At 47.1% G+C, this 245,036-nt stretch overlaps 24 protein-coding genes, 4 long non-coding RNA genes and 1 pseudogene across 50 annotated transcripts; 18 read left to right on the top strand and 11 right to left on the bottom strand.

Moving 5' to 3' along the window:
* The first annotated feature begins 10,483 nt into the window (after positions 1–10,483).
* On the top strand, positions 10,484–17,992 carry mrps9 (mitochondrial ribosomal protein S9). Its single transcript, XM_037476838.2, has 11 exons — positions 10,484–10,632; positions 10,970–11,152; positions 13,868–13,930; positions 14,096–14,126; positions 14,198–14,277; positions 15,461–15,546; positions 15,623–15,698; positions 15,777–15,945; positions 16,096–16,204; positions 16,851–17,020; positions 17,156–17,992. Exons 1-11 carry the CDS (start codon positions 10,534–10,536, stop codon positions 17,245–17,247), a joined length of 1,158 nt encoding a protein of 385 aa, XP_037332735.2. The 5' UTR covers positions 10,484–10,533; the 3' UTR covers positions 17,248–17,992.
* Positions 17,993–18,110: 118 nt separating this feature from the next.
* Positions 18,111–23,759, top strand: LOC119220200 (SLAIN motif-containing protein 1-like). The gene is made up of 9 exons (XM_037475994.2): positions 18,111–18,610; positions 19,491–19,627; positions 21,388–21,522; positions 21,636–21,749; positions 21,851–21,994; positions 22,243–22,632; positions 23,023–23,157; positions 23,248–23,557; positions 23,641–23,759. The coding sequence occupies exons 1-9, from the start codon at positions 18,243–18,245 to the stop codon at positions 23,714–23,716; spliced, it is 1,809 nt and encodes a 602-aa protein (XP_037331891.2). The 5' UTR covers positions 18,111–18,242; the 3' UTR covers positions 23,717–23,759.
* A 1,877-nt stretch (positions 23,760–25,636) lies between these two features.
* LOC119221268 (uncharacterized) lies at positions 25,637–28,372 on the top strand. The gene is made up of 4 exons (XR_005120675.2): positions 25,637–25,890; positions 26,506–26,577; positions 26,904–26,967; positions 28,221–28,372. It is a non-coding gene; the product is annotated as an uncharacterized LOC119221268 (long non-coding RNA).
* A 2,942-nt stretch (positions 28,373–31,314) lies between these two features.
* Positions 31,315–34,170, bottom strand: LOC119214115 (uncharacterized). The gene is made up of 4 exons (XR_005119945.2): positions 34,044–34,170; positions 33,355–33,426; positions 32,965–33,028; positions 31,315–31,711 (listed from the first exon to the last, which is right to left on the bottom strand). It is a non-coding gene; the product is annotated as an uncharacterized LOC119214115 (long non-coding RNA).
* Positions 34,171–35,551: 1,381 nt separating this feature from the next.
* LOC119218117 (alpha-tectorin-like) lies at positions 35,552–41,304 on the bottom strand. The gene is made up of 15 exons (XM_062560902.1): positions 41,230–41,304; positions 40,404–40,512; positions 40,126–40,258; positions 39,687–39,933; positions 39,164–39,308; positions 38,995–39,085; positions 38,823–38,885; positions 38,466–38,665; positions 37,928–38,059; positions 37,553–37,740; positions 37,310–37,464; positions 36,966–37,211; positions 36,727–36,889; positions 36,320–36,444; positions 35,552–36,061 (listed from the first exon to the last, which is right to left on the bottom strand). The coding sequence occupies exons 5-14, from the start codon at positions 39,201–39,203 to the stop codon at positions 36,349–36,351; spliced, it is 1,374 nt and encodes a 457-aa protein (XP_062416886.1). The 5' UTR covers positions 39,204–39,308; positions 39,687–39,933; positions 40,126–40,258; positions 40,404–40,512; positions 41,230–41,304; the 3' UTR covers positions 35,552–36,061; positions 36,320–36,348.
* Positions 41,305–42,392: 1,088 nt separating this feature from the next.
* LOC119218765 (uncharacterized) lies at positions 42,393–43,458 on the bottom strand. The gene is made up of 3 exons (XR_005120427.2): positions 43,139–43,458; positions 42,647–42,713; positions 42,393–42,496 (listed from the first exon to the last, which is right to left on the bottom strand). It is a non-coding gene; the product is annotated as an uncharacterized LOC119218765 (long non-coding RNA).
* A 3,871-nt stretch (positions 43,459–47,329) lies between these two features.
* LOC119221674 (insulin receptor substrate 1-like) lies at positions 47,330–52,231 on the bottom strand. Its single transcript, XM_037477695.2, has 6 exons — positions 51,465–52,231; positions 50,276–50,717; positions 49,855–50,077; positions 49,286–49,535; positions 48,584–49,202; positions 47,330–48,220 (listed from the first exon to the last, which is right to left on the bottom strand). Exons 2-6 carry the CDS (start codon positions 50,587–50,589, stop codon positions 47,899–47,901), a joined length of 1,728 nt encoding a protein of 575 aa, XP_037333592.2. The 5' UTR covers positions 50,590–50,717; positions 51,465–52,231; the 3' UTR covers positions 47,330–47,898.
* A 176-nt stretch (positions 52,232–52,407) lies between these two features.
* Positions 52,408–55,984, top strand: LOC119221752 (uncharacterized). Of its 3 annotated transcripts, none has more exons than XR_005120710.2 (11): positions 52,408–52,824; positions 53,269–53,415; positions 53,509–53,634; positions 53,732–53,886; positions 53,973–54,066; positions 54,152–54,256; positions 54,354–54,472; positions 54,565–54,585; positions 54,679–54,705; positions 54,791–54,841; positions 54,920–55,984. XR_005120710.2 is itself a non-coding variant. In XM_037477821.2 (11 exons), the coding sequence occupies exons 1-11, from the start codon at positions 52,749–52,751 to the stop codon at positions 54,937–54,939; spliced, it is 840 nt and encodes a 279-aa protein (XP_037333718.2). In that variant the 5' UTR covers positions 52,409–52,748; the 3' UTR covers positions 54,940–55,984. The 3 variants fall into 3 exon arrangements, 2 of the variants coding, with proteins under 2 accessions (XP_037333718.2, XP_037333711.2); XM_037477821.2 differs by having other exon boundaries at positions 52,409–52,824; positions 53,976–54,066; positions 54,354–54,374; XM_037477814.2 differs by having other exon boundaries at positions 52,413–52,824; positions 54,354–54,374.
* Positions 55,985–57,092: 1,108 nt separating this feature from the next.
* On the bottom strand, positions 57,093–61,785 carry slc19a1 (solute carrier family 19 member 1). Of its 5 annotated transcripts, none has more exons than XM_037477708.2 (7): positions 61,561–61,785; positions 60,681–60,760; positions 60,196–60,581; positions 58,863–59,640; positions 58,113–58,305; positions 57,875–58,016; positions 57,093–57,676 (listed from the first exon to the last, which is right to left on the bottom strand). In XM_037477708.2, the coding sequence occupies exons 2-7, from the start codon at positions 60,709–60,711 to the stop codon at positions 57,479–57,481; spliced, it is 1,728 nt and encodes a 575-aa protein (XP_037333605.2). In that variant the 5' UTR covers positions 60,712–60,760; positions 61,561–61,785; the 3' UTR covers positions 57,093–57,478. The 5 variants fall into 5 exon arrangements, with proteins under 5 accessions (XP_037333605.2, XP_037333627.2, XP_037333611.2 ...); XM_037477730.2 differs by having other exon boundaries at positions 60,701–60,760; XM_037477714.2 differs by lacking the exon at positions 61,561–61,785 and adding an exon at positions 60,980–61,553.
* Positions 61,786–62,261: 476 nt separating this feature from the next.
* Positions 62,262–66,011, bottom strand: LOC119218178 (C-X-C chemokine receptor type 2-like). The gene is made up of 2 exons (XM_062561463.1): positions 64,131–66,011; positions 62,262–63,724 (listed from the first exon to the last, which is right to left on the bottom strand). Exon 2 carries the CDS (start codon positions 63,720–63,722, stop codon positions 62,664–62,666), a length of 1,059 nt encoding a protein of 352 aa, XP_062417447.1. The 5' UTR covers positions 63,723–63,724; positions 64,131–66,011; the 3' UTR covers positions 62,262–62,663.
* Positions 66,012–66,808: 797 nt separating this feature from the next.
* Positions 66,809–71,635, top strand: arpc2 (actin related protein 2/3 complex, subunit 2). The gene is made up of 10 exons (XM_037477804.2): positions 66,809–67,057; positions 68,183–68,217; positions 68,363–68,475; positions 69,566–69,611; positions 69,870–70,056; positions 70,153–70,246; positions 70,382–70,508; positions 70,592–70,692; positions 70,827–70,927; positions 71,269–71,635. The coding sequence occupies exons 1-10, from the start codon at positions 66,984–66,986 to the stop codon at positions 71,288–71,290; spliced, it is 900 nt and encodes a 299-aa protein (XP_037333701.1). The 5' UTR covers positions 66,809–66,983; the 3' UTR covers positions 71,291–71,635.
* Positions 71,403–75,290, bottom strand: LOC119221701 (keratin, type I cytoskeletal 18-like). 2 transcript variants are annotated; one of them, XM_037477750.2, is made up of 8 exons: positions 74,460–75,290; positions 74,232–74,314; positions 73,932–74,088; positions 73,686–73,847; positions 73,483–73,608; positions 72,949–73,178; positions 72,687–72,721; positions 71,403–72,117 (listed from the first exon to the last, which is right to left on the bottom strand). In XM_037477750.2, exons 1-8 carry the CDS (start codon positions 74,835–74,837, stop codon positions 72,002–72,004), a joined length of 1,287 nt encoding a protein of 428 aa, XP_037333647.2. In that variant the 5' UTR covers positions 74,838–75,290; the 3' UTR covers positions 71,403–72,001. The 2 variants fall into 2 exon arrangements, with proteins under 2 accessions (XP_037333647.2, XP_037333655.2); XM_037477758.2 differs by lacking the exon at positions 72,687–72,721.
* LOC119221720 (intermediate filament protein ON3-like) lies at positions 75,175–78,966 on the top strand. 2 transcript variants are annotated; one of them, XM_037477776.2, is made up of 9 exons: positions 75,175–75,360; positions 76,626–76,834; positions 77,003–77,063; positions 77,201–77,296; positions 77,411–77,575; positions 77,662–77,787; positions 77,866–78,086; positions 78,172–78,197; positions 78,571–78,966. In XM_037477776.2, the coding sequence occupies exons 1-9, from the start codon at positions 75,211–75,213 to the stop codon at positions 78,717–78,719; spliced, it is 1,203 nt and encodes a 400-aa protein (XP_037333673.2). In that variant the 5' UTR covers positions 75,175–75,210; the 3' UTR covers positions 78,720–78,966. The 2 variants fall into 2 exon arrangements, with proteins under 2 accessions (XP_037333673.2, XP_037333678.2); XM_037477781.2 differs by having other exon boundaries at positions 78,525–78,657.
* A 230-nt stretch (positions 78,967–79,196) lies between these two features.
* Positions 79,197–81,685, bottom strand: LOC119221735 (G-protein coupled bile acid receptor 1). The gene is made up of 2 exons (XM_037477793.2): positions 81,581–81,685; positions 79,197–80,721 (listed from the first exon to the last, which is right to left on the bottom strand). The coding sequence occupies exon 2, from the start codon at positions 80,670–80,672 to the stop codon at positions 79,650–79,652; it is 1,023 nt and encodes a 340-aa protein (XP_037333690.2). The 5' UTR covers positions 80,673–80,721; positions 81,581–81,685; the 3' UTR covers positions 79,197–79,649.
* A 1,098-nt stretch (positions 81,686–82,783) lies between these two features.
* On the bottom strand, positions 82,784–87,601 carry aamp (angio-associated, migratory cell protein). Its single transcript, XM_037472556.2, has 11 exons — positions 87,264–87,601; positions 86,731–86,865; positions 86,526–86,645; positions 86,273–86,412; positions 85,913–86,057; positions 85,752–85,835; positions 85,292–85,407; positions 85,093–85,187; positions 84,894–84,984; positions 84,637–84,791; positions 82,784–84,523 (listed from the first exon to the last, which is right to left on the bottom strand). Exons 1-11 carry the CDS (start codon positions 87,352–87,354, stop codon positions 84,448–84,450), a joined length of 1,248 nt encoding a protein of 415 aa, XP_037328453.2. The 5' UTR covers positions 87,355–87,601; the 3' UTR covers positions 82,784–84,447.
* A 4,115-nt stretch (positions 87,602–91,716) lies between these two features.
* On the top strand, positions 91,717–123,797 carry LOC119198881 (histone deacetylase 4-like). Of its 3 annotated transcripts, XM_037456579.2 has the most exons (27): positions 91,717–91,933; positions 93,774–94,028; positions 102,094–102,162; positions 106,513–106,859; positions 108,960–109,110; positions 109,698–109,821; positions 110,876–110,994; positions 113,592–113,720; positions 113,817–113,926; positions 114,204–114,335; positions 114,435–114,627; positions 115,379–115,602; positions 117,024–117,236; positions 117,602–117,797; positions 118,304–118,437; positions 118,535–118,637; positions 118,709–118,755; positions 118,958–119,065; positions 119,291–119,346; positions 119,607–119,694; positions 119,792–119,911; positions 120,092–120,189; positions 120,453–120,571; positions 120,731–120,864; positions 120,961–121,045; positions 121,146–121,290; positions 121,401–123,797. In XM_037456579.2, exons 2-27 carry the CDS (start codon positions 94,007–94,009, stop codon positions 121,438–121,440), a joined length of 3,306 nt encoding a protein of 1,101 aa, XP_037312476.2. In that variant the 5' UTR covers positions 91,717–91,933; positions 93,774–94,006; the 3' UTR covers positions 121,441–123,797. The 3 variants fall into 3 exon arrangements, with proteins under 3 accessions (XP_037312476.2, XP_037312390.2, XP_062417445.1); XM_037456493.2 differs by lacking the exons at positions 91,717–91,933; positions 93,774–94,028 and having other exon boundaries at positions 102,014–102,162; XM_062561461.1 differs by lacking the exons at positions 91,717–91,933; positions 93,774–94,028; positions 102,094–102,162 and adding an exon at positions 104,887–105,246.
* A 1,427-nt stretch (positions 123,798–125,224) lies between these two features.
* On the top strand, positions 125,225–131,172 carry LOC119199002 (ribose-phosphate pyrophosphokinase 2). Its single transcript, XM_037456694.2, has 7 exons — positions 125,225–125,589; positions 127,807–127,990; positions 128,901–128,999; positions 129,149–129,273; positions 129,438–129,611; positions 129,699–129,858; positions 130,006–131,172. The coding sequence occupies exons 1-7, from the start codon at positions 125,231–125,233 to the stop codon at positions 130,096–130,098; spliced, it is 1,194 nt and encodes a 397-aa protein (XP_037312591.2). The 5' UTR covers positions 125,225–125,230; the 3' UTR covers positions 130,099–131,172.
* A 1,602-nt stretch (positions 131,173–132,774) lies between these two features.
* On the top strand, positions 132,775–133,879 carry LOC119218983 (thymosin beta-12-like). The gene is made up of 2 exons (XM_062561462.1): positions 132,775–132,876; positions 133,088–133,879. Exons 1-2 carry the CDS (start codon positions 132,788–132,790, stop codon positions 133,143–133,145), a joined length of 147 nt encoding a protein of 48 aa, XP_062417446.1. The 5' UTR covers positions 132,775–132,787; the 3' UTR covers positions 133,146–133,879.
* Positions 133,880–150,547: 16,668 nt separating this feature from the next.
* Positions 150,548–152,636, top strand: LOC134127004 (transcription elongation factor A N-terminal and central domain-containing protein). The gene is made up of 2 exons (XM_062561459.1): positions 150,548–150,633; positions 150,766–152,636. The coding sequence occupies exon 2, from the start codon at positions 150,771–150,773 to the stop codon at positions 151,512–151,514; it is 744 nt and encodes a 247-aa protein (XP_062417443.1). The 5' UTR covers positions 150,548–150,633; positions 150,766–150,770; the 3' UTR covers positions 151,515–152,636.
* Positions 152,637–152,752: 116 nt separating this feature from the next.
* Positions 152,753–155,829, top strand: LOC119211020 (ras-related protein Rab-9A-like). 2 transcript variants are annotated; one of them, XM_037461610.2, is made up of 3 exons: positions 152,753–153,165; positions 154,271–154,459; positions 154,631–155,829. In XM_037461610.2, the coding sequence occupies exon 3, from the start codon at positions 154,689–154,691 to the stop codon at positions 155,289–155,291; it is 603 nt and encodes a 200-aa protein (XP_037317507.2). In that variant the 5' UTR covers positions 152,753–153,165; positions 154,271–154,459; positions 154,631–154,688; the 3' UTR covers positions 155,292–155,829. The 2 variants fall into 2 exon arrangements, with proteins under 2 accessions (XP_037317507.2, XP_062417444.1); XM_062561460.1 differs by having other exon boundaries at positions 152,755–153,165; positions 154,595–155,829.
* Positions 155,830–157,782: 1,953 nt separating this feature from the next.
* Positions 157,783–170,993, bottom strand: LOC119211011 (neuronal membrane glycoprotein M6-b-like). Its single transcript, XM_037461588.2, has 7 exons — positions 170,513–170,993; positions 161,397–161,583; positions 160,950–161,109; positions 160,586–160,754; positions 159,301–159,374; positions 159,160–159,225; positions 157,783–158,560 (listed from the first exon to the last, which is right to left on the bottom strand). The coding sequence occupies exons 1-7, from the start codon at positions 170,580–170,582 to the stop codon at positions 158,408–158,410; spliced, it is 879 nt and encodes a 292-aa protein (XP_037317485.1). The 5' UTR covers positions 170,583–170,993; the 3' UTR covers positions 157,783–158,407.
* Positions 170,994–175,464: 4,471 nt separating this feature from the next.
* On the bottom strand, positions 175,465–177,371 carry gemin8 (gem (nuclear organelle) associated protein 8). 2 transcript variants are annotated; one of them, XM_037479199.2, is made up of 4 exons: positions 177,285–177,371; positions 176,967–177,039; positions 176,342–176,690; positions 175,465–176,257 (listed from the first exon to the last, which is right to left on the bottom strand). In XM_037479199.2, exons 2-4 carry the CDS (start codon positions 176,967–176,969, stop codon positions 175,998–176,000), a joined length of 612 nt encoding a protein of 203 aa, XP_037335096.2. In that variant the 5' UTR covers positions 176,970–177,039; positions 177,285–177,371; the 3' UTR covers positions 175,465–175,997. The 2 variants fall into 2 exon arrangements, with proteins under 2 accessions (XP_037335096.2, XP_037335105.2); XM_037479208.2 differs by having other exon boundaries at positions 176,967–177,036; positions 177,285–177,335.
* Positions 177,372–184,472: 7,101 nt separating this feature from the next.
* On the top strand, positions 184,473–198,989 carry LOC119210678 (OX-2 membrane glycoprotein-like). 3 transcript variants are annotated; one of them, XM_062561451.1, is made up of 10 exons: positions 184,473–184,859; positions 185,247–185,335; positions 185,598–185,687; positions 185,779–186,030; positions 197,313–197,651; positions 197,727–198,014; positions 198,095–198,133; positions 198,218–198,311; positions 198,449–198,493; positions 198,620–198,989. In XM_062561451.1, the coding sequence occupies exons 2-10, from the start codon at positions 185,296–185,298 to the stop codon at positions 198,783–198,785; spliced, it is 1,353 nt and encodes a 450-aa protein (XP_062417435.1). In that variant the 5' UTR covers positions 184,473–184,859; positions 185,247–185,295; the 3' UTR covers positions 198,786–198,989. The 3 variants fall into 3 exon arrangements, with proteins under 3 accessions (XP_062417435.1, XP_062417434.1, XP_037316831.2); XM_062561450.1 differs by lacking the exon at positions 184,473–184,859 and having other exon boundaries at positions 185,030–185,335; XM_037460934.2 differs by lacking the exons at positions 184,473–184,859; positions 197,313–197,651; positions 197,727–198,014; ... (2 more) ...; positions 198,449–198,493; positions 198,620–198,989 and adding exons at positions 186,132–186,458; positions 186,869–186,965; positions 187,057–187,460 and having other exon boundaries at positions 185,034–185,335.
* A 3,328-nt stretch (positions 198,990–202,317) lies between these two features.
* LOC134127003 (uncharacterized) lies at positions 202,318–217,486 on the top strand. 4 transcript variants are annotated; one of them, XR_009955948.1, is made up of 6 exons: positions 202,318–202,457; positions 202,532–202,580; positions 202,713–203,260; positions 216,793–216,928; positions 217,198–217,234; positions 217,334–217,486. XR_009955948.1 is itself a non-coding variant. In XM_062561458.1 (5 exons), exons 1-5 carry the CDS (start codon positions 216,237–216,239, stop codon positions 217,478–217,480), a joined length of 693 nt encoding a protein of 230 aa, XP_062417442.1. In that variant the 5' UTR covers positions 216,027–216,236; the 3' UTR covers positions 217,481–217,486. The 4 variants fall into 4 exon arrangements, 2 of the variants coding, with proteins under 2 accessions (XP_062417442.1, XP_062417441.1); XR_009955947.1 differs by having other exon boundaries at positions 202,338–202,580; XM_062561458.1 differs by lacking the exons at positions 202,318–202,457; positions 202,532–202,580; positions 202,713–203,260 and adding exons at positions 216,027–216,309; positions 216,396–216,704 and having other exon boundaries at positions 216,802–216,928.
* On the top strand, positions 206,222–212,049 carry LOC134126959 (OX-2 membrane glycoprotein-like). The gene is made up of 7 exons (XM_062560900.1): positions 206,222–206,293; positions 209,754–210,092; positions 210,168–210,455; positions 210,529–210,567; positions 210,652–210,745; positions 210,885–210,929; positions 211,088–212,049. Exons 1-7 carry the CDS (start codon positions 206,239–206,241, stop codon positions 211,173–211,175), a joined length of 948 nt encoding a protein of 315 aa, XP_062416884.1. The 5' UTR covers positions 206,222–206,238; the 3' UTR covers positions 211,176–212,049.
* A 3,058-nt stretch (positions 217,487–220,544) lies between the features above and the next one.
* On the top strand, positions 220,545–224,516 carry LOC119210717 (OX-2 membrane glycoprotein-like; annotated as a pseudogene).
* Positions 224,517–228,250: 3,734 nt separating this feature from the next.
* LOC119210699 (OX-2 membrane glycoprotein-like) lies at positions 228,251–240,315 on the top strand. Of its 5 annotated transcripts, none has more exons than XM_062561454.1 (7): positions 228,251–228,374; positions 229,184–229,522; positions 229,598–229,885; positions 229,966–230,004; positions 239,570–239,663; positions 239,801–239,845; positions 239,972–240,315. In XM_062561454.1, the coding sequence occupies exons 1-7, from the start codon at positions 228,320–228,322 to the stop codon at positions 240,084–240,086; spliced, it is 975 nt and encodes a 324-aa protein (XP_062417438.1). In that variant the 5' UTR covers positions 228,251–228,319; the 3' UTR covers positions 240,087–240,315. The 5 variants fall into 5 exon arrangements, with proteins under 5 accessions (XP_062417438.1, XP_062417436.1, XP_062417440.1 ...); XM_062561452.1 differs by lacking the exons at positions 239,570–239,663; positions 239,801–239,845; positions 239,972–240,315 and adding exons at positions 230,089–230,182; positions 230,322–230,366; positions 230,528–231,194 and having other exon boundaries at positions 228,252–228,374; XM_062561456.1 differs by lacking the exon at positions 239,972–240,315 and having other exon boundaries at positions 228,252–228,374; positions 239,801–239,872.
* On the top strand, positions 235,201–236,529 carry LOC119218225 (uncharacterized). 2 transcript variants are annotated; one of them, XM_062560899.1, is made up of 5 exons: positions 235,201–235,305; positions 235,388–235,696; positions 235,794–235,920; positions 236,154–236,190; positions 236,283–236,529. In XM_062560899.1, exons 1-5 carry the CDS (start codon positions 235,242–235,244, stop codon positions 236,427–236,429), a joined length of 684 nt encoding a protein of 227 aa, XP_062416883.1. In that variant the 5' UTR covers positions 235,201–235,241; the 3' UTR covers positions 236,430–236,529. The 2 variants fall into 2 exon arrangements, with proteins under 2 accessions (XP_062416883.1, XP_062416882.1); XM_062560898.1 differs by having other exon boundaries at positions 235,785–235,920.
* A 2,007-nt stretch (positions 240,316–242,322) lies between the features above and the next one.
* LOC119210747 (uncharacterized) lies at positions 242,323–243,960 on the top strand. Its single transcript, XR_009955949.1, has 4 exons — positions 242,323–242,607; positions 242,693–243,222; positions 243,510–243,558; positions 243,690–243,960. It is a non-coding gene; the product is annotated as an uncharacterized LOC119210747 (long non-coding RNA).
* The last annotated feature ends 1,076 nt before the right edge of the window (positions 243,961–245,036 follow it).

The following is a 245,036-nucleotide window of genomic DNA, read 5'->3' as shown; positions in this document are numbered from 1 at the left end:
ACATATTTGTGTATATATAACATGGCGTTTAATATTGGTGATTGTTATTATCATGCAGGTTAATTTATAAATAGAACACAGAATGAATTGAATGCATTTCACGGCACAAGTTTAAAAAAAAAAGGGTCAATCAACTCCAAACCAGGACAAAGAGTTATTATAGGCCAACATGGAAATGTGGCGTATCAAGTGGCTTCAGTGGCAGCAGATGAAGAAGAGGAGGAGGACGTGTTGGAAGATGACGTGACTCTCGGGGGTTTCCTCTGTGTAAATGTGAAGGTCATGGTTCTGTGAGCAGGATGGATGGATGCAGGTAGAGGGGGGGTTGGGGTGGGGAAGGGGAGGGGGGGGTGTGATGGAGTCTCTTCCTTAAGTCACAACGCGGGCTTAAACGCCCTCAATTCCACCACCCGGGTCATTTATTTCTTTTAAATGTAATGTACGCATTAATAAATATAAGTCTTTTATAAATATCGACCATTACCGAGATAATACACCTCGAAGCTGTATTTACATTTAAAGTGCACCCCACTCAAAAACTATGTCACATTTGTAATATTAATTAATAGTTTCTATTATGTTCTTCTTTTGATTAACCTGATTATTTTTAGTTTGTTAGTTTGTACCTTTTATAACCCCAATAAAATGATTAATAATCTTACAGCCTTATTTGTTTTGTTACATTATACAATAAGTGCATTTTAGTAAACTTTATATTACATAAACTACAGCACATTATTACTTACGAAATGTATGTAAATATCAATAAATACATGTATCAATATATCTTCATTCTTGGTTTTATATGATTTTATTTTACACCTCATTAGCACCTTTTGGAGGTTTTTTTTATTTTTATTTTTCCCACATTTAGTATCCTATAAATCCCGAGGAGCCCAGTTTCTGTGGCCTAACAAATAGTCCTCTGTGTCTCCTCCACGCAACTAACGCGATGTTAAATAAATCACGTGGAATTATTAGTCCGTGGGTGTTTTTGTCAGCAGCGTGTGATTTATCTCGGCCGGGTGGAAATTTCCTCTTATGAGGGGGGGGGGGGGGGGATCAGGAGGAAGAGCAGCGGCTCTGATTTATCGGACGCGCGCGTGTTAAAAGTGTGATCGACGTCCGCGTCATTCGCAACAACAACAAAAAAAAGGCAGGATTCCGTTCGGTTGTTTCCGTTTGTTTGAGCCCGCCACGGAGAATCAGGGCCGCTTCAGAACCAGTCGAACCTCCGAGAACAAACGCGTTCTAAAGCCGTTCATTACATCCAACCGGGAGGATTCAAACAACAATCCCTTCTCGATGTTCACGATTATTCCCACAGTGAAACGCTGCTTCCTGATGACGCGCGCAGCCCTCTCTTTCCCCCCCCCCTTCGGTCCTCTCCGGTTTGTCCGACCTTACAGCGCCCCCCAGCGGCCGCTCGAGCCGACCCGACAACTCGTGTAACCCTGGAACCGACTGCTTCCCATCCGCGTTCACGAGTGAAGGACGTCTCGGTGGAGTTTGGACCTCGGAGGTTCGGATGGTGTATTCCATATGTACTTTGTAGCCCCCGTGCATGCTTTTATACAGGCCTGCATGCAGAAATTCACCACATGTCTGTTTGCAAAATATTCTGTCCTGCATGAGGCGTCCTGCATGTCGGATCCCAATTGTATCCAGGGTCTGTCATTCAAAGTTTGATGTGTGCTGCCGTGTTTAACATCATAGACCCTTTACCAGTGTCCATGTACAAACATTGGGACCAATTCAGAAGGTCTTTTTAAATACCTTCTTTCTCTATAGAGCCAAATTATTCCCAAAAATTCCAATTCCATGGTTGTGTTGGACAGCAGTGATATGTGGCCATTCTCTATGCACATGCTGGTGTTGTCCTCTATTGGGCCTTGACGGACTTTTATGTTGTCCTAGTTCTTTTACATCACCTGTCCATTGGTCTCAGCAGGTAGGGGGACATGCGCTGTACTGCACGTTGACGTGTGTGTGTGTGTGTGTGTTTCAGATGTAAATTGTTTCTCTAATCGTGGTCATTTTGAGATGCTTTATGAGTTGAGGAGAGCTAGTTGACGTTTTAGAGTTCCATCGTGCACAGTGACATCATCGTGTAGAGTGACATCATCGTGTTCGGTGACATCATCGCACAGGGTCTACGTGATGTCGCGGGGGCTTCTTAATTGGTTTCCCGTCTTGTTTCAGCCGGGTGGAGCGCGTGCTCGACGCCCTGCTCTATCGGTTGCCGTGGAAACCCCGGGAAGCTAGTTAGTGATCTTTCACATCTTCTCCCGTTGTTTATTCGCGTGACACAAGGGTTTTTCAGTGGAGCTCATGTGTTTGGGAAGTGTTGAACAAAAGCTGGATTTTAGGATTACTGTGTGCAGAAGCTCTTTTTGTTTTTAGTAATGGTATCTGCAAGCACCCCCAAGAGGAGCATTTCTACCAGGCAGAATGTATTCATGTGATTAAGCAAATCATTTAGTTTGGTAAAGTCTGAATCTTAAGTTTCCTTTTCAGCTTTGAATCCTGAACACATGGAAATGTAGATGTCAGTTTGATGCAAAGTGTAACGTGTCCTTTAGGAGTGAAGTGAAAGAAATGCTCCCTTCGGTAACCTCGTGGTGTGTGAGTGTCCCCGAATTGTCTCCTGTTGGTCCCTACCCATAATCCCCTTCCCCTAAGGTTTGAACGCAGAGAGAGACTCACAAGGTGCATTATGGGCCGGATGCAGTCGAGACTATTCATGCCGTCCAGCATTAGTTGGATGACGAGTTTCTAAGGTGGCTCCTAATAAAGCAGCATTGTGAGCGTACGTTATGGTGTCCTCGCAGCGCCCTGCTGAGGGGATTTTGTCTCCTTGGGGTCTGTGTCCTTTTCTGTCCCGGCAGGCGCCCCGGGTGGCGACGGCTCGTAGCAGCAGACGGATATACGTCCGGGGACCGAGGGAGGGGTCGGTCGGTCGGCCCTCAGGGGTCCGCCGGTGACGTCTCCTGCTGCAGCCCACCGTCCCGGCCAGCAGCTCGGGTCAGCCATCCCAGCAGGTCGGTCGCTCCGGCAGCAGTTACCAAGGTGACAGCATGTCAGCACAGCCCCGCTGCGTCTCCGAGGGCGCGGGGGGCTGAGGGGGGGGGGGGAGGCAGGGGGCCGATGCATCACCAGCTCTGATGGGTTTGTCAATACTGCTTAAATCCAAGGAGAGCCGGGCCCGACGTGACACACACTGGGCCTTTCCAGAGAGCTAACACACACACACACAAGAGTACAAGACTTAAACATAAGAAATGTCACCTGAATTTGCAGGAATCACGAGGAGACGCATGCAGACACATGCACACACATGCACACACTTGCACACACACGCACAAACGGGTCTGTGTTGTTCAGGAGATTAAAACAAGTGCAAAGACCACATAAACTTTCACACTAACAGTGCTCGTGCAGCACATGTATTTTGGCTTAGCATGTCACAGCATGTAGTTGTGCATACATAGCTTTAGTGCAGGACACACAAACACACACAAATTGTGTTGTGGGCTCATGTGCACATCAACAGATTCATATTAAGAAAGAGAGACATGAAATGCAAATCCCATTCATGGGCAAACAGATACAAGCACATTGCATTCACTCACATATACTCCCTGGAGACTTTCCCCCACCCAACCCCATCCAACCCCACCCCACCCAACCCAACCCAACCCAACCCCATCCAACCCAACCCATCCAACCCAACCCCACCACTGAATTCACGCCAACTCTAAAACCCATCTCACCTCACCACAGACATCACCTAAAGCCAAAGATGTGTCTCAATTCCACAATACATTACCCGATCTCCCAAAAGATTATATCATTTATTAGGAAAAAGTTATATCTACTAGTTCAAACGAAGAGGATGAAGCCATCGCATCAGCTCCTGCTCAACATTTCAAGAATGTTCAGGTCTCTAAACTAACGGTAAGAAACCGAACGCTGTTGTGATAGCTGTGAGCTCGTGGAGAACAGGTCCTTTCTTCACCTTCACGTTCAATGGGTCCCGCTAATGTCAGGCATAAAGGCACACACACACACACACACACACACACAGGGGGACTGCGATATTTGAAAGAAAGGAAGTAACCACATTGTCTGGTTGACTTGTGTTCTACAGCATGCATGCGTGCATTAAGCAGAGAGAAACGTGTGCTGCTGGAGAGGAAGGAGAGGAAAGGGGGGGGGGGGGGGGCGAAGGGAGGGAAGGCACGCTCGGGCCGTCTCCTTCTGTACCTCATTAACCAAAAGCCGGCCGAGGATACGAGAAGCGGCACCGGCGAGCGCCTCGCCGTGTAACCATTTCCAGGCCGTGGGTTTAATAGATGACCAATGATCGGCCACGGGTACTTAGACCAGTTAGACATTAGACGGAATGAGATCATTCGCTAATCCGCACGTGTTCTTTAAATACAAACAACCTGGGAATGTTTATTGGCACGTATGGGGTGGGGGGGTGGGGGGGGTTTAGGGCTGATCCGGCCCTGCTATCTCGGCGCGGGGGCCGCGGGTGCAGCGTTCCTCGTACGGGCGCCGTACCCCAAACCCCCCCCGAACAATCCCCTCAGCGTGGGGCTGTGCCTCCCCGGAGCGCAGCGTTTGGCGCCGGATGCCAAAGGTACCGGTCGGGCCGGGCTTCGGGTCTGAGGCCCACGCCGCTCTGAGCGAACGGCGTCGGAGCGGCCGCTCGCTCTCTCCGACGCCGTTCCGAGGCTCCCGCTGCCGTTTAAGAGCTTTGCTCGCTGAAATAAAAGTAATTAATTGGTGTTATACACCAAGGACATAATTATCTTTTCCAGTAACTGGCACATATTTAATTACCAGTAATTGTTCCCCGAGCCTTGTTCAAAAGTGTTGCGCGCCAGACAGTTCTGATATATTACACACTAATCCCGCACTTGATACTCAGTCAATTAGGAAATGTGTGTCAAAGAGCAATCATGTAAACAGCATCGTGGAACACACACACACACACACACTGTGGAGTCCTTGTGAGACACGAGGCCTACGTGGGCCTTCGTCGGCGTCCACACACACACACACACACACACTGACTCTTCGTCCTCGGGGTAGGAACCAACCTTTCCCATCCTTCCCGAGGTGTTAATGCCTGCCAGATTGGAGGAATGTCATTTGAGATCATTTCGCAACAAAGGCCGCAGATACTGATTAACAGGGGGGGGGGCTACTTTCTAGCCAAGTGGCACGGCCCCATTTAAAAAAAGCGTTGGGAGCTAAATTTACTCCCATGGGCCTTGAGGGGGGGGGGCTTGAACATGAGAATGGGGTTTAATAAGTAAACATAGGAGGCAGAGAACAGTGGCCTGTTGGGGGCCTGTTTGCCCCCCCCCCCCGGTACGCGCTGCTAGCTGATTAGCCCCGCCGATTGTACCTTGTAATTGCGGTGCCTTGACCCCCTCCAGGCAAATATTAGATTTTAGCGGTTTAACCTTTCCAGTCGTCAGAGCGGGGTAAATTGCCGAACCAGATGTTAAGGAGCCCAGCGGTAGTCTGCAGCCCTTCAGATCAGCGAGGGAGGGGGGGGGGGGGGGGGGGACTTGCAGATTGAACCTTTTCTTTTCAATATTGTCTCAATTTCTTCCTGCCTTTCAAGGTGATTTCTCCCCCCCTTCGTCTGATGTCAGGGAACAAGCGAGACGTGTTTTTTAAATTCAGTCCAGTCTCAGTCATTAGACGGCTTAAGATGGTCAATGAGAAGACCAATCGTAGATCTTACCTTTTGCGTAGCTCGATCGTCCAAATGTTTGTGCAGAAATAGCCGAAAACCACAGCTGTCACTGTTGTTGTTTGGACTCATTTCCTCAGTTTGCAACAGACCGCCAAGGACTGCTGCGGCAACATTTTGAAAGCAACAACCGAGAGGGAACAACAAACTGCAGACAAAGCCATGAGTGTGAGAGGGAGGGGGGGGGGGGGGGTTGTATGTTGTCAAACTGCTTCACAAAACAGCAACTGGAGGAGATCAGCGTTAAACCTCCACATCCCTGCTTTAATTTCATAACCTGCTGTGTGGAATGACCTCAGAACGTGATGAGATGCGAGCAGGGAGAGCATCCACGCCGCTCAGCCAGTTACTGCGTGGTGCCGTCACACGCCTGCGCAGGCCCAGGGCATCATGGGAAACCCTTTTTCGGACAGAGCGGGATGGTGGAGGGGCGGCGGCGGCGGAAGTCTTTCTCGGGTCGTTCCCAGGCGTTTTCTAGAGATCTCGGGTTTCCTCCCTGTCCAGAGGCCGGATCCCGATCCTCTACCCCCCCCCCCCCCCCCCCCCCTCCAGCGCCCCGGCTCAACCCCGCGCGCGTAATAGGTTCCTTCCTCCCCGAGCCTCTCACCTGAGTCGGGCGGAAGGAGGGGAGGGAAATAGCCATCTTTTCATCCCAGAGATGGACTGAAGTGACCCTTCAGCCGGGGAGGAAACCCGAGACGGCCCCCAGCCCGCCGTCTGAGAGGGACGGAGCAGAGGGGGGGGGGGGGGGGGCAACCAAAGTGGTTCCATGTGAGAAAAGGAAAGGAAGTCTGGGAAAGACAGAGATCGACACCCTGAACATACCCACCCCCCACCTTCTTACCTTCTTCCCGACCTTCCAGAGTCGCCGTGGACTCTGAGGAGAGCCAATGGGCTCTCATGCATTCCGGGGGGGACCTTATACAATCAAATGCCAATCAGGAGGGCCGGACCTTGAGATGGTCTCCAAAGAGACCCAAACCGCACAGGAAGAAGAAGCTGCAGGTGACCACAAAGAGACCACACACCGCATCAGAGAGATGCTTTAATGGACACAAAGACAACACAAAAACAACCACAACAAAAAAGACGTGCGAGTCTTCTTTTGTGTCCTCATTCGAGTTTATTCCACTCTGCTGCTCTTCGTCGCTCCTCACACTCATTTTTTTTTTGTTGGTGCTTTTCCAGGACTGTGCACTTCCAACAGATTCAGTCACAGCTTCAAAATCAAACCCCAGCGGCCGCGGCCTGTTCAGGTGCCTCCCCCCCCCCCCCCCCCCCCCCCACCCTGTGGAGGCGCTCTGAGGAGGAGGCCTAATATCTGCAGACATCTATGGCCCGACGCCCAAGCTGTTGCTCGCTCCGTTCATTTCACGCACTGCCAGAAGTGCTTTGTAATTACCCTGATATTGATGAAGGCTGATTCCAGCAGGTAATCGCTGGCAGTTCAGCCGCTTTTACGCGTCTCAGCAGAATGTCTCTATCCATTACCGCTGGCAAATTCATTTCCACTCAATGGCCGCGCTTGTTGATAATCAATCAGCGGGAGTGTGCGCGTGAAACCCGGGGAGCGAGTAACCCGCCCACACCGGCCCCCGAACGTCACACACAAAGACACCTGTGCCAGGGGTTAGCCTGGTCCGTGGCAGCGCTTTAGCGTTATTGTACACCTATGCATCCGCGTGATCACGTGTAGCACTAAAAATGATATTATTATTAAAGGTGGCATTAGGAAGCAGCAATTTGCTAGCAAGAAAGCAACACGTACAAAAGGAAAAGGAAATTGCAAATGCATTTAGAGCTGTGAGATCGAATAGAAATACAGGAGCAATAATATAAATGACAAAGGAACTGCCATCAGAGTGAGAGTACAATGGGGAACGGGGCAAGGAATGGGAATAGGTGTAGAAATGGGAATGACAATTGTCATCGGAGGCACAAAGGAATGGGAACGAGAAAGGAAACGAGAAGAGGAGTGACAGAGAAAATAGGATTAGGGATGCGAACAGCAACGATGGGAACAATAATAACAACAGAAACAGTGAAACCGACATAAAACTGGAGAGAGTAATCATTTGAAAACAACACAAATGTTAGTTTGTGTTGTTTTCCTATTTTCTCTTCATATCACACGAACCTGAGAAATTAAAATCCTCTTTTAAGCGACATGTCGTCACGTTTATAATCACTTTTGTCCTTCTCACCAAAGGTGGCGCTCGAGGACGCTGCGTTTCACAGGACGCAGAGGGCAAGGGTCTCCCATTGATTCATTTAATTCAGCAAATCGATGCCTCAGTAATTTACATGTGTTGTTATCCGAGAGATCAGCGTCACAAAGATGCGACTGACCACTTCTATACTTAAAACACCGTGTCCACATCTGGCTGAGATGCGTTGCGCTGTATTGGAGATCCGTTCCAGCGCGGCTCCAAGGGTAAATAAATACGCCTCAAAGGAGTAAATGAGCTTGAGCAAAGTGGCCCTTTGAGTCCCCCCGTGTTTGCGGAGCAGCCATAATGCTTCCCTTTAGAGCCGTGAACGGTTTAAAAGGCGTGACAGCCGTGATTCGCCGCGATGGGCTTATCCCCCCGCGCGCGCGCGCGCGAGGCGCTAAGGATATTAGGGAATCAGCGTAGAGCAGCACGGAAAAGATGACTGGAGCAAAGCCTGAGCTCGACTGGTGTTATAAGCCCTCGGTTCTCCAGCACTCCATCCTTGGGAGGAAGGGGGGTGGAGGGGGGGGGGGGGGGGAGGAGCCGACTTGGCACGGCTCCACGGCGTGATATCCTCCTTTTATTTCCTGCTCCGTCTCCGCGTTATCCGCTCAATGAGAAGGATGCCGCTCAGTCTGGGGGGGTGGGGGCACCATTTGAGAGCAGGTCAACGCAGCGGGCAGCGCTGATGGCACTTGCCAGGCATGGGGGGGGAGGGGGGGGAGAAGGACGAATTCCCTTTTACTTTTGACGCCGTGGCGTGGAGCGGGACTCGTCACGCTCCACGCGCAACGTTCAGTATTCGGCTCTCGTTGACGGAGCCGAGGGCCGAAATGAATGCAGTCATCAGTGGAAGAAGTTTCAGGGTTCACCTCCGTCCGCAGTGAACATCTCCACCCAACCCTCCCACGGTGGCTGCCCTGTTAGAGACGGCCCCCGGCAGAAGGATGATTAATGTCCCGCCCCCCCCCCCCCCCCCACTGTAAATTAGAGAGCCCGGGTCGAAACTATTTTTCTTGGTGAGCAGCGCGCTTGTGGCTAAAAAAACGGGGCAAACACTGTTTATCATCCGCCTGACGACAGGCCTCCTCGGGGCAAATGAACCACGAGGCCGTATCGACTGGCACGGGCCGGGAGTCAGTGCCCCTTCACTTTGATTAATCTCCCCCTGTTCCTGCTCCAACTCTATCAAAGTAATCTAAGTGAAGACACACAGCATTGATCTGTAAACACAGAGCCCAAAACACACACACACACACACACACACACACACACTGAGAGAGGACGACGCAACAACAACTGGAGCTTCTCCTCAAGTTCACCAAAGGAAGGAGGAAATTCTATTGGAAATGATGATTTAAAATGACCAGAGTTAGAGATGTAGCGTCAGTTTGACTTCAGCTAACAGCCGGCAGTTTTGTCGGATATGACAGGAATTTGTTTTAATATAGAACAACAGACCAAAGGTCACATATGGGGGGCTTTGACAAGTCAAAGGGTCACGTAGATTCACACAACAACAACAACAAAAACACTACGGCACTTACCTGCTCTTCTCAATGACGTTTACATGGAATGTGAACAGATGGTGCTCACGTGTAGTTTTACACAGACGGGGCAGAGCCTTGTGTCTGTGGGGTCTGAGCGGTTTCAGATAGTTGTGCGTTGGCAGGACGTGCCACATCACTGCCACGTGACATGGTCATTTTGTGGTCAACATATTGTTTTTTGCTGCAACGTCACAAAAGATTCACAAAGACATTTCCCAGCTAATTTGTGATGGCAAAGAAGTGCCAGGGAAATTTAGTCTTTTTCACCAACATGCTAAAACACGTTTTAAGTTGTTTAAGATACACGCAAAAGCTGTCCTTAAAACAGCCCAAGAGGAATAGTGAGGCTGGATCACTGCACATCATGCTCTAGGCCGCACCATGTGGTCAGCTCGTTTTGGATGATCTTTCTGAAAAATGCAGTTTCTACGAGTTTGACCTTGTGATGTGGACTGAATGAAAAGACGTGTACATAAAATGTAATCTCAATTGTTTTAAAATGCATTTATCAGTTGTCATTTCATGCAGATTAATAGAACAGTGTGGTTTGGTTATCCAGTTCATTTTCCTCTTCAATTTTGGGCAGTTTCTGTTCATACATTTGCCTGAAAATGTCTGTCATCATTTTGATTTTCACTTTTGTATGGCGCTTTTTATTTTTGTATTTTTTAATTGTTTCAGTTGTTCAATTTGAATAATCAAGTGGTTGCGGATGTTGTTATAATGGCTAGGGGTTTTGGTATTGGTATTTCTGTGAATACACACATTGTTATTCTCAGCAGCCAAAGTTTGCCTTTGTTATAACATTTTTATTCCTGAGATAATTTGTTACAGTTTCAATAAAGCAAAGTGAAATAAGGAACCGACAGCGAGGTTTATATAAATGGTTTCTAGCTTTATTATTTGAATATTAGCTTTCTTTTTTTTACGATTAACGGCACATGTTTATGACGTCCATCAACTTCCGCCCACGACGTCATCACTATCAGACAACATGGCGGCGCCCCGTATGCGGACCGTGGGCTCTATTTTCGTAAAATGTGGGACTTGCAGCTCGGGTTTAAACAATGTGGCGTCGCTTTTAAGTCGACAGGTAAAGTGCGATTTTAACTTTGGTAAAGTGAGAAGTTATGTCAATTTAAAAAATCGGAACTCGTATTAGAGTGAAATGGACCCACACTGACGTCCTTGAGTTAGCATCCTCTGACATCCTTCTGAACGTGACTGCAGTTTGTCATCACAGTGACATCCAGCTGCGTGCTTAGTTTCATCATGGAGAGATTGACTTTGGGATGACTTCTTTTTTTAATCACCGAACCCTCAAAACCCGCAGTTCGGCTGGTTGTTGCTTCGGCTCGGTTAGCTTAGCTTAGCTTAGCTTAGATGGCGCTACATGTTGTCCTGACACCTGCCACCTCCGTCACACCCAGGTGCTGAGCCGGGGGATTCGCGTGGGCTCTGCCCTGCAGAGGAAGAACCTGGCGGCTGCGGGGCCGGAGAAGTTCACGGCGGAATTCATCCAGAAGCAGGTGGAGGAGTTTGACATCGGGAAACGCCACCTGGCTAACATGATGGGAGAAGATCCCGAGAGCTTCACCCAGGAGGACGTAGATGTAAGTGCACGCAAGCTCGTACTGTCCCCGTGAACGTCCTCCATGTACACACGTTGTCTTCAAATTACGAGAACCACGTCCACTAAGTCAACAGAAGGTCCGTTTCTGAGATTGTTGTGATTTTGCCAATGTTTCCTCAACGAAGGAGCCAACATGAGGCACATGCTTTTTTTTGGAATAGACTGATGTGGAGATGGTTTCTTACAGTTTATTTCAGCTGGTGTAAACGAGGAGAGGCCCGTAGGTGTTCACGTTCCCCTTTTTACCTGGTAAACGCATATCCTGCTCCGGCGCTCTTTGCACGAGTCGTTGGATGGAATGAGGAAAGAATATGAAGAATGTAACGTCTTGATCCAGATTGAAGCGGCACAGATTCAACTGACAGGAGAATGGACCAACTTTAACTTTAAGTAACTTTAAAATCAGTGTAAGGTATTGTAAATTATGGAGGGGCACCATTCTATATTCATTTTCCATTTTTCCCAAAGTGTGTTTCACACTGCTGGGCCAAAAAAGGCTAAAATATTGTCTTGCGTGCACGCAAAGGGAATAAGTATGTTCTGTTATATAAGAATGCAATTTATATATTGTTTTCAGTTATTTGCAGCTTCTCTTAATGTAATGTAATTGCATGTCAGGAAGTGGGAAAAATAAATGTGATGCATAACAGATATTTAACAGATGCGTGTTTACATGTTCTATTATTTGTGTCTTTTTCTGGCCGTGGAGTGACTGGAAAGAGCTGTTCATACCTGATGTTGCATCATAAATGTGCAGTGGCTGTGTAGAGGCAAGAGGTTCTTTTATCGATAAAATGGCTGGAAAATATGTGTACACCTCTCTTTGTGGATTTTCAAATTAAAAAGCCCAAAAGCCTTTGGCGACGTCGATGAAGCTGCTGGAACGTTGTGTTGTTAAAGCTCTGCTGTCTCTTCCCATCATCCTGCTCCTCGTCGGTGTTGCTCCACCTGCATCAGGGATGTTAGCAACGCCTTCACACACACACACACACGCTTATTCCAGATTTTTTGGCAACACGCAAGCACTCAGCGCTGCAGCCATTTAGCCTGATTTCCCACTTCCCCTCAGCCGGTCCCCGGTGCCCCTCACGCGTAATGAAGAGAGCTGTTGGCTTTGGGCCGTGAAAGCCGAAGCGACGGCTGGCAGCCTCAGCGGGCGCAGGGAGAGGGGGACATTGGGAGAGGGGGGGGGGGGGGGGGGGGGGTTACAGGCACTGGGCTGCTGATTCATGACGAGCCACAAAAATGCCACAAAAATGGCAAAAATATGAATTGCAACGGGACATTAAAATCTAAAAGTCTGCTTTCTCTTTATACTTATTTTCCCTTTTTGGATGACCGCCATATTGAGAATTCATTCAATATTCATGGCCTCTTTAAACATGAGAGGTTTTTGTTTGTTTAACGTCAACATTCTTGACGTTTTGTAACGTGAATGATTAATTAATGAACCTAGTCGACAGGGATTCTTTAGCTATTATCTCAAATTTGTCCGACTCAAAAGAGCAACGGATGAAAATAAGGATGCATTTAAAGGTTGACATCATCAATAGTCTTATTAATGAAATCGTTTTTTAATTTTTATTACCGTACGGATTTCCCAGAGCCCAATTGTTTCGGTCCAAAACCCCTAAAACAATTACAAGAAAATGTCAGTAATTCAAATAATTCAATCAAAAAACAGGATCTGGATCTGCAGCTTTGTTCGGTTTCTTAACTGATATTTAAAGTATTTGTTGCTCACTTTACTTCATCAGACGCGCTTTGATTTTGTCACCCGTCTTAAACAAACGACATGATTGAATTTACCGCGTCGCTCAAACTTGTAAAATCCGACTCCCTCCTGCGACGGGGTGCTCCTCGTTGCCGTGGTGACGGCCTGACTCTCGGGGGTCTTATTGTGCCGAGGCTCATGGGACGCTCAGGTGTGTCGTAATAATTTGCCCCTGCTCCTCTCTGCCCGTCGCTCCCTTTTTTTTTCTTCCTCTTTTTACCCTTTCATTTCTCTTGCTGTCTCTCACCCCCCCCCCCCCCCCGCACACACACACACACACACACACACCCCGAGCAGCCCCTTTCTTCCTGCTTTCCGTCGTTTTGACAACCTTAAAGGCAGCAACCTGTTCCCTCCGCGCAGCACCTGCTGCCTCACTAATTGAAACGACGGAGGGAGGAAGAGGAAGGAGGAAGGAAGGGGGGGGGGGGGGGGGGGGTGAACAGACTGTCTTGATGAGTGTGGATGGGCCGACACACTTTGTCTCCCCCTCTTTTCTCTCAAACACACACACACACACACACCTACAGGGCCATCTGTAGTCCTGCGAATAACACCGACACACCGACACACACACACACACACCGACACACACACACACACACAGGATGAACTTGGAGTGAACTGTTCGATGTCCAGTGTCCTCTGCTCACTGTCAACTAAGCCAGAAACTTGTGCCTTTTTCTGCTGGTTTTCTCCTCTGACTCCCCAGTCTGTCTCTCTCTCTCTCACACACACACACACACACACACCACGCTCGCCTTTTCTTGAACCCGCGAGCAGCTTGTGCCGCCTCTCGTCGCCCGTCGGTGTGACCTCCGTTGTTTCGGACACGTCGCAGAGATCTGTCACCTCTCCAACTGCCTTTTCTCTTCCTGCTGCTTATTCATGTTTTAACGACGTGGCTCCTCTCGCCCTCAGAGGAGCATCGCGTACCTCTTCCCCTCCGGCCTGTTTGAGAAGAGAGCCCGGCCCCTCATGAAGGTAGAGATTCACTTATGTTGTGTAAGGCTGACCGTTCTGACATTGCATCGCTTTGTTGCTGGCAGCTGAATTCATGTCTTAATTCTACAGATTTCTACAAACTTGCTAACAAAGGACGATCCAGACATTTAAAGACTCGTGTTTGTCTTCTGATTTTATTTCCAGCATCCAGAGGAGATATTTCCTCAGCAGAGAGGTATTTAACGTGCGCTTTATCGATGTGTCGGTGAGTGTCCTGCAATCTGATTGGCTGTCCCTTCCTTGAAGCCGTCCAATGGGGAGCAGACCGGCGGCCGTTCCACTTCCTGTTTTACACGGGCAAACAGTCGTACTTCTCGCTGATGCATGTGAGTACTAAAGCCTGACCAGCTGAGTCAAATGATTTAATAACAACAAACAAGATGTAATGCTTTAGTTTTAAAGGATGTAAACAATTTAAATGTTAAAAGTCAGAGAGATGTAATACAAATATCTATATATATCTATATAATAATACGATAAACGTGACCATGATGCTTCTGTTTGTATTTCTTGTTGATAGAATTAGGAGTTAGACATGTTTCAGAGGTCATTCTGCACGGTTGCACGTTTTCTTCTTGCACCTTTCCTCTTCTGGAGAGCATCAGCAGGGCCTCCAGGAGGGGGCGGTGCCGTGTAGCGGCCTGTTGTCAGGCTCACCCAGTGAGGCACATTAACCCCGCTCACTGCTCCACAGAGTCCTTTATTGCCCCCACTACCCCCCCCCCCCCACCCCCCCCCACCCCCTCAACCCTGTTCTCATCCAACCCCGCCCATAACAAAAGAGCTTCATGCTCTCACAGCCAAAGCTTCAAACCTGGAGGAGTATGACGACTCATTGAATGGAAAGGGACGCGCTCCACCTAAAATGTCTTGAGATACTCTTCGTCTTCTCTTTCATCCGGCCAATCAGAGAAGTTATTGCTGATCTCCCCCCCCCCCCCCCCCCCTTTCCGCCCCCCGCCCTGCTGCTCCAGTGCCCCTCTGTCGCTGGTCGGAGTGGCAGCGGATTAGACGCACTCTATCAAGAAGGAATTAAACAAACATCTGGTGAATAATTGACGGGGAAATTAGTTCTCACCCGGGCACTGGGGTTGGTTGGGGGGGGGGGGGGGGGGGGGGCTGCCTCAGGGACATGACCGGCACACCCGGCCCCTCCCTCCCTCCCTCCCTCCCTCCGTCTGTCTGTCTGTGCCACCATCGGCGTGACTCTCTGCCCGATGAGTGATCTAACGACGAGTTGGAAGTGAAACACTTTCTTTATTCTTCCTGCTTTGAGCCTGTATGAAAACACATTTCATACACACCACGTCCAGATCGTTCCATGTTTGTTTCAAATCCATAAAGATACTAGAGGACCGACGGTGTCCCTTAACTCTCTGCTCTACCGTAAATATCATTGAAATGTGTATTGACCCCAAGTTAACCTGATTGACCCCCATTACTTTTATTGAGCCGATTAGACATTGATTTCTTTGCATTTTAACTGAATCATAAGTGTCTCTTTTACAGGAACTCTACGGGAAGACCCAGAAGATCGAGAAGCACCAAGACCGCCTGAGAGCCAAGGGGCTCTTCTCCAAGGACACCAAGCCGATGTGAGCAGCACGGCACCACGCTGTCCTCAGCGCGTCTTGGGGCGTAGCTGAATGCTCTCCTTGTGTCTCCCATCAGCTCCCTGGGAACGAGCAGGTGGCTGTCGAAGGAGGAGCTGGAAGCGCTGCTGGTCGAGACCATCTCCACCCACGACGTAAGGGCTCCGCCTCCCCGCTCGGCTCCCGCTTTTTTTTGGTCTCCCCTTAAAACGCTCTGTGCGTCTTCTCTTCAGTACAATCGCTTCATCCAGCTGATGGAGCGCCTGCTGTCCATGCCCTACTGCGCCACGGAGGAGGACTTTGTCCAGCGTTACCGCCGGCAACTGGAGTCCCTCTCCAAGAGGCAGGCGGTGCCCACGGTGGAGCGAGACGAAAGGGGCGTGGCCTACAGCGCCGCAGACGGTAGATGCGCTCCGTCACCCGACGGTTAAGATGTCATGGCCATTATGTTCGATCCGTTTATTATGCAAGAAAAAAAGTTAATCGCTAATGTGAAAAACTAGACTCAGGCCTGCATTGAATAAGCCCCCCCGCTGCCCCCACTTTCCTCAGGTCGGAGGAAGACGTCTACCTCCTCCGTGGTCCTCAGAGACTGCGGCTCAGGACGCATCGCCGTCAACGGCAGCGACTACCTGCACTACTTTCCCGTGCTGCAAGATAGGTAGGACACCCCCCCCCCCCCGCCAAGCCGAAGAGGCGGGTTAGTTTCTCTGCCGCCTCATGCCTGGAAGCATCAAAAGACACGATGCGCCCCCCCCCCCCTCAGAAAAACATAAAAAAGCAGCTTTTTCATTCGTCACACCCTCACCTTTTTTTCCTTATCTCATTGGTAAGTTAATTACACAGTTGACTGAGAGTGTGTCTGTGTGTGTGTGCGTGTGTGTCTCTGTGTGTGTGTGTGTGTGTGTGTGTGTGTGTGTGTGTGTGTGTGTGTGTGTGTGTGTGTGACTGTGAGAATGTCCAGAGTGGGTGTTGTCACGCAGTGTGAGGACGAGCTGTAATTGGAGCAAAGAGGTGACAATTGACTTTGTCAGCAGCCATAAGGCTTTCAGCCCGCAACGCCATCCAGAACACACACACACACACACACACACACACACACACACCCTCCTGCTGAGTCAGAAGTTACACTGTAATATGTGAGATAGAAGATAGAAGAAAGCTTTCTCTCTGCTTGTTTAAAAAGTCATCCAACCAGACCTTGAATTAGCGAAGTCTGCGCTATCTGTTAAATAGCAAACACGCTTTTTTATCTCCCCCCCCCCCCCCCTCCCCTCCCCTCCCCCCGCCGCTTTTCCTCTTCCTAGAGAGCAGCTGATGTTCCCGCTGCAGTTCATGGGCGTGCTCGGGCGCTTCGATCTGGAGTGCACGGTGAGCGGCGGCGGGCGATCCAGCCAGGCGGGGGCGCTGCGGCTCGCCGTGTCCCGAGCGCTGCTCGGCTTCCTGCCCGAAGGGGAGGGGGAGGCCATGAGACAAGGTCCTTTCACATCACTCCATTTATTCCCCACAGCACAACATGCATGTTTCCTCCTCCCCCTTTGCCCATCGGGTGCCCTTCGTCGCATCGTTTCATCCCCTTTTTTCCCCCCCCCCTCTTAATTTGAACCTCCAGCTGGTCTGCTGACCCCTGACCCCAGAGTGAGGGAGAGGAAGAAGCCGGGGCAGGAGGGGGCACGGAGGAAATTCACCTGGAAGAAACGCTGAGGAGGAGAAACCACCTCCACTGGACTGTTCATACGATGCATACAGACTCTTGGTGTTAATGTTCCCTCAGCTAAAGCGCTCCGTTTCCCAGAAGCCCCGTCACCTCGGCTTATTTAAGCTCCTGGAAGAACAGAGCGCCTTTGATCAATCTGCAGCACTGACTGCGAGCTGCAGGGAGCCCTTCGGCCACCAGGTGGAAGTGTGTGTGTTTGTGTGTGTGTGTGTCAAGGAACAAGTTAAATATGTTCATCAAGATATTAAACAATCTTTTATGTGTATCTTTGTTATTTGTGTGCATTGTTCCTGTCATGGTTCTCTCTCATTTTGTTTGCTTGTGATTACTTCCATGTGTAATCATTTTATGTTTTATCGTCTTACACATATGGGAAAATGTTTTGGACTTGGTGATTTCGTTCAGTTATAGTTCAACACTTAAAACCATTAATTAGGAAACTCAATTGATTATCATTTTTCAGCGATAAAACTGTCCATGGCTGAAGATGTATAATATAAAAGTGTCATGAGTAGCTTCGTCCACAAGATGTCACCAAATACATGCGGCTTCTGCCTCTGACTTTATTGATCTACATGTTCCATAAGATCTGTTCAGAGCAATTAGGTAATTAATTGATCTGATAAATGCTTCGCAATGCTCAGTGCAGTACCTCTGCTACAGAATACAAACACGTCTCAAATAGGGTCGAACAATGTGTTTAATGGTGTCAAATTAAAACGAGAAAACGCCTCCGCGGGTCTCATTTTAGGTATCGAACACCGATTAATGTACTGGCAGGTGCGATGTTTACCTGTGGTGGGGGGCGGGGGCGGAGGATGGGCCGAGGGAGGGGGAGGGGGGTGGAGTCCAGACACGCGTCCGAGAATACAACCGGAATAGAAGTCAGTCTGCGGGGGATGATCTCCGCCGCCGCAGCAGCTCGACGCGCCGCTCCTCCGTGAGGACGCAGCGGCTTTTGTTACCGGTGTCCCGGTGCGCGATGGAGGCCGCGGTGCTGAACCGCGCCACGATGCCGGAGGCGGACCGCAACAGCAGCGCCGTGAACGCCGAGTTGGAGGTGAAGAAGCTGCAGCAGCTGGTCCGCAAGCTCGAGCTGCAGAACGCGCAGCTGAGGACCCGGTACCGCGACCCGGGCGGGTACCGTCTCCACAGCCCCCCGCCGTCCTCCGGGTCATTGTCGCCCCCGGAGGAGCCTTTAGACTATTTCCACCCGCACGCAGGCGGAGATGGAGCAGCTGAGGAGGAGGAGGAGGAGGACGGAGGGGCATCCGAACCGTCGGTTCTGGATGAGCTTGAACTTTTGGACTTCGATCTGCTGCGCTGCGCGGACGAGTCCGACGAAACATGGTGACTATTCAGATTTTTTCCCATGTGTTGCTTTACCTTTAAATCACGAGTCATTGTAATTACGCGTGATTGCCTCATTGTGTCTGGATACCCACGCGCACGCGCACGCACACGTACACGCAGTGGCTAAGAGCAGAGGCCACTTGTTATCGGTGCAGCAGCTAATATCAGAAACATCGGTGCCTTGCTCCACCTCGCTGCCGCACAGGGACTCGAACCCAAAGCGGTGCTTAAAGACCACCTTTTTAATGAGATTATCTTTCGATTTTCTAAATCCAATGACCTAAAATATTCTTCTTCCATTGAATTTAGGCCCCTTTTAGGTGGTTGCCAAGACATCACATCAGAACCAATAACTGAAGTTGTGTTGTCACGTGACTCCCCGTGTGCTTTAGGTCCCATTGATGGATTCTACATTTGTTTTTTTCGAACCCCTTTTTAAAGAGGCGTTGATTCGGGGTGATACACATCATGTACGTCCTGCCCGCCCCATTTGTATAAGTGAGGGTAAGGCTGCACACACAGGAGGTCAAAGCGGACTGCGGGGACAGATTCTTTTTGTTTGGAGGCTCCACGTTGGGTGTCTCCATGGGACACGTGGCCGAGGTGTGTCTCTGTGTGTCCCATCAGGTCTCCCCTAATGTCAGGGAAAGGTTGTGATCTATAATTCAGATCCCGCCATGTCGCCCCCAGAGCAAAAAGGGAACAGAGTTCAGGGCTGCAGGGGTATATGTCTGCTCCTCTTCCTCATGTCCATAAAATGCTGCTGTACTACATCATGCTTATTAGCTGAATGCTACGTTCAGGTGGGAAGCGTCAGAGACACCACCGGGCTGCCCGTGAATGGTTCGGTTCAGACAAATCTCGTGTCTCCCTCCAGGTTATACGTGTCATCAAAAGCCCGAGAGCCCAGGGACGGCTCCCTCACCCCCCTGCAGTGGTGCCGGCGGGGGCTCCGCTGCCCCGAGTCAGAGGTGGAGGCCGCCAGAAGATCACTGTCCCTCCGCCTGGAGCAAGGTAAGGGGGCCCCCGGGCTGCTTGTTCAGTGGAGGGACGGGGCCTGCCTCTGGGGACTGTGCTCGGTACCACGTGCACATTGACACCAGAGCTGGTCGCCTCTCTGGCGCTGATGTGACTCGCGCGTCGGTGCCAAATTCATAGGGCAGGAGGCCTCTTCCTTGGCCTCCCGAGTATAGCATTGGCCTCAATGGACCAGAATGCATTGCAGATGCGGGAGTTTCTCTGGCTCGTGACCTCTTTCAGTTCCACAGTCGTCTCCTCGAGTAAGAAGAGGTGGGTGTGTTTCCTCGTGATGTATTACTTCAGCTACCGGAGATGTCTTGTACTCAGACAGGGTGGACAGGATGTGATCAACTACAATGATGTTGAATTGTATTTTCGTTGTGCAAAGAGGAAATAAGGCGGCTTCTTAAACCTTTATCAGAAATGCATTGGGGTGAGTACAGATCTAAATGCAGCTCTCCTCCATCACCTCACTGCCACTAAAGCGCTCAGCGGGATCCTCCACCTTCCAGACAGCAATCGCTCCACTTCCAGCAGCGCTAAGCTGATCAGGCCCGGGGGTCACCTGACATGCGTGATTAGGGGTATTACCACAGAAGAAGAGGAATCCGCCAGCCACCACGGTTCAACCCGGCAACATCCCGGAAGGCCGGGCCTGTGAATCGGCATCGAGCGTTGTCGTGGTTACCGCATGCTCTGTCGATGGGCCTTGAATAAAAATAGATTTCATCTCTGGAGCTTATCGACGACTGACCCGGGTGTGTGTGTGTGTGTGTGTGTGTGTGTGGGTGGGTGGAGGCTCTACCCTGTAGGTGGATGCCTGTGGGTAATGTGTGAACAGATTCTGCAGCTCGCCCTGCTTCAGCTGAACATGTAGCCGCCCGAGGCTTAGGTGGAGGGGGTGGTGCTGGACCGCTCTCACAGAGATGGCCAAACTCTCCTTTCAGAAAATGTGTCCCGGTGGTTCAATAGATACTTCATCCGTAATAACGCCCCCCCCCTTCCCCACATGACTCTCCTCCGTCCTGCGAAGTAGCAGTTGTGCAGCCCCCGCATGCTAACGGCTACGTGCTATCGCTCTCCACAGTGAGCTAAGGAAGAGCTGTTGCCATAGAAACTGTGTAATGCCTCCCTCTTTTATTTGTGATGTAACGAGCGCTTTAATGAGAGCACTATGTCTTTGCATCTTTATTCCCTGAGACGTTCATATCACAGGGGCCTGGTGGGGGGGTGTTTGGGTGGGTGGTAACGAGCGGGTTCAGTACAGCTTTGTTCTTTTGTGCTGAGCTCTTGAATGGAGCAGTTGGTGACAGTCATGGGGCTGGTGAGGCGCCCGCCGCACGGTGCCGCCCCCTCCCAGAGAGGCGCTTTGCACCGGCCGTGTTTGGAGGTCATTCCATTTAACATGTGACCCTGTAAATGGTTTATCTGTGTACCTCGCCTCAGTTGTTTTGCTCCTTTTGAGGGGACGCAAGGTGGTGCCTGGGAAATGTAGTTCTTGTACTCGGGAGATGTTAAGGTCCAACAAAAGGGGAATGTCCCTTTTTTCGGGCGCTGTGAATGGAAAAAACGTATGACTTTTAGATTAACCTAAAGATTATTTTTCTTTTTTTTTCATATTCATTTCGATGCAGATGGAGAAAAGCGCTACTCTTTTGTCAAAAAGTGTGGGATGTGTTTTTGGGTAAACCAGATGTTTCTGACCCAGTGATTTTTGGTGTGAATATCCCCTCTCCTTGTTCCTCCTTCCTCAGTCTCCAGGTGGCGCAGCTCCCTGTCCAGCCCCTTCCCCACCTCCTCCCCTGTCCCTCCTCTGAGGCAAGTGGCCGGAGGGGCCCCCGTCAGTTCTCCCAGATCTTGCTCCACCCCGCAGTCGTCGGAGCGACACGGTAGCGCGCACGCCTGCTTTTTCGCTCCGGTGCTCGACTTCTAAAGCGGCTCTGACCGATATTCATGTGGTTGTTCTCCGGGTTTCTCCTTCTCCGCCCGCTCCCTTCTGTAGCTCCGCCCTTCTCCTCCCCGCTCCACCCGGGCCTCCATCGGGCGCTGAGTCCTGTAGGGAAGTACCTCCCCCCCGTATCCGAGAGGACCCCCGCGTTCGTCCCCGCCTACCGCAGTAAGCCTTCGTTTTCTTCTCGCTCTGCGCGCCAAACCGAGCAATGTCCGGACGAAGGTTAATTGCCGAGGCGTCAGAGGTTTCTCTCCTTGTTTTTACAGGTGTCCGGCGCTCCGCCCTCAGCGCCCAGGCCTCCGTGGACGGCGACCTCGGCGCTTCGGGGCTGGAGGAGGACTCCATCGCTCTGGGATACAAGCTGCAGGACCTCACCGACGTCCAGGTCATGGCCCGCCTGCAGGAGGAGAGTAAGCAGATGGTCTCTATATGAACAGATACCTGCTGAATCGATCATAGTCATGTGATGTGTCTCTGTGGGTACCAATCGTCTTCTTCTGTGCATCTCTCTCCTCCTCCCTCCTTTCTAATACTGTAACATATGGCAACAGATCTCAGAGCTCATCGCTACTTCAGCTTCATTAACCCCAAAAGGTGATGATTGTGTGTGTGTGTGTGTGTGTGTGTGCTCGCTGGTCCTTATGTCTCGCTCCCCCAGGTCTAAGGCAGGACTACGCCTGCACGTCGTCCCTGCTGGCCAACCGCCGCAGCCAGAGCTTCACCTTCCAGCTCAGCGCCGGCCGCGACCCGGACGACGAGGAGGAGGAGGAGGACGACGACGACGAAGATTACGGCCTCCTGCCGCCGCCGCAGCCGCGCCTCACCCGCCTGCCGCACTCCCGCACCTTCTCCAGCATCCGAGACTGGCGAAGAAGCACCGGCTCCCTGTCAACCCCGCCCTCCACCCCGGGCACGCCGCCGTGCCCTTCCATGGGGTTCGCCTTTCAACCTCAGCTGCAGCCACCGGGACCGGGACCAGGACCGGGACCGGGCCCAGGACTGTGCAGCCCATGCGCAGCCGAGCAGCATGGCTTCAGGCCGGGGTCAGGTGAGCAAAGATCAGTCTTGTACCCTGACGCCGCCTTTTAGCAGCGAGCTAAAAAAAGCGGCTGAATATTGTCACCCCCAAAACGCACATGTCTCTTTAACCTCAAACATTTATCACGTCTTTGTAACCATATAAATTCCCATTGAAGCTCCTTGTCATTTTTTTCATTTTACATCATTGCCCCCCCCCCCTCACCCCCCCGGACGTCCTTCCCTCTTAATAATAACTGTCTAAGCCTCTTGTGCAACTCTAAAGCCCTCTGACTGGCGTGTGTTTGAGAGTTTGATGGGATTAGGGTTAAGAGTGTACGTCTGCCTGACGGGGGGGGGGGGGGGGCGCGATCGTATGCGCTCCGCTCAGCTCTCTGATGGTTGTCTTTCTCGGGGCCAGCTAAGCTGCGGAGGAGCATGCCCAACCTCGTCCGAGCTCCCAGCATGCCTTGTGTGCCCAGTGCCTCCCCCTCTCTGCTTCGTAACAGCCAGAGCTTTGACTCGTGCGGCGCGCTGGCCCCCCTGCACTCCTCCGGTAAGACTCGGCTCCTTTTTTTTTTTTTTTTTCAATAACGACCAAAGCCACGCTTTGGCCGGAGGGGCTGAACCGCCATCTCTTTGTCAGTCCCCCCCCCAGGCCAGCTGCAGCACCGGGTCCACAGCGCGGGCCACCTCCCCTCGTTGCCGCGGCGGCCGGTGAAGGCCACCGCCTACGTCAGTCCCACCATCAAGGGCTCGGCCGCCACCTCGGCCCCCGACTGTTTCGGTCTGGGCGGCGCCAGCGGCATCCCGATGCTCAGTAAGACTCCAGGTGGGGCGGGGGCGCCGGCCTCCGCCCCGAACCACACGCCCCGCAGCGGCCTGCCCCGCCCCGCCTCCCTGTTTGGCCCCCAGAGCTCCGCCCCCAGGGGCAAGTTGGGCCAACCGCCACGGAGGTAGAGCTCCTTCGTTACTATTAATATTGTCAAATGGGGAAGTGTTGGCTGATTTTAGGTTTGATTTGATCCCTGCCCCTCAGCTTGCTGACCCCCCCGAAGAGCTTCTCCACCCTCAGTGCCCTTCGGGACAGCAGCTGGAGAGACGGGTGCTACTGATGAATGGCTGCCTGGTGCAGCGGCGAACCCCCCCCCCCCCCCCCCCCCCCCCGCTGGCAGGGGTGACCCGGATTTCCCCAAGAGGTACATGGGGGGGGGAAAAATACCTACAATGTGCATAGAACATTTTTATTATTCCATTAGATTCTATGCAGCGTTTCTTCGGGGGAAGGCGGGTCGTGATGATTGACAGCTCGTCCCTCTCAGACTGGCCCGTGCCGAGAGGGAGTCGTTCCCCGTTGCCCCGGTGCAATAAACCACTGGCTGTGGGGTGCTAGTCGTACTAAACTGCTCAAGACTGCTGCTGTGCTGTATATATTTATACATTTTAAATGACATTTTTTAACTTATCAGGTGTTTGTTTTGTTTCCCTGTGGCAACGATCGCCAGTGATGCTGCTAACGATGGAGTTTCCGGTTCATTTGGGCACATTTGGGGGTCCGTTTTACTAAACAATAAAGTACGTATTTGTGTACAAAGCTAAATATTCATTATATATATAATATATATATATAATTGAATTTTAAATGTGACCAAAAGTAAGATGTCTGACTGTTTACAAATTTGTGTTCCAATATTAACACTTTAAAATAGTAAAATGCCCTAAAAAGGATCCGTTCCTTTTGCACTTTGTATAAATCTGATATTTGTATGTTCTATTCACTAATGTTTCTTTCACATTTCTGGCTTATAGATTTAAAGAGATTTCACAGTTGTACACTGCATAATGTAGCACCGTTGTTTGTAATATTATTCTTAAATGGCACATTTCACCAAAACCCCGACACTTTTGTTACTGTGAGGGATTAATTGACTGAAACGTTTAATATAAAGGGAACGCTAAATAAAACATGACTTTCTCCATACTACTTTATCATGACCATATCCCTCCATTTATTCTGTATATTTAATGACGTAACCCTTTTTTGAATAAAAGCCATTCAACACTTTGATTCCTGACGCACATGAGTTGTTTGAAGCTGGATTTTGCTCATAGTTTTTTTTTTTTTTTTTGGTCCAATAAGCTCAATTTGTATTTGAAACCCGTTTTTTTGGATGTAAATCCTTCAGATTTGACGCTGCTTGACCCCTGCTGTTCATAAATACAACACTGATGTAAAATCACACTGAACTGAGCCAGAAGTCGCATAAACACACTGTTGTTGTTGTTTTGGTTTTTTTTACATCTGTGCTGTGAAAGTATTGTCATTAGGTTGTAGAGATGTAGGAGGTAGCGTTTTTTTGTGGTGGGAACAGAGAAAATAATGCCGCCTCATTGGCGTTGTCTTAATGCACTTTAATCAACAAATAATAAGTATGTATTTGTCCTCTTTTCTAGTAAATTTAAGACACAATGCCATCGTCAACCTGGGCATTTATGTTTCCTTGTTTGCTTTTCTGCATTAAAACCACACTGCAACATACATCTCAAGGTTTTCAGGCTTTATATTTGCAGTCACACATATATTTTTAGTTCTTTGTTATGTGACAATATTCTCAAGAGTTTTCAAATGATACTGCATTCATTTGATTTGTTAGTCGTGTATTGATTACATGCAGATGTTGATACAACTATTCCTCTATTTAATCACAATAAGTAGTCACATTGATCTTCCGGACCTTTGCTTCTAGAAATGTTCTCTATCTGGAGAAGCAACTTTTCCAGTTAGACATAAGTGTTGACAGTTTGAACCCTCCTTCCACCACACACTTACTCTAACTAAACGGTTTTGAGGCTTAGCAATCCCAAGGTCTAACCCTAAAAAACGGACATCAAGAAGCATGTTACTGAATAGTGGAATAGGGAACAACTGTAAGGTTGCAGGCTCCAACCAGCTGTCTGAGGTGGTGGGTTCAAGCCCCTTTATGCTGACGTGATTTGAAAGAGTTTTGAGGTTTGACCTGTAATCTCTTGGTCAAATACGAGAAAAGAAGGCTTTCATGGTGTTGGGTTTGATTTGTGGGCTTTGAAACAGTTTTGATATCGTTACATTACATTTGAAGGTATTTCCCCGATGGGGCCCCTGGTGCTGTAAATGACGTCACTATTTAGCTCAGGTTGACGAGCGGCCCTGATGACGCGTCCAAGATGGCCGACAGGCCCCTGAGCTGTAACTTCCGCTGCCCGACTGTTCGTGACGATGGAGACCCGATGGAAGAAAGGAGACTGACTGGTGAGTCATGATGTGGACTGAGGGCTGAAAAGCGAAAATACGACAAAACCACCTCAAACCAACACATAGAAACACTTGTCGCGGCGTCCATTGCTAAGTGGGCTAACATTAGCTCACGGCTAACTGGTGCTAACGTCTGTGCGCGCGGTTCTTTCGCTGATTTCTAGTGGTCAAATGAACCTGATTTATAGCGTCCTGTTTGGCTTCGGTTAATAATACCGATTGTAAACAATGAAACGTGACAATCAACAAAACGAAAAAGATGGTGGCCATGTGCTATTGTACTTTATATTTACATCTAGTGCTAATTTCCTGTTATATCATCAAATGATTAACTGATTGTTAATAATATCTTTCCATTTATTTACAATCAAACGGTTGGACCATTTGTTGTCTAGCTGCATGTTTGATTGTTTTACAACATCATGTTTATCTAGTTTGGAGTTGGCGTTTCTATCCATCCTTAAAGAGCTGCATTTCCTTATGATGAACACTAGGGGGCGCCCTCCATCTATCACATGGGATAGTGCTGCTGTCTCAGAAAAGATGGTGTTTTTGTATTTGAATGATTGTGTGACTTCCAAGTGTTGTTTTGCTTCTTTTTGAATCCTCCAGAAAATGTTGGAGGAGCAGCTGGAGAAGAACAAGGCTGAAGACAAGCAGAAGACAGAGGACGAAATGAACAGAGTAAGGAAACCTAAGTGATTGAAAAGTATTGATAATGATTGTTTCTGATTTGTATTTACAGTAGATGGGTCAGAGCTACAGTATCGGGACCTTATGAAAACGTGACGTAAATGTAGTTGAATGTGGTCACTTAACTCCATCATGTGTGTCACCAGACACATCGTAATAATATGATCAAATTGTAGGTGTAAGATCCGATATCCCTACCTGTGCTTTGGGTACAAGGTTTTGATCGGTGTTGTACTAAAGCTGATGTAAAATGTCTCTTTTGAAATAGGACGGAGCCTCTTGAAGCTTGTGTCTAAATGTCTGTGTTCTTTGTGCAGACTGCTGAATGAGCAGAGACACTTGAAGGTCTTGGAGAAGACGAGGAGGACGGAGGAACATTTGGTAAGTGTCAACTCAATTATTACTAGTAGCTGTTAAAGTGGTAGCAGGAACATTTTATTTATTGTGATAGTTTTTGATTACAAATTGAAATAGAAACAGTAATTTATATCATATTGCTACAATGATTATTAGTATTAATAAGAACTTTAAATTAAAATGTTTAATAAAAATCTTCAGTCATAGAATAGTATTTAATATTAAATCATGAAAATGTAGTTCAAAAGAATACTCAAATTATAGTATGCAACAAGGAAATACAAAATATAGTGTTATATAAAACCATGGTGTGGTATGCCGTTAAAATGTAATCAAAATCATTCATTATGCCGTAAAACGTGAAAAGATTACTCAGTATAATATGCTGTAAAACAAAATCATGGTCACAACAATATTAATAAAATTCATAGAATAGTGTGCCAACAACGTTATTGTATAGTGTGACAAGAGCCTTAAAATAAATGATGTAGTAAGCCAAAGAAATATCATATAATATATATATATATATCATGTATCAATATAACAAACATCATTAAAGATTGTATAGTATTTTGTAAAAAAGTTAAGTAAAAAATGTCATAAAGTAGTATATTAATTCATAACAATGTAGTATAGGATGTCATGAAAATGCTTTTTAAATTGTGATATTATTATGTGATGAAATTCAAAAATATTTTAGTATGTTATGTTGGAAAAAGTAGGAAATGCTACAGCTTAATGAATTCATAAAAAGTATTGTACAATATTTAATAATTGTTTTAAAATATTATAGTATTTCGTATAAATTAATTATATTAAAAAGTCTTATTAAACAAGTCATATTATAGTATGTCCTTAAGTATAACAAATATATTATAGTAAGCCATGAACAATTTTAGAAATGTCACAATATGGTATTTCATAAAAAATATATAAAATCATTGTAAGAGTAATAAGCATCAGAGATAATATAGCAATTTTGTAAAAATTATAAAAATGTACACAAATAGGTTTTTGAATACATCATGGAAAAATAATTTCCATTGTGTGCTAACTAAATTAATTGAATAGTATGTCTAAAGTAAAAAACCAAACAAATACAAGTATCTGAATTTGGTGTATTTGTTGTAGTATTCATTCCAGTGTGTGAATTTGATGTATTTGTTGTAGTATTCGTTCAAGTATCTGAATTTGATGTATTTGTTGTAGTATTCATTCCAGTGTGTGAATTTGATGCATTTTCTAATGTTGTGCTTCTCTTCTTTTCTCCACACGAGGGCGCAGTTTCCAGACCTGAGGACGGCAGGTTTCTTCTTCTGCTCTGCGGTTACTCTGAGAAGTAACTTTGACAGTTTGGGGGTGGTTCAACTTTTGTCAAATGTTTGCTGTGCAGCTGAATTTTAATAAAGAATAATTTGGTATAACCCCCTGCGTGTGTCTCATTGAAAGCCCGGGAGGAGACGGACGTCTCTACTCTACCGGGGCGATGCACACTGATGATCCCACAGCGGTGGGAATCGAACCCGGGTCTGACGCCACCCAAACCGGGGACAGCGCAACCACGCCACCATGTCATTCACCCTTAATCATGTTTGTTTGTTGCCTTTGACTTCTTCATGTGACTGAACAACCTCAAAAATCACCCACCTGCAAAAGGCTAGAACCCACGACCTCATGCTCACGGGGCAGTCGTCTTCACCTGGAGCTATTTGCTCAGACACATTTGTCTGCTTCATTAAATACTGGTCTTCTTCACTTTGGGTGTTGAATCTTAAAACAAACTGCAGCACACAAGAACCGAACCCACAACCTTTTGCTTACAAAGTGTTCTCTCATCCCAGTGAGCTAACTGATCTGATGTAACCACTGGCTTCATTGTACATTTGTCTCCTTTGTTTGGGCTCTTGGCTCTAAAACCTCTCCATAAGGGATCTCAACCCAAATCCTCTGGACTCCTTACTAGTCATTTGACACTCCACCTGCTTGTGCTTTACAAGATCCACTCAAATGGCTCAATTATTGAGAACGTTTCAAGATGTCACATTGGGAGATAGACCTTGACGGTCACCATGCCCCGGGATCGAACCCATGACCTCCAGCCTCTGGATGAGTCCTCTACCACGCTGAGCCATCACATCTGAGCCGCTGACATTTTGCAACGTCACAAATAGTTCTGCAAACACAAAATCAAACGGTTCATATTATGAATCATTAAGAGTTCTGGTGGAGTTGTAGCAGACCTTCCTGAGCCACATCTGGGAATCGATCCTTTCTCCTCAGGGTGCCGTGTGTCAGTTCTCGTCAGCTCCTCATCTGGGTGAGCTAATCCCTGAGGGGGAAACTCGCCCATTTCTTCTGGTATTTGTTCTCCACTCTGCTGAGGAGGAACCTCAGAGGATCCTCAGGATGGATCCTCTCACTTCTCTCAGGCATCAGCGCACAGACTGCGTTGAGATCATGTGCATGTGTGGGTTCTTTCCCCACACTATACTATGAATACAATTAAATAATGAATGAATGAATAAATAATGAATTAAAATGATTGAAGCATTGTCATAGTATAGATTGTTGGAAAAACGTATAGTTTGGTAGTCAACCAGTCAAAACAATAATAGTATGGTGGTGGGAAAATTCAACTACGGTTCAGAGTGAGTGAAGAGAAGGTCTCTGACCTCTCGAACTGGGACACGGTCTGCTGTGATAAACAGATTAGTTTTGATAACTCAATCAATTCAAGATGAGGACAGTGTCCCAGGAACTCATCTTGAGTATTTAGGAGTCAACATTTAGGAGAGCTGATCAAGTCAACAAGGGTTTCTCTTCATCTCCTTCAATCATGGATAACAATGCTCTCTGTCTCTCTGGGATGTGAAAGAGCGCAGTGGTGGCTCCTAAAACTAAATCATCCAAAGCCAAAGGAGGACTCCTTTCAGGAGACTTGATCCATCACTTGTGTTAACTCTGCTACATGCTTGCAAGCATTTAAAAAATGCTCTGTTCAATGATTTCACTTCAGTGTCGAGGAAAATTCTGCTAACATATGGAACGGCATAAAAAAACAGACTGCTGTCGCTAGGCAACTCCACAACGACAAAGTAGCCTCTCTGTCCTCTGTCCTCGTCCTTGTCCTCGTCCTTTGTCCTTCTGCATATCTCTGCAGGATCTGACACAGTGAACCACCAGATCCTTATTTCCACCTCTCAGGAACGCGTGTCTCAGGCTGTGAAACTGAAAACACACCTGCACCGACCACACCAGGACGAATCAGCACTTTATTAGCACTTCCTTACAAAGCACTGGTGTAGTTTGGCTTTTTGTTCTGGTTCTGTACCCTCGTTATTGAATGCACTTGTTGCTTTGATAAAAGCGTCAGCTAAATGATAAATATACTCGTAGTGTTTTTGTTTTTCTTTATCAGTTCTTTTGGAAGGTGATGTTCTCTAATATTAGTGTTTTAACAAAAAAATCTAGCAAAATCAGAATTTAGCAGGGCGGGGATAATAATTGTTTCAAATGTCTTGTCAAATTAAAAATTAAAACTTGATTAAAAAAATAGTCATAGTGCGTGAAAAACCCACACATGCACATGATCTCAACGCAGTCTGTGCGCTGATGCCTGAGAGAAGTGAGAGGATCCATCCTGAGGATCCTCTGAGGTTCCTCCTCAGCAGAGTGGAGAACAAATACCAGAAGAAATGGGCGAGTTTCCCCCTCAGGGATTAGCTCACCCAGATGAGGAGCTGACGAGAACTGACACACGGCACCCTGAGGAGAAAGGATCGATTCCCAGATGTGGCTCAGGAAGGTCTGCTACAACTCCACCAGAACTCTTAATGATTCATAATATGAACCGTTTGATTTTGTGTTTGCAGAACTATTTGTGACGTTGCAAAATGTCAGCGGCTCAGATGTGATGGCTCAGCGTGGTAGAGGACTCATCCAGAGGCTGGAGGTCATGGGTTCGATCCCGGGGCATGGTGACCGTCAAGGTCTATCTCCCAATGTGACATCTTGAAACGTTCTCAATAATTGAGCCATTTGAGTGGATCTTGTAAAGCACAAGCAGGTGGAGTGTCAAATGACTAGTAAGGAGTCCAGAGGATTTGGGTTGAGATCCCTTATGGAGAGGTTTTAGAGCCAAGAGCCCAAACAAAGGAGACAAATGTACAATGAAGCCAGTGGTTACATCAGATCAGTTAGCTCACTGGGATGAGAGAACACTTTGTAAGCAAAAGGTTGTGGGTTCGGTTCTTGTGTGCTGCAGTTTGTTTTAAGATTCAACACCCAAAGTGAAGAAGACCAGTATTTAATGAAGCAGACAAATGTGTCTGAGCAAATAGCTCCAGGTGAAGACGACTGCCCCGTGAGCATGAGGTCGTGGGTTCTAGCCTTTTGCAGGTGGGTGATTTTTGAGGTTGTTCAGTCACATGAAGAAGTCAAAGGCAACAAACAAACATGATTAAGGGTGAATGACATGGTGGCGTGGTTGCGCTGTCCCCGGTTTGGGTGGCGTCAGACCCGGGTTCGATTCCCACCGCTGTGGGATCATCAGTGTGCATCGCCCCGGTAGAGTAGAGACGTCCGTCTCCTCCCGGGCTTTCAATGAGACACACGCAGGGGGTTATACCAAATTATTCTTTATTAAAATTCAGCTGCACAGCAAACATTTGACAAAAGTTGAACCACCCCCAAACTGTCAAAGTTACTTCTCAGAGTAACCGCAGAGCAGAAGAAGAAACCTGCCGTCCTCAGGTCTGGAAACTGCGCCCTCGTGTGGAGAAAAGAAGAGAAGCACAACATTAGAAAATGCATCAAATTCACACACTGGAATGAATACTACAACAAATACATCAAATTCAGATACTTGAACGAATACTACAACAAATACATCAAATTCACACACTGGAATGAATACTACAACAAATACACCAAATTCAGATACTTGTATTTGTTTGGTTTTTTACTTTAGACATACTATTCAATTAATTTAGTTAGCACACAATGGAAATTATTTTTCCATGATGTATTCAAAAACCTATTTGTGTACATTTTTATAATTTTTACAAAATTGCTATATTATCTCTGATGCTTATTACTCTTACAATGATTTTATATATTTTTTATGAAATACCATATTGTGACATTTCTAAAATTGTTCATGGCTTACTATAATATATTTGTTATACTTAAGGACATACTATAATATGACTTGTTTAATAAGACTTTTTAATATAATTAATTTATACGAAATACTATAATATTTTAAAACAATTATTAAATATTGTACAATACTTTTTATGAATTCATTAAGCTGTAGCATTTCCTACTTTTTCCAACATAACATACTAAAATATTTTTGAATTTCATCACATAATAATATCACAATTTAAAAAGCATTTTCATGACATCCTATACTACATTGTTATGAATTAATATACTACTTTATGACATTTTTTACTTAACTTTTTTACAAAATACTATACAATCTTTAATGATGTTTGTTATATTGATACATGATATATATATATATATTATATGATATTTCTTTGGCTTACTACATCATTTATTTTAAGGCTCTTGTCACACTATACAATAACGTTGTTGGCACACTATTCTATGAATTTTATTAATATTGTTGTGACCATGATTTTGTTTTACAGCATATTATACTGAGTAATCTTTTCACGTTTTACGGCATAATGAATGATTTTGATTACATTTTAACGGCATACCACACCATGGTTTTATATAACACTATATTTTGTATTTCCTTGTTGCATACTATAATTTGAGTATTCTTTTGAACTACATTTTCATGATTTAATATTAAATACTATTCTATGACTGAAGATTTTTATTAAACATTTTAATTTAAAGTTCTTATTAATACTAATAATCATTGTAGCAATATGATATAAATTACTGTTTCTATTTCAATTTGTAATCAAAAACTATCACAATAAATAAAATGTTCCTGCTACCACTTTAACAGCTACTAGTAATAATTGAGTTGACACTTACCAAATGTTCCTCCGTCCTCCTCGTCTTCTCCAAGACCTTCAAGTGTCTCTGCTCATTCAGCAGTCTGCACAAAGAACACAGACATTTAGACACAAGCTTCAAGAGGCTCCGTCCTATTTCAAAAGAGACATTTTACATCAGCTTTAGTACAACACCGATCAAAACCTTGTACCCAAAGCACAGGTAGGGATATCGGATCTTACACCTACAATTTGATCATATTATTACGATGTGTCTGGTGACACACATGATGGAGTTAAGTGACCACATTCAACTACATTTACGTCACGTTTTCATAAGGTCCCGATACTGTAGCTCTGACCCATCTACTGTAAATACAAATCAGAAACAATCATTATCAATACTTTTCAATCACTTAGGTTTCCTTACTCTGTTCATTTCGTCCTCTGTCTTCTGCTTGTCTTCAGCCTTGTTCTTCTCCTGCTGCTCCTCCAACATTTTCTGGAGGATTCAAAAAGAAGCAAAACAACACTTGGAAGTCACACAATCATTCAAATACAAAAACACCATCTTTTCTCTGAGACAGCAGCACTATCCCATGTGATAGATGGAGGGCGCCCCCTAGTGTTCATCATAAGGAAATGCAGCTCTTTAAGGATGGATAGAAACGCCAACTCCAAACTAGATAAACATGATGTTGTAAAACAAGCAAACATGCGGCTAGACAACAAATGGTCCAACCGTTTGATTGTAAATAAATGGAACGATATTATTAACAATCAGTTAATCATTTGATGATATAACAGGAAATTAGCACTAGATGTAAATATAAAGTACAATAGCACATGGCCACCATCTTTTTCGTTTTGTTGATTGTCACGTTTCATTGTTTACAATCGGTATTATAAACCGAAGCCAAACAGGACGCTATAAATCAGGTTAATTTGACCACTAGAAATCAGCGAAAGAACCGCACGCACAGACGTTAGCACCAGTTAGCCGTGAGCTAATGTTAGCCCACTTAGCAATGGACGCCGCGACAAGTGTTTCTATTTGTTTGTTTGTGGTGGTTTTGTCGTATTGTCGCCCTTCAGCCCTCAGTCCACATCATGACTCACCAGTCAGTCTCCTTTCTTCCATCGGGTCTCCATCGTCACGAACAGTCGGGCAGCGGAAGTTACAGCTCAGGGGCCTGGCGGCCATCTTGGACGCGTCATCAGGGCCGCTCGTCAACCTGAGCTAAATAGTGACGTCATTACAGCACCGGGGGTCCTATCTGGGAAATACCTTTATGTATAATGTAACGATATCACTTCCATCTGGTCATTTGATTGATGGAAGATGTATTCTATCCCCCATCACATTACTAAACAGCAACCATTATACATGTCACATGATAGGATTGTATTGGGAATAATATACTGTGACTTGAATATCCATCCGCAATTTCTCTTTTTACATTTACTTTTTTCATCCATTTTAGCTGTTCAACCAACTCCTTCTACAGACTTAATGCGATCGGTTTCAAATTCAGTCAAGATGCTCTTAAGGAAGTTAAGAGGAGAACATTTAGGTGAACGGCCTCAATGTTGTTTTACTATCCAATCTGCCCCATATTTCCTGTGGAACATGCCGATTCAGGTCTGAGCACATTTCCATGTAAATATTTCACAAGTCATGATGCCACCTAATGGCAAAGATAAATGACACGTTTTATAGTTTAATGAACTTCTATCGAGTTAAACCGATTGACTTCAAATGTGGTCAGTATAGCCTTATGACATCAATGATGCTTCAGTATTCGTTTCACTCTGTTGCCGTGGCAACGCATTGTTCGTCATGATGGGTCTTACAATGATCAAAGACTCTGCTTATGTGTCGATAAATACTTCATATTGCTCCAAAGAGCAGCCCCAGCACTACATGTAACCTACATGTATGCCATTTATTAAGTATGTCTATCACATTAAGGCCTGTGCTCTAAGCAGCTACCAGCTCTATCAGAAGTTAGACATTTTGATTCCTGTGTGACTATTTATGCTATTTTTTCACTATCTCCTCCAGGGGACTTTTTCAGATCCACTTCACATTGGTCAGTACGATCCAGAGAGCATAGTGGTTTAAATCTATTAAAAGCTTTAAGTTTCATGAAATGGTGCAGCCGCCATTATTCAACATTCAGTCATTCAGCTCTTGTAACTTCACTGGACTCCATCTGCACCAAACTTTCCTGAGAATATCAGATTTATGGTCTCTACGATGTTTGACTAACCCAACAATGCCATCGATTGCATGTTGCAGAATACAGATATTCTAACCCAAATCCTTAAGTAGCAACACTTTTGTCATGGACCAGGTTTGCTGACTTTAATAAAAGTGAGTTTTGTCATAGTGAAAACTTTGATTAGGGAACATCAGTCCAAACTAAATTAATTTCCTACATTTAATAACTACATTTCCATAACTAAATGTTGTATATTGCACATTATGACTGACTATGGTTTCAGCTCCTTGGTTCTAACTATCTGGATCTTACCAATGCTTCAATTGAAATATTTACATTGACAACTTTGGATTTAGAGGCCACAAAGTTTAAGAATAAAGATCAAATAATCATTGACACATGTTGGTTTTCCCACTCCCTTTATTATATTTTTTGTGTTTTCTTTTGCTCTTAGTAATAACATAATAAACAACAGCATGCCCTTGTGTAATAACAGTCAGTTTGCACTGACAGTCTCATTATCTTCACATTCACAACAGTATTTTGCTTCCCTTTGTTCTGCAAAGCTTCTCATTTCATTAGAACACAGATTCTGTTGCTGCTTCCACCAGGTATCATTCAGGCTATGCAGGTTTAAAGAAGTAATTCAATATATATTTATAGTACCAGACCCTTAAATCCCTATTTGATTAGTTTTTCATTTCATCTTTTATTTCACTAGAGATTATGTTAAATTTCTAAATGGCGTAATCATTAGCAAGAATTGGATATATAAAGAATGAATAAATGCCATCATCCCAGGTGACCACATGAAGACCTGCCAGCATTGTTTCACAGCAGCAACATCTTCAACCATCTGTTGAAGAGCCGTGAGGTTAGAGGCTGGTTGTTGGAGCTTCTGTCAGGAATCAGCTGAGAAGACAAGCAGACATCACTGATGAGTCATGACTTCTACTTTGTCTCTGATGGAGGGCAAATTTGAAACATCTAAGAGTCACATGACATTTATTCTCCTGAGAGGATGAACCCTCTGACCTTCGCTTTGAAGCTTCCCTGAGTAACTTCCATTATTTATATACTGTATATTAATACTACTGTAGTTCTGATGCTCAGGCTCGAAGCATTCATGTAGTAATTCATTAATTCAATCCAAATGAACTTCATACATACCAGGTGAAAGGTCAGAAGGGGAGCGGCCTTTAATTACTCCAGGCCATAGTGATGAGGGCTGGGTTTCCCTCTGCAGTGTTGGACCTGGAGGACCTGCGCCTCCTTTTACCGCTTCCAGGGCAGGTCTGTAAGACAGGCAGCATGTTCATGGTTAGACTGCAGCCCGTGTGGGCTCCACGCAGGTCCACACCACAGAACCCCTTTGGCTGTTTATGTTGTTAAAGTAGACATTTGATCTGGAGGGAGAGACTTTGAGCAGTTTAAATTATAACGTGATAAAGAACTCAGCTCCAGTAACAAAGCTGCTGACATATTAATGCATGAGGGATGATGCTCCTTCACCAGGAGAGGAACCACACAGGATCATCACTGATGGGTAAAGCAGCCTCTTCTCTGCTCCTGCTTACCGGAGCACAGGTTGTTCCCTCTTTGGGGCACAGCTCCACTTTGCAGTGCAGGTAGATGGCAGATGTTTCTCCAGAGAACTGGAACACGTTGAAAGAGAAGACGTTGGAGGTTCCCAGTCCGTTTGCCTCCACCCTCACCGTCTGGTCGGCTTTGCTGGGGCATCTGCTCAGAAACAGGAAATCAGGTGAGTTCACCTGCTGCGGATCCTTGAAGCCGCAGACGAAGAGTTCTGTCTCACCCGGCGATGACGAGGTCGTATCGCGGGCTGCTGTCGGTGGACGGCTGGGTGGTGGCCCAGCAGGAGTCGGTCACTATGGCGACCGTGTCGCCGTCCAGCCCGTCCGTCCTCAGCTGCAGCCACACCTTCTGGTTCAGCTGGAGCTCGGTGCTCGACTCCACGAGGTTCTGGAGTCCACTGTCGGTGTAGGCGGCCATCGTCAGGGTGTAGTTCCAAGCTCCGGATACGACCTGCAGTACCACAGAGCTGCAGAGCGCACACACACACACACACACTTTAGCTTCCACAAACCACATCAGGCTGCAGGCTAACAAGCAGGTGGAGCTCAGCCGGCCTCTGCTTACCTGTCTTTAATCCTGAAGGACAGACTCTGGACCTCCGGCTTTGTGTAGAAGCAGGAGAAGTCGATCTGTACTTGGTCTTGGCGGGTGATGATGCCGTTCTGAGAGGCGTTCCTCGTCATGATGGTGTTCTTGTAGAGGATTTGGCTGTTGTTTACCTAGATTGAGATGGAAAGACACAGTCTGCCACACATTCATAGTAACAACACACTTTTTGAAGGCAACCAACTAGAGGAGGGCGCCCACCGAAATCTCGGCCCCACAGGTGTGGCCGCTGTCGAAGCTGAACTCCACCATGTGGGTTTGTGGGTCCAGGTGGCCTTTGCATTCGGGGTCAATGAGGTGGAGGACGGAGGAGTTGATGCGTCGGTCCTGCAGCAGACATTCAGCCAGAGTCAGAGTGGCAGAGTTCTGCGTGCAGACTGTCGGCTCGCCTGAAAGCCCAACAGCACAATCCTGTATCAAGTATCAGCATCTCACTGTGGAGGGGTTAGCATTGGAGGCATTGGACTATTAAGAGCTAGTTTCATCTATCACGGAGGCAAAGACACGTCCAGCTTTAGACTAGAAGAAGAAAAGAGAAACCCTGCACTTGCTGCAGTGTGTGAAGTCTGACTGTACCTAAAGCGTTGGTCGGGTTGAACTTGGAGGCAAACAAGGCCCGACAGAAGCAGCCGGCTTCACCGAGCCGATCTCCACAGAACTCGTGCTCACTGCAGTACTGGTCCAGACAGGAGACCCGAGGGACAGCAGCTACACAGACACATGGGCACAACAGGAAGTAAAATCCATGTGAGGATCCATTTTACGTTTAGTAAAAAGATGTATTAGACAACATCACCTGGTTATCGAGTCAGAAAAGGCTTGACATCACTAAAACAGAGCGTCAACACGAGGGAACAATACTACTGATGAAATAGATTTAAATGTAAATGTTTTAAATCAATATTGAAATTCTGCTTACATGTAATACATCAGTGATGATTATTTATTCTGCATAAAGAACACTGTATTATTTGTTCTTGAGGAACCTTTGAATACTCATCTACAGAAGTACAGTTTTATATCCTTCACTAAACTGAATAAGCCTGAAATGTGTAACTGAATGAGCTAAACCTCCTCCAAGCAGCAGGTAGCAGAAGGTGGACGAGCATCTTACGGCATTGGACCGTTGTCCTCCAGTCCCCCAGTGGGACGTCCTTCAGGCTGCAGGACTCGGCATAGGCCTCCAGAAACTGGCAGTGGAGACCGTCCACCGCCGGGTAGACGCACAAAGTGTTGTTGCAGGCGGCCACGTAGGCGTCCGTGTCGATGTGTTGGTGACAAGCATCGAAGGGGGGCTGATTCAGGAGCTCACAGCTGATCCAGCCATGCAGAGAGGAGGAACCAGAGAACAGCCTCGTGAAACCCTCCCTGGTCACATGACGAGGTGGTGGCACATAGAAAGGTACGACGCGGAGGACCTCATGCTGTTTAAAGGGGGGGGGGTCTACTGGTCAGAAGGGTCACTTCTTACCGGTCAGCTGAGCGGCTGCAGTTGATGGAACTGTCGATGGTGTCGGTGTGCAGAGTGTCGCAGCTAGAGGGGGGGGGGGGGGGGGGACAAGCAGCCCGTCACATGAGAACCAGACACCACATCAGCCAATAAGAAGCACCCATCAGTGCATCAAGTGAAGACCAAGCCGTACCCAGCCGATGGGATCCGATCAGCACTCAAGGTGGTGGTCCGGCTTTTATTAGTGGGGTTACCACACAAACCCTCCAAGGAAACATTTGGTCCTGTTTGATATTAGGAGACAATTAGAGACAAACCAATGACCTTTGACCCTAACAAGCGCAGCTTTTATTATTCAGTACCTGACACGTGTGCCGTGTTGCCATCAAACACGACCGTCATTTTGGAGTTGGGCAGTTTGGCGGTCACTCCAGTCTGGTCCTTGGAGAGCTCCACGCCGTAGAATCGCTGAGTCGTGGTGTTGAGATCCAGGATCTGGTCACCAACCTACATCCCAGCAGAGAGGAAGCATGAAGGAACCACCGGCTGAAAAGGTGCTATCATAAGTACTTACTTTGGATAAAGAAGACAATATCTGACCCCTGAAAGCTGTGATATCAAATGAAGGAACTTTATATGGTACATGTGATCATGTTACCATAAAAGTAACTAAGATCACAAATATATCCTGAGATAATACACTGATCACTCTGCTCCCTTTTTATTGGAGGAAAGGAACAACCACATGTATTACTTTATACTATCGCCCAATACGTATGAAGTCTTTGAACACATCACAAAGTACCTCCTGGCTCGTAATGACCTTCAGAGATGAATCAACCCCCCCATGAAGACACGGCGTTCAGATGGATCGTAGCAGCTCACCCGCACTCTTCCACCTTGTTCCAGTTGAATGTCTCCAGCTTTCTGACTTATTATCAAGTAGTCCAAGAAGGACACATCTGTACGGCGTCACTCACGGAACCCCCCGATGAGAACCACACCAAGTCCTCCTTCTGCAGGCGTCATCAGAGCGTATTCACAGCGATCCTCCACCGAGTGGACCTCACCGTGGAAATCGATGAGGGTGGAGCCAGTCACGGTGCACACTGAGGGGGGGGGGGGTTTACACCTGATGGAGATGCAGAGACACAAGTTGAGCCGTCTGTTCATTCCTCAAGGCAGAATACAAAGACACAGAGACATTTAACCAGGACGACTTCATCTCCTCCACAAAGTCTTCAGAGGCTTTCAGTCCACGTGGAGCACTTCATTTAAATCAGTTCATTCACACTTCATACAAATATGAAAAGAACATATTTACGTGTTGTTGCCGAGGCAAAGCTCGTCGGGTGTACATGAACTGACGTGACCAAAGACTGCAGACGTAGTGCAGACCACACTGGAACAGTTCTGTGGGAAGTCCAATAACGTCTCACCGTATAGTATAGGGACACCTGGGAGGGGACAGGTTGTACGAGAAGGAGTTTGATACGAGCTTTAAGAGAGAGAAATAACTGACATTTTAAGAGATCACATTGTAATCAGAGGAGCCCTGAAGAGTCCCCCTCCCTTTATGTGGAGACCACCTGATTGACTCACCTGAGTCTCTGCTGCAGGAACTCAAATCAGTGGCAGATGCGCTATTCAGTGTGCTGGCACTAACGGTCTTTGACTCCACCGTCCGGTTCCCGACCTTCACAGTCAGCAACTAGAACGACGTTGGACACACATCAAGGTTAAAGTGTGACTGAGGGACAAGAACATGAATCAACTTCCAGTTCAACTTTTAACTTCATTTCTGTCATAGGAATTGAATGTATTGTATATATTTTGCTTTGTTCATTCTGTACACACGACATCCATGTCAGTCTGTCCATCCCGGGAGAGGGATCCCTCCTCTGACCTCACCAAGGTTTCTTCCCTTTTTTCCCCATGAAAGGCTTTTCACTTTTTGGGGAGTTTTTCCTGTGCCGATGCGATGGTTTCGGTACAGAGGATGTTGCATGTGTACAGACTTCAAAGCCCTCTGAAGGCAAATTTGTAATTTGCAATTTTTGGCTATAGAAAATAAATATGTAATTTATGTCAGTGGTGACCTCAGCATCACATGACCAGAAGTCAACCGTTGACCCCCCCACTAAAATGACCAAAGAGCATTATTCTTATAAGCTGTGCTAATAATGACCCAGTTTGTTCCTCTAATGAATTACTAACAGATTCAAGAAGAGAGAAAATACTTTTTAACAATTCACAAGTAGCTAGAAGACGTTTCCGTGAATGTTTTAGTTCTTTACTTCAGTCAACGGAACTAAAACATGAAACAAACTGCTCCACTCTTCTGGCTGAAGGTCAGCTTTTAGGGCACATTTGACGTTTGAGGTCAGATGTTGCCGTGGCAACAAAGGTACAGCTTGTAGATACTTACAGAATCTGAGTTAACTCGATTAGCCTGAAGTACCAAAGCTGTTTGGGGTCCAAAGCTCAAGCAAAAAGCATTCATCTGAACAAAGAGGAGAAACAGAGAACTTAACTTTAATATCCAAGCACACTTCATCAAGCGATGTATGAAAAGGTTCAAGTTTTGAAAATACCATCAGAGTAAAAACATGGAACTGATGATGACTCACCACTGTGGTGGTATTCCTGTTGAATTCAAATAGCAGAGCACATTTGGATGATCTCTGTATGTTGGGCAGATCAAAAGCATTTGCTGGTATCTGAACTGCAATTTCCCTTACGAGAACTCCTTCTGATCCATTTGTTTGATTCAGCGTCACACAATCTTGAGGTGGATCGCCGGGGCCGTCCATGAAACAAAAAACCAAAGAATCCGTCAAATTCACCTGAAGAAACAGAGACAGGTTCATCTGTTAAAGACTTTGTCTGAAGGCATCATTTTCAGAAACAACCATTGGAAGAAGAAAAAGTGAAGTCCTCAGTGAACCCATTGGTCATCTGTAGGTTTCTGGGTGACACTTGTTGACACAAGCAATGAGAAATGTGAGGAGATCAGACCGGTAGATCAACGGTTAATACACTCTGGACATGAATGATGCTTATTATGTTTCATTATCTATGATCATTTCACACCAGACTTTTACTCTTCAGAGTCTCATGATAATACTTTGATAATGTTTAATAATCACTTCTTCATTTGATATTAATCACACAACTGTTTTATTACAAACAAAATTCACAATCATGACGCTCAAATGAGGCAAATGAATAAAAACAAGTGTGAAAATACGGAAAAGGGAAGCAATAAAACATCTGGATAGGATATTGTTACAGGAACAGCTGGATGAGGGAATGGGATGCTAGTGAGGTCCCGTTCTCACCTTTCAGCTCCTTGTACTTCAGAATAGTCAGATACTTTATAGTAGTACTCCACTACAGGCAAATGTGTTTCACTATTTCTGTTTCCTTGTTCAGACTCTGATTAATATGCAGAATGTAATGCCGAATAAATGAGATGTAATAGTTAAATGTTTTTTGGAAGAAAGGGAAAGTCAAATGTCTCGTTGGAATGTCTGTTAGATAACAGCAGTAAGAGGGTTTAGTTTTACTCACGGACACCCATGAGTATGTGCGTCCATAGAAGGTGATGGGACACGAGCTCAGTTCAAACTCTCCCCCAGAAATACCAAATGTCATTTGTTGAGACATGGAGACGTCCACCTGGCTGGCAGCAACTACAGCACGAATGTGAAGGAAAAGAACATCACAGGTGAATTAATACGCTTCTCTCCTCACTCACACTCCAGTCTGCAAAGATCAGTTTACTCTGAAATGGATCTCAAGTCTTTAAGAGGTTCTAAAGTCCACTTCCAATGGCTGCTCACCTGCCAGCAGGAGGAGCAGAACACCTGTCTTCATGGTGGAGAAGAGGCAGCAGCAGGTGGAGAGACTCTTCATATAGAGACAGGAGAAACACTCTTTAGTCCCTCCATGCACACAGTGTGAGGGACAGTGAGGATGAACCTGCACGCTGAGGACAATTATCAAAAAGGCTCCTTATTGTCTCTAAAACCACCACATGGTGGACTCCATGTGAGCTCTGTTAGATGAGGCCCAGGATGGGATGAATAGAGGTGATGAGGAAACAAGTCCTTGGAAGTAGTACTGGTACTGAAGCGTTCCATCTATTTGGAGAGGAACACTCAAAGCTTTTGGGATCACACTGACTGGAGTTTACTCCACACGGGTGGAGCTAGACAAAGAAACATTTGGTGCCGAATCAAGGAACTAAAAGATCCTAAATAATAACAATATATAAAAAATGAGCATTTAGGTATGAAGTTGGGCAGAGAGGGCGAGGGCTCAGCTGCTCTTACCTTGTGGAGGTCGGGTGGAGAAGAAGGGAGATGGAGCTCTGAGGATGGAGGTCTGTGATGTCTCTCAGGAAGATGTGCTTTCTGTGTCTCCGTCTCCGTCCTTTATACTGTTGCTTCTCTTCACGCGGGGTTATTGAGTTCAACCAGGATTCCATTGAACTGGTCCCTCTGCATTCTGTCCTGGGGGCAATGGACTTGAGAACTTGTTTGTGACAAAGAACCTGTCAGACACTCCCAAAACACTTAAATGAAAAGAGCAAGCAGTTATTTTAAAAGTGGAAATAATTGACATGAAAGGATGACTAAGTTGTGATCGGGGTGTGCTGGTGTGATTGATCTTCTTTTGGCATCATCAGTCTTGACACATCAAACAATCCTCCTCAACCAGATTCTTTCACACTGAGCTGCTTCTTCTCCAGAGTTCCTTTCAGGTGCTGTTAGACAATGTGGTTAAAAGATTAATTTCCTTCCTTGCTGATGTAACATTTCAACAACAAGTTCACCCAATAAACTCCTGCTCTCATACTGAGAAGTCTTCAATTATGTCAACATTTCATTCCAATGCAAAGAGTTGGACCAAAGGCTAAATCGAATGTGTCAGATGGTTCAAGAATAGATGTTCTCAGACTGTTAAAGAGGTTCTGCACTGTGCATGCTGTACCTCAACACACAGAGGCCCTCATGTACAAATTTACTTTTGAAAAGGTTAAGTTTAGATTATACAGTATATATATATATAGCAGAAGAAGCATTCATAAAGACCCCTTACGAAGCCTGGTCTGCTCCACCTCTAGTGACTCCGGGGCAAACCTTTTGGAGAACAGGATCCTCCCTCCTGTGCCGCTGTACCACCTTACCCAGATATATTTTTCATTTAGTTTCGCGGGCCGGGTCTCTAGCAGAAAAATCACTTCCATCTTTTACTTTCCTCCGCTCACATAGTGGAGACTTGTTCATTGAGTCCATTTAATAAGGCGCTCAAATCAGGAATCAGGAAACGTTTATTGCCATCATATGTCAGACATACATTGAATATGACTTGTCAGTTGATGCATGACAGCGGACAGTACAACAATGGGCAACAGACAACGTAGTGCAGAAATGAGATAAAAATATAATAAAATATATGCTATGAGTTAGTACGCTGAGGCTATGGGTGAGTAAGTTAAGAATTAAAGATACAATTTTAAATAAAAATAAAGAAAGTGCACCAGCTAAACAGAAAGTAACAAGTGAAAGAAACAGAGTGTATGTTCACGTAGGGAGTGAGAGTCAGTCAGGGGGGGCCCGGGCTCTGTTGATGAGCCCGACTGCCGACGGGAAGAAACTGTTAGTGTGGCGGGACGTCTTAGTCCTGATGGACCTCAGCCTCCTGGAAGATGCACAAACAGTTCTTGTCTGCGGTGAGAGGGGTCGGCTACAATCTTTCTGGGACTCATCCCCCCCAGAGATCAGTCCAATGAGGGCGGTGTCATCCGCAAACTTCAAATGTAATGAGTTCATGGTTTAATACATTAAAAAAGCAGACAGAACATTATCTCCAGCTTGAGAAAGGACTGTGAGACCTCATTGTTGTCCTCCCCATCATCATTGCTAAATCTTTTGAACCATTTCCTTCAGTCTGAAGCCTTCTCTGTCCTCACTGCTCTCGGGTGGCTCTGCAGTACAGGTGGAAGGAGCACAGGTACTTGAACCCAAAAGCACAACTCGGAAACGGAAAGTTCTTTACTCGTCTTCTGGCAAAACCTGCCTGACAAACCCAAAAAGGGTGCAGGTAAGACAGCCCAGGTGGAGAAGTCAGTCAAACGGGGTCAGAACAGGACACGTTGAGAGCTCGGCAGTAACACACAAGACAATGTGGCAGCGTGTGAGTGAAGGGGACCCTGAAGTGAGGGACTAATGAGGGAATGGGCTGCAGGTGAGACGGACCTGAGGGCCAGGTGAAGGGAATGAAAGATGATCTGGAATGACGAAAGAGTTAATTGAACAAATAAACCAGCAGGCAGAAGGAAAACTACGACGGTACTTTGTACTTTGAGCCTTTGTGTTCTTCGTTTGATAGAACATTTTGCTTCGCAGGATTTTGTCCAATCATTTAATTCCATACACCCATAAATTTTTTCTACTTGGCCCACCTACAAGAAAATCCTGTTCTAAGGTGCAAAATGTTCTTGTTGTTTCCTTCTCTTTGCATCGCTGGAATTCTGCTGCGAGCCTTGTGGCTAACGTTCACCGGGCTGCGTAGCGCTGACTCACGCTCAGCCGTGAACGATGGAGGACAGAAAAGGACAAGTATAAATAGAAGCATGAATAAAGACACAAGTAAAAATCAAACAGCAGTTGTTTAGCTCAACACAATGTGCAAACACAATATATAAATGAGTTCACTGCTTTTGAATTGTTTTGCAGCAATTCAGCTCAACGGCTGCATGTGGAAAGGGGGGGGGGTTGTTGTGCAAGACGACAAATATTTTTAACATTAAAAATGATTGTGAAAAGGTCTTTAGTGACGTTTTATATTCATAACAATAATTAATTTATTTCCTAGCGCGATTGGGCAGCAATCAGGGCAGCCAATAGCATCACAGGTTGTTGTTGTGGTCTGTGACGCAGACACGAAGGTTGTTGTTGAACGAAGCCTCACAAAGAGTGAAATCCCTCATGACATTGCTGTAAGTGCTTTGATTATGTTTATATCTCCATAATAATTGCTTATTGTAGTAAAAATATTTGGAGTTGGTGTTCCTATGTCAAAAGTTGCATTAACTAACTTAGATACCCAGTGTGACGTAATGATTAGAAGAGTTTCTTGCTGTTTGTGTATGGAGCCAAACAACCTGCCAGCCAACAGCAGCACATTCACAGACATATTGCTGAAAATCTACAAAACGCATCACAAATCCACTGCAGCGTTCACGATTGTATAAGTGAGCACTACATCACAACCACGTATGGAAACATGTATTCAAGAAAATATATTTTAAAAAAAGATCGGAAGGATCGGGATTCGAACCCCGTGGGTCAAAACATCCTAAAGCCAACGAGCCCACTGCTCCACGCAGTGAACAATGCATATTTACAGGTTCTCTTGGGCGGTACAGGTGTGTTAACGGCCGTTATCTACCGGACCGAATAGCAACTCTGATTTCGGTGTCTAATTTAGATGCCAGGAACAGTCTTTATAGACATCATTATTATTCAACCCAGCGGCTAGTTGTTTTACAAATTATACCATTAACATAAGGGATGAGAAACCTGTTTTCCACTTTGTCGTGTCAGGGATCATCAAGTCATTTCGAACCCTGTATTGGGGTGTATCACGAAATTTTTGGTGAAGTTTTGGTTATTTATTTTTGTCTATTTGGTAATATTGTGTTTTGGGGGAAAGGAATTATTGTATTTAAATAAACAAGGGTGTTACCCTATTTATTTGACTTCTGTTAAAATAACAACCATCTCTGGGTCTCATTATTTGTTAAATAGCTTCTTGTTAAAAGGTTTTACAATACATCGAACCCAAGCACCCCCCATTCTCACGTGAGTGACTCAGAACAGAACTCGTGCTCACTGCAGTACTGGTCCAGACAGGAGACCTGAGGGACAGCAGCTACACAGACACATGGGCACAACAGGAAGTAAAATCCTTCAAGTCAAAAAGTCCTGTCATGTAGTCTCCATAAATACTCCACTGGTCCTGGAACAGTTCAAGTTTTTATTGGAAGATTGGAAAGTCACTTCTTAGACAGAGGTGATACATGAACATGTGACGATCCATTCTACATTTAGTAAAAAGATGTATTAGACAACATCACCTGGTTATCGAGTCAGAAAAGGCTTCACATCACTAAAACAGAGCGTCAACACGAGGGAACAATACTACTGATGAAATAGATTTAAATGTAAATGTTTTAAATCAATATTGAACTTTAGACTGTTGCGGTTTACAGGGGTTTCTTTTGCAGGTCCACCTGTACTCACCTTGAAGTCCTCATCTCGTCTGCTGCTCCTCACCCAAAACCTTGTCTTTTTTCTCTGAGAACCAACAAAGGCGACCACACCACACCATCGTTCATCGGAGCTGTCAGGATCTGGTTTAACTTATGAATCCTCAACTCCTAAATTAAATTATTTATATACATATTACAAGTCAAGATACTTGTAAGACAAGGCTGACTTTTTCATCTCATTGAAGAAGGAATGTGACCCCGACAAAACTCTCCAGTATCTGCTCCCTTCATAATAAATGTAAATCCACCATCAAGAGAAAGTCCATGAGGTGGATAGTTAAAGTTAAAAGTGTTTGTAAAACACATGTAAAGAGAACTATTCCCAAAATGAACAACGTTTCAGTGTTGACTGAGTTGGTCCCGTTAGGACAGAATCACAAAGACGACACAAGACTCCACACAGCAAAGGAAAAGCAGTAAATTCTGCTTAAATTCTTTGTTTCTTATGTATGCTTTTATACTGATCAACGAAGGGCTTAAGAAACATTTGCTTTCACAGGACTTTATTCTTTTAATTATTTCATAACAGTGAAAGTGCTTCAACCACAATCCAAGGCCCAATGTAATCCACACTGAAAGAGGAAAGGCAAAGAAAATGTAGAAAAAGGGAAAACTGAAACAAAACATTCAGTGAATTTACAGACAATATATTCATTACATTCTGCATTTAATATAAATCCCGTAGATTGAAAATTTAAATCAATTATTCTTTCATACGTTGGTGTAACTATAACATCACCAGCAAAACGATCATCACAACGACTCAGTCTGCGTCCTCAGGCAGGACGGCAGACACAGAGACAGCCGCCATCTTCCACCTGATCGGTCTGAGGCCGCTCGGCTAGCCCGGCCCGGCCCGGCCTGGTCTGGTCCACTTTGGACGAAGGGAGTCGTCACGGCAGACGGCTCAGCACTCCTCACAGCTTCCTGTGGTTGGCTGGAGCAGCTGATGCTCCTCTCTGATTGGCCGGCTCCCGTCTCTGGCTGTTGGCCCGAGGTCAGAAGCCGGCGTGGAGGACTGGGCTCGTTGGTCCGACGATGCCACGCGTGCAGAGAGGAGCTGTCGAAGGTGAAGCTAAAAACAGATGAAGAGTAGGAAAAGGTGTGGCTGGAAATGGATTTAACAAAACCTCCAAGTTCATTGTGGATATTTAAAAGTAGAGTTTCCTGCATTTAGAATGACCACCAAACATTTCCTGTTGCAATGTTTCACAGCTGATCAGAGAGCTAAGAAGCAAGTAAAGTCAGTTTTATTTTTACAGCCCAAAATAACAGCTTTGTAAAACATTTATAATATTACAGAGGAGCAGAAAGGCCTTTGACACTAAATTCTAGAGGAAGTGTTTGGCTTGACATTATAAAGTCTTAAAGTCTGAGTATTGATGGAAACCGACATGATATCAATTATGAATAAAGTGTTGAGTTTGCATTGACTCACCTGTCGAATGACGTCTGGAGGGAAGACGAGGGGGAGGGAGGGCGAGGTTGTGCGTTGTGCTTTTGGGGGCTCGCCATCGTCACATAGTCATCCTGAGACAGCGCAGGTGAACCGTGGCCCCCTGGTGGTGACATCATCATGTAACCTAGACGCTGCACCTCGCCTGGCTCCCAGCTCCCACTGCGGCGGTCCCCCGTCGCCATGGCAGCTCCTTCGGGGTCGCCATCCCTCCCTTGGTCCACTGGGACGAGCTGGTCCGTCTCCATTTCCACGTAGCCTTCGGACTCAGACGTGGAGCTCCGAGGGGACCCGAGAGGGCCGAGGTGGGAGGCGGAGCTCCGAGGGGACCCAGGCTGCGTTTGGTGTGGTTTGTCGGGCTCGAGGTGACATTCGGGGCGACTCGTCTGGGTTCCAGGGTTCCTGAGGAGCGGACCAGCACCGGTCGGTCTCACCTTCGCCGCCTTGTCTCTGTATTTGGGTCGGCAGCGCTTGGAAGCCAGGAGGGCCTGAAGCTGACTGTGGGTGGAGGCTGGTGAGCGGCTGAAGTCGGGAAGAGCTCGCAGCGCCCTGACCGTCTCAATGACCACCTCGTGAATGTGATGGGCGAAGGCCGGGTTCCCTGTGCAGAGCAGACACAGAGGTCAGGCTCCTGTGGCGAGGCACGACTTAGTGATACGGGCACAACTTTGATTTCGTATTCACCTTGGTCTCTTGCCCCCATCCAGATTTCTCCGGGCCCATTTGGTGCCGACCTGCCGAGCTCCAAGTAGAAGGAGCCGTCCAAGTGACCAAAGCGCCTGACACTGAGCAGCGGGATTGTGAGCGACGGCAAGTCGCCGCACGCCGTCACTCGGACCAGGACGAGAGACGCGGCTGTGAGGCAGAGACGGCTCTCCCCGGCCAGAGACTTGGTACAGCCCAGACCTGTGGACCTCACTGTGACGGGCCACACCTGAGAACGGGGCAGAGGACAGGTATTTAGATCTGGTGAAGAGCTGGGAGCATCTCAAAGTAAGGAACTCTTGTTTGGTTTCGTTTGAGGGGCCCTTTAGAAAACCTCTCATTCACAAGCCGGCCTGGTTCTCCTCCTCCAGGGCCTCCCATATGTCCCCTAAAATGTATTTGGAGGCCATCAAAACTTTCGGTTCTCTAAATGTTAAAAGCTTTCTGGTGGATTTATTATCAGAATACATGAACCCTCTTTGGCTTAGTAGGAGTAACAGAGGTGACTGTAAGGGGGGGGAGACAAAACATTAAAAATCAACTCTGACCTCTCTGAAGGAAGCAGCGGAGGGCAGGGTGCAATACCCATCATCCTCTTCCACACGCTCTTCCTCCATCAGTTTCCTAATGGCCAGGTACCAGGCTTCTTGTTCCCACTGGTCCTCCGCCAGCAGCACCATGGTCTGATCCTTGGCATACAGCGCCACCGTGGAGCCTTTGCTGGAACTGCCACTCCGACTCACACCGAGACAGCACCTCAGGTACATCACCCTGCGGGGGGGGGGGGGGGGGGGGGGGACATCAGCCCCCACAGTGAATCAAACACAATCAAAAGGTCTGTTAACTTCTACGGCTTATTGCCTGCTCCAGAGTTTCTATAAACAATAACTTGTCTACATTTAGCTAATCGCACGAGTCTACATGAATCCCCTTGAAAACCTTGAACTGGTTCAAGTCGCCTGGACCTACCCCAGCTTGCTCGAGCCAAACAGCGCAGCTTTACCAGCAGACCTCTCCTGGTTCTTGTACCACTCGAGTCGGCCCGGCCCGGTGTGACTTCCTGCTCTCAGGACAAAATATCTTCTGTGGCTGCGGTCCAGCATGCCGAGGTAACCCCGTTTCACCACGTCGCTGTGTGGCCCGCGGGGGGTCACGAGGGGGCCGGTCAGAAGGCCCACAGCGAGGGAGGTGTTGCTGCTGCAGAAGAGTTCCTCGTAGGGACGAGATGGAGGACTCGACTGAAGCTCATCCTGGTGCTGCTGAGAATCCGGGTCCTGCTCCATCTGACGAGCCGTCACCCAGGGAGACCTCGGAGGGGATTCAGGTGGTGGCCATGTTTGGGTGGAGCTGCAGCAGGGAGATGACGGAGAAGAGCTGGGTGCAGGATGAGATCTCACTAGGTTGTGTCCTTCTGCAATTCATTCAAAGATGAACACGTGGAAAATGCACACAGGAATTAAAATAAGAGATTGGATCATTTATACCTTGCTTTAAAAAGATGAACCCCCAAAAATAAATATATAACAGCTGATTTTATCAGATGAACTTAATGTTTCTCCTTTGAAAACCAATATATTTGTTCATTTATTAAAACTGGTTATATTAGGAAAGTGTAAAATGAGCCCCGGCAGAGGGAGACAAACCATATTTACATGATTCAGATTGAATATTACCTTCACCTCATCCAACAATACCCACAAGTGTTAATACTTCAGGCCATGAATAATCCCCCCAAATATGTAATTATAAATAAATGAACGGCAGCCTGAAGACACCCCGGAATACATTTATAGTGCAACCACAGTGGTTTAGTTTAAATACTTTCTCGAGCACAATTGACCAACATTACACTATTTTTCATTCATTTCATAGATTTACAAAATGAGTTATTTTGGTGTCGATTTAAAAGGGTTAAAATGCTGTATTACGTAGTAAATATGTGATTAAAATAAGAATAAATCAATACTCATCAAATCGAAGTATATTTTTAGTTATTGTATTAACGGAACGAAGGGGAAACAATGGGCACACCGGAAACTACCAGCAGCGGATTATCATTAACATCAATAAACTAATTAACGCTAGCATTGTTAGCTCGTCAGCTAGCTGGGTCGCTTTTCCCACCACATTTAAGTCAAAACGTTTAATTAAAACTCACCGTAAACCGTCCGAAGTACAAACACGTGGACACACGCAGCGCGTCTCCGGTGTTGAATTCCAGGCTGTCGGTAAAAGTCCAACAACGACTCCTGAACTTATGTCCTGAGTTTAACGGGACTCGTTTGAGCCGTTCGCGCGCTCAGGTGTTACAGCCGTTCTGCGCGGTCGTGCGCGTACGCCGCGGGAGCGCGCACCGCGTGCAGCGCAAACCAGGCCTGACGACCCGTATTTAGTGTAGAACCGGTTCAACCTTCTCTGTGGAGTTCGTCCACAACGATCTGGACGTCTATGTGTTATTAGACTTCCTCGCGTTGCATTGAAACCATGTTTATGATGTTTAAGATTGATCTTCTCATGTTTATAACGATGAGGAACTATGTGTTGTTTTGGCCTTGGTTTTTAGCATTACAGACCTTATAACAAACTTAAATGATCAAATGCAAGCAAAGAAAAGTTGGAAAAAGAGCTACATTTTTTGGAAGGAAATTAAAAAATCTGTCGGTAACCAATAAAAGATGATAAATATTTAAACCATAACCGTAACCTGTGTTTTTTTTCAAAAAAGAATGCTTGTAACCAAACGACGTCAACATAAATGGAAAGAAAAATGAAGACGGTGGAAATAAAAAACAATAAAACAATAACATCGGAATAACAGCAGTGCCTTCACAGCAGTAAGCTCTCGCAGACATTTCAAATCCATTATAAAGACATGTTGTTGCATATCAAAGGCAATAATAAAAGAAATGATGCATTCTGCACTTATTGCAACCATGCCGTTCTTCAGATTACGCAATGGTGATGTAATTGGAGCATAAAATGGAGTCTCTTTGTTTTTATGTCAGTAAACGTTTTCTGACTGCAGTAACCACCTCTGGACGCTGGGAGGCGGAATAGTGCCGTTTTCTGTGCTTTATGTGTACGCATTTAATATTTGTGTCCAAAAGTTGTTCCAGAGTAGGCTTAACTAACTATGTCCGTGGTTAGGTTCGGGTCCGTTCTGCAGTGAGCATGGAGAGGTCCGGACGCGTGTGTCCACGGTGTCTTCGTGGACGTCCCGCTGGAGGCGGAGACACCGGGGACCTGCTCCAGTGGCTTCGCCTTCACTTTCGCTCCCAGCTCCCTCCGTCAGTTTCTACTTCACGCGAGCGAACCGCGCCTTAAACACCTACGGGTTTTTTTCTTGTTGTTTACCTTATTATTATTTTTAACTTTTAAATGGACGTCATGTCAACTCCCGGTCCAAACAGAAGCGGATAAAGCGACAGCTGAACCGAGGACGATGCGGCCGACTGAGACGCCCCCGGGAGCGGCCGGTTTCATGTGCGCTTTGCTGGCCGCGGTGTGCGCGGGCTCCGGTGAGCATGCACGTTTCACACGCTTCGAAGTGAGTTAGTGTCGCACTGCCGCGTGTTCCCGCTGACGTGTTCCACCCGGCGTGACCCGGCACGGCGCGGGGGCAGGTATTCGCAGCAGGGTTTTATTATGGCGAAGTACAAGGAAACACAGGACAACATATGCAGGGGCGTGGTAGTTGGGTTAGGGTTAGGGTACAATGGCATGTGTAGGGGGCCCACTGACATTGAGAGTATACAGGGCCGCTGAACATATGCATGTTTGAAGTAGCCTATAATAGAAAGTACAATACAATAGTTAGGAGTAAAATACAATGCAGTATAAATGTAACAATGAGGAGAGAGTTAGGAGTACAATATAAGAGAGTAGAAGTACGTAACATTTAGGAGTACAATTGAAAAGATGGGAGTACAATAGAGACGAGTAGCTTGTTTTTGCCCCTGCAGAGATCACAGTCTACAGGAAGCCGGGCGATGAAGTCGTTCTCAACCCGGGTGTCTTCTCCGTGCCCTCCAGCATCCAGTGGAAACGGGGTGACCACCTGGTCGCCCTGTGGGACGGAGAAGACACCGAAATTTTTCGTCAGTTCCGAGGTAGGCCGAGTCAGGTGTGAGCTTTTTGATGGGGGTTCTTGTCAGGTTCCCTTGGAGGCCCCTCTCCTGACCCTCTCCCGGGTCTGTTGGCAGCTCGCGGTAGCCTGAACACTTCGAGTGGAGAGATGACGATCACGGGACTGACTCGAAACGAAAGCGGCGTATACAAATCGGAAATAAGCGGGTTGATCGGTTCGACAATTCACCTCATCGTCATCCGTAAGCGACTGAATTCCATACGTAGTGACGTTAGACACCAGAGCACGTCGTACACACGCGCGCACACACACACACACACATGCGTTCTTGTATCCAGCCCCCGTCCCCAAGCCCACGGTCAGCCAACGGTGCGACAGCGAGAGGACCTCCTGCACGCTGCGCTGTGACGGAGACGCCGCGGACGCCGCACCCGTCAACTACACGTGGACTCCGGGGGACGCGGCTGCATCCAAGGAGCTACGCCTCACCAAGGTACCCCCCCCACCCCCCTCCCCGGCTTTTCTCACCGCCGAGCGTGCGTGGCGAGTGGTATTAAGTGCGCGCCGCTCTGCTTGAAGGAGGGCAGCTCGGGTGTGCGGGAGTTCCGCTGCGAGCTGCGGAACCCGGTGAGCCGGGAGAGCAGCGACCCCGCGCCCAACCCGTTCTCCACAGGTGGGTCACCGAGCACGCTGGAGACGTGCACACTTTTAACCCCCGCCCCGCCGCACCCCTAACGAGCCTGCCTGTCGTTGCTTAGCACCCGGAGGAGGAGGAGGACCGAACTTCTGGACGGGGGCCGTGGTGTTCGGCGTCCTGCTGGTCCCCGTGCTGCTGCTGCTCGCCGCTCACAGATGCGTGACGGGTGAGAGCGGCTTCTTTCGTTTCCCATTGTTTTCCGTCTTTGCACTTTATGTTTGTAACGACGAGAGCGTTAACCATTGTGTCGTCATTTCCTCTAGGAACGTGGTTCTTCCAAAAAAGTAAGGCATCGCTCAAAGCAAGAGATTGAGCCCAAATACCCCCCTTTTTCACAGAGTTTACAAACAAGGCATTGTGGGAAATGTAGGATGTTGGCGCAGTACGTACGGTCGAGGCGAGTCACATTTTACAGTGTGAAAGTTGTTCCTTGGTGACATAGTTCTAAGATCTACTGTAATCCTCTCCCTGCAGCATCCATGCCGTGGGAGCCAAGTTAGTACATTTCATTATTAACTTTTGTACCTTTGCTTCTTCTTCTTCTTGTGTTTTCTGTTAATATGACCTTCCTGTCTCCCTCCATCGCAGATTTCTGGAGGAAGCACGAGAGGCCGCGTGAGTTTCAGTCCGTTTTGATCTATTCTTGATTTCCCCGTTGACATCGTGATGAAAGAGTCTGTGTTCATACATGAAACAACAGCTGGGTCTGCATCCAACGGCACGGCTGTGCAAGAGAACGGGCACTCAGACGGTAAGGGAAACAACACATGCATATATATTTATCATACACAATTTCATCTCACCTATCATACACTTTCTCATGCGGCAGAGGAGACCCCGTTGTCATAGGCAACAGAGGGACGCCAGGTCACATGTGAGGCGGAAAGCACGACCACCTGCAGATAAATCCCTCCAAGAATGGAACCCTCGAGGAAAAATGAGCTGTCATCTGAAAGAAATAGAATTTGTGCTGCTTGCTTTTAAAAAAAACGAATATGTGGTTGATGCCGTTGCTATGTGCTGCCAGGAGGGGGGGCGGAGGGGGGGTGGGAGGCTACCTTATGTAAGAAGGGAAATTTTAAAGCAGAGTGCACTGTTGTGTTACCTGGTTTTAAATTCTAGACAATAGCATGAAGCTCTGGGAATTTGACCTGTTCCGACCCCCCCCCCCTCCCACCACACCCTCAAGCTCATTCAAATGGGGAGATGGGGGGGGGGGGGTCTACCTTATAGAAGAAGGGAAATATTAAAGCAAAGTGCACTGTTCTGTTACCTGGTTTTAAATTCTAGACAATAGCAGGAAGCCCTGGGAATTTGACCTGTCCCGACCCCCCCCCCCCCCCTCCCACCACACCCTCCCAGTACCTCCAGCTCAGGCGGAGGTCAGAAGAAGTCACTCGGCTGCTCTTCCTCTGCGATTCGCGTTTTGTCATCGCGTGTTTAATAACTTCCTGTTTTCCATTAACTGGTGATTTTGTGTTCTGAAGGACTGAGGTGTTTTTGCACTACAGGTGTCCTTAGTTTAGTTTGTTGATGTTGTTAAATACTTACCGTAGTACAACTTATCTGAAAGATTTTAAAGATGAAATCCACTGACATCTGTTTCATTGCATAAAAGGCGCCGTTATTCATTAGCTAGTATTGTGGCATCAAACATTTTGGGATTTTAAATGGTAACATTTGTTTTAACATGATGCTAAAAGAGAGATAATGGTCTGTACTGAAGTAACGTGTGAAAAGCAGAATGATTCAATGTTCTATTTGTAACCGTGTTTCCCCATCTTACCCTTGGTTCATTAATCAGCAGTTTTATCCCATGCTGTCACTAGAAATGACCTTCATGAATGACATGTTTTTTCATGGAAATACATTCAATAAAAGCACTGAATATTTACTTTTCTTCAGTCATTCTCCAGCAGCCAAATGAAGGAGTTTAACCACAGCGAGTGGCCTCACTTCCCCAAAGAGCTCATTAATTTGGAGGATGAGAAACAGTTTACGATCAAACTATTGGATGTCAGAATTTAGGTTTAAAAAGATTTCACATTTTCATTGCCATTGTAATATATACTGTAGAAATGGTTGCTTAATAGAAGGCCCTCAGACAGAGAAGGAGCTCCTCGTCTCAGTCACTGCTTTCCTTTCCTTCTCCTCTTAGAAAGGTTTCATCAGATCAACACCGAGCGTCTTAAAAAGCTTTCATCACGTCTCCGTTCGGCTGAATAAACACTCGACGAGCCGAGTGAGAAAAGCACATCAGAGGCCTCTTCGTGCGGAGTGCAGCTGATCAAACAGGTCACAGTTTAGACCCGGTTCTTGAGGAACCAGATGATTTACCAGATGTTTTAGAGTGTCAGAGAAAAGATTGCTGGTGTTGTTTGATCCAAACTATTTATTTGTGAATACAAAATAAACATGTAATTAACGTCAGTGTCTTTCTACAGCATTCAGACGGATTCACAGGTGCATCATGCAAGTATTAAGAAAATACCAAAATATGAATATAAAACCTCAAAACGTAGCCACTGTGGTGAAAGAATAACTACTAGTTTGTACCTTAGTTCCTGTTGCATCGGGTACCACTGCATTCCTATGTCGACTCGGTCAAAGAGGCCTATTAGAAGCACAAGGACGTGTCTCCAAGCTTCCTGGGGACTAACTGAAGTTACAGAGGACATAGAATTATGGGCAATTCTATTGACTGGTGCTTTGTAGTTAATCCTACTCGGCTGCATCTTCAGCCGCTTGATGATCAAGTTCAGTGATGTGCATTTGGACTCATTGCCAATTAGCAGTGTCTAAATCAATTGCACGTGATTCCTTCAAAGCAGCGCGATCGGCAGCTTGTTTCAATGGATCAAACAAGGAGAATTAAAAATACTACGATGCTGAAGCTTCTTCATTTCAGAGCATTCCAGCAGCAACAAAATCATTTCCTCTAAAATGCCGCGTAAAATCGGCAGTTTCCAGCTTCACATGAACTGAATAAAAAAAAAAATTCAATTCGATTATCGATACCGAAATGTCATACTCTGATTATGAAAATCATAACTGATTTATCGATACAGAAAGTAAACCGTGTACTGAACAACAGTCCTAGCCCTGTGAGGTCACAACAGGTGTGAAACACATCACAAATTAGTACGCTAAAGGAATACAAACAGGTGCTCTGCTCCGCCATTACACCCATGGTCACATCCGGATCCCACAGACTGACAGCCGTCTCTACGGGGGGGGGAGGGGCATAACCGGCGCAGTGCAGCAGAAGAGGCACTTCTATGGTTGTGGTTCTGTGGTTCAAGGCTGAGCAGCTGGTGTGTGTGTGTGTGTGTGTGTGTGTGTGTGTGTGTGTGTGTGTGTGGTCGGCGAGGAGCAGTTTATGGGCTCGTCACTGCGCTTTGGCCCCGCTGCCGTTGGAAAGGGGCTCGGCCTCGGCGGCAACGGGGCGGAGCTCGGTGGAGGCCACCGGCAGGTCGTCCCCGCCGCCTCCTCGCCGCTGGTTTCTATAGTGACGGACGATGACCACGGCAGCACAGACGAAGTAGACGACGGTGAGGATGGTGTAGTAGATGAAGTACACTAGGAACTGGAAGAAAGAAAGAAAAATAAATAACTGAAGCAGGAGAAATAAAATTGAAAATTCATATCGCTAAGCATTTGGCCTTTTAAGTCTCCTAAAATATTCGGTAACAATTCTATTTTCTAATGTCTCGCTTCTAAATGATCATTTTGAAATGATTAAGTGATCAGAACATCCCCCCGATGGGCACAGGCACAACCGCACCTGAGCGTGCACGTCCAAGCCCAGGCCCCTCCGGTCAGAGAAGATCAGGTTGATGATGCTCTTCAGGATGGTCCCCAGAAAAGTGTTGATTCCGAACACCAAGGCGCACAGCTCCTTGGTCAGCGACGAGGCGATCTGGAAACTACGGAGGGACGGCACGGTGACCACCACAGAGCAGAGGGACGAGGACACCGCTGTGTCCCTTTTCTACTGTAGATGTTTAAATCAAAAGACTCACGTGGCAATCGGCACCAGAAACTGGTAGAAGCCTCTGAAGAGCACGTAGGCCATGTAGCACACCCAGATGTTGTCCGTGGTGCCCATGAGCAGCAGCAGACCCGCCTGCAGCGCCGTGATGGCGGCGATGACCAGCTCGGACCACACGTCCCAGCGGATCTTCACGTAGCCGGCGGCGAAGGAAGTCAGCGCGCCTGTCGGAAGACGCACATCGATCAGAGCGCCGCTGCAGAAACTCTTGGTTTTGTTATTTTGATATCGTCCCTTTGTGGGAATAAACTATGAGTAAAGTTATGTAACCGCAGTCACGTGAAGGGAGTTTGCTTACGTTAGAACTTAGGTGTGACTGAAACAAACTGCCGCCTTTGGACTTTGATTAAAGGGCTGTGACGTAATAAAAAGTGGCGTGACAGAAAGGAAAAGGCCGTTCTCACTCTGCACAGTTTGCAATAATGATGCTTAATATTTGCACTTTGTCAAAAGGGTTCTTTCATTCAGTCACAGGAAGTTAGAACTAACTGGTATTTGGTCTCTTTCACCCAAAACAGTGTTTTATACCGAAGCAACCATTAAATGTGCTGATCGGTGTAATCCATGCTGTGGTTTTCCTAACACAACATGTCTGATCTTACTGATCCTAGATTAAGACGTATTTGGTCTTTCAGACAAACAGAGGAGTGTAATTTACGACACGATGACATCCTAAACACCATGAACACACTAAACTACTGTAGCTCCAGAAATGTCTCACTCAGCAGGGTAGAAGCTGCCTCCACTCCCCCGTTGTAAACGTTCTTGTTCTCAGTGGCCGGATAGACTTTGTTCCACAGGATGTGAACGTAGAACAGCACCAGGTAGTACCCGGTGGAGTTGAACACCCACCACAGGGACCAGAGCCTCAGGTTGGGCCTCCTCGCCACATTTCTCACCTCCAGCAGCATCTGCACAAAAACAGAGTCCCTCCAGCACGGGGAGGGGCCCGCCGCCGGGGACGCGGCGCCCTCCTTCGGGTTCATCCTGTCCAGCTCCGATCGGGCGGCCAGTGCGGCCGCCTCCTTCTGCTCCCGGAGCCGCGCCCGGTTGAAGAACAGCGAGCGCTTGGGCCAGGGCAGGCACGCGGAGAGCGTGAGCCCGAAGCTGACGAAGCCCAGCGACACGGCGCTGAGGGTGTAGAAGCTGACCTCCCCAAAGCTGATGAGAAGCTGGCCCAGCACCGAGCTGGTGAACACCCCCAGGAGGACGGCGGAGCGCGAGTACCCGGCCACGCGCTGGTACAGGGCCGGGCTGACCAGGGAGAAGATGTAGGAGGAGTAGGCCACGCGGCAGGCCATGGTGATGCCGTAGAAGAACTCCATGAACTGCATCTCCAGGAGGCCCGTGCACAGCAGCAGAATGAGCCAGATCACCACCTGGCTCACGCCCTGGATGACGAGGACCGGCTTGTAGCGCAGCAGGTCCGTCAGCAGGAAGGCCGGCACCAGCACCACCATGTAGGAGTAGGTCAGCACAGGCGTGATCTCGTTGGTCACCTGGGAAGCGACACGTCGGGTTCATTAGGAGTTTTATCGACTTATCATGACCCAAGCTCATGTTTTAATCATGAAATCAATATGAAGACAACATCTTTCATCGTACAACAGTTGTAGCGGAGAAGCAATGCAATATGATGCATCGTATGAAACAGTTATTGCAAAGTTAGTACAAACTATTCATTAAAGTTAAACTATCAACATTTCAACATTTTCTGCTCTCTGAAAGTCACCCTTGATCAAAATGATCAGTATAAGAGAAATGAACTCAATCTACAAAATCACTTTCTTAGGCTGGTTTGCCAGCTGTTCCTCACAAACCTTTTACACTGACCCACTTTGGAGGAATGTGAACTTTGACCACTGTAAGAGGGATCAGCAAACTCTCCCGGGGACATTCGTTCCACTGTGTTACGACTTCTTATAGGTTACCTTTTAGCCTGATGTGGGAGCTGGGGTACAACTCTGCAAACGTCTCTCTGTTTTTGGTCAATAATTGCATTTGTTGGACCCGGATGCCTGAACCAACAGCTGCAGCCTGATGACACCACTAACCTGTTCCCTGGTTAAGTTCTTCTCGGGGCTGAGTAGATAGGGTGTGATGAAGGGCTCACCGGGCTTTATCGACGCCATAAACCCGTAGAAACACAAGAAAATCACGGCCCCCTTCCACTTAGTGGGCTCCTCGGCCTCCCCCGAGGGACCGTCGGGGGGAGACGGACCCTGGGACGCGACCATCTCCACGTCTGCGTCGCCGTGTCCTCCGCCGTCCTCCTCCCGATCCGTCTCCTTCTCGCCCTCTGATCGCTCCCGGCTTCCCGCGGCGTCATCCGAGGTCATGGCCATGGTGCGAGCGGGGCCACTCTGTGAGGCGGAGGGAAACTTTTCCTGCACGGTCAAATCACCATGTGAGGATTTGTTTTTGTTTTTGTTTTCACTTCCTGCTCGAGACGAGAAAACAAAAACAAAAAAAACGATGCTTTCAATCCAACTCCGTCTCCACGTCAGAGAGCCCAGACGCGGGGGGGGGGGAAACTAACTTAATAGACGGGACGATGACCTTTGCTCCATTTTTCTGACAGCGTGCTATCCAGCAGCCGGGTCCAGGGTCATTGTTAACCTGAAAAGACAACAATGTTGGGAGTTAGACTAACACGGTGCAGTGTTCAGACAGCGGACCACAGAGAGAGTCTGGCTTGTTTTCTACTGTCGCAGATTAAATCACTGCTTCGAACTCAAGCTGGGCTTCAATTGTCAACAATTACAATACATCTCTGGCAGGTTTTTTGCGATATAGGTTTTCCTTTGAGACGAAAATATGAGAAATGGCAGAAAATACCTCTCACAAGTTTCATGACCCTAAACTAGAGTATTTGTATTGTTTGATCATACAATATTTTGAAGAAATCAAAGCAAATTTAAAATGAGAAATATTGCGCCTAGTTTGAAATAAGTGAAACCCGCCTGCGGATTGAATCACACGCCCCGAGTAAAGTCACGGGACATTTAGACTATTTTAATGTAAATAACAGACACAAGCCCCTCGTTGTGTTGCCGCTGTTGGCATACCAGAGACACAATGACTGCTTGGTTAGCTGCCAACGTCCTAAACCGGTCGGGTTGTTACGTCACAACGACCCGCACACGATCGCCACACAGCAGCGACGTTTGGACACGTGTGCGACGTGAGCCCGAGTTAGCTGAGCTAGCTTGCTAACGGTACGTGCGATTTAAAAGTAATACTAGAGATTAAGGCACTCGCGTCGGTTTTATTTGTCTGGAAATGACACTATTCAAAGAAAGCCGCTGACAGCACGAGTAACGCGCACGACACGCTGGCCTTCTGCTATGAAAGCACCGACTCATCATTTATCATTTTCGGGCACGAGAAACCGGGTTAACGGTGGATGCAGAACTCACCTCGTGAAAGTGATCACCAGCAGAGCTTCGCCCGCTCACTTCCCACATCGCTCCTCTCTCGTCGCGTTGCCTTCTGGGAAATGTAGTTCCGCCGCTTTGTCGGCGCTTGCAAAACAAACTGAACTGATTTAACAATAATTTCATGTTTGTATTTTATAAGGTAATTTAGTCATATACCGCACGCATAATGATGAGAAAAACAACATTAGTTTTTCATGTCATATCACATGCAGAACATATACGATTGCATACTTTCATAATGTCATCTATTATTTTTATTAGTTTAAAGAAGAAAGTTTCCGATATTGTTTTACCTGTTTCGGTCACAGATTTACAGTCCCATTACTATAAGAATTGGACCAGCAATATAAGACATTTTACTTCAAAGGAAATGTAAATTACAGTCATATTTGGCAACTATAATCAAGATGGCTTCATTAAGAGGCGTTAAATTATTATAAGCAAAACAGTCTGACCGTCTTCATTAGCATATACATTTTTGCCAGTTGTCATGAGTTTATTTTGATCTCATAAACCTCGTATACGGCTGTTTTCATGGTGCCTTGATTGGGAAAAGCCAGAGTGTGAAATTGATCCATTTTCAGCATTATATATTGAGGATAGTGTGTCACAATTCTTTGCCGTTGTCCAAAACTGAATTGGTTCGGATTGAAGTTGAAATCAGCCAATGCAGCAAAAACTTGAAATGTGTATAGCATTTGCACTTTAATTAAAAATAGTGAAAGTAGCAGTATTTACAGTGTATACAAACTTTGTAGCAGGTATAAATGAAGACAGAAATATATTTCACACTCAATAAATGCAGACCGAGATTCTTGGATTAAAGGCACTAAAAAGCACATCAAGAATAAAAATACTGTTAAATTCATCAGCAAAATGAACTGAGACTCCATCAAAGCAGAGAATGGAAATCCAAAGGGTTTCATAGTGGACGAAGACAACAGAACAGTCGAAAGAGGGCAGCAGTTCACCACAATTCAAAAGTACAGAATTAGAACCATGACAAGGATCTACTGACTTTGATTTAGTTTACCCAGCAAAAAGAGACGATGATTAAAAATACGTGAGGCGATATCTAAGTCTCAGAGGAGAGCTCCGTTGCCTTCTGAAGTCTGAGACGTCGACCTGCTGAACCGCGACCCCGAAGCTCTCTCCTGCCCGGCTCTCCTCCGAACAAGCCGCATCATTTTGCTCCTGAACTTCTCCCCCACGAACGCGTAGAGGACCGGGTTGATGCAGCTGTGGAACAGCGCCAGCCCGTGGGTTGCGGTCAAAGCCCCGCTCACGGATGTCCTCACGGAACAGTCGTGCTGGATCACGTCGGCCCTCAGGAGCGTGTCCACCATTATGGTTATGTGGTACGGCGTCCAGCACAGCAGAAACACCGTCACCACGGCGATGATCACCTTCATGGCCCGGTGCTTGCGGAAACCGCGGGTGCGCAGCAGCCTCGTGATGGTGACGCTGTAGCAGATTACCATGACGACCAACGGGAGGAAGAAGCCCAAAATGTGGCGGAACCCGCGAATAACAGTTCTCCAGGAGGTGGCGCTGCCGAGGTCGAAGATCTCGCCGCAAATGATCCTCTCCGCGGCCCTCGGCTCAGAGACGCCGTTGAAGAGCGCGGGCAGAGCGAGGGCCAAACCGAGGCCCCACACCGTCGCACACAGAAACCGGCTGCACATCCACTGGCGGCTCCGGTGACTCACGCTGGCGCGCACGATCATCAGGTAGCGGTCGACGCTGATGCAGGTGAGGAAGAGGATGCTGGTGTAGAAGTTCGCCTCGAAGACGAGGCTGAGGAACTTGCACAGGAAGTCTTCGAAGACCCATCCCTGTATCAGGTTTACAGCCGAGCATGGGATGGTTAAGGCCATCAGAAAGTCGGATATTGTCAGGTGAAACAAGTACACATCCGATGGGGTCAGGGCCTGTTTGCTGGTGCCGACCACCCACCCCACCAACAGGTTCCCTGGTATCGCCAGTAAAAAGATGATTATGAGGAGGACGCAAAGGATCTTAGCTGCAGCAGGCGGCATCCGTTGTAGATCACACGACAACGTCTTTGGATCCACAATGTAGGGCGTGAGATTATCGTAGCTGGTCAAGTTCAGATCCTCATAGTTAAAGATGTACGACATGACTGTGGGTGGGAAGTATATTGATACATTATACCAGATAATGCTGCACAAATACATTTAAAAATAAGATAATAAGGGAGCAGGCGGTGCCTTAATTTTCAAATTTGAGGCTGCTAAATTTGTGTTTTTGAAAAGCTTTGAAAAGTTTTCTTAGACATTTGGGCACAAGGGTAATTATTAAAACAGAGAAACAGTAGTACAAGTAGAGAATCGTACTTCATCCACGATGAGCCGTTGGTCATACCTAACCCCCGGGTGTGTCAATCTGAGCAAGGGCGTTTCTGTCATTCAATTTGACTGCTTTGCACCAAAAAGATTGGGTTATTCTGTTTTTCAAAAGTCACATAATCTCCTTTTAGTTTCTTTTTAGTTCCGGCCCTAAATGAATGTACTAGTTTATGCGCTCACCTTTTTCTTTTTGATGTGGCTTCCCCTCCAGATCACAACGACTCAACACCCAAAGTCATGTGCACATGAGCATCCCTCTAAATGTGCTACAATACATGTTTTTCATGGCAAGTTGACCCAATTTCCTGTGTCCTTCCCCAATATGTTGTTACACCGTTGCTACACCATTGCACAATGTTGGGTAAACAGGGGCGTTTGGTAAAGTGTTTTTAAAAAACAGCAGGTCAGGATGTCAGCTGTGAGACTTTCTGGAAATTACACATTTGTTCTCATTCTTGCTGTTCCAAGCATATCAGTGGCCAAAAGTAATAAGTTACCACTCATATACGGTTGTTGAGACCTCCGAGGATGCGGAGAAACCTGATTGCAAATGACTAATAACAGGGCACGAAAGCTAATAGGAATCCGTCCCTGTCACTCGTCCTCTGCCAAATGATAATGTACAGCCAAAGACGTGTCCTCTTCCTCCCCTTTGTCCCCGTCAATCAGCTGCGACACACTATAATCAACATGGACGTGCTCCACGGCTGTCATCCTTTCATTTGAGATGCGAAGGCGCCATGGCACCAAAGACCAGCATTGTTGATCAGTCTCGGTTAACGTGGAAGTCCCCCAACGAGATTGGCCTGTTCTTGGTTTCTGTATAATTTTAAAAAAAGATAAGGAGGAACTTGGCAAAGTTGTGACTGTTGTTTGAAAGCTGAGGTACTGTGCCAAGATGTGCGTGTCCTTCTTGTGTTGATCCAAGGGAAATATTGGTCGGCTCGTCGAGATGTGTGTTTGAAGCTTCTAAGTGAGCCCAAGGAACATGACAGTCCCCCAACGAGATAGGCCTGTTATTGGTTTCTGTGTAATTTAAAAAAATGTAAAGTGGTGCCAAGATGTGTGTGTCCTTCTTGTGTTGGTCTAAGGGAAGTATTGGTCGGCTCGTTGAGATGTTGGTCTCTGAATCAGTGTTGGGAGGGTCCCTGCAAAATATAAGGCTGTAATTCCTTTATTTAAAGGCTTTGGTTGGAATTTAGTTTAGAGTGTGATAACACAATAACACTTTTTATGAGTTTTCTCTTTGAATACAGGGTCGGCTTTGTGCCCTCACCCTGCTGTCGCCGCCATGATGTCGTCTCATCTGTTTGTTTCTCTATAATAGTTTGAACAATATTGAAATGCTCCACTAATAGTAAAACTTCTGCATTCAGAATCCTCCGCAGGTAAAAGTACAAAAAATGCCATCAGCTAAATTAAGTGAAATGACTCATTCAGCAGGTGTGACTTTTATAGTATCATTAATGTTGTTTTTAAATTGTTAATACTCATGCATGAACCACCAATACAAGTGTCCTTTTACTGTGGCAGCTGGTGCCGGGGACACACGTTTTAACTATACTTGACAGTTTCCTTATCGTAGGCTACAATATACCGTAAATCGAAGGTGCGGTGAGAAAATAATAAAGAATTGTTCTAGTACACAATTTTGTATTCATTGACATAGGGGGTCATTTTGCGCTGTTTACAGTCTAAATCAAACCACCTGAGGAGTTTGACTGGAGATTTCTACAATGGAACAAATAATGACAACCATCGGTGACTGAACTGCATTCCTACATTACAAGATAACTACGTGTTTGTTTATCTTTGCACGTTTACGACACAGCTGTTCTTTTATTACATTCTTTGAACTTCTTCTTTTTAAAATAAGGACTGTGTTTGTCCCGAAAGAATTTAACACACGTTTTTTTTGGAGAATTCTTGTAAATCTACTGAGGTATACATTTGCATTTTCCACACATCATAATTATCCTGTCAAAGAGAACATTCCGCCCACCATGAAATGTCTTTGTATGTCCAACGTACTTGGCAAGTAAATGTTCCTGGTTCTGATTTCGATTTGAACCGCATTGGATCAGTCAAATCAAAAGAACCAAATAACAAGTGGGGCTTGTTATAACAAGTGGGGCGTGTTATTTGGGGCTACTGGGCTCTCTGGGAATCTGGGTGACTGGGGCAGTGACTTTTTTGGATGGTAATTCAGACTTCATGGTTTTACCCTTGAAAGTATGAAATAACAGATATCTAAATGATGCCTAATGGATTGATTCTATGTTTATTTATGTGGGGTCCCATAAGAGTTGAGTGAATTGGTCAATTTAAAACCCATCGTACATATTCAAACACTCCAGAGACCTATGCTGCATAGTTACAGTGGGTCAAAGAACAGTAAAACATTAATTTCTATCTTGTTATTAGCCTTAAAATATTCATTAAAACAGAACACAATAAACCAAGCTACACGTAGAGGGGATTTTGTTAATACAAGCTTTTAGATAATAATAATAATATAGATAATTTATTTTTGTTTTGTCTGGCTGGATAGAGTGGATAGACCGTCTCTGCAAGGCATCTTCTGAATAGTTATGATTATGTATGCATATAGTTATGACATTTTTAGTCAATAATCTAGATACCTTTCATATTAAGAATATTTATTTGTTTTTAATTGGATCCTTTGTATGTTTGGACATTTGTTTAAGGCAAACCCGATCACAAGTAAACACGTTATTCTCCGTCGTCCTTTAAATCGGACACAGAGTCGTTTCTTTCCAATTAGTCTGCGGGAGGTCAACTACATCGTGGTCACGAGTTTTTTCTTTACAGGCAACATCGCGGGACCCCTCATCCTTTGGGGTCCTCAGTGTAAAATACGCGGAAGCGACGGGCGGAAGGAGCCTCGGCGGAAGCGGTCTGATCTGTCAAGGCAAGGGGGAAAAAAAAGAGCAGAATTTGACACAAAGAGGTTAATCCCACCAAAGAGCACCCAATTACCGCCCCTGTTGCTCGACACCGGCGTCCGCTGCCATGATCCTGTTAGAAATCAACAACCGCATCATAGAGGAGACGCTGTCGTTGAAGTTCGACGGCGCATCCAACGGGTGAGAAATCATTGTTACACCTGGCTAGCGGTGCTAACGGCAGCTAGCTTCCCCTTTAGCGGTTTGCCGAAGACGATGAAGCGGGGTGTTCGTCGAGGTTTTCGAGGCCGTTGATAGCCGCTCGGAGCTTTGTCCAAGTCGACGAGTTAGTCGCGTTTGCCGTTGAAATGGCCCCCAAAAATGAATAATGATCTAAATGGAGGATCCACCGCGAGCGGCTTTCCCTAAAACTGGGGTGTGTCTGCTCCGGCGGTGTTGTGCCACAATTCGTAAACCCAAATGGTTGTGTCACTCGTCGCAGTTATTTCCGAGTGAAGGTATCATATTATATATAGTATTTGGTATTTTTTTCTCCTGCTGATTACCACCCGCGTGTAAAATGCAACGTTTCGCGTTGCTGCATTTCAGTTAATGTGTTATTGGTTCTTCGTAAGGAACAAATCACACGCTGGGTATCTTGAAGGCCAAACTCAAGCATCCATTTTTGCATGGATTAAATCGGGATTTCACAGCAGGTGATGTTACATTTACGAAGGCGTGCAGTTGTTGAGACAGGAGAACTAAAAAAAAAAAAAAAATCACTTCCGGTGTCCTTACATTAGCTATTACGTCATGTTAATCACAGTGTAAGGACGGAGAGAAGGCGTCTGTGTTTCGAAGCCGTTGTTTCCACTCTGTAAAACCCAAACGTATAACGTATGCCCCCACGTCACCGCAGGACCCGCTAGCGAACGACCATCCTCCCTCTCTCCCCCCCCCCTCCTCAGCTTCCGCATTCTTGTAGTCAAGCTCAGTCAGGTCTGAGTAGCGTGCCGCTTGCATTCAATATTTTGCAGTGAGTAGTTAAAAAGTCCTGCAGAAACATTCCTATTTCTTTCGACGGAAAAGGCCTGAAATTAGTTTAAACAATTCTGAAAAAGTGACTCAGAATTACTCTCACTAATAATGGGTTGATTGGTTCACTAAGCATTACGTTTCATAAAATAGTGAAAGAATCGTACGACTTAAGCACAACGGAACATTACATTATGACATTAAACGCCAGCCGAGTCGTGTCATCTCAATTCTATGTGACTTGACAACATGTGGCTTCGCCCGTCTTTTAATTTAATTTTCTGCTTGCAGAACCAAACCAGAGGCCGTCGATGTGACTTTTGCAGGTGAGATTACGTAGCATGTTAGCTGGAGTTTCATTTTCAATCTTGTTCACTTTTTATATTTTATAATAAACCGGTTGCACAGGCTCAGCCAGTAATTGCTGCTAGATGGCACAAAGTGTCACTGCAATGGTCCTCTCTGCTGCAGATTTCGATGGCGTCCTGTACCACATCTCCAACCCCAATGGGGAGAAGACCAAAGTGATGGTCAGCATCTCCCTGAAGTTCTACAAGGAGCTGCAGGAGCATGGGGCTGACGAGGTAGCACACACAAACAAGACCTAAAAGATGTTCCTGTGAGCCTTCCTGCACAGAAACGGGGCCTCACAAACGCTCCGTTATGTGCGGTTTCAAATTCTAAAATCCATTTTCACCTCCGTCAGCACCAGTTTTCACACACTGTACGAACACAAGGAGCAGTGTCTGACATTATGCTGTTTTTAAAGTCCCAATCTTAGAAGTGCAAATGATTTTCTCACACTGAAAATAGATCAGTGACTTAGAGGTCAAAGGTTAATTATATAGTTATGCTTTTGACGGTTGTTTGAACACTGGTCACCGTAGCAACATGCGCTGCTGCAACCACCGCTCGTCACTGAGACGCTGGCATCTCAATCTAAATCTGATGAGATATTTTAAAAAAGCAGTATGGGGTATTGCTATGATTGCGCACACACACACACACACACACACACACACACACACACACACACACACACACACACACACACACACACACACACACACACACACCCTCCACCACAAGAGCTCTGTTGCCATGTAAGGAAGAAAGCAGCCGAGGCCTCTGGTAGAAACAGGAAGTGAGTTTGTGTGACGCACGGCAGGCGAGGAACCGCTGACTGCGAGCGTCCTGGCCGTCGTCCAGTAACTAACCCCATCGCTCCCTAAAACCTCGGGGTTAAGTGTCCCGTGATAAAAAGACATTTATAAAGCATGGGGGGGGGTGCGCGCAACTCCTTTTGGTTTCACAGTGAGGGATCTTTGGCCCCATCCCTTTGTCCCCATCATTATGCGTCCTCAAGTGTAGTCTGATTTGCATTTAACCTGCTCAGTCTTCCTCATTCCGAGCGGACAGGTGTTCATTATAGGGGAGGTTACCCTTCATGTTCCTTATACACACAATTTTTTCGCCCCTACCTTTTTATTCGTGTTGACATTTGTATCGAAAGAATTTGGAACTTCAAAGGGCCGCTGCATTTAACCGTCAAAGAGATTTGTCTCACTTGTCGTGTGAACTAAGATCTTGCTGTGGCTGTTTGTATTATTTATCTTTCTGTCTGTATTTTCTGAGAATTGAGGTGAAAATAATACGTCGTGTTTTTAATTACAGCTTCTCAAGAGGGTCTATGGGAATTTCCTGGTTTCGAACGAGGATGGTAAGCCCTCACAAAGTTACTGATTGCTTGAGATTTATAGGCAACTAACTCCTACGCAGCCACTTCTTTCCTCATTTATACACCTCCCCCCCCCCCCCCCCACCACCACCACCACCCCCTTCACTATTTGTAGTTTGGTTGTTCACGTCTTTTCTTGAATGTAACGATGTGAAGATGAAACGCGCCCGCCGACACGTCACTCGCCGTAGACCTCGTCTCATCCTCTTCTCGCCCCCTTTCTGGCGGCGCCCCTCCCAGGCTACAACGTGTCCCTCCTCTACGACCTGGACGCGCTGCCGGCCAACAAAGAGGAGGTCGTCCACCAGGCGGGCATGCTCAAGAGGAACTGCTTCGCCTCGGTGTTTGAGAAGTACTTCAAGTTCCAGGAGGAGGGCAAGGAGGGCGAGCAGAGGGCCGTGGTCCACTACCGAGACGACGAGTCCATGCAAGTGCCAATTCCGACATTTATTCAACTGCGAACGTGTGAAATGCCTCACAGGACGCCGCCTTTGAACCCCCTGACACGCGTTTTCACCTGCAGGTACCTGGAGGCCAAGAAGGACCGAGTGACTGTCGTGTTCAGCACAGTGTTCAAAGACGACGACGACGTCATCATCGGCAAGGTTTTCATGCAGGTGTGTGAGGCCACGTGTACGAAACGCAGCGAGATCATTGATTGGATACAAAAGACATCGCATCAATACGCTATTGGCACAAAGTCTGTACTGCGCCACGCGTGTGTTCTACCCCGGGGCCTGTTCCGTGTGTAGGAGTTCAAGGAGGGTCGGCGAGCGAGCCACACGGCCCCCCAGGTGCTGTTCAGCCACAGGGAGCCCCCGCTGGAGCTGAAGGACACGGACGCCGCCGTCGGGGACAACATCGGATACATCACCTTCGGTGGGTGCTTTGTCCGCTGCCCTCCCTCGTCGTTCCTCGCCTCCCGCCGCGATGCTCATGTGGGCTTTTTTTTTTTTTTCCAGTCCTGTTTCCACGTCACACCAATGCCAACGCCAGAGACAACACCATCAACCTCATCCACACCTTCAGGGACTACCTGCACTACCACATAAAGTGCTCCAAGGTCAGTTCAACCCAAGCTGGAGACCTGCTCCAGGAACTATTCAAATAGCTCCTTCGCGTTCCTTTTACAGAGGAGGGAGGTCTGCACGTGCAGCCCTTGGTTCTGGTGTTGACTATTTCCTCTTTCCTCCCAAGGCCTACATTCACACACGCATGAGGGCCAAGACGTCGGAGTTCCTCAAGGTGCTGAACCGCGCTCGGCCCGACGCCGAGAAGAAGGAGATGAAGACCATGTCGTACGTAGCCTGCTCTATTTTATTTTTGTGTCTTTATACAACTACTTTCTTGTTTGGGGTTAATTTAGCGGTGTAGCACGCCGTGTGTTTTTGTAGATGTGCGTGACTGTGCTCGCTGTGTTTTGAAGTGAGTCAGGGAGGAATTTTTTTAAACATCACCTTTGCTGATCACGTCGGCGAGTATTGCATTGTGTGTGTCTGATGATACAGAAAGATTTTATCATCTACGAATTACTTGGAACCGAAAGTGGATGTCGACCTCTACAACCGTTTCACTATCAAGTTTATCAAGAGACGAAATGTAATCGTGTTTTCAATCTGGCTCCGTTTTCTTTTTTCAGTGGAAAAACGTTCTCCCGCTGAGGCCAACAGCCCCCACCTGGTAGACACCCGCGCTACACTGAGACTCGACGCCCCCCCACCAGACAGGACTCCCCTCAATGCTCTCAACCAGCACCCAAATGCATGTCCAGTCTTTCCTTTTTATGTTTTTTTTTTTTTTTTGATTTTATGAATAACGTCGGCTCGAGATAAATGGAAACATGGGCATTCCCTGCTTTGCATAGTTAAAGAGAATTATTAGTCCTATATAAATATATATATGAATAAAAAATTGAAATTTTTGATACGATATCTTTTACTCCATTTGGTACTCTTGCTCGCCCCTCAACCATCACCATGTGATATCCATCTATTGGATGATTTCAACCCCCCCCTCCCCTGTGCTTTCATGTTGTCTGTCATTTGAAAGAATAAATCACTCTTAAAACATATAAAATGTCTCTTTATTGGCCTGTGAGAGGCATGTGGGAACTGAAAATGTGATGAACCTGTGTACTGTAAACAAAAATGAGTATGAAAAAACAAACTATTTGTGACTGCTTTCAGAATCTTTTATTTAATGCCCCCCCCCCCTCACAGTGAAAACGGGTTAGACAGCAGCAGGAGGGTAGCTTGCTGACATCAGGCTTCGGCCCTTACGGACACTTTCTTTTGCTTTTTATCTTCATCGTCCGAGGAGAAGGACGAAGAAGAGGAATTGATGTTGCATATTAAGCAATCGGTTATTCTGCATTAGGTGCTTTGGGGGGGGGCGGGGTTTTCAGAGGAAAAGCTTTCTTTCTTCATCAGAGCTTCTTCTTTCGCCTCTTCTTTCTGCTGGGGTGTCTTCTGATTAGGCATTTGGTGTTCTGGAATAAATAAGAATAAATGTGTTTAATTATATTTTACTAGAGTCTATTACTTTATAGAAAACACAGGACATCTTTTTTGTTATGATTGCTCATTACATTTATGATTCCAGGATCAAATGTTAAAACATGGTGTGTGTGTGAGATTGCATGCAGTTATAGGGGACAGTTAAGGGACACAAGAGACATGGTTTGATCCTTTATCAAACATGCTTATTTGCTCTGGCTCAGAACCAGATGTCAAGAGCAACACCTTGGCATCCTTTCTTCAGAACCAAATAAGCACGTTTCCCCCAAATTACATCTTCAAGAGATAATGAGAGATTTCAAGTTTAACTCTGTGTTCTGACGCGCTTTTACCAAGCTGGCTTTGGGGGTCAAATTCTGATCATTTAAATGCATTCTTCCTGTGTGAAATGAGCCAATTAGACAGTTTGTCATTCTGTAATTGAGCAGGAACGTTCTTGTAGATAGAGATAAACCTTTCCATCAGATCACATCACAAACACGTTGGAGTGTTTGGGATCAAATAGACTTTTTTTGATTGACGGGCTAAATCCTGAACTTACCGCTCTGCAGCGCTTCTTCTAAAGACAACTCCAAACTGTCGGGAAAAAGGAGGATGAGTATGCTAACGAGTGGCAAACAGGTACACCGTGCACCGTCCGTTCATGCTACTACTCTAAATCATGAAAAACAAGAAACGGGCCGGCTGCAGCTTCGATACGTCTGTACCCAACGACATAACTTAATCTGAGCCAATGGGCTGCATCTAAAGCTATGACATCATACAGTCCTTGCGTGGTGTCTCTGAGGCCCCGCTGTCCTCACCTCTCCGGTTCAGCAGTGGGGTCATGCATCAGCTCATGGTACTTTCTCATTTCCTCCTCTAGCTCCATCTTCACACACAGCAGGTTGTGGTTGCTTTTCATGTGGCGCTCCAACTGGGTCTTGGCATCCGTTAGCTCCGCCTCCAGGCGCCGTATTACCTTGTTGAGAGGCCCCAGGCGCTGATTGTACTCCCCTTTGACACTGTTCAGGGCCTCTTCCAGATTGTTGATCTGAAAAAAAAGAGACAGAGATGAGTTTTTTAAACCTTTTTGGGGGGATTCTGTGTCCAAAATCTAAACAAATATTTCACGGTGACCCTGCGCCTTTTAAAACGGTGTCAGTGACACGGTTTAAGAATTTGCCTGTCTTAAAGAACCAGGTTTACGGGGTAATGACAAGGCAGTCAGGGATGCTTTCAAGTTTTATCATTTTTACTCTGATTTTACTGCAGTTGACCATACGACAAACTTTCCTGAGTTTTGCAAAGGCTGTAAAGTAATTATTTAAGAACCAAAAAGGCCGCTGTGTGGTTACCTTGCTTTGGATACCCTGGATCTTAATTTCCACTGATCTTTTCTGTGAGAGCAGTTCCTTGAGCTCTGACTTTGCAGAATTCAACTCCTCATCGTTTTGGTCCACCACCACTTTGAGGTTTTTAAACTGGAGAGGGAAAAGAGAAGAATGGTGAGAAGAACCATGGGGATGGACTGAAGGGAATCTGTATTTAGGTAGCGTACCTTTCTTTGGTACCAATCATTGGTTTCCTTCATGTTCTTCTCGGACATCTTTTCGTACTTGATGCGAATCTTGTTAACAATCTCACTGAGGTCCATGCATGAAGACTCAATCTCCACCTTTACCTCGGAGAGCTTGATCTTCTCAAGCAGGTCCCCCACCTCCTACAAGAGCATCAAGTTTGCATGAGATTTCCCAAAATGCAATTTTGTGATACATTCTCAGAGTGCGTTTGTGTCAAGTCTCACGTCTTTGTGTTCATTCTCGAGACGAGCGAGCTCCTCCTTCAACAGATCGATCTCATTCTTTTTCTGCGTGTGGTCCAGCTTTGTGTCTTCAATGGCGTCCTTCAGGTCCGCCAACTCTTTTTCTAATTCTTTCTTTACCTTTATCTCATCGTCCAGCCTGCATACAGGGAGAGGAACCACAACAACAATGAGGCACACAAACAGCCGGAGAAAATAAATAAAGTTGACTGAACTACCTCTTTCACTTTTTAAAATGTTTTACAATTATTTTCCCAAAATGAAAATTTGCACTCGACTCACTTTTTCTTGAAGTCTGTGTTGGCCAGTTTGGTGTTTTCAATCTGAAGCAGAAGCTTGCCGTTGTCCTTGGTGATGTCTTTTATCTACAAATGCATTGTATTACCACTATTATTGTTAGTTGGAGACAATCATTTACATCTAAATACATAATGCATTTTGTCATACATTCTGACAAGATTCATGCATGCAAAAATGTAAAAAAAAACATTTGTAGTAGTGAGAACCAACCTGCTTCTTGAGATCATCCAGAGGTTTCTCAACCTCATCCCAGTCGCGTCCATTGGCTGCTTTCCTGTTGGCCAAAAGATCATCGATCTCTTTCGCCAGTTCTTCGTTGTCCTTCTCCAGCTGCCCCACCCGGTTCAGGTACTCCGACAGCCGTTCGTTCAGACCATGCATAGTACGCTTGTCGTCCGCGGGTTCCGCGGGGGCCGCGGGGGCGGGCGCGTGGTCGACCACGTCGCGGGCCGGTGGAGCGACGGGGCCGGCGTTTCTCCCCGGCTCGCTGCGCAGCGCGTTGCGCAGCCCCTCCAGGGTCGACACGGAGGCCCTGGAGCCCCTTCCCCCGGCTCCACCGAACATGCTGGCGGCGGTGTTTGAAGGCATGACAGCTGCTGCTGGATGAGAGGCGGCTGAACGACGGGACGGTGTTTTGTGACTGGAGAGTCGCGCAAGTGATGGAGACGGGCGGGCATTCTGCCTTTATACCTGGCGTTTACGCAAACTATCGGCCCCTCGTGACGGCACCGCTCGTGGACAAACTGGTTCGCACTCAAAATTCTAGTTTTTCATGTTATTGTTTTTCATTTGTTTCACTGTTACTCCTGCCCGTGTCACCTCTCGATTGGACGCACGGCACATTCTGGGGAGGGGATGGGTGGTCCCTGTCAACTTTAAAAGCAGGTGATCCGGAGAGCGGTGCCATTCTGCCCTCACCGGTTGAACCTACAGGTGCCATCCATCTGCTCCAAGCCGCACTATGTCCAACCCAAGAGATTACAGCAGCCAGTCCTACTCCCCCGGTAACAAGGCACCGGCCAAGAGCTCCCCGCCCGACATGTCGGACAAGTCCAAGGAGAAGGACGCCATGGTTGGACTCAACGACCAGTTCGTCAGGTTGATTAACAAGGTGTGTGAATTACATCTCCCTATTATTTGTTAGAACCCGTTCAATTAATTAAATGGTTTATTTTGCCCTTTATTTGCAGTTTTAAAAAATCCATAAAAAATAATTAAATGTAATGACGTTTATTATAACAATATATGAGCAGGGCATTAACTAAAATGTTTTTCAGTGGGCTATAAAATATATTTGATTTTATTTATTTGTTGTGTCAATTTGCCATTTCCTTCACTCATTTGAACCAACTGCAAATGTCACACTCAGTCCATACGAACAAAACGACATCAAAACACAAATGGACAAAAATGCATTGTTTAGTGTAATTTGTCAAAAACCCCGTTTCCAATCCGGGAACAAGACATCCGTAAACAAACATTGTAACCAGAGCCCATGAAAAGTGTCTCGTTGTGCCCGCTTCACCTCGTGCGTGCTAAGCATTGGAGGAGCATGTGGGGCGCCACCTTGTGGAGAATGTTGTGACTTTCATTCAGAGACCATCGCGTCAACGTAACCTGAAATACATCACTGCGAATGCGTTGTTGCTTTTGTTGAGGTACGTTGGGTGCGCGGGGGGCGGGTTTTACGTGGAAAACCCAGACGTGACACTATTTTACTACGTCACGTGTTAAGCTAACGTTCATTTAGTACACAGTTGAGCAGTTAACTTACCTTTTTCTCCTCAACTCGTTGGTATGCTGCTCTGTTGTTGACCGTCTCCTCCGGATGACACGAAAACACGTCATGTAGCCGACAAGCTAACGTTAGCAGGTTAGCCATTTTATCACTGACAAATTATTCCAGGTGTTATTTGTAACCAGCGGTTTTTGGCTTATAACACTATTCCATTGCCGGTGGGCAACGAGTTCTTTAGTATAAAGTTTTTCTCCGCCAAAACGAACTACTAAAAAGGTCCCATAGAAGAAAACCCACATTAATTCACGGTAACCGCTGTTGCAATCTTTAAACTAAACTAACGGCTGCCAATTGCGAGCAAATGACGACAGCGGCAAGCAGCCAATCAAATTGCAGCAGGGAAACTGAAACGTTGAGCTCGCGCACCAGTGACTTCGTGGGCAAGTGCAATTAAAACGTCACAATTAAATGAATATACCTTTGTGATATAATGACAACAAAACTTGGGTTACATATTTAGAAATGGCATTTTGTATTAACACCAAATAATCCTTATTACACATCATTATTGGCTTTTAATTCTTTTCATTTTCACCCACACACACACACACGTTTGTCATTGTCTGTCTCTGTCTCAGGTGAAACACCTGGAGGATGAGAAGAAAATCCTTGCCACTAAGCTGGACATCCTCAAGGACCAGGGCCACTATGAGGGAAAAGTTGACGACATCGTCAGGCAGGTGAAGAACGAGCTGAAGCAGCAGGTTGACGAATTGCGCCGCGACCAAGACAAACTGAAGGAGGAGCTGCTGCAGAACCAGGAGGAGGTGGACGACACCAAGATGAGGTCAGTACGTCACGGCCACGCTGTTTAGGGTTGCATCAACTTTCAATATGTCCTTATTTGGGTGCAAATGTGTTAATTGAACGGAATTTTCACTGTTTTCCACAGCCGCGAACAAAGTGTAACTCCCGTGAACTTGTTTTCAATTTTTATGCTTTCTATTGGTTTCAGGTTGGAGGAGGAGATAGCAAATAAAGCTGACCTGGAGAATGAGTTTGTCATCAACAAAAAGGTATTTTCATGCTGCATATTCATTCAACCTTTTACAAACAGTGTCATTTTAGAATTGCAGGCACTCGACACATTCATACAGTGAATACATAGTCTGCTTTGTGGAAATGATGTCTGCTCTGTATGCGTCACGTGCAGGTGGCTGATGATGGTCACTTGGAGTCAGTGGACCTGGCTCTGGAGCTGGAGGACCTGTTGGGGAAACTGGACTTCCTCAGGGTCGGCCACGATGAGGTAAATAAGTGGTTTGTTTGTTTTCTCTCTCTCGCTCTCACCATCGCTGTCAAGCGACAACCCGGTTGCCCCAAAGGAGACGTTTTGCAATTGAACTCTATGGTGCCACTGCAGGAACTCAAGGAGCTGGAGTCGCTCGTCCATAATGAGAAGGTGGTCCTCCCCGACGACAGAAACCGGGGTCTGGACATGGACGAGATCGTCGCCGGGTTCGAGGTTCAGTACGCCAACATGACCGCCCGCACCAGGGCCGAAGCCGAGAAGTGGAACCAGAATAAGGTGAGGAGAAGGGAGATTCTTTCTTGAAGTTACCAAGAGACAGAAGTTTCCTAGACATGGCGAAATGTGCCCGTCTCCCCCCTCAGATGGAGGCCCTGGTCTTAACGGCGGGACAGCGTGAGAAGGACTTGCGCGACTTGAAGAGGGAGATCTCGGACTTGGTCCGCATCATCCAGCGGCTCCACGGCGACGCCGAGGCCCTCCAGAGAAAGGTTGGGACCACACAGATGAACACACTGCCGGAGTTCATTTGTCCCCGGGCCGCTGATGTTCTCCGTGTCTTCTGGCAGGAACAGTCCCTGCGGAATGACGTCGTCGTCTTGAGGAATGAAGGGGACGAGAAGCTGGAGAGGGCTCGTGATGACATTGGCCAGCTGCAGGAGGCCCTGCGGCGGGCCAAGGAAGACCTGGGCTTACAGCTGCGCGAGCACCAGGAGCTGATGAACCTGAAGCTGGCCCTGGACATCGAGATCGCCACCTACCGCAAGCTGCTGGAGGGCGAGGAGGAGAGGTATGTGAGGTCACCTGGCTGTTTGTTTCCACCGCGACCGACATCCACGGGACTAATCCACCGTCTCTGCTTCCTCCCCCTGAAGAATGAACTACTTGATGCGCAACGCAGGTGAGAACCGTTTAGTTACTTCCTCCGGATTTGGGGACTTCAAATTACCACAAATTAATTTAATGTAATTGTCTTCTATTCTGCAAATTGATTTGTGACCCCCCTTTGGTCTTCTCATCCAATCTACTCGTGTGCTACTCGCCCGCCTTTGACTGTAAAATAAAATGGGTGAAAGTAGGAAAACTGTAACTGAGGAACAGAAAGACAAGAGTCCACATGGGATTTGATAAATGCAAAATCAAGCCTTCCATCTCGTAAATGCAGATCAACATTCTCATGACTAATTCCTCTAAAATCACGCTAAAATCAAACCTCTCTTCCGCTCAGATTTCTAAAAACAAACAAACCAATCCCAGTGCTTACTTGCATTCAGAAGTCCACCCGCCAGAGAAGAAACAAGCCCGAGACCCCCCCCCCGCTGTCCCGGCGGACCACTCCCTTTTCAAGAAATTGCTGCTGATCCGGGTGCAGGTGGAGAAAGGCCGAGTCGTGTCCGAAAGCTCCCACTACGCTGAAGATTGAGCGTCCGTGTCCATCGCCCCCCTCTGCCTGCAGCACCACAGCAGATCCGCAGAGAAATGTGAAAGAAAAAAATGCAGCAGACCTCCGTTGAGTCATCGTGAAAGTGGCTTTAAATGCAGTCATCATGACTCCATCCCTAAGGCTTGTTGGCAGGTGCGGCATTTTTCCTCGAATGAATGCTTTAAAAACTGGAGACGTTTGTTTGTGTCAAGCTGTGTTTTTAAAAATAAATCTTCTCGTATCTTTGTCTCATGTTCCCGGTGTGTGTTTGTTTCTTTCCGCTTTCTTGCGATTCTTCTCACGTTATCTTTATATCACTAAAGGTTTTCCAAGTGAGGCGAACAATGAAATGAGGAATGTGTGGCTCGGCTTTTCGGTTCTCGTGGAGATAACGTTCATGAGAATCCCAGGAGGCCGGAACCTGCGTGCTGGAGATCTCTTTTCCTTCACGTGCGAATGATCACAAGGAAACCGGAGTCAGCATCAGAGTTTACTGTCAAATACTTAGATTCAAGCACAGTTAATAAATAAAGCGTCACGAAGAACACGTCTGCCCTCTTATTCATTTACATAAACACACAGAGAGTCCAGACACTATGGGAAGTCCTCCAGTGATGTCAACCTTCTCCAGCGACACAGTGTCACCTGACCTGATGATATCTCATCCCTCCTCATTTAATTGGATCAAAGTCTCTTTTTCCACCCACGCACTGTACACTCACTCCTCCCGATTTGGGGAAACAAATTGCACAGCATGTTTTCCGTTATAGATCTTTCGACAAACCCCATCAAACGGTCACGCTGAGAAATTTATTCGATTATTTTTGTGGGCCATGATGAAAATGTAAAGGACCGTTTTATCACTTGTGCCGGTAAAACTTAAGAGAACTAAATTGTGAGGAAACATTGTTTCCTGCAGGTTCATCTTTGCTAAACATTCCCCACTGTTTCCTCCGACCGCCCCCCCCTCCCCCGCCCTTGACCCTTGCACCATCTGTCCCGGGCTCTGCGGAGGAGCGTGCAGGCGGGCTCCGTGTACTGCCTGTTGGCGAGGCCGAGCACCAGCGGCACCACCGCCACGCTGCCGACGCCGGCGCACGACAGCGCGATGTGCGTGGTGGAGCTCCACCTGGTGTCGCTGATCAAGAACGCGATGCACACGTGCATGTAGATGAGCTGCGGCACCCAGCACGCCAGGAAGGTCACCGACACGGCCGCCACGCAGCGCGCGTAGCGCAGGTTCAGCCTGTGCTCGCGGTCCGAGGCCCGGCGGCCCCGCTCCAGCGAGCGATGGAGGCGGCAGATGTCCCTCAGCTGGCCCCGGGTGATCCACAGGACGCGGCCGGTCATGCCGCCGATGGCCAGTATGGCGGGCAGGACCAGCCCGTACACCTCCAGGTAGATGAACGCGTTGGGGAACACCCGCCTGTACGAGCAGCACGCGGTTCGGTTCGGCGGGCAGCTCGAAGGGGCCGTCGCGTTTGGGCCGCTCGCCGTCCAGTTGTTCCAGCCGAAGGCCGGGAGGGAGGCGTACAGCAGCGGCGGCGCCCACACCGCGAGCAGCGCCAGCGGGAAGCTGCGGTGCATCCACAAGTTGCCGTAATGCAAGGGGTCGACGATGCAGATGTAGCGCTCATAGTGCACCATCACCAGGTTGAAAAGGAACGCCAGGAAGAGGAAGTTTGGGAAAAAGTGAGCCACCAGGCAGGAGCCCGAGCTCAACTCCCGGTTCAGGCCCATCAGGGGGATGAAAGGCAGCGCCACGCCGGTGCACAGGTCCGCCACCAGCAGGCTGAGGAAGAGGTAGTTGGGCGTGTTGTGGAGCCGGCGGTTCCAGGCTATGCCCAGGATGATGACCAGGTTGGCCAAGACGATGCAGGTCGACAGCGGCACGGTGATGGCGTAGATGAGCTGCTCCCTGGAGAGCAGAGGGCGGGAGTCGTTGCGGTCCATGGCGGGTCAAGGCACGGCTACCTTGCAGAGGGGGGGCGCGGGGGAGAAGCTGTAGGGAAGAGAAGAGGCGTGAAATGTCAACATCTGGAGAACCTTTCCCGAGGAAATGCCATTGAGGAGAGATGGAAAATGAGATTGGATCTCAGGAAAAGAATGCGGAAACCTCTTGAAGAGAGGTAAACATTTTAGTGGGGATCAAGCAAAGCGGCCTTTCAAACTCCAATCCTCCAAGAGAGAAGCCTTCTTTGTTGAATTAAAGATACTTATATTCCTTAAAATATCACATGCTGTCACCTCTTAAACAAATGTAACGTTTGTTAGCTGACAGCCAGGATTAGAGCATGCGTTTACGGGCCTGAGGACTCACTTACACTCAACCTGGCGTCTGTTTTACGTCCTGGAGGTCACTCGACATGCGTGACCTTCATGGTTGTTGGTTTCAGGTCATTGGATCATCTCACATTGTACAATAAACCATCATTTAACCCTAACCCTTTTATAAACAGACTCTAATGTGTCACGTTATTGTTTGCACTGCAGCTGCTCATGTGCATGACCGCCATCTTACAAATACTTTCGGCAAAATGTCCGCATTTTTAATGTCCACTAACATACAATTGGCTAAAAAGCTCAAAAAAGGGAATTTAAATGGTATTACGGTCCTGTGCAATAGATACAGCCCAAAAAGGCTCTGCAGAAGGTGAACAAATTGGGTTTACTTCCATTGCTGTTATTTCGATAAACCCCGCCCCTTTTTGGCAAAGATACTTATATAACAGAGCTTCTTAACATTAAAATGATTTAAACCAGTAGAAATGTTTCTATTTAAAGTTAATCTCCAGAATTATGTAAAAATACGTTACAAAGAACCACATACTTTTGAAGAATCAAACAAAAAAAACGTTCACCTCTTTCCTGGCGCAGTCCGGTCATGTATTCTTTGGCAAAGTGAAGACGTTTCCTATCCCTCTCCGGATGACCTCCACCCGGTTCCCTCGGCATCTCACACTGATCCCGCCTTCAACACCCCCCCCACACACACACACACACACGCACCAAAGCAGCTTCCCCTCCTTCTTTGTGTAAGAATCACCACACAGCAGCATCAGTGCAAACTGACCAGCAGCCATGCAGCCTCCTCTCTGTGTGCCTTTAAAGGGGAAGTGCACACTGCTGCGTGTGGTGGTCTCACCCCCCTCTCCCCCCCCCCGGGACTGCCGCTCCACGCCCACGGACCGGGAGGATGATGGAGAACGCCGAGGACGTTCCTGGGTAACATCAGCAGGCTTCCCGGGGGCCTCCCACGAGGGTCTGATGGTCGTGACCTTTGGGGAGTTTTTCCTGTGCCGATGTGAGTGTTTCGGGACAGAGGATGTTGCATGTGTACAGACTTGCGATTTTGGGCTATACAAAATAAAATGAATTGAATTGAGGGAGACCTCAGGTAGAGAAGCGAGGGAGCAACGACACAGCTGTTAGTGTCCTTCCCACTGATGCATATTTCCTCCGGCCTCCAAGAGGTTTACAATGTTTAAGCTGTCCCAGCGGGGTAATCATTTTGTTTATCGGCATATTTGGAAGCTGTACAAACATGGCTTTCTTTGAACTTGTGGAAAAAGGGCCCAAAGAAGGGAAATAACACACACACACACACACACGTAGAAAAGAATGATGAAACAAATGCATACAGAAACAACCATAAGCCATCAAAACTCAAACCTTTTGGCAAGATTTTAAAATAATACCCTTTTAATTCATCACATTTGTTTATTTATATTGGCTCTTGTTTAGCTGAGCTGAAGCCAGGCGTTTAAAGAGTTGAGCCCAAAGACTCTCTGGATACTCGAGTCACATTGAAACATTCGTCTCATTTTTTTTTTCTTTTCGAATTACAAACAGAAATCCGAAAGCAACCATTTGTGGATTTTGGAGTCGGCGCAACGAGCTCCGTGCTAATGTTGACTCTCTGGGCCACAAAGGGAATCGTTAATCACCTGCGTATTTGTTTGGTCGTAATTGAGTTTGCCTTCGCGTGTCCCTTCGCTGACCTGAACTTACACGCGCAAACAGTGCGCGGAATCCTCCACCGGGGGGGGGGGGGGGGGGGGTGGGGGGGGGGGTTGTTGGGGGGAGATGGACGAGCCTCCGATAAGGGCTTCAAACAAACACGTTCCAGAGTCTAGAAGACACTACGCAGGGAGGACGGGCTGGACACGAAGCCACAACATCACGCCGGAGCGGGACGGAGCGTCTCCGATCTAATCTGCGTGTTTCGTGGAAACTTCCAGCGCGCGACTTGAGTCATTGACGGCTGTCTCGGGGGCAGATGTGAGCCTCTAAATGAGCTGCTTGAATAAACCGAGGCCCGCGTTAACGCTGTTTGGAATAAGTCATCTAATATCCGGGTGTCTTTTTACTTCCCGAGTGAGCTTTTATAAAAGAGATTTCAATGGGTCCCCCCCCCCCCCCTCCTGCCCACGTGTTTGCCTTGGCACCGGCCTTTCCACGCGCGCATTGTTCGCCATCTGTTTATCCATTGAATAGCCAAGAAGAGGCGGTGATCCTGCTCGCCTTTGTCCTTCGGGGCTCTTGTGACGGACGAGGAAACCATCCGGCGGTCCCTGAACGCCACACGCACGCCAACAGGTGTTATTGCGCAGAAACGCGTGCATTTTGTGCCTCAAAGTGCATCTCACCGAGCATAACCAACACGATGAAAACAGGAAGTCACATGTGCCCTGAGCAGGAGTGATGGCTTTAGTATCCTGATAGTATTTGTGGCAGGCTGAATAAAGCTCTCCATTAAATGATTAGAATCTTAATGTGTTTTTAAAAGAGAGTGTTACGCGTCCAGGCCTCAATAAACCACGGTGCGTCACTATAAATGTGCGTCCGCTTTTTGAATATCCTGCAGCTGATTTACATCTTGTGGTTTTGGGGGAAAACTGCAGACCGACTCCCTACGCCTCCCTCTTCCCGTACCAGTTACAACTGAAGCAAACCACAGCCCCCTGACCCCCTGAATGTGCTCACGTCTAGGGTTCTTAAACTCCAGGAACATTCAAAGTTGGAAACTTTCCTCGGGAATATTCAGGAATTACTGGGAATAAACTGGAAGTTCGGGGGTAATTTCACTGTATTTGCCTTGTCATAAGCAGACATGCATGCAAACACTTTTAAAAGTCACATTTTGGACTTTTTTGTACTACTCACGTCGGATCAAACGGAGTCGTGTTTTTGTACTAAATAGCATCCGTAGGCGCAGACCCTGACCCCTGACCCCTTCGCAACCCTACTCTGTACGCGTCACGTCATCGAGGCCGACCCACACGAGATCATTCTCCCAGCAGGTGATTGATGAGCCATTAGCCGATGAGCTTTCACAGTCCCCCCCCTGATGAAAGTAGATGATTTATTGTGTTGTATTTACACTTGGCAAACTAATTTCAGAATGATGTGTCTGCGAAGTGACGCATATTTCCTGTTAGTGAGTAAACCAGGACGAGATACATCACGGAACGACATATAACCAGAACCAAAATGGATCCACTTCGCTGTCTGTGTTTTATCTGTAAGTAGAAACATTAGAAGAAGGTTCAGAGAAGCAGCTTCGGTTTCTTCAGTTGAGCATCAATTATCTGGAAAAAAAAAATATCTTTTGGATGCTACAATCCCACCAAAGCAGGGGAGCACACATTTTAAAATCCAGAGGAGAGTGTCAGAGGACTAAGAGTCTGACGTCATTAAAGTGTCCGCGACGTCTCCTCCGCTCCCTTTACCGATCGGGTCTTTGGAGGCAGAAGACCTTCGCCTGGTTGTCTCCGGACGCGGTGACGGCGAGGGACGCTTCCCTGAAGGAATAAACGAGTAAACATTAGCCATCGAAAAAAAAAACAGCAAAAAGACCGTCGCTGAAAAAACGACAAGAGACGGACGGAGAGGAAGTGTAGAAGTCCGTTCGTACCGGTTGACGGCGAAGTTGAGGATCTCGGCGGTGTGGCCGCTGTACTCGGACACTATGCCGCCGGACCGGGCGTCCCATAGGCGCAGCACTCCGTCTAAGCAGCACGTGGCCACCACAGAAGAAGACTCTTCCCACTGCAGGCTAACGATGCCGGCCTGGAGGGACGCAGTGAAGTAGAATCAGGGGTTAGGTGTCTTGCTCAGGGACGCTTCGACGTGGCACATGGAGCAGCTAAACAACACTCTACCGCGTGGTACCTCGTGGGCGCACGTGTTCCTCAGGACCTGGGTGGCGAGGTCGTATATGGCCAGAGTCCCGTCCAGGTACGCCACGGCAACGAGAGGCAGGCTGCAGAGGACGAGAGAGACGAAAACGTCAAATAAAACTGCAGCTCAGCTTCACAGGAAACCCATAGCAAATAGCTACGGGACCCGGGGGAGTAAAAGTTCTACTCACATGTTGCAGAATCCCACAGATTCGACAGAGTTGGATTCTTCCGGATCTTTGGAGCCTTTGGCTTTGCCTCCATCCACAGAGAACGCTCCGACCACCTTTGCACACAAACGCAGAGCTTAGAGGCTGATAGAGAACTCTCATGAAGCAGCAATACAACAATGTTCCTTTGTGGGCGCATGGACTCTTTTCGGACACCCACCTTGCCGGTGGCGGTGTTGATGAGTTTGGCCAAACCGTCCACTGAGCCCGTCAGCACCAGAGAGCCGTCCTTGTTACACGCCAGGCAGGTCAGCGCCCCCCGGTGTGCGTCCTGACCTGTCCAACGAGACAAAACCAAACATTTTCAGTAACAGTGATCAGAGTTTTCTGGGTGAAAATTGTTTTAGAAGCAGCTCAGAGTACAGTCTCTTCATTTGGGGTTAAGTGATGTTTACTATTCAGCATCTCTTGACCGCTTTCTCATCATCTAAACAAGGGCCTTCCCCATTGGGGTTGGAGCAGAAGAGTCACAAGTTCACCAGAGAATCACATCCTCCTCGTAAAATGCTTTTATGATGAAATAAAAAAAATGGTCTGATTGTATCTACAATGATTTAGGAATGCTGGTTCTCATCCACACAAAAAAAACCCATCAGGACCAAGCTACATTTTGAGCTCACCTTTAATGACGTGGGCGGCGTTTCCCTGCTTCAAATCCCAGATACGCACCGTTCCATCGTCATAACCCACCACAGCTCGTTTACCTGGGGAGACATTGTCACAACTCAGCATCTCTCACCAGGGCCTCTCCAGCTCATTTGGGTGAGTGAATGTCCCTCACCGTCGGGGAGCACCTTGCCGCTGGTGGCCTGAGAGGCCGAACACTGGAAGGTTTTGCAGTCTCCTGAGGGGATCTTCCACATCCACACGTTGCCGTCGTCCGTGCCCGCCAGCAGCACCGCGGCGCAGGGATGCCACTCCATCCACTGGGGAGGAAGGCAGGCAGAGAGCCTCTAAACAACAGCTACTTTACAGACAGACCATTTCCCACTACTGCCCACTGCAGTTTACTTCTGGTGGCCAAAGAGAAGATCGGTCTCATGTTGTGGGCAAGATTTGTGGAAAGATTTTTTTCCCCACGGTGGACGGACAGACACACGTTGCAGGAGCCTTTTTGTGGATTACACTCTTTTGCCGTTACCTCCAGATCCCCCACTTCGAAGGACCACATCTCCTCTTTGGTTTCTACTTTCCAGACCTTGATCAAGCCGCTCATGTCGCCGCAGGCCACCATGGAGGAGTCGTGGCTGAACACGGCGCACGTCACAGAGTCCTTGTGACCTGTGGAAAGAAAAAAGAAAACAATGGCTTCTGTCCATGCGCCTTGCAGCTGTTATGTGACTGCATGATGCAGGCGTAAAACACGCGGCCTTCGGTCTGCGTCCCACACTCACCGGTGCACTCCAACAGAACTTCTCCGTCGCTCAGCCTCCAAACGTAGGCCTTGTCGTCCTCCCCTCCGGTTACGACCATGCTGTTTGTCACGGGATCCAAACCCACGCAGAACACTGAGCCTGGCCAAAGAAAGGCAGTTTGAGGAGTTCAACCGACCGGGTCCGTCTGCTATCGCAGAGCGTGGAATCGAAGGCGAGGGGTTACCTGTGTGTTTGGAGAAGGTGAGCTCGCTGTCGTCTTGGTCCTCTTCCATCTCGTCCTCGGTTTCCCAGCCTTCGTCATCGTGTCCGTTTCCGGCGTCTTCAAAGTCAACATCCTCCAAGTCATCAGCCAAGTCGTCTTGGTGAGAAAGAAAGAAAATTGCCATTGAGAACAAGCTACGCCTTTTCGGTGGTTGCTGCAGTACAAGGACGTGCATCAATATAAAAACAGGGTGAATAAGAAAAGGTGCATCAACTAAAATAAAGAGTACATACAAAGCAAGAGCAATTAGAGATGATTAAGGAAAATTGAGTTGTGCAGATAGGATAACAGTAATGTGACAAATAACATTAAACACATTGTGATTATAAATGGGGGTCCTCGAATAAAAAAAACAACCCGCAAATCCTGAGCTATTTTTGGTTAAATTTTCCAGGTACCAAAACCAAAGAACCTATCACGACGCAAGTGTGGCCAAAGTAAAATATATTGCCAACAGTGACTCGCAGTAGCGTCTTAAACAGTTTTCAACCAACCGGGACCAGGTTCCATCTCGTTTAGGTCGATGACTTCAATAATTTCTTCATCTCCGTGGAGATCGATGGAATTCTGCTGCGTGTTGTCCATGCTGTTAGCGGGCTGGAAGCTAGCAAAACAAGCGAAAGGTAGTACAGCCACGCGAGTATAGCTAACGTTAGCTGAGCTAACTTTGACTTTTAGCTAACCACTCACAGCAGTTTACGCTGTCGCTAAAAGTCGTCGCAGTCAAGGTTGTGTGAATATAAACATTACAGTTGTTAAATGTCAATTTAACGCTCTCCCCATGTTATGCTCACACGCTGCGACCTGAGACACAAGACGCGTAATGATGACGTATGGACGTTGGCATGAGAACTTTAGTGACCACCAGAGGGCAGTGCAGTGCAAAATGATAATAGTGTTCAGAAAATACTGTTAACATACAGTATCAGAGGAGTTTTACAAAGATGTTTCGACTCCTTGTTGTGTAATTCAGCTTCATTCCCGTTATCATTATTACTAAACTAATGTTTATTTGCATGAAAACATGATATTACAAATCAACTGCTGCTAAACTTCTAAAGCTTCAAAAATGTACTATTTTAAATATATATTGACGTCGATATAACATCAATAATTGTGTTTATAATACTCACTCTTCTGATCAGTTTTCTATAGCGTCGTTGTTAATGCAAGAACCCTACTTCAAATCAGGCTTAGTTTTCTCGATGGGGAACCTTAGTTTGAAGAATGATGAATCAGCGCAATCGAAGCAGAGGTCCGACCTTTTAATTCTCTCGGGTTCCCGCCAGCTACAAACCTGACCTCTGACCTCCCTCAGCAAGGGGAACGGGTAGACAAACGCCTCTTTCTGAGCTGACGTTTGGAGGTCCGCGTGAGCCTGCAGGTAACCACAAGACTGACATTAGTGGCTCCAGTTAAAAAAAAAAAAAATTTTTTAAAAAGGAGCCGCGCTCCCTTCCTTAATCGGCTCCATCAAAAGTTCCCTTGCATGAGATATTTTATGAACACTTAACACAGTTTGTCTTACTAATGTTTTGGGGGTCTTATGTCTCCAGCTCCATGCTGCTGGCAGAGCCCGGCCTGCGGGGCCTAATAACTTTTACTGGCGGGCCGGGGGCCTCCTTTTTGAGCCGCCCCTGGAAAAATACAACCGCCTCAAGATGTGGAAACATCAGAGTGTACATTATTTAGAGTTAGTGAGAGATTTATAAGCTCCGGGGCAAGGTTACGGGCGAACGCTGGAAAGTTAGACGACATTATGTTCCAGGGCGCTTTATTTTGTCCTTTTTGACGTATTTTCATCTCAGTCGGCAGTTTGTCGCTTTAAGTCTTTCTGTTGAGCTGGTTGGACCTCAGAAAACATCTTTTCCTTCGTATCAGCATCTCTTGTGAGGTTTTGGTGAGCTGATTATGATTCCGCATTTGTTTTTGTTTTTTAAATACACCACAACAGCGGCAAATAAGCAAAGTGAATCCAACACCTCTGCTGGGTTCAAACATTCAAAAGGTGAGATAATCAATGTCCTCGTCGAAGGTTTGGCCTCGAATCGTCCCCGCGTGTCTTTTAGCGTGCGCGTTGGGTGGGCTCCGCTGTGCCGTCATCGGGACATCAGGGACCAGGAGGGACCCCGTCAGGAACACATTTCTGGCTTTATCACCCTGGCGAGCTGGTTTATGTCTGAAAAACAGGGCACTCTGTTACTTTATGGTTCACACACATGGAAACACACAGTCGGCCTGACCATGGAGGCGAATCCAGCTCCTTTGTGTGTGTGTGTGTTTGTGTTTTTTCGCACCTTTTACACACACACATGGAAGCACACACAAGCCGTGTCAGTAATAAGGCCCTGGAGCTGTAGCTGTGTGAGAGGTAATGACTCCATGCGGCTCAGCGAGCCTTTGATGGAAACTTTTTAGACCAACTGGCTCGACTCTGCTTGTGTTTTTTTTTTTTGTTGGGAACACAAGACCCGCACCCCCCCACCCCCCCCCCCCCCCCCCCGCCCTGTCGGAGGCCCTGCATGGTCCCGTAGCGCGCCTCCATCGGAGCTTTGCGACGCGGAGGTCCCGCAGCTCGTCTGCACCCTGCGACCGGCTCACGTGCCCCCCCACACACTCCCCCCTCCACAAACCACTAACAGCAGGCCGTGATGAGCGCTCCGCAGCCCGCGTGCGTGTGATGTGTCCGCTGCGGTGGCGGAGCTGCGGTCCGCGCGCACACACGCGCGCCCGCTTGTTGGCTTTCGAGCCAGATGTTGCCCCCCCCCCCCCCCTCTCCCTCCTGCTCCTCTAAAGTATTTTTGGAACATCCATCCCTCGGGATTAGTGTTTTTGGGGCTGTTGTTTTGTTTCTTTCTGCAGAGCCATGCACGGTTCTTTAGTGCAGGAGCTTTTGAAGCCATTAAACATAAGGAGGTGATGGGGAACCCCCCCCCCCCCCCTGCAATATAATTAAAGACACACTCTTTCAGAATATAATGATTGCGTAAATTATTTAACAGTTTGATAGTAATCATTGTTGACGAACATTGCCAAATCAATGGACATTTGAATGAGTTTTAGATTTTATTGGTGTGGTTTATTTTAGGCCTGCTAGCTCCGTCCACCACTTCACAAGCAGATTTAGCTTTCTTTCCCTATTTGGTTTAAAAGTGATGTCCAACATATGATCATTATAACGCTATCGATGTTATGTTTGTTATACAGATAGAGAGGGTCTGCTGACATTCAGGGTTTAGCCCTAAGCAGCTTACTCAAGCACAACATCAGAGATGCCTTCAAGACCAGCCGCCTTACGTAACCGATGCTCCGCATCTCATCCTCGCAACGATAAACCTCTGTTGCTATGGATACGGCTGTCCCAACCGGCCTCCCCTGTGCTCAAAACAGACAGGGGGGACTACACGCTGGGACAAGCTAATAATAATAAGCATTGTTGCAGGCATGTTTATTTGTTTTGCGTCTCTTGACGACAGGCGGTTTACATTGGGCAACAATAAAGGAAGCACAAGGCTTTAAAAATGATTAAACAGGAAGAGGAAACGCTCGACTGCCGTGTATGAATAGGTTGTTAAAAATGTAATGAGTATCCGATTAATGGGGAAAGGATACTAGACAAAACCCGAGCCAAATATTAACAGTTCATCTACATAATTGTAACAATTAATTTTTTTGTGATCCAGTTCAAATGAACACGATTGCCAAATGAAGGGTGTGACTGTGAGCTGCGCGTCAGACCAAAAAAGCTCAAGATCAAATATGCCAACAGATTGTAAACAGTGTACGAACATAAAACGAATATTCCAAGGATATTACAACTGCACTTGACCTTTGACCTCACGGGAGATGAAGGGTTTGAAGCATGATGTTAATTATTCACCTTTGCTCGACTCTCGGCACTGAGGCCGATTAAATGAAGTTCAGCCCTCTGGAGGGTCGGCTCTGTGCATTCAGGACCAGAATCGGATCCAAAATGTGTGAATTCATGCATGAGACGTACCAGCGAGAGATGTAACCTTTGCAGAAGCTGGTTGGCATATTACAATAATCAAGTCAGCCCAAGCAGGCGCTGGGGCCGCAGTAGTGCCTGTGGGTGGCTGCAGAGATGTATATTCAAAAATAAAGTAATGGAAATATAGGCCTATTGCATTAGGGAAAGCAGTGGCGAAGTCGTTTCATGTTGCAACAAGCCAGAATTTATTTATCTTGGCACAACCAGTGGAAATGTTGATTATGGTGCTTCACTTGCTAAAACTTTCCTTCAATATTGATTTTTGATGAATCCATAATCTGCAGTTTTTATTCACACCAAATGTTTTTATGCAGCTTAATAATGACACCATAGTATAAAAAAACGATTATTTATGGTTGGTTATGATATGGTTATTTACACAACTGTAAGTGCCACTATTTTTCTGATAAAGCACACTAATGCTCATGATGGTGTTATTAGATTGCTATATAGTAAACATATAACGTGTGCTATAATGTGTGTAATTGTATGATAGGGACGTTTTTTAATGGATAAAAAGACTCTATGTTGCTATCAAGTTATATTAAAGTCCCCCAAATACCAATATGAATATTATATGCATATTTATACTGTATTATATAGAAAAAAACACAAAAAAACATGAGGATCTATTTTATCTGGCGCATAAAGAAACTCTAACAACGTTGTGTATTCTCATGATACTCAATACATTTGCTTTGTTGTGGACCAAAGACAAGTCGCAAGCAGTTGCAGGCGATGAAACGCATCGTAAAGTTGATCAAAAACAAACAACGGCTGCGTCGCGCCGCCACGGGGACATTCGCCGTGACGGCGGGACACGCCCCGCCGCGACTCTCCTTTCCCCGAGTGGTAATGCCGCTGCTGTCCTCGCGCACAATCACACCGCTAGACGCAGGGGGCGCTCCACGTGACCCACAATCCAGTATGGCGGAATCTGTCAGGAGATGAATTTTCTTGTGCGTCCCCCCCCCTCCACCACCACCACCTCTCCCTAGCTCTCCCCCCACCCTGCGCCGAGAGAGAGAGAGAGAGAGAGAGAGAGAAAGCGAGGGAGCGAGAGAAACCCCAGAGAACAACATGGGAGAGGAATAAAATCCCCAAAGAAGAAGAGCCCTGCGGGACAGATGTCGCGGCGCCTTCCCTTCGTCGGTGAGTCCTCGCGCCGCTTTGATGCGTTTCGGGGATGCGACGCGCGGAAAACCCTTCATCACAACAATGTCCGGCTGAAGTTTCCTCTCTGCTCCTGCGGCGGCGGGCTAACCGGCCGGGAGAAGAGGAGGAGGAGGAGGAGGGAAGGGGGGGGGGTCTTATTATTATTTCTCCTCTTTCGTCTCGTTACTACTTTCTAGTTGGAACATTTTCACACCTTCCCTCTTTTTTTTTTTTTTTTTAGCGTTTCGCTGAGGAGTTGCAGTCGGTTTTATTGCGTCGTAGCGGGCGGGAAGTGTGAAAGTAAGGAAGGAGCGAGGGAACGAGGGAAGGGAGGGAGGGAGGGAGGGGGGGGGGGGGCAGGAGATGTTTATTATGCCGATTGTTGCTGAGCTATTTTTAGTGCACGGGCGAGCCCGCTTTAAACGCAACGTGCGGGGCGCTAACACGCTCCTGGTGCCGCGTGTTATTGGCGAGGAAAAAGTCGTAAAATCAAGGCCCGCGCGAGCGTGTGAACGGCTCGCGGTGGGCGGAGGTAATTCTCTGCATGCGTCAATCTTTCTTTTTTTTTTGTGAATGGGGGCGTACGGGTTGTTTGGAGCTGTTTAGAAAGCAACCATTTAAAGCAGCATATTGTATTATTTCGTTTAAATTGTCAGTAGAGTAAACGGCGTAGATGGTGATTTCTGTTTAGTGAGAGAGTTTCAGTTTAAAGTGCAGGATGACAAGCACATATAGCAGCTAGTCATTATGATAAAGTTATATGCATTTACTTTTTTTTTTTTAAAGCAAACTCCCACCACAACTGTGTGTTTGAACCCATTTTCCATGTCCGTTTATTATTATTATTATTTCTTCACTGTGGGCTCCAGGGCCCGTCTCCCCAGATCTGTCACCCTGCATCAAGTAAGGGACAATGGCACACATGAATGCCCCTCCCGGGCCAGACGAGATGCCCTCGGAGACCCCCCCCCCCCCCATCCCCCCCTGGTGTGTCAGCTACTCTCTGTGACACACACGTTCGACCCCACCCGGCCCTTCCCCGCCTCGCCTCTCCATCACAAAGAGCAAGTGTACTCGCACTGTGCAGTGACCGACTTTTTTTTTTGGGGGGGCACGACAATTTGTCCTGCGGCTGTCTGGACCTCTTGTCTTAAGACCCCACCCCCTTAAACGCTCCCTCCCCTCCCTCCCACATGCATGCATCTGTCCTGCTTTAGAGGACCTCTGAGACCTCCGCGGACGGACAAGGGCGTGAAGATGCACGCCGGCCCCCACCCACTTGGCCCCCCCGGGCCCCTATTACTTGTGACACTGCTGCTCCAGGCCTTCCAAAAAAAGAACAATGATTTATATCCAGGAACACCCAAAAGACCCAAATAGTTACTTACAAAAACAAAAGAGAAGATTTCCAGAACAAATACATGCATCCAAGGTTTCTGCTCTGTAAAGTGTTCCAGGCACCAACGCTGCGGTTCCACCCGTCTTCTGCCGTGAAAGTAATGCATCATACTTTTTCCATGTTTTTTCTTGACGTTGGAGCCAGAAAAGAAACCGTCCGGGACGAGCCATTTATCGCCCGATTGGTTTGCAGGTTTCTTGCAGTATAAGCTCGAGGTCGTATTGAGTTTTCGGCGCCGGTCTTGGATCTGCGCCGTGCCAAATTCCATAATTTGTTAGGTTAAAAAGGAAAAAAATAAATGCTGTGGACGTGTCGATAACAGCAAGTTGTGAGTTCAATTCATCGTTGGTGTTGCTGAAAGATCAATACTGTGCGTTATGTACAGAAACGCGCCACCACCTGTAAACGGCTCTTTATTCTTTTATTCTCTCCCGACAGGTTGCTAGACAACAAGCCGGCTCTTTGATTGGAGCCGAGTCAGAAGCCTCATGAGGGATTGGCTGCTGCCGCTGGACGTTTGCTTCCTTTTTCCGGCCTCGAAGGACTTTCGACGGACCGGAAACGGCGTCTGATCGACCCGATCTCACACACACACACATGTGGACGTCTGCAGCTTCCCGTTTGGCCTAAATCACGCCCGCTCCTGCAAACGCCCGGGCCACCGGTGAGCGATGACGTCACAGAGCCACCAAGGTAAGATCCGACTCGCTGCGTCGATCTTCTCGAGTCCCGGGCCTGTCCGCGCCAGTCCGTCTTTTTTTGTTTTGTTTCAAGGGGCGGGAATTAAAACGTTTGACTTCGCTTTTGTCGAGCCAGTGACACACAAAGTCACAAAACCAACAATCCAACTGAACGGCTTTTGTTTCGGGTGTTTTTTTTTTAAATCCAATGTGTTCACAAGAGGTTCCCCCGCCCACGTCACCGAAGATGCTCGGACTGTCTGGGACGCCTCCGCCTCGGTGAACTGACGTAAACGCGGGTCGCTTTTTTTACAACAGCGAATTCGTGTCAAAGCTCATTCAACCGTACAATTTAAAAACACACACACACACACGCGGACGAGTAGCAGAGGGTCGGACTGTCAACCCAGACGTGTTTCAGATTGTCAGGTTATGAGACTTGGATTATATTAGATGTGTTCATTCCTGTTCTGGGGAATTAATTCCTCATTTAAAAGCCCAGCGGGTTAAGGATCAGCTAATCATCCTTTTATTAAACCCCTCTTTACTTTCCACGACAGTTTCACGTCAGGGACACACACAGAAAGTGCACAAATACCAGATGCTGTTTTAAAATCTGCAAGATTACGCTGAAAATAAATCACGTTTAGCGCTTGATTTAAAAGTGGCAGAGAGGCAGGGACTTTGTAGACAGCTTTTTTTTTCTCCCCTTTTGCGCTTACTGCCGCGTGGGGAGTAATGAGACTTCAGCTCCTTGATTCGGGAAATCTCCCCGCTGCCACGTTGATATACGCCAACAATTAGATCTTGAGTGCAGACCGGCTCGCGGCTCGCTCCAAAAACGCAATAAAGCATTTTAATCTGCCTTCCCCCGGCCGTTGATTGGCTCGATTCAATATGAATGAGCTGCGGGGAGGGAGAGGACGGGTCCATAACGGAGCTCATCAAGAGAGTGTACTCCCTCCTCTTTGACACCCAATCAAAGCTGCGCCCAGGAGCTCGCCCTTTCAGCGCGCTGATGAATTATTCCGCGAGCAGATGGCAGACGCAAAGGGTTCAGCGCGGTCGCCGTGGCACCCGATAATGTCGCCCGTGTTTACTTTGTACACCTGGGAGTGTGTGCACTATAAATACCCCCGCCAGAGGTAACCTGCGGGAGCAGCGACCTCGTTCGTCTCCCCCCCCCCCCCCTCTCCGCTGGGACATCTGAGTGCAGGCGAGAGGACGTCCCGCACTTTGGTGTCCCTCGCTGACGCGCCCCCCCCCCCGTGGGGCCCCCATCTCATTACGCCCTTAAATCGGCCTGGGATTAGCGCGCGGCTCACCAGGTATCGCTGGACGACCCGCTGTGGGCCCCTTTGCACCTTCACTCGTCTCCTCCACCCACGGGCGTTGATCGGCAACATCAAGGATCAACGCACGTTCTTCGGGTTGATACACGCCATTCAGAAGATGGTCCTCGAGGCTTTAAACACCTGAGAATAAATGGCATTTAGCGTTTTGTTTTAAAGAATAGCCTAAATAGTAGTAGCAGCAGAGGAAAAGATATCCGGAATTTCTGTCCCTATCCCAAAACAATGGATCCTACATTTCCCACAATGCAACACGATGTTCACCTGCTCATACATTCTATCAATCAATAATGATTCTTATTTTCAAAAAGTGTCAAAACAGACACCTCCGTTGTTATTTCCTTATTTTCTTACCTCCCTCTGGTCTGGCTGATGGAGCAGATTAGCTCCTGTCAAAACATCACTAGATCGAGCCCCCCTCCCCCCCTCCCCCAGACCCACAACCCGCCTCTCACCACAGAACCAGAATAGCCGCCATGTTCTGCGAGTCCGGGGGAAAGGACTGGTACCAGCAGCTGCTGGACCGCCTCGGTCCTCGGGGCGCCGCCAAGTGGGGGCGTGGAATCGAGGTGTTGTTTCTCTTCCTTGAATGACAGCTTAGAGACACACTTGTTGGATGAAAAATGTGAAACGGAGAAAGAAAAAAAAGTGCAACACTGTGGCCTCTCTGCGCTTTTCTTGTGATATTTTCAGGAGTGCGAATGAGCAGTTTGTTCCACTTTCGTTGACTTCAGTTTGATTCATCTGCTATAAAAGGATGAAGATGGGAGGAAATTTGCCCCTCAGGGTTTTCCTGCTGATCACCTGTGGAATTGAGCTTTTTCTAACGAGTTCCATCAAACCATTTCACACCATTTGTGGTGTAAAGCTGCCAATTTGTCTTCGTCCTGAGGTTTCTGTGCACTTATTTTCAATGGTGTACTCGACCTCAAAGCATATTCCTCTGTGTGTGTGTGTGTGTGTGTCTATGTGTGTGTGTGCGTGTGTGTGTCTGTGTGTGTCTGTGTGTGCCCCGCTTGCTTCTGTGCTGTTTTTCCTAATCTGTAAATGAGCTTACCAGCACGCACGCTTTTGATCCAGGACTCATTTTCTCTATTACAGCGGCAGCAGGATTTTTAGATTAAACATTTACCACAATGCTCCGCCCAGCAAAGTGAAACGTAAAAAAAAAAAAAAAACCTTTGTTGTGTTTTTATGTCCCCGAACAAAAGGGGGTCACGACCCTGGCGCCGCGTCAGGCCGATAAGCGGAGCCGATACGGCACCAGCTCACACTGATAAAAAGGCAGAAACAGGACAATCAACTCGAAAAAGCCTCAGTCCCCCAAAAAAAAGCACACCTAAATCTTCGCACCTGTCGGTCCACGAGCCTCGGTATCGATATCGGGTATCGGGTGCCGCAGGGCGCCGCCGGCGGGTCACTGACTGATGCTGGCATTCAGAAGTGCACCGTCCAACCGAGGAGAGTCGTTTACCACCGGAGCGAGAACTGAGTCATGAGTCTTCCACACACACACACACACACACGCTGATACACACTGCATGCAGTTATTAATGAATGAGCGCGTTGAACTTTAAATTGTTCTATGCAAATGTGTCAAATCTGCCCGTTCCACCAACCACTTTCCAAAGCAGTCATGCAGCAGGTTTTGAACTCCACAGATCACATTTCTGTTGCTTTGTTGTGCAGCGCGTGGGCGGGAGAGGCCTTTTATGGCTTTTATGACACGTCACTCTGTTCCTCGAAGGCTCGGCGATTTCGAAAGTTGAAAGCAAGCTGCATGGTTTGATGCAGCCTTTAGATAGGACGCGAAACGTGAGGGAGAGATGAAGTAAACAGGAAGGAGTGAGGTTTAGGAGATAATGTCACAATGTGTTTTATTGTGAAGGGACATTGATCTGAAAACACTCCTGAAATAAGAAAAAAAAAGAGCTGTAGCTAGACAGTTTTATGTCATCCCCCACGTGACCTCAACATGCGCTCCTTTTTATTTAAAACATGTTTTCGGTCAGCGACCTCTCGGTGGCTTCGGCTCGTCGCTGTGAAACCGGAACCCGCCGCGCCGCCGCTGCTTTGGCGTCGGGAAGCACTCACGGGTTATTCCTTTTTAAGTGTTTCCGTGCTCGCAAAACCCACCTCTCAGCAATGGGGTGGTGGTGGTGGTGGTGGGGGGGGGGGGCATAGATGCTAAATGCTGTGAACAGACCAAAAGCTTCATTATTTTCGTAATCCGACTAACTCGGCCCCTTTGTTTGGTAAGCAGCGCAGCGCAGTGCGGACCTCCGGACGCCTATAAATCCATATTGTGGATTTCCTTCTTATTACACCTGCCGGGTTCCATTAACGGTGCGGCAGTGGCGCCCAGATGGGAGCAGACTGGCGAGCGGGGGCACCGCTGCCTGGTGGTAGCAAAGTGAATGAGACACACTTTCCCGTCCCCCAGGATGACAGAAGTGTCCTTGAGCAAGACGCAGGCCTCGCCGGTCCAGAAGTTAGGCGAGGGGGGAGGGGGGGCTTGACCTTCTCAAAAGAAGCGGTTGCCGTTAGAGACAAGAACACACAAGGCCACAGGGCACAATGGTCCGACCATTCATCCTCTTTCATCCTCTTACTCGAACGTTATGCTGCCTGAATCCCGGGGGGGAGGGGCTGGAAGGGGTTAAACGTTTTCACTTCAATAAAGAGGGCCCTATCCCTGCGTCTATTTTTAGAAACACACACACACACACACACACACACACACGCACGATGGAAGCGAGCGCGCACGACAGGCGAACAAACATGTCAGCCATGACATCCGGGCCCCCGCGTGGACGCTCCTCTTCACGACTGAGCGCTTTGTTTCCGAGCAGACGACGGGCTGATGCTCGGGCCTCGTCCGGGGGGGGGGAATCCCGGCCATATTGTCCCGTTTGCCTACCGTCGTCCACTCGTGTGTTTTTCCCCACACACACACACTTTTTTTGGGGTTCTCTCCTGGTGGCAGATTGCAAAGCGCCGCCGCCCGCTGCCAGCCAGACAGTTCGCCGGCCCTTCCATGTGCCACCAAGTTGGCTGAACATGACAAACCGTCCCAGAACAAACCCGCCGAGGGAGGAGGGCGGGGGGGGGGTGGCGGCTCTTCTTGTGCAACCAGCGACCCCCTACATGCACAAGCTCTGCTTTGTCCTTGTGCAAATAGAGCACAGCACTGATCCCGCCACACCCATCCCCCCCCTCCAAACAACAAGCGGCCAATCGCGGCCCGCAGCCATCGGCCTGGGCTCTATTTTTAATTGGTGTTGGGACAGAGGCAGCGGAGAGGGAACATGAGCTAATGAAAAGGACGGGACGCGTCTTTTGTCCCCTCGCCTTTTGTCTGGTGCCGGGCCGGGGAAACGGGATACACCGTGTTCTGCCAGCGAGCCGTCAGCGGCGATTAGGGTTTACACACGCCCCCCCCCCCCCCCCCCCCCCCCCCTCGCAGCACTCTGCCTGCCTTTTTGACGCGGCGCGCCACGCTGCTCAAGCGCCAAGGTCCCTCAAATGAAGAGGGCGCACCTGTTGAGTAGTAGCTGCGGAGCATCCTGCGGGTGCTGTTCTTTGTGAGGCATTAGGCCCGGGACGCCATCGAGAAGCGGCCCTCGTGCAAGTCATCAACTGAATCGATGAAGAGCATTCTGCGTATGTCAAAGGTGTTCCTTGCGGTCGATCCCAGAATGCACTGGGCCCAAACAGCTGGTTAGGGACAGAGATCCCTGCTTCCAACATGGCCGTCCTGGCTTCACTGAGGTTGAAGGTGAGCAAAGCAGAGCATCTGCTAATAAATAAATCAAACAAATCCTCATCCAGGGTCATATTAGATTCATGAATCTGAACTGCAGTCAATAGCTCTTTGTGATTCACTTCTAGCTCCAACAACTCTCCCCAATGGGTCACTGACCTCATGACTTTAATGTGTTCTGGACGTACCACATTCACCCCCCCCGCCCCCCCTCCTCTCCCTGTCTAATTACCAATTCCCAACTCATTTGTGATTTTATGTCACACAAAGCAGCACTGGCACTCCACGCCAAGTTGAATTACCCGAGTCTCCCGGCGTGACACGAGGGACACAAGCTTTTAGGCTCCATTGTCTCCCGAGTGTTTCGTGAGACGCAAACTGTTGGGGCCCCACACAGGGGTCACCCATACTCTTTCATCAGGGGCCGTGACGTCAGACGGTGCTTTGGAGGAGGAGGGGGGGGGGCTCTTCAAGGAGAGGCGCGTTTGATTAATCGTGTTGTCCCCGTCGCGTTCACCTTGCTCACTGGAGTCACCCTGGACGAAGCAGCCAGACACGGGGAGTGCCCTGAATGTAATGAGGCCGCGGCCTCCTGCCTCCCTTTTCTCCCCCTTTGTAAACAAACAAGACAACAACGCCACAGAGGCAGGACGGGACACACACCTCGCTCTCTCCCGCACGACAAAGGCCCCCCCCCCCCCCCCCCCCGTCCTCGGCGTGTCACAAAACGGCGTTCGTCAAGGCAGCAGACGGAGAGCGCCGCCATGTAGCGCGGCGCCGCTGCGTCCCGAGCGAAAAAAAACACGCTCTTTCCACGCGCGGCCGCTCGGGCCCGACCGACCGACTCCCCGCCCGAGGGGGGGGGGGGGGGGAGGCTATTTATAGCTCCCCGATGCTCGCCCAGCGGGACCGGAGATGAGAGGAGGATGGAGGGAGGGGAGAGGAGGGAGGACAGGAGGAGGAGGAGGAGGAGGAAGGGGGGGGGGCTGCTGGGTAACTAGGCTACATTTCAGATTGATGGAACCAGTTTCAAAGGTATAAGGAATTTTCCCCCGCGAATTTCCCTGAGTGTTTGCCATGCGCCTCGGCCCCCCCCCGGTTTGTGTGTGTGTGTGTGTGTGTGTTTGTAACACACCTGCGCTGCCTCTCCGTGCGCCTCTGGTTTCCGCCATGGGGCCCGGACTGTAACCCTATACGCTATTTATCCAACTAACCGCAGACAGAGACGCCCCCGCCCCCCCCAGTTCACCACAATCAAAGTCGAAGATGTAAAGCTTTTGGTTTCGTGCAAAACGCAGCGTAGAGTTACTCCCAAAAGCCACAGGTGTCCTCTCACATTTACATGGCGAGATCCGGCAGCGCGTGCTTCCCATTTGAATCGACTCGTCTCGAGGTGTCGGCTTGCATCGGCGTGTTGGTTTTGAGGGAGGCGGCGACGTTGCGGCGGCGTCACCAACCCGACTTTTTTTTTTTTTTTTTTTTCAACATTCGATTGGGAGACTCGCGTGTCGCCACGAGGCCCCACATGTGACCCGTCTGGCTTTAAGGCTGGTTGTTTGTTTTTCTCTGTTATCACACGTCAGCCGGTAAAAACCTGGCAGCTACCGACAGGGAGGATTGAGGGGAGTAAAAGTGCGTCCACACCCGGGTCCTCAAGAGGGGGGGGGGGGGGGGCGGCCGCAGCCATTCATGCAAGGTGGTGTGAGACCAACGCACGCACATAATGATAAACATAGAACGACGCATCCTACGGACCCCTGGCTAATTAATTGTGTTTGTGTGTGTGTGTGTGTGTGTGTGTGTCTGGTCCAGAGAGAATTCCAGAAATAGACGCTTGCCTGTTTTCCTCCGAAGGGATTTTACACCGGTTTTCATCTCCCATCCAAAGGAATAATTGCATGTTTGATGTCTTTCAGCCTCGTGCTCAGCATAATTATATATATATATTATCTGTATATATATATATATATATAGAAACATCTATATATCCACATGGATGAGGTGCTTATGATTTCTAAAAATACACACACACACACACACATGTAGAGAGTGCGTGTGTCAGTAGATCGGTGTGCAGACGAGATGCATGTTAATTACAACCCCACCGCCACCCCCCTCCTCCCCCTTTTGGCCCTTTTTGTTGTTTTTCCTCCGTCGCTTCATCCTCATCACCTCCCCTCTCCTCTCTCTCCCCCCTCCTTACCTCTCCTCCCCCTCTCCTCCTCCATCCAACACCCTTCTCTGTCGCTGCTTTTTATAGCCATGTCTTCCCAGGGCTCAGCAGCTACAAAAGCCTTTTCATGTTGCCACTATGATTACAGCCTACACACACACACACACACACACACACACACACATGCACAAAAACACCGGAGAGAGGCAACAGCAGTGTGTCTTTGTGTCTGCATGTGTGTGCGTTCTCCGCATGTGCCGTTATACACAAAAGGGTGAGCTATTTTTACCACGCTCTCCCCCCCCCCCCCTCCTACTCTCCACAGCCCTCCCCTCCGTCCCTCCCCTTCATCCCTCTCTGCTGACGCTGCCAGCCACATTTGCTATGCAGAGCACAGGCGGTGTCAGTCGAGCCGCGCCGTCCTTCCTCTCGCAGGCGAGCGCGCGGGGAGCCGATGCTCGCCCATCCCTCTGACTCCGGGCTTCTTTCACGCCGCCTCGCAGCTCGCTCCTCTATCCACCCCCCCCCCCACCACCCACACACACACACACACACACACTACCCCCCCTTTCCCGCTGGTCATGCACCGGGCAGCTGCTCGGGCGGCGGTAGCCGCGGCGCGGTACGTGCCGGCAGCGTTGCAGATGACCTGAAGCCCGCCTTTCCCGCCCCCCACCCCCCACCCCCCCCCCCCCGGACCGTCCGCATCCATCAGACGCGGCGGGTCGCTGGAAGCTCGTCTCAATGCTGCGGACCATATTTGAAGCGGAGTGTGCTCTCTCTCCCGCAGAGGGGATCCTGGGGAAGGAGCAGCCGCTGGAGGTTCTCAAGACGTCGGCGCTCAACCACATCCCAACAGGTTGGTCTGTGTGTGTGTGTGTGTGTGTGTGCGTGTGTGTGTAGCCCACGCTACGTGATTTCACTATTAACCACGTCCTGTGCAACTTTGCATGCATCCGCGCTGCTCCCGGAATCCCGATTTCCTTTCGCTCTCAGGTGTCTGAATGCCACCTGTGACATTGAGGGACGCGGGTCACCTGGCGGGCGGCTGGTTTGAATGAGTCCCGTACGCTCTGTTTATGCAGTGCCATTTTGTTGAATGGAAAGCGCCTGAATGGGAAAGTGTCTGTCGAACGCCTCAGGAGGACTGGCGGCCAAAAATATATATACGACAAAAACAAGTCAAGTGTGAAAATCCCGCCGTTTCCCCCCCCCCCCCCCCCCCCGAGGCAGGAGACGAGACAGTCCCAAAACAAATCACAGCGTCCTTTCATTTTTAGAGCATGTGGGCTAAATGGTATGTGAAAAGGAAAAATGGGTGAAAAGAGGCTTCTCTCTTGGAACCCCCCCCCCCCCCCCCCGTCAGCTGCAGGCGTCCTGTCTTCTTTGCGAGGACACAACGTCACAAAGGGTCCCTGTGTGTTCACCACAAGAGAAGATGAGTGCAAGGTGACATATGCATGATGTATTATCAGACTCTATGGCGAGGATGCTGCTTCGATCGGCCACCACAGAAATAATAATCGTCTCCCCTGCTTCTCCTCTCCCCCCCCCCCCCCCCTTCCCGCCCCATTCAAAAAAAACGTACAAGTGTGATTCATGATTTACTCCCCGTGCTGCGCTTTTTTTTGTTTGTTTGTTTGTTTGTTTGTTTGTGATGCCGTCGCAGTCAGCTTGCTTTGGAAGAACCACTAAATAACGACTTGTTCCTCGCAGTGACCCAGAAGCACCTCTCCCTCTCACCCCAACCCCCCCCCCCCCCCCCCCAGGAGCCTTGCACGCTCCCTCGTGTTGTTGGCGGGGGGGGGGGAGGTTTATGTTCCACGCGCCTGCAGCTCGGCTGATGAAATATTGAAATTCACTGAGTGACTTCATCAGATATTCTCAAAATCTGTTGTCTTGGATACAGAGCTGGGGGGACGGTTGGGGAGGGTGGTGGGGGGGGTGTGTAACTGGAGAAGTTTAAAAATAGAAACAGGCCCCATTTTAGCTGTTTCTGTTTCTGTGATAGCATTGACTATTAGTTTTTGAAGGGGTCGCCATCGCTCGTGCAAACGAAAGCATGTTCAGCGCAAACACTCACAGGCTCGGGCGTGTTCCCGCACGTCCACCCGCCTCCTCCTCCCCCCCCCAGGCCCCGCCCCCCCACCACGCTACGGCAACGCCGACCGCCCCGCCCCGGCCCCGACGTCACCGAGGCCCTGCGGGCGAGTCGCAGCTTGCCTCCTCGGCAGAAGGAGACTCGCCGCACCTCTGCGCGTCTCCCCCCCGCCCCCCCCCCCCCTCTCTGTCACACCCTCCGCCCTCCTCTCCCCAACCTGTCCAGCTCAAGAGCTCCGGCCTCCACAGCGGGATCGTCGTCTCCGAGAGTTTGCACGGAGCGGGAGGGTCGGCGGGAGAAAGTAGCGCAGTACCGGATCAGTGAGCCGTCCGCAGCTCTCCCCCCCCCCCCCCCCCCCATCAACAGATGGGCTACTTGTTGCGTCTCATCCGGGCCTGCTGCTAAATTCACTGTGAAACCCTGTGTGGCGCATGTGCTCTTTCATTGTCGTCTCTTTGGGAAAAAGGAAAAAAGAGGAGCTCCACAGCTCGCCTCAGTGTGACGCCCGGGCCTCTGCATTGTTTGGTAAAAATAGCCACCGGAGGACCATCCAGAAGGACCGTGATCTGCTGGGGGGGGACGAAGCCGCTGTGAGCGAGTTCAAGGGGTAAAGGTTCAGCCGAAGGAAGGGGGGGGGGGGAAAGAGAGAGCGGGACAGCAGAGACAGACGGAGACAAAGTTCCTCTCAAGCAGGTGTCGCTCCAGGTGAGCTCTGAGCTCGGCTGGTTGAGTGAACTTTGCTTTTCGTCCCTTGTTTTGTTTTTTTGACTCATTGACTCATTTCGGAATTATATTCTTGATTACTTTATCAATTGTTTGGTCAAGAGATAGTTGAAAAAATTAATTTATCTGTTATTCTCTCTTTAGTTTTCTTTTTTATATTTGCAGCTGCAAGTAAACATGAAGTTTGTCTTAGAAAGGTTGGTTTTTCATTTTATTTTTACGCATAAAATTAGATAACATAAATAAAACGTTAGAGGACAGAAAAGAAACTGATGAACATTAATCAGCTAAAACAATAAAAAAAGATATCAAGAATGCGAATGATTAAAAGCATTCAAACAATAATGAGACAGGACTGAAGCAGCAACATTAAAGTGTTAAAAAACAATAACAAACGATTAGCCAGCACTAATACCCTAATCTTTTTTTATGATCCTCCATCTTGTGGTTTTATTTGTTTGGGAAAATGATGGCAAACTGCAGGCCAGGAATTTGAGCACTGTGTATTAAAACCACATGGTTATTATTGGGGGGTTTGGAGAGGGGGGGGCAGGGCAAAGGATACGTGCAGCGTAACTGGATGCCTCCTAGGAGAAGGGCGCAGGAGATGTTTGATGCGCTTCAACCGGCGTGAAGGATTTTCCGTTCCCTTAGAAGCTGGGAAAGAGACAGTGCTGCCGTGTGTGTGGGTGTGGGTGTGTGTGCGTGCGTGTGTGTGTGTGTGCGTGTGTCTCTGCCTGTGTGTGTCTTTGAGACGTTGGTTCCTGGAAAAGCAGAGGGCTGCAGAATAAACAGGCTGCATGCCTCAGACTGCCCTGTGATGTCACCACTCGGCAAGCGAGAAACGGGAGGGTGCGGGGGGTAGGAGGAGGAGGAGGAGGAGGAGGCGGAAGAGGAAGAAGGGGAGAGAGAGAGAGAGAGAGAGACGCCCATCGGGTTTAACGGGAGAGCGGACGGACGAGGAGCAAATAGTGACGGAGGCGAAGAGCGAGAGGAGAAGTCAGATGAGCTGAAGGGAGAGCTGTCATTCGCTGCAACCCACTGAAGGAGGTGCAGCGATAAGGACGAGAGAGGAGGCTGCAGAGAGGAGGAGGAGGAGGAGGAGTGGAGCACTGATGGGTACGTGTTAACGGCCCGTTCCTTTCTGCAACTCCCTCTTTTTGTGTGGCGAGCAATTAAGCGGCGCCGCATGAGCAGCGTTTGTTCGAGGCTGTTTTTTTGTTGTGCCGTGGACCCGATGCCCGAAGAGGAACATTTTGTACGGGGACAGCGTGTATGAGTTATGGATGTGAATGAGCCAAGATTGGAAACCTCTGACAAGTGCAGCTTTCTGTCACCCCCCCTTCCTCCCTCCCTCTCTTTCCTTCTGTCGTTCCTTCCTTTCTCCTTCCACTCGGCCGTTAAACGTTGGGGCTTCCTCTTGTCCATCCGGCTGGTCCCGGTGCTCGTTCGCCTCAATGCGCAGCCCCCCCCCCCCCCACCCCCCTAGATTGACTCCTTGGCGGGCTTCTCTCGGGCTGCAGAGTGACTCAGGCACAAAAAAGGGGCGTTTTCTGTCATTTGGATCATCATTTCAGGTCCGACCGTCCGAACTACGTCATGGGATGAGGGGGCAATTCCCGGGCCGTGGGAGTCTGTCCTAATGAGCTGTGCTCTGAAGCATGGGAGGGGGAGGGGGGGGGGAGTGCAGGAAGGTATCTTATGAGGAGGGGGGGATGTCAAACCTCACATCCCGCGGGTTAAAACGGAGACTGCTGGCTCACATGTTGTTGTCATCCCCCACATGACCGCAGCGTGGGGGGGTGGGTGTGGGTTGGGGGGGTGCTGGAGTTTTACAGTTTCTCCGCAGCGAGCAGGTTCCGTCTCATGTAGGATGAGAACAGATGTCAATAAAAAGTCTACTTCGGTCCGCCTCGTCGCGATTGAGTTCAAGTGCGACTCGCTGCAAGTGTGTGTGTGTGTCCCTTCATGTGTGCTTTTTATAAGCCATTAAGTGCGTGTTTGCCTCTGTATTAGCACAAGATTCCAGGCAAGTATCTCTGGCTCTCGCCGCGCTCTCTGCAAACAGGTAAGTAAATAATCAGCCAATCGACTCCTATTTGTTCGTGGTTAGTTGCGAGGAAGCCGCGTGATTGGAGGGCTTCCTGTGCAGCGATTGGTGGGCGGCTGTCAATGGCCTCCTTGTCGGCCTGAGTCGAATCCGCGTGTTTTTCCCCTTTCGTTGCTACTGATGCTGTATTTACTCCCATAAGAAGATCATGTCGTCGTCTCTCTGGTCGGAGAGGTCAGAGGTCAGGGTGGGCTTTTAGAGAAAACACTGTGCCGTCACTCAAAAATAGGAGACGGTTCGATCACCCTCTGTCCGTCTCCCTCTCCCCTTCGCAGTGGACATCAACTCGGCGCTTCCCCTGCGTCTCCCTCCAGCCGCCATCCCCATGGACCTGCGTGTGGACCAGCACCATCAGCACCACCACCACCACCATCAGCACCACCAGCAGCAGCAGCAGCAGCAGCAGGTGTCCTCACCCTCCCCGACCGGTCAGCAGTCGCCGGGGCTGGTGGGGGGCGCGTGCCAGGCGGGCGGGGCCGTGCGCGAGCAGCAGCTGCAGCAGGAGCTGCTGACCCTGAAGCAGAAGCAGCAGATCCAGCGGCAGATCCTCATCGCCGAGTTCCAGCGGCAGCACGAGCAGCTGTCCCGGCAGCACGAGGTGCAGCTGCAAGAGCACATCAAGGTACCTCCTGCACGGGTCTTTCCTTTCTATCGCCGCACGCCTCCTCCGAGGCTCAGTGGTGACATCATTTGACCTTTTATTTCTAAGGAAAATGGCAGCATCCATCGCTGGCGCTGGAGACCAACAGCAGCCGACGACACGTGTGATTAAATTAGCACGAAGGAGCGAGTGGACCCATTTCAATCGTCACTAGACGAAGCCAGAGAGCGAGGAGGAGGAGGCGGCGTGTGAACGTGGTGCCGTGTGACACGTCTCTTTGAATGTACGCGGCCGGGGGGGGGGGAGCAGGCAGGGGGGGTGGCGGCAGTCGCTTTTCACGACAAGGTGGGACTTCCCGTCGGTGACCTGGAAATCCAGAGCGGATGTAGATCAGCACGCCCACGCGGCGACGCTCCGTCACAACGGGGCCATCGGGGGGGGGGGACCCCCGGGAACCCCCGAGAGGCTTTGACGCTGTGTAGAAATATGACACCGCAGGACGATTAGAATGCCGTGTGTTTTACTTCTTTTATTTCTTTTCTCGCTGTTTTCATTCTTTCTTCTTTTCCATCCGTACTGACTTGTTTCTTTGCTTCCTTCCTTTCCTTTCCTGTTCCTTTCAACTTTCTCCTACTTCCTTTCTTTCTCTACCTTCAATATTTTTTTTTCTTACTGCCCTACTTCCTGTCCTTCCTTTTCCATCCCCTCCCTTCTCTCTTCCTTACTGTTTTTCTGGATTCTTTCTTGTCTCTTTTCCTCTCTTCCTCTCCAATTGATTTACGTATTTTCCCTGTTTCCTTCCCTGCCTGCTCTTCCTCATGTCTCCATTTCCACTTCCCCTCTCTTCCTCGACCGTCCTTAATTTCACCCTCTCTACCTAATGACGAATCCCTCCGCGGATGCTTCAGGCACATTTATTGGCCTGCGGTATCCACAGCCTTTTGGCCACGCTGTCCGAAGGCCCTTCCCGCCCGCGGTGGGGCGGCGGGCCGCTGACGCACGCGGCCGCAGCACGGGGGCCCGGGCCTCAATCGGCCCCATTCACGGCCCCTGTGGACACACACGGGGGCATTAAAACATACACGTCCTCTCAAACGGCGCAGATACTCACACACACCCTCGCTAAAGTGTGTGCAAACACGCGCGTTTCTCGCGTGTCGACGACAGGGAAGCCTCATGAAGCGAGAGCTATCATGAAGCTCTTTGCAGTGTTAGTCATCCGTGTGTACTCCTCTGGTCTGCTGAGCCACAGGGGTTTTGTGTGTGTGTGCGTGTGGGCGGCGGAGGTTACTTTGAACGCCCCTCAATCCCCCAACGTCGATCGAAAAAGACAACAAAAACAAAACGGGGGGGGGGGGCTCCGCACTAGACGGCGATGTGCTTTTTCTCACTCGTCCCCTGCAGCCTCCGGTCTCTCTACATGTGACTCGGCCCGTCGACGTTAGCGCGTGCAGACAGATGCCCCTTTATTGTATATTGCAGAGGCATTACAGAATAATTGGGACTGTTGATTCAGCGCCTTGAGTCAAAGAAATGGATCGCGGCGGAGAAAGCAGCTTTGGTTTTGCATTAGCAGCATTTAATAGACGCACAATGGCTCATTCGAGGACACTCCAGGGACACAGAGACGGGCGTCTGAACACATTCAGGCTTTGATGCAGATTTGTATTGTGACCTTTTTTACGGGACGAATTCAGTCAGTTTAAAGGCCTGAGATTGATTAGCCGATGCTCTCCTCTGTTTCTGCTGGAGTGACGAGGAAGTGAGCAGATTGGATTTTGTGTCTGGTCCACAGTTAAATTGTTTTTGTTTATTTAAAGGCTCACGCTCGAGGCCCGAGGTTTTTATAGATTTGCAACAGATTTCATTTCATTGCCTCAAACAGCTGTCAGCCTTAATTATCTCAGATGGCAACTTATCGGGAGTGGAATTTGAATTGGCGTTTAAAGAGGAGAAAGTCATGAACGAACTACATTTAGATTAGAAAACCAGAAGTCATCTCCATGAAGGGATCGTATCTTGCGGCCGAAGTGTCTCCTGTTGTGCAGAGTTTGCGACAAAAAGTTTGAGCGCATCGCCGGAGGTTCGGAGACATTCATTCTCTGGTGTTTCTTCCCGCAGCAACAACAAGAGCTCCTGGCACTGAAGCACCAGCAGGAGCTGCTGGAGCACCAGAGGAAGATGGAGAACCACCGTCTGGAGCAGGAGCTGGAGAAACAGCAGAGGGAGCAGAAGCTGCTGCTGTTGAAGAACAAGGAGAGGGGCCAGGAGAGTAAGTAGCACACACGCCCGCCATTGCACAGCGATATGCTGACAATGAGGATGCTGCTGCAGACATCACTGGCAACAAGTTGCTCCCCCTTTTGTCCGAATCTTTGCACTAAAGTTACCCAGAAAACAGGCTCTGTTTGTGGCAGAAATGTATCCCACTCGACGGCTATGTATGAGGTCATTATGGGATGGGGCCGGGCTGACCTTCATCAGGTCATCCGCTGATTGGTGCGTTGTTAAAAGTTTTTTTTTTTTTTTTTTTTTCTGACCAGCATTTCAGAAAAATCCAGTTTTCTCACACTTGAGAAGCCAAACCCCGGAAGTTATTTGGGGTGTTTGACTGAATCATTAAGAAAAAAAAAAGGGTGTTCCTTTTGTCAGCTGACATTGTGCTCAGCATTCTTTAAGATTCTTCATACCTCTGTCACAATGCTCTCACTATTCACACCAAGTATGACGTGAATAAGCATGTCATGCATTCCAACGGCTTAGTATGCTGATTTAAGAATCCCTGGGTCTGAGACGTGAGCCTACTACTACTGACTGTCTTCTTCGCACACCGGCACCGACCCTTTTTTTCCCCCGCAGGCGCCGTGGCGAGCACCGAGGTGAAGATGCGGCTCCAGGAGTTTGTCCTGAACAAGAAGAAGGCCCTGGCCCAACGCAGCCTCAACCAGGGCGGCCTCCACAACGACGCCCCCTACTGGTACCGGTGAGGAACACATGGCACTTCGGGTGGTGTTTGTCTCTCTCACTGCGGCTGAATCATGCATCGGGTCGTGTCTCAATCTGTCAGCGAGCCTCTCCTCTTCCCGTCCCTGCCCCGACTGTACGAGTTATGAAACGGCGGCTCACACGCACGCACGCACGCACACACACACACACACACACACACACACACACAAGCAGGATATTGGAAGCTGTTGACAGGCGCTCGGCCTTGAGTGGTTATTGTGGCTTCTGTGGAGCCCTCTGCAGGTGCGTGGACTCGCTGTTTCCTCTTTTGTTTGCTCTGGGCGTCGCTCTCATGGTCTCAGTCACTTCGGGACATGGTTACGTAACCAATTCTATGTATGAACCGGAATTAGATATCACTTGTGTGTACTTCAATAAACTTGTAATACAAAAAAGGTTCTGAGTAACGAACGGCAAACGGCAGCAAACCAACGAGAGATCGGCGTAGTTGATTATGAAAGATACATTTTTTTCTTCACGTTCTTTCAAATCACTGTTTAATTTAAGTGTGGGCGATATAATGTGCTATTAATGTACTGTGTTACTTTCCAAGATCACCCGACACAACAATAGAATATTTTAACATCGTAATGGAGCACCAGACATGATTTTCTTAATAATTTTGTATTTTATTTGGCACAGTAAAATCACTAAAGCAAAAAATGCTAATACATGAGCAAACGAGGTTACGTAATCTGTGACCCGATGAAATGCCCACCAGCTGCGACTTTCAGCAGCTCAAATGATCCCAACTTTCTCTTTCTACATCCGCCTGTCTCTCCCCCCCCCCTCGTTGCACTCCTCGGCCCCCTCACTTATTTCGGTAGAGACGTCTGTGCAGTCGATAACGTGCACTCCGAGGTCCGAGGCCGACTCGGCTCTACTCGGCCTACAGCGCCACCTTATTCTGTAGGCAGCGAGCGGACAGATGGCGGTCTGATTGTTTCGCACGGTTCTGTGAACTCGGCGACACCTTTTTTTTTTATTAATGTTGTTTTTTTCTTCTGTTTTTTGTGTTTTTTGTTCTGTAGCAAAACCCAGCACAGCTCTCTGGACCAGAGCTCGCCACCGCAGACCGGCGTGTCCACCTACAACCACCCCGTGCTCGGTGTCTACAACCCCCGGGACGACTTCCCGCTGCGGAAGACCGGTACGTAGCATGCGCACACAAACGTGCACAAGCGCGCTCACACACTGCAGAGCCGTCTGCTTATCGCACACACACAGCGTCCAGTCGCTGCTGTGAAGACGAATTCAGATGGTATCAGAGCCCGCCGCCATTAATCACGTCCTCATTAGGCTGTCAGGGTCTCCCTTTGAGAGAGCTGAAGTGCAGGTGGTTCAGGTGAGAGTCTTGACTCTGATGATGGCAGAATAAACCTTATCTGTGTCTGACGAGGGCGGCGTCAGTTGAGGGCATCTCCTGTCAGCGTGCAGCTAATGCTTTTGGGGTACCCCAGGGCTCGAGTCTTGGCCCTTTATTGTTTTTAATTTGCATGCTTCTACTTTGGGTAACTGCATGCTGTTATGCTGATGGTGCACACACAGTAGCCACATCAGAGCTGTGTTCTGTTTACTCGTTGATGTCAAATCAGAGACGTCCAATAATTAAATGGTGATAGAACATTTTGGGGTAAAAATATAGTAAAAACTGAAAAGCTTCCATTGGGTTTATGCTAAAAAAAAGTTATTGTACTTGTGGATTTTAACACACAATCCTTTATTTATCCTTGTGTTCTGCATATAAATGGATTACGGCTACAACTGGAAATCCTTGAGCATTTTAGTGAAAGTTAAGGTCTGAGAATACATCTATTTCTTTACACCTATTCATATGCTTTTTAACTATTTGCTGTATTTTCCACATTCAGCAAAGATTTCACAGCAGCCTCTGCAGAGTGAAAGCAGCTGTTTGCGGTGTGTTTTTTATTTATTTTTGTCAGGTGTGTGTGTGTGTGTGGAGCACGGTCGGGGTGTGCGGTTGTGTAGCCGTGATGCGGCGGTCGTCTTACAGTGCAATTATTCACTTAGCGCGGTCCTGTTGACTGAGCCTTCGGGCTGCAGAAGCCACCCACAGTTGAGACATTCCACCCGAGGAAAGGGAGAGACGAAGGGGGGGAGAAGAGAGAACGGGGGAGTAAGTAAGGGCTTAAGAGGGGGAACCGGGATAATCAGAAAGATCGATTTGCTTCTTTTTACTCCCAAAGAACTCGCTTTATGTAGGGAAAGAGGAGGAGGAGGGGGAGGGGGGGGGGTGTTCGGAAAATGGCGAGGTCCCCAGAGTGCCAGCAGGTCCCCTGATTTCTATAAGGCCGAGGATTGTGTTCCGGGGGAGAGAACCTGTGCCACCCTGATATTTGCCCACAGCGATGACGTGCTTTGCGGCGTTTACTTATGGTAATGCCAGCTCCGGAGAGGTTAGAGGCCCTTTTATATCGCCGCCTGGCCACGAAGTAGAGCCCTGGCACTCAGGGGGGGGGGAGGCGGCAACAGCGCTCTTCTGTGCGCCCTCCTCTCTCTCGCTTTCGACCGCGCCACAATGAGAAATGCACGCTCTCAAACGTCGCCGCCCTGGTGGCCAAGTGGGATGGTATAAATGTGTTTATACCAAGCGCTGCTTGGGGGGAATGAACCGCTGTGAGCATCCCGGGGGTGAGAGGGCGTCAGGTTCTCACACACTCATGGGTGGGAAAGTTGGCGGCCCTCAAGCTGACTGCACCCTTTGATGGAAGCGGAGCAACGGGGGGGATCCTTGTCTTTTCACTGACGAGCAAACACAAGGTTTTGTTTTGCTGCCGATCTGGGGCAGCCAGTCCTTCACATGGACCAAATGGCACACAGGCGCTCTTCAGATGGCGGCGCGCAGCTCGCCCTGAGCCTTCGCCCAATGGCCTAGAGGCCCGTCAGCGGGAGGGTGACAATGGCCGGTCTATGCATTGAGATCATCAGCCATTGTATGTGCTCATGCTTCACTACGGCCTGTAACGCGGCCTTTTACGCTGCGTGACAGAAAAACAACAATACGGTCACGCTGAAGCTACGTGATAGTTATGATTTCCAATTAGAATGATTTAGTTAATTAACCCACCAAAATGGAAATAATTGAATGCATCTTGTAACCTCGATACACGATTTCATACTTTTCATTCTGCTGAAGAAGGAAGCAAAAAAGAAAATTACTCTTCACGGTGTCAAAAACTGACAAACCTAATTAGGACTAAAAAGGTAAGACACCCTGCTTCATATTTTGAATGGTTTGGACAATCTGAATGGCATCTTTCTTTCTTTTTTTGCCATTTACTTTTAATGACTGCTTCCCGAAAAGGACGTTTGCCGCAGGCGAAGAAGCCTTTTCTCACTACGTCATAATCACGGCTGGCACTTCACCGCTTTCGCGATAAAAAATTGGATAAGGGAGATTTTTCCGAGGCTGCTGATTGGGCGTCAGCCTGCGTGGCAGGAGCCGGGGTGACAAGCCGGTCCCTCCTCTGTGACAGCGTCCACAAAAGACCAAAAAGCCCTCAGGCAACCTGACACGGCTCCCAAATTGGAGCTAATTGCTTTTTAGCCGCTGAGCCGGTGGGGGGATGGATCAGAATTTGGCGTGTTCAGAAAGCATTTACAGGAGGCGCGCCGAGCTCTCCCACCCTTCTGATGGCGGCAGCAGAGGCGAATGAATGAATGAATGAATGTGTGGTTGTGTGTGTGTGAATGTGCGGCGCCTAACGTGCCGCTCTGGTCCCTCAGCCTCGGAGCCCAACCTGAAGCTGCGCTCCCGGCTCAAGCAGAAGGTGAGCGAGCGGAGGAGCAGTCCGCTGCTGCGGCGCCGGGACAGCCCCATCACCTCCGCCAAGAAGCGCTCGCTGGACATGGCGGGTGAGCGGCGCGCAGCGTTAGAAATAAAATAAATAAATAAAGATGTTTCAGGCGGCTTGTGACTGTATTTGACGCCTCTGCCTGTGTGCGTCTCAGACTCTGCGTGCAGCAGCGCCCCCGGCTCGGGCCCGAGTTCCCCGAATAACAGCTCCAACAACATCCCCAGTGAGAACGGCATCAGCGTGTCGGTGTCCAACAACACGGAGGTAACGCACGCACACACACACACACACACACACTACAGTCTAGTGCAGTCTAGGTTTCACCTTCATTCAAACCTTTAAATGTCACGGCTACAGGAGCATTTAACCCCAGCAGCCTGTGGCGTGCACGGAGGCTGTGAGCGAGGGATGCTCAGGCGATGGCGCTGCCCCCCCCGATGCTATTTGCGGCAGCCATTAAGGGCGCTCGGGCAGTGCTGCTCTTTCCCGTGCAGCGCCTCTCTCTTCCAGCACTGACGAGTCATTTGAACGTTCTTCCCAGGCGTCTCTGGCCCAGAGGCTGTGCGGCGGCGAGCGGGGCTCCGTGAACCAGCTGTCCCTCTACACGTCGCCGTCCTTACCCAACATCACCCTGGGGCTGCCCGCCACGGCCACGTCCACCGCCGCGTCAAACGTAAGGGACGGGGACCCCCCCCCCGCCGACTGTCTTCGTCCTGGGGGAACGCGCCGGCGCTCTCTGTGACCGCCTGTGCTCTCTCGCCCTCCTCCCCAGGTGACCTCGGCGCAGCAGGATGGAGGTCTGCAGCCGGCCCTCTCCCTCAGCCCTCCCTTCCTCTCCGGCGGCCACTTGACCCCGTACCTGGCCGAGTCCGGAGCGGGAACGGGCGGGCACGGCGCCCACAGTCCGCTGCTCCAGCACATGGTGCTCATGGAGCAGAGCCCGGCACAGAGCCCCCTGGTGACAGGTAGGAGGACAGGCGACCACTCACCAGCTCACACTAATGAGCTCCTTTCATTGTGTGCACGTACGCTATGAGAGTGTGACATGGGTTGCATCGTGATGACCTTTCCCATCAGCCCATTCATTGACAAACACTTTGCAGCTAGTTTCGGCGGGGGGGGGGTGCTGGCAGTGAATGGGCGATGACGCACACACAGACGCATCCGCGCTCACAAACGAAGGACGTGTGCACGCCCACACGGAGACGGAATGGTGCGTTAAAAAAAAAAAAAGAGAAGAGACGCACAAATGCAGCCGCGCTTTGTGTCGGCTTGTACTTCCCTTCTGACGCTCGGGGGAAGAAAGGCTTCAGAAGAGCCTCATTCAGAGACAATTTGAAAACACTCTGCGCGTTGAGTCACCTCCTCGGATATTCTTTCAGATCATTTCCCGGGCTCAACTCAGTGTTGTTTTTTATGACTTTCCTCCTCCGGATGATGCACTGTTAATTAAATAATCTGTTCCCTTTTCTGCTGTGATCCCCATAGAGGAAGTCATGGCTGCACAGATGGTGCTTTTTATTTATGCTGCACAAATACATCTGCTGATTACTCTCAGGTCCGACGCCAATAACAGCACAGTTAGAAACAGACACGGTTCTCTCCAAGAACCCAACAGTAAGCGATGCACAAACGGTCATTGTGTGTGTTCCTTTTTTCTTTGTGGTCCCCAGCTCGACCTCCCTGTAAAAAGTCTTCCTGTCTTCATGTCCCAAGGTGTGAGCGGCCTGTCCATGTCGCCGGCGGGGTCCATGGCCAAGCTGCAGCGGCAGCACCGGCCCCTGGGGCGGACCCAGTCGGCGCCGCTGCCCCAGGGGAGCGCCGCGCAGGCTCACGCCCAGGCCCTGGCCCTGCAGCAGCTGGTGGTGCAGCAGCAGCACCAGCAGTTCCTGGAGAAGCACAAGCAGCAGTTCCAGCAGCAGCAGCTCCACCTCAACAAGGTGCGGTTTCATTTGGGGGGGGCGCTTGCTTTTGCCTCCGTGGTGTCAGCGCTCGCCGGGCGGACGGGTTGGTTTGCATCCACGTTCTCGCGGTAGTAGCCGGCGTGCTGCCATGGCAACAGAGCGGAAGCCTTTGCCTTTAAGCGGCGGCACCTACTGCTGCAGAGCGCTCGCTGGGGGGGGAGAGGTGGGTGGATGAAACAAGGGATTTCCTCTCCTCCGCCTCCGCCTCCCCCGCTTTGCTCTCGCCCACTCCATATGCTCCGACGCTCTCCAGAGCAGCACAGCACAGAAAGACAGAAACGGCTCTGAAGCAGCCGGCGGGCACACCAACCCAGGGTTTGATTCTGTGACTTTTGTGAGTACAACAATGAAAATCTCCTCCTTTAAAGAGGGAATTATTGTGAGTAATCGGTGTACAACTGAGTCAGTGAGTGCAGGGAGATACAGTAAGTCATTGATGGGACTTCTGATCATTTATCAAGTTATTATGAGAATCATTCCATGGCCTCATATTTATTCTCATTCAACAATGTACAAAACATGAGTTTGATAAAGACTGAACACACACACAGACTAACAGGCAAAGTAACATATGTGGTTTCAGTCTCCACATATGTATGTAACATGTAACACGATGCGGTTCAGGTCAAAAAGGTCGTATCTGCTCCAGGGTTGTTAACAAACACAATCTGTAAGGCCTGATCTGACAGAGGGGGGGTTTCTGGGAAAATGGAGGAAGGGAGGAGGGGAAGATAATGCAAGAACAGTATCGGGGAGACTGGGGGGGGGGGGGCAAAGAATGCTTTGACGTCAGTGCTGCACCAGCTCTCTCCAGAGCGCGCACACACACACACACACACACACACGCAGACACACACACACACACACACACACACGCAGACACCTGTAGCTGGAGCGCACTCTTAAAAATACATGTCTTTCTTGCTGCACTCTGTATCCCTTCATAAACACGCACACACACACACACACACAGGATGTTCTTGAATGGCCCCTGTCAGAGAACTTGAATGAATAGGCGAGTGAATCGCTGCGCGGTTAACAGCAGGCCCCCGGAGCGAGTCGCTGAAAAGCCGCGCAGCAGGGAGCGAGGAATGTCTCTGCCGGGCCGAACACATTTTGCCCCCCAGCACGGACGGCGGGGAGGGGCCGCTCACATCCAATTAGAGCGGACGCGTTTGAAAAGAGCAAGCCGCCGATCTGAGTGAGTAGTCCGAATCGAGCCTGTTAAGCGGACAGTACTTCCGGACAAAGGGGTGATTTGCCAGGCCTCTGATTCAGAGGGGAGTGCGCCCGCTCCTCCGGACGCCGCCTCGCGCCTCCGAGAGGACATTTGTCACATCTCGCTGTTCCAATCACAGCTTCAGACTCTCCATTCTCTTCCTGCCTGTTGCCCGCAGATGATGACCAAGCCCGGCGAGTCGCCCGTGGGCCGCCAGCACCAGAGCCACCCGGAGGAGACGGAGGAGGAGCTGAGGGAGCACCAGGACGGAGGAGCTCTGCCGTCAGGGGTCACCATCAAGCAGGAGCCCCCCGACCCGCAGGAGCTGCAGGAGGAGGCGCTGCAGCAGCACAGGGAGAGGCAGGCGGAGCAGGAGCTGCTCTTCAGACAGGTAGAGGATGACGAGTTCAAAGTGAGACGTGAAAGCATCATGAGACTAATGAATTTGAAGGTCCAGGTAATAGATCCTGCTCAACGCTGATGTATTGTGGCTGTTGACGAGGAAAGTCCTTGAGACGTGAAACCCCCCCCCCCCCCCTTTGTCCTAAGACGTCTCTGTGATGAGAGGAAAAAAGAAAAAACAAAGCTGCAGCTTTCTGTTTTGGCGCCATCTTTTGGCCATAAGTTGCATTTGCACGGTGGAAAACATTGAAGCTCGCTACGAATGTAGAATTAACCTTCTTTGTTCATGTTCCCCCGTGTGTGTGTGTGTGTGTGTGTGTGTGTGTGTGTGTGTGTGTGTGTGTGTGTGAGCAGCAGGCGCTGTTGTTGGAGCAGCAGCGGATTCATCAGCTGAGGAACTATCAGGCCTCCATGGAGGCAGCCGGCCTGTCCCTCTCCTTCCCGGCACACCGACCCCTGTCCAGGGCCCAATCGTCTCCGGCCTCAGCCTCCTCCTTCCCCATCAGCGTCCCGACCCCCGATCCTTCCGCCAAACCCCGCTTCACCACAGGTTTGGCGTCACCTTTCTTTGAACTTTTTCTCCATCGAGCTTTCCTCCATCTGGTCACAGTGGAGGAGCCAAAACCAACAATCTCAAGGCTTTTTATTGCTCCCAGAACAAGTCTCGGTTGATGAATGAATCTTCTACCAGCAACGTCTGAGTGTGTCACTACATTTAGGATGAGTAGTACGACGTGTAGGAAAGCTTCATACACACTGAGAGAGACGGGAGGAGTCGTCCGCTGCGTTAAAATCTTATTAAAACAAATGGCTGTCTAACTTGAAGTGACCTCTGTATCTGGAATTATTGATGTTCAATTAACGTATCATATTATTATGATTCAAGCAAACCAGAAACACATAAGTGATACTCAGTGATAGTCACCGTTGAGAAGCTGAAATCAGGAAATGACAAATAATTGACTGCAATATGAAATTCTGTGCTTTTTTTTTACTAATGGATGAATAGTTTCACCGTCAACAAGTGTGTGTTTCCCTCTGTGTGCGCCTCCTCAGGCCTGGTGTACGACTCGCTCATGCAGAAGCACCAGTGCATGTGCGGGAACACCAACAGCCACCCGGAGCACGCGGGACGCATCCAGAGCATCTGGTCTCGGCTGCAGGAGACGGGACTCAGAGCGCAGTGTGAGGTACGTTACAAGAGAACAAGAGCAAACCTCACACAAGGAGCGGACTCCGTACCACAGTTGTTTCCCTCTGTGTGTGTGTGTGTGTGTGTGTGTGTAGTGTATCCGTGGGAGGAAGGCTTCTCTGGAGGAGCTGCAGACGGTTCACTCTGAAGCCCACGTCCTGCTGTACGGGACCAACCCTCTTCGACAGAAACTGGATTGTAAGGTCACACACACACACACACACACAAATGTTAATATCCAGTCACTTACTGTCGCGTGTGTTCCCCAGGTTCAGTCACCCCCATGTTCGTACGTCTACCATGTGGAGGGTTGGGGGTAAGTAACAAACTTACCTGTTAATAATTACAGTCACATCTTTGAAATGATTAAACAGCCTGCCAGTGACCATGTGGAGACATTTGAATTCCCTGTGAGAGCTTTAGGGAGGCCGCGTTTGGCTCCCCCGTGGTGTGTGTGTCTGTGTGTGTGTGTGTGTGTGTGCGTTCTTTTCGCTGAGGTGTGCCCGTGGTGTCCGCAGGTGGACAGCGACACCATCTGGAACGAGGTCCACTCCTCCAGCGCCGCTCGGCTCGCCGTCGGCTCGGTGGTGGAGCTGGTTTTCAAGGTGGCCACCGGAGAGCTGAAGGTAACCGCGATCGCATCCAACCACCGCTTACTGCAAAGTAGAAACCCGCTAATGCACGCAGTATTTGGGTGGATTGTTCCTTTAAAGACGCTTCGGTGCTCGGGGGAAAAGGCTTCGAGGCTTGTTGTCCTGAGGAGAATGATTCACATCACGGTGTTCCATGCTGATTGGTAAAGGGAACGTTGTGGCTCACGCACTCCTGTCCCTCCCTGTCTGTCTCCGCAGAACGGCTTCGCCGTGGTCCGCCCTCCGGGACACCACGCCGAGGAGAGCACCCCCATGTAAGGCCTCAGCCGTCACCACACTTAGATCCGCGCCGCTCGTCTGGAACACGCTCACTCGGGCCGCTGACTTAATTTAGAACACAAAGTACCGAACGCCTTCCGTCTCGCAGCTGTTTCCAGAACGCTTTGTTTGTTGTTGTTGTTGTTGTTCGTTTCCCTTCTCGGAAGGTGTTTAAATGGCTCAATTAAATACATGAAAATAAAGCAGCGACGTGCTTTGGCTCAGCTGATTTTCATCTCTCTGCTGCTGTTTTTAGGGGCTTCTGCTACTTCAACTCAGTCGCCATCGCGGCCAAGCTGCTGCAGCAGCGACTGAGCGTCAACAGGATCCTCATCGTGGACTGGGTCAGTCTCCCGGGGAGCCTCGCACATCTGCCATGTGACCTAGTTAGTCTGCGTAAACGCAGTTTGTGATCGAATCCCGTGTGCTGTCTGACCTCAGGACGTTCACCACGGCAACGGCACCCAGCAGGCCTTCTACGATGACCCCAATGTCCTTTACCTGTCCATCCATCGCTACGACGACGGCAACTTCTTCCCCGGGAGCGGAGCGCCTGACGAGGTAAGTGTGATAAGGTGTAAGACACGTAAGGATTTAATAGAAAAAGTAGTTAAATAAACACGGTATTCTCTGGGTTCCAAATAAAGTAAACTAAGAAAACAAGGCAAACGTAACAGGAAGTGCAGTTTTTTTTTTTATCGTGTGGATGTGAGTGACGCACGTGTGCTTCCCTCTCCGCAGGTGGGCAGCGGACCCGGAGTCGGCTTCAACGTCAACGTGGCCTTCACCGGAGGCCTCGATCCGCCCATGGGAGACGTGGAGTACCTGGCGGCTTTCAGGTACAAAACCAGACAACCACAGCGAGACCAGCGTGTGTGTGTGTGTGTGTGTGTGTGTGTGTGTGTGTGTGTGTGTGTGTGTGTGTGTGTGTGTGAGAATCAACTGCTTCGGAGATCACAAGACAAACCGAGGCTGCTGATGTGGGATAATCGATTAACAGACGACACAAAGGTTTAGAAGATGTGTTTGCAGATTCATTGTAAAATATTGTCTGTCATTCCCCCCACTACACACACACACACACACACACACGCTCTCTTAGGTCAGTGGTGATGCCCATAGCCAACGAGTTTGCCCCGGACATCGTGCTGGTCTCCTCCGGCTTCGACGCCGTGGAGGGACACCCTCCCCCGCTGGGCGGCTACACTTTGACGTCCAAATGTGAGTGCGAGATTATCTGAAGAACGCGTGTTATCTGGCGCTGCAGCAGTTGACCTCAGTTGAACACAAACTTGTGCACCGAGGGGAGGTGGAGAATTGAGTTTCTGGAGCCAGACTTGAAAGGGAATCTAATCTGCGACGCGTTCAACCCTTCCCCAGGTTTCGGCTATCTGACCAGGCAGCTGATGACCCTCGCCGGAGGCCGCGTGGTCCTGGCTCTGGAGGGGGGTCACGACCTCACCGCCATCTGCGACGCCTCGGAGGCCTGCGTGGCCGCCCTGCTGGGCCAGGAGGTAGCGCGCGGCACGCGGATCTTAATGAATGTCCCTTGCGCCGCGTCAACGACTCGACAAAAATGTGGAATGTTTGTGCTCTTTTTTTTCTTCCAGCTGGAGCCGCTGCCGAAGGCCGTCCTGGAGCAGAGGCCCAACCCCAACGCCGTCCGCTCTCTGGAGAAAGTCTTAGAGACTCACAGTGAGTTCCACACAGAGGATTCTGCCTCGTCGTTACACCCCGCACACACTTGTCTAACGCCGCACTTTGACTCCCCCCCCCCCCCCCCCCCCCCTGTCAGCTAAGTACTGGGGCTCGCTGCACCGCTGCTCCCCGCTGCTGGGACTCTCCCTGCTGGAGGCCAAGCGCGGCGACTCGGAGGAGGCGGAGGCCGTCAGCGCCATGGCCTCTCTGTCCGTGGCCAACAGCAGCGCCATGGATCAAAGGTGACCTCGCCGCGGACCCACGAGCGTCGGCCTCTCACATCGGCAAAAGGTCACCGTGCTGTGGCTAATCTGCGTGATGTGTAATCCATTTGTGCGTTTGTGTGCTCCAGGCCGGAGGAGGAACCCATGGAGGAGGAGGAACCGCTGTAACCGAGGGGGGAAACGCGAGGGTGTCACACCGCTACCATCGACCTCTCCGGAGACGGGTCTCGACTGATTCCCTTCATTTAGCCCCCCCCCCCCCCCGAAACCCCCAGTCACATTGATTGGCGGCCCCTCGGTCATAAAAAACACAACAAAACGAGGTGGAGAGAGGGGTTGTGGGACGTGGGGGGGGGGGGGGGATGGGCTCAGCCTTAAGAGTAGGGAGCCAATCAGGAGACAGAGGACTGAATTGGAAAATACACATTCAAACATAACCGTGCCGCCCGGCGGAGACGCTCGTTTTTTTTCTGCCGGCCTCCGCAGCCGCACGGCGAGCTCACGACGGCCAGACCAAGTGGCCCCAGGGAGAGGGGGGGGGAGGGGGGGGAGGCGAACTGCAGAAAACATCCGGCGCTTTACCCGACAACCACAGGAACGGCCGAGGGGGGGGGTCCTGTTGTCTTCTCGCTTTTCCTCGACTCATTTTTTCCCTCACGAGACGACATGTATTTCACAAGATGCGTTCACTGTGGACTTTAGGGGGGGGGCGGGGGGGGCATAAAGATCGTTTTTGCATTAAGATGCGACGCCTGGACCCCGCAGCGGCCTGTCGAGGGAGAGGAGTGCCTTGGTGGGGGTGCGCTGGATTTTGCCTTAAGTGAACGGATTTCTCTCGCCGAGGAAGCGAGGGGAGACGGACGGACGGACGGGGGGGGGGCATAAACAATCTTTCAGCATGTTTACTCGGAACGTGACGACGACACGGTTTATGTCGCTGACAGCCTCTCTCGAAAGAGTCACTTTACTTTTGGATGGATCTATTTTTCTGTAACAAAACAAACGAGGACAAAGGCTTTGTGGGAGGTAGCTGCCGCCTTGGGTAGGAAACGGAGCGAGCTCATTGGATCGGACGGTCTAGCCTTTGATGTAGCTTCCCTTTAACTGAAGCCGTGGCTGGTTCTCAAATGTTATCCAAAATGTAAAAGCCAAGCAAGAAAAGCCAAAGCATGAGTTTGCATTTACAGAAATACTTTCAGTCCACTTGTGGACATTTCTCCTGTTGGCCCTTTCGGGGGAAAGGCGCCCGGTACCCAGTTGGATGTTTACTGATTTGAAGCGTTTCCTCCCATGCGTTGCCGGTTTGGCAGCTACCTTGGTTGCTAGCGTGAGCTCAGCATTGGTCATGTATATTGAATTGAATATATATTTTGAGTATTGCCTGTTTGTATCCACATGTATGTTTTCCGCATCAAGCCGTCAATTTGCGCTTTTTTTGTTTTTTGTTGTATAGGATTATTTTTCTAGCTTTTTTCATTCATAGATTTTGTTCCCGTGTTTTTTATCCGTTTTCTGGATAGCTGTAGTGCCGCCATTGACAAACTTAGAACTATTGTCACTACAAAACTTTCTTTCTTTCTTGTATTTATCAAAATAAGGAGCAACTCTTTCTTTCTTTCTTTATTTCTACGGCTCTCTGAGCCTTTCCTTCATTTTCATCAACTGTGTATTTATAACATGTATTGTTTATAGAAGATTTGTATATGGAAAATTTATAAATGTACTCTTAACTAATGACAGCTACGATATTGTGAGCGAAAAAACAGTCCGGTGTCTGATGTTACTTCACGAGCTTTGACCAGTAAAAGCAGCGGCTGCTTCCAAGCGAAGCGGCGTCATTTAGCGCCACCGCAGTTGGCTTTTGAAAAAGTTGAAAAAAGGTTTGATCACGTCGTTGCCTAATCGATACATTTTCCTCCCGTGCGGCGGGTGACAGCGCACTCACCTTTCGACTGTGACGGCGCCCGGGGTCCCGCGTAGCTCGCCGAGGAAGAGGAGGGGACTCGGGTTTCCAGCGGTTTTTGGATGGAAAACATCAGCCGATAATTTGGGAATCTCTTTCCGAAGCATGTGTTGCACTATAATGATTGACTGTCCATAACGGGGAGGGGGGGGGGGGGGGGGGGGGGGGTCTCCTTCTTCTTCTGCTCGGATTCAACTGATCTGACATCAGTTCCATATCAAACTACATCAGTTGATTAAAGACAACTATCGTAGAGCATCGTTTTAGAAACGTGTCAGATTTGCGATTGAGTTGATCGTTTTATCACGTCTTAACGAAACATTCCACTTGTTACTCGTTCAATTTGGCTACTTTTTTTTCTTTTTTCACTCCCCACACATTTCATAATGATATTTTAACTTCCCCTTTTGTTTTTGTGCTGTCTGCTCGCGCCAACTTTAACTTTTTGCATGGTTTGTGAGTCAGCATGCCTACTTGTCTATGTAACAAAAATGTATTTGCACAACAGAAGAAAAACACTGGAGGAATTTTAGAAGACGAAAAAAAAAAAAAAAAAGAAGAAGCAACTTCCCAAGAGCAGCTTATTCTGTGCTCATCAGCTCTCTGCTGGTAAAACATTTGATGGTTGTTCTGGTTGAGTTTTCTTTCCAACGTGATTCAGCACTTCTAACAACGCAAAACGGACGGTGTCCTCTGCCGTAAACCAGGCTCCCAAAGAGCGCTCCTCTCTCAAAGGTGGTCCCGACAGGGCACCACCAGGGTGGAGAAATGGTTTGAGGGATGAAAAGGGCATCGCTGTTTGATTGTCACACCCGACGGCCAGTTTTGATAAATATATATACATACACATATGTATATATATATATATGTGTATGTATATAACCACCGTGGCTCAAGAGCAATTCTTGGTTTACATGTAAATGGAAAAAAGACATTATTTTTTGTTGTTTGTCTCTATTGATGAAAAATGTTGACTTTCTTTGGGACCTACGCTTTGGACATTTCATGTCTGACATCTTTAAAATATATTTCTGAAACATACAACAACCTGCAGTTGTGTTCTTTTTTCTGTGTTGACGTGAAAGCTTTCATGGGGGTTAAAACAAAAAATTGATTTGGGAACTTTTGATGTGTTTTTTTTAGATACGTTTTCACGTCAATAAGATCAGTTAAGCAGATACACTCACAAATGAAAGATTTTCTCATCAGCTCTTGGGACATGAGTGTGGGACACGATCAATAGCGCTGGTTGTAGTTGAATTCCTGAAGCTTATTTAGAAATCCAGCACAGCTGCCTCACTCTTATCTCATTTGAGAAATGCTCTTTTTTTTTTTTTTTCAAAGCATTGTCTCCAATTTGAAAGCCCTCTACTTTGTGACCTGAGCTGAATCTGGCGAGCTGCGAGCTGCCCGGCACATGACAGCAATGATGGTAGAAAGTCACCACCGAACCAGGCGTTGGGTCTCAGCTGACTCCTCGCTGAGTGGACGATCTAATTACAAGAGCCAACATCACAAGTGGGGGAAGCCGCAGCTATCAGGTGACCGACTGAAATACAGCAAAATGCCAAATCAAATTCCTACACACTATATACATATATATATAAATATATAGTCCTATCAAACATAGCCCGGAAAAAAGATATTACTTTATGATTACAAAAGAATAAGACGTTTCTACACATGTTATAACTAAAATGCAACTAGAATGAGACTAGAATGCAACAGTTTCTCTCCCATAAAAGTAGAAGAGGTAGAACATTTGTAGGATCACATATGAACAAAAGTAACAATAAAATGTTTTGATGATTGGATAAACGAAAAGATAAACCTTTTTAAGTCAAATGTATGCATCTAAAAAAAGTGGAACGTCACCCCACCCATTTGTGAGTAAACTTTTAAGAGGAGATTAAAAGGTTAAAAATAGGCCTTCACGTGCTCCGTGACGATAAACAAGCGGGCAGCGGGCGCGCGTGTCCGCGGCCTCAGCGGCCAATGAGCGGCGGCCGCTTCCGCGACTCAGGCGACTTCCTCCCGGCCCGCGGGCCCCACTCTGCTGCCCCACTGCGATGCCACGGCTGCACCAGTAGCTCGCCAACCTCCCCCCCTGTTTGCACGAACCCCTTCGGGTGGGCGAGCGGTCGTATTTCTTTACGCTCCTTTTTTTCTGTTTCTTTGGCAAACTGCAAGCGGGGCGGGAGGGGGGTAGTTTTTACTTCTTCTTCTGCGGACATGCCTAACATCGTGCTTTTTAGCGGGAGCTCCCACCACGACCTGTCCCAGAAAGTGGCCGATCGGCTGGGACTGGAGCTGGGGAAAGTGATCACCAAGAAATTCAGCAACCAGGAGACATGGCAAGTAGATCGTTATTATTGTTTAAATAGATCCTTGGACGCGAGAGCTCTGGCGCGCGCGTGGCGTGCAGGTTTTCGTTGCGGTGGCTGCTAGCTGCTCCAGCCTCGGTCCCACATGTGGGCAGGTTAGCTCGAGGCTAACAATAGTTTACTTTTCAGCGGGCTGAGCAGTAAAGGCTACACGTGACTAGCTAGCCGCATGTAAACACGCCGTGCTAGCAGGCACCAGCGCGTGCGTTACCGGACCGCTGTCTGTGCTCGGGCGTAAATAACCGCTAAATGCGCGACTGACTGTTTATATTCCGCCCCCCCCCCCGTTAAAGGGAACCAGAACCACGGAGCCGGAGTGAACGCGAAACGGTTCCGTGACGTTGTGTTTTGTGCGGGGCGGAGAATGCTAGCTAGGCTAACGGTGCGTGAAGTTTCGCGTGTGATGCGGGAACTAATGGAGGAGGCCAAACGTTAAACAACCCCGAACCCCGTTATCCGTCTCCACTGTGACGAATAACTTTTTTTAATACCATACAGGGGCTACGTTTGTTCGACTCGTTAACGACTCGTTAAAATGTTTACTTTAGGCTGGGAAAATGCTACCGTTAGTTGTGGAGTAGCAACAGATTGTCGCGAGTATACCAAATGTTGCGTTACACCTATCCTAGCTAGACGGATACTAGCTAGCTGCAACCCAGACTGCAGACCAACACATGTGGCACCCACCGGGGGCAAAGTAACGTCACGGAACTTCAACAGCGACGTATTATCAATGTTAAATATTGTCTCAAAAAGTAAGAGGACACGTTGCAGTCTAACTTCTAATGATAAATAAAAACCGTGTGTAGGTCGCTCTCATTACTGGCTGCATCGCTAGGGAAGTTAGCCCCAATCACATGCACTTCATTTGTGCTCCCTTCCTAAGCAGCGAGCAAGCATTGGCCTTGAAGCGTCTATTTAAGGTCGTGCAGCTTGTTTGACCCTTGTGCAGGAGGGACCCTCTGGCTGCATGCTGGCCTGTTTTCGCCCCCCCCCCCCCCCAAGTTGATATGAATTCAGACCCCAAAGGAAGCCACGCACTGCATTAGTGTTTTTATCCGGCTCAGTGGGTCTGCTTCAACGGTGTCAAGAGGTGTATTTAATTCCCTGTGAGGTCGCCCTCTGATGCACTCACTGCATTGTGATGCAGTGAGTGCATAAAAGCATCCCACTCCCCGCATGCTGTGCGTTGTTTTGTAATCTTCTTTGTGTTAAGCTAAACACTGCTTTTCCGGGCAATACTTTGCCTCGAGCCCTTTCCCCGAACTCTCTCTGCTGTTGATGTTTACACCCACAACTCTAATACCCAGGGCAAACTCTGATTAAGCGTACTGCTGATTCCTCTCTTGGGAACGCAGCTGTTTGGTCGACACGCAATGCAAAAACAAAGATTATTTTTCTCATTCTCACGGACCAACAAGGAGGTGAGAACGATACGTGGATAACGGCCCTCCTGTAGACTCGCAGAGGTCAGTGGCGAGGGATTGGATTCCTGGGATAAACTGGAGAAGCGTACAAATGTATCAAAATATGAGCCGTGACGCTTTCTTGATGCCGACCGAAGTTTGTGCGCGACGCACAGAGCAAACGAGCATGGATTGCACGATCAGATTAATAATCATGTCTGCTGATTCTTTTAATGTTTTTGGGACCAAAACTCAATAGCACAGTGTTTTAGGTTGGGCTGAAAAACTTAATAACCGGCTCAAATTTAATTGACAATTATGCTTTGTTAGTGTGTGCCAAATTCTTGTTGCCATGGACAACAGTTTTAAATCCATTAATAAATGATTGCATATTCTTTAGTTGCAGGCCTAATTGTGTTGGTGGGTAGCTTTGGTTGAAGCGTACCATAATGCGCGTTTAAGCAATGCAATGACTGACTCGCCCGTCCTGTTGACGCATGGACTGTCTGTTCTGTGATCACATGACCTGGTCATCCCCCCACAAAGGAATGTTCAACACACGCATGCTGCCTGCTTCAGCTTCAGGGGGCGTGTGTCTGGAAGTGCAGGTTTTTTTTTTTTTTGCCCCTGAAGGGTTTTTCCTTATGGGGGCGTGGCCTGCTGGGGTAACTTAATGCAATTTAATTAGAAAGTGTATGGACATTTTATTGCGTGACGTTAATGGTCCCGAGGAACCCCAGGCGTCGTATTAATGTGCCGCTTCCCTCTGTTGTTCCCACAGTGTGGAAATCGGGGAGAGCGTGCGCGGCGAGGACGTTTACATCGTGCAGAGCGGCTGTGGCGAAATCAACGACAACCTGATGGAGCTGCTCATCATGATCAACGCGTGTAAGATCGCCTCCTCGTCCCGCGTCACCGCCGTCATCCCCTGCTTCCCCTACGCCCGGCAGGACAAAAAGGACAAGGTAGGCTCACATCATCATCATCATCATCATCAGTGCATACCAATGTCTTGTGTACTCCTCTCCTCTACGATGCAGAAAGTCTTTCATTGGATCAGAAAATGATCCTTGCATCCATCCATGAACCCATTTTAAGCTCCCTGATATTTCACAAATGATTAACAATGTAATGTGTCAACAAGTGCAACTCCTCCCATAAGTAGAGGCTACTGTAAGAACACGTAAAGCCCAGTTATGATGTCTGGTAAAAAAAGCCCTGGACTTTGATGGACACTGGAAGGGAAAAAAATGAGTATTCAAAAAGCATTTTGTAGTTTGTGTAAACGCTAAATCGCATCGAGAACACGTGACTGTCGCCGCAGCTCAAACCCGATGAGGCGGTCGTCTTTCTGCTGCATACCTGCACACGGATGTATTAACACACGGCGGTGCACACGCTGTCGGCCCACCACACACCTCCCGGTAGCCCGAGACCCCTCTGCTTATCTTGTAAATCATTATCTTGTATTTGTGTAACCACAACAGCAAACCGGGTCCAAATGAAGCAACGGGAGAACTAATCTCAATTATTCCACACTTGAATGAATTGTATTCACATGAGGGCGCATCGTGCGAGGGTCACATGTCTTTTTCCTGTTAATGTGTGTTAGTGCGCTTTTAAATTAAAGCGTCTAGTCGACCTTGATCTCCAAACAAACAAGCTAAGCCGCCTTTCTCCAGGAGACTCGTGTTTTGTCGACACTCCCTGAAGCCCGCCGCGTACTCGCGTAGGTCTACTCCGCGATCGCCATGGCGACCGGTTGCAATGGTGAAGTCCTGGCGAAACGTCCCTCGGCGAAGACGCTCACAGCGGGGAGCTTCTCGTTTTCCTTCTTGCCCACTTACCCGACGGTGTCTTGGTGTTTCTCCCCAGAGCCGAGCGCCCATATCAGCCAAGCTGGTGGCCAACATGTTGTCCGTAGCCGGGGCCGACCACATCATCACCATGGATCTCCACGCCTCTCAGATCCAGGTCAGTGGCACACTGTGAGCCCATTTCTATGAAGCGCTACGGGGTCGCTAGGACCAGCACGTGGGGATGAGCGCACATCAGTACACAGCTGTCTGGGTAGAAAGACGTGCGCTGACTTTTAGTAACACTTGTGTGTGTCTCTCTCAAAGGGCTTTTTCGACATCGCCGTGGACAACCTGTACGCGGAGCCCGCCGTGCTTCAATGGATCCGGGAAAACATCCCCGAGTGGAAAAACGGCATCATCGTGTCCCCGGATGCCGGCGGGGCGAAACGGTAGGACATCCCGAGGCGGCTGCGCTTCGAGCTGCGGCTCATTGCCTCCGCCGCGGTCATCCGGAGAGTCAACACGCCGCCCGGGGGTTGCCGAGCAGGCCCACGCCGTCTCCGCCGCGGCCTAATGGGTCTCCCTCGCTTTCTCTCTCTCTCTCCCTGTGCAGCGTGACGTCCATCGCCGACCGCCTCAACGTGGACTTTGCCCTCATCCACAAGGAGAGGAAGAAGGCCAACGAGGTGGACCGCATGGTGCTGGTGGGCGACGTCAAGGACCGCGTGGCCATCCTGGTGGACGACATGGCCGACACCTGCGGCACCATCTGCCACGCCGCCGACAAGTCGGTGCCATTTGATTTGAGATTAAAATAAAATCCCCAATCTCCGTTTTCAAATGGACGGATTTAAAACCGTTTCCTTCCTTCCAGGCTGATTGACGCTGGCGCGGTGAAGGTCTACGCCATCCTCACGCACGGCATCTTCTCCGGCCCGGCCATCTCGCGCATCAACAGCGCCCCGTTCGAGGCCGTGGTGGTGACCAACACCATCCCGCAGGAGGAGAAGATGAAGGCGTGCCCGAAAATACAGGTACACACACACACATTCCTGCTTCATACGTGCAGTGTGTTGTGTTTCCAAGGTTGCCACGGCGCTCTTGTTGCGTGTCACAACACGGCCTCTCTCTCTCTCAGCATTGATTTTTCTGGTCGCTCATGTTGGTCTTGTTCCCTCCAGGTGATTGACATCTCCATGATCCTGGCGGAGGCCATCAGGAGAACCCACAACGGCGAGTCCGTGTCCTACCTCTTCAGCCATGTCCCCTTGTAGAGAAAGAGAGGAGCCCCCCCCCCGCCCCCCCATCGGGCCATGCGGCTGGCACTTTTTTACCACCTGTCCTCCAGATATGGCCTGATGTTTTTGGCCCACCCCACATGACTGTTTTAAGGTCACACCCTAGTTGTCTTTGGCCTTTTCACACAGGAGACAAAGCAAAATATAATTTCCTTTTTACCGAAGTTTCTATTTATGAGTATCTCTTTTTTAATTTTTTATTTTTTTTTTATGTTTTAGTTTCAGTCTTGCCAACCTTGGCTCAGCCGAGGCCTGGCCGTCTCTTAACCAAAGGCTCCACCATGTAAACATGTATTTGTACCTTGTATTGAACTGACGTGAAATGAAGCATTCTGGGATGTCATGTGATTCGAATATTTTGGCCTTTTTTTTTGCTTCGCAGAGTTTAAAAAAAAAAAGACCGCCCCTTTCCCTGCAGAGTGACGCTTTAACGGCTTCTAAAAAGTATTAAAACAATATAGCCTAACCCGTTACTAGCTATATATCGATTGTAATAGTTCACGCTTTCTCCAGGTAAGTGGGAGTGAAAAGAATGTTTTGTGGGCTGAATCTTACCTGTGCAGTCCGGCCGTCTCCCACGACGACCTGCTGTCCCCTGGTGGTGGCGGCGGCTCACCTGTGGGACAACAACCTTCTTGTATTGATTTGTGCTAGAGAACGAGACGGGTCATTTGATTCCAAGGAGGCAGGTTTTGCCGTTTGCCTCTCGGTGGATAAAGAAAAAGTTGGTGGAAAAAGCGTGATTTTTTTTTTTTTTTTTTTGTATTATTATATGTAATACTGCTGTTTCTTTGACAATAAAGCTTTGACAATGGCTTACAAATGCTAATCTTTGCTGTTCTTCAGAGACATTACATTTGTTATATATCTTATAAAAGTTGTGAGATGTTTAAAAATATGCTCTATACATCTAGCAGCCTTGCAAAATGCTGCATAACTTCCCATAATGCAACTGAATAACATCCCTCTCCGGGAGGTTTGATAAGATGGTGCAGTTGCACAAACGTGTGTGTGTCCCTTCCGCTTTGTATAATCCCATCATAATAAATTTAGTTTCAGCATAAAGTACATTAGAAAATATGTGGCTGCTTGCTGTGGAATATATTTGGTATAAAACTTTACATTCAGATGAATTTCTTTTCTGTAAATGCCTGAACTTCAGCCCAACAGTCTGTTATCTCGCTTCTTGTTAACTCAAAGGTTACTTTCTTGCTCACCTGGTTGCTTTTTGCTGGTCTCATTTAAATGATTCAACTGATTACTTCGCAAATGAACTGTCTCTTCACTCGATCAGGTGCTCGCTATTGATCGATGCCCGATGACTTCATCAACTTAAACAAAGGACCATAGAAACGCAGTGATGCGTCGACACGAGGGCGACGCTGCCGCCAGGGGGCGCTCCTCCTGCACCCATGTGCAGAAACAAAGTGCCGTTCACATCGATAAGGGACGTTTAGTCAGGGAATGCGCTCCGAATTGTAGCACGTTTTAAATCAAACATCTGCAGTGGTGGTAAACTAAAGTGTCACCGCCAAAACAATTCCATTTTCTTTCTTTTACGATACGAGGTTCCTCTGTTTCCAGTGACTGGGTTCAGCACGAGGATGGACATCTCGCGACAGCGCGGGGGGGGGGCAGGACACATTGGAGGATGCGAGCCGGTGATGTCAGACCGTCATTAGCATATTTCTGGCTATATCTCGTGCCTGCGCCAGCACGCGCCACTACTGCTGCGACGCACCCACCAAGACGCCATCCAGACACCCGCCGACGCTCCGGTAAGCCGCTTCTTCTCCTCCTCCCACGAGCCGCCCCGGAGTGGGCCGTGTGAGCCCGCAAGGTCCCGAACACCCGAACCAGGCGCGAGATACGACAGCGCTGCGTTTAACCGAAGTTTGTTTGTTTTTAAAATCTAATTGGCTAATTATGGAGCGCGAGGTGATGGTTAGTGGAGCGTGTGTCTGTGCGCGCGGCGTCTTTGTCTTTGTCGGACCGTTTCCTTTGTGTCCCGTTGGCGCTCAGGCTGCGTGGTTCCGTTATGTGAAACATTTTAACGATGCATATTCTTTTTTTGGGGGGGGGGGAGGGGGGGGTGTTATTTCCAATGAACGGAGTTGAACTTGGATTTTAAGCCTCACGCAAAGGTGCAAAAAAAAAAAAAAATTCGCACCTGGGCGGTGGTTTTCTTCGGGTTTCGGTCCGGAGGGGAAGACGCGCCTCGGCGGATGTTGCAAGGCTTCCTTGTGGACCCTAAATGTACCTCTGGATTACACCATTTTATTGTTTTTGTTTTTTTAACAAGTTATTTTAGAACATCTTTCACACGAACCGTGCAGATGCGCAAGGCGCGCGTGTCTGCTAACGGGACGCACGCTGGGTCGAACAAAAGCAGGCGGAGGCACATTTAAGAGGCGAGAAAGTAGTCCCCGGTTCGCGCATGGAGTTGAAGGGAACTAAAACGGGTTTCTCCTTTTTTTTTTTCTCGGCCACTGAGATTTGGGCGACGCCCTTGGACTGATAAGAAAAATAAAAGTCCGAGTGGGCCTCGTGCTCTGGTGGTTTTCACTTGTTTGACGCCATTGTTGTTGTAACTGCACAGACGGATGTTTACATCTTGTGTTAAACGCATATTGTGCTCCCCTGGTGTTTCAGACAACCTGCAAAGATGAGTGACGCCAAGCCCGACGTTTCAGAAGTGAGCAGCTTCGACAAGTCCAAGCTGAAGAAGACCGAGACCCAGGAGAAGAATCCCCTGCCTACACAAGATGGTAAGATCTATATTTCCTGTGTTTGTGGAGGGGCGGCGGAGGCGGCCGCGTTGCATCACATTCCTCTCAGCGTACGTACGTGTGTGTGTCACTTTTTGTCTCACACCTCCTTTCCTTCTCTTCCACAGTCATCGAACAGGAGAAGGCATCAGAGAAGTCGTGAAGCCCCTCCCTCCGGTCATGCACTGTACACCCCACCCCCCACCCTCCCCTCCTGCATTGCCTTGTTTTCAGCCACTTCTTCTAGATGTATAACTTTGTAACCGAAAGTATGACACGGCGACAATAACCACGCTGCACAGCCTGTGGCCGGGGGACGCGTTTCCCTTTTTTCTTTCTTCTTCTGGGCCCTCGTCTCCTTTAACAAATGCCACCATGACAGAGGGGGGGGGGGGTGTGGGTGGGGGGGTTGAGGCAGACGCATGTCGCTGGAGGTGTGCTCAAAAGGGGGGTGGGGTGCGGCACAGGAAGCTCATGAGCGTCCCCCCCCGCCCACCCACCACCTCCACCACCACCCAGCTTCCTGTGCGGCTGCTTTTTTGGCCCGAGTTGAGGCACCAGGCTTTTATTTTTATTTTTTTGGTTATCGTTTCTTCGTCTTTTTGGAAATGCACAACTTTGTTTGTCCGCTGGCCAAAATGTAAATGCCCCCAAACAATTAAGACCCTGTTTATTTGTTTATATATATATGTTCACAAGGATAAAAACCCAGACCTGGGAGCCGCGCAAATGGAACTCATCTACGGTTTAATGTCAACGTCCTTCTGTCGAAACGATTCATGGTGGCTCTTGTGTTGCAATCCGTCTCTGAATTGTCTCTGATGAGGAAACTCAAAAATATACCGGCAAGTGATTCCATTTGTGTGCTTTCGACGGTAGATCAGCGTCCTCAATCGTTCCAGCAGCCATGTTACCCTGCCACAAAACATCACTAGAAATGAAAAAAAAACGTGAAATGTTGTAATAAAAAAGAATTTGTTACTAAAGAATTGTGCTTCTTCTGGCGTCCTCACATTCTGATCCACAATCCCGGTGCTTTTTTTGGGCCGTATTAACATTTGCAAATGTCTAAACAGTCTGTCTGACCCACATTTCACCAACTTAACGCTGTTCAGATGAGAAACAATGCCTCAGCATTACTTAAGGGATGAGCCTTCACACTATTAAAAGGCTTAAAGGTCTCTGCAGGGATTTACCGGCACCGGACGTGCGTTTTGAAGAGCGGGAACTGACGCGTGAGCCTCAAAGGGTCCGCTGTCTGCACCAAGCTGCCCGCTTATTGCAGGAAAAAGTAGGAAGTAAACTTTCCTCCCAGGACCCTCTAAAAGCCGTGGTAGGAACACTGCTCACGCGTGTGAGGCAGTGGCTCGCGGGCCCGCGGGCCTTGACCCGGAGTCCGGCCTCGGCGGGAGATTTACGCCGCGCTTTGTCCTGAATTAGCCTCCGCCTGCAAGGCCTTAATGTCATTAGCATGCCATCGCTGATACTTTGTGCATTTATACGGCGCTTTCGTGCAGCTGGGCCTCGAGGAACGGACCCCGCCCCCTTTGTTTGTTCTGGAATTCCAGACCTGCCTTCTGCATGAATCGGCATTTCTGAGTACGTTGTAGGCGAGTTTCCTTCTCGTCTGCGAGGTTTCTCAGCCATCTTCCTGCCAGGCCGATGGCGGAATGATCTCTCTATGCCGGTATAAGTGGATTTGCGCTAAATCGGTTGCTCTTAATGCATTAATCTTCCCGTTTCTGGACCGGTGCGGGGGAGCCGAACCTTTGCAGGTCGTCGCCGCGCCCCCTTTGCCTGCTGGAGACACCGGGCACGAGGCGTTTGAGCCGCAGCGGCAGACTGGGTGGAGTCGCTATCCGCTGCCTGGTAACCCATGGCAACAGCTGCTGCTGCTGAGTCACTCGATGGAGTTGGAGCGGTCGGATGCTTTCTCCTTGCAAAGCGCTGGTCATTAAGCCGCTCCGGTTGTCGTGTGCCCAACAGGCGGCGGATAAAGTCACGTCTGTCTGCGCGGCCCGAGTAACCCGATTAGCCGCGGGATGCGTCCAGTGGACAAGCGCTATTGTTTAGGCTCAAATGGCAGGCTGTTGCAAACTATTTCAAATAAACTCCCCCCTCGTCTGTTCCGGAGGCCTCGGGCTCCCGCCTCGTGCGACACTGCAGTGGTTGACATTTCTATCTTTAATTAAATGTTGCATGATCAAACATTCACGAATCCCCCTCGGGGTTTAAATGTCTCCCAAGACTTCAAATGCCTGCGAAACGAATGCACCAATCAGACGAGGTGTACTTCTGTGTGTTCTGATGATTATCAAATCTTTGCAGCCCGACCCGATGGTGACGTCTGACACCCCAAAGCGAGTAAACAAAAAAATAAACCGCTCATTCCCCCGAGGCGTCCCTGCGATGGCCGTGCTATACGTCATCTGCAGGTTGTTTCCCCACACAGCCGATCACCTCTCCGTGCACTGGGTCTGCGATCCATTTCCATGGCAACCACCCGCCCGCCCGCCCAGGAGCTGCATTTGGCATTTGCTGGGGAGCAGGGATGTGCCGCACGTTACCACCCGACCATCAGCTTCAATGCGCTGAATAGCCCCGCGTCGTTGTTGTCTCAGCTGTCGGCCGAAACACACATCAAGTCACACGCGAGCCAGGCAAATGTGCAGCATTTGTCACCCCCCCCCCCCCCCCCCCGGGCCGCTGCTTCGTGTCGACACAGGGGAACGGCGAGCACGGGAGGCATGTGCGGGTGGAGGGCTGGGCGGATGAAACAGCTGTGAATCGGATGACGTATGAAGATGTAAGCAAGTTTCTGGGGAACCTGCATGATTTCGTCCTGGAATCTGATCTGGGGGGGGAGGGGTTTGGGGGGAGAAAAAAAATCTATAAGGAGCCAACTGCTAATGTTGGTCATAAAGAGCCGTCATTATTACATTAAGGTTCCTTTATTCTGGTTTAATGTGTTTTTTTTAAATGGATAAATACGTGTGAAGTGTGTTGATTCACTCAAACATGAGTAAGTCCATCACATTTTCGGACCCATGTCACCAAAGAGTGTTTCAGCAGCCATGTCCTCTTTGTTCAATGTGTTCACAGATAAGTGCTGCTCTGCATCCGCAGGATGCAGGAACTAACTTTTTTTTTTTATAGCGCTTTCATGAACAAAGACTCAAAGCGCACAGGCGAGCCTACCATTAGCTATAAAACAAAGAGCAGCCGTGCACTGCACAGAAACCGCCCCCCCCCCCCCCCCCCCCCATAATGTTGTGAGTGCCGGCTCGCTTGTTGCCTCAGCTTCTATTACACCAGATCCTGTGGATCGGAAAAAGTCAGTTAAACAGTTGAGTGGTGCAGCTAATTACGACATCAATGCGTGAGAGCACAGCTGGCTGGTTGAGCATCAGTGGCGCAGAGAGCGGGCGGGGTCCTGGATTACAGCAGCAACCCCCCCCCCACCCCACCCCACCCCACTCTCCTCTGGTATTTCTGCTGCAGACGCCTGGCACTTTTGGTTTGTCTCTCGGACGAAATGCGGAGTGGAGGATTTCCAGCCCATTTAAAATACATCTAGAAAAGATGAGTGTTAATTAGCGCGCAGCCCCAGGGGAGGGGGGAGGGGGGGGGGCGCTTAATTACGGGCCTCCTGCCAATGACGAGCTTAGCCGTGTCATGTCCTTGTTAGCGGTTTATTAATAATTAAGCTCAGGATACGCAGAGACGGCTCCTAAACACACTGAACTATGGTTATTGCGTTGTACCTTGTTTAATGAGTTCAACTGTTTAACAAAGGGGGGGGGGGGGGGTTGAAATGTAGTGTGAAGGTGCATTCAATGGAAAAAGAAGTAACTCATAATTGTACTCTGGCACGTCGTTGCACTTTAACCGAGCTGTGACCCAAAGCTGCCGCTTCGCTAATCAAACCAATGAATGGCGTCTCTCAGTGGGCTTTTTTTTTCTTCTTCTTTTTTCTTCTTCCTCTGTATCATCAGGGTGGAGTTGCTGCTGTATCAAGCATGAAGTATGGCGTGCCTTCCGCTATGTGTAGGAACATGAGACCGCCTCATCTCATCCCGCCCTCGGGGGGGGGGGGGGGGGTGCACCCACAGGCGTCAGAGTGCATCAGGATGACCCCACTGTGTAAGCTGTGATTAAACTTCAACAAAAAGCATCCCACACACCTGCGTTCACGCCCACGGACCCAAACACACACACACACACACACGCACCAATTTTCCCGTCGTTAGCGGAAACTTTTGCCCGCCCCCCCCCCGCGATTTATTGCAGCTTTTCCATCTGGACGCGTAGAGCTGAAACGACTCGCTCTCCCCGTGAAGCGAAGGCCTTCAGACAGAAAGCGCTGCGTTTTTCCTTTGGCCCCCGATGTGTTGAACAACGCAGAAGGTACGTTTTCTCTCAAAGGCATCCGAGGAATTCTGGGAACCTCGTGTTGTTTTGTCTGCAGGAAGTGACTCCTCTCAACAGGGAGAACGCGCACTTTGTCCAAAAACACGCGCGTCGTGGACGTTGGTCATGCCGGCCTTTTTGAGGCATCGGCAGGTTTCCGTGACAACGACAACAACAACAACAACAACGGTGTTTTTTTGCGAAGGCGCTGCTGTGTCTTTAAGTTTCAAGCCCCGTTCCCCCCCCCCCCCCCCCCCGAGAAGTGGTTTAAATCTCCGGTGGCACTGAGCCTTCCTGACCTTTGACCCTTCCCCCCAAGTGTATCCAATTTCCCGAGGGATGAACAGTATGAGAGGATGAGATTTGTTATAATCGCAGCAGCTGATTTGGAGATTCATGCTCTCGTTTCCCAGCAGCGCTTCGCATGTGGTCCTCGTCCAGCCGGGTGCAGCCCAAAAACTCGCAACCTTTCAAATGGATTCTTTCTTTTCTTGTCTTCGTCCTATTTTGGGAACCCCCCCCCCACCCCCCCCCTCCCCACCACGCGGAGGAATGAGCCCCCCGAGCTGCGCCAAAATCCGCTCTGCTTCCTCGGCCTTCCTTTCCAGCGCTGTTTTTGAATTATTTCTTATTTTGGATATTTTTTTTTTTTTTTTTTTCGTGCTCGCTGCGGCCCAAAAAGGGAAGACGGGCTGCACTTTACTTCCTCTCTCACTGTATCATTTACAGCGCTGCCTTTGCTTTTGGTAGCAACGTTTCAGAATGAGTTTGTGTGAGTTCCGCTTGCTTTTTAAATGTCACAGGATGTGTGTGTGTGTGTGTGTGTGTGTCTATGTGGGGGGGGAGGGCTATTTTTCAGAGCTGATAAGCTGGAGAGAGTTGCAACAACATCCGATGCTGTATTTAATCAACTCATTTGGTGTTGTCTAATGCGGCAATACATCAAATATATGTAAAATATACATATAGAAAATATAATATGATAATTTAATCAAAAGACCATTGGACCAACGTTCACAACCAGTTGATGCAGGCAGTGTCTGTCACGCGATCGGTCCATAAGCTGTCGCCACGGCAACAGACGTTTCACCAGCGATACGTTTGATAGTCGCCGCCGAATGTTTGCTGCAGCGGAATCGATCGTAGCCGCGTGTTTAGTCTTAAGAGAGCAGCTCCCAAGGCTTCATGCGGGTTCCGTCCCGCACAGCCCGACCCGCTGGGCCCCGGTCCTTCTGTTGCGGCTGCACGGGGAAGTGGAGGAGCTGATTGCTCTTCCTGTTTGTGGCGCGAGCCTTCGCTGCTTTTCGATTCTGTCTGATTGCCACAGGTCAAGGCGCGTTGTTCTGAGGGCGGGATTAATGAATCATGGTTTGTTTATCGCGGTTTGTAGTTTCCCATGAAAACAAGCCCAGGGGTCAAAAGGTGAAGAGGTCACACGCCACTGAGGGGGAAAGGGACCGGCGAGAGAGGAGCAGGCAAAATAAAGGCTTTAGACAGACGTGTGCCTACATCCCCCCATCCCCCCCCCACCCCGGCCTCCTTTACCTCCACCGTCCCAATCCCCAGTTCATCTGGACTCCAGCCCGGGTGAGCGCCGACTCAGCCGCTTTGTCTGCAGATCTGGCACGGGACGCGCTCTGGCAACGGGCGCTGTGGGCCGCGTTCCAAAACGCCACCCACGGCCCCATTGTTTCCCCCCCCCTCCCTTCTGGCCCCCTAAAAAACGGCCGGTTCTCCCCCCCCCCGCCGTAGGCACGCCGCCAAGATGGAGCACAACCACAACAATGTCATTAGGGCTCGGGCGCGGATGTGAGTGGTCACGCGGTGTCTTTGTCGGCCATTTTCTTACGCTAAGACAAGATGAATGTGCCGTATGTCATGAGAGCGAAGCTCCCCGGGCTCAGGAGCTCCGTCTTCTGACACGGCTCTCATGAGAATGTAGATGTTTAGATTGGCACGTGGGATTCATCCAGATTTCATCCCATCTGTTGCGCAACAGGTCAGCATTCCCATGTAGTTCGGATCACGTGGGCGGGGGGGAACGCGGCGGACAAGTTGAGCCAGAGCGATGATGGTGGTTGGACGATATTTCCCTGAATGGCTGCGTAAGGCAGACAGAAACTCCCCAGTTTTAACGACATTCTTAATAAACGACTAATATATCTGAGTCCCAATTTGAGTCCCACAGAAGCAGCTGAGTGTGAGCACGTGAAAAAAAATGAAACTCCTGCAGCCCAAATATTCGGCAGCGTGAGCCAACTGAGCGAATGAATCCCTCCTCGATCCGCCCCTTGTTTTCATTTGATTAAAAGGGAGCGTTTCTCCAGGTTCGGGCCCTTCGGCTGCAGCGAGAAACCCGAGACCAAACAGCAGAGGATTAAGCAGAGAGGCCGAGGAGTTTTTAGAGAAAGAATCCCCCTCCCATCCTTTCGCCCTCCCCTCCCCCCCCACCCAACTGAAGGTCAGAGTGGGGTGACTTCCCGGGAACAGGCCCACCCTCGATCTCTTTCTCTCCATAACACATCCAGCCGAAAAAACCACAAGGGCGGCTCGGGGCGGGGGGGGGGGGGGGGCGGCGGAGTCTCGTGCAGCCCCGGTGTTTTGGCGCTGCATTCGAGGAGTGAGATGTGTCGTCTAACGGCCCGCAGTGTTTTGCAGTCTGCGTGAGGTCTCCTCGTCCTTCAGTCGTCTCGAACAACATCGTGAGGGGGCGGGGGGGGGGGGGGGGGGGGGGCAGACACCCGACGGAAGCATCTGGTGCCGAAAAGCTTTGTGACGGATCGTCGCAGAGATAAAACACGTCGGGTCCCTTTCCCCCCACGTGAAGGCGCCGGTCTGATCTCACCTCGTGAAGCTCAGCTTAGCTTAGCTGCACTTTAGGACGTAGCGTTTAACGGCCGCCACTTAACGCCGCTTCAGGTCCGGGATCCAGAGTGTAAACACTGCCTTTGAGGCCATGTGCGTCTCGTAAAAGGAACAACGATAAACAGCACAAAGAGTGTGTTGACATTGTGGCGGTTAATGGAGACCGGGCCAGAGCAACTCAAAAGGCTCGGATAGTCGAGCATTTTAACAGATTTGCACTTCTTCTGCGTTCCACCCGGCTAGCCCAGGTTGGATAGCGGTCGGATGAAACCGGGAGTTTGCCCACGACATGCTAATGCTAGCGGCCTAAACCGAGGGGGCAGTCCGTTAGAGGCCGACCGATTCGCACACTGACGCGAGAGAAGCCGCAAGGCGGATTGTGTCTTTGGCACATCTGTGTCGGATCGCTGCCCGGCCAGCGGGGGCACGCGGGGTCGCCAGAGGGGTGAAACCAACAGGACCCCAGGCAGCCCGTGTCTGCATGTATGTTATTCTCAATAGAAAGGACATTTGTACGCTAAGCTTTGACGGCGGTGGGACTTGTTGGCACCACGCCGATCCACCAGGGACACGAGGCTGAGCAGATAGAGCCAGACACTTGGGACAGAAGTGCAGGTCCTCAGGCTGGGTCTTATGTAAGTCCAGACACACACACACATAGACAGGCAGGCAGGCAGACAGGCAGGCAGACAAACAGGCAGACAGACAGGCTGGGTGATGGGCAGGCTCAGAGATGGACGTTGAGGTACCTCGGGGCTGCACCAGGATGCTGATGTTGACATGGTCTGCCAACATTTTAAGCGTTTATGTGACATTGTCCCCCCCCCCCCCCTGCTGACATGGATGCTGAATTAGCAGCCCGTTTGGCAAGGACACATAAAATGTCCAACAGCAATTTTTACTGACGCACTAGTAACCAGAATTGTACCTTTCCCCCCCCCGAAGGTAACTGTGTAAAAGTGTATAATCAGGTCGAAAGAGACAATCACTGACTGCTGCCTTTATGCTACAGATATATGTTGCATTAGAATGTAACTAAGTTTAAATAAAGGAAATAAGTAAAATCACATGTTGTAGAATCCCTTAGAAACTAGTGTGCACAAACCTCTTATATATATATATATATTATATAACACTCTTATCTTCCAACTAAGTATGACACCATTTTGAACCCAGCCTTACTTTCCGTCTTAACACAAAGTATTTAATTCAGTACGAGGTGCATTGTGATGGATATCCAACACCTTATAAGTACCTTCACTGTTTCACTGCACCATTGAGTTTGGCTGTGAATAAAGCGGCTCTAAATGAGTGGGTGTGAGGAAGGGGAACTGAAAAACTGGTGAGAAATAAAAATGTCACAAGAAAGAGGATCCCCAAGCAGACAAAAGTCTGGCAGCTTCTTCTCGGGGGAAGAGGAGAAGCAGTTTTCTAAGAAAACCCCCTCTGAATAAGAAATGTTTCCCTGAGTATGTTGTTTTAGTTCAATTCTGAGTTGCATGTCCCCTTCATAGTTCATAGAAGAAGTTTATTCTTTAAACAATAATGATACTGCAAGGAGTTCCCTCCCATTATGAAAAGGTTTACAGCCTCCGGCCCCACAAAGGAGGCAGTGTGGAATTTACGTCAAAACACAAACAGATTGCAGACTTAAATAAAACTCTCCTCCATTTATCAACACTGCGTTGTCATGGAAACACACGCCCGGGGCCAAGAAGGGAGCAGATGGCTCGAGAAGTCAATGGCAGCGAATCAGGCTGATCCTCTGTTTGGTCTCCTCCCAGGGGGAGAGGGTTTGGACGGTCTTTTAGCCTGTGTCGTTGTCCGCCGTGTGTGTGACTGTGACTCTGCAGGTTGTGATGGGGGGGGGGGCAGCATGTGCAGACCTGCCCCTGTTTCTGAGATGCTTCAAGCTTCAATGTCATGGTGGAAAGGCAACTTGTGGGCAGGAAGCCACAACACAGAGCCTCTAACTTGTGGAGTCGTAACGTCAATCAAGACTTTAAATAATATTCCAGATCCTCAGAGAAGTTGATACCAATTTTCTTTTCTTGCCGCACAAATACAGTCACATATTTTCTCATTCTTTATTGTATTAATATCAAAAGTGCCGGCAGACAGATAAACAGACGGACGGACGGACAGGCAGTCTGCCCTTAATGCTACTTTCCAATATTACCCATAATCCCCCTGGATGCATCTGTGCAGAACCAATCCTAGTGTCATGCTTAGAAGCAGCCCATCTGACTCTGTTTATGTAACCCGGGCATCCATCTAGTGGATCACATCGAAGGCGGATATATTGTGGAGGAATGGTTTGCGGCGCGCACACACACACACACACACACACACACGCACACACACACACACGCACACGCACACGCACACACACACACACACACACACACACAGGGCACACAGGGCAGCCATAATTGCCAACATTCCTCCCTCTCCAGCCAACGTGTCCTGTTGTGCATTCCTCAGGCTTTTGGAGCGAGCCGCTGCAGCAGATGGAATCTACTGTAACCTACTTCTGTTCCTTTTATGTTGTTATATGAAGAGTGACGTCGAAATCTCTGGATGTTTGGGGTGCTGCGAGTGACGATTGAGTTTTGTAGAGCGTGTGAGGCAGGGGCCCCGAAATCTATAAATGTGTGGGAAGTGACACCTCTGTTCATTGTTCAGCTCTAAGTTCTCTCACAGATTCTTCTGCTCACAATCAATGTGAAGCTCTTTTTCCATTCCGTTAACATGCTCGTAGCGCAGAGGCTTATTATTTTAAAGATACATTTTTGTGCGTCCTCTTGGAAACCATCCTGCCAAAACTGCGGCAGGAAGCAGGCTGTGACGCTCCAACGTGCCACGCTGCGTCTTGAGATAGCAAGCCAACTGTCACGCCATTAAAAAAATGCTCCGCAGCAGTCTCTCTTCCTCACACTTTTCCCTATATTTTCGGAGAGGCTCCTCTGTGGCAGCTGAAGTGCCCCCCCCCCCCATCCCGACCCCCCATCCCCCCACCAAACCATCACCCGCTCTCCCCGCTGTTCTCTTTCCTCTCACTGTAGTACGGTGTGAACTGGGCCCGGGGCGGAGGGGAGCCAGGCCCGCCATTGTCTGAGTGCGGGGGGGGGGGGGGGGGGCGGCTTTGGCGGCGAACAACAGCCGCCCAATAACCGGGGACCCCCACCCCCCCCCCGCGGCGGCATCTGTCGCGCCGTTTCACTGATCTGTGGGCATTCCTGCTCGTTAGCGGCCTATGTTGTACTCGGCTGACATGGATCCACTGTGGCAGGTAAAGTGAGAGGGACAAACTGAATATGCATGAGACTTTGTGACTGAACTCCATGGCTTTTCGTGCACAGCAGGTGGAAAAAAACCACACACACACACACACAACCTCAGATCTGTTGTTCTTACCTACCATTTTTTGTCCCTTGCCATGTGCCAGCGTGCGACCATATTTGGACACGAGTTTCTGTGAGACAGGCATTTCACAATCTGGCCCCTTATCTCTGGTAATCGAAGCTGTGATAGCAGTAATTGCGTCTTTCAGGGGAAGAGAAAGAGGACGAAAGTAAGGAACCAACAGTTTATTTTCCACTTTGCCCCTGGAAACAAGAACAGTTTAAATATGTGTTTCCACAAAAGGAGGAACTGCTCGTGTGTTTCTCCCTTCGACGCTGAGCTGTTATTGTGAAAATGTGGGTGAGCAGGAAGAGAGAGAAACCCCGAGCGACACTGTGATCCATCCGAGTGTCAGCGGGCTTTTGGATTCACGTCCATTCTTTTAGCCCCTTTTTTTTTTTTTTTTTTTTCGTATGCTGGTTTCCAAGCGTGAGGTCAGCTCTGGAGAATGTGGTGCCGGCTCCTCCTCTGTCTCACTGAAACCGGCCCAGTGACCTTCCCCGTTGCACAGACGATACGATGCCCCCCCGTCGCGTGCTACTTCTTCCACTCCGGGCCACACGGCGCTGAGCTGGAGAGACCTCGGGACAGAGAGCAGCCATTGTTTCAGCGATGTGGGGGGAACGCTCTTCTCCGCCTCCATATTTGAATTGAACTCTATACCTTCCTCACATTAAGGCGGACACTTTAGCTTGTATAACTATTCTCTGCCGCTTCTCGGTGCTTCATGGGAGTCCCACGTGTGCTTTCGAAGGATTTACAACGTCTTTTACGTTGTAAAACGCTGATAACAGGGAGGTTCGGATGGAGAACCGAGAGCGACCTCCCTCCCGGACACCATCTCCACTTCTGCATTCGCTCCCGCCAAAGGAGGAAGTGGGAGCGCTGACTTCCTGTTGCCAGCAGAGGCGGGCGCAGAGGGTCGATGCCCCCCCCTCCCCCGTATCTTCAGCTTTTAATTCCCAGGATCCCTTGCGCGAATGCAGAAACACAGGAAGTTTGACCCAGGCTTGATAACAGCAGGGGCAACTATTTGTGCAAACAGGGGGGGGTGGGGGGGGGCTTGTAGCACACAAGGAGGTGTCTGTTCTGTTTCCTGTTGGTTGTTTTGTCAGATGTGAGCGGCTGAATGTGTCTTTATGTGTCGGAATGAAAAGCCCTGGCGGACAAAGGAGCCTCTAACACGAGCTCCGAGACGACCCTGGCCACGCGTTATTCCGGGTCGTCACGTGCATCGAACCCTCAGCGCTTCGGCAGCGCGTCTTTCGCGGAGACACCGGTCCACAAAACGTCTCGCCAGATATCGCCAAAGCGCTTCCGTGGCAGTGTAGCGACTGCTGACTCGGCACCAGTCTGGGTTTAATGAGAACATCACGTGGGATTTTTGGGCCCTTCACGCCTTCCTTCCATCGTTTTCGGAATCCGACAAAAAAAACGGAGAGAGAAAGAAAAGCTCTGACGGAGGCGTTTCTTCCCTGCTGACTCGACCCCCCTTGTTTTCACGGTGAAATGCATGACATCATCCATGTTGCTCCTCCCCTTCTTTCTCTCTCTCTCCCTTCTCCAGTGTTTTGCCTTATTTAGCCAGGGCGGGTTCGTGATCCACTGCACCGGCCTGAGATGAAACATTTACCCTCTTCCACTCCTTTTCCACAGCTGCAGCTGCAACATTTTCAAATCCCGACGTTCGCTGCTTTTGGAACGTTTACCAAGAACCCAAAAGGCCTAAAATAGTCATCCACTAATTCTTAACTGCTGATGTGACTGCTGGCAAGCGCAGTCTTTTTCTTTCGCTCCAACTGTTACAATCAAGCCGTAATTGACCCTCACGGAATTTATTTGGGGCTTAAATAGCTTATAAAAAAAAAGCTTACGAGATTCACCTGCTAAAATCACATCAGCGTGCACATTTGACGAAATGACATCACTTGTCGTTTAATGCCAATCCATTTTATTAGTTTTATTTCGGCAGAGGAAACCTCTGTTAGCAGGTTGCGCTGCTAACAGCTGTTTCCACTTGAGTCGAAGCAGAGCGAGCTACCGGCCTCTGGCCTAGACAACGCGACGGCTCACCTTCTTCCTGTCAAGGGTTACTTCCTCTCAGCTGTTTACCAGCACATTGTCTGCGTGTGTTCTTTCTGGTTAAGTTCCCCTTCTCGGGGCTGAGACGAGCGCCGCTGCGAGCGAAGGAAGTCAGACGCAGCGGCGGGGCTCCACCTCCGATCAACCGAGAGACAAAAGGACTGCAGCTCAAAAGCCACAGGAAATAAAAAGAGAGCGACCTGCGCCCCCCCCCCCCCCCCCCCCCCCCGAGTCCTCCGATGTCAAGCCAAACCGAAATGGCGAGAGCACTCACCCTCCCGCTTGAGTTCTATAGCTGCAGAGAAAAGGGAGGAAAATCGGTGGCGATCCAACTCAGTGAGCAGTTCAGAGGTCAACGATCTGCAGGACAGATAGAGGCTCATTGAATGTGTGTGATGTCCAGTGGAGTGAGAGGTTTGCTGGGCCTCTGCAGCCTTTTCTCCTCTATTTGAAAGGGAAGGTGCTTTTTTTTTTACGCTATATCATCGATACTCTGTGGTTGCATGGAGAGGAAATAAAGCCTTGTGGGCTGAAATTACAATGATGGGGAACAGAACCCATTCAAATCTTCCCTCAGATGCTCACATCAAAAAATGAAATGAAGACCAACATAGCGTCACTTTAAACACTTCTTTCCTGATATGTTGCCATTAAGACAATGACGCAATTGAACGCAGACTATTGGGTGTTTTTATTTAGCTCAGCCCCGAAAGAACGGTATGTGTGATCGCACCTTTTTTTGTTTTTTGACACCCAATCTGTTTGCTGCGTTCCCATCTCGCGGCTCAAACTAAACCGCGTGTGTTGGTGTGCAACGCGTTTCTCTCACTGATTACTTTACAGGACAAAGGAGAGAGAGAGAGAGAGAGAGAGAGAGGGAGAGGGAGAGGGAGAGAGGGAGAGAGAGGGAGGTGGTGGCTCCTGCTCTCACTTGGCTGCCAACGTCTTCGCCACATGACCCGGCAGGAATCTGCATCCAGTAACAAGGCGTGCGTGTGTGTGTGTGTGTGTGCATTTGTCTGTGAACACACTTCATCCCACCCGCTCCTGCTGTGGCGCCTCATCCTGCGTCCATCGGACAAACGGAGGATGTCGGGGGGGTGATGCATTGAGAGAGAGGAGAGAGAGGAGAGAGAGGAGAGAGGAAGGTAGGGAGCAGGAAATGAAGGAGGAGAAGGAAAGGCAGGACATCTGGAACTCACTCATCCACCCAACGGAAATGACCAGAGGGGGAAGGGGAGGGGGGGGGGGGGGTAGTGATGTGAAATTTCTGTTTTGGGAAAAAAAAAAGACCCATCATGGACGTGCAAGTTTGATCGTCGTAGTGTGCAGGGAGGCTTTTGGCCTTAATCCTCCCAAAACTCGTTGTAGTGTGCAGCAGCCACGGAGCCGCCTCGGAGAGTTGTGGAGCAGAGTTCGTCTCCGTATCGGAGAGAAAGTACGCTCACATCAGACAGAAGGCCTTCTGTTACGCTGCTGGTTCCCACACAAGGCGCCGCCCCGCGAGACAAAAGAATTCCCCGCTCTTATCTTCAAGGTACTGGAACTTTGCCGTTGAAGTCACAGCTTTTTCATGAAAGCGAGTCAACTTCCGATATGAATATCAAGCCTGAAAGGTCCGTAATGGGAATAACTGGTACGCTGGAACCGGTAATGTGATCCAAACCGAACGGCGGCCCCTCACACCTGTGCACAGCTGGCCCTCGGAGAGCCTCGCCCCCTCCCCCCGCCGCCACACTGTAAACGTCCGTCCAGAGGAGGCCGCACAACTGGTGGTTAGGACGCCGTTTATTTGGAACTCGGGGGCTGGTGGGATACCCCATAAGGCCGGCCATGTGTCTAGTGTGTGTGTGTGTGTGTGTGTGTGTGTGTGTGTGTCAGAGGCACAGATCACACTGCAAGAAAACAACAGAAGCGCTACGAACGTCTTGTGTGACTGTTGTTCACACTCACTTCCTTATTGTTACTGGTTTTTGACAAGTCTCACGCGAGAAAAAAGAAAGAAAAAAAAGGACAATATTACGATGAACCGAAATAGACATAACAGTCGCTGGTGTTGGTGGTTGCATGTTTTGGGGAGTCTCACTTCCTGCCGGAAGCGATGCGAGACTGTTGAGAGGCACCAGATAGAAGCGGTGACACTTTGTCTGGTCTGCAGAAACATTTCAGAGCAGTCGAGGCAAAGCAGAAACACAAAAGGTTCACTTCAGTCGTCTGTTGTTACCCTCAAGGTCGCGATGGGTGGTGTGTGTGTGGGATGGGTCATGGTTGCCCCCCCCCCCCCCCCCCTCCTCACAGACAACAAACTCTCGCTCACACACCACCCTGTCGAGACCGATTAGCTCAGATGCAGGATAGAAGGAGACTTTCCTCCTGCAGCGTGACTCTATAACATCTGCATAAATGTGTTGAACAGGAAGCACCAAGCTGCTTTAAACTCACTTCTTACCACGTTAAAAAGGGGTATCTTCACCCAGCATTTACAACGGAAAAGGGTCAAATGAAGATTCCGCGCAGTTCAAAGGCCTGAACTGAAGCAAACGGAACAAAGGGCAGTTTCAAGGTAACGTCTTTTTCTTTTTTTTTCGATGCCGAATTGAAAGAGGAAATGAAGACACAGCGTTCAGTGTGATGGGAAAGTTTTCTTCTCTTCCAAAAATACACAACCCTCCCCCTTCTCTAACCTCCCCTCCCCCGTGATAGTAGGTGTACATTCCTTCAATAACAATGTTAACTATCATTGACAATCAGACACAAAGAACCTGCACACGGGGGGGTCGGAAGGGGGGGGGGGGGGGTTCACAGCCGCTTGTGATTTCATCTTTGTGACCACCTTTCATTCATTTGCTATGGCAGCGTTGCAAACACACTCGTGCTGTACAATTGTGCGTGAAGGGGGGGGGGGGGGGGTCTCAGGTTGTGGGGGGGGGGGGGGGGGTTCTCTTGGGGAATTACCATGTTGTCACGAATGTCTGTCCATGAAGAAACTGATCACTTTAACAAGAGAGGCCACCCTCCTCCGCTGTGTTTCTCAAGGGCTGGTGTGTGTGCGCGTGTGTGTGTGTGTGTGTGTGTGTGCGTGTGTGTGTGTGTGTGCACTCATCCCTACATGCCATCGAGTGTGGCGTGGTCTGCACAAGAGGCGGAGACAACAAAAGCAGGATGTGATACAGCAGGACTCCACTTCTTCATGCACAGCTCCAGTGAACCCAGCACAGAGCAGAGAGCGCCACCCGTTGGCGAACGGACGCCACGGCTGCGGCCTGCCGGTAAAATTCCACTCCCACGGACCAGAGGGGAGTGTGCAGAGCGCACAACAGGCCGCGGTGAAAAGACCTGATAAGATCCAAGGAGCCTTGTGGGTCCCTTTGGGTGTTCCAGTCGTGTGCCGTTCATCACAAGACAGGGGGGGGAAGGCGGGAGGGGGGAGGGGGGGGGGGGGGTGTATGCAGAGGGTTCTGCTTTTGTCTCTTTGCTTCACTCCAGCTGGACCCCACCCATCTCAAAGCCCATAAAGACAAAAAGCCACAGAAACTACGGCAGAAAATGTGCAAAGTTTGAAAGTCACGTGTCGCGGGGAGAGAAACCCCATCACTGCTATTGTCCCTGCTGCATCAGTCCTAAGTGCAGATTTTAAATATTAGACTAAGAGGGGTGATGTCATATCCCAGGTTACATAATGCCCCCCCCCCCCCCCCCGCTGAGCTGTTTATATGTCAAGCAGCCATTTTAGTGTGAATAAAATGAGAGGTGTGAACTTTTGATTAATGGGGCTGCTTTTGTTAATGTTATAATTAATGTGCGATTCCCGTGGAGCGAGGCAGCCGACTTTTCATTCACAGTCAGCGGAGCCAAAGGACTCCATTAAAGATCCATTCGATACGCCTTGACAGATGTGAAGACAAACACCCTTCACAGACAAAATGGTGTTATTAAAGTGTCATTCAGGAATGAATACATGTGCAAATTAAAAAAAAAAAAACAGAGTTTCTATATTTATTTATATTAAAATGTGTGATTATATCAAACCGACTCTCAGGAGGTTTTAACAACTACTCAGTCTCTAAATCGTCTCTCCGATGGCGAGGTTTCAAAAGGCCCCGTAAACGCGTCTGAGCCTCACAACCGTGAATTATCCTGCAGACTCATTCATCTTCTTCCTCAGTAACGTATAATTGCACAACAGCTGAGGGGGCTTGCCTCATCTCGTCATGCCACGGCGTCCGCTCTTCCGAAGAATCATGGTCTGCAAAACGCAGAGGCGGTTGGCATGCGAGGACTGCTTGTTTCTGCACGCAGCGCGACGTGCAATTCAGCCCCCCCCCCCCCTGCAAATCCCCTCACAGCATCACAACCTTGCGGAGACACCAATGCTCAAAACCATGGAGATTAATAGGAAGACCTACCATTGCTTCCGCCTATGCTGACAATCCAGCTTTGTTGTTATGGTCAACATGTTGAAAAATGGGGTTGTGAAGATACACAGAAATCTAGATTGGTTTCTAAATATGCAACAACCTGCCAGAGCCAAAGGCACACAAGTAAATCCTCACACAAAGAGCTAATCCCACAGTGCATTCTACACAAACCACGGCCCGACCGCGAGGCCCTTTGTGACACAATCACAGATGCAGCACACCACAATGCACCACGGGGAGGATTACGGCAATCGGGATGACACTCCCCTCACAACTACGCTTCCTTTGGAAAATGATGCCGGATTACAGGAAACGAGAACGCAATCAAAACAGGTGTCATCAATGTTCAGCCTCCAGCCCGTTTGGTTTCTGCCTTGTAAGCGTATGTCACACGAGCCCAAAGCCCAAAGCCGGGGGATGGGATTCTGCGAGGCTACACCGCCACCTAGAGGGGAATTTAGGCCACTTCATGTTTCCCAGACGGATCCAAGATGGCTGCCCCCTCGCAGCGTCTTCTGGCTTCCTGTGTGTGCGAAGTGGCTGAGAACAACACGGGATTGCAGGTAAACAAACAAAAAGCAGTATTTCTTAGTGTTGACTGGTGCACAAACTGGGAATTATTTTGTACCGCGTTGCATTGATTTATTATTTAGGTCTCATTTCTCTGTTTAAGCATCCGCTCTCTCTCTTTGCAGCCGCCATGGACGCAGAGGACATAGTCGGCCGCGCTGTGCAGACAGAGAGCCCAGAGGGCCGCGGGGTGTCTCCCCCGGAGGAGGCCGAGGGCGGGGGAGCCTCCTGCGCTGACTCGGCACAGACGGGCCGCGGCCAAGTGAGGCGTGCACAACAAGAAGCCTCCCCCCCGGCGGCGGACGGTGTCTCTGCCCAGAGCCCATCCACGCCGTGTGGTTTGTCCCCCGTGAGATCCAAATGCGTCGAGCTCCTCCTCGCCGCCCTCCGCCACCAACTCCCCGACGGGGGCGAGGCCGCCGAGCTGGCCGGGGACATCGAGCGGCACATCCACGAGCTCCACAAACCCGCCAGGTACAAAGCATGCGTGAGGAGCAAGGTGGCCAACTTGAGGAACCCCAAAAACGGGCACCTGGGCCGGGGCCTCCTGAGCGGCTCCCTGTCGGCCGAGGCCTTCGCCCGGATGTCCGCGGGGGAGATGGCCAACGCGGAGCTGCGGCAGCTCAGGGAGGCGTACTCGTCCCGGGGGGTCAGCGAGAGGCAGCTCCCCCGGGGGGCAGAAGGCACGCCGACGCAGAAGATCCGCTGCAGAAGATGCGGGGCGTCGGACTGCCGCGTGACGCAGGTCTCCAGGGGGGCGCTCTTCCTGCCCGCGTGGGTGAGGCAGAGCGGCCCCGACGAGGACGCCGTGACCTTTGTGACCTGCGGCGCGTGCGGACAGCGGTGGTACCACAGCGGCTGGGTCTGCCTCTAGATGCCAGTGTCACCCCAAATAAATGTGTAAAGTTTCCTGTAGGGTTTGTTTGGTAACGTTTATTTGTAACAGCAAATACTCAAAAATATTTTTCTGCAGCCTCGTAAATGTGTCGAGTATTTTCTGCCACATTGAACCAGGAGGAATGTCTGAGGGATGCAGAGTGGAAACAAAAGACAGATCCTTCTCTCAGGATGGAGCACATATTTGGGGTTTCAACAAGACATGTTTTTAGGAGGCATCCTTTATGTTGAAATGTGCATTTACCACTTAAATGGAAAAAGAGAGGAGTCACTGTCTATTGCAGCTGCATTCTGAAACCACTTTTTAGAGAAGTAGCTCTCGACATCCTCTTCCCGCTGAATCATTTCCCGTCTCCTCCAGTGAATCTATCATTCATAACAGCTCAATACTTTTCCAGGGGCCTCCAACACTTTCTGACGTGAAGGTTTGCATTTATTGTGGCTCACGTTTACTCCGAAGGTTAAAACTCTTTTTTTTAAAAGGAGAAGAAGAAAACACGTGCCTCGCTTTCCTACAACATGCCATTCATGTGGAGAACATGTGACCTCGGTGGGCATGTGATGTGTCGGTAATCTGCCTCTTCCCGAGCAGCCTCTGGGGTGGATGTCCCATGGTGCTTCACTCAGTCGACGTGGCGCGGCGGCTGCTTTGCGCGTCGTCATGGCGTCGCATCCCTGGGGCCTTTAAGGCGCAGCCATGGATCTGTTTTAACAAGATCAGTTTTTTTAATGACGTTTTTTCATTTCTGAGCTGAAGTGAGACTTTAACTTGGCGTTTTGAAAGGATCACCTTTGCTGTGCTCGTCAGATACGGAGCTTGCGATATCTTATCAGTCTCCATTCAGTTACTCCCTATATTTCGAGCGTTTATATCTTCTTATATCCATTTATATCTTCTCTCCCTCGCACATACACAGATACAATCGAACAACGGTGCAACGTCAGAGGTTCCTCATTGAGAGGCTTGAACCCCGCTGATTAAAGGTTAAATGTATGCAGCAGGCTGTCAGCTGCTTTAAGTGCTGCACAAAATGTACCTCCTGCTTCTGACCATTAAAAACAAATGTGAAACAACTGAAGGACATCTGTTTGCATTCTCTGAAGTAGTGGAAGTTTAATAGAAGGGTTTGACAACAGAAGCCTGACAGAACAATCGTGCTCCGCACTCTTGACCCCTGAGGGGCTGGTTTGGGGGGGGTCCATGCGTGGAGGACCCGGATGTCTAATGACCGTCTGTGATTGGAACAGACCTCCAGCGGGGCGCATGACGGGGCGTGACGCCGCGCGGGTCATGTGAGCCTCATCAGCGGCTCCGGGCCGCCGTGTCAACCGGGCACCCGGGCGAGGGGGACGGATGTGGGGGGTTTAAACGCCGAGGCCGCGGCGTGAGCGACACACGGGGGATGTGCAGTAACCGAGGACGGGTGAAGACTTTAGTTCCGGTGTGTAAAATGGTCACTTTCTCTTGCTTTTAAGCGGTCGGTAAAGTCGCGGTTGGGCAACAGCTAACGACTCCCATTATCGGACAGCTAACCGACGACCCCGGTTTACGGCGGTGCTTTCATTATCGGACAAACCCTCTTTCTCTTCGCCATTCTCTCGAAATATCGACTACTGAACACAACTGTGTAAGTTTTTAATATTCAAACGTGGTTAATGAAAGTGTTCGCTAGTTTCAGACTCATAGCCGCCTCTTTTGCGGGACAGTTTATGCTAGCTAAAGAACTGAGTCGGTGGGGCGAATCTCCCGGTTCTGCACGGCGAACCATTTATTTTATTTTCTGTGATTTAGTGTCTTTTTGCTACGATGTCATCGATGTTCTTTAATGCATTCGAACATTTTGATAAAAGTAGTAATATACACCACGAAATATAAGGGTCGGATAAGGTTTGCTAAAAACCAAGATATGTGTTTAATTCAACGTAATTACGGAATAATTATTAAAAAAGCAAACATTTTAAGTTTCCTCTTCAGTTAAACTGTGGTCACGACACCAAGCTATACGTCTCTTAAATACGGTTCATTGATAGTAAATGTATCATTTATCTACGTTAAGTAAATACCGTCCTTATTATATATATATATATATATATATATATATATATATTAAATATATATTTGTAAATATAAAATATACAAATATATAAATATATATTTGGTCTTCTAGGTTTAAATTAAAGGGTGTGGTCGCATGTTTGGAGGAAATATTCCACCAAAGAGCAGCTTTTTATTTTATAGGAACATTCTGCCGAATGAAGCACGTGACTCGTGTGCGCGTGCGTCGCTTGGGAATGAACCGCTAATATTCTCCAGAACCAATGACCCAATGAGCAGCAGCGGAGCAGTCCGCGTGGTGTCAAAGGTCTCAGGACAGAGGCCTCATTCACACACAGTTTGGGTCCCTGGGCTGCGAGAGCCTCTTCGTCTGCTCCACCTGCTTCACGTCTGACACCCCCCCCCCACCCCCAGCAGTGGATGGACAGTAAAGCATAACTGACATCTTAAAAAGCTTCTCCACGCTCCCGTCAGCCCCCGCTGGGCTTTTCCCACGCTCGTCCGTGTGATTAGCAAATTAGCTTGAACTGGTGTGTTAAACATGCACACGCGGGGTGGCAGATTTAAACGTGTGCTTAAACCCCCCCCCCCCCACCCCCCCCTCTTTCTCGAGGGTGAGCTTATCTTCCTCGGTGATCCGTAAAGTTACACTTTCTCTCTCTCTCTCTCTCTTACAGATTGGTTACAAAATCTGTGACTCTTTGTGTTTGTGGAATCCCGTGACCGTGGAGGTGTGGATTAGCTTTAATCCTGCAACGAATCCGTTCTCCCTCCAGTCTGAATCCGAGGGAGTAAGAAGACAACTTCCAAAGCCCGTGTGATATTGGCTTATCGCAAGCTCAACTTGATCTGTGTGGCCAATAAAAGTGAGTCGAGCCGACGCGTTGAGCGCCATGCGGGGTCTGGGTGGCAGGTTTTCATTTTTCATCGGTTAAAAACTGCATGCATGTGAATTAGCAAGAAGTGCATTTATTAACCAATAATAAATCTGTTATTAACAGGACGGAAAATAGTGAAACTCCTCACAACGTCCTCAGGTGGAGCCACTTCCTGTGTCGTCTGCGCGCAGTCTGCTGCCGCCGAGGCGCCGCCACGATGTCAAAGTCGCCCCTCCTGAAGGTGATCCTGCTGGGTGACGGCGGCGTGGGCAAATCCTCCCTCATGAACCGCTACGTCACCAGCAAGTTCGACTCGCACCTCTTCCACACCATCGGCGTGGAGTTCCTCAACAAGGAGCTGGAGGTGGACGGCCGCCGCGTCACGCTGCAGATCTGGGACACGGCGGGCCAGGAGCGCTTCCGCAGCCTGCGCACGCCGTTCTACCGCGGCTCCGACTGCTGCCTGCTCACCTTCAGCCTGGACGACGGACAGAGCTTCAGCAACCTGTCCAACTGGAAGAAGGAGTTCGCCTACTACGCCGACGTGAAGGACCCCGACCGCTTCCCCTTCGTGGTGCTGGGCAACAAGCTGGACGTGCCGGAGCGCCAGGTGTCGGGGGAGGACGCTCGGCAGTGGTGCCGCGAGAACGGCGGGCTCCCCTACTTCGAGACCAGCGCCAAGGAGGCCACCAACGTGGTGTCGGCCTTCGAGGAGGCGGTGCGCCGCGTGCTGGCGGCGGACGACGGGGCCGATCGCCTCGTGCACGCCAACACGGTGGACCTGCAGAGGAAGAGCCGCCCCGACCCCGCCTGCTGCTGAGCCCGGCGCCGCGCGGGGGGGGGGGGAGGGGGCGAGCTCGCCGTGCGCTGCGGCGTTGGTGGAGAAAGAGGAACTGGTGACGGTGTTTAGTGGCGATATTCAGAATTTCCATCACACAAACTGTCCAGCCCTCTTTGCCTGACACGATGGTCCTATTATAGGAATGTTCATTTGGACCGAACAGTTTTTAAAGCTTTGCTTGGCGACAGTGAGCAACTCTGTTGTTGTCGTGACATCACTGGCCAAGCTGCGGTTGCCAGTTTTAGCCAAAAGGAGAAGTAATATTTAGATTTGGTACTTAAGTTATCTACGTGGAATCAGGTGCTGTTATGTTTTTATCTGCATCGTGGCATGTGGTTAATCAAATTACACATAAGAAAGTGGGATTGACTACTTTAGGCTTAGATTACTCACTCCCTATATCAAATATGATCAACTATTTAAAAACATATTTTTTCTGTTGTGATGATTTTTCTTCCATTTTAAGGCAAATGACACAATTTTCTAAAGATAAATAAAACAGCATCCAACAATGAAACTGGAGAAAATCAGTCTCTAGTGTTTAAACGCAGTTTCCTCTTTGCCCACAAGGCGGCGCCATCGAACCAGCAGTCTGTGGAATTCCGTGTCAGCTCTGATATTTCGTTTCCAACATGGGAGATGTCAATCAAATGCAGCCGGGTGGCTTCTGACTAATCAGCTGACACGAGTGGAATCAGCTGTGCGCGTCGCTCCATCGTCTCCAGCCAATTAAGTCAATCAGCTGTCACCTGACGACACGACACGCTGCTTGATTCCAACACGCAAACACATTGAAATGTTTGGATGTTTTATTTATTCATTTATTGGTGCCACGATTAATTTTCCAGCTGCTTCGTGTCGAAACAACACGCGTAGAATGAACAGGTCAAGTTTGAGGATTGATTTGTAGATCATGTGATCCTTGTATGTAAGGAATTTTTGTGTTTAGTTTTTTTGGACTGTTGAAAGGAATCTGGCACCTGAGGAAATTTTAGATGAATCTTTTTCATTACAATTGATGGCTAATTCAAGTAAATAATCAGTTCCAGCAGTAAAAAGAGGTAGAAATGAATTCCACTTCAGAGACCCAAACACAAGAAGGAGACAGGAGACAGCAGTGTCACGATAATAAAAAATATCGGTTTTACTAGAGAAGGTTACAAAAATCATCACTATATAGGAGTCAGAGAACTATTTCCAACTTAAAAAATCCAAACCATAATGAAACCACTACAGGGACTACGATGCCATCAAAGTACAATGGAGTTTTCTTTAGAAAAGGGCGGGTGGGGGTGAGGAGGGGAAACACCGCCTACCATGGTTGTCGGTACGATTGACTACACATCACCTGATAAACTGCAAAGACACAGCCATGTCTCCTTCATGCAAATAACGAGGAAACAACAACAGCCCGACACGCGTGGTCTCACAGGAAATTGAAGTTTGCCTTTACATCAACCTGGTGGCAAAGTACGAATATTTATCAAACATAACACACATGGCAATATAGTCCTTTTTTTTATAAAGAAATGACAGCTGCACACATGGACGATACGGACATGCTTCATCTCATCAGGTATCTGTCTTTTTTAAAGTTTCGTAAGGGTGAACTAACCAGTGATGATCAATAGAGAATATAGTCTGTGATTATTAAGCAAAATCCGATTATAAAACCAACGTATGAAAATTCCTGACTTTTATTTCCGAGTGTAAACATCCAAAAACAGCCTCCGTGGCTCATGAGACGTCAAAAGAACTCAAGGAAAAGAAAAGTTAATTATTTCTCTCAACTCAACACGTTGAAGCACAAAAGAAAGTTCCATGAAATCATAATTACTGAATCACAAGAAGAACTCGGCTGCCTAAAACTGAAAAAACATTGAAAATCCATATATTTTTTTTAATCACATTTTTTTTTTAAATTTGTGTACGTCACAAGCACCTGAAGCCACCGCGTCATCATAACTGCGCCGCATCCCTCTCACGACAAATCATTTATGGTGTCACACTACGAGTATTATATCAAATGCAGAACGAGTATCTCAGTGCTAAACACACACCTCAAAAAGGGAACATTTACACACATCTGTGGGAAAAGAATCGGAGGAGCGTGGCGTCTCCACCTTTCACAGGAGACCAGGTGGGACTCCTCGTCTTTTTTTGGGGGGGGGGGGGGGGCGGTTCACATATTTACAAGTGAAGAAAAAAAAAAAAGATCCCACCTTTTTTACTGTATAATTCCGGTAAGGGTCCGGGTTTGAATGGTCGAAGCTTTGGAAAAAGAACACGACTGGCTAAAGTCCGATTGGGTTTGGTACCTGAGGTGTGTGTGGAAAGACCCGGATGGATTCCTCTTTGATTTGTGCTGCCGCTGGTGAAGAGTTAAGGGCTCGTATCTCATGAGGATATCGTTCCTCTGTGTCTCAGCAGATGAATTAAACGCACAATACCCCGTGTTTTCTATGGGGGGGGGGGGGGGGGGGGGCTTTTCTGTTTTATTTATTTTGGATTGGTAACAGAATAGACCAATAAAAAGTCAAAAATGGAGAATAAGTTAAGGGAGGAGGGGGAGGGGGGGGGAAAGAAAGATCCCAACAAGCGCAAAAAAAGGTAAAGAAGGTCGTAATAGTACCTGTCATACTTTCCAGAGAGTATTAAAAACAACAACATTCGTACACATTCGCACAATATATTCATATTCATATATATATGCATATAAAACACCAAAAAAAATGGAGGAGGGGGGTCGCTGCCCGGCTTCGCCTGTGGCTGAAGCAGTGAAACAATGTTTTTTTTGTTGTCGTTGTTGTTGTTGTTGTTTTTTTGTGTAAGTGGTGCCGGATCAGGGCGCGAGGGGCCCATCACAGCTTCCCAAAACCCAAGGGAGGGGGCGAGCTCTCCCGCTCCCAAGGGAGGTGTATGGGGGGGGGTGCCGCGTCTCCGCTGCTCCGTGTCCCGTCGTCCCCCCCCCCACCGTCTGGTGGGAGCCTGCGGATCAGGAGGTGTCGGGGGAAAGGGGCGGGGTTTGTGTTGTTGCAAGGTGAGTGGGAGGTGGGAGTTTAGGGGGGGGGGGGGAGTCGTGGGAGACAATGTCCTTAGGAGTAGGAGGAGGAGTTCTGGCCCTCCTTGGAGCGCGCCTCGGCCTCCAGGTCCTGGTCGTCCTTGGTCTTGATGTCCTGGTACTCGTGCGTGGAGACGGCGCTCTTCAGGTAGGCCCAGTTGGCGCCCAGAATCATCAGGTAGTGGATCTGAAGAGAAACACGTATGTTTACAGACTGCTCACCCACAATGCAATGCGCACAAGAAGCGTAGAGCGGCTGAAAGTCACTTGAGGAGGCGTTGTTCGCCGTGCTTTTATTGTGTCGCAGCCGGGAGCTCCGCTTCCTCTGTGCAATGCATTGTGGGACAATCGTTTCATTACTATCCCTGATTTAGATTTTTGTCATTTTTACATGGGCGGACAGACTGAGACGACTAGAGCGCATGATGACCTCATCGCTCAAAGGGAAAAGTGCGTTGAAATGAACACTGCTACATAGTATTTACAATAGTAAATACTATTAAAACTCCCACAAGATATTTTAAATACCCATTTAATGGTTTTTTTTAAGGCTTTTCCGTATCTCCCCACATCGTCCAACGCATCATCTCCTCGGCGCTGCGTCTCCCGCTTCCCTCTGACACGGAAACAAAGCAGTCCGCCTCCACAGCGCAGTGCCGACCCCCCCTCCCCCCCCCATGCCGCTCACGCAGCAGTGCGCGCCGACAAGCCCCGTGAGAGGCGGGGTTGCCACGGCAACGCGCCTCTTCTCTTTCGCCGCATCGGGCCGTTCATCAGCAGGCTTACCAGTGCGATGACGGTGGCGCCGGCGCCGGCGAACGCGACGATGTAGAGGTGGTAGGACAGGTAGAACTGCGGACGCAAGGACACAGTCAGAGAGGGACGGGGAAGACGGGGACGGGGGGGGGAGAGGGTGAGGGCCCTCACCTCGCTGGTGTTGCAGATGTCTCCCAGAGTGGCTCCGCAGGCTTTTCCCGGAGTGGCGTTCCAGGGAATGATACCTGCAGGGTCAGAGGGACGGACAGTCAGAGGACGGGCGCGAGACAAAAAGGTTTTTTTTTTCTCCTGCCCCCCCCCCGAGACTGTGATTGAAAGCTTTATGAATCAGATTTGGATTAAAGATTAAAGGAAACAGGGCGGCTGAGCCTACAGGAGAAATATGGGTCGTTATTTGCGTTTTTCTTCCCCGCCGTCGGCTCATTACAATCCCCCCTTTTCGCCTTTTCTCCTTCGCATTGATATCATCACCGCAAATAAGTTCAAACTCGGGAAGCTGTCCAACCCTTTGGCCCCGATAAGGACCCGATGACATTTGCTGCAGCGCCGTGGCGCCCGGCTGCCAGTGAAGCATATGCCACCCATGTCCTACTTTGCAAAACGGGCCAGCTGTCCTTCAAATGTGGGTCACGTACTGCAGTCTGGGCCGTCGCACTGATACGCAATCACAGCACTGGGGGCGCTAACACCGCAGGAGGGTGGATCTCCATCAACCCCGCTCTCCTGCCATCCCTGTGTGTCTAGAAAATGACGTCTAAAGCCGAGCGGACCTGGAGGTGAGCGCGCGAGGTTCTCGCCGTGTGGAGGAGAGCAGAATCATCTTGGAGGAGGACTCTATGAACATTTTGGTCTCCACAAGTGAAACGATTTTGTTGCCGAGGCCGCCCAGCAATTTGCTTCTTATAATAAAGACCACATTTCCAATGAGCCGCGTGGAAGGCGTGGCGTCGTCTCCTAAATAAAAAAGTCAAAGACACGATTAAAAAATATCTTGTTTTCAATGTAAGCGTTTCTTTTTCTGCACACCTGATCCAATTCAGCTGCAAACGGTGTCGCCACTGATCAGGTCAGGTGTGCAGGAGCGCAGCCTGAGCAGCAGCATAAAGCTCGGCCGGGACTCAGTGCCTCGAGGATGAGCTGAGGAACGCAGCTGGGGGGTTTTTTGTGGCTACTTCGAATAAAGCAATAAAGATTTAACGGTACCGAAGGGAACAACGGGTTCACTTCCCCTCCTGGTTCATTGGACGGTGACAGCGGAAATCACTACGTGACCCGCATGAGGCGGGTTGAGTAAACGTGGTGTGGGGGGGGTGAAAAAAAGCTCATAACAAAACCATAAAAAGACACGGGCCAATAAGATCGCTCCTAGTGTGGAACAGTTCCCTTATACGCGTCACTTATGCCCCGCCCCCCCCACCCCCCCGTGCGAACTCACCGTACTGCCTGACGTCCACGCAGATGGAGTCGGGCGAGGTGATGTTGGCGCCGGGGGCCTTCATGGCGGCGCAGGTGGTCCACATGTTGAAGAAGAGGAAGACGGGGATCGCCGTGAAGCCGAAGATGGCGAGGAAGGCGAGGAAGAGGATGTAGGTCAGGAACATGAACTGAGGAGAGCGGGAAAGGGACAGATTTCGTGTTGGGCTCGACTTTTTTTTAAAACACGATTTCCAGCAAGGGCCTCATAAAATACACAGCGAAGTGACCCCCCCCCCCCTCCCATCGCATTCGGAGGGCTTTCATTGGGTGTATCTGGGTCAGTCGCCGTGGTGATCGGCGTGCGTGCGCGCGCGTCGACGTACGAAGGCCGTGATGCAGCGCCCGCAGACGGTGGTCTTGAAGTCGCTCTGCAGCTCCTTCTTGATGGCGCTGGTGGTGTAGAAGCCCTCCGCCAGCAGGAGGATGGCGTAGACGAAGAAGAAGGAGGCGACGCCGTAGATGATGTACTGAAAGATCTGGATCCTGGACACACCCACAATGTCAAGGATTTATTCCAAGTGACTTTTTTTCTTTAAATCCATGACAGACTTTGAGGTCAACATGCAATACTTTTTTTTTTTTGCTTCAAAGGCCCAAATAAAACAGTTTAAACATTGAAAAACAGCAATTACTTTTTACAAATCTTTGTTCAGAATGTTCACATCAGCTGGGAGACATTTACTGGTTTTACTGGGGCGTGAATCGGGGCGGTTCTCCTCGACGGATTTAATGACATTCACTGCGATCCTCAAACTCGCCGAAGGACTTACACCATGGCGAGGGCGGCGTGGTCCGCGGCGACGGTGGAGAAGTGGTTCTCCAGCATGGTCAGGGTGCCGCTCAGCGCCACGTGGCCGCAGCCGCAGAACAGGGCCACGCCCGAGAAGCAGAGGATGGTGGCCACCAGCGAGGCGTAGGGCACCCCGCCCAGACACCTGATGCAGCACTCGAAGCATCCTGCAGGGGGAGACAGGAGGAGGGGGGGGGTTCAGCTCTCAGATTTAGGTCAACTGCTGCTCCAGTGATGAAACAAACACACAATGACGTGCGACACGCTGACGTCCCACACTGCTCGAGAAAAAGGCCACGGGTCCATTTCTGTCTTTGCAGAAAACATTTCAAATGCACAAATAAGTCATGAGCTAATATTTCCTTTTCTATCTGTCTAAAAGCCTTCTTCAGGGGACATTTAAGAGGTTCTCTTTAAGAGTCTTGGCTCTAAAATACGAAAGATGTCTTAGATGCTTTTATTGCAGATGAAAGCGAGAAGAGGACAGGTGTATCATTTCACTTTGCGGTTACAAATAAAACGCAAAACCTCAAATACGCCGCGAGAAGCTCAACAGAGGCTCAAAATTGACCACTTCCTCTTTTCTCCCAACCTCCCAATGATTCACCCCGACGCGCTCGAGTCTACACAGTAATGTGACGAGTGACGATGATGAATTAGTAAATTTGTTTTCCATTAGCGGTGCTTGTGTCTCGGGATGCAGGATGGGGAGACGCGGCGCTTTGCGCTCCCAGGATGAAGGAAAGATCTTCCTCTTCATCAAGAGCGCATCTTATATAATACCCCGTTAAAAATAGCTTCTAAGAGAAAAGCAGGAAGTTACTCTGGGAAAAAAAAAGAGAAAAAGACAAAACGAACTGTCTTGTGTGTGTGTGTGTGCGCGCCACTTTGCTGTTTCCATGACAACCAGCTCCAATTGGCAACTCTGCAGCATCAATAAACCATGTTCAGAAATGTGAATATTTCTGCTCGTTAAGCCGCAGCGGTCCTTGTCAAACGGGCACCAAACCCACTGTGAGTGAAAGCTGGTGCATGGGTTCATGGGTTCATGGTTTCCAGGTGTTGAATCCTGCTGACTCTGGTGATATTTCCGTATAACCACTCAGCAGATTTCACGATCCGTTCGCCTCTCTGCGAGGTGTCTGACCCCAGAGGGAGGTCACGCGCCGCCACTTGTTGAGGACCCCTCCACTTCCCGTTTGAGTGAATGAAAAAAAAAAAACCCGCCACATAAATCTAAGATGCAGCCCCCCCTCCCCCTCCCCCCCCCCCCCCGCACCGCGTTGCGTAACGAAGCGGAGCCCCGTTGCATAATGGATCCAAATCCTATTAATGTTAATGAAGGAAGCGGCTGGCGGAGACGTGGAGCTGATGCGGCCGGATGGCTCGAAAAATCTGAGCCCAGGAAGCAGGCCAGGCCTGGAGAGGGTGGAGGGGGGGGCTTCAATGGACCCACTGGTCGATACCATGAGGACCGGCAGGGGGGCTGTTTAAAAGCTGCTGTGCGTTAAAAGGTCTCCCCCAGGTCAAGTAGGTGACGTAAATATGGATATTCGTGGTCTTTGTGTGATACTTAAAGCTGGATCAGGTCCCCGGCCCCCCGTGCGGCTTCGCGGATGAATTCACAGAGCGGGGGGCTGGGGGGTGGGGGCTACTCATCCGGTGCGCCCGTGGCTACGAAATGTCTGTCCGCCTGGGCTTCAGAGGCCACTAATGGGAGGCAGCCGGGCCGGGGTGGTCCTCTCCAGCCGGCCCTAATGGAAATCGATGGGCTATTGATTAGAGGGGAGTTAAGGCGACGCGGCGAGGCGAGGGACCGGAGCGATGGGCCGCCTCTCGCCGCCTCGGCCTCTCGCCTCGGCCTCTCGCCGCCTCGGCCTCTGGCCCCGCTTGTCTCCCGGGGGGCCTCTCTCCGTGAAAAATCGCCGCGTGGGACCACTGGGATCCGGGAGTTTACGTTCACTCGCCGGAAGCGCAAGTAATTTGACTGACGAGAGGTGGGATTTAGGATTAACGGCCCCCCCGCCTTGTTCACCCAGCCGCTGCAAAAGGAGAAAAATGAGGATTTAAATTTGTAGCTGAGAGGGACAGTTTGATGGATAGATGCGAAGGCAAAAGAAAGGGACGGGAGAAGCAACGATGGCGTAAGACGGAAGTACGTGAGAGAGCGGAGGTGAGGGGAGAGGGAGGCAAAAAGAGAGAAGGAGGCGAAGGAAGAAAAGAGAGAAGAACAGAGAGAGAGAGAGAAAGTGTAAGCGAAAAAAGCAGCTCGTGGCCCCGGGGCCGGCAAATAGCAGTTGCCATAGCAACGTGTTACCCACGACCCAGTTCGGCGGTAGCGTAGTACTTTCACAGCCGCTTCACACACGCACCAACGCACCGATAGAGTGATGTAACCTCAATTGGAAAAAAAAAAGAAGAAAAAAACCCCCCCTGATGTGTTGGTGCTAAGTGGTGATAATGGTGTGGAATTTAAACCAGAAATAACAAAAGCACCAAAAACAGAGCAACTGAGGTGATGACGAGACATACAGAAAGAGGGAGACTTCAAGTTACTTGTCAGACACATTTTATACTGTTTGAAATGAGGTTTAATTTGATCAGCTCTAAGCTTCAAAGACAAATATTACAATTCAGAATGATTGTGGCAAACCGCGGGCCTGCATACAGGAAGTGGATTCGGTCACCAGGAGCACTGGTTTGAGGTTCCCCATTTCAAAGCCTGCGCCATCCGGTTGCGCTGAGTGACTCACTGCAGATGTACAGTACGGCCTCTATTTCATCAACTGAAGACACATTGTGACGGAATTCACACGATGTCGTGTCAGAGACCTGTCAATCATCGCCGCACGCTTCAAGAGCAGCTTTTATCCGCCATCTTGAGATAATATCGCCGGAATTTATGTGCTGCAGCTCTCTGGAAAACATTGAGTCATCAGCGTTGATGAAGCTTTGTGAATATTTCAGCGGACGGTCTGGTCTCTGCCTGCGGCTCTGTTCCAATCTAGAAGTGCTGTATTCATTATGGGGCAATTTGCTCAGAGTGCATTATGGGTACTTTCCCACAAGAGCATAGTAGGACCTCGGAGAGAGAAAGAGAGCGCAGGGATGTGGAAGGCTGCGTCTCCTCTGGTTGAGATGAGAAAGAAGCCCCATCTGTCTGATGGCAGCAGACTTGAGGCACAACACACACACACACACACACACACACTCTTAGCTTACATGAAACACAAAAAACAACGAGAGGACATTGATATAATCAAACTTAACCAAAGGAGCAAAAAAAATAAAAATCCAAAACGCTCTTGTCTGGTTTCTCTTTCTCTTCTGGACGCTCCCGGAGGCCCGACCCCATCCGCTGAGTCGTGAGTTTCACTTTGCCTCGTTTGTGCTTTCGTCTTTGCTTTCAAAGGACGTTTTTTTATTCACACCTTTCCGTCGATTTGTTTCATTTGGAACTTTTGCAGCCTTTCTGGTCGACACCCACGCTATCACTTAGTTATCAGAGACACCAGAAGTTAGAGTAATAGTGAGCTGGACTGGATTGTTGGTCGTAATCCCTCATTGCACAAAGTTGTCGAGGCAACTAATGATCGAGGTGATTGGCTAATCTGACCTTTTGTTCCTCGCTCAGTTGTTTTGTCCATAGAAAATGTGAAAAAAAAGAAATCCCCTCACATTCATCAGATAACTGACCTGTCACGCTGATATGTCAGGTAAGAGGATGAAGCCAGCAGCCTCCATTGTTACTGTCGATACTAACTCAAACATGAGATAGTGACTTAATATAGATAATAAAAAAAAATAATTAAATGATCATAATTTATTTGCGAGAGCCAATCAGTGCTCAAGCCATTTCTATAGTTTAGGGCTCCGGATATGTCGATTTTATTATCCCACAATGTGAATAATAGAGCTGTTTTCTGTCCTATTTTGAAGAAGAAGAGGCCATTCAGCAGTGAACCACAACACGCCTCGGCGGTGTGTCTTCCTCTGGGGGGGGGGGGGGCAGGAGCCGGGTCACCTGTCCCGGGAAGCCGCAGTTTGAGTCTTGCTTCAGCGAAATGCAAAATGGCCCCTGTGGCCAGATGTGCCAGTGGACCGAATCGCTGAGCGGTTACGCAACCGACTTGGCAAAAGTCCCCCCCCCCCCGAGAGACGTCAAAGAAGTCGGTTTCCCTCCCCCTTCCTCCTCCCCCCCCTGATGTGATAATGGAGATACACTTTGCAGCAGCCTCGGGGACCACAGCCAAACACTGTGTGTGTGTGTGTGTGTGTGTGTGTGCCTCCTTCTCGCAGGGTCTTTGTTACACTCGTTGTGCATCAAAGGGAAACAGGAGACCACTTTGGCTGCTGAATGTGTTCCACTCGGCACATCGTCACTCGACCGGTGTCGCCCACGGCCAATCGGTGACGGGCCGCGCTATGGGCTGCTGATGAGAGGAGCAGGTCGGCGGGTGATGGAGGGGGTCCAGTGGGGGGGGGCTGGCATTGCTCAGGAACAAGGCGTGCAGCGCCAACCTGCCACTCGCTGCTATGCAAACACCCTCCCAAACAGACGCATTGTGTGCGGCGGCTTGGGCACGCGTCGGGGTTCCAGATTTTGTAATTGGATTCTTCACGGGGCTTCGCGGTTATTTCTGTATCAATTAGCCTTTTATCTACTAGCATTTAGTGTTCAAACATCATGTTATGGTAAATTAGAATGGATATAATTCCCTTAAGAGCTATGTGCCATCTTTAAGTGTCTTTTATTTCTCCGCACAAGAATATGCAGAATCAAAAGATATCAAAGAGAGAAGAGCAGCAAACTGAATCTCGTGAACATTGAGGCCTTTCCATTTGATTAGATGACCACATTCGTCCATAAGTCCATAACATTGTGCTTATGCTTTTTCATTCATTCACAAGGACTCTAATTAAACGATGCCTTACTAAAATCTTGGAGAATTAACCTCCGTGTTTCAGCTTGTTGTCGTGACTCGATACTTGATCGACAATAAATCAAACTGATATGAAACCAATAGCATCTTCTGCGCTGTGCGTAAGAGGAGTGGCAGCAAGACGCATCCACACTAAATACTGCAGGTCTTCCGAGCGCATGAGGCTGAGTTAAACATGGATGTGAGAGCTCAGAGAATACGAACGGCTCGCCCACACGTGTGCGCACTAAAATAGAGCCTTTCCTTCAGTGCAACGCAGACATTCCACTAAACCACTCCTGGTCACTGACACGAAAACAAATACGAGCACACACACACACACACACACACACACACACACACGCACACGCACATCCAGATGGAGGCTGACAGCTGGCTTTGGGCAAATAGCTTCAAATGAAGAACACATGAGCCTCTCCCCGTGTGACGGCTTTCACATGCTCCTGCATCCTCACACACCTCCAGGGCGAGAAGAGGGGAAGGGGCAAAGGGTGCGTGCGTGTGTGTGTGTGTGTGGGCGGGGAGGGGGGGAAGATGAGCTCGGGAATCAGGACAAGCGAGGGAGGAGAGGATGAGGAGAGATGAGAGGAAACAAAAAGCAGGATTGTGACGCGTTTATGTGCAACAAATACGTTTAAAAAATGGAGATGTGCACGCAGAAGCCGGCGGATTTGTCGGCGTTTCCGCGGCTCGCGATGTCAGAATCACGAGCGTAATCTTTGATCTGTAATCTCGAGAGAAGCCACGTTTTGGTGATGGTGGTGTGTCACGAGGGGAGAAGACGGATGCCAATAACGGCGAGTGGGTGTGTGTGTGGGAGAGAGAAGCAGCAGCAGCAGCACAGGGCTCGGTCTGTCCTCACATCAGCTGCTATTAGACATGTATTGGTGCTTGATTGGCATTCATATTGGCGGCCATAGTGGCCAGGTAAGCAACCTGACGTGTGATGCTTCGGGTCGGCTCTACGTCCAAGTCCCCCAACGAACGGCAAATCAAAAGCCTGGCGGTTTGAAGTTATCGACCATCTGTCCCTCCACGAGGAGCGCGGAGAAGAAGCAGTAAAGTGGACAACAGGTGCAGAGCAGAAGCCCCCATTGGCCTCATCATTAGGAGGGTACACCTGGTGAGAATATGACATGAATACCTGTAGGTCCTCGTGTCTGCACTCAAACCCACGCTGCTGTAAGTCCTGTACATAGTAAAGGGTTAGCTTAGCTTAGCTTAGCATGAAGACTGGAATCGGAGGGCAACAGCTAGCATGCCTCAGTACATTAACACTGTAAGTGTATTCGTATGAAAATCCTCAAAAGGACAATTGTTTTTTTTTCTTCTATGGATGGTTACCTAGCAACTGGTACCAACCCACATCTAATTCAGGGAAAACAATTCCTTCCAACGTCGCGTTTCCTGTGAATCCGCCTGAAGACACCTGGCGTTTCCAGAATCCCGAACCTGCTCCTCTGCTCAGGTCAAACATGACAGATCACACAGGTAAGAGAAGGCTGACTGACAGGAGGCGTCTTTGTGCTCCGGAGGCTGCAGCAAAGCTCGGCCCTTCCAGCGCAGGAAATTCAACAAAAACCTGCACCCCCTCCAGACGATGATGTAATCTCCTACGCTTCTGATCTGAACATCATGCGAGGCGGCGACGCGTTATGCAAGAGCCGGCACGCACACACACACACACACACATAGTACGGTGTGTGTGGACGGGCCTTTCATTTGCAAGTAAAAGGAAGGACGGCTGACAAGGAGGAACTTGTAATGCACGATGAATATACAAGAGATGTCACATGGGAGGCGCTTTCTCTAATCAAACTGTGGCATACTAATGAAATGGGATATAATCGTTCCTCAGTGAGCGTAGTTGACGCCTCGTTACCCGAGCACTGTGAGCACTGTGAGCCCTCACGGAGTTACAGATTAGAGATTATAGGACGCAATCGAGCAAAAAGATCAATCCATACTGACAGACCCAGCCGCGGATTATGAACCCCGCCGTTGTTCTGTGCTCCCTTTTCCAGTTTGTAATAACGTTCAGCTCCATTTCATGCAGAGACGCACAATGGTCAGATAAAATAAGTCTGATGAAATTGCACTTTCTTTTTACTATTCACAAGATTTTGCGAATAATTAAGGCTTGAAAAAGTCTTTATGCTAAGCTAAGATAGCTATTGGTTTTACATTCATGAAAACAAGAAAAGAGTCAAATTGTCCGTTTTGACAAAGCATAGATATTATATTACGATAAAAATAATAATTGGTGGTGAAATTGTTTAATGAAGACAGTGATTCTAAACACATTTAGGCCAATTCTCAACTGACATCTTTTATTTGCCCAGATGGGGCGATATTTTGTAGGAAGCTGATACATCTGTCTTGACTTATTTTATCATCTTTACATTTCCGAGCCAAGCACAAAGAGGATTTCAGGAAATCCCAGATGAGATCACTCCCCACAAAGCGTCTGTTAAAACGTGAGTGTTTTGTTCCAAAACTGCCGCCGTCCGAATCAGAAACGCGTTGAACCGAAGCGGATGATGACGATGACGATGATGACGACGATGAGCCGCTCACATCCGCTGAAGCTCCTTACACGACAACTCTCGCCTTCTTGCCCCCCCCCCCCACTGTAAGTCTTCAGCCTCTTACCGGATGCTATAAGCTCGTGGTCACTTTCCAGATGTCAAAGACACACACGAATGATTGCACGGACAAGCAGGCCGTTGCGCAACATCACACCTGGACCTGGACGTTATGTCACCGCTTTGACTTAAAACGGTGATTAAGGAATTCAAAGGGGTTAATTACTAAGTATAAACATGGCCGCCCTCCTGCTCGGCGAACCTCAGGGAGTTTCAACGGACCCGCCCACTCCGTCAATTAAAGCTGCATGATAAAAGCCCTCATTGGACACTGGCCTGTGTGTAGCGGAGAGGATGATGTAATGGCTTTTTAAAACATCCCATCTCTTCTGCACAGTGTACTCCTGTACTTCATAGAATGTGACCCAGCAGTAACACTAAATAAAAGATATCAAACCCAAACCATCACTTTTAACACCTCGCTTGAAAATGGAGAACATCTGCCGCACTAGAAGGGATAAAGCGGAGTAAACACTGGGTGTTGCTGTGAGGTGGGTGTGTTCAAAGCCCCCCCCCCCCCCCAGGCCCATGGGCTCCGAAGCCCTGTTCTTCACTGGCCTTCGAATGAAATTCTGTATTGTGCATCAGACAGAACGTTCATTCATATTTAATCCGTCAATGAAAAACAGTCTTGTGTGTGCTGAAGGCTGCGATTCTGTGCACAGAAACAGCAACAGTTTGGTTGGAAAATGGCTGTTCTTTGCTGTGCAATTTCCACAATCTACTTCTTTCAACATCTTCACCCCACAAAGACTCAACGTGGCCGTAAGGAGCCTGTTGCAAAACCCCACAGAGGCTCCATCAGCGTGCCCGAGCGGCGGGGTTGGAACTGACGGACGCATCCACCGGGTTCTGTTGCAGCCTCCTGCGCCGCAAAATCACCGCGCGCGCCCCCGACACACGGGTTTCATATGTTGCAGCACCGTGGACCAATCACCGCGGTCTGTCCGCACCTGACGATGAAAAAAATTTAAAAAATTTAAAAAAAAAAAACACGCAGCCGTGCACAGGAGCGCGCGCAACGCCTCCACCGCCGCTCATTAGGCCGAATTGTGCACACGGTGGTGCGGGAATGGAAGAGCAAATTGGCTTTAACGTATGCACCATAAAACAAGCGCGCATCAACCCACCCACCCGTGTTAATCCCCCCCCCCCCCCCCCCCCACGCATGCTTTCAGATCCCCTTTGTAGCCGACAAATAATATTGCGCTCGGGATTGTGGGAATAATCTCGGTCATCCGCCTCAGAGGGACCGTTTAATGCTCCCCAATTCGCCCTGGAATAGGTGAGAGGCCAGAGGGAGGGTAAGGGGGGGGGGGGGAGGAGGGAGCGAAGTAGGCTGGTGTGAGGGGGGGGGGCTGGTAGGGGGGATTGCTATTGTCTCGCTCGCGCACAAGCGAGAAGCCACTGCAAGTAGGTTAAACCGCTCAGACTGGCGCAGACGCAAATGTCTCCAGAAGAAAACACAGGAAAAAACGCGCAAATGTCAGCGGGAGGGTGGGGCGTACCTTTGCTCTCCTGTCCCTCGTCCTGAGTCTCCTCCGCGGTGGACTCCATGGCCGGCTTTGTCCCATCCATTATTCTAGAGGAATATAGTCTCCTTGTGGCACTTGCACTTCACAGTCTGTGGATGGTTGAGCTTACCCTGATGACTCGATCCTCTCTCCCTCTCTCTCTCTCGCTCGCTCTCTCGTACACACCCTCCCTCTCCCTCTCTCTCTCCCTCACTCTCTCCTCCTCCCCGTTACAGCTTAGCTCTCTCTCTCTCTATGGATATTAACAATCCAGTCTCATGATGCAAATGCCCTGTCAGATTGGATTTATTTGGCACACGCGGATTAGCGGCCCCAAACGATGCCAGATAACGCGTTTTGGGCCCCGAACACTCTCTTGACTGTGGAGAAAATAACGCTCATTCACATTATTCCCGTGGTCGTGTGTCATCAGTGGCTTCCTCTGTCCGCCGGGCTGCAGGTGAAGATGTCTGATGTCGTGTGGTGTTCTTTGCTTTGGTGAAGGGTTTGAGGAAAAAATGTACATGAGATGTAAATATGCAAACTGATGAGTAACCATGCATGCATAAATACACACACACACACACACACACACACACACACCGCCCCCTCTCCATCTGGTGAGTTGAGTGTAAGGGAGGGAAGATATAGGAGGCGATTATCTAGTGTGCTTTAAGAGAGTACAAGATAAAAGAGGACTCGCTGTGGTTTTTTGGTTTTCCGGCTCATGTTAAATCGGCCTGTGCAACACCCACCAACACACAGATATTATTCCCGTAAAACACACGCAATGTCTTACTCCAGCATTGTGAATTGTTTCTATTCGTTGCTATTCATCTCCCAGTGGGACTTTTCCTTGTTCCATTGAAGACAAAACAGCTTCGCCTTAATTGATTTGACTTTGGTTGGACGCCCTTTGACCAATCAGAGCGTCTCGCGGGCCGCGCGTCTGTCTTTATGCAACAGGGCGCCCTTTGTTTGCCCCGGGAGATGCTGATTGGCTGAGTGCAAGATGCCACGTGCCACATCCAATGAGGAGGAAAGCAAGGTGAGTCCCTGGTTGGTGTGGTTACATTGAGAGGAGAGGTGAATGGGGGGCGGGGGGGTTCCATCATCCACCCCATTTTCTTAAAATATCTGGAAATGATGGGACACCATCTGTCCTAAATCCTCCATCCTCCGTCCTCAAATAAGATTTTAAATCGGGCCCACGAGGCCCTGTTTGAGACCGAGCTCGGCCCACACAACCATCCAGAAACCTGCAGCCTCTCTCTTTTTTCATACCCCCCCCCCCAAAAAAAAACCCACAGAGAAAAAGCTTGGAGGACACAAATGACATTTATTGGATCCATTACCCTCCGAAGGGCTGAAATGAACACCCAGTCTGCACCAACGGCTCAAAGCCCAGTGACTTTTTGACATTTGAATGTCTCTCTGAGATGGAGCCACGAGGATCTCAGTCAGTCCCCAATGAAACTTACTGAGATGTAAGTGTGAACCCAAAATGAAATAATAAACTTACTTTTGCGGGAGGAATAAATCACACACGAACAAACTGTCGGCTTTAAGGGTTGGTTTCAAGTCCCATTTTTCTCCCAGAACCTCCCTAATCCTCTGCTGGGTCACACAGATTAAGAACTATTCCAGAAGATGAGATACAGTGCTCCTTGGCACTCTTCGCCATCACACACACACACACACACACACACATCGACAATATGCCAATGGAAAATACATGAGTGTTTTTGCAGCATTACCAAAGCTCAAAAATATTCACACAAATGAATACAAATATTTTGTCTCTTTCTCCTTTGAGAAAAACCTTGAACCGTCTACAACAAGCAGCTCACACACAAGTCCCAATGCTATAATCGTGTTTACCGTCTTAGTTTAGCTCCTTAGCATTTGATATATATTTAAATCCGTTGAATATGTTTGCCCTGTTTTGTAACCTCAAGTGTTGAGATTGTTTCTGCCTGGAAGCGACGGAGCCACATCGCACATTGTGTCATAGTCGACCCCCTTTAAGGTGTCGACCTTCGACAGGGTGTCTGTGCTCTGACTCTCTTCGAGTGGCTCCAGGAGGCGCTGCACGGATCTCCCGCTCGCCTCGTCACGGCGAGGAGAGAGGAGGAATAACGGGGGGAGCGAAGGAGCACAGAGCGTCTGCTAATTGCCTTCAAACTTCAGTTTCAAAGGAGAACTCCTCGTCGCCGCTTGATTCCTCCTTGAGGCAGGAGCATCAGAACGAGGCCTCCTGCGCCTGCAATAATGCAGCCGATGTGCTAAAGGCCTGCTGAACCAAAGCCTGCGCTTGGGAATCGCCTGGTGGACGCATACGATGGGGTGGGAATGCAAGTGACCCATCCAGCCCTTGTCTCCGTGGCAACGGTCAGCCTCACCGTCGTGGCGTGGCGTCGGCCTTTTTGAACTGCCTTCCCGCCGCGTCATGGCTCGGGCAAACGTAAACACACTCACACACACACGCACACACACACACACACGCATACTGGGACAGTGTCTCGGCGGCGGCTTTATCGGCCTCCCACTGTGGCGTTAGTCTGATCCTTGATATTTTAAAGGGCTTTAAAAGGGAAACCTTTTGGTGGGCGGCCAGGTGGGAGCACCTGCAGCGCCGCGTCGTCGCTCACCTGGAGACGCTCCTCTAGAGTCTGATTCTGTGTCTGCGTGTGCTCTGAGGGGAGCATGAGACCCGGGACCCCTTAATCTGCGGTGGTGATGATGACCCAGTTTTGCACCCGCCTCCTCGGCCCGCCCCGTCGCCAAGGAGACGCCTCCCTCTCATCCCGGATCCAAACCGTCCATGTTGGAACTATACAAAAGTTATGCCTCAAACAAACCATTTCTTCTCCCTTCTCTCCATCTCACCACGTCTTCCTCTCGTCAGCGAGCAGACACACGAGGAACTTAAATCCATGCACACGCCTCCCTCCATGCGTCCCCATCATCTGAGCTGCCTGAGACACGTGCACCTCTGTGTGTGTGTGTGTGTGGGGTTTGCGCGTGGTTTCAAAAGTTTTGCTTTTAGGTGAAACAAATATGTGCAAACACACACACACACACACACACACACACACACACACACACACACAACCTGGCCCCTCGTCCAGCAACTTATCCGACGAGCTGCTAATCCCGCTGCCCCAGATTTGGTCCACAGTCTGCTCCACATGATGTTGTGTTGTCATCGTCATCCCAACAACAGCCACCCTAAGGCCACACACACACACACACACACACACAAACCCCACCCACTCCACTCGGCTGCCTGCCTGCATCATGTTTGTAGAGTCATGTGACTCAGGAACTGTTGCAACTGTACTGAACAGCAGCGCATGACAGCCGTGATGTGGGTTAAGAGCAGATTCCTTTGACAATGTGCACCGTGAGTCACTCTGTGGAGGAAGAGCAAAGCGGGGGGGGGGTCATCTGTGTGTGTATTTATATGTGTGGGGTCGTGTGATAAGACGCATGACTGTTCCATCGGAGATGACGCCCCACCTCGGAGCTTTTTGCGTTGCCGTGACAACAGGTCCTCGCGATGACAACGGCCACTCTGACACTTCAGGACCCGGAAGACAAGCGGACCCAATTTGGAAGGCAACTGCTGGGGTGTGCGTGTGATTGGGGTGCATGTCGGGCCATGAAATCAATGGTAAATTAAATAAGATGAACACAACACAGCCAAGAAAAAATAACAAAATCATAGATTTTTTTTCAACATAAACCCCCCCAGAAAATGTCTGCTTTAGTCAAAAAAAAGAAGCCTTTCAGTAACTTGTAACCTCAATAAGATAAAACAACAAACACAATCGTTCTGCTTTGCGTTCAGTCGTCCCGAGACAGTTACCATGGCACCGCTGCTGCAGTCTAAGGGTCGGTTCACTGTTATTCTAATCAGGTCAGCGAATCGTTCCACTTTCTCCTCTCTGTTCCGCCTCAGTGATCAGTCATTCCTTCAGAATGGGACGACACTTGCAGCCTTTTGAAGTCGGCTTCGCTCAGCATCCATCCCGCCCAGCGACGCAGGAGGAGGCGAGACCAAACGCGTTTCCACGCTTCCACTGAGACCAAACTGCAGAGAGCACAAAGAGCGGATTCAGCAAGGAGGATGCGGGGAGGGGGGGTAGATATGCAGATGAAAGACAGGATGATGATGATGATGATGCTGACGATTATGGGACTTAAGTAGCTGTTTGGGGGGGGGGGATAACGAGCAAAAGTTTACAAAGGGCCTCCATCGCAATAAATCCTGTCACTTGACTACATCCTGCCTGTCCTCAACTTCTCATTGGCCCGAAGGCCCGTAAACAGCCCTGCTGCCTTCTGGGAAACAGATGTTGGGAGAGAGAGAGAAAGAAGTGAGAGTGCGATCGTCGGGTGTCACATGACATCCATCCGAACGCGGAACGTCCTCCTTCGTGCATGAACTGGGGTTTCCCATGTCGACATTTATTTCTTTTATATTACTATTTACGACACAAACATGTCAGAGTGGGACTTTTGGTATTTAGGTCTTCTGGTTTGATGGTAAAGTGGGAATCAGATCCACAACGTCCCAAAAGATAGTCCTCACGTGTCCTTATTTGTCCTCCAAGCTTGTTGAATAAAATTAGGTCAACTTGTCATGTTATTATTTCAATGTTCGTGGACCAGACTACAAGAAGATGCAGTGAATTCATTATTATTTACCTGTTTAAGTATTTCTTGCCATCTAACATATTTAACTTCTACTTCATTTTTGGCAACACGTTGACTGGACATTTTAACCTTTGACCTTTGTAACCGATGACTTTCACATTTCTCTCTCCACACACTTCTTTGATGAAATAATTCTTATATAAAAATACAACACTGGATGTAGAAATAATCATCATCATTAAAAAAATGGAGAGGTAAAAAAGAAATCCACACTGACAACGTCAAACAGTAAAGAATTTATTATGAACAGAATTTGCATTAAAATATACATCCTTCAGGCTAAAAGGGGACTGGGTGGTGGAGCACAAGATAAAAGAGAATAGTGAGAGTCCCTCCTGAGAAACCACACCAGCGGCTTTGAAGCCGACGGTTCAGAAGCAACAAAAACAACAAATCGTCTCTCCTCCTGTTGAAAAGCGGGATATCAGACGCGGGGATGAATGTGAACAGACAACATGTTTTTGGTGGTTAAACTAAGTCGACAGGCCGCAGCGGCGCGTAACGTCACCGAGCTGCAGGGAAAACTGCAACCAGCTGAGGAGGAACCGCACGCGATCGAGCATCAGCTGCAGGTACACCTCAACCTCAAGCGACAGGAACGTTTTTTTTCTTCGAAATCCGGAAGGACGGCCCGGTGTTCTGGGTGAACGTCGCCTCTGCATGCGTGATCCCGAGCAGAACCTCAGCTAATTAATGCAACGTTTTTTGGGAGATGGGCGAAGGGGGGTTTTCCTCCAAAGCGCAGCGTGTGCAGCCGTCACAGCTTCAGCGGGATCACGGGCCAGTACTTGGGCTGTTTGAGGTCGCAGTGTCGGTCGAAATTGAGCTGCATCGCTGCCTCCATGGCCAGGACCTTGGGCGCGTGCGGGCCGTACAGCTTCTGCATCTCGGCGCCGCGCCTCTCGCCGGGTCGGTCCGAGGGAGGCGCCGCGCTGCTCCGCGAGGAGGCGTCGCGGAGGTCCCGGTCGGCCGGCACGTAGCTCTCGTGCAGCTCGTCCTCGATCTGCTGCTGCTTCTCTGCGAGGACGAGCAAAGCGCTGATTCACAGACACAAAGCAAAGCAACCAGAGGCGGTGTGTCGCAAGTCACGGTTCGTCTTACTCAGCTCCTCTCTGTGTTTCTCCGTCTGGGCGAAGTACTGCCGAAGCTCGTCGCTGATCTCCATGTTGCTGGTGTCACACTCGATCTCGCTGTCCGAGCTGCTCTCGTCGCCGTCGTCATCATCCTCCTCCTCCTCCTCCTCGTCGCCTGCGTTCCAGTCCTCGTAGCGTTGCCGCAGGCCGCCGGCATCCTGCTCCTGGCTGTAAGTGTGGCCGTGGGCGGCGTCCAAGGCCTTCCGGTAGGCTCGCCTGTGTCTCTGTTGCCAGGCCATGGCCTGCTGGTAGTGCTGCCAGTAGCGGCTGTACACGGGGCTGGAGAACCAGGACATCAGGGCGCTGCTCATGCCCTCCTGCGGATGGGAGACAGAGCCGCAGCTTTAAGGTGTATTTTCATATTATCCAGTGATCCGTCAGTTGAATTTAAAAGTACAACTGCTTGCCACAACACATTTTTTTCCTTATTAACATAACAGGTGAATGTCCTTTGGGTAACAAGTCCCAAAAGGTTTTAGTAATTAATAATCTATTTTGGTGTCATTATGGTAAATAAATACTCAACCGGGGTCGAGAACACATTTAATTAAGCAGCGATGAAGGTTAAGATTGTACCTTCTCGGCTGCCTTACCATGATTTAAGATGCACGAAGTTGTGTTAATCTTCCCGTTAACTTTGCGAACGTTATTCCACCCTGAAACCTGCTAATATCGAAAGATAAAGAACGTTTATTAACAACAGATCACACATGAAGAAATAGTTACACAATAACTGCATCTGGTATTTTGATACAATAACAATACTAACGTTGGCTAATCGTTAAGCTAACTTTACTGTTCAGGAGAAAAGAGAGAAACATAAAATGGACACCAAAAACAAGATAAACCTACAGTTAGTAAACAAGATGTATGTGATATTTACACGGTAAACGCGTTTATTTAACATTTACCTGCTGGAAGGGGATTTGTTTAGCGGCTCGTGTTGCTTCCTGAAGAAGAATCTCCCAGCAGCCTTTGCGCCAGGAGGAAATAAAATCCAGAGTAACTGGCGCCACCCGGTGGACAGTTGGCGCACATGCACGTGAACCTAATGTAAAGGTAGAAAAGAAAAGTGACTTCTTCTGATACATAGAAGGGAAATATTACAAAAACAATGTCTCTGTAGATATATCAGAGTTGTAATCTCTAACAAAAGCTCTAAACGTTGAGTTGATCTTCTTATTTGATTTGTATTTTATTTTGAACCTTGCCTGAAATCCCTTGAGGCCAGGCATCTCAGTTCTGGAGCTAAAGATTTGCAAAACCACCAGATATGACTGGTTCTATCTTTTGAATGGAATACAATAGTATATGAGTAAGGAGGTTGTGGTGTTTGAGGAAGTGGGGGGGTTGAGTGCTGTGAGACATTTTTGACTATTTCTACAGGTCATGCTTCGTCTTGGGACTTCAGGGCTTTTAGAGGAAGTGCAAAAATTTTCCTCCTTTTGAGAGGATGAGTTCATTAGCATAACTATTTTTTCTTCTCCGAAACTTGGATTTTCTTGTGTTACTTCCTTGCACACTACCATATAATACTGTGTAAATATCAGGGTTTTGTGGTAACTGTGTGCTCACCACACATCACTTACTTTATTATCGCCCAGGTAAACTATGACCATATAAGGAAGACGGTTGTACTTTTATTTACAGCTAAACTAAAGACACACAAATAATTATGGCTCATGAGACGGAGCCTTTTCACCAAGCAATGTACTAGACAAATTACACATGTCACCCATCAAAACAAATGCAAAAACACAATCATCCAAAATGATTGAATTATTCAACACAATGTAGGAGGCAGATAGGAGAGGAAATCTAATCAGATTATTCCAGGAGCAAAGTCTTTGTCGCGTAGACTGCGGTTCACTCCGTGAGGGGAACTCGGTACGAGGAGGACACAGCAGCTGCGTGGACCCGGCGCCGTACGTCGTCTTTGCCCGCCTCGGTCACTCGTTGGTGCTCTTTGGTGCATTCAAAGATTCACGATGAATTTGTGTATTTAGCTCGTCATGGATGCTGAGACGCAGCACGGAGCCCCCGACGGCGCCCTGCACCCCTTGTTGGAGGAGATCCCCCCGGGTCAAAGGTCAGACCCGTGAAGATGAAGATGATGATGTGTGCATGTAAAACCTCTGGAATGCATCAAAAGAAAGCTGTTCCTTTTCAGGCCCGAGTGTCACGACCTGCAGGGTCTGAAGGCCGAGCTCCGAAACCTGGCGGCCGACAACCAACAGGCCCGCAGGGACCTCCAAAGGCTTCGCACCACGGTTAGCTCTGCTGTTGTGCATGTGTGAAGCTGTGAAAAGACCTGCGATACGTAAATAACTGCGCCCCCCCCCCCCTCCGTGTGCTTCCACTCAGCTCCGGCTCATGAAGGAGAGCAACAGGCTCCTGGAGGAACGGCTGGACCATGTCGTCTCGAACCACTACTTAGCTTCCTTCGCGTACGCGGCCCTGGGATTTGTGTGCTGTTTGAGTTTGTTCTTTAATGCTTTAGCCGACTACTCCAAGGGGGGGACGTTCATCTGCTGAGCCTCCGAGTTCTGGATCCGGCCCGCGGCACGGGCTGGATGATGCTCGGATGTTTGTGTGTGTGTGTGTGTGTACACGGATTCATTGAAGGCCTCGCTCCCCTGCTGGGATGCAATAAAGTCTGTGTCGAATCCATCGAATGTCGCCCGTGAATTCTTTAACCCGGTCAGCTTATAAATAACGTCGCGTCAAATCGACGCTGTTGAACTTATTTGATCAGACGTTTCCGTTTGGCTCCTCTCTCCTCCTATGAACTCTGAGGGTGATTTAACACGTGCATTGAGATCTGTGTCAAGCACAAAGATAAAGGTTTGCTTTCACTCACAAGTGAAACACGTGTTGCACTTCCTTCCTTCCACTATCTGGAGAGATGTGGTCTGTGGTCGTTGTTTGCAGCGTCGCTTACAGACTGCAGCTCTTCTCACAGCTCTCTGCCATCATGGACCAGCGGACGCAGTTGTGTTGCGTTCTTCTTCTTCTGCCGTTGTGCTTGTGTTTGGACGCTGAAGGTACTGAACTGACCTTTGTTGAGAGTGATTTGGTTCTGCTGTTGGCCCGTATTACGTTCCCCAATTTTTGATCTATTTCTTTTGCAGTGTATGAATATAAAACCATTGGGAGAGGACCTGACATCACTCCCATCTGCACCAATACAACAGAGCAGGTCATAACGCTCTTAGTGTGTAAGATCAGAACTTACAGGACTGGAGGAGAGTGTCGTCTGCTGTATCGATACGGAGGAGACTTTGAGCATAAATGTGACTCCAGGTTCACACTTAAGATGGAGAATCAGACCGTGTTTCTCCACCTGACTGGTCTCACACCAGTGGACAGTGGGAACCACACCTGTGAGTGTTCACGTGGTGGTGAGACGGTTACCCTCCATCTGAATATCACCGTGGAAGGTAAAGGTTTGATTGATTTTCCTGCTTTTATGTTTCAAACTTCATGCATTCCTCCAAGTTTAAGATGGTAGTTTTCCACTGCATTGTCGACATTATGGACAATATAAAACAATACGATGATGCTTGCACTTACAAATGAAAATGGAAATACTTTAAGACTGTTTAGAGAATGCCACGTTGTTGTTTGGGTACAACGTAACATCAGTCGGTGTGTCACAGAAATCAGAGTGAAGAGTCTATTTAACAGCTGTGATCATCGAAGTTGTGTTAATAAATAGTTTGTATTCAATAATAATAATATTTCTCTACAAAGAGAGTAAATGCTATCGTTCATCAACAATTATTTTTATTTACAGACATTTTCATCTTCAAAGTTACTTTCATGGCAATCCTGAGTGCTTCGATCGGTGTAACCGTCGCTATATATGGACTCATCTTTGGGTTGATCTGCAAAAGAAAACTTCTTGGGTGAGAGACTAATATAAACGTGTGTGTGTGTCTATTTTGTGGTGCACTAACTCTGATGACTTCTAATTTTAAAGGTCAAGGTCAGCAGCACCGCGGTCATCTGTATGTGAGACTCACGACTCTGTGAGTAAAGTCACCTTTTTTCATCTGAACCTTTTTAAACTCTCTCATGTAACCTCAAACCGCTTATTGACAAGCTGACGTCTCCATAGCAACAAGGACCGCGTGACAGTGAGAACATGTCTTCTCGTAGGTTGAAGACGACCCAGATGACCCGTATACGAGCCTCCAGCAACCAGCCGCTGACCTTTACCAGACCATCTGCCACTCAAGAAGCTCTAAAGACCAGGAAGTAGACGGAGGAGACTCTGATCAAAGTCACCAGGACACTTATGAAAATATGACACCGTAAGCAGCACCAGGACTGTGACTTGTGTTTGCACCTGTTTAGGATTCCTTTAATAAGATGTGATGTTATGAGTTGAGGCCTTTCTGATTGTCACAATAAAAGCCCAAAATATTGAACAATATTCCTTTGGCCATGATTATTATCAACGTTGTTGTTTTCATAGTTAATATTAATGTTGATTTGAACTGCATAATGCTGATGGAGGGGTGAATATCCCAATAAGCTTCCAACCTTCCCGTCACATAAACTAATCTAAACACCACCAGCTTCTATTCAGGTTTCTTAAGTACATTTGGACCCAAATGATGCAGCTTCATACTTTACTCTGTTCGGGTCCGGCCCTCCACAGCTGATGCTTTTATGACCACAGACATTCTGGGTGATGAGAGTCTCACAGTGTGTTGCTGTGAAAGTAGAACCCCCCTTAAGCAGCGCTTCCTTTTTAACACTCTTATTGTAGAGTATGAGGTTTTGGGGGTGTGTGTACGTGTGTGTGTGTGCGTCCACCTCCCTTCAGTGCAGGGCTCTGCTCACGTGCAGCTTTAGTTGCAGCTTTAGTTGCAGGTGGACCGGTATGTCGGGATGGAAGCTGTGCTTTGTTCTGCTGCTGTACCTCCCGGTTTGCTTTAACATTGAAGGTAACGTGAACAAACACATTCATGCATCATACAATTAAGTTGTTTATCTGTAAAAATATCGTTAACTTACTATTGTTTGCAGTGTATGAATATAAAACCATCGGGAGAGGACCTGACGTCACTCCCATCTGCACCAATTCTACAGAGCAGGTCATAACGCTCATAGTGTGTAAGATCAGAACTTACAGGACTGGAGGAGAGTGTCGTCTGATGTATCGATACGGAGGAGACTTTGAGCATGAATGTGACTCCAGGTTCACACTTAAGATGGAGAATCAGACCGTGTTTCTCCACCTGACTGGTCTCACACCAGTGGACAGTGGGAACCACATCTGTTGTTGTTCACGTGGTGGTGAGACGCGTACCCTCCATCTGAATATCACTGTGGAAGGTAAAGGTTTGATTCATTTTCCTGCTTTAATGTTTTCTGTTAAGTTTAAGATCATAGTTTTCCACTGCATTGTCAAAACAATGGACAATATTTGACAATAAGGTGATGCTTGTACTTACACACGTAGCTGGAAAAAGTTAAAGACTTCAAAGAGAATGCCACGTTGTCATTTGGCTACAATATCAGTCGATGTGTCCAAGAGACCAGAGTGAAGAGTTTTCATAACAACCGTAATCATGGAAGTTGTGTTTTGAATGAATTGTAACGTATTCAATTTGCAAATAATATAACTTACAAAACATCATAAGTATAATATTTCTCTAAGAAGAGAATAAATACCAGCGTTGTTTATCAAACATTTTTTGTATCTACAGACATTCTAGAGGAGGAATTCTTCTTCAGTTTTTTTCTTTTCATGGCAATTCTGAGTGCTTCAATTGGTGTAACCGTCGCTATATATGGACTAATCTTTGGGTTGATCTGCAAAAGAAAACTTCTTGGGTGAGAGATTAATATAAACGTGTGTGTGTGTCTATTTTGTGGTGCACTAACTCTGATGACTTCTAATTTTAAAGGTCAAGGTCAGCAGCACCACAGTCATCTGTACGTGAGACTCACGACTCTGTGAGTAAAGTCACCTTTTTGATCATCTGAACCTTTTTAAACTCCCTCATGTAACCTCCAACCGCTTAATGACAAGCTGACGTCTCCATAGCAACAAGGACCGTGTGACAGTGAGAACATGTCTTCTCGTAGGTTGAAGACGACCCAGATGACCCGTATACGAGCCTCCAGCAACCAGCCGCTGACCTTTACCAGACCATCTGCCACTCAAGAAGCTTTAAAGACCAGGAAGTAGACGGAGGAGACTCTGATCAAAGTCACCAGGACACTTATGAAAATATGACACCGTAAGCAGCACCAGGACTGTGACTTGTGTTTGCACCTGTTTAGGATTCCTTTAATAAGATGTGATGTAAGCAAATGTTGATGAGCTGAAGGTGCTTTTTATCCCATTTCACTTGGATCAGTACCATTGTCCTCTGTGTGTGTTACGAGATATTTTACACACCGGAGGATCTTAAGAATCTGTTTTTTCGAAAATAAAATCTTTAAAACCTTTGAATTCACTTTTGTTTTTTAAAATACTCTGTATGAAACTAAAGCAGTGGTTGAAGGATGCTTTTATGACGCAGACATTCAGACAAGATCAGAACTTACAGGACTGCAGGAGAGTGTCGTCTGATGTATCGATACGGAGGAGACTTTGAGCATGAATGGGACTCCAGGTTCACACTGATGGAGATGATGGAGATGGAGAATCAGACCGTGTTTCTCCACGTCCCGAGGCTCTTCTGTAGAGCTCGAGCTCTGCTGCTTCCATTCCGGGTGAAGTGACACCTGTTGTCCACTAGGTGGCGCGCTTTTGCTTTGTGTATCCTACAGCCATCATAAGAGACAACGAATTTTTTTTTTTAAATACAGCGGAAGCTAAACACGTTGGTCCCGTCTCTGTATAGGTGTCATATTCCATTTGGAATAACCAACAAAGTGCACACATTTTATCATTTTAAAAATATGACACAGGCTGGTTCTTTGTATCATGAATATTCTGCTGGTGCAAGAAAGATGTTTTAATACTTTCAAGAAGTGAAACCAGAAGTTTCGCATATACAATCTCCTTATCACCGATTTCCAATACTAGTGACGTGGTGCAGTCTAAACCACCTGGAGCTCAATGCTCTGAAGACAGTGGAGATGGTTGTAGATTTTAGGAAAAACGCACTCCCCCGTCACCGCTGTGGAGTCCTTGCGTTTCCCGGGCAAGTGGGAGCTGAACATCAGCTCCATCACCAAAAAGGCTCAGCAGAGGATGTTCTTCCTGAGGCAGATGAAGAAATTCAAACTGCCAAAGACGATGATGGGTCACTTCTACACGGCCATCATGGAGTCCATGCTCTGCTCCTCCATCACCGTGTGGTACGCTGCAGCCACAGCCAAGGACAAGGGCAGTTCTGCAGCGTGTCCTCCGCTCTGCAGAGAGGGTGATTGGCTGCAATCTGCCGTCTCTCCAGGACTTGTTCGCTTCCAGGACTCCCAGAAAGATTGTAGCCGACCCCTCTCACCGCGGACAAGAACTGTTTGTGCCTCCTCCATCCGGCAGGAGGCTGAGGTCCATCAGGACTAAGACGTCAAGCCTCATAAACAGCTTTTTCAACAGAGCCCGGGTCCAACTGACATCCCACTGCCTTCCCACTCCACACACTTGTCCCTGTTTCTTTGCTGGTGCACTTTATTTTTAACGTTTTAACTTTTATTCTTTTATTTTTAAACTGACCCATAGATTTACATACTAACCCATAGAAATGTATTTTATTTTATTCCTCTTGCACTATGTCAATCTGCTGTTAGGCACCATTCAAAATCAAATTCCTTGTATGTCTGATATATTTTGGTATTCCCCTTTTGGATTCCTGATATGTCAACACAATAAACGATATGAATCATATACTTAAGAACTTTAACTTAATCTTTTTGTTGACACACTGTTTCTTTCATTTTCAGTCATGCGAACCCTAATCTCTGTTATTGTTCATCTCTGTTAGGTGTTTCCCTGCCAGCATTCCTCTTAATCTACAGAGGAAGTTGGGTTGGTTTGAGCATCTGATAAGTGGAACATGTGATCAAAATAACTAAATGATGACAGACCCTTCCTGTGTGGATGATGGGGCTGTAACAGTCGCACACGGTGTAGTTTTATGAACCAATCCTGCGTATTGTCTGCTTTGTTTATTTGGGGTTTCAAGCGTTTGCATGTTTAATGTTCGGAATACATATTATTTTTTATCTTGGTGTCAGTCTGTAAACACCTGCATTGTCACCGTGTAATGACAAAAATAACAGGAATCCATTATGGGACACATGCCCGACCTGCCTGCGATATGAATGAATGAATGCCGTTTTACTTTCGCTTTTGTAGATTTGGTTACACAGAAGCTGAGACCTGTCTTCTCATCGAGGGGGACTTTGGGAACCGTGTCACTTGTTGTGATCACAATTACAGAATTTGAATATGGAACTTCTGCTATGGGTTTTTTTGTGACCACTTGACGGGAGTTTTTGCATCGATGGGCTATACAGTAAGTACGATTTACTGGACTGGTAATAATAACGGCCTCTTCTAATGAGGCAGCGTTTCCTCTATACCATTATAACAGCCCCCCCCCCTCGCTAAAAATAATCTCCCGCAGCCTCCTTTGCGCTCGGTTTCCGCGTGACAAATACATCTGCGATGTTTAAACGCGCCCACGGTGGTGACGAAGGGATTGTTTGAGTTTTCTTTTTGGTTTTAGGAATGTTCTGTCGGATATGTAGATTAACAGGTAGCGGTGAGAGGAAACCTCGGTACCCATTCCTACTACGTTTACACATCATGTCCGTGCATCACAGACTGTGGGTAAAAAAAAATCCCCTCCTCTTTATGCTTCTCTCTCCTTCGGTTTCATTTCCCGTGAACCCATTTAAAGCTCGCTCACAACTAAAGTGAAAGAGTTCTGTGCATCACAGCTGAAGAAGATGTTGTTGATGCTGCTACTTACTACTTTATTATTTAAAGGTAAGTGACAATGATAAGAAATACAATAGATTCAACGTGGTAGTTTGTCTTTATATTCAAGAACACACCTTTTTTATGTTGATGTTCTCTTTCTTTTGTGTTTTTTTCTGTCTGTTCTTACCATATAAAATGTTCTCTTGGTATTTAGAAAAGTGTTATTATTATGTATATGTATCTTTCTTTTTATACTGAACAGCAAATTAAATGGATAGTTTTTGTTACTTTAAACTCTGCATATAGTGACACCCTGTGTTATGATCAGGCTGCAGGTCGCAGATCACCGGTTATGGGAATAAAACAGCTGATTATGGCGGTGACGCGCACTATTCGTGCTCAGTAGCTGACACCACAGGTAAACATTTTAAATTGTGCTATTGTGGCCGAACTGGGTATTACAACAACAACAAGGACTTGAATTTTAATCGAAGGGTAACCATTCACAGGCGTGCTGCAGGTCACGTGGCAGAGGGTATTCAAGGAGAAGTTCGTGGAGAACTTGGCCACGTACAGTGAGCGGTTTGGGCAGCAAGTAAATGATCCCCACGCGGGGAAAGTGATCTTCACGGAGGCGTCTCTCCGATCGACGTCCATCACTCTGAGGAACGTCACATGGGGGGACGAGAGCTGTTATGTCTGCTCGTTCAACGTGTACCCCGACGGGTCCAAAAGACAGCAGACGTGCCTCACGGTGCAAGGTAATGCACGGACTTATCCTGTTATGTGGGAAATACAGGAGAATAAATAGAACCACAGCCGCATGTTAAGTCAGAATGACACGTTGTAACTCTCCATGAAGGTATCTCCGAGGTGACTACGGAGGTGCAGGATTCCCGCAGTGGTCGCGAGGAGGAGGGCGTGCGGCTCGTGTTCAGCTGCTCCGCCACAGGTAAACCTGCCCCGACCATCCGCTGGGACCTCTCACCTGGCGCCTCCCGCGCGGACGAACCGTCCAACCGGACGGACGCCAACGGCGACCACACGTTCACCAGCAGCAGCAACGTCACCGTGCGCGCGCCCGCAGGCTGGACGGGGCACGCGGACTGCCTGCTGAACAGCGGGGCGCCGGGTCAAAGGCGGGAGAGGATTGCTTTCTCCTCACCTGCCCGCGAGGAGGACGAGGAGGGTACGCACGCGCTGCAGCATTTTGTGCAGATGAATGGTGTTTGACCCCCATCAGTCACATCCAGACATGACCCCTTAAGTTATGTCGGTAAAAGGATTCGATGCAGCACGTGATCACGAGCTGTCATTTGTTTGTTCAGTAAACAAAGTCCAGGTAATCCTGTTAGTTGCGGATCTGCTGAGGAAGTCTGGGACTTTCAGTAAATGTAAACGACCTCGGTGACTCAGATCGTTTCAGTTTCACTTCTGCCCAGCTTTCATTATTCACACTAGTCACATTTCATTTAATGGGACCTTTAACTCTCTGGAAGAGGTCATGTGACTGATCAGGGGAAGTTCATTCTAAGTAAAAACATTACTGTGTAAATTTCCCACTGTGGTCTTAAGGGACTCTTTGTTGTTTGTCTCCAGGGAAAGGAGTGTCTTCTTTAGGGATTGCACTTGTAATCACTGTTGTGTTGCTCATCTTATTGACCCTTGTTGTTGCTGCTGCAGTGACACGAAAGAGGTGAGATATTTCATGGCATTCATGAATATGCATGTAATGTAATTCTGCATATAATAAACCTATAATAAACCTGTTTTCTTCTTCCTGACAGGTCAATGGCTACGACAAGTAGAAATCATCGTTTTAATGCATGTCAAGTTTAGAGGTTGAACAGCGAGTTAAGCTATTTTCGATGTATTGTCCATTTCAGAAAATTGTGTTGCACTTTAGTGTTTAATGTTTGTGTGAAAATGTTATTTATTGCTAAATGGACGCTGATACAGATTTACTTTAATGTTGTTATTGTGAACAGTGGTATTGATTTTAATCATCAATGTCAAGACATTCAACGAGTTTTTAAATGTTAAGTTTTACTCAATATTTTAATGATTTATTTGCTAATTTATTCGCTACATTTTAATATATATTTTTTTGTTTGGTTAATGAAGCGTCACTTATGTTCACTCCATGTTTTCTGTTGCCCTGGGTTACTTCCATAAAAGAGTACCTAAGTAATATGTGTTGGTGAACTAGTTATTGCTATCATTCATTTCATACATTCACATGTAAATGACACTGTCCAGCTGTGTCTCTGAATTATTACATTGTCCCCAACAATTATCTGTATGTGAATCATTCCACACAGATGTCAAGTTATATGACATGGCCCACCTTTGATCACCTGTACACCAATGAGACCTTTCAGGCCGTAGACTCAGTACTGCTTCACAAAGTGTACCAAACAGTGTTTGATCCTCCTGGAACCAGAGGAGCGACACATGGACGTCCATCGTGTATTTTATTCTCCTTTGGGGGAAACATGGCGCAGGGTGGTGCAGTACAGAATAAGGTAATAATGTCAAGTGTGTTTTTCTGGTTTCACTTTTTGATCTTTTACAAGTGGCTGTAGATCATTTTGCAAATTGACCTAATATTTACTGTTGGTAATTTTGATGAACCTGAATGTCTGTCATTCACACAATAGCTGTATATCATAATGTCATAATATCATAATAATGTAATCAAATATAAAACCAAAGCTATTTGCCCCTGACAGGATATTAACTTATAATATAAAAAGCTGTGTAGTTGGCTTCTTGTTGAGTTCAATGCAGACAGATTCCAGATGAGAATCCTATTTCAAACACGTCTGGTCCTGTGAAGTGAGCTCTGACATTGATGCACATGGTTTGTTTCCTGCAGGTCAAACCTCTCTGGTCCATTGTCAGCACGAGGTGTTAGCAGCTCTAGGAGACAACACCTACTTGAGCTGTTGTGTTGCTCGTTTCATTGATGCTTGTTTCTGCTGCAGCGACATGAAAGAGATGAGATATTTCACAACAGCAGTGGTGTGCATGTTATATAACACACCTTGCAGGTTAATGGCTATCACAAGACCTGGAAATTAAATTAAACTGTGAGTTAAGCTATTTTAGAAGGTTGTAGTTCAAATCGACCTTTGTCTTTTTGATTGCAATTCTCAGCACTTTTAAGTATTTATGTGGCTAGAAGCAATGCACTCGTTCAGGCTTTTTGGAATTTAATGTTTTATTGTGAAAAAATAAACAATGTTGTCTACCTTCAGGTAATTAATGTCTCTTGGATTCACTGTGTGCAACAAAGTGAATAGTAGAAGTTTGCATCTAACATATAATGTTTTTATATTTTGGTAACATTCAGCATATTCTGGTTAAATGAGCAGCGTAACAAACAGGGAAATGTGCCGTGCACCTCAAGCATCTAGTGTTCTGTGTGGGGAAGAAGCATTAAGGCTCAAATTCCCATCAGAGAAAGAGTTTATGAATTAACTGTGTTGCACTTTAGTTTAGTTTGTGGGAAAATGTTATTTATTGCTCAACAGAAGCTGATACACATTGACTTTCAGGTTGTTATTGTGAACAGTGGTAATGATTTCAATCATCAATGTCAAAACATTCAATCTGTTAGTGCCATTTTCCACGTTATAATTTAGGTTTAAATTATGATCATTTTGATTTATGTTCTATGATGATTTATTACATTATAAGTATGATTACAAAAATGGATATGAATATGCATGTTGGTTGATGCATGTGTGGTGTGCATGCTTTGATACATTGGAGCTGCGCGAGTGCGCGCACCTTTTATGACGTAAGAAACCCTGTGTAACGTTATGCTGGCCAGATCTTTTCAGTAAAGCAAACGGAGCGAACACACCGTTTTCTACCGTTGTTCAACCCATAAACACGCGTAGACTCGTTCTTTCCGTTGTGAAGTGGTTAAATGAAAAGAAACATCTGACTAAACCAAAAAGGAAACTTTAGCCACTACATTAAGTAGAAAACGATCGCCGAGAGCGAGACAAGATCATCTGAAGCCGAGGAAATACGCGCCGCGCGGGACATGAGTTGACGAGTGAGCCAGCTGGAGCGACAACGCCGTGCACCCGACCGGATTTCCAGACGACTTCAACGATGATGGTTGAGTAAACAATGAACGGAACCGAATGAACGGATAAGCTATAGCCAGCGGACCCTGCTAGTTACGGCGAAATACGGATAGTTTTGCCAACGTAATCAACGTGGCCGAGCTATTGCCACTAGCCACACAGGACATTTTGCTACAAGTGCTATTGCTAGCCAGTCATATTAGCCCATAAGAAGCTCTCCGTAAATTCTGGAAATAAATACGGCTCTGAAATCTCATTTTTGGAAGGCATCAACGTGCTTTGAGGTTAAAGGACTGTTAATCTGGATTTCAGAAGTTTGCAAGAGCTTGCTATAAGAGACTGTCGTAGCGCTAGTAGCCAGCTGAAATGTCTGATGAAGAAACTAAGATGGAGGGCAACGTCGAGCTAAACACGAAAAGAAGGATCAAGTTGACCACAAAGGCCTTAGAAGAGAAACTTGATACACAGATGAAACTTAGGAAACGTGTGTTAGCACGCCTTGTCTCCAAAGCAGAAGAAATAGAAAATCTCATGAAAATCGAGTCCAATGCACTTCTGGTGGAAAAGGATCATCTTAGTGATTACTCAAAATTCCTGAATGAGTTTATTGAAGTAAATAATGTAGTTAGCAAACTGCTATCAGATGATGAAAGAAAGGCCGACCAGCAGTATTGGAGTGACCCAAACCGCTCAAAGCATGAGAACTTTCTGGTTAAATTGGAGCAGTGGATAATTAATGCAAAACGGCACGCCAACGCCACTAACAAACAAGCTGCAAGAAATGACGCGACGACACAGCAAGCTGAGTCTGTCGTCGAAGATGTGGATCCAGGTGACAGTGCTTCTGCTATACAAGAAAAATATATTTCAGTCACAGCACGTAGTGTATGCAGTAGACACTCAAGGTCATCCAAAGCGTCCTCTCATGCTTCGTCTCTGCGTAGGATAGAGGAAGCTAATCGTGCAGCCCTACTCGCACGCGCAGCCGCGTTTACAAAGAAACGGGCACTGCAGTTGGAAGAAGCACAGATGAAAGCCAAGAAGATTCAGCTGGAGGCTCGAATGGAAGAGCTAGACATCGAAACTGCTATCGCAGAGTCCACAGCAAAGCTACAAGCTCTGGAAGCTTTCGATAACGAAAACTCTGATGACGACGGTATGAATTCTTACCTTAGCAAGAACGTGGCTACAGCAGCAATTGTCAAACATCATGCTCCAGATGTCAAACCAAAGTCGACCAGCAGTTTTCAAGTTATCCAGGACAACGATGCATCTCACAGTCCAACTAGACACACGTTGTATGTGCAAAAGAGTAACGAACATGACAATAACACAAGTGCAAGTTGCTATGGAAAGCCAGTTGAACCAGAAGAAGTGATATTGAACCAGAAGGATATCACCGAGATGTTAGTCACACAACAGAGACTAGCCAACCTACCTCAACGAGAAGTCCCTGTATTCAGTGGCGATCCTTTCGAGTTCCTGCCATTCATGAGGGCATTTGAGCACATCATTCACAGTCGCACAGACAATGATGAAGACCGCTTATACTATCTTGAACAATTCACCAGCGGCGAACCAAAAGAACTCGTGAGAAGCTGCCAACATATGAGCGCACAACAAGGCTACATTGAAGCAAGAAAGCTCTTGAGCCATCACTTTGGCAATGAACACAAAATAGCTGCGGCCTACGCGGACAAGGCTATCAACTGGCCTCAGATCAAAGCAGAAGACGCCAAGTCACTTCACAGCTTCTCCATCTTTCTCACTGGTTGCAACAATGTCATGAAGAGCATGGAATATCTTGAGGAGATGAACAGCTCAAGTAATCTTCGGATTGTCATCTCCAAATTGCCCTTCAGACTCCGCGAAAGATGGAGAGTCATAGCCTTTGACATACAGGAAAGGGAAGGAAGAAGGGCAAGGTTCTCAGATCTCGTGAAATTCATCAACAGACAAGCAAAGATAGCTTCAGACCCACTGTTTGGTGATGTGAAAGAGTCCTTCGAAGTAAACGAAAAGGGCAAGTCAAGCTTTAGACCTGTCAAGAGGGGCGGACCTAAAAGAACCACTGGCTTTGCTACAAGTGTTAAGCTAGACGAAGTGGATGCCTCAGAACCAAGTACAAGCAGCCAGACAAGCAATGCGTTTCAAGAGCCATGCTTGTACTGTAACAAAAGACACACCCTGAGCGCATGTAACAAAATAAGAAGTCTGCCAAACAAGGAGAGAATCGAGTTCCTTAAAGGTAAAGGACTTTGTTTCGGGTGTTTGACCCAAGGGCACATGGGAAAGGACTGCAAAAGGAGAGCCACGTGTGAATTCTGCAGCAAGAAACACCCAAGCCTACTTCATAGTAAAAGGGACGAGAGCACCGACCAAGAGAACACCAGGCCTGGGAGAGGTCAAAGTTCTACCAGTGGACACTCAACTCCACGAGAAGACGCGTTAGCCAAGAGTGAAGTCACGGCAGTCACCGGGGCCGGAGGCAGCAACTGTATCCTGTCCATCGTGCCCGTGCGCATCAAATCCAAGAGGAGCAACACGACAATAGAAACGTACGCATTCATGGACTCAGGAAGTTCTGCTACATTTTGCTCCGAAAGATTGATGAGACAGCTTGGCGTCCATGGTAAGAAGACTCAAGTGCTACTCCGTACTATGGGCCAGGAGAAGCCTGTGTCCTGCTACGTGCTCTCAGATTTAGAAGTGTGCGGTCTGACAGAGAACAAGTACATAAGCCTGCCAGATGTTTATACCCACACAGACATACCTGTAACGAAGGACAATGTTCCTGTTGAAAAAGACTTGGAAGGATGGCCGTACCTGCGGAAAGAAGTGCAGCTACCACAGATCGACGCGGGTGTTGAGATGCTAATCGGAATGAACGCTCACTCTGCGATGGAGCCGTGGAAGATAATCCACAGCAAAGACAATGGGCCTTATGCAGTGAAGACGACCCTCGGTTGGGTAGTTAATGGTCCTCTCAAGAGAGGTGACGATTACCACAAGTCAGACCACTACAGTCAACGGGCTTCAGTCAACAGAATCTCAGTCAGCGGTGTAGACAGTATGCTACTGCAGCAATACAATCACGACTTTCCAGAACAAGCCTGTGAAGAGAAGTCAGAAATGTCGCGAGAAGACGTGCAGTTCATGAAGTCTGTGACTGAGACAATCAAGAAAGTCAATGGGCACTACAGCATCAGGATGCCTCTCAGAAACAAAAATGTGGTGATGCCGAGCAACAAGTGTGTTGCTGAGCAACGAGCATCAAACCTGAAAAGGAAACTCGCCAAAAACTCCAGCTTCCATGACGACTACAAGACCTTCATGCTGGACCTGCTGAGCAAAGGCTATGCAGTGGAAGTTCCTGAAGACGAGCGCAACCGCAACGACTGCAGAGTATGGTACATTCCCCATCACGGCGTGGTCCATCCACAAAAGGGAAAGCTGCGGGTTGTTTTCGATTGTGCCGCTTCGTTTCAAGGGAAGTCACTGAACGATGAACTGTTGCAGGGTCCGGACCTAACTAATAGTCTGGTTGGAGTCCTGACGAGGTTTCGACACAAACACATCGCACTCATCTCCGACATCGAAGCGATGTACCATCAAGTAAGAGTCCCCGACGAGGACTCTGATCTTCTACGATTCCTTTGGTGGCCACAGGGGGATCTGAGCCAGCCTCTGCACGAGTACAAGATGGTGGTTCACCTGTTCGGGGCCAAGTCAAGCCCAAGCTGTGCCAACTACGCTTTAAGACGGACGGAAGAGGATGGGAAAGGCAGCTCATCACCTGAAGCAGTAACTACAGTCCTAGAGCACTTCTACGTCGATGACTGCCTGGTTTCAACGTCCGGCGAGAAGGAGGCTATGACCTTGACCAAAGACCTCATTGAACTTTGTGAAAGTGGAGGATTTCGCCTAACTAAGTGGTCAAGCAACAGTCGCGAAGTGCTGTCATCACTTCCCGAACAAGAGCGAGCAAAGGAGATCAAGAATCTAGACCTGGACAGAGATGAACTACCCATGGAAAGGGCCCTTGGAGTGGACTGGTGCATAGAATCAGATTCCTTTAAGTTCCGGATCCACGTGAAGAACATGCCCATAACAAGACGGGGTATCCTCTCGGTCGTAAGCTCAATATACGACCCCCTTGGATTCCTGTCGCCGTTCATTCTTCTCGCGAAGACCCTCGTCCAGAGTCTCTGTCAAATGAAGCTTACCTGGGACGAAGAGATTCCAGAAGATGTGGCGAACAGGTGGTTCGCTTGGCTGTCTGACTTGAGCCAGTTCGCCAGCTTTTCTGTCAGGAGGTGCGTCAAGCCTGAGGGATTTGGGCCAGTAACGTCAGCACAACTGCACCATTTTTCCGACGCTAGCGAGAAGGGCTACGGCGTCGTCACTTACCTCCGCGTCCAGAACAGCCATGGTCGAGTCCATTGCTCATTTATTCTCGGAAAATCCAGAGTGACGCCGCTTAAACCAGTTACAGTACCACGCCTTGAGCTCACCGCGGCTACCGTTGCGGTGAAAATGGATAAACTCATGAAGCGAGAGCTTCAGATGGACCTCAAAGAGTCCGTGCTATGGACAGATAGCACCACCGTTCTTCGATACATCGACAACGACGGCGCTCGGTTTAAAACCTTCGTGGCAAACAGAGTGTCGATAATCAGAGAGAACACAAGGCCAGAACAGTGGAAGTATGTCAACACGGCTTCTAACCCAGCTGACCACGCTTCAAGAGGAATGAAGGCAGAGCACTTCATGAAGTGTCGGAGTTGGATTGAAGGTCCTGACTTCCTAGCCAAGAGTGAATCTCACTGGCCGGTCTTATCAGAGTTCTCGAGAGAGATAAGTGAAGACGATGCTGAGGTGAAGCGTACGGCCAGCGTGAACATCATCGAGACCATCGACTTAACCACAGACCCTCTCTTCAAGCTGACTCATCACTACTCCGACTGGCACAGTCTGAAGAAGGCGGTCGCCTGGATGTTAAGGTTGAAGGAGTTGCTTCGAAGTCTGTGCAGAACAAGGAAGACGTTTGCGTCTCAAGCCCAGTCTTCAGAAAGTCAAGATGTGAACATCAGAACAGTTGAGAATCACATGCAGAAACTGAGATCAACCCTGAAAGGAACTCATTTGACTGTCAAGGACGTCAGAAGAGCAGAAACTGCCATCATTCACTTTAGCCAAGGTCAAACCTTCCATGAAGAGCTTGGCACACTGCTGAGAGGTGAAAAGGTCAAGAGAAGCAGCTCTATTGTGAAGCTGGATCCTTTCCTCCAAGACGGGGTTCTCCGGGTTGGTGGAAGGTTGCACCAGGCAGCTTTGCCCGAACACACTAAGCATCCAGCCATCCTGGCCAAGGATCACCACGTCACAACCCTGATCATCAGGAATGCTCACAAAGAAATTGGACATGGAGGGAGAAACCACACCCTTGCTCGGCTGAGACAAAGGGTCTGGATCTGCAAAGGCAACACAGCCGTGAGAAGCGTGCTCTCAAAGTGTGTGAAATGAGATGGAAGAATCTCGCGGGCAATGAAGGACATTATTACTTAGACTTTGTTATTTTCTATAATTGTCTATCTTGTAAGTTTCACCTGAATGTACCTAGGCTGTTCATGTTGTATTAGACCTAGTAAAGAAGTACATGTGAGGATTTGGATGCAGAAAATGTCTATTTAGTTAGTTAGTATGTAATTGTCATTCCCATAATGAGCAATTAGGGGCCGGAAATGTTAGTGCCATTTTCCACGTTATAATTTAGGTTTAAATTATGATCATTTTGATTTATGTTCTATGATGATTTATTACATTATAAGTATGATTACAAAAATGGATATGAATATGCATGTTGGTTGATGCATGTGTGGTGTGCATGCTTTGATACATTGGAGCTGCGCGAGTGCGCGCACCTTTTATGACGTAAGAAACCCTGTGTAACGTTATGCTGGCCAGATCTTTTCAGTAAAGCAAACGGAGCGAACACACCGTTTTCTACCGTTGTTCAACCCATAAACACGCGTAGACTCGTTCTTTCCGTTGTGAAGTGGTTAAATGAAAAGAAACATCTGACTAAACCAAAAAGGAAACTTTAGCCACTACACAATCAGTTTAAATATTTTTGTATTTTACTCAATATGTTTCAATTTATTCACTTGCTGATTACATATAAATATATATGTTTTGTTTAGTTAGACTTTATGTTTGTGTATGTTCACTCCATGTTTACTGTTGCCCTGGGTTACATCCATAAAAATAAACTCCTCACACTATGTAAACAAGCAGCAGAATGAACACCATTCAAATAAAAGGACAGTGTTACTCGTTTCTCCAGCTGGGTGTGTTTCTGTCATCTGGGTGTCATTACGTGCATTAAGTTTTAGGGCATGACTCACCTTGGATTACCTGTGCGCATGCGATCGCACAGAGGCGACCGATAGGTATCAGTTTGTAGTCAGGATGTGGTACCGTGCAGTCATACATCTACTTTGTGCCTTTGGATTCTTTCACAAAGGTGCGTAAGAGATGATACAAGTAGATGTGTTTCCTCACCTTTAGATCATTATTATTATTTCATGTGATTTTAAAAGGCAGCTGTTACTCGTGTATGTTTTCTGTACTTACGTTTTTGACGGGTTTAATATATATTGCCAAAGAAAAAAAGTCTGGCGACGAGTCAAAAGAAGCCAGAGTTACTGATTTATTTACATTAGCAACATTTATTATGAACTAACAACTCAACATTTTGGTAAAATACATTTTTAAGAAACTATTTTACACCTTTCAAGATTTAGTTTCTATTATGCTACTTAATGATTTTTAGTCAATCTTCATGTAAAGTAATATGCCGAAATAATTTGCTTACTTTTCTTTCACAAAAATGCTCCACATGTCTGAAGTGAAATTTGACTGTCATGCAAAAGGGAGTAAAGGCAGCCTTCCTACAGTGACATCTATTGGATTTCTTTAGCTATTTCAAGTGGTAGAGATGGCTCCATCAGGTTAAGGTGTGCTCATCTGAGTGTGCGTGCATGTTTCTGTGTGTGTGTGTGTGTGTATGGGGGTACATCAGGACGGACTTCCTTCCTGCACAATACAGAGAGCAGTGTAAACGTGCGGTCAAATTGAAATGTATATGTGTATATAATAAGAAGGGCTGGCGGACTGTATCTACGTGAACATCACCTGGTGCACAGACACTGCTATCGTCGAGAGTCACTGCTCTGATGAGCTGGACTATCTCATGGTTAGGTGTAGAGCTTTCTACCTGCCCTAAGGGAGTTTACACCAACTGTTGTGACTGCAGCCTATATACCCCGGACGCTAATGCTAAGCTTGCCACGTGTTGGAAAAACTGCAATAATGTTGTACCACAGTACGACAGAGAGACACACATGGTATTCTGGGTCATCTGATAATCAAGGTGTTTGTGCGTCGATGTTTAGAATGTTGTGGTGGCAAAGGTGATCATCTACATTCGAGGTTGACAACCAGAACTTTGCGCTGTCACCCTGCTGAACTCTGCACCACGTTGATAGCCCTCAGCCGCCCCCCCCCAACACCTACATTGACACAAGTCCTTCCAGCTAGTGAACCTTTTGCAATTCAACTAATGCCACATTTGCAAAACCATGCAGTTAATATTTACATCCTTGTTGCTTAATATTTTTAGTTTCTGTCAGAAAAGAAGAAGGTATAAAATATGTTTTATAAATCTGTGAACAGATGTAAGCTGTTTCTAGCGTGAATACCGTTCTATCCCTAATATGGAACAAAACACGGTGGGACATCAGTTCAGCGGAGTGGAACCCAAAATAAAGCTTTATTTACGATGAAAACTCTAGACAGATTCCGAATGAGAATCTTATTTTATGTCTGGTCCTGTGAAGTGAGCTCTGACATTGATGCACATGTTGTGTTTCCTGCAGGTCAAACCTCTCTGGTCCAATGTCAGCACGAGGTGTTAGCAGCTCTAGGAGACAACACCTACTTGAGCTGTCGGTTGATTCAGTCTAAAGACGTCGTGCAAGTCACGTGGCAGAAAATGATTCCTGGTGAGACGAAGGATGTTGGTTCTTACGACAAACACTTTGGTCAGAAAGTGAATACTGGGTTTCAGGGAAGAGTGGAGTTTAAATCTGATGGACTGCAGAACAGCTCCATAGTGATCAGAAACGTGACTGACCAGGATGAAGGATGCTATCGCTGTATGTTTAACATCGACCCTGATGGTGCTTTCACTGGAATAACATGCCTCCAGCTCTATGGTAAGAACAGTGAAATAATCCTCCAGCTCCTCTGTAATATTGCCATGGTAACATCTAATGGTCTTTTCTCTGCAGAGCTGCATGAACCCTTTCTACACGTCAGAGAGTCACTCTCTGCTGAAGAGCTAGTCGTGTCCTGCTCAGCCACAGGTCGACCTGCTCCCACGGTAACGCTGACTGTCCCCCACCACAACTCCACCAGCGTCACCAACACCAATGGAACAGTCACCGTCACCACTACAGCTGTGCTGTCTCGTCTCCATGACAACAGCCACCGGGTTGGATGTGCAGCGCGAGTGCTCTCCGGCCGTCAGATAGATGTTTATGAGATGATTCCTGAGGTCACACTGTCGCTTCCTGATGGTGAGAAACACTCCTAAAGACACTGATTCATGGGTTGATGGATAGTTTATGAGTTCATGTCTTCTGTTTTTATTTCCCAGGTTTAGATGTTAAATCTGGATCTGATAACAGTGATTTAAGTGAGTTAACCTTCATGTGGTCTCACTTACATATTAACATTAGATCTGTAGTTGCTTCATGAATGTTTTTCTCTTTTCTCTCAGATGTTCCTTTGATCATTGGTTTGGTCGTCATAGTGATCTGTGTTGCTGCTGCTGCTGTCATTGCTTTTTGGCTTAAACAGAAACACCAGAACCGGTAACTTATCTTTTCATTAATCATCATTTTGTTCTAATACCAGTGTGTCACAGTTAATATGGACATGACTGATGCAAACCTTTTAAGAATGAATCCACAATGTAATACGTGTTCCTTTTGTTTCTTGAATCCATCAGTGAGCCACAAAGGGACCCCGAGGACAACAAGAGAGACACTAATGAGTGAGTCTATCAAAGTCATTCTTCTCTGGGCTTCACTTTTCTTGCTTATCAGACTGAACTGTTATTTCTGCACTGTATGTTTATCCACATCTCTGTTGTTCACTGACTAAATGTTTCCATCTGAAGGCCTGTAACACCTTTGATGAATCCAGAACTACGACAACGGATCTCTCCTCATAAATCTGAAAGAATCAACCAACCAGAACGGTCTCAGCATTTGAAGAGAAACCTATTTTCTAATCAACCAAACCCAAAAGAGGCAGAAAAAGAAAGCGCTGATGGAAACTCTTGATATCCTCATTAATCTTTTGAGACGGGTAAAACAAAACTTGTTTTCAATACCACAAAGTAATCTACAAGACTCTTGTATCAGGTCATGGAGAATAATTCCAGCAGTGACTTTGACTTGAATTATCTGTAAACTGCTGCAATTGCATCCATTGTTTTTAACTACTTTTTAAATGTTTTAACCTTTTGTACTTTTATAAATGGCTGCAACAATGAATCGCTGAAATCGAAAAAAATCGGTTATTAAAAGTGTTGGCAACGACATACATTATCGATCCATTGTGTCGCACGATTATTACGTCACTCAATGGGTTGCGGAGATGCGCGCGGAGCAAAACACTTTTATAAAAAGAAGAGTTGAGGAGCAGCGCCGGCGGTTGTTGTGAGTCACATGACGCAGACAAAGTGAAGTCGTCCAAGGTGCGCAGCATTTCTCATTACATCACGCACCACATTGTCCCGTTTTGACGTGAGGAACGTAAGGAGCCTCCAGCAGGGCCCTGTTCCTCGTACGTGGTTAACTGAGTTAGTCGGATAATTTTCAGGATGAGATGATGTAGATCAGGCTTTTCGGTTCTCTGAGAAGGAGCTACGGACAATGTGGTACGGCTCACCAGTAACGTCCTCTTCACTTGATCTTTTAGTGGGCAGGAGGCAATCAGGTGGCCCCTCTGGCCACAGTAGATGCATCTACCATCCTGTAGGCGACGCTGCCGTTCCTTAGGGCTCAACCTGGTCCTCCCGAGCGGGGGGCCGACGAGCTAAAAAGGCGGCCAGGTCTCCCTCTCCTAAACTCACTTAGACGACTCTCTAACCTTACAGCATGGGCGGTTAAGGCCTCCAGGCTCTCCGAGTCATCCCTCAGCACTAGTTCCTCCCTCACTGGGTTAAGTCCTCTGAGAAAAAACCCTGGATTGACGGATCGGACCACCCTGACCCTGACCGCGCTATGGTTCTGAAGTATATAGCACACTCTGCGGGAACCCTGTCTTAGAGAAAGATCTCCAGCGTAGCGCTCCGGCTCAGGCACATTTGGCTCCCTGGAGCAAAAGGTGGGTTGTGCAGGTTGCAGAGCAGAGGAGGGGTAGGCGCCTCTGGGGGGGGGGGGGGGGGGGAGTGGTCGTCCAAGCTGGTTCACCTACGCAGAAAGAGAGACTCCATCATGTCCCGGAGAAGTTGGTCGTGGTGCCCCATGAGAACACCCTGTGAGCCTGACGGAGGGAATCTGAGTCCGCTGAGTCCATGTTGGCCAGTTTGTACTGTTAGGGAGTTGGGGCCACAAGGACCTGGACTCAAAAGCAGACTCAAGGCGGGGTAGTCAAGTGTGAATAATGTCTTTACTTCAGGCAGGGGTTCGGTCAGACAGAGAAAGCGGATCAATCCAAAAGGGCAGGCAAAGGTTGACGGGTGGACAGAAATGGGTCACAACACAGGACGGGACAGGACGGCACGGCACGGCACGGCACGGCACGGCACGGCACGGCACGGCACACTCAGGAAAATTGCTGGTAAGCTCATTGGGCAAAAAGAGACAAACTGGCACAGAACAAACTGACGGCACAGACTAAATATACAGGGGAACGAGACACAGGTGGAAACAACAAGGGTGGGGCTTGCAATCACAGAGGGCGGCGGCACAGAGGGGGGGGGTGTCTGAAACGAGAAGGAAGGGTGAGTGACGGAAACACAACAGAAAACAACCCGTGACCTAATGGCCCATTCTGGGTGTTACAGATTGGGATTTTAAAGCACAGCTGTGTTACTCATGTATGTTTATTGTACTTATGATGGGTATTATCTATATTAAAAAAGAAATGCATTTTATGGCTTCTGAATTTTTACATGTTACATTACTCAACCGCTTAATGTTCCCACCATGAAAAAGTAATAGATTAAAACATGAAAAAATCCAAAGACCTTGCAATTGAATAAATACAGACAGAAAGTCACTTAAAACTGTAAGTAACAGTCAGTTTGGCTCCTCTCTCCTCCTATGAACTCTGAGGGTGATTTAACGTGCATTGAGATCTGTGTCAAGCACAAAGATAAAGGTTTTCTTTCACTCACTAGAGGACACGTGTTGCACTTCCTTCCTTCCACTGGCTGGAGAGATGTGTTCGGTGGTCTGTGGTCGTTTGCAGCGTCGCTTACAGACTGCAGCTCTTCTCACAGCTCTCTGCCATCATGGACCAGCGGACGCTGTTGTGTTGCGTTCTTCTTCTTCTGCTGCTGTGCTTGTGTTTGGACGCTGAAGGTACTGAACTGACCTTTTGACAGTGATTTGGTTCTGCTGTCGGCCTGTATTACGTTCCCCAATTTTTTATTTATTTGTTTTGCAGTGTATGAATATAAAACCATCGGGAGAGGACCTGATGTCACTCCCATCTGCACCAATACAACAGAGAAGCTCATAATGCTCATAGTGTGTAAGATCAGAACTTACAGGACTGGAGGAGAGTGTCGTCTGCTGTATCGATACGGAGGAGACTTTGAGCATAAATGTGACTCCAGGTTCACACTTAAGATGGAGAATCACACCGTGTTTCTCCACCTGACTGGTCTCACACCAGTGGACAGTGGGAACCACACCTGTGAGTGTTCACGTAGGGGTGAGACAGTTACCCTCCATCTGAATATCACCGTGGAAGGTAAAGGTTTGATTCATTTTCCTGCTTTTGTTTTCAACTTCATGCATTTCTCCAAGTTTACATGGTAGTTTTCCACTGCATTGTCAAAAGGATGGACAATATAGTATAATGTGATGCTTGCCCTTTGTAAATTTAATCAATTATCAGTCCCTGTTTCTGCACCAATAACATCATACATGTGTCCACCACGAATTCTCCTACATGCTAATGCAGCCTTCTGGCGCTCTAATGCAGATCTACTGATGCAGTGGAGCGTTACTCACTTATAGCTTCAATTGTTAGCAGTCCAAATATTCCGCGGAAGTTGACACAAAGTCGACCTCATTCAGCACGGCCTTCAGATTTCTCTCCTCCTTCTCTATGGAGGAAGGAAAAGCTGTTCTGTGAGGCAGCGCGGCATTGACAGTAGGGATCTTGTTTATTTAGGCACGAAACGAGGGCGACTCAACCGTGTTTAAGGGCAGCATTTCCTCTACAATTTACTGCCTGACAAACTTCTTCAACTCTTCCCACTTCCTGGTTTTGCACCAAAGTCCAGCTTTTGTTGTTTGTGTCGCTGCGTGGAAGGTGTGTGTATGTACACGTGACGTGACCCTCATGCTGAAAACGTGACTCAATTGTCGCATAGGCTGCATGACTTCACTCGCAGAGGCGCAAGAAGAAATATATATTTTACTATTAATAACAAAATAGTAATCAACAGTGACTTGGACAAGTAACTTTAATCTGATTACTTGTTTGGAAATAGTAACGCGTTGGATTGCTTGTTACTGAAAAAAGTGGTCATGAATAGTTTGTATTCAATTTGCACATAATATAACTTCATATAACTATCAGAATTATAATACTTCTCTGAAGAGAGTAAATACCAGCGTTGTTTATCAAACATTTCTTGTATTTACAGACATTTTAGAAGAGCGATTCATCTTCAGTTCTACTTTCATGGCAATCCTGGGTGCTTCAATCGGTGTAACCGTCTCTATTGCTGGACTCATCTTTGGGTTGATCTGCAAAAGAAAACTTCTTGGGTGAGAGACTAATATAAACGTGTGTGTGTGTCTATTTTGTGGTGCACTAACTCTGATGACTTCTAATTTTAAAGGTCAAAGTCAGCCGCACCACAGTCATCTGTATGTGAGACTCACGACTCTGTGAGTAAAGTCGCCTTTTTGATCATCTGAACCTTTTTAAACTCCCTCATGTAACCTCCAACCGCTTAATGACAAGCTGACGTCTCCATAGCAACAAGGACCGTGTGACAGTGAGAACATGTCTTCTCGTAGGTTGAAGACGACCCAGATGACCCGTATACCAGCCTCCAGCAACCAGCCGCTGACCTTTACCAGACCATCTGCCACTCAAGAAGCTCTAAAGACCAGGAAGTAGACGGAGGAGACTCTGATCAAAGTCACCAGGACACTTATGAATTTATGACACCGCAAGCAGCACCAGGACTGTGACTTGTGTTTGCACTTGTTTAGGATTCCTTTAATAAGATGTGATGTAAGTAGATGTTGATGAGCTGAAGGAGCTTTTGAGTCACATTTTATTCTCTTGTACTCGTTTGAACATACACACACCTTGTTATGAGTTGGGGCCTTTCTGATTGTCATTGTTGTGGTACAAAGTGAAGAATTTTGGTTCTTTTGGCCATGATTATTATCAATGTTGTTATTTTCATAGTTATTAATAATCATGTTGATTTTTCACGTTGAACTGACCGTGTTTCTCTACCTGACTGGTCTCACACCAGTGGACAGTGGGAACCACACCTGTGTGTGTTCAAGTCATGGTGAGACCGTTACCCTCCATCTGAATATCACTGTGGAAGGTGAACCCATTTTATGCATTATTACTTGCGTGCTTCCTTTTACAAAGTAAAACCTGTCATGTATCTGACAAAGAGGTGAGAGAGAGAGAGAGAGACACACACATCTCACTCGCTCTTCTGTAGAGCTCGAGCTCTGCTGATTCCATTTCGGGTGAAGTGACACCTGTTGTCCACTAGGTGGTGCGCTTTTTCTTTGGGATAAATGTATCCCTTATTAAATTGTACTACAGTGATCATAAGAGACAATAAATTATCTAAAATAAATAAACAGCTGAAGATAAACACGTTAGTCCCGTCTCTGAATCTGTCTCATATTCCACTTGGAATAACTAACCATATTAACTAATCATGTTTTCAGCTGTTTTCCTATTTAGATATTCCTGATCCCTTATTCTAACATAATCTAAAATGTGACGCCTTCTTGGTTCTTTGTGTCATGAGTATTCTGCCGATGCAAGAAGGATGTTTATGATTGTGACAAGTAATACTTTCAAGATGTGAAACCAGAAGTTTGCCTTAAACAAGTAATTATTACCGATTCACAATATGTAAACACAATATGAATCGTATATTCCCAGTGAGGATTTTTTGGTTGAAAAGACGTTGAATAAACGTCTATGCCCGACGTTGCAAAATGGTTTAAAAGTGAAAGTTTTTGCAACGTATTTGTTGACATTGAAAAGACGTCTATGTTTAGACCACATATCAACGTAATTTTTAATACGGTAAAATGTTGTCCTCTACTTTATGCTATAGCATTATTTCATAGGTGTAAAAAGAAATGATGTCCAGATTTGTACGTTTACCACCGATATTAAAAATGACGTTGAAAACGGGTCAAAACATAGACGTCTATTCAACATCTTTTCAATGGCAAAATTGCTTGCTGGAAAAGTACAAGTTACACACAGTCACAGTTGTCATGTCAACAGCCCTTAACAAGGACAACACATTTGATTCATTGGTATTTATTAATATAACACAAAATACATTTCCTATACAAAAAGATAATACAAAAAAATATATATATTTTGTGAACATAAACTATGAAATTATAAGTGCAGCAACGACATGAACCAGTTAGTTTAGAATTTTGTGTTTTTAGCACATTTTTCTGAATCATTGGAACTTCATTTTCAGAATCTGTAACAAGATCTGGCCATGTATCCTGTGGGGGAAACATGGTGCAGGGTGGTGCAGTGCGGAATACGGTAACAATGTCAAGTGTGTTTTTCTGGTTTCACTTTTTGATCTTTTACAAGTGGCTGTAGATCATTTTGCAAATTGACCTATTTACTGTTGGTAATTTAGATGCACTTTTTGCCATGGAATAGATCAAAGCTGATCTTCTTATAGGGACATGCACATTTAGTGGAAAACATAGATCGGCCAAGTGGTGGAGAGCTCCATCGGGTTAAGTTAACGTGTGCTCACCTGTGTGTGTATGCATTATGGGTGTGTGTGTGTGTGCAAGGTGTACAACATGATTAATAAATCTGTGAACAGATGTAAGCTCTACCAAGTTCTATCAAAACACGGTGGGACATCAATTCAGTGGAACTCTAATACAAAATTAAACTTTATTGGAGTTCCCATTGGCTGTCAATGTCTGTCATTCACACAATAGCTGTATATCATAATGTCATAATATCATAATAATGTAATCAAATATAAAACCAAAGCTATTTGCCCCTGACAGGATATTAACTTATAATATAAAAAGCTGTGTAGTTGGCTTCTTGTTGAGTTCAATGCAGACAGATTCCAGATGAGAATCCTATTTCAAACACGTCTGGTCCTGTGAAGTGAGCTCTGACATTGATGCACATGGTTTGTTTCCTGCAGGTCAAACCTCTCTGGTCCATTGTCAGCACGAGGTGTTAGCAGCTCTAGGAGACAACACCTACTTGAGCTGTTGTGTTGCTCGTTTCATTGATGCTTGTTTCTGCTGCAGCGACATGAAAGAGATGAGATATTTCACAACAGCAGTGGTGTGCATGTTATATAACAAACCTTGCAGGTTAATGGCTATCACAAGACCTGGAAATTAAATTAAACTGTGAGTTAAGCTATTTTAGAAGGTTGTAGTTCAAATCGACCTTTGTCTTTTTGATTGCAATTCTCAGCACTTTTAAGTATTTATGCAGCTAGAAGCAATGCACTTGTTCAGACTTTTTGGAATTTAATGTTTTATTGTGAAAAAAGAAAACAATGTTGTCTACCTTCAGGTAATTAATGTCTCTTGGATTCACTGTGGCTGCAACAAAGTGAATAGTAGAAGTTTGCATCTAACATATAATGTTTTTATATTTTGGTAACATTCAGCATATTCTGGTTAAATGAGCAGCGTAACAAACAGGGAAATGTGCCGTGCACCTCAAGCATCTAGTGTTCTGTGTGGGGAAGAAGCATTAAGGCTCAAATTCCCATCAGAGAAAGAGTTTATGAATTAACTGTGTTGCACTTTAGTTTAGTTTGTGGGAAAATGTTATTTATTGCTCAACAGAAGCTAATACACATTGACTTTCAGGTTGTTATTGTGAACAGTGGTAATGATTTCAATCATCAATGTCAAAACATTCAATTTATTCACTTATATATATATATATGTTTTGTTTGGTTGGACGTTTTGTTTGCTTATGTTAACTCCATGTTTACTGTTGCCCTGGGTTACATCCATAAAAAGAATCTCCTGACACTATACAAACAAACGGCAGAACACCATTCAAATAAAAGGACAGTGATGTTTCGTCTATCTATCTTTATATGTTTGTCATGGGACACAGATCCACGCAAAACCACTAAATCAATAAAATGTAAAAACTTGGTGAACATCCATACTTGTTTCCCCAGCTGTGTGTGTGTTTGTCAGCTGGGTGTCATTACGTGCATCAAGTTATAGGGCATGACTCACCTTGGATTACCTGTGCGCATGCGATCGCACAGAGGCGACCGATAGGTATCCGTATGCAGTCAGGATGTGGCACCGTGCAGTCATACATCTACTTTGTGCCTTTGGATTCTTTCACAAAGGTGCGTAAGAGATGATACAAGTAGATGTGTTTCCTCACCTTTAGATCATTAGATCACTATTATTATTTCATGTGATTTTAAAAGGCAGCTGTTACTCGTGTATGTTTATTGGACTTAAGTTTTTGACGGGTATAATATATATTGCAAAAGAAACAAACAAACACAATCCCTAAAATAGCAAAAAAAGTCTGGCGACGGGTTAAAAGAAGCCGGAGTTGCTGATTTATTTCTATTAGCAACATTTATTATGAACTGACAACTCAACATTTTGGTAAAATACATTTTTAAGAAATTATGAACATCACCTGGTGCACAGACACTGCTATTGCCGAGAGTCCCTGCTCTGCTAAGCTGGACCATCTCATGGTTAGGTGTAGAGCTTTCTACCTGCCCAGAAAGTTTACACCAACTGTTGTGACTGCAGCCTATATACCCCAGACGCCAGAGGTGGAAAGTAACGAATTACATTTACTCGCGTTACTGTAATTGAGTAGTTTTTTTGTGTACTTCTACTTTTTAAATTATTATTTTTTTAAATAGTTTTAATAGGGCCGGGACTCGATTAAAAACATTAATCTAATTAATTAGAGGCTTTGTAATTAATTAATCGAAATTAATCGCATATATTATACATATATATTTCTCAGGTCATAAATATATGAGGTCTCAGGTCATAAATATATGACATAAATATATGACCTGAGAAAAGTGAGAAGTCATTTTTTTCACATGGATTTTTATTTTTATTCAACCAATTCCAGTGTAGCAATAGCATATTTAGAAATATAGTACTTTCAGAAATTCAGGTAGCCTATAGGTAAGTAGACCTTCTGTAAACTATGTTTTTTTAAGTAGACCAATACTTTCAAGTACATTCAGAACATTCGTTATTTTTTCAGACGTGGTCTTAGTTACCCTGGTCCTTAAACCAGTCATCTGGTGCAGTGTGGGTTGGGTGTGGGTCCTTGTACCCGGAGTGGGGCTAACGTCCACGCTAGCTGCTAATTGTTTTGCGTTGAGGTGATACTTGAGGCTCAATGTGAATTCCTTGTTGCGTAGCTTGCACACAACCATGCTCTTATCGACGCTTCCATCCGTGTGTTTATTATAATAAGATTTCCCATTCACGGGGCCACCCGACACGGTCTCGTCAGCTTCTTCGTTCATGTTCACTGTGGTTTGTTGTTGTCTGAAGTCATGAACGCTAGTTGGTGCTCCAGTATAATCGCTCCCCCCGAAACTCATCCAGTGAGAAACGTTCCGCGGTGCAAAAAAAAGTGTAAAAATGCGTAACAAATGTGTAATGCGTTAGTTTTATGTGTAATTAATTAATCTTAATTCATATTGTAATTAATTAATCGCAATTAACGCGCTAAAGTCCCGGCCCTAATTTTTAAGTATTTTTTTAAATCTGTAATTTTACTTTTACTTAAGTATTTTTTGTTTGAAGTATTGTACTTCGCTACATTTTAAATCATATCCGTTACTGAGTAAAAAAAAAATGCAAAGGAAAAAAAAATGTGCCCAGGAAACTAACGTCACTGCACTGATTGAGTGATGAGCGGGAGAACGAACGCGCTAGACAAGAATGATGGAGACGGACGAAACAGACGCAAACGCAGCTGAAATCGAATGAAAAATACAAAGCATAGGCGCTAAACCGGAAGTACGTAGATTTTCACAGTAAGAATCGACGCAACTGTCTGTAATGACAGCGGTTACCAGGGTAACAAGAGGAGAAAAGTTCATTAACGGATATAAATAAATAATCCTGGTCTGACGGGATGTGTTAGCAGCAGTAGGTGACTACACTCGCTGCTCTGATATTTATTGTCCACGTATTGTTTTTCTTCAGTCAGCAGAGCAGAGACAGTTTAAGGAGATCGGAGAGTAAACGGTCCGCCACTGGAGTGCATACGTCCCGACGTCAGTGGCCCGAACCTGAAATGACACCGCTGCTTTACTGAATCCACAGTTCATGCCATATTTAGTGGTTGTAGTAATGTTTAAAATGTTTTATTGGATGATCTGCACTAAAATCATCTATCTCTTTTATTTTTATTTTATTATTTTTGCTATTACACTTTAATTTGTAAAGCTCTTCCTTCAATTAAAAACAACTAGATTGAGATTTATTTTCCCATGTCTTTTTTAACTACACTAGAATCCTGCACCCTACCCAGCTGTTAATTTCTGTTGTTCGGGTCAACCAGAGGTCCCTGCCTCTCCCACTCAGTGTACAACCTCATATTGGAATGTTTGATAATAATAAATTTGTGTAAAATTGCCATCCGTTTGAGTAACTTCCTCCAACTGACTGACCTGTGTTTGTTCCCCACGCCTTCCCTAGACTACCCCAATAAAGGGAACCTAACAATAGACTTCAGTTCAGCATTTAACACCATCATCCCCTCCAAACTGATCACCAAACTCAGAGATATGGACATCAACGCGTATACTGGACTTCCTAACCAACAGACCCCAATCAGACAGGGTAGAGAACCACACCTCCTCAACCCTCATCCTTAACACCAGTGTCCCACAGGGCTGCGTGATGAGCCCTCTCCTTTACTCCCTCTTCTTCTTCAAATGTAGACCTGTACATAGTTCTAATAACATGGCCTCATCAGCAACAACGATGAGTCGGCCTACAGGAAAGACGTACAGCACTTTTCTGAGTGGTGGCACCATCGCAAGTATCCTCACCGACTGTATCACGATGTGGTGCTGCAGTTGCTCTGCTGCGGACAGAAAATCATTCTAGAGGGTGAAAACTGCCCAACGCATCATTGCTTCCTCACTCCCCAGCATTTAGACCGTCCAGCATAAAAGATGTCTGCAGAGGGCGCGCAGCATCGTGAAGGACAACTCTCACCCTGGCCATAGACCGTTTGCTCTTCTTCCCTCTGGAAAGCGCTAAAGGGACCTCTATAGGTCCAGCAGGTTCAGGAACAGCTTCTTCCCTGCTGAACTCTGCACCACCGTGATAGCCCCTCGCCCCAACACCTCTCCAATGACACAAGAACTTCCAGACAGTGAACCTTTTGCACTTCAATTATGTCATATTTGCACAATTATGCCACATTTGCACTACCATGCAATTCATTTAAATATACCCGTAGATATACTTAGCACTTTATCAGCTTTTTTGCACTACTATAGATTCTAAACTGCATAAAACTAATAATCTAAGGTGAGGCTATTTAGTTTCTGTAAGAAAAAAAGAAGGGATCAAATATGTTTTGTTAATCTGTAAGCTGTTAAGCGGTTCTAGCGTGAATACTGTTCTATCCCTAATATGAACCAAAAAACGAAACATCAGTTCAGCGCCATGGAACACTAATCCAAAATAAAACTTATTGACTATGAAAATTCCACAGATTGCGGATGAGGATCTTATTTCATGTCTGGTCCTGTGAAGTGAGCTCTGGCATTGATGCACATGGTGTGTTTCCTGCAGGTCAAACCTCTCTGGTCCAATGTCAGCACGATGTGTTAGATGCTCTAGGAGATAACACCTACTTGAGCTGTTGGTTGATGCAGTCTAAAGATGTTGTGCAAGTCACGTGGCAGAAAATGATTCCTGGTGGGACGAAGGATGTCGCTTCTTACAACAAACACTTTGGTCAGAAAGTGACTCCTGGGTTTCGGGGAAGAGTGGAGTTTAAATCTGATGGACTGCAGAACAGCTCCATAGTGATTAGAAACGTGACTGACCAGGATGAAGGATGCTATCGTTGTTTGTTTAACATGTACCCCGATGGTGCATTCACTGGAATAACATGCCTCCAGCTCTATGGTAAGAATAGTGAAATAATCCTCCATCTCCTCTGTAATATTGCCATGGTAACATCTAATGGTCTTTTCTCTGCAGAGCTGCATGAACCCTTTCTACACGTCAGAGAGTCACTCTCTGCTGAAGAGCTAGTCGTGTCCTGCTCAGCCACAGGTCGACCTGCTCCCACGGTAACGCTGACTGTCCTCCACCACAACTCCACCAGCGTCACCAACACCAATGGAACAGTCACCGTCACCACTACAGCTGTGCTGTCTCGTCTCCATGACAACAGCCACCGGGTTGGATGTGCAGCGCGAGTGCTCTCCGGTCGTCAGATAGATGTGTATGAGATGATTCCTGAGGTCACACTGTCGCCTCCTGGTGGTGAGAAACACTCCTAAAGACACTGATTCATGGGTTGATGAATAGTTTATGAGTTCATGTTTTTATTTCCCAGGTTTAGATGTTGAATCTGGATCTGATAACAGTGATTTCAGTGAGTTAACCTTCATGTGGTCTCACATACATATTAACATTTGATCTGTAGTTGCTTCATGAATGTTTTTCTCTTTTCTCTCAGTTGTTCCTTTGATCACTGGTTTGGTCGTCATAGTGATCTGTGTTGCTGCTGCTGCTGTCATTGCTTTTTGGCTTAAACAGAAACACCAGAACCGGTAACTTTTATCTTTTCATTAATCATCATTTTGTTCTGATACCAGTGTGTCACAGTTAATATGGACATGACTGATGCAAACCTTTTAAGAATAAATCCACAATTAAATACTTATTCATTTTGTTTCTTGAATCCATCAGTGAGCCACAAAGGGACCCCGAGGACAACAAGAGAGACACTAATGAGTGAGTCTATTAAAGTCATTCTTCTCTTTGTAATAACAATTCAGTCCCCTCTGATTCTGGGCTTCACTTTTCTTGCTTATCAGACTGAACTGTTATTTCTGCACTGTATGTTTATCCACATCTCTGTTGTTCACTGACTAAATGTTTTTTATCTGAAGGCCTGTAACACCTTTGATGTATCTGGAAAACATGAAAACCGTGACGAAGCAGAACGTTCTGTGCGATTTAAAAGAAACCGTTTCCTGAACAACACAACCCAGAAGACTGAAAGACTGAAAAAGAAAAGCTGATGGAAACTCTATATATCTTATATATATGTTTTGAGATAGCATAGAGAAGTTGTTTTCTATTGTAAATGTTGATGATCAATTCATAATTTAATATTTCCAGCAGATATAAATGTTTCAGGTTCACGGTTTGACTTGTTTACTTATTGTTCGTAATCAACTTTTACGTAGTACATGTGTCTTGGATTCACTATGACTGCAACAGTGGGATAGAAGCTAAAGAGATTTTAACTCTCTGGAGGTCATGTGACTGATTCATCTCAGTTCATTCTAAGTACTGTGGTCTTAAGGGAACCTTTGTTGTTAGTCTTCAGGGAAAGGACGGTGGTCTTCAGGGATTGCTCTTGTTATCACTGTTGCTGTGTTGCTCATTTCAATGATTATTGTTGCTGCTGCAGTTACACTTGTTCAGGCTTTGGAATTTAATGTTTCATTGTCAGAAAAAAATAAATGTTTAATTTAATTTAATTAATGTCACTTGGATTAAGTGTGACTGCAACATAGTGAATGCCTCTAACATACTAATGTACTAATTCTCATCACAGAATTTGGGAGTTTTAAATATATTTATGTATGTATTATTAAATGTATTATTTTGCAAGCCAAAAAGGAATAGTTCATGCTGAGTTGAGTTATTGCTCAATGGACGCTGATACACACTTATTGTGAAATTGTCACGGTTTGGGTTTGTTTCCTGTTTTATTTTTTTGTTCCCTGCCTCTTGTGTCCCTGAGTTAACTTTACTTCCTGCCTTGTCCTGTCATCCCCTGTGATTGTCTGCCATGTCCCTTATTGTTTCTATCTGTATCCAATCACCTGCACATCCCAGTGTATTTAAGCCATGTGTTTCTTTTGTCCTTTGTCGCATCATTCAATGTAGTCAAACCCAAACTGTGACAGAAATACAGTAGTATTGATTTCAATCATCAATGTCAAAATGTTCAATACGTTTTAAAATGTTTTTTATTTTATTTTTTAATGATGTATTTGCTAGCAGATTACATATAAATTATATATATATATATATATATATTGTGGCAACCCACGGGCACAGCCTCCTGGACAGCGCCTCAGGAGACTGCCCAGGAGAAGAGATCAGCACCAAGGTCAGGGGCACCAAATAGCAAGAGGTCAGATGTCCAAAAGGAGAAACGCCCCCCCCCCTCCTCCCCCCTCTGGAGAAAACGAGCGGCGCAGGTGCGGCTCATGAGGCTGATGAAGGTTGGCCACCCTATGAAGGACCAACCATTCCAACAGCACGGGGGACGAGGCGTGAGGAGCTGACGTTATCCAAAGCGACTTACAATAAGTGCATTTCCACATAGAGATACAAACTCAGAAGAACAAGTAACAAGAAAGTACATTTTTCATCAAATAAGCAGTTTCAAAACATGTTATAGAAAAGTGCCATTATAAGTACAATTTAAGTGCTACCATTTGTTAGTGCTACGGTTGGGTTTTAGTCAAGGTGGAGTCTAAAAAGGTGTGTCTTGAGTTTATCGACGGAAGATGTAGAGGCTCTCTGCAGTCCTGATGTCATCGGAGAGCTCATTCCACCATCTGGTAGCCAGGACAGCAAAGAGTTGTGATCTCGCCGAGTGCTTTTCTCTCAGTGAGGGAGGAACAAGCAGCTTGGCAGATGCAGATCGGAGTGTGCGTGTTGGGATGTAGGGTTTCACCATGTCCTGGATGTAGACTGGTCCCGATCCATTCACAGTATGGTACGTCAGTACCAATGTTTTGAACTGAATGCGGGCAGCCACTGGTAACCAATGAAGAGAACGGAGAAGTGGTGTGGTGTGGGAGTATTTCGGAAGGTTGAAGACCAGTCGAGCTGCCACATTCTGGATGAGCTGCAGAGGTCGAATGGCGGCAGTATGGAGACCTGCCAGGAGAGAGTTACAGTAGTCAAGGCGGGAGATGACAGGAGCCTGAATCAGTACCTGCGCCGCCTTCTGAGTGAGAAGGGGTCGTATTCTCCTGAGGTTGTAGAGCGTGTATCTACAGGATCGTGTTGTCGCTGAGATGTTGGCAGTCAGGGAGAGTTGGGAGTCAAGTGTCACGCCGAGGTTCCTGGCATTCTGAATGGGCGTTAACACGGAGTCGCCGAAGTTAACAGTCAGGTCCTGAGTGGGAGAGTTTTTTCCAGGGAGGAAAAGTAGTTCGGTCTTGTCGGGGTTGATCTTCAGGTGATGAGCAGACATCCACTGCGAGATGTCAGTGAGACATGCAGAGATCCGTGCCGCCACCTGATTGTCCGAGTCGGGGAAGGAGAGAATTAGTTGGGTGTCGTCGGCATAGCTGTGATAGGAGAAACCATGTGAGCGAATGACGGAGCCAAGAGACTTGGTGTAAATTGAGAAGAGGAGGGGACCCAGGACGGAGCCCTGAGGAACTCCAGTATGAAAGAGGACAAGGTTCCGACACCCAGTGTTGTGCCTGAACGCGCTCATTGAACGATAGTTCATGAACTCGTTCATATTTTGGGCGAACGTGAACTGAACGTACTGTATTAATGCCCGATGAACGTTACTGTGAACTCGTTCATTCTGGTGTCTGTGAACGGCACATTCTTTCAGGTTAACATCGTTCAATGGGGTGCCAGATTTCTATAGAAAACACACCTAAACGCGCCTTAATAAGTAGCGGAAAAAACACCATCTGGCAACACCAGCCACCAGAGTCGCACCACGCATGCGTCATAAAAAAAAGAAATGCATGGAGGGGACAGCTGCGTGTAGCAAAGAGGCGGCGTTTAATAATTTAAGAGTTTCATGAAGTTACTGACAAGGTCGGTGAGGATGGGAGGAATCTGACCATTCTTTGCAAACATTTGCACCTTAATGATTACTGTCCTGATTTTATTCCTTATTTAAAAAAGACCATTCAAGCAGCATGTGTTTGAGAATGTACTGTAGGGGTGAACGCTGCAGCTGCTGCTACTGTGAAGTGAATGGACAGCAACATTAAAGCAATAAAGGGGAAATGCTGTCCCCTCAATGCTAATGTAAACCCTGGTTGGATAAGGATTCAAAATTGGATATGAAGATTAACTCTGATGCATAGCTTCAATATTAAAACTGATAAAATAATTGCTGTCTGTGGTTCTGGGCTGTGGCAATAATTTAAAAAAATAATAGCTTGCAGCAACATATGGAAAAAAATGAACTGAACTAGTTGGAACTGTGAACTTAGTTCAAATATTTTGAAGTTTGAACTATGAACTGAACTAGTTCATTTTAAAATTTGTAAACTGATCTTTGAACTAGTTCATGTAGAAAGTGAACTTTCCCAACACTGCCGACACCGATCCTCTCCAAGTTACCCGGTAGGTGCGACCGTCAAGGTAGGATGAGAGGAGAGCGCGGAACCTGTGACACCAAGTTCCTGAAGGGTGGAGATGAGGATCTGGTGGTTTACTGTGTCGAATGCTGCAGAAAGTTCCAGAAGGATGAGGACAGAGGAGAGAGAGGCGGCTCTAGCAGCGTGGAGTTGCTCCGAGAGAGCGAGGAGAGCAGTCTCTGTGGAATGGCCCGCCTTGAAGCTTGACTGGTGGGGGTCAAGGAGGTTGTTACGATGGCAATAGGAGGAGAGATGGCTCGTTAAAAAGTTTTGGACATGAAGGGAAGAAGAGATACCGGTCTGTAGTTGTTTTCTTCAGAAGGGTTGAGGGTGGGTTTCTTCAGGAGTGGGTCAACTCTTGCCTCCTTCAGAGTGTTGGGGAAACAGCCAGATAACAGAACATTGTTAATGAGACAAGTGAGGAAAGGAAGGAGATCGGGGGCGATCGACTGTAGAATGTGGGATGGAATGGGGTCGAGGGGGCAGGTGGTGGGACGGGCAGAGGTTACCAAGGTAAGAACTTGGTTAGGAGACAGGGGTGTGAAACAGGGAAGCGAGGGCGATAGAGGTGAAGTCTGTGGGATATAGTTGGAAGGAGGTGGGTTGGAGAAGGAGAAGCGTATGTCAGCTATTTTTTTGTCAAAGTAGGTGACAAAGTCTCCTGGAAGAAGGGTGGAGGGGGGAGGAGGACTGGGGGGTTCGAGGAGGTTAGTGAAGATAGAAAATAGTTTTTTGGGGTTGGAAAATGAGGACTCAATTCTGGATTGGTAGAAAGCGCTTTTTGCAGCGGAGATGGAGGCAGAAAAAGAGGAAAGAAGCGACTGAAACGCATGCAGGTCATCAGGTGGTTTGTATTTACGCCATTTCCTTTCGGGATGCTCGCAGAGTGGCTCTCGTAGCACGCACCGGTTCAGACAACCACGGAGCTGGAGGGGATCTGCCAGCCCGTTGAGTCTTAAGTGGACACAGCGAGTCGAGAGAGGAGGACAGAGTGGTTAGGAGAGTCTCTGCGGCAACGTTCGGATGCAAAAGTGCGCAAGAGTCGGTTGAGGGGAGAGCCGACATGTGTGTCAATCCCCGGTGTTTTTCTGTGATTTCCGCAGTAAGGAGACGGACAGCCTGGTTGGACCTATTGAACCGATGGCTCAAAGAGGAAGAACCTTTTCTGGTGCAGCTAGTCGTGCATCCGAGTGCCATCATTTCACTCACACCCGTTGGTTTCAACTATGTATATATACAGTATATATATATATATATATATATGACCTCACAGTTATCAAGTTAGGATAGCAAGAAATACAATGATATAGATACTTTCATACAAAAAAAGATTGAGTGGCTCGAGAGTCACGCAACCACTGTAAGTGTAAAATAGTCTGTAGACTGCTGGAGTTTTCAACAGTTATTTGTCAGGTGCTGATAAGCCTTTGGACTCCAGCTTCTATAAAAACACAAGGGAACAGTCAGTTTGGCTCCTCTCTCCTTCTCTAAACTCTGAGGGTGATTTAACTTGCATTGAGATCTGTGTCAAGCACAAAGATAAAGGTTTTCTTTCACTCACTAGAGGACACGTGTTGCACTTCCTTCCTTCCACTGGCTGGAGAGATGTGTTCGGTGGTCTGTGGTTGTTTGCAGCGTCGCTTACAGACTGCAGCTCTTCTCACAGCTCTCTGCCATCATGGACCAGCGGACGCTGTTGTGTTGCGTTGTTCTTCTTCTTCTGCTGCTGTGCTTGTGTTTGGACGCTGAAGGTACTGAACTGACCTTTGTTGAGAGTGATTTGGTTCTGCTGTTGGCCTGTATTACCTTCCCAATTTTTTATTTATTTGTTTTGCAGTGTATGAATATAAAACCATCGGGAGAGGACCTGACGTCACTCCCATCTGCACCAATACAACAGAGCAGGTCATAACGCTCTTAGTGTGTAAGATCAGAACTTACAGGACTGGAGGAGAGTGTCGTCTGCTGTATCGATACGGAGGAGACTTTGAGCATGAATGCGACTCCAGGTTCACACTTAAGATGGAGAAACAGACCGTGTTTCTCCACCTGACTGGTCTCACACCAGTGGACAGTGGGAACCACACCTGTTGGTGTTCTCTTATTAGTCAGACGGTTACCCTCCATCTGAACATCACTGTGGAAGGTAAACCCATTTTATGCATTTTTACTTGCAGGCTTCCTGTTACAGAGTAAAACCTGTCATGTATCTGACAAAGAGGTTTTTCTTTAAGATGTTTCAGAGGAAGGAGAGAGAGAGAGCGGCGTGACGTCACACACGTGGGTTCTAAACGTGTTTATCGCTGCAACAACAGTCATTTCTATAACTGCAGTTATCTTTGGGTTGATCTACAGGGTAACAAGACATAGGTAAGTTCAACACTGTAATACACCTGTTGGGAATAAATTACCAGCACACATCATTAAGAAATGTGGTGAATAAACATTTTCTATATACAATTTGTTAGTTAAAGTAGATGTTTAAAAGACTTCAAATGTGCTGCACTCATAATTTTCAGCACTTTACTGTCAGAAGCAATGGAGGAAGACGATGCCTTTCAGTTTTTTACGTCGTACTTAGAATAGAGGAAATTAAGATAAAGATAAGTTACTAATGCATTGTTTCTTTTAACCTTCAGAAGACAAACACAACCGCTGCGCAGTCCTCAAAACATGGTGCAGAAACAATGTCCCCTCTTTTTTACCAACATATCAATGTGCTTCGTCTGGCTTTACTCATTTTAGTGAGTTTCAAAGTCACGTGTCTTTCTGCAGGAGCCGGAAGCCATCGAGCCGTACAGCACCTTCATGTGGAGGGACAGCGTGCTTTATTCAACTGTCGGCCCACACAACTGTCCCAACAACAGGAACCAATCAAACACGTCCACCACAGAGGACACACGTCCAGAGGCTCTTCTGTAGAGCTCGAGCTCTAAGAAATAAACAGCTGAAGCTTAACACGTTGGTCCCGTCTCTGAATCGGTCTCATATTTCATTTGGAATAACTAACAAATCAACTAATCATGTTATCGGCTGTTCTTCCAGAGTTTGAGATGGTTGCACAAAATGTAATAAGAAAAGTTTGAAAGGATGGATTAATCGTGGGCTGCAACCAAACAAGAGAAGTGGAACATGTGATCAAAATAATTATATGATAAAAGCCCCTTCTCGGTCAAACCTGGATCATGGGGCTGTAAATGTTGCACATGGTGTAGTCTTGTGAACCAATCTTGTTTGGTTTATATATTTGAGGTTTTGTTCCCTGAAAGAGTTTGCATGCTTTAATGTTCAAAATACATTTTATTTTTCTTTCGGTGTCAGTCTGAAAACATTGCTTTGTCACTTCATGATGACAAAAATGACATGGAAGTACAACAATACAAAGCATTATGGGACACATCCAATACCCGACTGCAATATGGATGAATGAATGTTGTCTTATTTTCACTTTTACACATTTGGTTAAAGAGAAGTTTAGACCTGTCTCCTCATCGAGGGGAACTTTTTGAAAATGAGGCTTGTTGGAGCGTAAAATGTTATGCGTGTGATCGCAATTATAGTAATGAGAATCCTTCTTATGGTAAAACCAAACACCACAGACTGCTACGGGACTTCTTTTTTACATTACCTAATGAGGCGATAATGAGTTTAAAAGCCCCCTTTTCTCTCTCTCTCTCTCTCTCTCTCTTCAGTTTCATTTTCATGTTAATCCCTTTAAAGGGAGGTCAAAACTAAACTGAAAGAGTTCTGTGCATAACAGCCAAAGAGGATGTTGTTAATGCGATACACAGTAAGAATTTGCTGTAAAATCCAGTTATACACTGTGTTTGTGAGCAGTAAGCTATAATTTTTGTGAGCAGTAAGCTATAATTTTACTGTAATGTGTTGTGTTTTTACTCAAATATTACAGTAGTTAAAAATGTACTGTGAAAACTTCAGCAACCAAAGATTACTGTAGGAAATTACAGTAACAATTTGTGTACTGTATAAAACACAGTAACTGAAAGACTACTGTAGAAAAAACAGTAACCAAAAATGATGGTAGAAAATCACAGTAACAATTTATGTACTGTATAAATTCACAGTAAGAATTTGTGTACTGTGTACAAACACAGTAACTAAAAGACTACTGAATCATAGTTACTTTAATTTACCGTATAAAACTACAGTAACAATACACAATGCAATTGCAATGGATTTAAATCAGTATTGCAAGTAAACCTTCATCTGAAATAATCTTTTGAAGGATATATTTAAATAATTAAATCAATTGAATTACAAATATTCAGAACAGTCAAAATAGGTAGCAATAAATACATGTCTTTTACCTGACCAATTTTAGTGATCTCACTTGAATATTATTTCAAGTGAGTTTTTTTTCTTTCGTATTTTTTCCAGAAAAGCACTTCACAAAGCCACCACCTACTGGCATGAACTCCCCGCATCAATGTAGCTAATGTGGAGCATGTGAACAGCTTTAAGTTCCATTGAATCATCCTCAACCTTACACGATCAGCACACATCTCCACCCTTGGGAAAAAAAGGGTTGTATTCTCAAAAATAAAAAAATATAATACCCATTCAGGCTCAGCCTGTTCACACTACAGTCTATCATAATAATGCTTGGACTGTTGTTCTTTTCTTCTAATCTAAATGTAAATACTCACAGCTAATACAACTTCTGCTGATGCCGACACCTAGTTTTCAGTTCCCATCACCCTTATCTTATTCTGCGAGGTAAAACCTAGTCTTTTGAAATTATATAGACAATTAGGTGGACCTAGGAATACAGTCAGTTTACTTAATAAAGTTCCATTTTAATAATGTTATTTGCTCTTTTTTTCAATTTCACACAGAATAAAAATGAAGGAGTCCGTAGTCCAGGGGAGCCCACACTTTTCCAGCTAGTCTTCATACAATCTTCATTTAATTGATTGGTTTTGTTTAGCTTTTTAGCTGTTTGCCTAATCCTCACGAGTTTGATCATTGTATAAACCTGCCATAAAAGGAAATATGGTCTTATTGATTTAAAATATTTGCTCCAATTTTAATTTGTATTAAGTTCCTTGTCAGGATGAATTAATATTCCAGTGACACTGTCAAGAAAAGCCTGGAAACTGAAAGACCAGTAAAGCAATACATCAAAGTTGATCCCCTACGTCATCCCCTTTAAAAGGAACTGCATTTGACTGATGGAACAACTCGATTGAAGTGAGCTTCTTTTAACAATGTAGCTTTTAAAAAGAGTTTTCTCTTGTGGTTCTTATGATGAAGCTAAGTTTGGTTGTTATTTATTTTTATTTATTGATTTGAGATGTTAGTCTCAAGATAAAATTAAAGTTGGTATTAAAATGAACATGGCTTCAGTTTACAAACTAATCAATATACTAGGTTAATAATAAAGACGTTGAAAAACAACAGAACGTTTTATGTTTACGTTTATGGTTTTGGCAGACAATGTTCCCAAAAGGTTGCATTCAGGGTCCAGCTGAGCAAGACGTGCCTAAAATTACAACAAAAGCAGTGTGGCCAAACTGGGTATTACAACAACAACAAGGACTTGAATTTTAATCTGACCATTCACAGGCGTGCTGCAGGTCACGTGGCAGAGGGTATTCAAGGAGAAGTTCTTGTAGAACTTGGCCACGTACAGTGAGCGGTTTGGGCAGCAAGTAAATGATCCCCACGCGGGGAAAGTGATCTTGACGCAGGCGTCTCTCCGATCGACGTCCATCACTCTGAGGAACGTCACATGGGGGGACGAGAGCTGTTATGTCTGCTCGTTCAACGTGTACCCCGACGGGTCCAAAAGACAGCAGACGTGCCTCACGGTGCAAGGTAATGCACGGACTTATCCTGTTATGTGGGAAATACAGGAGAATAAATAGAACCACAGCAGCATGTTGCGTCAGAATGACACGTTGTAACTCTCCATGAAGGTATCTCCGAGGTGACTACGGAGGTGCAGCTTTATACATGTATTGTTTGATTAATGAACCCATTATTATCTCACTTATCTTATCTCACTCACTTATCTTCTTTTTCGTTGCCCTGGGTTACATCCATAAAAGGCGAGGTGATGATTCTAAATGATCTGAATATACTCGTGTAGGGACAGGGAACCGAGGAAAACAATTCGATTGATGAAATGTAAACTCTTTAAAGTTGTACTGTTCTCTTCATGTGTTGTACTTCCCAAAAGTATTAACATGAATTAACAGCAAGCCAAACTCCTTTTCAAGAGCCAATGTGAGCGTGCTTGCTCCTTTTATTTTGTACAAACATGGCAACGTTGAATCAGATTGAAAAAGCCATTGCTTTTCTGAGGGATTCAGACGCTGGATGGAGTTAGATTGTGTGTTTTCTTTTTACACTGCTCCGTTTAAGCCGTTTGTTATTCTCTGCTCTGCAACTTCCTACTTCCTGTTGCCTCACTTCCTGTTTTACCGTTTATTTCAAAATAAAATGGCTACACAGATTTATTAAAACACTAAAACAAACCTTAAAGTTGTCTTAACAATTATTTCAACATTGAAGGCAGAACAAAAGTGTTAGAGAACTATTTATTGTCATTATTCATTTCATTCATTCATTCTTTTTCCGGCCGAGTGTGTCTCTGAGTCAAGTTTCAGTGCCCTACAATCATCTGGATGTAAAAAAGTTAAGTAGCATATGACTCACCTTGGATTACCTGTGCGCATGCGTGCCTGTGCACCAATGACAACTTTCTGGCGGTAGATTTGAATCAGTTTGCAGTCAACATGTCGCACCGTGCAGTCATACATCTGCTTTGTGCGTTTGGAGTCTTTCACAAAGGTGAGTAAGAGATGATACAAGTAGATGTGTTTCCTCACCTTTTAGATTATTATTATTATTCAATTTGAAAACGCAGTTGTGTTATTTGTGTATATTTATCGTAGTAACGTTTTTGTTTGGAAAGATGGTTAGGATACTATATGGAGAGTTCGGAAAATACAGACCCGCTGTTTAGGGAATCCTACTCCACTTTCACTTTTCACGTAGTTTGCGATGCGGCGTGAGACTTGTATTAAATGACGTCACTCGAAACTACAATCTCTTCGAAGATGGACTACTGAAATGCATCTCAGATGCATTCGTTCGTGTGAAGTTACAGCGCTGCGTCCTGCAAAGCATCGATATATATATATATATATATATAAAGGCTTACGGCGGAGTAAAGTCTGCACGTGGCGGCCATCTTGGTAGGGGCAGCTCGCGCGCCCATAACGTTGTGTTGGTAGTGATACATCACTAGTAGTACTGTAATGCAAAATTCAGGGTTTTTGTATTACATAACACTGCATTAGCGTTATCATTTTAGGAGGAGGCTGGATACAGTAACAAAAATTAAACAGTAAATATTTTACTGGATAGTAACACATTCCACAAACACCTACCGTTTGTCTTCTTGTTGCAAACATCAAGAGGCTGATAATCAGTGTAGTGGTCCTCGTACAGTTAAACGCACAAAAATCACTATGAATTGAATTAGCGATGTATACTAAGCAATATTAGCACCCCTAATTTCACCAGAGCCTTCTCACGACAGAGGTAAAATGCTTTTTCTTTATGCTGTCCCTAATGACCTAAAGTCCCAATATTCCAGATGAGAATCCCTTTTCAAACATGTCTGGTCCTGTGAAGTGAGCTCTGGTATTGATGCACATGTTGTGTTTCCTGCAGGTCAAACCTCTCTGGTCCATTGTCAGCACGATGTGTTAGCAGCTCTAGGAGACAACACCTACTTGAGCTGTTGGTTGATGCAGTCTAAAGATGTCGTGCTAGTCAAGTGGCAAAAAATGATTCCTGGTGGGACGATGGATGTCGCTTCTTACAACAAACACTTTGGTCAGGAAGTGAATCCTGGGTTTCAGGGAAGAGTGGAGTTTAAATCTGATGGACTGCAGAACAGCTCCATAGTGATCAGAAACGTGACTGACCAGGATGAAGGATGCTATCGCTGTATGTTTAACATCTACCCTGATGGTGCTTTCACTGGAATAACATGCCTCCAGCTCTATGGTAAGAACAGTGAAATAATCCTCCATCTCCTCTGTAATATTGCCATGGTAACATCTAATGGTCTTTTCTCTGCAGAGCTGCATGAACCCTTTCTACACGTCAGAGTCACTCTCTGCTGAAGAGCTAGTCGTGTCCTGCTCAGCCACAGGTCGACCTGCTCCCACGGTAACGCTGACTGTCCCCCACCACAACTCCACCAGCGTCACCAACACCAATGGAACAGTCATCGTCACCACTACAGCTGTGCTGTCTCGTCTCCATGACAACAGCCACCGGGTTGGATGTGCAGCGCGAGTGCTCTCCGGCCGTCAGATAGATGTGTATGAGATGATTCCTGAGGTCACACTGTCGCTTCCTGATGGTGAGAAACACTCCTAAAGACACTGATTCATGGGTTGATGGATAGTTTATGAGTTCATGTCTTCTGTTTTTATTTCCCAGGTTTAGATGTTAAATCTGGATCTGATAACAGTGATTTAAGTGAGTTAACCTTCATGTGGTCTCACATACATATTAACATTTGATCTGTAGTTGCTTCATGAATGTTTTTCTCTTTTCTCTCAGATGTTCCTTTGATAACTAGTTTGGTCGTCATAGTGATCTGTGTTGCTGCTGCTGCTGTCATTGCTTTTTGGCTTAAACAGAAACACCAGAACCGGTAACTTTTATCTTTTCATTAATCAGCATTTTGTTCTGATACCAGTGTGTCACAGTTAATATGGACATGACTGATGCAAACCTTTTAAGAATAAATCCACAATTAAATACTTTTTATTTATTAAATATTTTGTTTCTTGAATCCATCAGTGAGCCACAAAGGGACCCCGAGGACAACAAGAGAGACACTAATGAGTGAGTCTATTAAAGTCATTCTTCTCTTTGTAAAAACAATTTAGTCCCCTCTGATTCTGGGCTTCACTTTTCTTGCTTATCAGACTGAACTGTTATTTCTGCACTGTACTGTATGTTTATCCACATCTCTGTTGTTCACTGACTAAATGTTTTTTATCTGAAGGCCTGTAACACCTTTGATGAATCCAGAACTACGACAACGGATCACTTCTCCAAAATCTGAAAGAACCAACCAACCAGAACGGTCCGAGCATTTGAAGAGAAACCTGTTTTCTAATCAACCAAACCCAGAAGACTCAGAGGCTGAAAAAGAAAGCGCTGATGGAAACTCTTGATATCCTCATTAATCTTTTGAGACGGGTAAAACAAAACTTGTTTTCAATACCACAAAGTAACCTACAACACTCTTGTAGCAGGTCAAGGAGAATAATTCCAGCAGTTTTGTATTATCTGTAAACTGCTGCAATTGCATCCATTGTTTTTCACTACTTTTTAAATGTGTTTTAACCTTTTATATATGGCTGCAACAACGAATCGCTGAATTTGATAAAAATCGATTATTAAAAGTGTTGGCAACGACATACATTATCGATCCATTGTGTCGCACGATTATTACGTCACTCAATGGGTTGCGGAGATGCGCGCGGAGCAAAACACTTTTATAAAAAGAAGAGTTGAGGAGCAGCGCCGGCGGTTGTTGTGAGTCACATGACGCAGACAAAGTGAAGTCGTCCAAGGTGCGCAGCATTTCTCATCACATCACGCACCACATTGTCCCGTTTTGACGTGAGGAACGTAAGGAGCCTCCAGCAGGGCCCTGTTCCTCGTACGTGGTTAACTGAGTTAGCCGGATAACTTTCAAGATGAGATGATGTAGATCCGGCTTTTCGGTTCCCGCCAAGCAGGTTTGGCAAAATCACCATAGCAACACATCGCTAAACTTGAACCTGCTCCGCCGCAGGTTCATTTGAGCCGCTGGATTAGTTCATCACTTCCCAGACAAAAAAGAGGCAGCTCACTTCCTCATTGATGAAGGAGCGATGTCAGTTTGATTAACGTTTTATAGGGAGACAGTTCTCTGACATCACAGAGACCCGTTTTCACATCATTTCACATCACCCGTTTTCACATCATTTCACACCGTTTTTATTCCATCTAAACTGTAGAGGTACGAGCATGATGTGCAAATTGGCCGTCTGATCAAAGTATAGTGGTGATAGACTAATCGAACCATCTAACAAGTGGCCCGATAGGGGCCCCTGGACCGTACACCCCGTGGTCTGCACTGAAGGGGACAAAGGACCAACTGAGCTGACTTTCTCTTATTTCAAACTGTACAGTAAAGGTTTATGGAAATATACATGGGCATAGAGGAAAGGGAAATGTTTTTTTGACTTCGCCATCAATTATCTCAAAAGGTACACAGTAATATTTGATGGAGATGTACATGGTTATAGAGGTCAACCTGAACTAGGATCAAGTGTCAATCGAGTCTTAGCCAGCTTGGATCTGGTTTAACCCCTTTATGGCGCGTTTCCACCGAGCGGTACGGTTCGGGTCGGGTCTGTTAACCATGATTTGGCGAGCATTTCCACCGCCAACAGTACCCTTTCTTGATAGGCGTGGTATTGGACGGAAAGTAGATTGACGTCATTCGATCGCACGAACACTGAAACAGCGGACATACAGCCGATCCTGTTTTTGCTTCTCGATACGTGGCTGTTAAAGTAAATGCTACGCGGCGACATTGTAGCGACGGTGTTGTAGTTTAAAAATGGCGCCTTTTGGCAGTGGAGACACAAATAAAAGGGTACCGACCCGACCCGTACCATACCGTACCGGAGTCCAGCCAGACCCACGCGGGATAGCGCGCCAGCGTCCCTGGTCAGTAAATGGAGGAAACGTGTAGAGCGAGAAATGACGCTCTGCTCTGAGGCTGAAGCCCAAAAGTGCCCCCCCCCCCCCTTCCCATTAAAACGGAACGGAAGGTTTTGAAAGAGACACACACACGCGCTAAGCGTTTAGCATCCGAACCCCCCGAATCCGAATTATGCATTCTTTCATTGAAAACTAAAAAAAATAAGGCAATTTATGTTTGAAAAGTCAAAATGTGATTCGAGTGCTTTGTGTTTGTTTTGTTTGGCGATTGGTGCCTTTAAGGCTGAAAGCCCCTTTACCGTAACTTACCGTTTAAAAAAAAAAATGCGTTGCACATGACCGCAGTTAAAAGCGTTGCGTTACCACCCTTTCCTAAAGTAGTAGAAACGAATAAGCGGAAGGTCTTCTACAGTCTCTGATAGACGATTATGAAAGTATAACACATACTTCTCGCTAGAAATGCCATCGAAATGCTGATGCTTTCTTAAAATATTGTGCTTTTCACAGATAAAATGCAGTCATTCCGCCATGTTTTCACTAACAGGAAACTTGATAGTCACGTGACCTAGTTGCGAGGCAATGTAAATGAATGGGCCAAAAAAAGTGACGTTTTTGGGGGAAATCGTATTAATACGTTTTTTCTTGTGGACCAACGTAGCTATTACACATTTTTTTTGGAGACTGGGTTGGAAGTGTCACATCTGCTCTTTGGTAAAACCTGCAGCTCCCCTGCAGGTTTTAATTAGTATAAGATGTTCAAAAAGCATAATATCGACCTATCAATTACTTAACCCTTTAATGTCCCCACCATGACAAAAGTAATGGAAAAATGATTTCTTTACATTCTTATTATCTTTAAGTCTGAGAGTCACACAACCACTGTAAGTGTTTTTGGACTCCAGCTATCTATAAAAACACAAGGGAACAGTCAGTTTGGCTCCTCTCTCCTCCTCTAAACTCTGAGGGTGATTTAACACGTGCATTGAGATTTGTGTCAAGCACAAAGATAAAGGTTTGCTTTTACTCAGAAGAGGACACGTGTTGCACCACCTTCCTTCCACTATCTGGAGAGATGTGGTTTGTGGTCGTTGTTTGCAGCGTCGCTTACTGACTGCAGCTCTTCTCACAGCTCTCTGCCATCATGGACCAGCGGACGCAGTTGTGTTGCGTTGTTCTTCTTCTGCCCCCGTTGTGCTTGTGTTTGGACGCTGAAGGTACTGAACTGACCTTTGTTGAGAGTGATTTGGTTCTGCTGTTGGCCTGTATTACGTTCCCCAATTTTTGATCTATTTGTTTTGCAGTGACTGAATATAAAACCATCGGGAGAGGACCTGACGTCACTCCCATCTGCACCAATACAACAGAGCAGGTCATAACGCTCTTAGTGTGTAAGATCAGAACTTACAACTCACAACTTGATGTTATGAGTTGGGGCCTTTCTGATTGTCACAATAAAAGTCCTAAATATTGTACAATGTTCTTTTGGCCATGACTATTATCAACGTTGTTATTTTCAGAGTTGTTATTAATAATCATGTTGATTTGAACTGCATAATGCTGATGGAGGGGTGAATATCCCAAAAAGCTTCCAACCTTCCCGTCACATGAACTAATCTAAACACCACCAGCTTCTATTCAGGTTTCTTAATGAAGGTTTTTCCTCTAAAGACTAAATCGTAAAAGTAATCACTTCAGAAAGCGTGTATTTTAGACACTGTTGTGTAATGTTAATGTTATTTTAAACATAAAACTACACACATTTGATAATCTTGGAGGCAGAACTCCACCTGGTGGAACATGTTAAACATGTTAAACTAGCGTCTCTTCCTGCTGTCCTCGTGCACTTTGCTCTCAACTCACCATGATTTAATGGCTGTGTTTCAAGTGCCAGCAATGTCCCCACATTTAGCCTCAACGATTTCCACCCACGGTCTTTTAGGGACACAGTGGTCCTTGTTAAGGTTCTGGAGGCCCCTCGAGGGAGATCACACTACGATGAATCAAAAGAATCACCTGGCTTGAATTTCAAAAATCAAAAAGTATCTAATAACTAAACAAAGTGATAAGGAATACAATTTACAAAGTGAAATACAATGTGAATAGTAATATATTTCGCAACATAGAGAATTCTCTGATCAAGTCAAAGGTGACTCATCCAAGCGGCTGCAGAAGAATTCTAACGGTTCTTCCTCCCGCTCTGGTACTTTGAACACTTCCGGGAGGGGGTTGTCTCTGTGCGTTTGAATCTTCGAATGTGATTGGCTTCTCCTTCATAGTGTCTCCTCCTGGTTCATTCTCTTCCAATCCAAGTGTGAATCTGCTGCAGTAACCTGAAACCTCTCTGTCTTATCTCTCCCTCACATTCCAATACATTCTATGCTTTATGCCTCAATGAGTAAATATAACACAGCATACATAGTTTGTCTTCATCTGATAACTAGTTTAGCACAGTTTATGTGGTGCAACACTCAAGATATTTGCCTCACTTGGCTGTCTTGCATCCAGTTGCTCCTCTAATACCTGACAGGAGAAAGTTGGCAAGTTGTTACAAATGTAATAAGTACTGTCTAACATCACACAAACTACAGTTAACATTACTACATGTAGTATACATCCCACCGCTATGGTGTGCACTTCTTGAATGTTTAATGAATCCATTATGTTCACTGCTATGTGCCCTGGAAGAGGCAGCAAAACAACAGAATCATAGAAATGACACCAAAGTCTTGTTTCTTAATTATCTTGATATATTTGTCATGGGACACAAAACCACTTAAAACCTCTAAATTAATAAAACGTAAACACTTTAAAGCATTGCAACTATTTGTTCTTCATTCATACTTGTTTCTCTGTGTGTGTCTCTCATCTGGGTGTAAATCATTACAAAGTTAAGTAGCATATGACTCACCTTGGATTACCTGTGCGCATGCGTACCTGTGCACCAGTGAGAACATTCTGGCGGTAGATTTGAATCAGTTTGCAGTCAACATGTGGCACCGTGCAGTCATACATCTGCTTTGTGCGTTTGGAGTCTTTCACAAAGGTGAGTAAGAGGTGATACAAGTAGATGTGCTTCTTTATCTTCAGATCATTATTATTATTATTGCATGTGACTTTAAAGTGCAGATGTGTTACTATTGTATCTTCATAGTAGTTTCGTTTTTGGTGACAAATTTGATTGCATCTATTACTGAACATTCTATATTGCAAAAGAAACAAAAGCCTTCTGAGTTTCAATATGGTTATGTCTCTGGCAGTGTTCTCACCTGTGTGATTGCGCGTGTTTGGGTCTGTGTGTGCACTGTTTCTGACTGATACAGAGAGCAGTGTAAATGCGCAACTATACAGAGAACTAATAACATGTAATGAGCAGAATAACATGAATGAATAGGCTGTTTAGTTACACGGCGAGACATTATTTGTTGAAAAGATGTCTGTGGGCGACGTTGTAACCGTGGCGCCAATCTTTCAAATCGACACTCTGCTGAGAGACCCGCCCTCCTCTGACTCTGATTGGTTTATTTCAGGTTTTCCAGCCATCAAACCAACGATTGCAGCGAGAATTACCCAATCAGGGTCAGAATAGGACGAGTCATCACAGACGCTCTATTTTATACTCAAATGTTTTCAGAGACGGGTGGTAACCCTAGCTCATCATTGTTGTTTCTCGTGAACGGCCGAATGAAACGTCACTATTTTAATATTTATTTTAATATTATTAAGCTCCTTTGCATCTCCTATCTGCAAACATAAATACGCATCCACTATCCACTTTGAGAGCCATGCAGACAGATTCCAGATGAGAATTTAAAGTGTGCTCTGGTATTGATGCACATGTTGTGTTTCTTGCAGGTCAAACCTCTCTGATCCAATGTCAGCACGAGGTGTTAGATGCTCTAGGAGACAACACCTACTTGAGCTGTCGGTTGATGCAGTCTAAAGATGTCGTGCAAGTCACGTGGCAGAAAATGATTCCTGGTGGGACGGCGGATGTCGTTTCTTACAACAAACACTTTGGTCAGAAAGTGAATACTGTGTTTCGAGGAAGAGTGGAGTTTAAATCTGATGGACTGCAGAACAGCTCCATAGTGATCAGAAACGTGACTGACCAGGATGAAGGATGCTATCGCTGTATGTTTAACATCTACCCCGATGGTGCTTTCACTGGAATAACATGCCTCCAGCTCTATGGTAAGAACAGTGAAATAATCCTCCAGCTCCTCTGTATTATTGCCATGGTAACATCTAATGGTCTTTTCTCTGCAGAGCTGCATGAACCCTTTCTACACGTCAGAGAGTCACTCTCTGCTGAAGAGCTAGTCGTGTCCTGCTCAGCCACAGGTCGACCTGCTCCCACGGTAACGCTGACTGTCCCCCACCACAACTCCACCAGCGTCACCAACACCAATGGAACAGTCACCGTCACCACTACAGCTGTGCTGTCTCGTCTCCATGACAACAGCCACTGGGTTGGATGTGCAGCGCGAGTGCTCTCCGGTCGTCAGATAGATGTGTATGAGATGATTCCTGAGGTCACACTGTCGCTTCCTGATGGTGAGAAACACTCCTAAAGACACTGATTCATGGGTTGATGGATAGTTTATGAGTTCATGTCTTCTGTTTTTATTTCCCAGGTTTAGATGTTAAATCTGGATCTGATAACAGTGATTTCAGTGAGTTAACCTTCATGTGGTTTGACTTACATATTAACATTAGATCTGTAGTTGCTTCATGAATATTTTTCTCTTTTCTCTCAGATGTTCCTTTGATCATTGGTTTGGTCGTCATAGTGATCTGTGTTGCTGCTGCTGCTGTCTTTGCTTTGTATCTTAAACGGAAACTTCGGAACCGGTAACATTTATCTTTTTATTGATCATCATTTTGTTCTAATACCAGTGTGTCACAGTTATTATGGACATGACTGATCCAAACCTTTTAAGAATGAATCCACAATTAAATACTTGTTCCTTATGTTTCTTGAATCCATCAGTGAGCCACAAAGGGACCCCGAGGACAACAAGAGAGACACTAATGAGTGAGTCTATTAAAGTCATTCTTCTCTTTGTAATAACAATTCAGTTCCCTCTGTCTGATTCTGGGCTTCACTTTTCTTGCTTATCAGACTGAACTGTTATTTCTGCACTGTATGTTTATCCACATCTCTGTTGTTCACTGACTAAATGTTTTCATCTGAAGGCCTGTAACACCTTTGATGAATCCAGAACTACGACAACGGATCTCTACTGAAAAACATGAAAAACGTGAGAAAGCAGAACCGTCATTGCCATTCAAAAGAAACCTGTTTCCTGAACAACAAAGCCCAGAAGACAAGGCTGATGGAAACTTTCAATGTCTGTATTAATGTTTTCATCAATTGTGTCATTTGATGATTACTTGATGATTTTTATTTTTATAAGTATTATTTTGCAGAGAAGAAACAAAGAGTTTATGAATGAATTGTGTTGCACTTAAGTTTTTGATGTGTGAAAATGTTATTTTTTGCTCAATTCACGATACACGTTGACTTTAAGGTTGTTATTGTTACTTACCTATGAACGGTATTGATTTCAATCATTAACGTCAAAATGTTCAATGAGTTTTTTTTATGTTCTAATGTTTGTATTTTACTCAATATGTTTTATTACTTTTTTGCTAGCAGATTGCATATGAATAGATATATTTTGTATGGTTAATGTTTTCTGTTGCCCTGGGTTACTTCCATCAAATGAGGCTCCGGACAAGGTAAGCAGCAGAACAACAGAATCATAGAAATGTCCCTCCCCTAAGTCTTGTTTCTTAATTGTCTTGATATATTTGTCATGGGATACAAAACCACTTAAAACCACTAAATTAATAAAACGTAAACACTTTAAAGCATTGGTGAACGATTTGTTCTTTATTTATACTCGTTTCTCCGTGTGTTTCTCTCACCTGGGTGTTTATCATTACACACATAGTTATACAGTATACATAGTTTACACACATGACTCACCTTGGATTACCTGTGCACCAGTGAGAACTTTCTGGCGGTAGATTGGAATCAGTAAGCAGCCAACATGTGGCATCTGGTTTGCATTTGGATTCTTTCACAAAGGTGAATAAGGGATGACACAAGTAGATGTGCTTCCTCACCTTTAGATCGTTATTATTAATACATGCATACATGTGATTTTAAAGCGCAGCTGTGTTATTCGTGTATGTTTATAGTACTTAGGTCTATGATGGGTATTATTTATATTGCAAAAAAACAAATGCATTTCATGGCCTCTGAATTTTTCTTTAATGCTTTACAGTCTCCAACATGAAAAAAAGAATGCAAAAATGATTTTTTAAGATTCTTATTATTTTTAGGGCATAAAATCCGAAAATCAAAAATCCATGGACCTCACAGTTATAAAAATTAGGGCCGGGACTTTAGCGCGTTAATTACGATTAATTAATTACAATGTGAATTGAGATTAATTAATTACACAGAAAAAATAACACAAACATTTTTTAAGCATTTTTACACTTATTTTTTGCACCGCGGAACGTTTCTCACTGAATGATTTTCGGAGGACCGATTATACTGGAGCACCAACTAGCGTTCATGACTTCAGACAACAACAAACCACAGTGAACATGAACGAAGAAGCTGACGAGACCGTGTCGGTTGGCCCCGTGAATGGGAAATCTTATTATAATAAACACACGGATGGAAGCGTCGATAAGAGCGTGGTTGTGTGCAAGCTACGCAACAAGGAATTCACATCGAGCCTCAAGTATCACCTCAACGCAAAACAATTAGCAGCTAGCGTGGACGTTAGCCCGACTCCGAGTACAAGGACCCACACCCAACCCACACTGCACCAGATGACTGGTTTAAGGACCAGAGTAACTATGTCCACGTCTGAAAAAATAACCAATGTTCTGAATGTACTTGAAAGTATTGGTCTACTTAAAAAAAACATAGTTTACAGAAGGTCTACTTACCTTTAGGCTACCTGAATTTCTGAAAGTACTATATTTCTAAATATGCTATTGCTACACTTGTCTGCTGGAATTGGTTGAACAAAAATAAAAATCCATGTGAAAAAAATTACTTCTCACTGTTCTCAGGTCAAATATTTATGCAATTTAAATGCGATTAATTTCGATTAATTAATTACAAAGCCTCTAATTAATTATATTCATATTTTTAATCGAGTCCTGGCCCTAATTATACTACAATGGAATGCGAGAAGCTTAATAGCAAATGGACAGGAGATAGATAAAGGTTTGCTTTCACTCACAAGAGGACACGTGTTGCACTTCCTTCCTTCCACTGGCTGGAGAGATGTGTTCGGTGGTCTGTGGTCGTTGTTTGCAGCGTCGCTTACAGACTGCAGCTCTTCTCACAGCTCTCTGCCATCATGGACCAGCGGACGCAGTTGTGTTGCGTTCTTCTCCTTCTGCTGCTGTGGTTGTGTTCGCTGAAGGTACTGAACTGACCTTTGTTGTGTTGTGGATTCATTTATTCATAGTTTCAACTATTTTGCAAGTATTCTCTAACTTACTGACGTTATCTGACTCAAAATGAGGATCCACACATCCTCACAGACCAGGGACTTTCAGCATTCAGTGACACACACACCCATAGAACACACTGGAGATGATACAACTCATTAGTTTATACATTTCTTTGACCATTGGATTGAGTGAAGCCCCCCCCTCTAGTCCTGACTGCGTAACTCTCCTCCTGTTGTTGTCGTCCCACTATTCCTCCCCTCGTCCTTCACTAGCCCCTCTCTTTGGTGTGGTGATGCTAGTCTAACTAGCTCAGTCTGGTCGGCTGACTCGATCTCGCTGGTCCTCCCGTTTTCCTCCGAGCGTCTACATACACACACATGAGACTGTTGTCCCACAGCTGGCGTCTCTGCACTATCTTGTCCCAAACCGTTTTCCATCCTCAGTGTCACGATGACTCCTGTCTTTCCATATCTCTGGAACCTTGCCTTGTCTGTATCTGTCTATGGGCCTCCTGTTAGCTTCTCCCTTCCCTCTGTTAAATTGTAACTCATCTACAGGGATATATTAATCTAGTTTTATCCTTACTAACCAGTGAGTGAAATATAAAACCATCAGGAGAGGACCTGAGGTCACTCCCATCTGCACCAATACAACAGAGCAGGTCATAATGCTCATAGTGTGTAAGATCAGAACTTACAGGACCGGAGGAGAGTGTCGTCTGTTCTAACGATACGGAGGAGACTTTGATGAGTAATACAAAAAAATCTATGATGCTTTCACTTAGAAATGAAATTGGAAAAAGTTAGACTGTTTAGAGAATGGCACGTTGTTATTTGGGTACAATGTAACATCAGTCGATGTGTCACAGAGACCAGAGTTGTGTTTTGAATAGGGCTGTCAAAAATAGCGCGTTAACGGCGTTAATCAGCTGTTTGTTGTTAATTACGTCAATTTTTTTGACGCATTTCACGCATGCGCAATGTGACAAATTATTCAGGTCAGTAAAGTGCCGCTTCCTCTAGGGAATGCACTTCATCCTATACAACACATTACTGCCACCTGCAGGCATATGTCAGGACGTCAGGTTCAGCAAGTCGTTTGCGCCAGAGACCCGCACCCCCCCCCCCCCCCCCCCTCCCCGTTCTCGCGCAGCAAAACAGAGAAAAAAAGCTCCGCCCAGCAGAGCTTTGCTAAGAGCAGCGCTGAGGTAGAGGACCATCGGAGAGACCCGTAATACTGTTCTGAAACATGCGGAGGAAGGGAAGCCAATGCGATCTAAATCCTCCCAGGTATGGGAATATTTCACACTGAAATGGGGGTGGTAGCGGATTTCTTTGCAGCGCCAGTCGTTCTAATCGCCGCGCTCGACTTCAAGGTGTAACTTTTATTATTGTTCGGTCTGAAACGGCGCGCCCAGTGACGGGTGGTGCAGCAATATTGTTGTTCGGGTGGAAATCGGGAGAAAGGTCGGTCCGGGAGATTTTCGGGAGGGGCTTTGAAACATCGGGAGGGTTGACATGTCTGGTCATGTCTGGTCATCGCAGCCCTGAACCATCAGGAGCACAAACTCACAACAGAGTGGGATAAACTGCAGAGGCTCGAGACCCTTCTAGAGCCATGCAGGGAAATCAGTCTGTGACTTATCAAATAACATTGCTTTGATTATTTTCTGAAATGAATTAAAAAATCAAATATCAATAACATGTATTTATGTAAAAAATAATAATGATGATAATAATGATAATTATGTATCTGTGTCCTGTTATTTATCTTTAGTATGCATTTCAGAAAGAAAAAATGGTTAGGATTCAGGTGTGATTAATCATGATTAATCCACTGAAAATTCTGATTAATTTGATTAAAATTTTTAATCATTTGACAGCCCTAGTTTTGAATAAATTGTTTGTATTTCATTTTCAAAAAATGTAACTTACAATGTTTCTCCACGACGAGCCAGCATTGTTTATCAAATAGCTGGACTTATCTTTGGGTTGATCTGCAGAAGAAAACTTCTTGGGTGAGAGACTAATATAAACGTGTGTGTGTCTATTTTGTGGTGCACTAACTCTGATGACTTCTAATTTTAAAGGTCAAGGTAAGCCGCACCGCGGTCATCTGTACGTGAGACTCACGACTCTGTGAGTAAAGTCACCTTTTTGATCATCTGAACCTTTTTAAACTCCCTCATGTAACCTTCAACCGCTTATTGACAAGCTGACGTTTCCTTAGCAACAAGGACCGCATGGCAGTGTGTTTGTGTGAAAGTAGAAGCTCCCCAAGCAGCGGTTCCTTTTTCATTGTGTGTGTGTGTGTGTGTGTGTGTGTGTGTGTGTGCGTGTCCGTGTGTGCGTCCACCTCCCTTCAGTGCAGGGCTCTGCTCACGTGCAGCTTTAGTTGCAGCTTTAGTTGCAGGTGGACCGGTATGTCGGGATGGAAGCTGTGCTTTGTTCTGCTGCTGTACCTCCAGGTTTGCTTTAACATTGAAGGTAACGTGAACAAATACATTCATGCATCATACAATTAAGTTTCTGTTTTTTTTGCAATTCTTAACTTACTATTGTTTTGCAGTGTATGAATATAAAACCATCGGGAGAGGACCTGACGTCACTCCCATCTGCATCAATACAACAGAGCAGGTCATAACGCTCATAGTGTGTAAGATCAGAACTAACAGGACTGGAGGAGAGTGTCTTCTGCTGTATCGATACGGAGGAGACTTTGAGCATGAATGTGACTCCAGGTTCACACTTAAGATGGAGAATCAGACCGTGTTTCTCCACCTGACTGGTCTCACACCAGTGGACAGTGGGAACCACACCTGTTGGTGTTCACGTGGTGGTGAGACCGTTACCCTCCATCTGAATATCACTGTGGAAGGTAAACCCATTTAATGCATTTTTACTTGCAGGCTTCCTTTTACAGAGTAAAACGTGTCATGTATCTGACAAAGAGGTTTTTCTTTAAGATGTTTCAGAGGAAGGAGAGAGAGAGAGCGGCGTGACGTCACACACGTGGGTTCTAAACGCGTTGATCGCTGCAACAACAGTCATTTCTATAACTGCAGTTATTTTGGGGTTGATCTACAGGGTACAACGTCACAGGTGTGTTAAATACTGTAATACACCTGTTGGGAAAGATTTAGCAGCATTAGACATCATTGTCAGAATAGATATCCGTTGTGATTAATAAAGTTATTTTAATAAACCATTTATTAAGTTAAAGTAAATGTTTTTAGAAGCAATGGAGGAAGACAATGCCTTTAATATGTTTCCATCGTAGAGGAAATGAAGATGAAGATGAGTTACTAAAGCATTTGGTTTTTTTTAACCTCCAGAAGACAAACAGCATCCTTGCGCAATCCTCAAAACACGGTGCGGAAACAATGTCCCCTCTTTTTTACAAACACATTAATGTGCTTCATCTGGCTTTACTCATTTTATTAAAGTAATGTGTCTTTCTGCAGGAGCCAGAATCCATCGAGCCGTACAGCACCTTCATGCGGAGGGACAGCGTGCTTTATTCAACAGTCGGCCCACACGACTGTCCCAACACCAGGAACCAATCAAACACGTCCCCCACAGAGGACACACGTCCAGAGGCTCTTCTGTAGAGCTCGAGCTCTGCTGCTTCCATTCCGGGTGAAGTGACACCTTTTGTCCACTAGATGGCGCACTTCTGCTTTGTGATGATTGTTAAACCCAGGGGTCTAATTGTGACATCCAGTTTTCAAAGATTTTTCGGGTCCAGCCAGCTGGATCTCATGGGGAGCCCTCTAGAAGGTTCTGTGGTTTGGGTTCCAACCTGTTTAATCATCCAAATAGTCTTTAATTTCTGTGACCAGATGTAGGGTCTCCTCTGGAAGCTGTTGACAGGTTTCCAGACTGGCGGAAAGGATTTACCCCCATCTTGAAAAAAGAAAGAGATGTTATCTGTGATCTAGCTTTCTCTTTAACTACGTGGGACCTGGGTTACATTTGGTTAATGAAGACATCATGTTTGAAGGTGTAAGAGCCATTTCGTTATTGTTTGTTAGCTCCACCTATGGGGTGGGAGGTTGGGTTTCAATTAGGCCGCAAGGTCGATATGATCAGGTGGACTTCCTGGCACAGGGGTTGGTGTTTTGTGGGGAGCTAAATAGTTTTTGACCGTGACAACGTGACAGAAGCGTGATTGTGGAATGTGGACATTCACAAAAACGAGATGTATTAATAAGAACCCGATAAAGGACAATAAAAGAGTGTTAGAGACTCAAGAATAATTTTTCACGCGTCAGAACAAAACTTTAAACACCAACTAAGGGGACCTCACTGTGATGGCCTTTACAGAAGGGATCTCACTTATGTTCACCTTGTTTTCTGTTGCCCTGGGTTACTTCCATAGAAAGAGGCACCTGACAAGATAAGTACCAGAACAACAGAATCATAGAAATGACCTCAAAGTCTTGATTTTTATTTATCTTGATATATTTGTCATGGGACACAGAACCACTTAAAACCACTAATTTAATAAAACGTAAACACTTTAAAGCATTGGTGAACTATTTGTTCTTCATTCATACTCGTTTCTCTGTGTGTGGCTCTCATCTGGGTGTAAATCATTACAAAGTTATACAGCATGACTCACCTTGGATTACCTGTGGGCATGCGTACCTGTGCACCAGTGAGAACTTAGGCGGTAGATTTGAATCAGTTTGCAGTCAACATGTGGCACCGTGCAGTCATACATCTGCTTTGTGCGTTTGGAGTCTTTCACAAAGGTGAGTAAGAGGTGATACAAGTAGATGTGCTTCTTTATCTTCAGATCATTATTATTATTATTACATGTGACTTTAAAATGCAGATGTGTTACTCTTGTATCTTCATAGTAGTTACGTTTTTGGTGACTAATTTGATTCCATCAATTACAAAATATTCTGTATCACAACAGAAATAAATGCCTATTATGAATTCTGAATTTCAATATGGTTTTATCTCTGGGAGTTTTCTCACCTGTGCGCGCGTGTTTGGGTCTGTGTGTGCACGTTTCAGTCTGTGCGCGTTACAGACAGCAGTGTAAATGCGCAACTATACAGAGAACTAATAACATGTAATGAGCAGAATAACATGTATATATATGTATGAATAGGGTGTTTTGTTACACAGCGAGAGATTATTCGATTATTCGTTGAAAAAGACGTTTGTGGGCAACGATGTAAAGTTCCCACCTTCAATACAGAAAAATAAGGTCCGTTTCTCGGTTATCAGCGTTATTTCTCGTGAACGGCCGATTAACACGTCATTATTTAAATATTACTGCCGCAAGGAGTTGTGGGACGGAATTATCTTCCTTTCGTAAAGGATGGTCCAGTGGTTCCTGTTTAAAAGGATCTAAGAAGGGAAGCATTGAAGCTCCTTTAACTCCCGCCACAATCATAACATTATAACAAGCAAGTTAACATTTCGAAATCTTTTTTTGATCAAGTACAAGCAGAAACATGTTTCTTTTTGCAGTTAAACATTTAAATCATTGCTCAGGATTATAAATGTACATATTTGTAAATATAACATTCAAAAATATGTGAATTTTTGTCCATATATATAGATAGAAACAAGTATATACAGATATATTCATGTGGATTCCAATGCAGAATTGGATTACTTTTTCGGAAAATAAGTTTAGTCCATGTGTTTTCATTTGGGACTTTGATCTCTCATGAGAATCATTAACCCTTTGCAGGTGGCGTAAACATAGCTATCCACTTTCTTTATTGAGTGCCATACAGACAGATTCCAGATGAGAATCCCATTTCAAACACTGGTCCTGTAAAGTGAGCTCTAGTATTGATGCACATGTTGTGTTTCCTGCAGGTCAAACCTCTCTGGTCCATTGTCAGCACGATGTGTTAGCAGCTCTAGGAGACAACACCTACTTGAGCTGTTGGTTGATGCAGTCTAAAGATGTCGTGCTAGTCAAGTGGCAAAAAATGATTCCTGGTGGGACGGCGGATGTCGTTTCTTACAACAAACACTTTGGTCAGAAAGTGAATACTGTGTTTCGAGGAAGAGTGGAGTTTAAATCTGATGGATTGCAGAACAGCTCCATAGTGATCAGAAACGTGACTGACCAGGATGAAGGATGCTATCGCTGTATGTTTAACATCTACCCCGATGGTGCTTTCACTGGAATAACATGCCTCCAGCTCTATGGTAAGAACAGTGAAATAATCCTCCAGCTCCTCTGTAATATTGCCATGGTAACATCTAATGGTCTTTTCTCTGCAGAGCTGCATGAACCCTTTCTACACGTCAGAGAGTCACTCTCTGCTGAAGAGCTAGTCGTGTCCTGCTCAGCCACAGGTCGACCTGCTCCCACGGTAACGCTGACTGTCCCCCACCACAACTCCACCAGCGTCACCAACACCAATGGAACAGTCACCGTCACCACTACAGCTGTGCTGTCTCGTCTCCATGACAACAGCCACCGGGTTGGATGTGCAGCGCGAGTGCTCTCCGGTCGTCAGATAGATGTGTATGAGATGATTCCTGAGGTCACACTGTCGCTTCCTGATGGTGAGAAACACTCCTAAAGACACTGATTCATGGGTTGATGGATAGTTTATGAGTTCATGTCTTCTGTTTTTATTTACAAGTTTAGATGTTGAATCTGGATCTGATAACAGTGATTTCAGTGGGTTAACCTTCATGTGGTCTCACATACATATTAACATTAGATCTGTAGTTGATTCATGAATGTTTTACTCTTTTCTCTCAGTTGTTCCTTTGATCATTGGTTTGGTCGTCATAGTGATCTGTGTTGCTGCTGCTGCTGTCTTTGCTTTTTGGCTTAAACAGAAACACCAGAACCGGTAACTTTTATCTTTTCATTAATCATCATTTTGTTCTAAAAAGTGTGTCACAGTTAATATGGACATGACTGATGCAAACCTTTCAAGAATGAATCCACAATTAAATACTTGTTCCTTTTGTTTCTTGAATCCATCAGTGAGCCACAAAGGGACCCCGAGGACAACAAGAGAGACACTAATGAGTGAGTCTATTAAAGTCATTCTTCTCTGGGCTTCACTTTTCTTGCTTATCAGACTGAACTGTTATTTCTGCACTGTATGTTTATCGACATCTCTGTTGTTCACTGACTAAATGTTTTCATCTGAAGGCCTGTAACACCTTTGATGGATCCAGAACTACGACAACGGACCTCTACTGAAAAACATGAAAAACGTGACAAAGCAGAACCGTCTGTGCGGTTTAAAAGAAACCCAGAAGACTGAGGGCCTGAAGAAGAAAACGCTGATGAAGACTCTCAATATCCTCATTAATGTTTTGAGACGGGTAAAAACAAAACTTGTTTTCAATAGCACTAAATAACATAAAAGACTCTCTTGAATCGGGTCATGGAAAATAATTCCAGCAAAAAGTAGTTTGGACTCTTGTTATTATTATTATCTGTAAACTGCTGCCACCGCATTCATTTTTTGTACTGTGTGTAATGTGTATTGACTTTTTATACTTTTATATATAGAAAAAACAATATGAACTGAGTTTCCAAAAATAGATTCATTTATTGAAATACTGATTGTGTGTAATTCTTGTGTTATTCGAACCATTCCACATTCAGTGTCATCTAAAAATGTGATTATGGGCTTTGAATCCATGTTCATCATAAATTGACTCGAAGAAACATTTATCAAAATCATGCTTTTATGCAAAAGAAAGTGTCCTGTGGTGTTTTAAATCTGCGGAGAGGTCTCCACGTGATGACGTCACAGAACCAGCTGCCGCTCAAACGTCATCAGAGGAAGGAAGCGCTAACACAAGATGGCCACTGGAGGTCCTGCTTTCCTCGAACATGCTGCTGAGGAGTTGAAGCCGGTTTGGGAGTCAGCAGCAGGAGGCTGGTCTCAGTCCGCTGGTGGTTTATTGTGTGAAGCAGGCCGCCCTGGCATTTTTGCTCAGACCGGGCCCCCACAATCGGTCGGAGGCAACCACCAACCAGTACACTATCCTTGCGGTCCCTGTAGATCTGCATATCTACTGTTCCGTTCCCAAAAACCCAGACAAAGCTGAGAACTACTGCAAGTGCCATGGACCAGTTTACAATTGTAAGTATATGTTACTTTGTTTTAAAGGGATAGTTCACCCAAAAATGAAAATTGTGTCATTATTCACTCTCCATCAAGTTGTTCCAAACCTGTATGATTTTTTTATTCTGCTAAGCACAAAGAAAGATATTTTAAAGAATGTCGGTAATCAGACAGTTGATGGACCACATTGACCTCAATAGTAGGACAATTTTCATTCAACTATCCCTTTAAAGAGCACAACCCCCTCTTTTAATATGACACCAAACAACATTTACCTCTAATTGTTGAGATACTTCCCATAAAATACCTATACAAATTACTCGCAAAAAACATCCTGATAATATATATATACAATTTAGAGTATTCACTTGCCGTGATATTGCATATTGATGATATTGGAAATTCAGAAGAAACATTAGAAAATATCTAGTTAAATGAATATACAGCTTTCAAAATGCAAAGCGGGTTTTTAACCCCCAAATAACATCCGTTAGTGACCTCTTCTAACGTGTAACTCGTTGTGGGCGAGTAATATTTAAAGTAATCAAATGGCATCATTTAAGTTTTTTTCTAGAAATGAAGGGCCGTCGACGTTATGAGTTTTAAATGGTTACATTAGAATATCCCAAGTTGCAATTGAATAAGTGAACTCTCAACTCTGCTAGCTACAATAACAGTGCAAAATAGCTTATGCTGTGTTATTTTACTTTAGCTGAGTGGCCATTGAAGTAACTTTAAAGTGACAATTTGACAATTGACAACCTGACACTCAGACTTTATAATAACAACAACCAACAACGATAATGTTTGTTGCCTTATTATAATATTCATTAATTGAGGTAACTGTTAAATCGTCATCATCTTGGTTGTGGCCCAGCCAGGCCCACACACACTGTCCTCATGCACCCGCCCTGATTAACACTCCCTCCCTGTTCATGTAGCTACCTGCTTTTTTTGTTTCAATGACACTCTCCTGCTCACTCTGCCCCTCCTTGACTTCACTGTCACACTGACACCTGCTGCACCTTCTCCTCTGCTGCACCTTCTCCTCTGCTGCACCTTCTCCTCTGCTGCACCTTCTCCTCTGCTGCACCTTCTCCTCTGCTGCCTGCGAGCCGCAAGCACCGCTATCGTTACGGCTAGTCACCGCTCCTCCTCCATGTGCTATGTTCACCTGCTGTTTCTGTAGGGTTGCCAACCGTCCCGTATTACCCGGGACAATCTGAATTATGGGCAATTATGATTTGTCCCGTCTGGGACAGCTCCGGTCCCGATTTCCAATCACAGCCTGCTAAGTCAATGACGCGCGAGACTGAGTGGCTGAGAGTCACACAACCATGTGATGTGAACATTTTATTTTGCAGACAGGTGCTGATAAGCCTTTGGACTCCAGCTTCAATAAAAACACAAGGGAACAGTCAGTTTTTCTCCTCTCTCCTCTAAACTCTGAGGGTGATTTAACACGTGCATTGAGATCTGTGTCAAGCACAAAGATAAAGGTTTTCTTTCACTCACAAGAGGACACGTGTTGCACTTCCTTCCTTCCACTGGCTGGAGAGATGTGTTCGGTGGTCTGTGGTCGTTGTTTGCAGCGTCGCTTACAGACTGCAGCTCTTCTCACAGCTCTCTGCCATCATGGACCAGCGGACGCAGTTGTGTTGCGTTCTTCTTCTTCTGCTGCCGTTGTGCTTGTGTTTGGACGCTGAAGGTACTGAACCGACCTATTGACAGTGATTTGGTTCTGCTGTTGGCCCGTATTACGTTCCCCAATTTTTGATCTATTTCGTTTGCAGTGTATAAATATAAAACCATCGGGAGAGGACCTGACGTCACTCCCATCTGCACCAATACAACAGAGCAGGTCATAACGCTCATAGTGTGTAAGATCAGAACTTACAGGACTGGAGGAGAGTGTCGTCTGCTGTATCGATACGGAGGAGACTTTGAGCATGAATGTGACTCCAGGTTCACACTTAAGATGGAGAATCAGACCGTGTTTCTCCACCTGACTGGTCTCACACCAGTGGACAGTGGAACCCACACCTGTGAGTGTTATCTTTTTCGTGAGATGGTTACCCTCCATCTGAACATCACTGTGGAAGGTAAACCCATTTAATGCATGTTTACTTGCGTGCTTCCTTTTACAGAGTAAAACGTGTCATGTATCTGACAAAGAGGTTTTTCTTTAAGATGTTTCAGAGGAAGGAGAGAGAGAGAGCGGCGTGACGTCACACACGTGGGTTCTAAACGCGTTGATCGCTGCAACAACAGTCATTTCTATAACTGCAGTTATCTTTGGGTTTATCAGGGTAACAAGACATAGGTGAGTTAAATATTGCATTACACCTGTTGGGAACAAATTACCAGCATTACACATCTTTAACAGTATAAATATCCGTTGTGGTGAATAAACCTCTTCTAAAAATGTGTTCAGTTCAGTAGATGGTTAGAATACTTCGAATGCACTACAGTCATTAATATGCAGCAGTTTACAATTATCTCTATAGCTGGACTTATCTGCAAAAGAAAACTTCTTGGGTGAGAGACTAATATAAACGTGTGTGTGTGTCTATTTTGTGGTGCACTAACTGATGACTTTTAATTTTAAAGGTCAAGGTCAGCCACACCACGGTCATCTGTACGTGAGACTCACGACTCTGTGAGTAAAGTCACCTTTTGATCCTCTGAACCTTTTTAAACTCCCTCATGTAACCTCCAACCGCTTAATGACAAGCTGACGTCTCCATAGCAACAAGGGCCGTGTGACAGTGAGAACATGTCTTCTCGTAGGTTGAAGACGACCCAGATGACCCGTATACGAGCCTCCAGCAACCAGCCGCTGACCTTTACCAGACCATCTGCCACTCAAGAAGCTCTAAAGACCAGGAAGTAGACGGAGGAGACTCTGATCAAAGTCACCAGGACACTTATGAAAAAATGACACCGTAAGCAGCACCAGGATTGTGACTTGTGTTTGCACTTGTTTAGGATTTCATTAATAAGATGTGATGTTATGAGTTGAGGCCTTTCTGATTGTCACAATAAAAGTCCTTAATATGGTACAAGGTTCTTTTGGCCATGTTTATTATAACTGTTGTTGTTTTCATAGTTGTTATGATCAATCATGTTGATTTGAACTGAATAATGCTGATTGAGGGGTGAATATCCCCAAAAGCTGCCAACCTTCCAGAAGACAAACAGAACCTCAAAGCAGTCCTCAAAACACGGTGCGGAAACAACGTCCCGTTTTTTATAAACACATTAATGTGCTTCATCTGGCTTTACTCATTTTATTAAAGTAATGTCTCTTTCTGCAGGAGCCAGAATCCATCGAGCCGTACAGCACCTTCATGCGGAGGGACAGCGTGCTTTATTCAACTGTCGGCCCACACAACTGTCCCAACAACAGGAACCAATCAAACACGTCCCCCACAGAGGACACACGTCCAGAGGCTCTTCTGTAGAGCACGAGCTCTGCTGCTTCCATTCCGGGTGAAGTGACACCTTTTGTCCACTAGATGGCGCACTTCTGCTTTGTGATAATTGTGCCCTAGATGAAAACATTTAATCAGTGATGCAGCTCTACAGAGAAAAGACCTTTACATGTTATCATGGGAATTTTTACAGAAGAGCTGGAGGATTATTTCAGTGTCAGATTTTGGTTTGTATAGCTCAAATCTATTGACTCTAATGACTCAAATGAGATATAAATCCCAATCAGGTCATAGGTTGCAACTTCAAAATAAAATATTTTCTTTTGTGATTTTTTTATTTTTTATTCAAATTTTTATTTTCCCATGCAAAGGCCGAGCAACATAAAAACATGACAAAGCAGGACGCTCTGTGCGATTCAAAAGAAACCTGTTTCCTGTACAAAAAAACAGAAGACTGAAGGGCTAAAGAGGAAAACGCTGATAGAAACTCTCAACATCTTTATTAATGTTTTGAGACGTCATAGAGAAGTTGTCTTTTAGCTAATTCATGTCCCTCAGGTCCGGTGTGACTGAAACATAGTAAATAGTAGAGGTTTGCCGTAGTACAATACAGTAGTATTGATTTCGATCATCAATGTCAAAAGTTTTTTAATGTTTTTGTATTTTACTTTTATGATGTATTTGCTAGCAGATTACATCCAGG

The sequence above is a fragment of the Pungitius pungitius genome, chromosome 3 (genome assembly GCF_949316345.1).
Source record: "Pungitius pungitius chromosome 3, fPunPun2.1, whole genome shotgun sequence".
Taxonomy (NCBI): Eukaryota; Metazoa; Chordata; class Actinopteri; order Perciformes; family Gasterosteidae; genus Pungitius; species Pungitius pungitius.
Note: the sequence above shows the minus strand (reverse complement) of the source record. Positions and strands in the feature narration are given on the sequence as shown.

Bases quoted from the DNA above. Each gene is read 5' to 3' on its own strand.
- LOC134127003 (XM_062561457.1), top strand. From the start codon at position 216,237: ATGGACCAGCGGACGCTGTTGTGTTGCGTTGTTCTTCTTCTTCTGCTG. The intron at 216,310-216,395 runs GTACTGAACTGA...TTTGTTTTGCAG, and splicing joins CTTGTGTTTGGACGCTGAAG to TGTATGAATATAAAACCATC. The intron at 217,235-217,333 runs GTGCAGAAACAA...GTCTTTCTGCAG, and splicing joins TGCGCAGTCCTCAAAACATG to GAGCCGGAAGCCATCGAGCC.
- slc19a1 (XM_037477708.2), bottom strand. From the start codon at position 60,711: ATGGAGCAAAGGTCATCGTCCCGTCTATTAA. The intron at 60,582-60,680 runs GTTAGTTTCCCC...CGTCTCGAGCAG, and splicing joins GTCATCGTCCCGTCTATTAA to GAAGTGAAAACAAAAACAAA. The intron at 57,677-57,874 runs GTGCGGTTGTGC...TCTTTCTTCCAG, and splicing joins GCTTGGACGTGCACGCTCAG to TTCCTAGTGTACTTCATCTA.
- mrps9 (XM_037476838.2), top strand. From the start codon at position 10,534: ATGGCGGCGCCCCGTATGCGGACCGTGGGCTCTATTTTCGTAAAATGT. The intron at 15,699-15,776 runs GTAAGGGCTCCG...TCTTCTCTTCAG, and splicing joins AGACCATCTCCACCCACGAC to TACAATCGCTTCATCCAGCT. The intron at 15,946-16,095 runs GTAGATGCGCTC...CACTTTCCTCAG, and splicing joins GGCCTACAGCGCCGCAGACG to GTCGGAGGAAGACGTCTACC.
- LOC119221735 (XM_037477793.2), bottom strand. From the start codon at position 80,672: ATGGACCGCAACGACTCCCGCCCTCTGCTCTCCAGGGAGCAGCTCATC.
- LOC119210699 (XM_062561452.1), top strand. From the start codon at position 228,320: ATGTGGCACCGTGCAGTCATACATCTGCTTTGTGCGTTTGGAGTCTTT. The intron at 228,375-229,183 runs GTGAGTAAGAGG...TGTTTCTTGCAG, and splicing joins GTTTGGAGTCTTTCACAAAG to GTCAAACCTCTCTGATCCAA. The intron at 230,005-230,088 runs GTGAGTTAACCT...CTTTTCTCTCAG, and splicing joins ATCTGATAACAGTGATTTCA to ATGTTCCTTTGATCATTGGT.
- LOC119218983 (XM_062561462.1), top strand. From the start codon at position 132,788: ATGAGTGACGCCAAGCCCGACGTTTCAGAAGTGAGCAGCTTCGACAAG. The intron at 132,877-133,087 runs GCCTACACAAGA...CTGTACACCCCA, and splicing joins ACCCAGGAGAAGAATCCCCT to CCCCCCACCCTCCCCTCCTG.
- LOC119211020 (XM_037461610.2), top strand. From the start codon at position 154,689: ATGTCAAAGTCGCCCCTCCTGAAGGTGATCCTGCTGGGTGACGGCGGC.
- LOC119211011 (XM_037461588.2), bottom strand. From the start codon at position 170,582: ATGGATGGGACAAAGCCGGCCATGGAGTCCACCGCGGAGGAGACTCAG. The intron at 161,110-161,396 runs GTAAGTCCTTCG...GGGTGTGTCCAG, and splicing joins CACGCCGCCCTCGCCATGGT to GATCCAGATCTTTCAGTACA. The intron at 159,226-159,300 runs GTGAGGGCCCTC...TTGCGTCCGCAG, and splicing joins ACATCTGCAACACCAGCGAG to TTCTACCTGTCCTACCACCT.
- gemin8 (XM_037479199.2), bottom strand. The intron at 176,258-176,341 runs GTAAGACGAACC...TCGTCCTCGCAG, and splicing joins GAAACACAGAGAGGAGCTGA to AGAAGCAGCAGCAGATCGAG.
- LOC119199002 (XM_037456694.2), top strand. From the start codon at position 125,231: ATGAGCGGCGGCCGCTTCCGCGACTCAGGCGACTTCCTCCCGGCCCGC. The intron at 127,991-128,900 runs GTAGGCTCACAT...GTTTCTCCCCAG, and splicing joins GGCAGGACAAAAAGGACAAG to AGCCGAGCGCCCATATCAGC. The intron at 129,612-129,698 runs GTCGGTGCCATT...CCTTCCTTCCAG, and splicing joins ATCTGCCACGCCGCCGACAA to GCTGATTGACGCTGGCGCGG.
- LOC134127004 (XM_062561459.1), top strand. From the start codon at position 150,771: ATGGACGCAGAGGACATAGTCGGCCGCGCTGTGCAGACAGAGAGCCCA.
- LOC119220200 (XM_037475994.2), top strand. From the start codon at position 18,243: ATGGAGGCCGCGGTGCTGAACCGCGCCACGATGCCGGAGGCGGACCGC. The intron at 21,523-21,635 runs GTAGCGCGCACG...TCCCTTCTGTAG, and splicing joins GCAGTCGTCGGAGCGACACG to CTCCGCCCTTCTCCTCCCCG. The intron at 23,158-23,247 runs GTAAGACTCGGC...TCTCTTTGTCAG, and splicing joins GGCCCCCCTGCACTCCTCCG to TCCCCCCCCCAGGCCAGCTG.
- LOC119221752 (XM_037477814.2), top strand. From the start codon at position 52,749: ATGCGGCCGACTGAGACGCCCCCGGGAGCGGCCGGTTTCATGTGCGCT. The intron at 54,257-54,353 runs GTGAGAGCGGCT...CATTTCCTCTAG, and splicing joins CGCTCACAGATGCGTGACGG to GAACGTGGTTCTTCCAAAAA. The intron at 54,586-54,678 runs GTTAGTACATTT...CCTCCATCGCAG, and splicing joins ATCCATGCCGTGGGAGCCAA to ATTTCTGGAGGAAGCACGAG.
- arpc2 (XM_037477804.2), top strand. From the start codon at position 66,984: ATGATCCTGTTAGAAATCAACAACCGCATCATAGAGGAGACGCTGTCG. The intron at 67,058-68,182 runs GTGAGAAATCAT...TTCTGCTTGCAG, and splicing joins TTCGACGGCGCATCCAACGG to AACCAAACCAGAGGCCGTCG. The intron at 70,693-70,826 runs GTCAGTTCAACC...TTTCCTCCCAAG, and splicing joins ACCACATAAAGTGCTCCAAG to GCCTACATTCACACACGCAT.
- LOC119198881 (XM_037456493.2), top strand. From the start codon at position 102,048: ATGCTGCGGACCATATTTGAAGCGGAGTGTGCTCTCTCTCCCGCAGAG. The intron at 114,628-115,378 runs GTAGGAGGACAG...TCATGTCCCAAG, and splicing joins ACAGAGCCCCCTGGTGACAG to GTGTGAGCGGCCTGTCCATG. The intron at 120,865-120,960 runs GTAGCGCGCGGC...TTTTTCTTCCAG, and splicing joins CCGCCCTGCTGGGCCAGGAG to CTGGAGCCGCTGCCGAAGGC.
- LOC119218225 (XM_062560898.1), top strand. From the start codon at position 235,242: ATGTCGGGATGGAAGCTGTGCTTTGTTCTGCTGCTGTACCTCCAGGTT. The intron at 235,306-235,387 runs GTAACGTGAACA...ATTGTTTTGCAG, and splicing joins GGTTTGCTTTAACATTGAAG to TGTATGAATATAAAACCATC. The intron at 236,191-236,282 runs GTGCGGAAACAA...GTCTTTCTGCAG, and splicing joins TGCGCAATCCTCAAAACACG to GAGCCAGAATCCATCGAGCC.
- LOC119221720 (XM_037477776.2), top strand. From the start codon at position 75,211: ATGTCCAACCCAAGAGATTACAGCAGCCAGTCCTACTCCCCCGGTAAC. The intron at 77,064-77,200 runs GTATTTTCATGC...CGTCACGTGCAG, and splicing joins AGTTTGTCATCAACAAAAAG to GTGGCTGATGATGGTCACTT. The intron at 78,087-78,171 runs GTATGTGAGGTC...CTCCCCCTGAAG, and splicing joins CTGGAGGGCGAGGAGGAGAG to AATGAACTACTTGATGCGCA.
- LOC119221674 (XM_037477695.2), bottom strand. From the start codon at position 50,589: ATGGAGCAGGACCCGGATTCTCAGCAGCACCAGGATGAGCTTCAGTCG. The intron at 50,078-50,275 runs GTAGGTCCAGGC...CCCCCCCCGCAG, and splicing joins TTTGGCTCGAGCAAGCTGGG to GGTGATGTACCTGAGGTGCT. The intron at 49,203-49,285 runs GTGAATACGAAA...TGCTCTGCACAG, and splicing joins GATGGGGGCAAGAGACCAAG to GGAACCCGGCCTTCGCCCAT.
- LOC134126959 (XM_062560900.1), top strand. From the start codon at position 206,239: ATGTGGCACCGTGCAGTCATACATCTACTTTGTGCCTTTGGATTCTTT. The intron at 206,294-209,753 runs GTGCGTAAGAGA...TGTTTCCTGCAG, and splicing joins CTTTGGATTCTTTCACAAAG to GTCAAACCTCTCTGGTCCAA. The intron at 210,456-210,528 runs GTGAGAAACACT...TTTATTTCCCAG, and splicing joins CACACTGTCGCCTCCTGGTG to GTTTAGATGTTGAATCTGGA.
- LOC119218117 (XM_062560902.1), bottom strand. From the start codon at position 39,203: ATGACGGTCGTGTTTGATGGCAACACGGCACACGTGTCAG. The intron at 36,890-36,965 runs GTGAGACAGAAC...GTTTCTGAGCAG, and splicing joins TACGACCTCGTCATCGCCGG to ATGCCCCAGCAAAGCCGACC. The intron at 36,445-36,726 runs GTAAGCAGGAGC...CCTGTCTTACAG, and splicing joins AGGGAACAACCTGTGCTCCG to ACCTGCCCTGGAAGCGGTAA.
- LOC119221701 (XM_037477750.2), bottom strand. From the start codon at position 74,837: ATGCCTTCAAACACCGCCGCCAGCATGTTCGGTGGAGCCGGGGGAAGG. The intron at 73,848-73,931 runs GTGAGACTTGAC...ATGCTCTTGTAG, and splicing joins TCGAGAATGAACACAAAGAC to GAGGTGGGGGACCTGCTTGA. The intron at 73,179-73,482 runs GTAACCACACAG...CTTTTTTTTCAG, and splicing joins TCCAGGGTATCCAAAGCAAG to ATCAACAATCTGGAAGAGGC.
- aamp (XM_037472556.2), bottom strand. From the start codon at position 87,354: ATGGACAACACGCAGCAGAATTCCATCGATCTCCACGGAGATGAAGAA. The intron at 86,646-86,730 runs GTAACCCCTCGC...TTCTTTGGCCAG, and splicing joins CACCTTCTCCAAACACACAG to GCTCAGTGTTCTGCGTGGGT. The intron at 84,524-84,636 runs GTACGAACGGAC...TTATTCCTTCAG, and splicing joins CTCAACTTCGCCGTCAACCG to GGAAGCGTCCCTCGCCGTCA.
- LOC119218178 (XM_062561463.1), bottom strand. From the start codon at position 63,722: ATGTCGTACATCTTTAACTATGAGGATCTGAACTTGACCAGCTACGAT.
- LOC119210678 (XM_062561451.1), top strand. From the start codon at position 185,296: ATGTTGTTGATGCTGCTACTTACTACTTTATTATTTAAAG. The intron at 186,031-197,312 runs GTAATGCACGGA...TGTTTCCTGCAG, and splicing joins GACGTGCCTCACGGTGCAAG to GTCAAACCTCTCTGGTCCAA. The intron at 197,652-197,726 runs GTAAGAACAGTG...TTTTCTCTGCAG, and splicing joins AACATGCCTCCAGCTCTATG to AGCTGCATGAACCCTTTCTA.